This window comes from Lontra canadensis, unplaced genomic scaffold, assembly GCF_010015895.1.
Source record: "Lontra canadensis isolate GAN:19392208 unplaced genomic scaffold, GSC_riverotter_1.0 scaffold52, whole genome shotgun sequence".
Classification (NCBI taxonomy): Eukaryota; Metazoa; Chordata; class Mammalia; order Carnivora; family Mustelidae; genus Lontra; species Lontra canadensis.
In genome coordinates this window covers 10145654-10427618 of record NW_022631046.1, presented here as the reverse complement: position 1 = coordinate 10427618, position 281965 = coordinate 10145654, and the positions used below count along the sequence as shown (strand labels likewise).

Below are 281965 nucleotides of genomic sequence, written 5' to 3'. Positions count from 1 at the left end.
TATTATTATTATTTTTTAAAGATTTTATTTATTTATTTGACAGACAGATCACAAATAGGTGGAGAGGCAGGCAGAGAGAGAGAGGAGGAAGCAGGCTTCTCACTGAGCAGACAGCCCGATGTGGGGCTTGATCCTGGGAGCCCGGGAGCATGACCCGCGCCGAAGGCAGAGGCTTTAACCCACTGAGCCACCCAGGCGCCCTGAGAGGTTTGCTTTTTAAACAAGATGAGCACTCAGTTGGATTTGCTCACCCAGGTACTCAGTGGGCATGGCCTAAGTGCACTGTCTAAAATGTATAAACTCGGGGCAACTGGGTGGCTCAGATGGTTAAGAGTCGCCTTGGGCTCAGGTCATGATCCCAGCATCCTGGGATGGAGCCCCACATCAGGCTCCTGGCTCAGCAGGGAGTCTGCTTCTCCCTCTCCCTCTCCCCCTGCTCATGCTATCACTCTGTCTAAAATAAATAAATAAAATCCTTTAAAATGTATAAACTCTCTGGGGAACATTGTGCTCTCCCCCCCCCGCACCGATCCACCCGTGTCCCCACTGGACTTGTCCTGCCCTCCTGTCCGTCAGGGTCAGATGGTGGCCCCGAACCCCAGGACTTCCCATCAGTCCCTCTGATACTCTCCTGTCTAACCTGATTCATCCCCTTAATGGGCACCAAACATCCTTCACCCATGTAGCGCGTACAGCACACAGAAGGCAATAATACAATGATTATATCTATTATATACACATATAATGCATACTGGGAATAATAGGACGACTTGAACCAAATAAGACAGTAACAAAGCATCCCGTGAGTACATTGTAGCACCCCAGGGCACCTCAGCACACAGCCTGGGAACCACAGTTGTATTAGGATTCTTTGACTCTAAGTGACAAAACCCAAATGATCAGAAATCAGAAAAGGAAAAGGGAGGATTAAAGATACAGGGGAGGGGGAGGTTGTCAGAATGACAGACAGAAGAGGGCTGACACCCAGAACTGTCAAGCGAGCCATACTCTCTTGTCTCTCATTTCTGCTTCTCTCCTCCATACTGTGGAGTCTGGCTACCCTCCAGCTTTGCTGCTGTAAACAGTTCTTATCCCGCGGGAAGACTGTCTCGGTACCCGATTCCCAGAGGTGGGACTCAGCTTGAGTCCACACCGACCAAATAACCTTTAGCAAAAAGAATGGTGTCTTAGAGTATAAGCGTGGGTGGGGTGTCATTAAATACACAGGAGTGCTAATGCATATGACAGAAGTCTTAAAATAGGAGCAAACACCCCAAAAGTGGGGCAGGTCTCAAAGACCAGATTCCTGTCCGTCCCTGTAATGCTGAGCTACTCCTATGCTCACTGTCCCTAGCCCTTCTCTCCTGGACACATCCACACCGCAGTGGTTCTGTTTCTCAACGCTCTGTTCTCATTTGTCTTCCATGGCGAGAAGACCACAGGGGGAGAGTTCAGCTCACATCCCTAGTATATAATCAAGTTCTACGTGATTAGACTTCAGCCAACCCACGGACTCAGATGATGCTTTTGAAGGCTTCCCTGGCCCCAAAAGCTTTTCCCGTGCTCTGGGCTAATGTCACGTTCCTGTGATCACTGATGAATGAGCCAGGAAGTGAACCGGGGCCCGGGCCCCCGCAAGGGCAGTGAAGGAGGCTGTGAAGAAGGTAGAGGGCACTAGAGACACACGTCAGCACAGGTTCACCCCGGGCAAGCTCAGTGGAGTCCACATTTAGACAACTTCAGCTACTAAGCATATCATGAGTGTCTTTGTGCCAGGCTGGGATATACACATAATTTCTGGGTGAACAAAGAGAAGCAATTTCTATATATGGCTAGAGCGCAAATACGCTAAAGCAACCTGGGGAAGGGGCACTTAATCCAACCAAAGGGTTTAGGGAGTGCATCCTGGGGAAGAGAGGGCCTACACTGAGGCTTATGAGATAAGAAAGACCTAGCTAAGCAAAGGAAGTTGCAAGTGTGTTCCAGATGGATAAAGGGTAACAGAAGTACGGGTATAGGTATATACACAATGTCGAGGGCATGAACTTGGAATCTTCAAACTCACACCTCTGGGAGGTGGTAGCATCTGGAGGCTTCTTCCTTCACATGTCTGATGTCTGGCCTAAGATTATGTGAAAGCTGGGCTCAGCTGACACTGGCCCATGGAATGCCCAAATAGTTTGGGTTTTCTCACAGCACAGTGGATACTTCGACATCTTATTAGTCTTCTCTATGAGTGGATCCATCACCCGAGAGTAGCACCATGAAGGCAGAGAATGGTTCATTCCCTAGCACCTAGCAGAGTGCTTGGGATATAACAGGTGTTTGAGAACTAGTTGTTGGCTGAGTGAATGGAGGAGGGTAGAAAGTTGCACTTCACATCTAAGGTCCTCTGTTTTCTCAGAGAGGTAAGAGGTAAGATCCGCCTCTGAAAATTAGAGGAGATGGATGTTGAGAAGCAGGGTGAATGTTCTGGAAACTTGCTGAGGGAGAGGGGCATGTAGAAAGACAGTGCCGTGATGTACACCATCATATAACTTTCTGTAGCAGAACCTTCCACCAGGGTAAACAGATACCAGTTTGTTGTGATGACCCAGGGGTTGAGTTTTACTCAGTGCAGGCATAGGTTTAGGGTTATAAAAGGATTTCAAAGTGCTCAGGAAAGAGTGGCCCAGGTAAGCAACTAGGACACCAGCTTCCTAGGAAAGAAAGTGAGTTGGGAAATGGAGTGAAGAAAGGAGGAGCCAAGCAGACAGAGGTCAGGTCCAAGGACAAAGATGAGTGAAGGAAGGGGAGAACCAGAAGGCTAGAAGGTCACAGTCAGAAGATAGGGTATTGGAATTTAAGATCTCTTAGGTGCATTAAATTCAAGTGGTGACGAATTCCAGAGTGTGGTCAGGATGTGGGTGACTGAAATGCAAGTTTCAAGGAGGGGTAGCTCGCTCTTTGTACGCTTCTCAGGAAGCTGTCAGGGAAAGAGAGATTCTGGGTGTTGGTGTTTTCTGTGAACAACCATGTCTCTATTCCCAGCACAAGTCAGTTTTAGTGGAAACACATGTCAAGATCTTTCTGTTGCACTAATCCAATCTCTAGAAACTGGCTTATTACTAAAATGCTGCTTAGTTACAACAGGGCCCACATTTCTTTGATTCCTTTTTCATGCTTTTCAGACTTCCTTAATCTACTGGTAATGAAGTAGATTGGGTGCAGGGAGCAGTTAACTGCTGAAGATGTTTAACTGGATTAGGGATATCCATGTACCAAGATGAAAGAACATTTAGAAGGCAATATAGGTATACAGAGCATTGGAGTGCAAATAATAGTAATCACAAACACTTCTGGAACATTCCCAAGGCACCATGTGCTGCACTAAGGGCTTTACATATACAAACTCACTTAATCCTTCCTAAAGCCCTTTGAAATAGGTGCTATCATTATCTCCAGCTTATAGATGAAGAAACTGAGACCCCAAGAAATCAAATAACCTGCCCAGAGGTCACACAGCTAGTAAATGGCAGAGCCAGAACTGGGTCCCAAGGAGATACTGCAAATACAGCATTGAGGCAGTCTACCTCTTCCATTTTGAAGAAGAAACAGAGGTTAATTAATAACTTCACTTGCTCCAAGCTAAGAAATAGTGGAGCTGGAGTTCTACCCAAGGCTGTGTGAGCTGTTAACTTCTGAGCCAGAATAGCTCACTCATCCAGATGGTGACCTTTCCTTGTGAGAATGATCTCTGACTTTTGCAGTCTCCCTTTGTGGGGGAACAGCTTTAGAAAACCTTGGTGGTGACAGGGAGTAGTTGCTCAACACATGTTTGTGGAATAAACAAAAAAATGAAGATTACCACACTCCCTGGTGTCACAGTGGACCAGAAGGTGCATTTTACAGTTGAGTAATTCCAGATAAAAACAGGAACATGGCGTTTATAAGCTGCCCTCAGTGGAGAACACAGAAGCCAGGGGAGGGAGAAATTGGGGGCCCTGAGGAGAACGGCACCCAGCAGGCACTGGCACCCCCAGCATGGGAGAAGCCAGGGCTTTGTGTGAGCAGGGCTACCCTGCTCGGCCTCTCCTGCCTGGAGCTCAGCTGTGAAAACTCAAAGGGACACTGGTATGGCCCTCAATAAATATTTGTCCAATGTGTGGATGAGTAAAGGCAAGAGAGGGGGCGTGTTTTGGAAGTCCATCCCTTTCCTCCCAGCCAACCACACCTCAGTAGTCACTCCCAGATAAAACTCTCCCCACCCGGCAGCCACCACAGGCAGAGGAACTGGTGTCAGGGTCCCCTTGGGACACGGAGCCATGCCCAGGTACACGGTGCACGTGCGCGGAGAATGGCTGGCCGTGCCCTGCCGGGATGCGCAGCTCACCATTGGCTGGCTAGGCCGTGAGGCTGTCAGGAGGTACATCAAGAATAAGCCAGATAATGGTGGCTTTGCCTCGGTGGATGATGTGCACTTCCTCGTGCGCCGGTGCAAGGGCCTGGGCCTGCTGGACCACGAGGACCTGCTGGAAGTGGCCCTAGAGGACAACGAGTTTGTGGAAGTGGGTGAGTGGCCGAGTCCATGCGTGCCCGGGAAGGAGGCTCGGCGGCCACCCCCCCCCCCCCCCCCCCCGGGCATGTGCGGTGGGCTGCGGGCGGGCACACGCCTGGGAGAGGGGAGGCTTCCCATTCACCTGTTATAGCAAGGCCACAGACCCTGAAACGAGCTGACTTCCCTTGTCCCTGGTATGCCATAGAGGCTGCGTTCGAGGGGGGTGGGGTGCAGGTGAGAGTTTGAACTGCCGTTTAAACCCTGCCCACACCTGACACCTGCATCTCTACCTTTTGCTCTCCTCCTTGGAAAAGACACTAAGAGCACTTGAAAGCCCGTGAGGTTGTTCTAAAGCAGCCATTTCTATAGAAGTGAGAGGCAGTGGAACAGTGGTCTCCTGGTTTGCCAGCAACGCTGAAGGAGCCTCTCCCTTGCCATCTGTAAAGGAGCCTCTCTGGTATTCTCGTTTCAGTTATAGAAGGCGACGCCATGTCTCCCGACTTCATCCCATCACAACCAGAAGGAGTTTACCTGTATCCTTCCCTGCAGGCTGGCTGGTCTGCTCTGGGGGCTACTCCTGCCCGGGACGGGGCAGGGGCTTTCTCACACTCCCCAGTGTTTTCCTTTACCTGGCTTCAGATATAGCAAGTACCGAGAGCCTGAAAAGGTAAGCTTCAAGCCAACACTCTTTTTGTAAAGAAAATGAAGTCGTGCTCATTTCTGGAGGGTTGGGGCCTGCAGAATTTATGACCAAATGCTATCAGGCTTTATCCTGCTCTGTGAAGTTAGGAAAAGGTATTATGCTTATTTCTTGCTTTCTTTATTCAGCCTCTTCTAGACCAAGCTTTTTCACTAGCACATTAATGTTTCAGAGCAGAAATAAAATCTCTTGAGTGTCAAAATTCAGTTCTGCTTGAGGCTTCCCTACTCTCTTGGTCAAGCAGCCCAGTTGCTCAAGCTCACCGAGGTCCCCTTCTTTTGTGTAGTACATTGCCTTAGATGGGGACAGCCTGACCACAGAGGATCTGGTCAACTTGGGGAAAGGACGCTACAAAATAAAGGTACCAGGGAGGGTGGGAGGGATGTCCTCTGACCTTTTTCACTGCATATGGGAGCCTTCAACATGCTCAGCTTTGACCAATGTTTTCCTAGCTCACCCCAACTGCTGAAAAGAAGGTGCAAAAATCCAGGGAAGTCATAGATAGCATCGTGAAAGAAAAAACTGGTATCTTTTTCTCTTTGTGTACACAATTCTTTTTATTGACTTAAAAAAAAAATGACCTGCATCTAATGGTACCATGTCTTTTTGTTGTTTTTTCTTCCCCCTAGTTGTTTATGGTATAACTACAGGTTTTGGGAAATTTGCCAGAACTGTAATTCCTGTCAATAAGCTAGAGTAAGTCTGATCCCCCTTCCCCCCAACAAACGTACATTCACATGCCACCTGTCCCCATCTTTGGAATTTCTTTCAACAAGAAACGTAATTAACATTTGCCCCAATTTCCAGATGAGGAGGATAAGGCTCCTGTTCACTTGCATACGAGTTGGCATTGAAAACACAGGCTTACTGCTCTCTTCCATCGCATCACACTGCCTTATTCTGTCTCTCCAAAGATTCACCTGTTCTTCCCTTCATTTCTGCAGCTGAGGGGACACTTTCACTGCGAGGTCTCTAAGAGGGGTTTTCCCTTTCTCTTCCAGAGAGCTCCAGGTCAACTTAGTACGTTCACATTCTTCAGGTAAGTCATTTCAAACATCAAATGACTTCTAGTCTTGTTTGATTTGGTTATTAAAGCACAGCACAGTGCAAGTCATCCTTTAACAGCCGCGAGTAGCTAGTGCATCCTGAAAACTCATGCCAGTTCTGCTTCAGGGGAGGAAGGGAAGCAGAAAACGTCAGACAAGACCACCTTTCAGCTGAATCTCAGGGAAGGAATGGGCCAAGTGGAGGGATGGGGTTGGGGCAGGAGCATGTACATGGCCGTGCCAACACAGTGGTGGGTTCAGGGAAGGAGTGAAGGCTGGAACTCAGGGAATGAGTTGATCAGGATGAGGTGAGATGGAAAAGTCTGTCAAGAATCCGAGCTAGTTGCTATTCTAAGGGTGTTGGGGAAGGTGGGGCTCACTGAAACATTCTAGGAAAGAGAACCAAAAAGACAAAACTGGGGTTTCCCATTTTTCTAGAAGATGGGATTTTAAGAAGCAGGACAGTCAGGAAAGAGAGCAGTCCAACTATCTGAGTCAAGAAGAGACAGGTGGTAGGAGACTGGACTGAACTGGGAAAAGATTTGAAAGATGGAGATAGAAAGGACTTTGATTTTCTAGGAAAAAAACATCAATTCTGTTTTGCAGGTGTTGGGAAACCACTAATCCCTGAGAGATGTCGGATGCTCTTGGCTTTAAGGATCAATGTCTTAGCCAAGGGGTACAGTGGCATTTCCCTGGAGACCCTCAAGCAAGTTATTGAAGTATTTAATGGTAATGCCATGGATCCCCAGGTTGACCCTCCATTGAGGCTGGGCATGTACCACAGGCACTCTTGGTTGATGGCATAGGGAGGAATTAGCAGAGACAAGATGACATAAAATAATGGAGACGAATGGAAATGGGCTTGGTGAGGAGAAGGATAACTGGGGGGGTGAGGGTGGGGACAGAGACATTTAATCCTTTGTACCTTTAACTCATTCTTCATCACCTTTCACTTAGTATTTGTACCTTTAAGTCTGGAACAAACCCCTCATGTCTGTCCCTGAGCTTAAAGCTGGAGAGAACCTTGAACTCTATGATGCCCCGATGTGGTTAGAGAAGTTGCATCAAATCATCTGGGAAACACCATGATTCCTAGATGTTCATCCCAAAGACCATTTCAGTAGTTCCATTTAGTGTCTAGGAATCTGAAATCTTAATGCTCCCCAGATGGTGGGTTAGCCAGACTTAAATAACTGCAATTCAACTTCTTGCAAAGATAGAACGGAAGTGTAAAGAGATCAAAGGCTTTTGGACCAGGAAGCCATCTGGTGCCAGGATACAATGCAGTTCCGCTCTTTGGAGCTTCTCAGGATAGAAAAAGTCCAACATGGAGACAAGATTTGAAATGCTTGGGAGGCCACTATCCCTTCTCACAGATAAGGATGAACAGAATAGGTCAGTGCAGGCTCAGGAAACTCTTTGGGGTGAAGTTATAAAGGTATATAGGGCACCTCTGGGTGCCTAGAGTTCTGAGAATTCCCTTGGGTGAACCATGATCTGGAAGCTGGCCTATGGATGGCACTTTATCCTACTGACATTATTTAGCAGTTGGAAAACACACTGTTATTAAGAATCTGAGTTTACTTTAGAAAAAAGAGGATTTTTTTTTTCTTGGTAACTGAGAATTTCCTCCAAAGCAGTACATGTCTGTTTATAAGTGGTGGTGAGGTAGCAGGCTGGGTGCCTAGGAATCTGGGCCAAAAAAAAAAAAAAAAAAAAAAAAAAAAAAAAAAAAAGAGACTACGTTCCCTAAGCTTACCTCCTTAGAGAACCCCTGTGAATACTTTGGTTGTGTCTTACCCTTCTAGAACATTTTATATTACTTTTCTGGTATAAATATTTACATGTTTCCAAACATTCTCCAATGACTTTTCTTTTTTTCTCCCAATATCTTTTAATGGCTACACACACTCTTTGGCCATATGGTCCCTTAATTCCATATTTAGATCGTTTCTAACTTGTTCTTAGGAACAAGACTGTAATGAACAATAGCTAGTTCCTGATCTTTAAGATATATTGCTACAATTTCTAAAAATTTCTAGGTCTGAGTAGACCATACACAGTGAATACAAAGGGGTAGAGAACCAAGAAAGAGGAAAAAGTTAAAGGAATAGATGATCCTTATGGTGATGGGGGTCACCTTTCTTCCATACAGCCTGATCTGGTTTGTTTCTCTATATACAGTGTACCCCCAACCACCGTCACACAGCAAATCTGAGTATGTCCTGGCTAAAATATGTAATGCTTTCCATTGTCCTGAGGATAGAGTCTACAGTCTAAACTTTAAGAAAATATGTATTTCCTATGCTGTACCTTTCATCATCATGACTTACTCATTCCATAAATGCAAGCCTATACCCCTTACTCTCCCCTTCACCCATTTTTCCCAGTGCCCCCACCTCTGTCAACCATCAACTCATTCTCTATATTTAGGAGTCTGTTTCTGGTTCTTTTGTTTTGTTTTGTTTTGTTTTAGATTCCACATATAAATGAAATCACCCAGTATTTATCTCTGTCCTATTTAACATAAGACCTACTGGGGTCCATCCATGTTGTCACAAATGGCAAGATCTCATTGTTGGTTATAGCGGAGTAATATTTCATTGTGGGTGTGTATACATACATGTATATATGTATATACATATATACCTACACATTACCTATTCCTTATCCATTCATCTATCAATGGATGCTTGGGTTGCTTTCATATCTTGGCTCTTGTAAATAATGCTACAGTAAACATAGGGGTGGCATGTATCTTTTCAAATTAGTGTTCTAATTTTCTTTGGACCCAATATTGGAATTACTGGATCATATGGTATTTCTATTTTTAATCTTTTGAGACTCCATATTGTTTTCCAAAATGGCTGCACTACTTTGCATTCCCACCAACAGTGCCCAAGGGTTTCCGTTTCTCCACTTCCTCATCAACACTTGTTTTTTCTTGAGTTTTTTATTTTAGCCATTCTTCCAGGTGTGAGGTGATAGCTCACTGAGGTTTTGATTTGCATTCTCCTGATGATGAGTGTGCTGAGCATTTTTTTAATGTGTCTGTTGGCCATCTGGATGTCTTCTTTGAAAAGATATCTATTCAGGTCCTCTGCCCATTTTTTAATTGGACTATTTGGTTTTTCTGAAGTTCTATAAGTTCTTTTTCTATTTTGGATATTGACTCCTTACCAGACATATCATTTGCTAACATCTCCCTTTCAGTAAGTTGTCTTTTCATTTTGTTGATGATTTCTTTCATTGTGAAAACATTTTATTTTGGTATAGTCCCAATAGTTTACTTTTGCTTTGGTTTCCCTTGCCTGAGGATCCATATCTAGAAAAATGTTGCTAAGACCAATATCAGTAGTTATTGCCTGTTTTCTTCTCGGAGTTTTATGGTTTCTGGTCTCACATTTAGGTCCATTTAGACATAATTTTTGTGTATGGTGTGAGAAGGTGACCTAGTTTTCCCAGCACCGTTTATTGAGAAGACAACCTTCCCCACTGTATATTCTTCCCTCCTTTGTCCTAGATTTATTGGTCATATATGCATAGATTTACTTCTGGCTGACTATTCTGTTCCATTGATCTGTGTGTCCATTTCTATGTCACTATCATACTGATTTGATTACTACAGCTTTGTAGAGCATTTTGAATTCTGAGATTGTGATACCTCCAGCTTTGTTCTTTTTTTCTCAAGGTTGCTTGGACTACTGGGGTTTTTTGTGGTTCCATACACATTTTAGGATTCTTTGTTTTAGTTTGTGAAAAATGCCATTGGTATTTTGGTAGGGATCACATTGAACCTATAGATTGTTTTGGGTGGTATGGACATTTTAACAATATTAATTCTTCCATTCCATGAAATATACCAATTTTTTTGTGTTGGCTTCAACATCCTTCGTCAGTGTTTTATAGTTTTCAGAGTACAGGTCTTTACAGTCTAAACTTAAAGTGGCTACAAGAGATGGCTTTTTGCAACTGGGAGGGTGCTCCTTCCAGCCCATCCCCCTTATTCCCCTCTCCCCTTTTTTTTTTAATAGCAGCTCAGTCAGGTCCCTTAAGCACTAGTTGTGCTTTCCCCCGGTATTTGTGTCACAAAGCGACACTAGCTCCTTCTTGGGGAGGTTGGTCTCACTGGTAAAGTGAAGATAGCCAGAAATAACGGGTGCCTCCTTCTCTCCCAGCCTCCTGCCTGCCCTATGTTCCAGAGAAAGGAACCGTTGGCGCCAGTGGAGATCTTGCCCCACTGTCTCATCTTGCTCTTGGGCTCATTGGAGAAGGGAGGATGTGGTCTCCAAAGAGTGGCTGGGCTGATGCGAAATACGTAAGACTTTCCGAACAACTTCCATCCACGGTAGTTTCCCTAAGCCGGACGCCGGCTACGGGTGCCTGCTTCATAGCATTGAGTCCTTATGGCAGCCCCGTGAGGGAGCCACCTTTATCCCTGTTTCATAAATGAAAACTGGAGCTTACGAGTCAAACTAGGCGAGGCTCTAAGCTCCCATTCTTTACCATCGGGCTTCTGGACTTGGTGGTCACCTTGGTGAATAGGTACAGTGACCAGTGTGGATCCCAGCAATTTGTTCTGCAACGAAAACTCTTCTGGGGCCTATCCAGGAGGTCACACACTGGTGGGCATTTATTGAGTTGCTGGTCTCACAGTGCAGAGCCATGGCTCACAATCCTGACTGTATGGCCTCTGGACAGCTGGTTCCATTTCCCCCCAAGCTCCTACCCCAGTGGTGAATCAGAGGGCTCGTTTTTGGTAAAACCTTCATGTCTTCCTCATCTATCTCCAGATTCCACCAGAGCAGCCCACAGCATTATTTGACATGTTAGCTCAGGTCAACTGCTGACAGGTCCCCTCAGTGAAGGGGCAGAGGACCAAAGGGGAGGAAGAAGTTAAGGGAACAGATAATCCTTGGCGGGATATAGGTTCCAGATCACCTTTGTTCCCTACAGCCTGTCCTTTATTTCTCTGTGTACAGTGTTTGCCCAGCCCCCTTCACACAGCACATTCCAGCATGTCCTGGCTTAAGCCTGTAATGCTTCCCATTGTCCTTAGAATAAGGTCTAAACTCAGCGTGGCTTCTAAGAGTCTCGTTGGTCGAATTCCTCCCCCTCGGTTCTAGAGTGGGATGTGCTGTGTCTGGGACAGAGGGACCAACACATGCTCATTCTTCTCTTTCCCACTCCCTCCTGCTCCTCCTCCCTCCAAGGAGTCCTCTGGGTCTTTCCCCTCCCCTCCAAATGCCTTGAACCCCATCCTTTCTGCTCTCCTAGCATCTTCAGTGCTCATTTTCCAGCAAACCCCATGCACTTCCTTCCCAGATTGCTTAACATATTCTCATTCTGGAATTGCCCCTGAGCTACTCTGTCTCAATTTTCCTAGGCCAGCCCTAGGCTTACCCCTCAAAACAGTCTGGTAACAAGTACCCCCAATACACTTGTGAAGTGGACACGGTGAATGGTGCTGACTCTGCCTTCCTTCCTTCCTTGAGGGTCCTTAGCACAGTGACTGTTTCACCTCCTTTATTTGGGAGAAGATAATTCTGCCAGTGCTTAGATCAGTAGGCTGAGGGTGGAGGACTTTTTAAGTCAAGCTCTGGAGGCAGAGAATTGCGGACAGTTGGGAACAAAGCCTCAGTACAGTAGAGGTGCTCGTCTGTGCTGAGGAAGCAGCAGGAGAAAAAGTGAGTCCCTAACGTGGAAGCTGAGTACAAAGGACCTAGAAACCCAAACGCAGGGTTATATCCTCAGACACTAAAGCCCCTGCTTTAAGTATAAAAATTACGTGAACTAGAAGTCAGCTTTCAGACTAAAGAATAGAACAAGAGAGTAGACCAGAGTAGAAGAACAGAACCGATTTATGTAGGTCTAACCTTTATAAGACAGATCTTTAGGCTTAAGGATATTTTATCAATTCCTTGTGAAATTGGAAATAGAAAAAATGAAATTCGAAATTCATTTGACACCCATTTTTATCTTCTTAATCACTTTGCAGGTCCTGGAAGCTCATGGATTGAAACCAATTGTTTTGAAACCGAAAGAGGTAAAGAGATTCGAGGAAGATTTCCTCATTTTAACAAGTCTTTATTTATAGACTATGTTCAGTCTTCATATCCGTCTGACTGGTTTCTTAAAGTAAATGTGGCTTTCATGTCTGTTTAAAGTTTGTCCCTGAAGAAAGGACTCCTCCCCAAGCCTTCAAAAGATTCTTCATGCTGCGGATGCTTAGGGGTTCTCTTACCTAAGAATGTAAACTCCAAATCAGGATCCCTAAGGATCCCTAACAGATGCTTTGAGTCAAGATCCCTTGGGTGCTCTCCACCAAGAATCTTGGACCAGAAATGTCTTAAGATGTCTTGTCCACAATGAGGACCAGTGAAAAAAAAGGAGCCTCGTTAGGAGCTGAAGATTTTTTTTTTTTTTTTAAAGATTTTATTTATTTATTTGACAGACAGAGATCACAAGTAGGCAGAGAGGCAGGCAGAGAGAGAGGAAGGGAAGCAGGCTCCCTGTTGAGCAGAGAGCCCGATGCGGGACTCGATCCCAGGACCCTGAGATCATGACCTGAGCCGAAGGCAGCGGCTTAACCCACTGAGCCACCCAGGCGCCCGGAGCTGAAGATTTTATATGCAGTCTACCCTGGAGGGCCATGGCTGCCTTGAGAACGGGGACATTAACACGTATTTCACTTGCCAGGTCTATGCTAACCAGTTCACAGATGATGGCACTTAATCTTCCAGTGCCTACTAAGCATTCCTGCCCTGCACTTTCAAAAACATAAATAAATGTCATTCAGCTGACAGGTTAACTCTTCTCTTACGGAAGCAAAAGATATGAAATCAGCTTGAACGTGGGTTACAACAACTACCACAAAGGACTTCTCTCTTCCTTTCCAAAGGGCCTGGCGCTCATCAATGGGACACAGATGATCACCTCCCTGGGCTGTGAAGCCGTGGAGAGAGCCAGTGCTATTGCACGCCAGGCCGACATCGTGGCGGCCTTGACCCTGGAAGTGCTGAAAGGCACCACCAAAGCCTTCGATACGGGTCAGCATGGCTCTTCCACTGGGTTACTGTTCAGTCGGCCAGAGCTGGTTGGGTGGGCTGGACCCGGTCTTTAGACATGAGAGTGGTGGGGGTGGATGGTAGGGGAAAAGGAAAATCCCCAAGTCCCTATGGCATACACAGTATTGCTACAGCTTCCTCTAAGTGATGCCACACTTGATCTTGAAATGACCCCATTTTACAGACAGATGCTCCCTCTAGAGTTGACCCAGAATTCCGGATCACTCAGGTCTGACTCCCATCCAACTGTGCGCGTCTTAGGAATCCGTTCACAGGGTTTTAGAATTAGAGTAGGATTAGCGTTGGTCCCCATTAGAAAATTGGGAGGGAAAAACTACAGAAGTTGTAGCTTACCGGGAAAGTGGTGAATTTGAAAGACTCCCTACCATTCTAGGTAGTAGGACAGAAAAACAGTCTAAAAAGGATTGAAAACTATCAGAAATTGGCCCCTATGGAGCTCCCTTCCATTATCAGCCTAAATCTTTTTAGGGTCAGCCCAGGGTCTTGAGTTAAATTCCCAGTGGGCTCCACACATATTTGCACCCAGACATTGAAAGCAGAAAAAATGCGGTCAGTGAGGAAAATCTTGCTTTTGGAGTTAAGCTTCTGAGCGCTGGTAAGCGGCTCTGGGACTTTTGAGGGCTTGTGTCAGCACTGTGGATGGTCCTGACCCATCGATGGTAGTTCATTCTAATGCAAGAATTGCTCAGACTGTTTCTCTTTCATCAATTCTAGACATTCACGGGGTTCGCCCTCACCGTGGGCAAATCGAAGTTGCTTTCCGGTTTCGGTCACTCTTGGACTCAGATCACCACCCATCTGAGATAGCAGGTCTGGGCGTGTTCATGTGAGTGAGCTTATGTGGTGCTGTGTTTTGTGGGGAAAAAACTGACCACGTGTCCCTTGCCGTCCCCTTCCGCAGAGAGTCACAGGTTCTGTGATCGTGTTCAGGATGCGTACACCTTACGCTGCTGTCCACAGGTAAACCAACAAAACAATCTTTTCTTTTTTCCAATTCAGGGCACAAAACAGAAAAAGAGGAGTGTTAAAAAGTCATGTAATGTTCAGTTATAATCCAAATTTCTTTACTGCCTTTTTTAAACATTTTTTTTAAAGATTTTATTTATTCGACAGACAGAGATCACAAGTAGGCAGAGAAGCAGGCAGAGAGAAAGAGGAGGAAGCAGGCTCCCCGCTGAGCAGAGAGCCCGATGCGGGGCTCGATCCCAGGACCCTGAGATCATGACCTTAGCCGAAGGCAGAGCAGAGGCTTTAACCCACTGAGCCACCCAGGCACCCAGGCACCCCATTTACTGACTCTTTAAAAAGTTACTCGTATCATACTTCATTTGTCCGGTCATCGCAGAGCTTCTATTCTCTAGGATAAGCTGTTTCCTTTTGAATTGCGTTGCTCAATTCTCTTGTACAGAAGCACAAGAGACAACTTGTTGTGTTGGTTTAGTGACATAACTTTTAAAAATTCTTAGTAATAAACATCATCCTAACCCGTTAATGGAATTTTAACTGGTTCTCCCTTTTGGATACCACAAGAACCAGCCTGACAGAGATGGCCACAGGAAGGGCGAATCATAATTCAAGGGCACATCATGGTTGTAACTTATCTGCATTTGATCAGCAGATATAAACCATCATAAATAAATCTGTGAGGCTTAACTTTAGTTAAAACAACGCAGAAGACCTGAGCTGGCATGAGGTGTTCAGCATCGCAGATGTTACTGCTTGTTTGTGTGTGGCAATTAGTTGGATGAGAGATTAATATACTTCTCAAGAATGAAACAATATTTCATTTGGTGCCAGACTCTAGTCTAGAGTGTAGTAAAGAATCCTCCCCAGAGCAAACACCCACATTTCCTTTGACTCAGCAAGTTCCCATTCTAGCTAGGTGATCGGAAACATCTACCGGAAAGAATTGCTAAGTTAGCTTTATAGCCCAAGTAAATCCCAGTTTAAATCTCGCTTCCTTGCTATCCTAATAAGATCCTTGCTATTCTAAGACAAACATCAGACTCCGTGTGACAGACACCATTATCCATGTTTTCAACGTATTCACTCATCTGATCTTGTATTTTAGGTCCACGGTGTGGTGAATGACACGATAGCGTTCGTGAAGAACATCATTACCACAGAACTTAACAGCGCAACAGATAATCCTGTATCTTTTGACTGCGTACTAAGCTGTAGCTGTAGAATTCCAGCTGGTGATTTTTAGATCCACTGAAGTGATCGTCTTGTGTCGCATCTCTGTTCTGTCACTCCCTTTAATAGACTAAGTACCTGAAGTTCGGAGGGTAAGTGACAGAGGCAGGTCTGTGAACCTAATTTCACTTCAGAATCTAACATGCTTTGCTTTCCCAGTGGACCCATTCAAGGCTAAAGGATGTATTTCCAGCATTGGCTGAGAGAGTTCAGGAAGATGTTTGCCCTAAAATCCAGGGCTGAGATTGCTGATAGAGGATGAAGATGTATGTCACAAGTGGGATTGTGGGGACCCCGCCCAGGCTGGCATTTATGCAAGCCTTCCTGGTTCTAGAGACACATTAGACAGAAGGCAACTTGTTAACACTTACCAAAATATTGTCAAGGAGTTATGGCTTTCCCTACCTCAAGTTTTTATTTTGACATGGATTTTACTCCGATCAGTGTTTCTAAATTTTACGTAGTAAGAACGCTTCCATTTGTCAAAGATAGAGCCCTTCTTTCCTTCATGGTGTGGGTATCGCAGAGCCATCTTATTTCTGCTTGGGAATGTTCTTTGATGGTGTAGTTCCCTCCAGATGTTGATGTGATCTGTCAGGAGTCACACTGGCAAAGTCTTCACAGAGATACTCAATACTGCCTTTGAAGACCACCCAGGCCCTTAGCAATATATCTTTCCTATCCCACATCTGCCTCAGTTCTCAACACTGGAGAAAGTGCTGAGTTAACAACTTTGGAAGCCATTCCTAGCTGAGGTGAGCAGACGGGTTTCACAGCAGCTGGGTAAGACTGATTTATCACAGGACCTTGCCAGTGTGGTTTCTCTGATAAGCTTACTTCAGGATGTGTGTTTTATGTCCTCAGTGTCAGGTCGTTTTACAGTTAAGTCAGACCCACACTAAATAATTCTCAACTCACTCACCTCAACACCACTACGCACTGGGCTGCCCCAAATGGAGTAGACCTCTCTCTGCCTGCTTGTGATCTCTGTCAAATGAATAAATAAAATCTTAAAAAAAAAATTAAAAAATAAAGATTCTTAATTATCAATGAATTTCCAATAAGGTACTATTTGGGAATTCCCCTGCAATATTGGTGTTAGTTGAAAGAATATTCCTCTCAATTTTTCTATTGTAGAAATAGAGCACCTATTAGACAGTTGCTAGATGTTATAGGGGATAAATTCTTTTTTTTTTTTTTTTTTAAGATTTATTCATTTCACAGAGAGAGATCACAAGCAGGCAGAGAGGCAGGCAGAGAGGCAGGCAGAGAGAGAGACAGAGGAGGAAGCAGGCTCTCCGCCGAGCAGAGAGCCCGATGCGGGACTCGATCCCAAGACCCTGAGACCATGACCGGAGCCGAAGGCAGAGGCCCAACCCACCGAGCCACCCAGGCGCCCCTAGGGGCTAAATTCTGATTGCTTTACTCGGATTGCCAACAAACAAATTTGGAACAACTGGAGAACAATTGACATGCTTAAGTTCCAAGTATGTGCAAAGACTACTTGCTATAAGGATTCAGAGAATGGAGAGAAGACAAGGGCCCGTGACTGGGGGTGGCTCGGTGGAGAAGAGAGCCAGCGCTGGGCCCAAGAGGCTCACGGTTGTATGTCCTGAAAAGGGTAACTCCCAGCTTGATGAAGTTAATGTAATACGTGCATCTCCAGCTCTTTGGAAGTCAGAGCCTTCCTCGCACAGAGTGAGTTCCTAGCTGATAGATAATAAGCATTCTTTAGTCCAGTAGGTATAAATCAGCTCTTTGCAATCTACAAGAAGGGTCCGTTACTGCCTTTGTCTGGGTGCCTGTTGTTTTAAGCGAAGCACAGGACAGAATGGGATGATCCTTGAGGGCCTTACGATGCAGGGAGTCTGAATTGCTCCTACTGAGATCGGTTTGCAACAGCCTCTTGGCCACCTTTTGCTCTGGATGCTGCTGTAGGATCACTGAGTAGACGAAAGTTTGAAAATCTTTCCAGAATTGATTGTTCCAGGCCATTTGGTGGTCGTTCATCAACAAAGTCTTCCATTCAGCAAATTCGACCAAGCACAAGAAGAAGAAATAAAACTGGTGTCCTGGTCTCCGTTCTTAGTTACAGACACAAACTTTTGAGGGAAAGTACTAACCACTAGATTATGATAGTTGTGGTGTCCGAGAAACCTCTAATTTCAGAAAAAAGCACAAAAACCAAAAAACATTTCATGTTCCATGTTTCCTTGGCCCCTAGTTAGGTGTGCATGATTCATCTTTAAGGTTTTGGGTATTTGCTTTGTTGTTTCTGTGTTTGTTTTTGTGTCCCTTTATGTCAACAACCGCTTGTAGAAAGACACTCCTTCCCTCCACCCGTATTTGTACAAGGGCTACGAGTGCTAAAAATTAGCCTTAACTTGTTTTGCAAGATGGTTTTTGCCAACAGAGGAGAGACTATTTCTGGAGGAAACTTCCATGGTGAATACCCAGCCAAAGTAAGCTTTTTTAGAATTGCTCCTGACCCTGAAAGCGTATTCCAATTTAAGCCAGGTGAACTGAGACACTCTTTCTAGGCCCTAGATTATTTGGCCATTGGAGTCCATGAACTTGCTGCGATAAGTGAAAGAAGAATTGAAAGACTCTGTAACCCCTCCCTCAGCGAGCTGCCTGCCTTCCTGGTGGCTGAAGGTGGTCTCAACTCCGGGTTCATGATTGCGCACTGCACCGCGGCAGCCCTCGGTAAGAATACCGCCCGAGAATACCGCCCGTTCCCCAGAACACAAGCCTGTCCATTTCATCTGAAAGTGTCCAATTTTGTCCTTGAATGCGATCTTTACCCCCCACCTCATTTGCATTCCACCTGACTCGACAGAAATGCAGAAGGGAAGTCTCTTGAACGTTTTTTAGAAAAAAACTGAAGGAAACCTAAACAAAGCTAGACTGAAACATACTAATACCTAATGAGTTTGTAAATGATGAGGTTTCCATAATTTCTCTGTAGGACGCAACTGAATATCATATAGGAAATTCATCTTTGTAGCTTTTTCCCTAATCTCAATTTGAAGACTAGCAGAAGGAAAAGGACAAAGATATCTACAATTAATGGCGAAACTTGGGCTGACTTGAATGATTAAGCTTTGGGTACATTCTATTAGATACACCAGCCACTAAGATCATAAATATGTGATTACAATGTGCAAAAATGCTTATGAGAAGATGCCCTCCATGAAAACTGAGCTTCAGTGTGGCTGATCTCTGACTCCAAACTGTGAGTAACACATCACAGCAGGCTCCAGTACAAAGGATGCACTAAGGGCTTCGTTAATATTTGCTCACTTAATGGTCACAACAATACCACGAGGCGCGTACTATTATTAGCTCCATTGTACAGATGAACACCGGAAGATCGGAGAAGTTAGGTGACGTACCCAACACTGGACAGCTAGTAAGTGGAACTGAATTCAAACCCAGGCATTTTTGTTCTCAAATCCATGCTCTAGCTTCAATTAATGTGGATCTCATTTTAATCTGTATTTAATCCTAAACTATGGTTCCCACATTTAACAAATGGAAATGCAGTATGCGCAGTTAAATTTGAATTACTCGGGACATACTTGTACTAAAAAATTATTTGTTTTTACCTGAAATTCAAAATTAACTGAGCATTCCGTATTTTTTTCAGGCAAACCTACCCAAGAGGCAGGAGAGCCTGTGCTTAATCAAGAGCGTAGACTCTAGGACCAAATTCCAACTCAGTCATTTTTCAGGAGTGAGATATGGAGCAAGTTTCTTAATCCTCTCTCTGTTTACTCCTCCGTAAGATGGGGGTGATGAATTTACCTAATGGGACTGATTTGAGGATTAAATGAATTAATGCATATAAAGCTTTAGAACTATGCCCGACCGTGTTTTAAGCACTAAATAAATATTAGCTGTTATTAATATTGCTCCTAACCCCTTCCTCACTGAAGCCTCACATGAAAACTCACCACAACCCAAAGGAGTCCCTGAATTCATCGTGTCCTCCATCCAGTATCTTCTAATTACTCACGTACCTCCTTATGAAAATACTCCTCTAAGGGTAGCAACTTCTCATACTAATGTAGGGAGGTCGTGGTAACTGCTTTAGAAAACATTAGGGACTTTGGAAAGCTTCATTTGAATGTGTTTGGCTTTCCCTAAACTGCCTATTGAAGTTGTTCAACTTGTCAACTTGCTTTCTTTAGAATGAAACAGGTAGTTTTCTTTTTCAGAGACGTGTAACTTCTCTTTCTAAATAAGCCTCACCACAGACTGTGTATCCATTAAAGCAGGTTTTGGGTCCCAGGACCTGGGACTCACCGTGCTTGAAACCTGGAAAGTTCTGGTCTAGGACGAGCTGACCAGCTGGTCTACATCACTAGATTATCTCAGGATCCCTTATAGCAGGGAGAACAACGGAACCTCACCCAGCCACTCTCGGGAGCAAAAACGTAGGGGAGAAAACTCTCTCCAAGGCTCTGGGAGCAGGGGAGGAGCTCTGGAATGTAGGTCCTCCTCCACATTTAATGTGTTGTCCCTGGGCCAAGAATCCAGTCATCCACTGAGAGTTTGTTAGAACAGCAGAATCTCAGGCCCCACTCGAAACTCAACATTTGCATATTGACAAGATTGGAGTGACTCATGCACAATAAAGTCTGATCTAGGCCATCTCCAGAACTCCTCCCCCTCCCTAAGACGCATCCGGCAGTCACGGAGCCCTTGCTTGAATCCCCCCACTGAACAGTCTGAGCTATGAAATCTCTTTGTGCAAGATCTGTGGGCCCAGTCTCCACCCCCAAATACAACCCTGAATCCTAACGCCTCCTCTGGGGACACAATCAGTCCATTGTTCTCAAGTACTTGGCAAAGTCCATTACGACTTTTTCCCCTAGTCTCCCGGCATGCTAAACGCTTCCAGTGTTTTCAAATAGGGTTTGTAATAGGGTTCCTATCAGTTCTCATCTCAGAACTCACTATTCCCTCCTTTTCCATTTAATACCAACCCAACATGCTTCCTTTTCCCAAAATAATCTGGGACCATCTGGTGCTTCAATACCAACCAAGAGCTCCTGGAGAGGACACTCCGTGCTGTTAGGCACACTGGCAAGCCAACAAGGCAATTTTTCCCATTAGCAGCTTACTTACCTTGCCCTGGCCTCTTGCAGTGTCTGAGAACAAGGTTCTGTGCCACCCCTCGTCTGTGGACTCTCTCTCCACCAGCGCCGCCACGGAGGACCACGTTTCCATGGGAGGATGGGCAGCAAGGAAGGCCCTTCGGGTCATCGAGCACGTAGAACAAGGTAAACCCAGCCGGTCTGGGACGGCGTGCCCCACCAACAAATGACCACATCTGCGGTTCTGCTCGTGGGATCCCTACGGGCAGCAGCGGCATCACCTGGGAACTTGTTAGAAGGGTCGATTCTTAGGCCCAGCCCAAGACCTGCTAAATCAGAAACTCTAGGGAAGAGAGCAGAACCCATCTGGGTTTAACAAGTCTTCCAGGTGATTCTGAAGCTCTCCGAAGATTAGGAACCACACCTGCTGTCTAAGCAGTTTCGCTGGTCGGCTTAATTTTTTAAACAATTAAAAAAACATATTCAAAAGTGGAGAGGTTAGTGCTACAAACCCTCCTGTACACCAACTCAACAGCACATTTGCTTCATTTTTTCCTTGACTTTCTCAAGTTATTTTCACACAAATCCCAACACGTTATTTTCTTCCTGCATACTTTGTCCCTTAAATATGAATGCTTTTTTTTAATCCACCATCATGCCATTCTCATGTCCAAAAAAAATCAACAGTGAGTCTTGGTATCACATAACAAATTGAGTACATATTCAGAATTTCCCAATTTCTCAATGCCTGCATAGTGGGTTTGTTCAAATCCAGATTCAAGGTCCACATTTTAAATTTGGTGGTCAAAGTTGTAAGCCTCTTTTCATCTAGAACACTCCCCTCTCCCATTTTTTTTTTTTTCATGCCACAGACTAGTTAAAAAAACAGGTCAGTTCTTCTGTCAGCATCTAACATTCTGGATTTTTACCTGTTAGCCTCCTCCCGGTGTTACTTTTAACTTGCTATCTGCATGTTATCTCTGTCCCCCACATTTTCCAACGGCTGTGGAAGAATTAACAAGATTCAGATCCGTATCTTTCGGGAGATAGTTTTCTAGGGTGGAGCTGTGTTAGGCCCACCTCTCCCCGCCTTAATGACTGCTTATTTGTTTTTTTAAAGACCAATTGCCTTCCTTTAGGCATTGTTAGCTAAGCTACTAAGTTTTTGCAATTGTATCAGAAGCCGTTGAAAGACAAAAGAATATCACTACAGTAATTCCCCTCTCCGGGAGGGGGAGGAGACGTTCCAAGACCCTCAGGAGAAGCCTGATCCCTCGAGACACCAAGCCCTATGTATACCACGTTTTTCTCCTGTATGGACATACCTGTGATACAGTTTAATTGCTAAATCAGGCACAGTAAGAGATTGACAAGAATAACTAATCAAGTAGAACAGTTAAAACGATATATTGAAATATAAGTTCGGTGAACGTGAGCTCTCTCAAAATAGCTTACTGTGCTTTACTCACTCTTCTTGTGATGAAGGGGGGACGACAGAATGCGTACGCGGCCAGGAGAAGTGAGCAAACGCCTCGGGCGTTGTGAGGTAGCGTTAGGCTACCCTTGACTTTCCGATGGTGATTCGTCAGAAAGAGGCATCTGACGACCCATCAGAAGGCTCACCTGCTTCCAGACCGTGGTTGATTGTGAGCAACCAAAACAGCAGAAGGTGAAATGGCAGATAAGCAAGGACGAAGGTATCCTAAGATAAATGTGGGAGAGTTATGTGCTCTTATTATTGAGATATAATTTATGTACCACACAATCGCTCACTTAAATTGTACACTTCAGTTGTAATTAACGTATTCAGAAAGTTGTGCCATCACTACCACAAATCAATTTTAGAACATTTTCATCCCAAAAAGAAACCTTGTGAAACCTTGTACCCTTGACCCAGCACTCGCCCATTCTCCCTACTCCACCCTGCCCCGAGGTTTAGGCCCCCTAGATGTCCTTTCTCTCTCTATGGATTTGCCTTTTCTGGAAATTCCAAAGAAATGGCCTACAATATCTGATCTTGTGTAACTGGCTTCTTCCGGTCAGCATAATGTGTTCAAGGTCCGTCCATGTGGTGGCATGTGTCAGTGGTTCATTCCTTTTTCATGGCCCAGTAATATTCCATCATATGGCTATACCGCATTTTGTTTATCCATTCATCAGGCGAGGGATGTTTGGGTTTTGGCCACCTTTTGGCTAGTATGAATACTGCTGCTATGGACATTTGTGTACAAGTTTTTGGGCAGACATAATGTTTTCATTTCTCTAGAGTGCAGTTGCTGGGTCATATGATAACCTGTGTTCATCTGTTTCAGGACCTGCCAGATTGTTTCCCAAAGTGACTCTACCATGTTACATTCTTAGCAGCAGTTTTTGAGAGTTCTGAGTTTTCCACACCTTCCCCAACACCTGTTATCATGATCTGCCTACCACGGTGTGTTCCTAATGTCCCCACTGAACATGTTGCTCTGGCCAAAAGCTTAAGGAGTCACCCTTGTCCATTCTCAGATTCTCTATCCAATTCATCAGCAAATCAGACTTACCATCAAAAGACACCGAATCAAGGCTCTGTCATCTCCTTTTGAATGGTCTCCTTGTTTTCACTACTGTTCTTCTACAGTTACCACATGCAATAATCAGGGTGAGGTTCTTAAACTGTAATTTTGACCACACTATGTTCCTGCTGAAAATTTGCCAGTTTGTTCCTTGTGCTCAAACCAAAATCCAGCGCCATTCCTGTAGCCTACAAGGATCATGCGTGATCTGGCTTCTGGCTCTCACTGTCCCCTCTCTCCATTCCATTCCTTACCCTGGAACCACCGTGTTATTCTTGTACCCACCAAGGACACATCCCTAACTCAGCACCTGTGTCCTTGCTGGCCCATCTGCCTGCAACATTGTTCCCCTAGGCCTTCACACGGTTCACTTCTGCATTCTACCTTGGTTGCTGTGCAGATTTTATCTCAGATGTCTTCCCTGTCTACCCCAGCTCAACTTCTTGAAGTTTCCAATTCCTTATGCATAAAGTAAGGGGACTGCACTTAGAAGATGTGAAGTTTCTTCCAGGTCCAAAATGGATCCCATTGCTTCATCCCCTCCCATGGTGTCCTGTCTGTACTCACCAGAGTTTGGAATGGGCTTCATAAATTTTAAGATAAGACACCAAATCTTTTTAATACTCCATTTCAGTTGACCACGTAAATGGTTTGATCAACTTGAAGCTTTTTTGTTATTTTCTTGGCAAATAATGGAATCCAAAAGTAGAGAAATTTAGATTTCAATATTCAAAGCTGATAGCAAGGTATGGTACATTTAATAAGAGTTCTTAACTAGGGAAAAAAAAAACATGTAAAGACTGTTTTATCAAGAAACCTAAAGTTGGCAAGATACTAGTTTCTACAATTTGAGTTTTAGTGGGCTTGGGAGCCTTTGAGTTTGAAGGCTCGAAAGAACATTGTAGAATTATGCAGCGCAACAAAAGACTGCTTTGCTCCTTCCCTGGCTCATTCAGTCCTTTGACGAAAGTCTATGTGCCAGGTATTTCAGCCCCAAGAGAAGCAGCAAGACTAAAACAAATAGAAATAGGACACAGATGTCATCCATCTTGATCAGATGACATAAGAAGGAGAGCACTAAGACATTTACCTGTACAGCACTCCCCTTCTAAACGTTAAAGATCCAGCCAGTGGGGTAGAAGAGGAAATTTTTGAATGGTAACCAAATACCAAAGCAGCTCTTTCTACCAAAAGACCGAGAGACAACCATCTCTCAGTTGGCGAGAGCTGGCTGACAACTTCCACGTGAGTGATATCCCCCCGCACGAAGTTGGCTTCAAACAGCTGTCCCCTCCACTTTTCTCATAGTGCTGGCCATCGAGCTCCTCGCAGCCTGCCAGGGCATAGAGTTTCTACGCCCCCTGAGAACAACCACTCCTCTGGAGAAGGTCTACGACCTCGTGCGCTCTGTTGTAAGGTAAAGACAAACAGGTCCCCGGGTGTGACATCATTTCAGGACTGTGAACCCTGGCCACAGTTCGTGTTGGGCTGATGGTCTGATGTGCTTTCTGTGCAGGCCCTGGATAAAAGATCGCTTCATGGCTCCAGACATTGAGGCAGCGCACAGGCTGCTCGTTGAGCAGAAGGCAAGTTGGCCACTTGGCTTCCTTCTTAGTTTTGGGTCATTATGGGAAAGCAAAATGGGAGTGGGAACTGCAGAAATACTGTCTTATTCTTTTGTTTCCTGTCTCTTCCTTGGAAGTGAACAAAAAGGAACTCGAGCAACTTCCAAGGCAACTAAAAAGCTCTTTGATAAACTCTTAAGTGTCCCGTGTTGCATCTAAACATTGACTATCTAGCAATTAGAAACTGAAAGGACTTTAAATGGAGTTTGGGACAGGTACTCCTGAGGAGAAAATGAGATGAAAGGTTCATGGATCCCCTTCACCAAAAATATCCTCTTTTGTTCAAAAGCACGTTCTATTTCCATGATGTTATCACTGCCTCCTCCAACGAGCCCAATAACTAAACGGACCTCAAGACAAAACAAAGTCCCAGGATTTTTTTTTTAAAGATTTTATTTATTTATTTGATAGAGATCACAAGTAGTCAGAGAGGCAGGCAGAGAGAGGAGGAAGCAGGCTCCCTGCCGAGCAGAGAGCCCAATACGGGGCTCCATCCCAGGATCCTGAGACCATGACCTGAGCCAAAGGCAAAGGCTTTAACCCACTGAGCCACCCAGGCACCCCAAGTCCTAGGGTTTTACTTCAAAGGTGTTTGGGTCTGTCTAGCGCTGTGGTGTTGTCCCGCCCGTCATCCTGGGTGAGATTCGGGTTCTCTTTACTGCTTATTTCCTCTGGCTTCATTGACTATAGATTTATCCAATAGGGACAGATGCCTCATAGGCTGACTTTTTTTTTTTTAAGATTTTATTTATTTATTTGACAGAGAGAGACAGAGCAAGAGAAGGAACACAAACAGAAGGAGAGGGAGAAGCAGGCTTCCCGCTGAGCAGAGAGCTCAATTGGGGGCTCGATCCCAGGATCCTGGGATCATAACCTGAGCCGAAGGGAGATGCTTAACTGACTGAGCCACTCAGGCACCCCTAGGCTGATTTATTTTTTAAATATATTTTTTAAAGTTCTTTGAGCCTTTTGTTGTGATTTGTGGGCCTCCTGTTCTCTAGAATTTCTTGATTTCCCCTGGAACCATTGCTCTGCTCTTGGGGAATGACTTTTCCCTCTGATCCTCACAGCTGTCATTCCCAGGTTGTGCCCTACTCTCTTTGAGGGGCCTTGCGTGTTGCCAACTTTGGTGCTCGTAGAGAGGTGTGTGAGAGGTTAGCCTTTTTTAATTGAAATAGACCTGACATACAGCATTATATTTGTTTCAGGAGAACAACAGAATGATTTGATATCTGTGTATTTTGCAAAACGATCGCCACGATAAGTCTGGTTAACATCTGTCACCGTACTCAGTTACAGTTTCTTTCTTTTCCTGATGAGAGCTTTTACGGTCTACTCTCTGAGTAACTTTCAAAGAGACAATACAGTGTAATTAACCATAGTCACCCTGTTGCATTTTCTATCCCCAGGATTTATTTATTTTAAAACTGGAGGTTTGTTCCTCTTGACACCCTGTACCCATACTGCTCACCTTCTACCCGCCTCCTCTGGCAACCGTCAGTCTGTTCTGTGTATCTATGAGCTCCGTTTGTTGGCGTTGCACTAGATGCCACATATCATAGTATCTGTGATTCTGACTCATTTCACTTAGCATACTGATCTCACAGTCCATTCAGATTGTCACAAATGCCAAGAGTGCCTTCTTCTTTACGGCTGAATAATACACACACACACACACACACCCTGCATTGTCTTTATCCATTTGTCTGCTACTGAAACCCCAATTTGGCTGCCCATCCCTTGAAAGACCAACACTCGAGAGATGAGTTTTGATGGGAAAGGACTTTGAGCTCTGTTCATGAGGCCAGCCACCTAGGGAGAAGCCGGACTCTTGTCCCAAAGCCCACTCCCAGGTTTTGCCTGGCCCAGAGTTATTTAAAGGGGTTTAATCAGCTAAGGGAGTACAGTGGTCTGTGACATTTCTTGCCTACCTGCAGACTTGATGATGGCAGCTACAGAGTCATCTTGGTGCTTGGTGGTTGTGCAAATTCTGGTTTTTTGGTGCCTAGGGTGGAGGTCAGTTGAGCAAAGAGGTCTGGTTCCTTGGTACCCAGAGGTGGAGCAAGAGTGTCCTATTCTTTCTACAAAGGAGGGCAAGAGCTACAGATGCACAAAGGGAGGGTCAGGAAAGTCATTTATGTGTGTGACCTTAAAAAAGAAAACCATTTTGATAAAGATTGCTGGGTTAGGCAGAAAGCCAAGGCAGTTCCCAACAGATTTGCTGGCCTCTGGGGCCTGGGAAAGTTCTGGTCCTTCATTCCCCAAGGCCAGAGGTCTGCAAATCTCAAAGAAAGTCAGTTAATTCTGTTACAGATCAAGGGCCTTAGGTCAGCAAGCAAGAAGTGTGTTACCTTGACTCAAGATAACCCTGAAGACCGGCTGGAGCGCTGCCGCACACCCCTCGGTGGCCACCAATGTCTGGCAGTTTGTAAGTAACACTGCAGTGACCGTGGAGGCGCCCCCTCCTGTTTTCGAGGAACTTAGCATTTGCAAGGATACATTTTCTAAGGTAATACAAAAGGAAAGGAAATGCTCCTTGGTTGTTAGCAACAAGCTGATAAAAAGCAGCTGTAGGGGCACCTGGATGGCTCTGTCGGTTAAGTGTCTGCCTTCGGCTCAGGTCATGATCCTGTGGTCCCGGGGTCCCAGGATCCAGACCCGCATGGGGCGCCCTGCTTGGCAGGGAGTCTGCTTCTCCCTCTGCCCTTCACCCCATTCAGGCTCTCTCTCTCACTCAAATAAATAAAATCTTAAAAGAGAAAAAAAAAAAAGCAGCTGTGAATCAAAAACAGGACCTGAACTTGAGAAGAGGAGATTCCTGAAACAGAATAGGCTGGTGCGTGGAGCTGTAGAGTAAGCAAGGGTCTGAAACGCCCCTTCTCAAACTTTCCTGTGCATATGAATCTCCTGGGGGTCTGGTTCTAGGGGAGGCCGATGCCGCTGGCCCACAGGAGGCTGTGGGAGCAGCAGGAGTGGAAGGAATCGAGCGCTGGGCAGCTCAGCCAGTTACGGGTCTGCTTTTGGCTCAGCTCATGATCTCAGGGTGCTGGGATGCAGCCCTGCATTGGGCTCCCTACTCAGCGGAGAGTCTGCTTCTCCCTCTGCCTGTCCCTTAGCTTGTGCATGCTCTCTCTCTCACAAAATAAGTAAATAAAGTTAAAAAAAAATTTTTTAAGGGCGTAAGGGGTAGAGCACATGTGCCATGGAAACCCAGCAAACAAGGAAATCCGTTGCGCTATTCAAAGCTTGCTTTAGAAAACGCACATGCATACCTTTGAGCAACTTTCCTTAATTCCGTCCACACTGAATCGTCTGGGTTTTGTTTCTGTGTTGGCTTGTTTTGATTCCAAAGAGTAAGCAGCTGAAAACCCTCCCGGGAAACTTTAGAAAGGCTTTGGACTTCGTATTTTAAAAGCTGTTAATGCAACCAAAGTCTAATGCATACAGATTGGGTGTCGAATGAAAGCAAGCAAACAGCTGCTAGGTGCCTGCCTGGTCAGCTCGTGACGTTTTGATTCGATGAAGCTGATGTTGACTGACATGTGAGGACAGTGTCGTCAACATTCTGACTCTGCTTTATCCCTCTCAGGTCTGGGAGGTTGCTGCCCCATACATCGAAAAATACAGAATGGAACATATTCCAGAATCCAGACCGGTTTCTCCAACAGCCTTTTCACTGGAATCTCTACATAAGAAATCCACCAAAATCCCCGAGTCCGGAGATCTTTGACAGGCTTTGTCATGGATCAGTGGATCAGAGGGTCCTTGGTTGAACAGCAAGCAATATTATGCTGAAGAAGAGACCTGAGGACTTTCCTAAGTACATCAACCCATTATGTTGTTCGGTCCTTCTACAACCTCCTTTGCTTAGGCTGGTAACGGCATTAGCATTGCTCACTCTAGCACTGTGTTCTTGTTGACCTGGTTTGAGACACAGAAGTTGTTTTCAGATTATAGTTTTCTTTCTTCCTTAACAATATCAACAGGCCACAGACCACTTCATTCATTTGATCTCAAATTTTGAAACAGATTGGTATTTTTTTCCAAAAACATTAGATTTTACGAATCTCTTTCTCTTCTCTTCCTCCTCTTCCTCTTCTCCTTCCCTTCCCCCTCGCCCACCCTCCTCCTCCCCCTTTGTCCTCCCCTCCTCCCTCCTCCCCGTCCTCCTCCTCCTTCTTCTTCTTCTTTTACGGTTTGACCAGATCTCCACTAGATAACTTTGGCTGATTGAATTATACCATGATATGATGAATGTTCTCACTAGGCCTTCATCAACAACTTCTTTTGAAGTCATAATTTGTCCTGAAGCGTCTCTTTCTTCTAGTAATCGCCTCAGAGTATAGTCAATAGGTCGAGAGGTTTTGTGTAAAGGATTACTATTGGAGTGGCCCTTACTGATATTTGTCAAATATCACTATACATCTCTATCTGGCTATCTGGCAAAACATTGTACATCTCAAAAAAAATCTCAGATGCTTAAGCTGGAGTTAGAGGTTAGTATTATTACCTTCTTCCCGTGGGTTAGTACTTTATTCACAGTCCTCTAACAACCCTGCGTTGAGAAGCCTCCTGTCTCACAAATAAGGAATCTTACGTTCAGAAGTAACTAACCCCTTCTCTGTAATGATAACCCTTAAAAGGGGGAACTCTTGACAAAGGTCCACGGGGCCCTGGGCTGTGTTACCCAATCGGTTTTTTCCTCAAAAAAGAAGACAAAGGACCATCTGGGAAGACTTAAGTATAATCACCCAAATGAAAGATGAGTCAGATGACCTCTTCGCTTCGCAAGGCTAACTCTGTGACTTTGCACCTACGTGTGCGAATGTGTGCAAGGGGCTCCCCGTGCAGGAGACCAGAGCCACGGCTCCAATAATGACAGTAGGCCAGATACACTTGCCAACTTGCCTACCCGCTTCCAGCCTAAAATGGGTCCAACAGTGTATTTCACAATAGGGTTTCTCTCTTTAGATGGCGGTCGGTCTCTAGCAAAAGGTGGACACCGAGGGGAAAACGGCTGCCCACAGCAATTCAGTGACCAAAATGGGCTGAGGAGCCTGTTTACGGAAAGGCTGTTCTGGGTACCATCCTTTGCCAAAACGTGAAAAGGCACAAATGAGGCTTCTTTGTGCTTAGCCACGAACCCCAGTCGAGCCAGTAAACCCAGTCGTCTGATGGCTGCTCTTCACTCCAGTGTGGGAGGGTTGGGTCCCTACAGGCCACTGTGGTCTTCCCGGGCACTTTATGATCAAGCTTTCGAGGCAGCTCCGTGAGAAACGGGTTATCACATGCCACCAAGAAATGTCAAGGTAACCGTGGAAAGACTCCGTCTGTTGTCTTATGTTGTCACGATGTTCTTAGATTTTTACAACCAAGTGTAGTGCCTCCTTAGGGAAAGGCTATTCGAGCTGCAGTTAATCAAGCTTCTGAAAGGTTTAGACAATGAATGTTATTAGCACATGGCCATGTATCCTTAGAAAGTGTGGTTGGTTTGGGTATACTTTCTCCATCCCAGGGGAATGGCAGGAAGAGTTAGAAGCATCTCGATTTCCTCCCAGCAGGCTCACCCGGGCTTCTTCTCCTGCCATCTCAGGGCAGCCAGAGGGCAAGCCCCGGAGCCTTTGGGCTCTTCTGCTTTCCAGTGACACACTTGCTAATGTCCTGGTGGCCAAAGCCAGTCGGGGAGAGTGCTACTCAATGACGTTGGGATGTGATCTGCGGTCCATCACTGTTAACAATCTACCACATACATAAAAACCAAACACAGAACCTGAAACATTCAAGACGCTTTTCATTACTACTTTAAACTTGAGCCTCATCTTTGTATCTGGTCATGGGATTGTTACCATTTTATTAAACCTTCTCATTATCTCATGAAGAGCACGGTCATTTTGCATTTGGGGGGTTATTTGGTTAAAGGTGTTAACTTACTAAATGTGAACATTAAAAATATACCAAAAATCAAAGCCAAGAGATGTGTTTCAGGCCGCGGCATAGGCCGGGTTAGTCACGAGGTGTCTCATTCCCTTGGCTTAGTGACCAGTTCAGGAAATGGTTGAGGTCGCGATTTGGGCCAATGAGATGGAGACGACTTTTACTGGAAGCTTTGAGAAAATGTTTTCTCTCCTGAGAGCCATGGTAGCCAGGCTTTCTCATCCACCTATCTGAGGTGAATGAGGAGGAGGCACAGAACCCCAAGGGCTGTTGAAAGTCAGCCCAGCTCATTGAGGAATCCGGCCGTGGGGTGATGCCAAGGCTGGGTGACAAAGCAGAAGGAAGGAGGGAATCTGAGTCTTTGGCATTACTGAGCTGCTGAATAAACCAGTCCTGAAGCCTGTCTGTCTGGTGAATTTCCAAGGGTGATCTAATATGCTTCCTTATTTTTACAAGCAGTTTTTAGTCAGATTTTGAAATCCATAGCTGTTGGCATCGTCCCTACCACTGCTATTTCTGAGGTGCCGTATGGGGCTATACAGTACATCGGTACGGCATGTAGTCCTGTATTCAAAGACTTCACCCAGTTGGGAACATGAAATGGCCATTACTGTGCCAAGCGTGTGTCCATATAACCACAGCACCTTTGGATCATCAGGGAAGCTTCCTGGAGGAGGTGACTGAGCTGGGTTCTGAGTGATGGCAGTCAGAGAGAGAAGGGAGGAAAAGGAGAAATGGAAGCTAAATGTCAATGTCAGAAGACATCTGTGCCAGGAAACCAAGTCTCCATTTGTTCATTTCTATCATTAAATAAACGGTGACCAAGATAACCCTGGTCTTTGCCCTCCCGGCGTATAGGCTAGGTAGGCAGCGGGTCCAGAGGATTAAACAAACAGGGGCGATGTGCAAGCAGGAAGATGGGAAGGTTGGGAAGTAGCAGCCAGGATCATCATGGAGAGCATGAGAACTTGTGCTAATAGTCCAGCAGGGGAAACGAAAGTCTGCCAGCTCAGGACACCTCAGATCTCAAGGGTGGGTAGGCCAGGACGGACCTCCATGGCTCACGGGTAGTTCCCACACTCAGGGCGCCGGGTTCCTGAAGCCAGCAGTAGCTGCAAGTGAACCACTTGGACAAGATGTGCCTTCATATTTTGGAATAACTTTCCACCAGATCAAAATCTAAGGGGCTGGCATTGACTTTATCCTTTTATTGCTGACTGTAATAAAGACCAAGGTGCTCATGCTTGCGGGGCTATCTGGCAAAACATATTTCAATTTCAAAAGTACTGTGTTTCACCAGAGTTCCTTTTAGGAGAACCCGCTCTCAGTGCACCCTGGCTTTGACTCTACTCTTGAATGCCGGTCTTACCGCCCTCATTGGATCGTAAATTCCCTGAAGGCAGGAGACAGTCTAGCACCAGAATTTCAGAGATGGAAGGAATCCAACTTCTACAGATGAGGAGTTCGGGAAGAAATCAAAGCCCAGATGTCAAGCCCCAGATGTGTGTTTCCTCCAGCACGCCACGCTACCTTGTCTTTCTCCCGTGGCATCTGGCATGTGTCCCCCTCAATTCAGTGGGGAGTGATATTGTGCACAGGGAGGCAAAAATTGGTTCTTGGGAGGCAGAAGAACTCACATGTTATGATGGTTTGTGGTCTTCCAAAGCTCAATCCTATCTGACAAAATCTTATTCCTTAGGGAGAAATTTAAGTTCCTCCTGGTGGGGGTGAGGGGAGGCCTGACAACTGTAAAAGTTTGAGAAAAGAAACATTGATCTAGCTCACTGGGGAGCACAGAGTAGCAGTTTTCACATCTCACTCACTGATGTGAGGGCTTTCCAGCTGGACTTTTAGCACCTGATACCTCCTGCTCTCTCCACCAAAGGACTGGTTCAAGGTATCTTGTCAGAGTCCATTCATACAACAGAATTTGAGTGCCTACTGAGCACACTAAACCAGACTCATTTTTCCTACAGTACTCTTGTCCTGGTCCTAACTTGTTCAAAAATTTTCAGTGGCTTTTCCTACCTTGAAGAATGAGACTCCTACTAGCAAGGCTGACATTCAAAGCCCTGTGAAATCTGACCCAGCCCTAGCTCCCCAAGGAGCTAGTAGGGTTCATCACTGATCTTCTGAGCACCTCATAATGTTCCATCCTGGAACCTGGCTTTCTCATCGAAATCCTGCCAACCCCCAAAGCTAAGAAGGGCAGCCCACCTCTCCACCCAACCATGGAACTGTTTCTTTGGTTTTGCTTTTCTAATTTACTCCCCCCATGAGCATCATCCTTTGGTATTATATTAAAGGAACTCATATGCTCTTTTCAATCCACAAAACAAGTATTTTTCTTAACACTGTCTTTCTGGGTTGGCCTACTTGGTGTGATTTAATTAAGTAATTTTCACTGTGACTACCAGTATGTTTGTACGGCCATCCATGAATTCATTTACTGATCACCTGCTATGAACCTGTCACCACGCTAGATCCTGGGGCATGAGGTGGGGCCCTGCCCTCTACCAACTTCCATTCTAAAGGGAAAGACAGTTAAAACACCGTGCCATGAAGGCTAGCATGGACGATGGGCGCATTGTAGGGTTGGGGAGGGACTAGCTCTGCTTTCCCGCATAAAGAAGAGAAGGAAAGCAGTCCAGGCAGAAGGAACGGGCTGCAAAGCCTGGAATAGCAAAAGCAAACCGTTTTGAGGCACAGTGTGACAGCCGGTGTGGCTAGGGTCGAGACTGCAGCACTTAACAAGCGTACAAATAACCTGGCAGGGAGTTAAGAAACACATTCCGATTCAGAGGTCTGGGGTGGGGCCGAGGTTCTCATTACCAGCAAGCTCCCAAGTGGCAGGACTAACAGGACACTGGCCTGGAAGGACGAAGGCAGTTCTGGGTGGGTATCCTCTTCTGCTTTCATTTGAAAAAGACATTAACGCTCTTTGTTTCAAGCGAATGTCTCCTAGACAGAGAATAGGATTCACTTCCCCTACTTATTCCATAGGTATCAAGATAGACTTGCGGGTTTGAACAGACCTCATATTTAGTTTTGGCCTTTGTATTTATTGCCTGCATCCCAAACTCCTACCCTTGTATAGGTGGTCATAGGGGAGGCATCACCCATGGCAACCACGTGCCTCCCACACCCCCTCAAGACTCCTTGACCAAGCCTGTGAGGGACAAAGCTCCAATGACCCCATGTTACTGGACAGTGACAGCCATGCACACTGTTACCCATAACCTCCCAACAAGGAGCATCTAAAATGGAACACAGTAAATCCTCATCGATTCAGCCTCTGTTAACATGAAAGGGAGGATACCTTGGTTAATCTTCACTTCTCAAATAATTTATTCATAAAGAGGACAAAGTTTAATAACGCCATTGGGATGATAAGGATGATGAAACATTTAAAAGATTTCAAGGAAGCTCATATGGCTTTAGAAACACCTATTCATATCGTCATCCATGATTTCTTTATGTGTAATTATGTAATTGGGTTCATTTCCTTAAAAGCTGTAATAAGTAATAGCACCCATCTGCTTCTGGGACTGGAAACAACAACAGTGTCAACACATATTTATTGAGACCTATATCCATTCTGTCATACATCTATAATGTGAATAATCAAACTCTTCAGAGTGATTTTTAAAAATTACATTATCAGATTTGGCCCAAATGCATCCATTCTAGGAAGTCCCCGTCCCCATGTATAAAATGACGGGTCTTGAACTCTTGTGAAGCACTACAGTTAGAGTCCAGAAGAAATTAGAACTCGAAGGACAGCCTCCTTCAAGGGACACTCATGCATTCAAAGAGCTTCTAGAAAGACAAACCATGTGGGAAAAGGACAAACTAGCTGCTTATAATAGAAGGCTACATTTGTTTAATTTGGGGCATATCAGTTGGATTTCTCACCATCCCCTAATTTTCATGAAGTACTGTTTAAGAACTGAAACTTGAAAAGCACAAACAAAATGGGAATTTCAAGCCATGTCTACCTAACTGCCAATCAGCTTTTCCCCATGAAGGCGTTCCGATGATGCGCTACCATCTTAATCTTCAAAATATTTATAGCAAATCTCTGTGAAATGATTTCATGTTCTGAGATTGAGATCCAAATGATTTACCTGCTTAGATGTCCAGGTGCATGTGTTAAATGAAAAGAAATTAATGACTTGGTTTTTTTTCAAGTGGATTAATAAAGCACTGAAATATATTTAAGTGACATCACTCTGGCAAATTACTATGGTATTTTAACTTGGACTCCAACCGCATTGACTTATGTAGTCGAAAGGTCTTCTCTTTCCTTTCAGATCTTTCATTTTTTATAGATGACTTTTCCTTTAGCTACAACATATTCAATTAATTCATGATGGCCTCCAAACTGGTAAATCAAATGCTCCCATCTAGAAAGAAATCAAACATATTTTAATGCCTACACATCAAAATGATCACTTTGTCAATAAATGCTAATGTGGAAATACATTCTCTAAAAACTTCTTTAGGGCGCCTGGGTGGCTCAGTGGGTTAAGCCACTGCCTTCGGCTCAGGTCATGATCTCAGGGTCTTGGGATCGAGTCCCGTATCGGGCTCTCTGCTCGGCAGGGAGCCTGCTTCCCTCTCTCTCTCTCTCTCTCTCTCTCTGCCTGCCTCTCTGTCTACTTGTGATCTCTCTCTGTCAAATAAATAAATAAAATCTTAAAAAAAAAATAAAAACTTCTTTATACCTCGTCATCGAGAAAGGGCTTTAAAAAAAAAAACAGTAGATTACTATGACAACTAGTCTACAACTTCAATATTGTTTAATGGTATTATTGAAGTATTTGACCTGAAAATATTTGATCCAATCAAGTAATATGTAAAAGGTGACATCAGCATTATTTTCAATAGAGAGAGTGAAGAGTAGAATTAAAGTCGATTTCTTCAGTGGAACTTGAGGACCAAGGAATGCAACAGGCTTCCTGGGTCAAGGATTTACAACTTTCAGACTGAGAAAAATAAGACTCAAATTGTTGCATCGGAGGCCCACTTGGCAGTAGACAGTGGATGAGTAATAAGAACCCAGTGGCAGGAAAACAGAAGCAAGGCTTTTGGGATCTGGTAAGAGTGAGAAGCCAGAGAGGTAATGAATCAAATGCAGGGTGGCCAGCAGGAGCTGGGACACGCACCGCCCAGAACCAGCTGTAGGTCAGAACGCCAGCAGAAAAACAAGAACACGAGCCAGGCGGCACAAGTCCAAAGTCCGGGTAAACAGAACAAAACCCTGGAGATCTAGGGCAGATGGAAGACAGATGAAGAGACCGGACAAGCTGGTCTACCCTCTGTGGTCGAGGACCCACAGGGAGACTTGCTGGTTGGAAAGGGGTGATGGTAAAGGAGACTGGGGAGCTGCAGAGGCTTTAGGGCCAGATGCTAATATCGAGCAGAAAAGCCATTTAAACCCAGCCTACATATCACAAGGGGCACAAAATAAAACAGCTCCGTTGGGAGAACACTCGCCTGGACGCATTGATGATGATGAGATCTCCCTGTTTGCCGACTTCCAGAGATCCGTGTGTGTGAGATCTTCCCAGGGCATAGGCTGCGTTGATGGTGGCAGCGGCCAAGGCTTCCGACATGGACAGTCGCATGTTCACGCAGGCCAAGTGCATGACCACCGGCTAAGGCAGGCAAGAACCGCAGTAGAGGAAAAGAACAAAATGGTAGCTGCTACCTAGGACATTTCTCAACGCAGCACAACCAATAATGGAAATTAAATATCTGGGAGGAACCGGCTACACTGGTATGAGAATATTTTGATGTACATGTAAAGATTCTTATGCTTTGGAAAAGATTCCTTTATTAGAGAGATTACCCCCGCCGAACCCCTGGGTACTGAGTGTTTATTTACAACTTTTCAAGACCACTATCTATATAAGATGAAAGCCCACCTCCACACTTATTTACTAAAATTTCTTTGGGCCGTGCTGTCCTCCAAGACGGAGGTAAGTTATCATCAAACCACCACGCCCAAGGCTGAATCAAAAAATTATGCACATTGAACTTTCTCTCCTCTCTCTCTGCCTAGAGGCATTTGTGTGGCACGGAAATAGCCAAGGACCCTGCTGTCTACACTTTTTTTCCTGTTGCTCGAGAAAATAGTTTCTTAGATCTTTGGTACATTTTAACAATTAGGGAACTACTTTTAAATTATTGATACACACAGTGGAAGACTGATTCTCCGCTTGGAAAGGCACATTAAAAATAATTACCATTGAAAAGCAATATGCGTTTGGGTTGAAATCACTGCCCAGAGCAACGATTACCCCCTCCTCCAACATCTTCCTAGCACGGGGTTGCTTCAGTCTAAGAGGAAGGAAAAAAAAGAAAGATGGAAGTCTCTGGAAGTAGAGCTTCTATAGACTAGATGTTTGCAATGGAAACCGACTCAAGATATCCAACCCCTCTGTGTTCTGGAAGAAGAAACAGACACTCAAGGTTAAGTGATGAGTGGTGAAGTCAGGTGGAACCCCAGGATGCCTGATTTTTATCTCTGCTTTTGAAATGACTTGCCCATGACTAACCTCTTTAATTTGGGAGTGTTTATTTTGGCAACCTTTACATACTTCCAGAGATCCTTGCTAAGGAAGAAAAATCTAACTTAACATTAAAAAAAAAAAGTGTAACACTTTTTTTTTGACTCTCAAATGTAAAAAATGAGGTTAAAATAATGTTGTTTTTATTAACTTCCAGTTTGCAATTTTTTAATTCATATCTCTCCCCCTCCTGGGCAGGGGCAGAGGGGCCTCAAACATTTCTGGTAGGGCCTTTAAAACCTTGAAGGCCCAAGAATCTTTTATGTAAAATGTCTGCGCTTCTTCCTGGGTTGCGTGTCTCCTTGATTTCCTTGGCAAAATATTATTCTTTAGGACGTGACTCAAAAGTCATGACAGGGATAAACGGAGCCAGACACTAGCTCAAAGGGTGAGGACAGTATTCAGTAATACCTACTGCGAAAGGGAAAAGGATCCAGTGTGGCCTGGACTCAATTTTGGTTTGTGCAGTGGTAACTGGGCGTTTAAAGAAAGAAAGAGGAAGTTGGGAGGAAAAAGGGGCGGGTCCTTGAGGAGGCAATCCTGGGTGGTCAGAGACTTGTATCTCAGATATAAGTCTTTGCAGAGAAAGGATTTCTAATTGCAAGCTTTGTAAAGTAACTGCTCTAAGAGAAAGTCCAGGGGCCTATCTGCCAATCAGCTGGTTTTGCGGGAACAAGCAGTACATTCTCCTGGTGGGCTGGGCTTCCTCAGACAGGCGCTGTAAGGGGGCCTGGGTCATCCTAGGCAGATAACTTTGAGCTGTCAGAAACTATGCTAGTGTTTATTCAAGGCTCCCAGGGTTTGGGGGAGAGGGATAGATGGAAATCAGTTGTCTGAGAATCTACACGTTTACAGGCCAAGACTGAGGCCCTTGAAACATTCACAGTCGATGACGGACAGTTTGCAGGACTACCTAAGATAATGTTCCTCAATCAGCATCATGCATGAGAGGAGGTGGGTGAAGCAGGGATAATCATGTGGAAAGGTAGAACTTAAAATCTCTCCACAGTTCATTCCTTTTCTTTCTTTCTTTCTTTCTTTCTTTCTTTCTTTCTTTCTTTCTTTCTTTCTTAAGATTTTATTTATTTGAGACAGAACATAAGGAGGAAGAGAGGGAGAAGCAGGCTTCTCCCAGGTGCTGGGAGAAGGAGCCCATCTGGGGCTCAAGCCCAGGATCCTGAGATCATGACCTGAGCTGGAGCCAGACACTTAACCCACTGAGCCACTCAGGTGTCCCTGCACAGTTCATTCGGATGGCCTCCCCTCCCCTTCCAGAAATATTGAAGGAGAAAAAAAAAAAAGTGATTCTGTAGAAGTATCAAGGGAGTTCCAGAAAAACTGAGGTGAATGTATCCTAAATCAATTTAAAGAGTATACACAAAAATGCATACAATAATGATTAAAGGAAGCGGCACAAGGCCACTGTTATCCTGGAAGTGAGAGTCAAGAGAGAATTCAAGGCCCAGCAGAGAGCCCTGCAGGTTGGGCCTGTTGGAGAGATCAGAAAAATACCAGAACAGAGAAACCAGAGAGAGAAGGGTGGCCTCGGTGATGTTTCCTGTTGTCCAACTGGCCAGCCCATCCTGCGGAGAGCACAGATGGCAGCCACCTCTGGCGCAGGGACAAAGTTTAGACTTTTACTGCTGAGCTGCCCTTCACAGTGCAAGTCTCGGATTTTTGCTCCATCTTCAAGAGATTTAAGGGGAGGGAAAGGAAATTTTTTTTTTTTTTGGTAAAACATTATTTCTTGGTGATGGAAAATTAACCAGATTAGGTATTGATTGATGACTCTGACTGACTACTAAAACTTGCTGGGAATGCCAACATACCAAGAATGGTTATTGATTGATATTTCCTGGTTGCAATCTACATGAAGTTTACTCTTGAAATTCAGAGAACGTAACGGTAAGAGAAATGTGTAATATTACCTGTATGGGTATAACGTCACAATATATTCGAGAAAAGCACTGCCATATTCCTCTCTTCTCTCTTAAAAAAAGTTACTCGAAGGGTACCTGGGTGGCTCTCAGTTAGGCGTCCACTCTTGATTTCGGCTCAGGTCATGGTGTCATGGTGGTGAGATCGAGCCCCCTGTCAGGCTCCACACTGGGCATGAAGAATCTCTAGATTCTCTCTCCCCCTCTGCCCCTTCCCCCAGCTCACAGGCACCTGGGAGTGCCCTCACTCCCTCTCTCTCTAAAAAATAAATAAATAAATGTAAAAGTTACTCGAAGCCTGGCTTTTCTAATGCCTAAGGCAGAGCGTCTCAACCATGGCACAGTTCATAATTTGTGGCTGGGTGGTTCTTGGGCAGGATAATTCTCTGTGGTGGGAGATGGTTCTGGGCACTGTGGAGGTTTCTAGCCTCTACCTACTAGATGCCAGTAGTGCCCCCCTAGTGGGCCACAACCCTAACTGCCTCCAGACACTGTCCAACGTCTGAAACGGCATTCATAAAGATGGACTATGGACTGTGTTTATTCAGTCAATAGAGGGCAAACAGCAAAATTCCTGGGGGAGATTTCACAAAATATACTTACACATCTCCTCTTTCCTCCCACGCCTGGGGATTTTTGAGGACTGTGGTACCCAGTTGCATCCTCTTAGAAAACAGCTCCTTCACATTCTGAACACTGTCCAGTATCTCTAACATCTGATGCATGTTTTTAAAGTGGAGAGCCTATTTCATTACTTGGTAGTTATAAAAGTAATACATATTGACTTTTTAACTGGAAAATTCCAAAAATGAGGTGGGAAAAGGAAAGGGCAGCTCCACTTTACCCAATAATCCCACCACTCAACGGTGACTGGGGTCTAAACTCTCTCCTGAACCTCGCTCCAGGACTGGCATCTTCCAGAGCTCAGTTTTCCTGATCTGCATTTTTAAGGAATGTGGAAGGGCAATGAAATAAGACAGGCCTCCGGGTCTGTGTCCTCCCACCTGACACCCACTGGGGCAACTCACCTCAGCATGTAGGCCGTGGTGGGCAGAAGGACGGCCGAGCACTGGGCCGTTGCCATGGCAGTGATGCCCTCATCGCTCGCTTCTTCCAGGTGACTGATTGCCTGGGCTCCCAGCTCAGCCCCGAGCTAAGCAGAATGGGCAGAGAGAGAAGAGTTCACCAACAGCAACAACAATCAATAAAGGGCCAGAACATTGTTATTCCTGCAAAAATAAATACCAATCTATTACTAAAATGCCTTGGCAACTGCCTCTGCCAAGCACAAGCCCCCAGATGGGCAAAAGATTTGTGATGGGCATTCATTGGAAAATTAGCTAGTGTGCTACTTCAACAACTGTCCTTACGTCCAAGTGCTCACTGATATTCTTCACGCAGAGTGACACTGGTAATAAAGTCTGATTCTTACAGCATCGTCAAAAACACAGTAAGGAAATGTATCTTGCAGTGCTGTTGCACTCAGGGAAAACAGATCAGTTAAGAAAACAACCTTGGAAAAATGTGAAATTATATGTATCATTTGAGAATATGCACTTGAGCTTGATTTCTCTCCAGAGGAAAAATCTGGGCTCGACTGTGAGAAGAAAAGTAGGAGGTAATGCTATGATGGTAATGAAAACATACCATTAAAGTGGGTTTCTTAAAAAAAAAAAAAGTGGGTTTCTTCTCAGCTTGATACATTTACACACACACACACACACACACACACATGCACACACATACACAGTGCCCCAGGCTGAAAGGTGATTGTGTTAAGCATTCCAAGGGAAGGGAAAGTAGACTCATTCTTGACATCAAGCAATGGCCCAGGGAGGCAGCACAGCCATAGCAGGGCAGGAGGGAGCTGGCCCCTCGTCAGCAGCTAGCTTGGGTCTAAGGGCAATTCTGGTTTGGTGCTCTGGGGAGTGGGATGCCCCACAGACTGACTCTGTTCCCCAGGCGGAGCTTCCTTCTAACCTTGGAATCACCTTCACTCTCCCAAACTCGATTTGGTCATCCCAGGTACTGACCTCTGTTTAATTCACCAGTGCACTCTCTGCCACCAAAAGTATCTTGTTGACCACCTAGTTCACATGACAAGCATGCCCCATTTACGTCCTCACTAAAGGCCACCTGTCTGCCAGGCATTGTGCTAACCTCCAGGGACAGAGCTGCAAAGGCGCGGGGACAATTGTCAGCCCCTTTACTGTCCAGGAGGGAGCGTGGAGGCCATTTGAACACGGTGGGACAGGTGTGGGGAGGGTCTGTAACTCCCTCTTGCAGAGGTTTGGGAAGGATCCCAGAGAAGTGGTAGCTAAGAAGAAACACGGAGAGGAGGTAGAGTTAGCCAGGCGAGGGGTGTTCAGACAAGAGAAAGTACATGCAGAGGCGTGGGGGATCGAGTGTCCTAACACAGTTCATGGTGGCCAGCTCACGGAAAAGAGGGCAGGGGAAGTGAGAGGGGGAGGAGACAAAGAGGAACATGGCAGGTAAGCAAGGGCTGGATCCGGGTAAGCCTACGGCTGCGGAGTTGGGAATCTGTCCTGCTAGCATGGGTGAGCCTTTCAGGGCTTTCCGGCAACAGAGAGGAAGAGAAGATGCACTGAGGGCAGGGATTAAACTGATTAAAGAGCGGGCGGGCTTGGACACGGGGAGAGAAGCCGTTGCAGGAGATCTGCTGGGAGCCCTGATGGTGGTCTGAACTAGGTGGTCGGGGGAAGAGAAGTGGACCTGGACATAATCAGGAGGCAAACCTGGAGGCCTTGCTGGTTGACCAAAACAGGACAGGGGACAGGGAAAGGAGACAAGGTGATGTCCAAATTTTTCCGCTTAGACAATACTAGACGATGGGGTCATTCACTGAGCAGGAAACACAGGACCAAGATCCGGAAGCGATGTGAAGAGATCACACTGGATACGTCTGGAGTGTCTGTATTTATGCCCACATTATACACATCTGTATTTATGCCCCAAGGGCAGTTGTTTATTTCGCTCTGCTGTTTGGAGAGACAGCTAGACTCGCAACTGCGAGGACTGTGTCTGTCTGTCTTATTCACGGCTGAATTCTCAGAGCCTGGTACAGAGCAGACACTCATGTATTTGTTGAAAGCGTGAATAAATGAATCTGGGCAAGACACACAGGTCAGAAGAGCATCACGTGACCATGACCGGCGTGCTCTCCCAGCATTCCCCTGGTCTCCAGGAGGACCTTAGCCACAACATGAGCAATTTTTACTCCGCTCTGCCAGCGTGGCTTTCTGTTCCAACCAAAACAGGGTGTGGGTTTGCTAAACAAGATCACAGAAGTACTTCTTTTTCCACTAATACCACCAGCAGGCGATCATAAAAGTAAACGACCAGCAAAAAATTTCTAACAGGGGTCAGGGATTCCGAGGCTCGACTGGACCGATCCACACATTGTTCAAACAAATTCCCGTTTCTCTGTCTTTTCAGTAAGGCTCCTCCCACCTCTGAACCCACTAATGAAGTTTTCCATAGCGTGAGTGTTGACAAAGGAAAAGAAGAAGGTCGACCCTACCTCCGCAGCCTTCATCGGGTGCAGCTCGTCCCCATGGAAGTTAATCTGTAATCCCATCTCTTTTCCGCTTTGAAGAATCCTCCTGGTGGAGTCAAGATCAAAGACCCCCTTCTCGCAGAACACATCTATATTGTCCACGTGGATTTCCCCACTTCTGGCAAGCTCCTTCAGCTTCGGGAGGTGGCTACTGATGATTTCATCAGCAGCCTCTGATGCGGTCTTCCCTCTGGGCGAGAAAATGAGATTAGGTGAAGCAAAAAAAAATTTTTTTTTCTTTAATTAAAAAATTGTTTTAATTTAAAAAAATTAATTTAACTTAATTAAAATTGTTTAAAATTTAATTTAAAATTTTTTATTTTTTTTAATTTAAAAAAATTTAAAATGGATTTAATTGGTTTTCTGGCCCTTGAAGAATCTGACAAACCATGAGCAAATGACCTCAAGCCTCAAAAAGTAGAGAAATAATCCAAACTATACCTCAAGAGTCTTAACAATGAGGACACAGCAGAGATGTCGATAAGACTACTATAGGCACTGACCCTGTACACGGAGACTCAAAGGGCTCATCCATCTCTGGCCCAGCCATGTTGCCTTCGAGAATGCCAGCAAGGCCATGGGGGCTGAAAAACTGAATTTGCTTGCCAAAGACACATGGAGGGCATCCTGAATGCTTCCATAACTACCCAGTTGCAGGCTCCTTTGCTGGGCCCTACTGTTCACTCTGCCTTTTTCTTCTTCCACACTATTTGTAGAAGCACCGGAAAGAGGGTTGTAGGAGGCACTGAAATTCTAAGATTCTGGGGTAGTTATACATAGGAAAGGGCTGGGCTTTTGAAGTCAGAAAGACCCAGAGCTCCACCACTTGCTGGAGACCTAACTTTGGACAGGTCACGCAGCCATCATTTGGCATACTCTGAGCTGCAGACTGTGTCACTGGGGATCAGACCTCAGAGACTCATTGGCAGAAGGAGAAAATTTCTGTAAAACTTTAGCCCTGTATTTGGAACGCCAGAGTCTCTTGCTCAGCAAAAACCGTATTGGTGGGAAGATAGAGGTGAACTGTGAGGAGACAGGTGCTCATGTATGTTGTCCCTAATTCTCAAGACAATCATTTAGAATTATGTGTTATTTAGCTGTTTTACAGATGTTCAAAAAAGTTAAGTGATGCCCTCAAAATCATGTGCTGGGAAAGTTGCAAAGCTGGAGTGAAACCTAGGTCTGGTATGGCTCCAAAGCCTACGACTTCTCTACCACCTTACACTGCCTATCATTCACCTTATGTTCCATTCGGGAAAAAAAAAAAAAAAAATTTTTTTCTATAGACGGATGTCCCAAAAGTCTCAGTGCGGTTTAAGCTTTAATAATTTCGGAAGTACAAATGCTAAAAATGTACAAAAACATCATTGGAAATATTAAATATTTTTCTTTTCTACTTAATTTTCTGAATTCTTAATCATAAATTTAATGTTAAATTTTTTTATTTTCGGGGCACCTGGGTGGCTCAGTGGGTTAAGCCTCTGCCTTCGGCTCAGGTCATGATCTCAGGGTCCTGGGATCGAGCCCCGCATAGGGCTCTCTGCACAGTGGGGAGCCTGCTTCCTCCACTCTCTCTGCCTGCCTCTCTGCCTACTTGTGATCTCTCTCTCTGGGTTGAATAAATAAATAAAATCTTTAAAAAAAATTTTTTATTTTCTCTGATTGAAATGATAAACAAAAAATTAACATTAAACTTATTTTCCAAATTGCACAAAACTAAATAAATGTAAAAATATGTTATGAAACTTTCAAATAAGCCTGTAGTACTTACGTATCTAAGTTATCAAAACTCAAGACTTCACTAAGACTTTGTCCTGTTAATTTTCAAGTCTTGGATTTTATTTGTAAAGATTTTATTTATTTATTTGAGAGAAAGAGAGAACAATAGCAGGGGGAGGGAGAAGCAGATTCCCTGCTGAGCAGGGAGCCAATTAGGGGTTTGATCCCCTGGGATCCTGACCCGAACCGAAGGCATCTGCTTAACCGACTGAGCCACCCAGGCGCCCCCCAAGTCCTGGATTTCTTTTGGACCTTTTAATTCTGGAACTGTGGGCCTTTGGCTCTAGAAATTCTGGGACAGGTAAGATGCAGAAGCAGATGCAGAAAGGGACAGAATTCTCTACAAGAAAGCCATATAGGAGACACTTTTTAGGTAAAAGGAAAGCTCAAAACAATTTACAACAAGAAAACAAACATGTTTGCTGCTAAACAAAAAGATGAACGAAAATAAAAACTATTCTGAGTCATCCTGACCTAGAGATTTGCTCTATCACCTACGGAGTGTTACTTTTAATCTATAAAGTGCAATTATATGGTCACGGGCAACTATTTAAAGTAATATCTGTCACTTTAAAGGATCTAGTAGAGGACACTGCTTTCTGTTAACCAAAAGAATTTTGAATATCTCCATTTCCTCCTTCATCATTAGCAGACCAGTAAAACCGAAGGGATTGCCTTCTTAAAACCACCCTTGCAAGGGGCACCCGGGTAGCTCAGTCAGTTAAGTGTCTACCTTCGGCTCAGGTCATGATCCCAGGATCCTGGCATCAAGCCTCACATCAGGCTCCCTGTTCAGCAGGGAGTCTGCTTCTCCCTCTCCCTCTCCCTCTGCCTCTGCTTGTGTGTTCTCTCTCTCTCTGAAATGAATAAAATCTTAAAAACAAAAACAAACAAAAAACCACCCTTGTGAGACGACTATTACAATCAGAACACCTAACATCTTCTACTGAATTCTCTGCGAAAACAGAAGCATAGATACACCTCCACCCGGTCTGACTCCCTAACCCTCCTCCCCCCCCCCCCACCGCAGTGCGTCCCCACTTAGGGACCACCTGACCCCTTCTTTGTTTTCAATGCCCCATCAATGCCCCCAGTCAAACCCGCAAGCTGAGGTTACTTTGGCACCGAGTGAGCCCCGCAGTAAGTGGCGGAGATGCCTATGGGCAGCTGCCTCCGAGCGCGCTCGATCACGCGCAGCATCTTCAATTCGGTCTCCAGGTTGAGGCCGTATCCGCTCTTGCACTCCACCAGCGTGGTCCCCGCCCTCATCATGCACTGCAGCCTCTCCTGGAAGGAGCAGAACAGCTCCTCCTCCGAGGCCTGGCGCGTGCGCTCCACGGTGAAGTTGATCCCTCCTCCAGCCTGGTGAATGTCCATGTACGTGGCTCCTGCCAACTGAACACAGGGCTCGCCTTTAGGCTGGGCAAATGCGGGAGGTTGTGGGCAGGTCCACAGAATCCCCGTCCAGGGTGATGTTCAAAATGATTAACAACTGATAGGTCAGAGACACCAGCAGACCAGAAAGGATGCTGGGGTAGCGGGGCCATGGAGACCCCTCCCCTGCCAGGGCCTCTTAGGAACGGCAGGGATGGCCGAAATGGGAGAGGGGGCGGGGAGCACTGAGGGTCTCGGGAAGCAGCAGCAATTTACCAACTAGCCCAGAAGTATCTCAGTGTTCCAACAACCCAGCTGGCCCCAGTGTGGACCACTAAGTCTTTGTCCCTCCCACTCAATTTGACTATGAATCTAAAACTGCTCTAAAAAATTAAATCTATTAGAAAGAAACAATGTGAAAATGACTCCAACCATGGATTTGAGGGTTGGCCCTGGCTAATTAATGATTCAGGACATAGACTACACTTTATGTTTCTTAATAAGTCATTTTTTGGGGGGGAGAAAAATACAAGACAATTTATTTTTATGATTAGCAATATATTTTTCCAAGTTTGAACCAAAGAATGGTGAATTTCAAACTATATCATGGAGCCCTTTCAAAGGCTCCCAGGGGCAGGGGGCTGAAATGGGGGAAAGGAAAGAGAGGAGAAAGTGAGCAAAGCAGCTCAGCTCTGTTTTTTGTTTTTGTTTTGTTTTTGGTTTTTTTTTTTTTTTTGTAAGATTTTATTTATTTATTTGAGAGAGAGAGAGTGTGTGTGTGTATAAGTGCGGGGGGAGTCGCAGAGGAAGAGGGAGAGGGACAAGTAGACACCCTGCCAGGTGCTGAGGCCAACCTGGGGCCGGATCCCAGGACCCTGACATCATGACCTGAACCAGTCTGACAGTTCACCGACTGAGCCACCCAGGTGCCCAAAGGCAGCTCAGCTTTTTTTTTTTAAAGGGAGGATTCTAAAACATACATATGTACATACATACATATATAAGGATTTTATTGCTAAAAATTTTTGAAAACTGTTATACCTAAAATGATTGCTGGGCCTGTGCATAGTATTTGGACAATTGTAAGTTAGTTTCTTTTCCAGTTTATCTTCCATAGTCCAGGCCAGTAAAAATATACATGAAAAAGAAATGTAGGGGCGTCTGGGTGGTTCAGTTGGGTAAGCAACTGCCTTCGGCTCAGGTCACGATCCTGGAGTCCCAGGATCAAGTCCCGCATCGTGCTCCCTGTTCCCCGAGGAGTCCGATTCTCCCTCTGCCCCTATCTCTCATGCTCTCTCTCTCTCTCTCTCAGTCTCTCTCTCTCTCTCTCAAATACATAAATAAAATCTTTTTAAAAAAGAAATGTAGACATATGTTGCAAAGCCTGTTAGCCTATCAAATCTTTATAAAAAGATTTGTATTTGTGCCTTATTTTGATTTGTCATCATTTATGGCAGTTACCTTCATTGCAAACTCGTGAACTCTTTCACCAGCCCATACTGGATGTGTGTGTGCATCCACCAAACCTGTAATCAATAAATCAAATCATCTTTGAAGCTGAGAAATAGAAAGCCCTTAGATAGTAGGCAGACTACCCCATGCCACTCTTGGGAAAGCAAGATGATGGTCAGCCATCTTGGAGGAGGAGGGAGGAAGAAGAATTTGTCTATGGGTTCCCTCCACAGACAGGAAACAACAACACTCTCTGCATGGCTGTTCTAGAAGGCTTTAACGGAAGAGCGTGATTTGGCATGATGAGAATATCCATTAAAGAAAGACAGGTCCTTTTGCCCACTAAGTCCATGCTCACCAAACAAGCTTTTGGAAACAGGATGTCATATCTATTAGTTGAGCAAAACCAAGGACTACATCGCCAAGGAATAATCTGGGTGTGAAAAGAGAATATAATCTCTCCCAACTTTGAGAAGGAAAAATATGGAATCAGGAATATGAATCTTTCTTCAAAAAAGAAATGCAGTTTAATTGAAGAGAAACTATAAAGTAATCATGTGACTCATTTGTTTATCCAGATACAACTCAAGTAAAGTGTGTCTTTCCAGAATATTTAAAATACTTTGTGAATTAAATGTCTCATTAGTGGTTGCAATTGGACAAATATCAAGAATCTCTGTTCAGGGCCCCTGGGTAGCTCAGTGGGTTAATCATCTGCCTTCAGCTCAGGTCATGATCTCAGGGTCCTAGGATCGAGTCCCACATCGGGTTCTCTGCTTGGCAGGGAGCCTGCTTCCTCCTCTCTCTCTGCCTGCCTCTCTGCTTACTTGTGATCTCTCTCTGTCAAATAAATAAATAAATACAATCTTAAAAAAAAAAAAAAGAATCTCTGTTCAGATTGCTTTCTAGTATTTTCTACTCTTTTTCATAACGTTTCACTCTGACTTCATTTCCTGACTCCCAGAGCTGGAAGATAGAAGCTCTATCAGATACACATAGTAAACATTTTAAAAATATAAATCTTAGCCTCTCTGTTTTGTGTAGGACTCAAAATTTGTGAAACTTGTTTCAGAGGATTTCATGAAGCCATAAAACAATGTGGGAGATGATGGTTAACAAACTGATTTTGTGTCAATCACTAAGATATAAATAAACTTCAGTAAAATCTCTAGGGATTCCCTCTTCCCCAACTTTTCTGCCCAAAGATGTGTTCTTTGTTTCACACTCCATGTAAATTTAGAATCTATTCTGGTATTAGAAACAGCAGTTTGCCCTAGCTGCCTCCCATATGAGGTAGATTAGTAAAGTTCTTCCACAGCTTTTGAACCTAAACACAACACAACTGGTTTCTCTCCAGCATGTGAGTGGGAAGCAGGGGCCCTTTCCCTGTCTGGCAATCTGGGGTAAGGTATTTCATCCCTATACTGGAGTTTTCTAATGTGTAACATGTAGATAATGATACTTACTTTACAGGGCAGTTAGAAGGATTCAAGATGAAAACATGTTTGTAAAATAGCTAGACATTCAGTAGTAGAAATGCGAAGCACGGTAGCTATTATTATATTTTAATATGATTTTGACACCCTATTTAAAACAAGCTCTTCCTCTTTACATTACTAAAACTGGTTGCAGGGCTTTACTGAAAAAAGGGGTTAGTACCCGGCAAGATGCATTTCCCAGAACAGTCAATCCTTTCCTCGAATGATTCTTCGGAAAACATTTTTTGGATCTCATCAGCTGGACCAATGGCTTTTATAAACCCATCCCTGAAGAAAAATCAAGAAATAATTACTAAAGTTTGGGGAAATACTGTGGAAAAGCTGACTAATGATTTAAAATATGTTGTCCATGTCTTTTGCTATCAGTCAGCTTTATCCTATGTCCTTCTTGCATCTGTGTTATTGAAGGAAAAAAATGACTCCAGCCACATGCAAGCCCAAAAGTCAAATCATATGTATAGAATATTAGTTGTTCCCCAAGATCAATGTTCCCCTTTCCCCACAGGGCTAGATTCCTAAATCTTAGCTGAACACATCAACACCCAGAATGAAATCTACATTTCTGGGTTTCTCATCAACCGGGTGTGGCCATGTGACTAAATTCTAACCAATAGGGCTGTTTTCACTTCCTTGTTTCCACCGTCTGGAAGGTAGACTCCATACAGAGAGGTGGAGCAGCCATCTTGGATGATGGAGTGAGAAAGGGTTGTGCACAGGGGCGCGACAGTAGAGCCTCAGAACTCCATGGAGTATGGCCTCAGTTAGCCCTGGATTCTTGCCTCTGTGCAGTTCTGCTAACTTGTTTGTAACAAATTCTCAACAGTAACACTGAGAATGTTTTTATCCCTTTGTTAATTAAAAACACATGGTCCCTCAAAGCTGGGCTCTTGCACAACCCTAAGCAGCGTCAGATAAGGGCTGAGACAATCTTGCACAATCGCGGGCCGTGGGGCTCTCCAATTCACATCAGCATCCAAACCCCACTCCTAACTGCAGGTTCGCCCCCCACCTCAAACTCTGGCTGTTCTTTTATTCATGTCCAGCAGGAAGCACAGAGGGTTAAATGAAAAAACTGAAAATGTCCTCTTTTTCTGAATTTCCTCTCACCCTAAACCATCTGAACGTCTTCGTGGTTCTCAAATTTAGTATACGAAGTGGGGTGGGCTGGAGGGTGTTCTGTAAAAATTTAAAGTCCCAGCACTCCATCACAGAGATGCTGATTCCCAAGATCTGGGGAGAAGGGATGGGGGGGGGGGCGTTCTTCACCGAATGGCTCCTCGAAGGTAAGTAGCAACAGGTGCCGAAAAGGCCTGAGGTGGCTCCCTGGATGCAGGATTTTACGCGGTTCCCTCCACAGCGCCCAAGTTAGGGAAAGGGGGCCAGGCCCGGCCGCGGCTGCCCGCTGCCCCCAGCGCGCGGCCACTTACGTGCCCACCACGAGGCTGGCGCCCTCCAGCACGGCCAGGCGGCACAGCGCGTCCCGCGCCAGGAAGCGCTCGCCGCGGGCGCACACCATCACCACTTGCCGCGCGTTCTCCAGCAGGAGGCGGTGGCCGCCAGCCATGTCGCCGCGCGCCGCGGGTCTCCGGGAGGCCACCGGGCGGGTGCGCGGGCGAAGGAAAGTGCGGGTCCGCGGGCGGCGCCGCGGGGCAGGGAGGGTGGAGTCGGGGCCGGCGCTCGCCGCCGCCGCCCTGCGGGTCCGCGGAGGAGCGCGCGCCTCCCTCCGGCCGGCGCGGCTGCAGAGCCGGGGCCGACGACCCGGGGGGGGGGGGGGGGATTAGTAATAAACGTGATCCTGGAATCGCCTCTTCTTTTGGTCGCCCGATGTTCTGGGTAAATGTGATGGAGACCGTAGTCCCTACTTTCTAGGGGACCTGACGCTGGGTTACCGGGAGAGAGAAAGGTGGGCTCCGTTTAACACAAGGCCAGGAGGAAGGGGGTCCCCTAAAGGCCGGGGCGCCCAGGTGGGGCTGAGTAGAGGCAAACCTCTCCCCAGGAGCTGGGGCGGGAACCGGGCGTAGAGACCCAGGAGAGGCAGCGTGGGGGAACCTCTGCCCCGCCGGCTCGAGCGGGACGGGCGGTCGGCAGAAGGAACCCGAAGGTGGGGAGCAGGGGCGTGCGGTGGGGGAGTTGCCCCTGGGTCCGCGCGGCCGTGTTGCAGGGTGACGGGTGCCGCGCACAATTTTCGGTTAGCCAGCTCCGCTCCGGAATCCCCTACCAGAAGGTCCCCGAGATGAAGGGGGATCCTGGCGGGGGAGGATAGAGCCGAGACCAGAGAATCCATTGGCGCCTCTGCCCAGTGTCCCCTAACGTCTTCCTGAAGGATAGGTTTGGACCGGCTCCTGGATCCGAACTCTTGCAGGTAAAAGTGGTTTCAGCTCCGTGTCCGCCCCCATCCTCACCCCAGCTGGATCTGGGGCGGGGTGGGGGTGGGGGGTTGCTACTCTCAATTTCCCACCAAGATTGGAGACAGAATCAAACTTGTTTAAGGAAGATGGTCGGTAATTTTCACCCGCATTTTTTCTCACCTATCAGCTGCTTTGAAAACACTGGCAGGCACTGGGTTTTAATTCTTAATTATTTTATTCTATTTATACACTTTTAGTAGCAGCTCTGTGTTAGGCTGTGGAACATAGAGACAGGAAAGTCACTTTCCCTGCCTCACAAAGACGACAGTCTAAAGGGAGACACTTTACAAACAGGAATAACAGACCATCAAAGCAGGCTGAGGCCTGTAAAATCATAAAATACAAAAGTAAGTCAATTGTTATTTTAAAAGCCACTTAAAAACAAGATAAAGCAAAAATCCTCTAGATAAACACAATAAATAAGAATATACTTTAGCTTCATATTTTGGTCTTACAAGAGAGAAACCAATTGGTAGGAAGGAGAGAAGAAAGGAAAAAATGGAAAAGAAGTCGGTAGAGGATGTGAGTAAAAGAGACCAGATGGGTGGAAAAAAATCCATACATTACTCACAGCTCAGACATAAAATCACAAACAGATGGGTGTGCCTATACACAGTTTTAAAGAGAAAGGTATATAGAGAGAAATAATACAAGAGAAATAGAAATAGTGAAACGCAAACATATAAAGTCACTAATTCATAGAGAAATATTAAAATGTTCTCTCTAACATTTCTGCTAAAGACTTGAATCTGTTCCATTTGCTATTACAGGCATATTTGCAGATTTAGGAGGTTGTAGGTGTAAAGGAGGGAGTGACATTATAGAAATATAGAAGGCTTTGGTCTTCCATAAACTGGTCTTAATCCCACTCTGTCACTGATGAGCTGTTTGACCTTGGAAAATGTCCTTAATTTTCCCAAACCTCAGTTTTCCATCCATCTTCTCATAGGGTAATTGTTTCTTTCTATTTTATGGTCTTGTTTGAGTTTTAGAGAAGATGAAATGGAAAACACTTTGCCCAGTCACTAGCTCTAAATAATAGGTATTATCATCATCATCATTATTATTATTCTGCTGCTGCAGCTAGTTTATTTTAATCCTGTTTTTTCTCTTCTTGGTCAATTAAATTCAATATAAGATTCCAGCCATGAGGTCCCCTTCTGAGTTCACAGAATGTACCATGAACTGAAAGCTTATACGTTTTGGGGAAGTCAAAAAGGAATGGTCACTCTATTCACGGGGATGATTTGTGGGTGACATAGGCATGGCCTGAGAAGCCCCCGCAAACAAGAGGTTTGCACAAGCAAGGACAAGGGTGGGCTTCTCTCCTCCTTGGTCATTTTTAAATACATAATTATAGATAATTTCCTCAGTGCTTACCAACATCCCTATAGCACTTCTTTGTTCACACAGTACGTTTTATAACCCCCAGGGGGATTTTTTGTTTTGTTTTGTTTTGTTTTTTTGTTTTTTCAGTTTGCGAAAGGGGCAGTCAGAAATGTCAACAGGAAAGTCTACACAAAATACACCAGCAGGGCCTTAAAGGTCAAGCTGCAGGTAATTTCCTCATCACTGTGCTCTGCTTCTGACCTAATCAAAAGAGGCAGGTCATTGAACAGGCCAAGGACCTACTGGCTCCTGGCTCTCAGGTAAACAAAAAATTGCTAAGTCTGGTCTCTCCACACCATCCAAGGACACAGTTTACAGCCTTTTCTCCTAGTATTTGTCCAAGTGGGTGGAAAAGAGGTGAGCAAAAACCGCAAGGCTTTTGGTCTGAATCTGTCTAATCTTTGTTTGTATATGGGAGATCAACAAAGCTTTTTATGTCCTACTGAGAGACTGGAAATCCATTTTCCCTGAGTTGTAGAGAGAGTTGTTGAGAAAATCAAACAGAAACTGCTTCGGATAACATCGGGTAGATACTGTTATCGTTCATTGTATTCGGAGCTGGTCTTGGACTTTGGGGTTGAGCATTGTAAAACCCCACTCCTCTTTTTCTACTTCCACGAATCTTGGAATGTTAAGAATGTGCACGAAGGTGGGTCAGGTTCCCCACACTTGCACTGATATTGCTTGAGATTCCTCGCAAATGAATCAGTTTTGAGAATTTGAGTTCAGGGTTTCTTACAAAAGTTGGTTTTCAGTTATCCCTCTTTTTCAATGCTGGTAGTTATTTGCAAGACAGTGCAGACTAGAGAGAAGACAGATCTGGAATATCTACTTTAGGAAATTATAGGCAATTATTTCCCTATCAGCCTACCGTGAGTAGGCACATTGCATGCATTACCTGTGGTTGAGAACATCCGTACTGGACAGAAGAACCTAAGATGCACAGAGTTTCCTCAGATAGGCCTAAGAGAAAGAGCTGGTAAGAGCAAGAGGCAGGATTCAAACCTGCCTGCCGTCAAGGCCGTGGTCTTTCCATTGTGTCATCCACGCTCCCCCTGTGATGATACACATCAAACATCTGACTCGGCATAATGCAGATGCATATGCATCTGAATTGCATAATGTTAGAGGAATGCTAGCATTCATTAAATCAACCGGTATGGTGTTCACTTTGGGGAACAGTGTATTTTACACTCACATTCCCTTGGATGTCTAACATATCTCAAATGTAACATGTTCCCAACTGAACCTTTGATGTTCCCAGTTGCCCCTTCTCCCACAGCCGCTCTGTCTCCATCTATTGCAATGCCATCCTTTCTTTCCCAGGCTCTTTATCTCCTACCCCACGCCCAGACCATCAGCCGGTCCTTTCTAAATGTATCTGGAAATCTGACCACCTCTCACCACTTCCATGGTCTCTTGCTCCCAGTGACCGTAGCCTCCCAGCAGGGGGCCTCATTCCACACCCCCTCGCACAGTCTCTTTGCAGCTCAGCAGGCAGAGTGGCTCATTCCAGATTCTCATTTCACCGAGAAAATGGCCCACAGGGCCCTCATGATCTCTCCGATCTCATCTGTCACTCTGTGCTTTGTTCACCTCGCTGAAGTTCCACGGATCTCCTTGCTGTTCCTCGTACACACCAGGCATCCTCCTCTCTAGAATGCTTTCCCCATGGGCTTACACTGCTGTGGTGCTCACTGAGCCCCTGATGCTGTCCAAAGTGTGGGGGGACACATGTTAACTCACCTAACCATCTCCTGAGGTAGGCGCCATTCTCACCCGCCCTTTTGAAAGACGGGGAAACTGAGGCATGGGGATTAAGGAGCATAATGACAGTCCTTTCTTTTCACAACTGGCCTCTGCCACCTCTGAAAATGACGGCCTGAAGTCACACATCACCATTTTAAGGCCCTCATTTTTCTGAGCCCCTCATCTTTTTCATCTGCCAGAAGTTAGATTTGAACATACGTTTCATATTTTTAACATATATTTTTGGTGTGAATTGGCAGGCATTTGCTATGCAATTCAATGACATTTCCCCCCCTGTTTTAGTACAGAGTCTTTGTGTAGTCACGCTACTTTGATTTTGCACAACTAAGACATTCCCTGGCTTTGACTTTCTTTTCCTGGTTGGCCCATTATATTGGTTTAGTTCAGATACCTTTACAGTCCCTTCTAGAAATAGCTGCCTCTTTTCTTCTCCCTTGGGTTCTTCACCAACCCTTCATTCATCAATAGGGAGATGAAGTACATATTTATGTATAACAGCTTCTAGAGACTGCTGGTTCCATTCACATATTTTATGAATTACTGGAAAGATGGAGTCAGAGCAGATACCTGCTATTAGCAGTTGGCTTCGAGGAACGACAACCTCTGGTTTTTCTAGGAGGGAAAAAGTGCCAGAACCCAGGGATGAAGATTTTTGTTCCAGGTAGACTTAAGACAAAGTGAACGAAAGTGGAGCTGGATAGGGGAATGAATTTAAATAGATAGGAGAATTGAAAGAGGAAATGTATGTCAAATAACTCAGCAGAATCTTAGGGATTTGGATGAGTGCAGAGCACATAAATATACAAAAACCTACAAATCTTTACTATTGGCCACCCAAATTCCAAATATATCAACCCAACAGACTGTTGTCAATTTTTCACCGACCCTTCTTTTCCACTGTCAGAATGAACCCAATGCCTGCGGAAAAAAATCTTCAGTAATCTGAAAAAGTATAACATCAATGACCTAGGTTTTTTGTTAATCTTTTCTCTTTTATAAGCTTTAGCATAATTTCTTTCTGCTTTTCCATTTTCGTTTTCATAATCACTGGAAGGAAAATCACATTCTCCTTGGTAAATATTAGCACAAAATTGCTCCCACTTACTGAGTTTGCTGTGTGGGCCAGGGCCCTGCCTGCTGGTTTATACACATGACGTCCGTCATTGAAACCTCATGAAAGCTTGAAGAGGGGAAATTATATTCCCATTTGATGGATTAGGAACTGAGGCTCAGAGCTGCTGAGTAATTGAAACGTAGGCCCCACGAAGAAAGTATGTTTTTAAATTGCCCTGTTTGGGGCACCCAGAACAGTGTCTAGCACATAGGAGGTACTCAATAAATATTTTTTGAATGTTAAATGATCTTGCTCTCTATCGGTAAATACTCATCTGTAAATATCAAGCTGGCTTCTCCATTCCAAAGTGGGCATCTTTAATCATCTGCTAGAAATGCCTCCGGGAGTCTCTTCAAAATGGCTCTTTGAGAGACCTGAGGCATAATTTTTTTTAAATTTATTAAGTTTTTATTTTATTTATTTATTTTTTAAATTTTTTATAAACATCTAATATATTTTTATCCCCAGGGGTACAGGTCTGTGAATCGCCAGGTTTACACACTTCACAGCACTCACCATAGCACATACCCTCCCCAATGTCCATAACTCCACCCCTCCTCTTCGAACGCCCCACCCCCCTGAGGCATAAATTTAAATGGGCAGCTTCAAACGGGATGTTTGTCTCATTGTTCTTGTGTGGACACACCTTTTTATATAAACTCCTGAATATCCTTTTTTCCTCCCCTGTGAAAGAATCATTATTACTTTTTTCATTGTAAACATTACACAAGCTCATTGAGAAATAATATTAAAAAGTGTAAAAAGTCAAGACAAGGATTAGGGTGAAGCAAGGGAAACGTTTACCTTTGGTGCAAAACCTAAGGGGAGGGCAAACACAAACAACATTTTAGTTCACTATTTTTAAAAATAAAAATGAATGCAAAAATTCCACGATGAACAAAATATCAAAAATGTACATAAAGATGAGATCCGTGGGCCGGAACGAAGGTGTGGCAAGGGAGGCGCTCACTCTTGGGGTCATGGGGCGCACAGTCAGATCCCGTCTGTATTAAAATCCTAATATTTTGTTCACCATGGACTTTTCCCCCTGGAATTCTTAAAAAATTGCATTAACATGTTATTTATTTTGATAACTAAGTTTTGGGGGTCACTTCCTTAAATTTGGTACCTAACCCTAATCCCAAACCCGATAGAATATGAGGAGGGGTTGCTCCAAATTGAAGACCACACCCCCCCAACTGACGTTCGGAGAACTGTTTTTCAAACATCTGATTTGGCAGGTGTTCTTTTATCCGCACCACTCCCGCCCTTTGGAAATATTTTGTTTTTCACATTTTTTTTAAAGATTTTATTTATTTATTTGACAGAGATCACAAGTAGGCATAGAGGCAGGCAGAGAGAGAAGGGGAAGCAGGGCTCCCCGCAGAGCAGAGCCTGATGCGGGGCTCCATCCCAGGACCCTGGGATCATAACCTGAGCCAAAGGCAGAGGCTTAACCCACTGAGCCACCCAGGCGCCCCTTGTTTTTCACTTTTAATAGATAGTTAACAGAGGGACTAGGGACCAGAGCATTGTTTTTGAGGGACCACAGGACAATCCGTGTTATGGGTATCCCAGAGTTATTTAATCAACTCCCTGTTTATTAAATAACATGTCAACAAACATTATTGTACATACTCACTTTGCCCACTTACCCAATTATCTTCTTGGGGTTCATTCCCAGACTTGGAATTGCTGGACCAAAGAGTCTGTGCTTTTAAAAGCAATGAAGGCTATTTGGAATCACTGGTTGTTGAACTCAGCCCCTTTCCGCGAGGTTTACAGAATTTATTTCTTTTTAAGTTTTTACTTCAATTCCAGTTAGTTAGCATGAAGTATTATATTAGTTTCAGGTGTACAATTTAGTGAGTCGACACTTGCGTACATCACCTGATTCTCAGTTTTACAGAATTTATTTTTAATGCATTTCCTTTTCTTTGGACAGGGCCAGGAGACAAAATGTCATCAGCTTTTTTGCCGGTATCACGGGCTCCTGAAGGTAAAGAGGAAATCTGTCAATGAGTTCTTGCTTTGTGCCTGGTATGGTCAGTCTCCATGGTGGATTGGGAACGTAGCAAAAGGAGAACGGCACATGACAAGCATCACACATGGCCTTTCTATGTCAGGAGTTTATAAATGGCCTACTGAGAAGAGAAATTTCTCTTCCAATTTTAATTCTGCCAAGAAAAAATCTTCACATCGGAGAGGCATTAAATGGTCATATTTAGCTAGGTTGCTAGGGAATTTCATGACATAAAACAATTAACTCAATTATTTGTCATAATAAAGGACATGAATAACCACATTTTATCAAAATCTGTCCTCTCCTTTCCTTTTCCAGCCTTTCTCTCCTCCTCCTGCTTCTTTAAAAGTATACAAGGAATTCATATTTGTCGGTATAGAAGAATGGCTTCTTTGTCACTGACAGGTTTGACAAAGCTTTGAACATTGGATAACACCAAGAGTGTGTTACAGGGGACAGGCATTCCAGAGGCAGTTTCCATGGGCTCAGGGAAAGTCACGCCATAGATTCTTCCTCAGAGACTCCGGAAGGAACCAACCCCACACCTTCTTCTTAGACCTCTGGCCTTCAGGACTGGGAGAGAATCCGTGCCTGCTGTTTTAAGCCGCTCTGTTTGCAGTAATTTGTTGTGGTGGCCCCAGTTCCATGTGACTAGGAAGTCATTCAGGTGGAGAGAAGGACTGGCTAAGGGCCAGTGCTAGAGTGAGTTTATAATTCAGGAAACTTGTTAGAGTGGGTTGAAAGTGGTCCCTCCAAAATGGTAGCTCTCTGTGTCTTCACCCCTGCAATGTGACCTTATTTGGCAAAAGGGTCTTTCAAATGTAATTGAGGTAAGGATCTCAAGATGAGATCATCCTGGACTTAAGGTGGGTCCTAAATCCTAAATGACAAGTGTCTTTGTGAGAAAAAGAAGTCCCTGTGAACACGGAGGCAAAGATTGGAGTTACACGGCCAATGCATGCCTGAAGCCACCTGAAGCTGGAAGAGATGAGGAAGGATTCTCCCACAGAGCCTTTGGAGGGAGCGTAGTCCTGCTGACACTTTGATGAGGGACGCCTGAGCTCCAGGACTGTGAGAGAAATTCTCTTGTCTTAAGCTGCTAAGTTTGTGGCCATTTATTATGGCAGCTGTAGGAAACTAATATACTCGGTGTTTAGAGTTTTACGTTTTTTCTATTTCTTTATACCAAAAGGAACTTGGGTTTGGAGTTGGAGGGGAAAAAAATATCTTGTCAATCCAGGACACTGAAACCTGGTCGGACAGAATTTAAACTCAGGCATTCAAGGCTTTAAGTCACCTAGGGTGGGGTGGACAGTAAGTTTGCAAGGTTTTTCTTGGGAGGAGAGAGGGTTGGTTGAGAGAGATGTCCAGCCTACCAATGGTTCGCCCTTTGGAGGACATCAGCAGTCCCTTCCTGGGATGTCAGGCCTAGCTCGCCTGAGAGTATAGAGTCCAGGTCATGAACTCTGGCAATGCCACTCAAGCCCAAGAACCTTTGGGTCCTTGACTTCTGTTGTCTCCTGGGCCTCAGCCTGTTGGCTATGCCCTTCCATACTCCTGCTGTCTCCAAGCCCAGCTGCCTGGACTCCTCCCACCTGTCTGCTCATGTATTAAAGGCCTAATTTCATGTATTGTCTTGACTTCTTTGATGTGGCCCTATATGGCAGGTGGTGTCCTCCTCCCTGAGCTGTGAGTGTAAGTGACTAATCTCTATCTATTGCATCAGTCCAGTGTGGAGTGTCATATGTTCAATCATCTCATACTATTTGGGGCAGGGGATCCCTCCTTTACTGACAAGGTGAATCAGAAGCTCAAAGCTTCCACCTCTGCAGTTTTCTTTCTTCCTAACCCATTACCCACAGAAAAACGTGCCTGAGGTTTCTATCCCAGGCATTCCCACTTTCCCAACTGAATCCCTGGCAAACAGCTCATTCTCAGGCAGCCTTTAAGCTCCAGACCAATAACTCTTGGCCCTGTTGTCTCTTTCAGCCTCTGAGAGAGAAGGGGCACTTTCAAGATACTCTGGTATTTTGGGAGGTGAAAGTGGTGCAGGGGCTGGGGCAGGAAGGGTTTTCAGTTGTCCCTTCCCCTTCTCTGACTTAAGGTGTCAGTTCTAAGCTCCAGAATTCCTGCTTTTGGCTCTTGGATCTGAAGCTAAAATTTCCACCCCCAAGCATTAAAAAGCCAGAAAGAAAGAAAAAGAGAAAAACCTTTTATCATTTCAGATTTTTTTTTAAAGATTTTATTTATTTATTTGACAGATCACAAGTAGGCAGAGAGACAGGCAGAGAGAGAGAGGGAAGCAGGCTCCCCGCTGAGCAGAGAGCCCGATTCGGGGCTCGATCCCAGGACCCTGGGATCATGACCCAAGCTGAAGGCAGAGGCCTTAACCCACTGAACCACCCAAGTTTCCCATCAGATTTTATGAATAAAAACAAAAAGTTCATTCAGAAATTCAGTTGACTTCTCTCTCTCTTCCTTCCTCTCCCTTTTCTTCACCAGCCCCCTTATGGCCAGGCTTCTTTTTTTATTAAGTATTTAAGTCCATGCTTTGTATTCACAGATATGTGCCACCATCACCACAGTCCATTTTAGAACATTTTTATCATCTCAGAAAGAAACCCTGTGCCCCTTAGCCCCTAACTCCCGTCCAGCCCTCAGCAACCGCTAATCTACATTTTGGCTCCATGGTTGTGCCTATTCTTGACATTTCATGGTATATAATGGAATCTTATAATGTAGGGACTTCATGTGGCTCCTTTTACTTAATATAATATTTCCAAGTTTCATCAGTCTTAGAGTATGTATCCTTCTTACGGCTGACTAATAGTCCATTGTATGGATACACCACATTTTGTTTACCCGTTCATCGGTTGGTAGATATTTGGGTTGTTTCTATCTTTTGACTATTCTGTATAATACTGCTATAAATATTCATGTACAAGTTTTCATGTGGACATACGTTTTCATTTCTAGGATTGGAAGGGATGGGTCACATAGCAACTATATGTTCAACTTTTTGAGGCTGTTTTCCAAAGTGGCTGCACTATTTTCCCTTCCCATTAGCAGAATGTTAAGATTCCAATTCCTCCACACCCTTGCCCATACTTGTCATTATCTTTGATTTTTTTTTTTTTTTTTTTGGAAACTCTCTAGTCTGGACCGAGGATGTCCCTAAGGGTAGTGACTGCGTCTATTGCTGCAAAAATGGCAGTGTAAGGGTAATAGTACATATATTTGTAGTGACCAGAAGAAGCAAAATCTTAATGCCTCAAGATAAGATCCCACTATCCTGTAATAGGCCCCCTTCTCTATTTACACAACAAATATAGACTCATTCCCCTGAAGTATTAAGCACTGTGCTTGGTGCCATGGGAAACAGACAGATGAGCTGTGTCTTCTGCCCTTGAGATCCAGGCCCTGAATCTCTAGCTCAGTTGGAGAGGCAAAGGCTGCCTGTGCCCTCCGCCTCAGAGACCCACCCGTCCACCTGCTCCAGCCTGGCTGGTGGAAGCCTGGTCCTTCTGGTCAACAGAGCAGGGATGACAGATGTTTTTCCTTTCCTTTTTTTTTTTTTTTTCTGACAGATAAAGGAAAAGATGAACCAGTCAAAAAGGACAAGCCATATAGGATCTTTTTCAAAGATCTCTTTCTTTTCAAAGAAAATGAAATGGCAGCAAAGAAAAAGGTAAAGTTTTATTAAAAGCCCAATCCAAATTAATGTTAGAAATTTATCCTCTTATCCTTCACTTTTACGAACTCTGCTGGGTGAAGACAAGGGGTCAGGTGTGGGTGTGTGCATCGCCCGCAATGCTGGGGCATAAGCACGTACAACAGGAAGAGCATCCAGCCCATGGGAAGGACCCAATGATCATTGCCTACTGGGGGAAGACAGACACACTATGACCAACACATATGACAAGTATGGTATATCCCACTTCATTGATTCTAATGCCCATATTTTTTCCCACATTTTCTCATTCCTGAAATTGGGATCCAACTTATATAGGTGGGATGCCATGCACAACAGGCAGTGCATAAAATAATAGTGCATCTGCATCCAATGTTATCTTAGAGCTGATACATTACAGTAATAGAGCAAAGGACATGGACATGTAGAGAAAAGAGTGAGCATCTTTGTTGGAGAGGATGATGGTGGTGGTGTATATGTGTGTGTGTGGTTGTCTCTGTGCACACACATGCACAAAGACGTCATTGAAGAGATAGCAAGAGCTGAACTGTTAAGAATAAGTTAAAATTTGCCAGGCAGATACAGATATGAGAATGTGTATGTGTATATTAGGGAAGAGGGCAGGGAAGGAAGAAGGAACAAAAGTGGAGGAGGGAGTCATTTTAGAATTATTTGGTATGAAGCTAAATTAGAGATGAGGCTACCAAAGCTGTGTTTTGCAGTTAATCTCACTACTTACATTATTACACCATTTAATACATGATCTGGATTTCAAGAGGTTTGCTGTCCTTATTACTAGAGATAAAGATTGATTATAGGATTTAAAAAAAAATCCCATTTGGAATGAAGAGGTTCTCTAGAAATGCTCATGGTGGTGGTGTATATGTGTGTGTGTGGTTGTCTCTGTGCACACACATGCACACTTACAGATTCATCTGTAAGGTGAAGGTTTTATGCTTGTGTTGTATAGTTTTATTGAGAGTGTCCAAAATTAAATTGAGCAAAGATCCATGAACTTCAAAGTCTGATTTATTTATGTGTACTGGGGAGGTCCTTTTCCTCTCAAGTTTTCAATTCAATTCCACAGAACCAGTCCTTTCAAATCAGTGGAATTTCCAAGTTACCTGCAGTTGGGCAAGACAAGGATTAAAAAATAAAAGTGAAAATGGGGGCACCTGGGTGGCTCGGTGTGTTAAAGCCTCTGCCTTCGGCTCGGGTCATGATCCTGGGGTCCTGGGATCGAGCACCGCATTGGGCTCTCTGCTCAGCAGGGAGCTTGCTTCCTCCTCTCTCTCTGCCTGGCTCTCTGTCTACTTGTGATCTCTGTCTGTCAAATAAATAAAAAAAAATTTTTTTTTAAATGAAAATGAAAATAAAGCCAAAACCGTTCCCAGGCTCATATTTTTTGTTTTTAAAGATTTTATTTATTTATTTGACAGAGAGATCACAAGTAGACAGAGAGGCAGGCAGAGAGAGGGGGAAGCAGGCTCCCCGCTGAGCAGAGAGCCCAATGTGGGGCTTGATCCCGGGACCCTGAGATGACCGGAGCTGAAGGCAGAGGCTTTAACCCACTGAGCCACCCAGGCACCCCCCAGGCTCATATTTATGATGTACATGTTTAGTAAAGGTTGAATGTCTTTATATTTGTGCTCAATTTTCTAAGACAAGGAATTGTAAACTATACCCGGCCCTTCAGAGATCAGAACTCAAAGTTGCTTGTTTAATGTATCAGTAATGAGAAATGTACCAGTAATGAGAAAAAGACTTATTGTAAATGATAGTTTTATATCTGATCATTAGTTTTAAAGACAACATCATTTTGGTATATTAGAAATTCTTTTCAACTTTTGCACTTGGGCAGGAAAAATTTATAAACCGCAGCATGAAAGTCTACCAGAAGTCTACATTTTCATCTCGAATGAAAAGTCGTTCACACCTGGGCCAAGTAGCTTTCTACTCTGACACAGCTGGTGGCTCATTTGAAAAATTTGGGCTAGATCCCTCTCTTATTCTAAGATTAACAGAAGGTAAGTCTAGATTACTGTTTAAGAATACTGTTTTGAATATTTACTGTTAATGTCGTTTAGAGGCTTTTCTGGAGGTTAAAAAGAAAAGTATGCTGTCTCATACTATAGTTGGGGGGGTTGTAAATGGAAACTGAGAGTTGGGACAAAATCTATTTTAAATAAGAAAATGTATTTCCAAGAAATAGACTGTTACTCATTTTCATGGCTCTAAGGAAGAAAGTCTTTGCTAAAATGATACAGTATTAAAGGTTATGGCTACGGCCATTTAAACCCATTTCTAAATGTAGAAATATATAGAAACTTTCTAAAGAGAAGTGTTGGTTTTCTGCACCATACAGCTCATATATCCAGAATCAGGAAGCTAATAGAATTAAATAGGTTTTCCTGTTGTTGCAAAAACATAACCTGTTTTAATGGCACTTGAGGGCAACACGATAAAATATTACAGGATATTAATTATTGCTCTATGAAAAGGAACAATATGGTAATCAAAATGTCATTGACTTTTCTTACTTATCAGATCAAGAAGTGCTTACAAATGAGATAGAAAGCAGTTTAAAATGTAGTTAAAGTGATTAATGGTAGGAAGATGGGGTCATAAAATCTTCCCCCAAATGAGTCTTATCTAAATTTTTAAATTAAAATTAAAAAGTAGGGAAGAAAGGAAGGGAGGAAAGGAGGAAGAAAGATGCACTGAGTGCCAGGATTTGCTGTGGTAACTTAAAAATTTGGTAACTCTGCTAAACTGTGATAAAAAAAAAAAAATCTTCAGAGAGCAACAAAAAAGAAACACTTGGGAAAAAGCTTTGGAGTCAATAATTAGTGTAGAAGAGGGAAGCCATGTTAACTTTTTTAGATCTTGGAGGTGTGTATTCTGCACTATAGTTGTACGAAGAAGTGCAAATGTCAGGCAACATGGCGGTATCAGTGACTATACCATGGATAGGGTAAAGCTAGCTTCAGTCTTGTGTCTCATAGCTCACCTCTGTAGAATGGTGAACCCTAAGTCATCAAGAGCACTTAAAATTATACATGACATGTTTTCGAGTTCTACACAAAGTGGCTACCTTCAAAAATCCATGTGACACTACCACTTCTGAGAGAACACGTAAATATGACTTTGCAGATGACCCTATTCGACACCAGGCTGGTTGACAGAGGGGTTACTGGTCTCCTAACAGTAAATGAAATACACTAGACTCTTAAAAGGAAATGGTAAAATTGTTTGGTATTATCCAAGACCATCTGAGCTCTGTCGGCAATGGAAATCAAGTTGTCAGTTTCTGCTGATTACACAGATAAGCCATTTGGACAATTTTCATTGAAAATAAAGAAATCCCCCTCAGACTTTCTAATCATGATTTGATTTGATGAAGCGCCCATTTACCAACCTCACGTTTTCTGACTGAATTCTGATTAAAAACAAGCCTATGTGGTATAAAATGAGCAAGTGACCCCTACTTTGGGAGCCCAGTTATTTTATTTTTGTGTATGCGGTAGTAGCCAACTGCTAGATCACCTCAAAGAAATTACGCAGGCAACTGTCACAGACAGATGAGTTGGGCTGCGTCTTAGAAGTGCCATCTCCCCTTCCAGGGAGCCGGCATCCTGACCGTGGTTTTACTCTCAAGGGGCAACACCACTGGATCACACCCCCAGTGAGTGGTGAGATACTCTGGTGTTGAGGGACACTAGTGCTTGGTAGAGGAGACCATGTTTCAAAAAACCTTCTGGATAGCCAAAGTGGGAAACCCACTATAACCAGTCTATTTACCAGAATAAAGATCACATCAGAATCTTTCAGAATTACCAGAATAAAGATCACATAAAGAATAAAATCACATCAACTCAGCCAGATAGTACCATGTTAAAGTAGCCTAAAATGGTAAGCATGACTCTAATATTTAGTAAATGGACAGTATAGGATTTTTTTAATTGAAATGTATTCCAATTCATGTGACCCATCATAAGTGACTGAGCAAAAGCGACAGTAAGCACTTTCATGCTTCTTTTCTACTAAAAATATTCTTTAGGTAAATTGAACCTGAACCTGATCAGGTAAACATGGGCGATTGAGCACATGTTAAATAATACCATGAGGATGCAATCTGCCAGATCCGTTATACAGGAAATTCTACAGGGAAATTGGTCTGGTTTTCATTTTGGTTTTGTTTTTTCAAAGAGGGAAAGAGGGGGTGGGTGAGGGGCAGGGGGTTGGAGAGAGAGAATGTTAAGCAGACTCCATGACCCCAAGGAGCCCAACATAGGGTTCGATCTCATGACCCTGAGGTCATGACCTGAGCCAAAATCAAGTCAGGCACTTAAGTGACTGAACCACCCATGCGCCCCTCCTCTGTTTCCTTAAACCAGTAAATGGCATGGAGAAAAGGTCGTGTGTTGGGGAGGTAGGGATGGCAGTTATAGATAAAAAGACTTTAGGGGCTATACCAACTAAATTGATATTTGTTTAGATTTTAATTTTTTTAATTCTAAAAAATTATTTTTGAGACCACTGGGAAAATTTGAACCCAGACTAGGTATAAGATGATCCTAAGGAATTGTTCATTTTGTTTGGGGTGATAGCTGTATTATGGCTATGTTTTAAAGCTTTTTTATCTGATGGAGTTACATACTAAAGTATTTATGGATTAAATGATAATGATGGCTTGGATTTGCCTTAAAATATGCCAGTGAGGGAGGAATGAGGGATAGCAATAGATGAAACAAGAGAGGTAAGTTGTTGATCATGTTGAAGTAGGTGATAGGGACAGGGCAGTTCATTTTATGAATGTTGAGGATCTCTCTCTCTCTCTCTCTCTTTTTTTTTTTTTACATTATATTTATTTATTTGACAGAGAAAGAGCACAAGCAGGGGGAGCAGGAGAGGGAGAAAGAAGCTCCCCACTGAGCGGGGAGCCAGATGCAGGGCTGGATCCCAGGACCCTGGGATCATGACCTGCGCTGAAAGGAGACACTTAACAACTGAGAGAACCAGGCACCCCGAATGTTGAGGATTTCTATAATAAAAAGTTTTTATGTATTAAAAAGAAAACCATTATAACTAGGTGCTTATTATCTTCACATATGTTACTTTATCTAATCCTCAACAAAATGCTGTTAGATGTTTCTCTTCTCCTCCTCTGATGAAATGGCTCAGTGAGATTGAATCACTAATTAAAGGTCACTAGGTAGATGTGGAATTCAAACCAATGCTTGCCGACTCCAAGGCTTGTTGTCACCCATAATTACAGAATTACTATTTTTTATGATTAAAATAATCATTATATTGCTATTATTGACCTGGAAAAATTAAGTGATTACTCATTGCAATTGTATTTTTAATAATAGCTAACAATTGTTAAGAAGTTGTTATGTGTTGGGGTGCCTGGATGGCTCAGTCAGTTAAGCTTCTACTCTTGACACACTGGATGTGGAACCTGCTGAAGATTCTCTCTCTCTCTCCTCCTGCCCCTCCCAGCTCACGGGCTCTCTCTCATTCTCTCTTTGTCTAAGAAAAAGAAGTTATTATGTTTTATAAAATGTTGCTTCACTTCCTTCTTCTCATAATACCACTATGAGGTAGAGGTAATAGTAATTACCCACTTAGACTAATTTTTGCTGTGGTCATAAACCATTCCTCAATTTCAGTGGCTTGCAACAATGTAAGTTTATTTGTCATTCACCTTCCAACGCTGGTGCTTTTCGTTGGGTCCTGAAGGAACAGCCCCTGACTGGTATGTTGCTGGAGTTACAGCAGAGGGAGGAAAAGGGAACCAGTGGTGGTTCTTAAAACTTCTGCCTGGAAGCCATGCAGGTCACTGCCACTGGCGTTCCATGAGCCAAATCAAGTCAGTGGTCAAGCCCAACACGAGTGAGGGGAGGGGGAGATGATCTTCTTCCACAGAGGGGCAGGAAATAGTTTGGAATAATAATACAATCTACCACAGTTAGGATCCTCATTTTTACAGACAAAGAAACTGAGGCTTGGAGAGAGTGAGTAATTCACTCAGGTCCTCATAGCTACTAAGAGGCCGGGGCAGAATACGACCCAACGGGACTCTGGGCTTCCCAGGGCAGCACAGCCTCACTGGTTATTCAGGAAACACTGTTTTATTTCTACTTTTATCTATGTTTCAATCAGGAGACTTTGCTCTATATCACATTCTGTTTGTTTTTCATGAAGCGAACCTTGTTCAAATGCAGCCTATATGTAATTTTTCCAGAATGAAGAAACCTTGAAAGGAAACCTAGTCTTTTTTATTCTTAGATGGTAAAGCTAGTTGTCATCTTTTTCCTTCCTGCCGTAAAATCCCCACACACGTTTTGCCAAAGGACTTTGGTTTGATATCCAGACTGACCAAAACACTAAGATTTAAAACAGCTCCGTCTCCTTCAGCACAGGCTTTGGAGTCATATGCCCCTTCTGCCACGTGTTAGCTTTGTTATCTTGGGCAAGTGTCTTGACATCTCTGAGCTCACACACAGGATGGGTTCAGAAATATGTACCTCATTGGGGTTACTGTTAGGATCAAATAAAATGATTTATTTAAAATGTCTAATAAAGTTCTTGGAATATGATGGACACAAAATAAATGGTAGTTACTATTAGGAAATCAGTTTTTTAGTGATTAGAAAAAAAATTTATTTGAAGGGATAGTAGTTTTTTAAGTCAGATACATATCATATACAGTAATTTAATGACATAGCTTTTATATTATAGGTGCTCTTGAGGGCTAATGAACTAAACCTGGGTCTATTTCAATTTTCTTTGAAGGTGCGGACACAAAAAGGACTCTTCATGAATTTATTAATGACCAGAGAGACAGGTTTCTGCTGGAGGTAGTAAAAATAATTTTTTTCTCCCATTAGTCAAACAGAGGACTTCTGGCAGAGCATTGCCAAATCTTCACCTCAACAGCTTATTTTTTTATTACATGCTCCAGATTTATTGCACCTCTGATCCTTTCCTAAACAACTTCAGTTGGGCTTTTTTTCCTCATCATTCCACCAAAACTGCTTTTGTGAAGGTTCTCAGTGACCTTCCCATTGCCAAGTTCAAATTGTCACCGCACAGTCTTGCTTTTCCTTCCTTTTCCTTCCCAGCAGCAGTTAGATCATTCGGTCACTTCCTCTTTCTTGAAATGTCTTCTTCAGCTGGTTTCCAGGACCCACAGACTCTTGGTTCTTCCTTGTCACTGGCTGCTCACGTCTTCACAGATTGCTTTTCTTATTCCTCTTCTCCTGGATCTCCAAATGTTGGAATGCCCCCAGACTCACCCCTCATCCTATGCTCTATCTACCCTCCTCCAGGCCCATGGCTTTAAATCCCACTTCCCCGTTAACAACTTCCAAACTTATTTCTCTACCCTGATCTTCTTCCCTGAACTCCAGACTCACAAAGGCAACTGTAGTTCTTAACATCTCTGGTTAGACGTCCAGTAGGCACCTTGGACTTCCCATTTCTAAAAATTTGCCCCTCCTATACTCTTCCCTACCCCTGCAAATCTGCATCTCATGGAGTGCCCTATCGTAGTGAGTAGCAGTTTCATTTTTCCGGTTGTTTAGGCCCAAAACCCTGGAGCTATCAACTCTCCTACCTACAACCCACTTCCAAATATGCTTTCAAATATATTTTTTCCCAATATACCCATACTCACACTACTTTTCATGACCTCTCCTGCTGCCACTGTTACCAATATCACTTGCATGAATTATTGTCACAACTTCTGAGCACTGGTCTGCCTCCACTTTTCTCCCTACAGTCTGTTCTCCACATGCGTCCCACCTCTACTGAAGACCTCTGGTGACTTTGTCTGGCCCCTGACTCCCCAATTGTTATTTCTTTAAAACGATCTCATTTACATACTTTAAATTCATTTATATTATAATGTATGTGATTTTATTTATAATTTCTTTTTCATGCACGACATTACAAACCATAGTGAATTCCTATATTCTGTAATAAAAAAATATCAAAGGCTAGATATCAAAGTTGTATTTTGGGATTTACACAGGGTTCTTGGAGGCTGGTTAAAGACCCCTACCCTTGGGCAGCTTGGCGGAATGTGTCATAGGCATAGCAGGGTGAAAACCTCATTGTTCTGGGCTGCTTCCTAATGGAAGAGGCTTTGTGACTGCAGACCACCCAATTTCCCAATGGCCAGAAATATTGGAGGGCTATTGTGGATCATACCAGGTAGACCTCCTCTTTGGAGGGATACATAGTTGTTATTGTTGTTGTTTTAACTTTTATTTTTTAGGCTAGAGCCTGAGGGGATATGCAGCTCCTTTTGATTTTTGGGAACCATATTGAGCCTCTTCATAAAAGTGAAAGAGAAGAATGAGTCTCCCTTCTAACGATCCCAAAATAAATTCCTTCGTAAAATAAAGGCTATCGTCTCAAGACTTGGCATGCTATTATTTCTAATACAAGTGATCACTTACTATGCAAGTTACTTTCCCCTTTATTAGCAGACTGATGAAATGTACTAGCAATGAGCTGGAAATGTGGCATAATGTTGCACTTCTGTTTTCAATATTCCTAGTATGCCCTGTCAACCAAAAGAAATACAATTAAAAAGTTTGAAAAACACATGGTGGCAAAAGAACGGCAACTCACAAGAGCCGAAAAAAAGCTCCAAGAAGACGCAATGGCCTTTGAAGAGTTCCTTCGAGAAAATGACCAGCGATCTGTAGATGCTCTTAAAATGTTCGTTTTTGTTACTCGGGCCAAATTGCCTTTCCCCTCCCTCTTCCTTTTTAGTTTCTCAGAATACAACACAACACAAAACAAACTAACCCAATGCCTGTTACTTTTCAGTGCAGCACAGGAAACTATAAACAAACTCCAAATGACAGCAGAGCTCAAGAAAGCCAGTATGGAGGTGCAGGCCGTGAAAAGGTGAGCCCTGGGCACCATCTTTTCCTTCTCAAATGTCCCAGCCCCATGGAAACTTCCCTGTGCCCAGCAAGACCTTCATGGGAATATTCCTTATCAGTTGATGATTTTCTACACATAACCTTATTTTTAAACACGTAACCTGTCTCTTTTAAATAAGGACCATCTGTCTCTGCCTGGATATCAGAGCATAGTGACCTCTGGCTGAAAAGTTTCTGTAACTTGTCAGTGTAGAAGCCTAGAAACTGGTTGAAAAGAAGAAAGCCAATGTTAAGAGTGTACTACAAGTTATTCTAAGTGCCCTCTTTCATTCATCTGAAGGCATATTTCTTTCCACATTTTTAACAACTCTAAAATTGGGATTCATTTTTACAACCATCTCTCAACTATAATTGGCAGGATTTTTCATAGTTATACTTAGTTGAACCTAGAATTGATATTAAAAGCCAGAATCTATAATGACATATTTACAGGAAGGAGAGTTGGGATAAATTTATACCACCTACCACTCCCCCCACCCCAAGCCTGGATGTTTTCTTCTGTAGTCAAGTGTATCTCACTTGGTCTAATTTTAAATATCTAAAGAATCTTCCTTCTATCATCATTCTTGGACAGTAGTTTCATGACCCAGGAGACACTAGTCTTGGTATCAAGTCATACTATAACTTGTTTTCTTTTCTTTTTTCTTTTTGAGGATTTGATACTTACCCTTCCTCTAAAACCAAGTCCTAGAGTTTTTGGAGAAGAGGACAGCAGCTTGTCTAAAATATAGCAAATGAACCGGATGGTAGTTTCTTTGAAACCAGTTGATATTAACAGAATGTGTGTTTTCAAACACATCCTGGCTCCGGAGCCTCTTCTATTTTAGAAACCTAAAGTTGAAGTCATTCCAAGGTGGAGCATTCCCTTCCTGCCTTCACTCTGTCGTGTAATTAGAAGATTCTGTTCTATTTGTGGAGCCAGAGTAGCAGCCTCTGTGCCTGCACGGAGTCCTGTGTTTATGCACAATGGCTAACCCCCGAACAGCCCTGCTGAAAAGAGCTGGCTTAGTGTGTATGTGTCTCGTCATCCTAGAGGTGCAAAAGGTTATGAAAAACAAGCTGGGGACAGCACAAAGGATGCAGGCACCTGCTATTTATTTCCTTTTTCTCTCTGTGGCCTGGAGATGGCCCGGGAAGGTTGTCCACTGCAGGTAGGGCTGGACACTTGTTTACAAAAGGGAAGGAATCTTGTTCTGAAGCTTTTGCTCGAAAGCTGTGCAATGCTAGCCATTTTAACCCTGTTCTTGCAGCGCCTCTGGGAGGCTTTCCAACTAAAAACAAAGTGGCAGTAGCATGAGGGGCCCCCAAGGTCTTGGAGCGTGATGCATGAGCCAGATGCTTGCTGGCTCTTGAATCTCACTCCCATCAGGGAGGAAGGAGGCACCGCCTGCAAGAAGTAGTGGAGCGGACGCTGCTGGGGTAGAGGACACTGCTGAGGGTGTTGAAGAGGGCATGACTGAGGACGCTGGGAAGAAAACAGGTGGAGCTCCCTTTCATGAGGGCCTTCGTGGCTATTTCAAACATTCCTTCAAGGTCCACTTTGTAGCACGATTATGGGAAAGCAGTGTGAGGCTGGGGAGAGCGTTCAGTCCAAGTCCTTGGGTAGCGGAGGCGAGAGCTTGGGCCTCTGAGTCAGCCGCAGGCGCATCTGAGTGCCGGCTCTGCCTTTACTAGACAGATGACTCTGCAAGTCATTCATTTCTTCTTCCAAAAGGTGGGAATGATACCGATTGTAAAGTGCTGTACAGAGAAGGCGATGGTATCCGTCACGCTCCTGCGTATTGCCCACTCCATAGTAGGAGCTCGCTCGTGTTAGTTTTCTTTTTTCTTCTCACATAAGTCCCATCATCTGCTGCCTACTAATTTCTTCCTATGTCTAAAATTTAATACGAGATTTCCCTCAGAAATAAATGAGTAAAATTGCATCAGTCTATTCCATGTGTGTATATCCTGGGCATGTTTTATTCAGTAGCACTCCTATGGGTTCTTTTCTCATCTTCTTTTTTTTTTTTTAAGATTTTATTTATTTACCTGACAGAGATCACAAATAGGCAGAGAGGCAGGCAGAGAGAGAGAGAGAGAGAGAGAGGAGGAAGCAGGCATCCTGCCGAGCAGAGAGCCAGATGCGGGGCTCGACCCCAGGACCCTGAGATCATGCATGACCTGAGCCGAAGGCAGAGGTTTAAGCCACTGAGCCACCCAGGTGCCCCCCCATCTTATCTTCTTGACACCCATATTTTTATGACCCTACTTACAATTTTTGTTATATAAATTATTATTCAAATACATAATCAAGGGAACAAATTGGTGAAACCTTTCTTTTTTTAAATGAACATGCTTTCACATGAATATTTCTGATGATATCTTCATTTCTTTTGAGTAGTGAAATAGCAAAAACAGAATTCCTCCTTAGAGAGTACATGAAATATGGATTTTTTCTGCTGAAATTGTCTCCAAAACACTGGCAAATCCAACAAGCGCTGAAAAGGGCGCAGATGAGAAAGAGTAGAGAGAGTATGAATGTCAGTCTTCCAGTACTAACAAGTGAGTCACACGTTCTTAATTTCAATTAAGTAAATATCCCTAATTCTCAGATGTTTCAATATTTATTTGAGTAATTTATTAAAGTCAGAATTTCTGTTTTAAGCAGAACCTGAACAAGAATTCCCACTATCTCTGATAATATTTTTTTAAAGATTTTATTTATTTATTTATCTAAAGAGCAAGTGTGTGCTAGTGGGGAGAGGGGCAGAGGGAGAGAATCCCAAGTAGGCTCCTCACTGAGCATGGAGCCCAACGTGGGGCTCCATCTCAGGACCCTGACTGAGACCATGACCTGAGCCGAAATCAAGAGTCAGTTGCTCACACACTGAGCCACCTAGGTGTCCTGGTGTTACTAATCTTTTAAAGTATTATATAATATGTTATCACAGAGTCTCAGAAATTAACACCCCATGGTACTTGTATTAGGAAGTCAACTCAATGGACCAAAAATAGATCTATTATAGGTAAGAATCGAATAAGTGATCAGAATACAAATCAAAGAGGAAAACTACCACTTCCAGCAACATTGGGGTGACATGGACCAGACTTATCCTCCTGCTTAAAAAAAATGTGAAAAATATATGAAGGTTTCAGGCATCAGGCATCAAGGAGAGAAGCAGAGATATCCATGAGAGAGGAGAGACAAATGAGATAAGCCAAATGATGGTCTCAGCATAGTGCCTGGGGAGCATTTCCAGGATGTAGCAGAGGAAGGAGGAGCCCAGCAGTCCCCATGAATTGCAGAGACGGAGCTAAGGATATATATAGGGAGGCTGGAGTTCCCAGAGCAGAGTCCTGGAGAGGAGAGAGCTACACAGAGAGTTCTCTCCAGAGTCTTCAGCTGAGGGCTGATCCTGAGACTCCTGGGTAAGAGCATTTACCCCACAGAAGCAAGTAAACTACAAACCAGGGAGAGCTCTTCCAGAGAGCTGATGGTTAAACACTTCCCAGCACAGCAGCGGTGGCTGTCACAGCTCACTTTGCTGTTATTAAGTTAAATCATGTGTACAGAGTATTGAGCACAGTGATGGCACTTGGTTAAACTCAACACACTTTGACAAGAGAGAAAACCTATAGAAAGGAAAATCAGGAGGTAATTGCATTTAGCAGCTTAAACTTCAGTGCTCCTAGACTTGTCCTTTAACTAGAGGATACTTAGAAAGCAATGAGTCCCTCAGTCTAGAGGAGTGAATGGCTGATGCAGGGATTATAGAAGTTATCAGGCTGTTGACTGAGGCAGGAAACAGGGACCTCCTTGTGCCCTGCAGGTCAGTTCCCCTCCATTCTGCCTGTTCCAGAGACCAGCCCTTGCCTTCAGCATCATACATTTGCTCGTTACAATGCCCCCATCCTATACTTCTGTCCTTGTATCATGAGACAAACTTCTCAGAAGTGTTTTCCCCTTTTTTCTCCCCCCCCTTTTTTCATTTCTAGAATTAAATACAACGAAAACAGATGGCAGTACTGAGGATCCCAGGAAGATATCATTTTCAGATGACTATTATGTGGAAAGAGATCGCCAAGGTAACACCAGAGACTTCATTCACAAAAGTAAAACCAGGGAGGTGCCCATCTCAAATTGGAAATCCGGGACCTCTGAGCTAACCTGGCAAACAAACGGTGGTGACCACATCACCCAGCATCCTTGGGGGCTAGGCGTTCCATTTCTTTCTCTCTGACATGATTACAAGACTCGGGAGAGGTAGATGAATGGACACAACAGGCACCGAAGTCAGGGGCAGAGAACCAGCACAAGACGTCCCCTCCACAAAATAGAACAACTGAAGTGTTCATCATTTTTATTTTTTGCCTTGATTTTTAAAAATCTGTGATTATATATGAAATATACCTGGTTAGGTTAAAAAAAAAAAGAACCATGATTTATATTTCACAATTCATGCCCCTGATTTGGGACTATCGATAGTTATATCATGTTTTTGATAATACGTACCCCGCACTGCCCCCACCCCGCCCCACCACTACCTTTGATTTTACTTTTAGGCTTGGAATCCAATTTCATTAGAATAAATAAGCTCGGGTATCTATTAGCTCAGGCATTCTATTATTATCATTCTAATAAAAAGAATGGGCATATCCATGCAGAAAAAATGAGTATCTTGCACCAAATAACTAGGACTCATTTCTAATTCTATGTTATTTCTTTTCATCTCCACCATCACCAATGACATGGACTTTGCCTGGGCATTATGAATAGGAAAACCACACAAGAAGTCCACTCCAGAGAGTAAGAAATCATCTGTATCAAGGTACGGTACTTACTTCATTAACTCTCTTGGAAATGTTTTTCAGAAAATATCCCTTTTAGCCTTTCCTCAACATAGAGACCATCTACAAATACCCGTCCTAACAGATACGGGAGGTAGTGGCTGCCATTTCCGGGTGCTCCTGAGGTGGCTGAGCTCCCATAGGCCCCCGCACATTCTTTGATGAGTGCCTGCCACTGCTGTTTGCAGAAACCACCTGCCCTCTGCATCCTGGGTCTGGCTCTCTCAGAGAGCTAAGATAAGCTACTCTGCTGACTCTTGCATTTGCAGTTTTACCACATCATTCGAAACTGCTGCAATCGGATCACAAAACTTTTTTGTTTGTTTTGTCCCTTACACGATAGTTGACTTGTTAATACTCATTTCATAAATTGCTAGTTCTCAACCCTGGCTATTTAAGAAAATATATTGATGACCAGGATGGGTACACTGGCCCCCAGGAGAGGATCTGGGCCAGCAACACAGTATCCATGACAATCACACATGACAAAAGTCAACACAGACACTGTACTCTAAATTCCAGGGACCCTGAGGTCACTCCACTTCTGTGGCACTTAAGAGTCACTGTTTTACTTTGCTTTTAATTGATGTTTTTTTTTTTTTTATTTTGAGATAGTTGTAGATTCACATACAGTTGCAAGAAATAATACAGAGAGATCTGTGTACCCTTTATCCAGTTTCCCCCAATGGTAACATCTTGCAAAACTGCAGTACAATATCACAAGCAGGATATTGGCATTGGCACAGTCAAGATACAAATACAGAACATCATCACAAGGATTCTTCATGTTGCCCCTTTGTAGTATATCCACTTCCCTCTCTCTTCCTCTCCTTAAGTCCTGGAATCACTAATCTGTTCTCTATCACTTTGATTTTTACCATTTCAAAACTGTTACATAAATGGAATCATACAGTATGTAATCTTTTGGGAGTGGATGTTTTACAGACCATACATTCTCTGAAGGTTCATCCAAGCTGTTGGGTCTATCAGGAGTTGGCTCCTTTTTATCACTGAGTAGTATCACAGTTAAACCCTTGCACAATATGGGTTTGAACTATGCATTTTCCCTTATATGTGGATTTTTTTGATAAACATAGTATAGTACTGTATATGTATTTTCCTTATGATCTTGACATTTTATTTAGCCTACTTTGTTGTATGAATATAGTATGTAATACATATAACTTACAAAATATGTTAACTGTTTAAGTTATTGGTAAGGATTCAGGTCAGCAGTTGGCTATTAGTGGTTAAGTTTTGGGGGAGTCAAAAGTTATATGTAGATTTTTGACAGTGTAAGGGTTGTTACAGAGTCAACAATAATATGGTATGGACACACTACAAATTAACTATTCACTCACTGAATGACATCCAGATTGTTTCCAATTTGGGGCTATAAAGAGTAAAATCGCTATAAATATCTTTGTGCAACTTATTGTGTGCACATTATTTCCATTTCTTTGGAATAAATGCCTATACTGCAGTTGCTGAGTTGGATGGTATGTACATGCTTAGTTTTTAAAGAAACTGCCAATTTTTTTCCCAGAGTGGTTACATCATTTTATATCCCCACTAGTAATGAACAAGGGATCCAGTTTCTCTATGTTCTCATCAGCATTTACTGTTTTCATTATTTTTTTCATTTTAGCTATTCTGATAGATGTATATATCTTATTTTGCTTTTTTAAAAAAAAGTTTATCCTCGTTATTTTTTATTTTTTTATTTGAGTATAGCGGACATACAATGTTACATTAGTTTTGGGTATACAACATCATGATACAATGCTATGCTCATCACAAGTATAGCCATCACCATGCAACACTATTATGCTATCATTGGCTATATTCCTTATGCTGTGCCTTTTATTCTTGTGACTTATTCATTCCATAACTGGAAGCCTGTATCTCCCATTCCCCTTCACATTGTGCCCATCTCCCACCCGTCCTCAAAATGGCTGGGCCACAGGGTGAAAGTGAGAGGCTCAAGGAGTGAATAGTTATTGTATCACGAGCAGGTAAGCAGTGGTGCTTTGTCCCAAGGGTCCTGGGGAGCCACTGAGGGTTTTAAGCAAGGGTATAACACAGACTCAATCAGATGTACATTTTAGAAAATTGGAAGTGGGAGTATTTTAGAAAATGAAATGGAGGGAGACAAATCTAGAGGTAAGAGGGTCCAGTTAGGAGCCTGGTGTCACAAGTCAAGGGAGAGATAATGAACAACCTCAACCTCAATCACAGAGTGACAGTGGGGACAAAGAAGAAGGGCTGTGAGACACCTCAGGGAAATGGCATTGATAGGCTTTGAAAGGCTCGAATAAATATCAGAGGAAGTGTGAGGAAAAGAGAATGGTCAAAAATAACTCAAATATTTTGTCAAGCATAACTCCGAAATCTCTGTGTGGCAACTGGTTGTATGGTGTTGGCATTCAATAATACTTGGAACACTGTTAGGGAAGCGGGCCTGAAGGGAAGATAAGGAGTGTGATTTTGGATTGTTTTAGTTTTAGCTCCTTGTAGGACAGCCAAGCAGACACTGATGTCCAGTTGGAAGTTGGACACTGAAGTCTAGAACTCAAGAGAAAGAGATAGATATGTGGGAGCCATTAGTATATTAGCAGTGATAGAATCCATTAAAGAGGGTGAATAACCCCTAAAGAGTGGGTAAAATGAGAGGGGAAGAAGGCTGAGGAACCACAGACATTTATATTGAAAAGAAAACCAAAAAGGTAACAAGAATTTCAGAGAGGTGGGAGAAGACTGATGAGAAAATGATACCATTGGATCAAGAGAAGAGCTGAGTGGACAGTAGTTACCAAATGCTTTCTCAGAGGATGTTTCCCAAATATTCATTTACTTCTATGGCTCTTTCTCCATGTTCCCACACCTTATTTCCCATACCTTAAAGGGCAGCTCCATTTTGTTCCCTCAAACTCAACACAAACAGAGCAAATATTAATTTTCTTCTTAGCTCATCCTTTAACTGTTTTCCATCTTATTAGGATGACTTCCATTATTCCAGATTCACAGACTACAAATGTTAGAGTCATCTCTGTCCCTTCTTTTTCGGCTCCGGTAGCTCTTTCTACTCATGGTTCCCAGGATTTCATTCTTTCATGTATCTCTAGATTCTCCTCCCATCCCAGCCCATTTACTCACTCTTCCCTTCATCACTACCTTCTACTTGAACGTGTTCATTACCTAGATCACACCAACAGCCACCTTACTCTCTCTAGTCTCTGCCTCTTTAATTTTCCAATCATTTTCAATTTATCCTTCTTAAAGGATTTTTCCAAAGCCTCTATGCAAACCACATAATTATTCTTTAAGAGTGTACCTCATCTCCTGTTCCCCCCAACCGACATTCCTCAGCCTGATCAGAAGATATTTTAAAAAGTAAAATCCACTCTTCAGAAGACAAATATTGTGTTACTCTGGGAACAAGCTTTGTTTTGAGCACTAGGAGCACATGTTTAGTTTGTCAAGAAGACTGCATTAAAAGAAACAAAACAGATGCAGAAATGTAGGTTGTCATGTGTTTCTTTAAAAAGATTTCTTATAAATGCACCTCAAATAATTGGTACCATATGGTTTGGCCCTTCCTTGTGGTCTCACTTGTTTAGATATGTCACCTTTGTCTGGATGGAATCTGATTCTTTTGCATATGTATGGAATCCATTGATTCCTGCAAACAGCGGTTTCCTAAAAGGCTAAAAAGGCTATTGAAAAGGACTACATTATAGTTAGGTTCCAAAGACAATTTAGAAATGAAGCAAATCTGTTGACTGAAAGTGGCTCAGAAATCAGACGTTTTCTTTCTTTTACAGCCACGCTGAGAGCATCAGTTCAGAAGACAGCTCGGAATTATTTTTAGAGAATGATATGGACTATGATCTGGTAACAAGATTATCTTTTTTAATTTAAATATTGTGTTTGGTGACGAGAATAAGAGCTCATTTTTTTCTTTTAAAATTAAAATTTCCTAGGGGCGCCTGGGTGGCTCTGTTGTTAAGTGTCTACCTTCAGCTCAGGTCATGATCCCAGGGTCCTGGGACTGAGCCCCACATCGAGCTCCCTGCTCAGTGGGAAGTCTGCTTCTTCCTCTCCCCCTGCTTGTGTTCTCTCTCTTGCTGTGTCTCTCTATGTCAAATAAATAAATAAAATCTAAGATGGTGGAGGAGTAGCAGACTGAAATGATATCAGGTTGCACGAGTTCAGCTAGATAGTTATCCAACCATTCCGAACACCTACAAACTCAACAGGAGATCTAAGAGAAGATAAGCAGCAATTCTAGGAACAGAAAATTGGCCACTTTCTGAAAGGTGGGATGTGCGGAGAAGTGAATCCTAGACAATCGGAAGATAGACCGTGGGGGGCGGGGCTGGATCCTAGCAAGCAGCAGAGCAGTGGAGCACAAAATCCGAACTTTCAGAAGTCTGCTCCACTGAGGGACATTGCTCCAGAGGCTAAGTGGGGGAGGGGCAAGGGGAAGCGGTAAGCCCTTGCAGGACAGTGTAGTCTCAGGACCTGCGGGGTCACTGAAAGATCAGGGCTGTTGGGATTGTGGCAGAGCTCCCAGGAATTGGAGTCACAGAGACAGAGCCCAGGAGTGAGCTCTCAGCTCGGAATTACCTTAAACCGTGATCTGCGGCACAGTTGGACCACTGTTCTTTGAGCAGGACCCCACAAGTGGCAGATCTGGGGAGACTCACCTTCCTCCTCTGGAGACAGGAATCTGCTGGGTTTGGAGATTCCAAATGGGGCTGTGCATCAGAGATAGAAACGCTCGATCACAGGCCGGGTGAACCCAGAGCAGAGCCGGAGACCAGGGAGATGGGAGTGACGGACCCCTTTTCTTTGAAGACGCACTGAGGAGTGGATTGGGAGGCCGCCATTTTCATTCCCATTCTCCAGAGCTCTACGGAAAGCATTCAGGGAACAAAAGCTCCCAAGAGAGAACTGGAGCAGATTTCTTAGCCCGGCCCTTGGAAAGGGTGGTGCAATTCTGTCTCAGGCAAAGACATTTGAGAATCACTACAACAGGCCCCTCCCCCAGAAAATCAACAAGAACATCCAGCCAAGAACAAGCTCACTGATCAAGGAGAACAGCGGAACTCCAGCGCTACGGGAAAGCAATGCATGAAATTCAAGGCTTTCTCCCCATGATCCTTTAGTCTTTCAAGGTAAAATTAAATTTTTTAAATTTTATTTTTTTATTTTTCTATTTTTAAAAATTTTTCCACTTTCTCTTTTAATGTTTTTTAACTAGTTTATCTTAACAATACCTTTTAAAAAAACTTTTTAAACCTTCATTATTATAGTCATATTTTATCCTTCATTGTATTTAACCTTATTTTTTGTATACATATAGGGTTTTTCTTTTTCTAAAAAATTTTGGGATATAACTTCTTCTAATAGATCAAAATATACCCTAAATCTAGTACAGGCTTTGTTCTAGTCTCCAGCCTGAGCACATTCTCTCCCCCACTTTTTTTTCTTCTTTCTTTTTCCAACCAACTTATCTTATCAATTCTTTTTTTTAGAAAGTTTTTAAAATGTTCATCTTTACAGTCATATTCCATCCCTTCATTATGTTTACTCTTATTTTTGTATATATATAAGGTTTTCTTTCTTTAAAATTTTGGGAGGTAGTTTCTTCTAAGAGACCAAAATATTCCTAAAATACTCCTAAAAATACTCCAAAAAACTCCTAAAGTGGGTGGCTCTGTTGTATTCACCAGTCTAATATATATATATATATATATATATATATATATATATATATATATTTTTTTTTTTTTTTTCCCTTTTTACCCCCTTTCTTCTCCCCTCAGTTTGGGGTCTCTTCTGATTTGGTTAGCGTACATTTTTCTGGGATCTTTGCCACCCTTTTAGTATTTTATTCTCTCGTACATATATTCTTATCTGGATAAAATGACAAGGCAGAAATACTCACCGAAGAAAAGAACAAGAGGCAGTACTGACGGCTATGGACCTAATCAGTACAGACATTGATAATATGTCAGATCTAGAGTTCAGAATGATTCTCAAGGTGCTAGCTGGGCTCGAGAAAGGCATGGAAGATATAAGAGAAACCCTGCCTGGAGAAATAAAACCCCTTTCTGGAGAAATAAAAGAACTAAAATCTAACCAAGCTGAAATAAAAAAGGTATTAATGAGGCACGGTCAAGAATGGAGGCTCTTATTGCTAGGATAAATGAGGCAGAAAAGAGAATTAGTGATATAGAAGACCAAATGATGGGGAATAAAGAAGCTGAGCAAAAGAGAGACAAATACTGGAACTAAAGGAGAGAAATCGAGAGCTAAGTGATACCATAAGACAAAACAATATTAGAATAATTGGGGTTCCAGAAGAAGAAAAAGAGAAAAAAAAAAAAAAGAGAGAGAGAGAGAGAAAGAGGGGCAGAAGGTATACTGGAACAAATTATAATAGAGAAATTCCTTAATATGGCAAAGGGAACAAGCATCAAAATCCAAGAGGGACAGAGAACCCCCCTCAAAATCAATAAAAATGGGTCCACACCCCATTATCTTAGTGACAAAGAGAAAATCCTGAAAACAGCTCAGGACAGGAAGTCTGTAACATACAATGGTAAAAATATTAGATTGGCGGCAGACTTATCCACAGAGACCTGGCAGGCCAGAAAGAACTGGCATGATATATTCAGAGCACTAAAGGAAGAAAATATGCAGCCAAGAATACTATATCCAGCTAGGCTATTATTGAAAATAGAATGAGAGATAAAAAGCCTCCAGGACAAACAAAAACTAAAAGAATTTGCAAACACCAAACCAGCCCCACAGAAAATATTGAAAGTGGTCCTCTAAGCAAAGAGAGAGCCTAAAAGTAGCCCAGAAAGGAACAGAGACAATATACAGTAACAGTCACCTTATAGGCAATACAATGGCACTAAATTCATATCTTTCAATAGTTACCCTGAATGTAAATGGGCTAAGTGTCCCAATCAAATGACAGAGGGTATCAGAATGGATAAAAAACAAAACCCATCCATATGCTGTCTACAAGAAACTCGTTTTAGACCCAAAGACACCTCCAGATTGAAAGTGAGGGGGTGGAAAACTATTTACCATGCTAATGGACATCAAAAGAAAGCTGGGCGGGCAATCCTTACATCAGATAAATTAGATTTTAAGCCAAAGACTATAATAAGAGATGAGGAAGGACTCAAGGGTCAAGACTCAAAGGGTCTGTCCAACAAGATCTAACAATTTTAAGTATCTATGCCCCTAACATGTGAGCAGCCAACTATATAAACCAACTAATAACAAAATCAAAGAAACACATCGACAATAATATAATAATAGTAGGGGACTTTAACACCCCCCGCTCACTGAAATGGACAGATCATCCAAGCAAAAATCAACAAAGAAATAAAGGCCTTAAATGACACACTGGACCAGATGGACATCACAGATATATCCAGAACATTCCATCCCAAAGCAACAGAATACACATTCTTCTCTAGTGCACATGGAACATTCTCCAGAATAGATCACATTCTGGGTTACAAAGCAGGTCTCAACCAGTACCAAAAGATTGGGATCATTCCCTGAATATTTTCAGACCACAATGCTCTAAAGCTAGAACTCAATCACAAGAGGAAAGTTGGAAAGAACTCAAATACATGGAGGCTAAAGAGCATCCTACTAAAGAATGAATGGGTCAACCAGGAAATTAAAGAAGAATTGAAAAAATTCATGGAAATAAGTGATAATGAAAACACAACTGTTCAAAATCTGTGGGACACAGCAAAGGAGGTCCCGAGAGGAAAGTATATAGCCATACAAGCCTTTCGCAAGAAACAAGAAAGTAGGATGCAACAGTACATTAAAAGGATTATTCACCACAACCAAGTGGGATTTATTCCTGGGCTGCAAGGTTGTTTCAACATCTGCAAATCAATCAATGTGATACAATACATTAATAAAAGAACAAACAAGAACCATATGATACTCTCAATAGATGCTGAAAAAGCATTTGACAAAGTACAGCATCCTTTCTTGATCAAAACTCTTAAAAGTATAGGGATAGAGGGTACATTCCTCAATATCATTAAAGCCATCTATGAAAAACCCACAGTGAATATCATTCTTGATGGGGGAAAACTGAGAGCTTTTCTGCTAAGATCAGGAACATGGCAGGGATGTCCACTATCACCACTGCTATTCAACACAGTACTAGATGTCCTAGCCTCAGCAATCACACAACAAAAAGAAATTACAGGCATCTGAATCAGCAAAGAAGTCAAACTTTCACTCTTTGCAGATGATATGATACTTTATGTGGAAAACCCAAAAGACTCCACTCCAAACTGCTAGAACTCATACAGGAATTCAGTAAAGTGTCAGGATATAAAATCAATGCACAGAAATCAGTTGCATTTCTCTACACCAACAGCAAGACAGAAGAAAGAGATATTAAGGAGACAACCCCACTTACAATTGCACCCCAAACCATAAGATACCTAGGAATAAACCTAACCAAAGAGGCAAAGAATCTGTACTCAGAAAACTATAGAGTACTCATGAAAGAAATTGAGGAAGACACAAAGAAATGGAAAAGCTTTCCATGTTCATGGATTAGAAGAACAAATATTGTGAAAATGTCTATGCTACCTAAAGCAATCTATACATTTAATGCAATCCCTGTCAAAATACCATCAATTTTTTTTCAAAGAAATGGGACAAATAATCCTAAACCCCGAATAGCCAGAGGAATGTTGAAAAAGAAAGCCAAAGTTGGTGGTATCACAATCCAGACTTCAAAGCTCTATTACAAAGCTGTCATCATCAAGACAGTATGGTACTGGCACAAAAACAGACACATAGATCAATGGAACAGAATAGAGAGCCCAGAAATAGACCCTCAACTCTATGGTCAACTAATCTTCGACAAAGCAGTAAAGAATGTCCAGTGGAAAAAAGACAGTCTCTTCAACAAATAGTGTTGGGAAAATTGGACAGCCACATGCAGAAAAATGAAACCAGACCATTTCCTTACACCACACACAAAAATAGACTCAAAATGGATGAAAGACTTCAATGTGGGACAGGAATCCATCAAAATCCTAGAGGAGAACACAGGCAGCAACCTCCTTGACCTCAGGCACAGCAACTTCTTCCTAGAATCATCGCCAAAGGTAAGGGAAGCAAGGGCAAAAATGAACTACTGGGACCTCATCAAGATCAAAAGTTTTTGCACACCAAGGAAACAGTCACAAAACCAAAAGACAACTGACAGAATAGGAGAAGATATTCACAAACGACATATCAGATAAAGGGCTAGTATCCAAAATCTATAAATAACTTATCAAACTCAACACCCAAAGAACAAATAATCCAATCAAGAAATGGGCAGAGGACATGAACAGACATTTCTGCAAAGGAGACATCCAGATGGCCAACAGACCTATGAAAAAATGCTCAACATCACTTGGCATCAGGGAAATACAAATTAAAACCACAATGAGATACCACCTCACAGCAGTCAGAATGGCTAAAACTAACAAGTCAGGAAATGACAGATGTTGGAGAGGATGCAGAGAAAGGGGAACCCTCTTACACTGTTGGTGGGAATGTAAGCTGGTGCAGCCACTCTGGAAAACAATATGGAGGCTCCTCAAAAAGTTGAAAACAGAGCTACCCTATGACCCAGCAATCGCACTACTGGGTATTTACCCTAAAGATACAAATGTAGTGATCGAAGGAGCACAGGCACCTGAATGTTTATAGCAGCAATGTCTGCAATAGCCAAACTACGGAGAGAACCTAGATGTCCATCAACAGATGAATGGATAAAGAAGATGTGATACACACACACACACACACACACACACACACACACTGGAATGCTACACAGCCATCAAAAGAAATGAAATCTTGCCATTTGCAAGGACATGGATGAAACTAGAGGGTATTATGCTGAGCAAAATAAGTGAATCAGAGAAAGAATTATTATAGGATCTCCCTGATAGGAGGAATTTAAGAGGCAGAATGGGGGGTCTAGGGGGTAGGGAAGGAAAAAATGAAACAAGATGGGATCAGGAAAGAGACAAACCATAAGAGTCTCTTAATCTCACAAAACAAATTGAGGGCTGCTGGGGGGAGGGGGGTATGGAGAGGGTGGTTGGGTTATGGACATTGGGGAGGGTATGTGAAATGTTGAGTGCTGTGAAGTGTATAAGCCCGATGATTCACAGACCCGTACCCCTGGGGCAAATAATACATTATATGTTAATAAAAATAATTAATAAAAGAAATGAAAACTAAATAAAATATTTTTTAAGAATTAAAATTTCCTATTCCAAATATTCCACAACTTTCCAGAAGGGAAGATTTTGACGCTGTTTCCCAGTTGCATCTATAGTTCATCTTTGTCATCATCTAATGAAAAATGTTAAGAAGTAATAATTTAGGAGATATATATATTCTCTACAGTCTTCCTGCAGAGCATAAAATAGTCACTTTCTGACTGCTTATCATTTTAATGGAGATTGAGATATGCTGTGTAGCTGTACTGTAAGACAAATCTACTTTCCACAAAACAGCCCTTTATTTTACAAGACTGACTTTGAGCTAACCCCATCCTGAATATAACCACAGAAACTCACAAGAAACAAAAAACACTTCAAAAAGCCATCCCTTATTACATGTAACACATCTTATACAAGTGATCTTTTTTCAAAATTGCGGTTAAAAAAAAGTTAACAGAATTTATCGTCCTAACCATTTTTATATTTAAATGTACAGTATAGTGTTAACTATATGCACATTTTTGTGCAACAGATCTCTAGAACATTTTCATCTTGCAAAACAGAGACCTGTACCCACTGAACCTCTCTATTCTCCCTCCCTGTAGCCCAGGCAACCATGGTTCTACTTTCTAAGAGTTTGATTACTTTAGATACCTCATAAAAGTGGAATCATGCAGTTTTGTCTCTCTGTAACTTGGCTTTTTTTCACAGAACTTATTGTCCTCCAGATTCACCCATGTAGTAGCTTGTGCCAGGATTTCCTTGTTTTTTAAGGCTGAATAATATCCCATTGTATGGCAATACTATGTTTTCTTTATCCATTCATCCATTAATGGACCTTTAGGTTGCTTCCACCTCTTTGCTATAGTAAATATGATGAACATGGTGTGAAATACCCATGCCATCTTTTTAAAAATTAAATTTACTTAAAGTAATATGTATATTTATTAAGTTTTGGGAAAATACAAAATAAAATAGAGGGAGAAAATGACCTTCACTTAGCCTCCTTTTTCTTTCTTCTATTCCCTTTCCTGCCTTTCCCTTGCCCATTTTCCCTTTCTTCCTGCCTTGGCCTCCTCTTCTCCATCCTTCTTCTTTCTGTTTTCCTTATCTTCCTTTTTTCCTTCTATGTTACCTTGCATCTCCCCCAGCACCCTAAATGTCCTCTTCCTGAAGTCCAGCTGTCATGGAGATAGGCTCTTTTGCCATTCTCTGCCTACCTCCCTCATAATCAGAATGGCATTCCTTTTCCTCACTGTATTTTTCTAGATAAGTATAAGTAGCATATTTTTAAGTGAATTATATTCATTACTGACTGATTAGGAGCCAGAGCTTTACTTCAAAGAACCAGAAGAGTTACTTCAAGTCCTCACAGAGCTGGAAGAGCAGAATCTAACTTTGGTACAATATTCCCAAGATGTAGATGAAAATCTTGAAGATGTAAATAAAAGAGAAAAACTTATACAGGATAAAATGTAAGTTATTAAGAACAAGTAGATTTATTCCATTAAGCAGTTTCTAACCAGACACAGATTCCATCTAATTCCTAAGTGAACCTTCCTTAGGGTCTCTCTGGATATAGGGTGGGATTTTTATTAATAGTAATTTATATTGTAGGGTGTAAAAAGTAGAAGTTATATTTACACAGAATAGACTTTCATTTTAGTCTCTACTTCCTTTCACTTGTCAAAATATTTTCCTAACTAGCAATAATAAAAGGTAGTTTGAAAAATTATAAAGAATTAACAGGTACTGTCTTAATTTTTTTCTTATTGAAATAGAGTTGACACACATGTTACATTAGTTTCAGGCATACAGCACAGTGATCCCACAACTCATTAGGTTTTGTCTGGGGCAGTTTTCACTCTACCATCCAACAAATCAAATCAGGCTTTGGATGATAATGCTAACCCATGCATTTTCCCTGGTCTGACTCTCAACAAAGTTATGTGCCTCAAATATTATAGCATTTTATAATGTACATATGTAGATAGAGCTGGCCTCTCATAAAAGGGATTTCTGTCGGGGGAAGGAGGCTGGATTTGATGACTCACAAAACTCCTTCTGTAAAATTTCATATAATTGGAAGTAATATTGGAAGCTACTGGCCAATAGCTTCGAATTGCAGAGACTAAATGTGTTTACCCATTATAAAAATGTGTAAAGGCTTTTTAGGAAGTTTTCTGGGGCAAAAGATGGCAGTCTTTTCAAACAGTAGGTGAAACTACACTGAACTTTGGAACAAATTAACTTACTCAAAAGTTAAGACCCTACAAATCATGATTTTATAGCCACCCCATTACAACTAGTGTATCCTTTTTACCCTTGTCTCCTCTCTTCCAATCCTTACCACATATGGTGCTCTCGCCCTGACATATGTGAGTTTTGGGGACTATGTGGGTAGGTTGGGCAGGAAAAGGGGATCTATGTCAGAACAGAATCTATCTCTAGATCACATCACAACTTGGCTTCCTGACACATCATCTCTGCTGTTATTTGGAGGGTTTCAGAGGAACCACAGGAAGAAAATGCTTCCTGGTGGAAGTTAAAAGCAGCATCTATGCATTTACTATTCTCATTTTACCTGAAAAGTTGCATGTAATTTGATGAAGTCTTAAACTACGAACTTGTATTTGGCTTGCTAGACATAGGATGTTGATACATGATATGGAAAGTGTTGAAAGTCCTGACTGATGATTTATTTCTAAACCAGAAATTACAGACAAGGGTCTCTTTCTTCTTTTGCCATAGAAATAGCAACATAGAGTTTCTTCTGAAGCACAAGGAAATGCTTAAGGCTAGCTGTGAGAGAGAAGAGGAAAAAGCAGCAGAACTGGAATTAAGGTCCAGGCTATTTAGTTTTGGAGAATTTCAGTCAGACACTCAGGTAATCCTTCTTTGCCTATGGTAATTTTATTTTGGCTCATATTAATAATAATGTGCATTCCCTGTCCACTAAGCATTGGAGTGGGGAGTTAAAGCACACCACAAATCCTAGGCTGATGACAGAGGCAAAAAACCAGCTTGGGATTATCATGCTAGTATGCAATGATCAATTTACAGAGTAGAAAACATTCAAAATGGCAATGGGACTCTTTTTTTTTTTTTAAAGATTTTATTTATTTATTTGACAGACAGAGATCACAAGTAGACAGAGAGGCAGGCAGAGAGAGAGAGGGAAGCAGGCTCCCTGATGAGCAGAGAGCCCGATGCGGCACTCGATCCCAGGACCCTGAGATCATGACCTGAGCCAAAGGCAGCGGCTTAACCCACTGAGCCACCCAGGCGCCCGGCAATGGGACTCTCTTAAAATGTTGCTCTAATTATTAAAAGGTCTGATACTGACCCCCCCCCATAGATACATTTCTTTTAGTCAGAGTGTATATACATGAAGTAGTTCATTGCTTATGACCATTTTGATAGTAATTTGAAGAGCAAATAATTAATAGGGGAAGCACTGAATCAAAACTGAATGGAGTATCTGCCCAGCACTGAGCCTCTAACAGATTTTGGCTTCTCTTGCATATATATGTAGATCCATTATTGGAGCCCCTGTGACGCACATTTATGTACTATTTACCTGTACATCTCTCCCAGCTGGGTGCAAATCCCTTCAGGGCAGGGATTGTATGAGCCTTCCTAGTTAGATATGTTAAGTGTCCCTATAAAGTAGGTGCTCAATAAATGTTTGTTGAATGAATGATTAGTTTCTAGACCCACAACACACTCCCACAAGCATTGATTTCCTTGGAAAAAAATCTCAAATGAAATAAAAATTCAAATCTCATCTGTGAGGCTAATAAAACATTTATGGTTATGAACTTGATTTTCAAACAGAGGTAGATTTGGGGGAATTCACTCAGAAGACTGTCCTCCCTAACCATAGGATGGGTAAGGTTACAAAAGCCAAAGTTATTTATGACTCGTTCACACACACACATTTCCTAGGGTGGTAGAGTAAGTATCCTGAGTTAGAAGGGAAAGGGGTCATGCACTGCTAGAGCACAAAGTGTGATGACAGCCACGTTTCAGTTCTTCAGTGTTGGCTTTTTCTAAACCTTGTGTGCGGTAAAATATATGTAACAGAATTTACCATTTAACCATTCTAAGTGTACAGTTAAGGGACATTAGGTATATCTGCAGTGTTGGGTAACCATCACCACCATCTATTTACAGAATTTTTCATTATCCCAAATAGAAACTCTGTATCCATTAAACAATCTTCCTGGCCTCTGGTAATTTTTATCCTACTTTCTGTCTCTATAAATTTGCCTATTTTTAGGTACCTTACATAAATGGAATCATACAATAGTTGTCCTTTTGTGCCTTAGCATCATGTTTTCAAGGTTCATCCATGCTGTAGCATGTGTCAGAATTTAATTGCTTTTAGGGCTGAATAATATTCTACTGTATTTACATTCCACATTCTGTTTATCCATTTCTCTGCTGATGAACGTTTGGGGTGCTTCCACCCTTCAGTTGTTTTAAATAATTCTGAAGCTGACTGACGCAAAAAAAATGTCAGATAAATATCAGCGATGTTTCACCCTCCCCCAACCAAACCCCCTTCATCCAAGTTTAGGAGAGCTATATAAAACAGTAACATTTTCAATATTCTTAAATGTCAAGGCAACTGGATCCCTAAACAAAGTAGGTAGAATTGATCTGAAAATTACTTTTTAAAAGATAAATTTGGGTCACAAGTATAATTTTGGTATTCAAGTATTGCACAGTCTGGGAAAATAGGCCTAATAATTCATAGTATGTCCTAGAGATGTGAAATGCTAGTGTGGAAAAGGGGGACAGAACAGGAAAGTTGACAGGGGAAAATTATTCTTGGAATCACTCCCATTCTTTCAGATGGGCAAAACATAATCCTTTATGAGTAAACAGTTTTATCTAATTTTGATATTCATAAATCATCATAGTTACTTTGGATTTGTAATGATAAAATCAGTATTTTATTCTTTCTAAACTTCCACACTCCTAACTACTTAATCCCTGAAAACATTTTTGATTCAATATTTTACTTTTTTTTTTTTTTTAAGATTTTATTTATCTGAGAGAGAGAGAGAGAGAAGCATGAGATGGGGAGGGTCAGAGGGAGAAGCAGACTTCCTGCTGAGCCAGGATCTGGATGTAGGACTCTGATCCTGGGACTCCAGGATCTTGACCTGGAGACACTTAATGAAGACAGGCACTTTAACCAACAGAGCCACCCCAGGCATCCTTAATATTTTAAGATAAAATTTAAAATTCAAATATAATGTAATATTGAGAAGCACACAAATTATAAGGTAATTATAAATTATCTCTTAAGAAATTTCCTCACAGTGAATATACTCATGTAACACCCCTCCACCCTGGATTAGGGAATAGATCATTATAACACACCTCAGAAGCCTCCCTCACGCCTCCTTTCCTGTCTCCCTCAAAGGGGATTGTGGTCACAATCCTGACTTCTCTTACCAATTACCAGAGGCCATTAGCTTTCATGTTTTGAACTTTATTTAAATGGAATCATGTAGTACGTCTGGCTTCTCTTTCTCAAAATTCGACCGCGTTATTTGGTGCAGCAGTTATATTTTCATTGTACATGAAATGGAATGTAAGCTACTGCACAATCTGCAGGATGTATTAATCTCTTGTTTCTTTCCTTCAAATAGGGAGCTGATCTAGTTCAACTGGGAGTTATTTGCAATCAGCACACAGGCTTGAACTACAAAAACTTAAAATGACAGAGACAGCTCCTGCTCCTATCCACATTTGATATAATCACTCCTAAACATCACTCTGGTCAGATCACTTCCCTTTCACTATTGGAAGGCATCCAGTCCTTACTCATCCCAGTTTCCGGTCTCCCACAATTTTGGCCCACTCTACCTCTCCAAACAGCAAGAGCTCCTCCCATCTTTTGCAGCCTCCCGGGCAGGCCCTCCTTTGAGGGACTCTGGGCTGCGTCTGCCATCTAGTGGCAGCTCCGGAGATTGGACACTGTACTATGAGCTCCCTTTTTCCTTTGCCCTTTGGCTCTGTTGGGCCAGGCCCTCAATCTTTCTCATATGAGTATTTATTCCTTAACCTCATTCCCTAATTCTATTTCTTCCGCTGTTCTTACCTTGTTATCTTAAGAAAACATCTCTCTTTGTCTTTTCCTTTCCTTTTCACAAGGAGAACTTAAAAAAAAAAAAAAAAAAGGCATTCTGGAAAAAAGACATCCTGAAAGGCTACTGCCCATCTACTCCTAAAACTCTTAAGTGTTCAAGAGCTCTCCTTCAGAAATTTTCATTAACTACTAACCGTTCTTATTAAAGTTGCTTTTTTCTCAGAACCAGGGTTCAAAATATTTTTAAAAATAGGACTCCCACTGCAGCAAAATTGTTTTTACATACCCAATACATACTTCTTGATGGGTGGGTTGCTTTTATTTTCCATTTTATAGTTTTCTGTATTTCTAAAGTTTTCTAAAAGGAATACACTGATATAAATAGGAAATATAATAAATGTTATGTAGAAAGGGAGAGCAAAAAAGAGCTTTATGGCAAACAGGCGTTTTGCTTTTTTCTTATAATAATATTACTTTGTGGTTCTCCAAGTTTTCTAAAAGGACCATTTTTTAAAGTTTTGAATTTTAATTCCAGTAAACAAAGTTTTACCAGTTTCAGGTATAAAAAGGAGCATGTTTTAAACACATAAGTGTCAGAGAAGAAAAGGGGTGCTTGGTGGTAAACAGTACCATCAGAAAGGTGTTTAAACCAGGAGGTGGGAAAGACAAGCTGTTGGAAGTAAACTATTAATAACATGTCTTGACTTGTAATTAAGTGTTGGTGGCTCTGTAAGGAGACTGTGATTCCAGGAGGGGTTCCCCATGGCTCCTGGAGCCACATCTGTCTTGAGTGTTATTTGTCGTTGGCTTCATGATGATTCTCATCTTCTTGAGCAGAATCAGGAATTGGGGCAGGATGCTACCTGGAGAACGATTTACTTTGCCCAGCAGTTTATTGAGATCCTCTTAACTGCGAATGCCAAATTCACGGTGGAGAAAGAGGCTGAGAGTTTTTTGATCCCGAAACACGTTACCTACCAGCTCGAGCATATCTACCAACAGTTAAGACGGCGCAGTGGCCAGGTACAGGGATCAGCAAGGTTTGGCCTAAGCGTCTGCTTAGACCAGAATACTACAACGGCTTTCCAATTGCAAGAGAGAAAATTAAACTCCTTGAAAGACTTTGTAGGTCAGCCTGGCAATCTGTTTGCTTGTAACTTTTTTTTTCCTCTGAGTATGCATTCAGTCATTTATTCAGCAAACATTTATTAAGTGCATAGTTATAAGCAAGGTGCTGCTTTAGGTATAAATGTAAACATAAGAAATAACTCCTACCCTCCAGTTGCTTACAGTCTAGAAGGGGAAATAAGGCAAGTATGTAAATAGCTTTCACATAAGATGACTGTAGTTTCAGCAATGAATAGTAAGTGCAAAAGAAAACAAAACAAACCACCACCAAAGCTCACACCCTGTGTTGCAAGGAAGTGCACTAGCTTGGCAAAAAACAAAAAGGATTTAAAATGTATATATACGTTGCCTCTACCTGAATGCTCACGGAATCAGATACACTAAAACACTCAAGCAAAAAGATACTGTCATACTAATTTTGCTTTTTAATACCTAGACTGCAGTATCTTTAACAGAAAATAGTCCAAGATGTTACTACAGTATAATTCTGACTATAAATTATATTGCTGCTGCATTTTCTTACCGTTCTATGTTATACTGAAGTTTTTCTTTTATTTTAAAGATGATTTATTTATTAGATAGAGAGAGCATGAGCAGGGGAAGGGGCAGAGGGAGGAGAGAGACAAGCAGACTCCCTGTTGAGCAGGGAGCCTGCCCTGCAGGACGTGGGCTCAATCTCAGGACTCTGAGATCATGACCTGAGCCGAAGTCAGGCCCTTAACTGACTGAGCCACCCAGGCACACCCATTAAAGTTTTTCTTTTAAAAAGGAAGTATGTAGTAGCATATAAGAGCCTTTTCATTGTAAGATAGTAAAATGGAATTTTACATTTATTGAATGAACAAGAAAATGGTGATGAGATGTTATGTTTTCTGTTCCCTTTTTCTTTTCAATCTCAGGAAAAACTGATAGACTCTCTTAGTAAAAAAATTAATCAAGTATACAGAGTCTGCATTGGAGATGCTGATGTTGGCAGCCTCAACCCGGTTCAAAAGCTGGTAAAAGTAGAGTCTCGCCTCGTAGAACTGAGTGATCTCATTGAATCCATGCCCAAAGAAAACGTGGAGGCAATTGAGAGGATAAAACAGAAAGAACGGCGGCAAAAGTACAGTCAATGTCTTATGATAGAAGTGTAGTGAGCGACTTAATGAGATGAGAAACGATCTTTGCTGGGATTCCACAACACTGAGCAAGCTCCTATTACAGGGCAAGGATCACGATAAAGATGCAGTAGACCCAAACCCAGACGTGCCCTTCTCAGAGCGATTACTTAATGTGGAAGACACATTCATCAAATATTCTTATGAAATAATGTGTCATTACCAATAATGAGCATTGTGAAGAAGAGTTCACTGGGGCAACTGATCTAGTTTGAGATGGATAAAGGGTCATTTTAGCTTGAAAAAAATGGATTTTCAGAATGATATTCACTACTTATTATTTTTTGAAGAGGTATCTCTTGCACTTGTAGTGGAGGGCCCAAAGCGTAGAATTAGGAGCCCTTCACTGCAAGACTTTATATAAAAGAATTGTTTGAAAGTCAAGAGCCATGCAATGAGGGTTTTTCTTAGTGCATAACTAGCAACACTTACACACAGCATCTACACATTTACTCATTCATTCCTCGAGACAACTTCATGAGAATTATCAACCCTGGAACAGCACCCTCTCCTCACCCCGACATACCCACATCCTTGCCTACCTGCCTCTCCAGGAGAATGTACTGATTTACAAACTTCTATATCAAGTTAAATAAGGATAACTACCTTTGAGGCAATGATTATGATTATGATGATGATCCCTATATATATGATCCCTAGTATAATGTAGCATGTAGAGAATGCTTATAGGTGGACTATTGTTCCTGTCATAACAACAATAACAAAGTTAAGAGGCAGACTAGCACTATGGCTGACCTGCTTGGCTTCAATGCAGGTTCCGCCATTTAGAACTTCTGTGATCTTAGGCAGGGTAAATAACCTTTCATAAGTCTCAGTTTATCTGTAAAATGGCAGTAATAATGGCACTTATCTCATAGGGTTTGTGCTTGGCACATAGTAAGTATTCAAATATTAAGCATTAATGTTAGATATTTTGTTATTGCTTACTGGTTGGTATATGGGGGATATTGTTTTCCCCATATCAGAACAAAATCCAGAATATATTAAGATGATCCTGATGGGATTTTATTAAATATAAAGCAAAATTTTTTTTAAATTACAAAAAATTCCTCCTGTAAGATGACCTATGACCAATTACATTAACAGCACTTGCATCTTTTCTGCAGTCAGAAATATATTCTCAATGAATTATAATTACAACTTATTTTCAGTTGTGATGTATGAACCTTGTTCCAATTGTTTATCCTTCTTATCAAAAAGAGAATTTTGTTTTTCCCAGGTACATAACACCTAATTTTGCATAAAAAATGTTCAGTAAATGTCATGCTTATAACTGTGTAAATCCATAAAATAGCTATCACTTATTGAGGGTCTATTCTGTACCAGGCATTCGCCTGGACAGTTAACATGGGTCATTTCATTTAATTTTATCCTCACAACCCTGAAGAGAACAAGAAAAAAAGCATTTCTTGGTCTTAATTTCAGGATACCATTGAGAAAGATTAACTGGAAAAGTACACTTTTGTGGTAACTCATTGAACTGTATACACTGTGGTTTGTGCACTTTTCTGTACACTTTAGTAAAAAGGCTAATGGGGGGGTCTGGGTGTTAATTCAAGAGGCCTTGTACACATTAACTGTAAAGTGCTAAAATGTAAGTGGGGTGACAAAAAGGCTTTGCTGAGGTGCTTGTTCTAGACCAAGATCTAGGTAGATTTTAATTCTTCAAAATGGTGACGAGCAGTTTTCTCCCATTTTAACACAAATGGGACCTGTTGCTGAGATTTCACCGGAATAATCAAATGTCATATTATGGGTGAAGGTGAATTATTATGTGAGCTTTTAGGGAGATTTTATAATGTTTAGGAAGTCTATTACCCAAAAATAATACAGGTCTTCTTTTACTTTCTGTGATTTATAGTTACAAGAATGTTTTCCTTTTTTGACAGGTTACGTGAAGAGAAAATGAAAGAAAAACAAAAACACCAGGAGGAAAGGCTAAGAGCTGCTCTGGAAAGAGCAGTAGCACAACCGAAGAAAAAGGTTTGTGTTTTATTACCAATAGGTCCAGCTACATCAGTATGTGAGTGCTCCTGTGGTGTAAAAACAAAATACCTAATTCATGTAATTTATCCAGCTTTGATTGGTCTCTCCCTGATTCCTTGTTACTTTGAGGATAATTCAAATTTCTGGGTCTACGGTTCTCCATTAGACCCACTTTTTTTAGTAAAAGGAAACTTTCTTCCCCTCTCCTCTTATTCTTTAGCTCCTGGTTCATGTAGCCAGATAATTTTTTCTTTAATTATTTGAATAGGTAATAACAAGCATATGGCTCAAAGTTCAAAAGATACAATAATATTTAGTGGAAGTAAGTCATCCTTAGTTCCCCTCCCTGGATGCAACATCTTAAAGTTTCATCTGCATCCTTCTGGAAATATTCTATTTATTTATGTATATCTTCTCCTTCTTACATATAATAGCCATGAGCCCTGCTACTTTTTTTTTTTTAAGATTTTATTTATTGATTTGACAGAGAGAGATCACAAGTAGACAGAGAGGCAGGCAGAGAGAGAGAGAGAGAGAGAGAGAGAGAGAGAAGCAGGCTTCCTGCTGAGCAGAGAGTCCGATGCGGGACTCGATCCCAGGACCCTGAGATCAGGACCCGAGCCGAAGGCAGCGGCTTAACCCACTGAGCCACCCAGGTGCCCCAAGCCCTGCTACTTTCAATCAACAATGGTGACAGCAAATCCAGAGAACTGCATATAATTGGGAGGGTCTTCTAATCCTCACTTTGTGAAAAATAATGAGATTAATAGTTGATGTTAAAATGATTTACCCAGAGTCGCTTTAGATTTAGCAGCAGGTTCAGCACCAGAAGTCAAAGTTCTTCATATTGCAAGATTACCTAACCAATAAGAAGCATGGGATTAGGCAGTCACTGAGTACATGGGGTCCATGACTTCCCACTGGGTATGGAGGGCCTTGTGTTTCTATATGCCACTGTCCTCTGGGTTAGGGTCTGAAATATACTTGGGGAAGCTAATTTTATGGTTATCTACAAAGCTACTATGGACACTGATTCTTACCACAGTAATAGCTAAACTATGGTGAATGCTTATTGTGTGCCTCATAACCAACTTTTGAGGTAAGTACTTGAAGAAGTTTCTGAAATACAGTAACTGTTAATATACATGTCAAAAGGTGTTGATTATCTTAATTTCATTTAAATGAGCATGTCAACTTAAAAAGGGTCTGGCTTCTCTAGTTCAGCTTTTCCTATGAAGACCTGACTTGTCCTCTTTCTCCCAAAGGCAAATTAACCATTCATCACCCTTCCATGTAAACATATAGTATGTTTATACTGTGCGCTATATCCACAATCATTTTCTATTCACTAAGTTCACCAAATTGAAATGTATTTTTAATACATCCAGCTTTCCTTCTAGACCATGAGTGAGTTCTTATGACCTTTGTGTCCCCAGTGCCTGGTACACAGAGGAGATTCAATAAATGCTTACTGAATTAGCAAACTAAAAATGAGAGTGAAAACTAAAATGGAAGAAAAATGAAAAAAAAATGATGCCCATTTGATCAGCTGACAATGTACAAAGACCTCTAACAAAAGTTCTTATCAATGAGGGCACTTTATCATTGGCAACTCTCTCAGACAGTATTAATAACAAAGACTACCAAAAGATCATTGAGAGAAAAAAACAAAATCTGACATTAAGAAAGGAATTCGGGGATTCCAGTCCCAAAGAACATTTCTGTTAATAAAATGATGGGGAAGACTGCCACTGTTAGTTCTCAAAGGCCAGTAATGTCAAATTCTGCAATGCAGGGACAGTCTCACATAGTGATAGTGCCCCTTTTGAGACACAGTGAGATATTCCATCAAATCTCATTTTCAGGGACGCCTGGGTGGCTCAGTCGTTAAGCGTCTGCCTTCAGCTCCGGTCATGATCTCAGGGTTCTGGGACGGAGTCCCACACTGGGCTCTCTGCTCAGTAGGGAGCCCGCCTCTCCCTCTGCCCTCCCCGCTGCTTGTGTGCATTCTCTCTCTCTCTCTCTCTCAAATAAATAAAATCTTAAAAAAAAAAAAAATCTCATTTTCAACAGAGTAACTTTCTCATCCATTTCTTTTACACAAATTCAGATATAGACGCAAAACCAAATAAATACATAAAGGAGGGGGGGGGAAGACTAAAAAAGAAAAATAATTAGTATAATAAACTTGAGCATATGCCCCAGAGAATAAATAGGTACAAATCAAGGGCTTTCCCTAAGCCTCTCCTGGTGGGAACACATCTAAGGGCCAATAGGATTACTAGTGTTGAAGATATACATGGTTTTCTCAAGTTTTTGTCTAACAGAATTTTTAAATGCCAGTCAACTGGTGTTCAGCAGAGGAAAATGATCTATCCTAACCAATGGAGGTGAAATTTTGCTATGGCACTGAGAAATGAAATGTTGGCCTCAAACGTGGTCCTTTTCTAGGCCGACCACATCTGAAACATAGGCTCTTTGATACTAACTATATCTCCTGACTTTCCCATATAACCTAACTGCTCTGTCTCCTGCATTCTGTGGTGCTTTATTTGTTACTTAACCCTACCTAGCATGCTGGACACCCATTAGGTCATCAATCCCTATGTAACTGTGATTATTTACTATTTTGAGTCATGTTATTCCTTGGAAAAATCATGTTAATATTATTATTTTACTGATGGTTCAACAGAAAATAGTTATGCTAAAAAATATTAAGTATTTTTCTTTTGTTTCAGCTGGGAAGACGACTTGTCTATCGCTCAAAACCTCTATCTGCTAACAAACATGAACTACTTTTAGTCAAGGATACAAGAACAAAATCACTAGAAGATGAATATTTTTTCACTTGAATAGAAGCAGTAAGACATTTATTACCAGAATATTTTAGGCATATTTTGTATATTCTGGTTTCCATTAATGGCAATATTCTGCCCCATATGCTGGCCTAACCAATTTGAGGATGACCACACTTATTCTAGTGGTTATAAGATTGGGAATGGGAGTTATTTTCCTTTGTTGAAGGCTTTTATTATCATATACTAAGTAAAATTCCATACAGCTGAACATTTTTATCCTTGAGTTGTCCCAGTTGGATACACATCCAAAGTTTACCTTACAGGTGTAACTATGTGGTGAATGACTTGCTAAAGTTCAACAATGGCATTCTTGGACAACTGGGGACTTTAAATGGTCTAATTTGTTTTTAACCAGTCCACAGTTCATAGTATACATTTTATCACTGTGGAGAATACATTTTAACAATGTATGATTCTAAATGGTTTTGAGGAGTCTAAAACATAAATGAAAACCACTAGTATATACTCAGAATTTAACTGTGAGACTGGTTTTTAATTCACATTAAGGAGTTCTGTTGAGAAAACTTAATTCTTGCAAGTGAACAAACCATATGCTTTTAGCCTAAATATCAATTCACAGTTTCTACTGTGCGCTATATCCACAATCATTTTAATTTTCAGATGATGTTTCAATTTTAGCTATAACATGTACATTACTTAGATTATACTGACAGAATTAACATGTAATTTGTTGACTATGTAAAATAAAACAGTATATATTAATTCTAAGAAAATATTTAACTTTATACATGTCAAAAGTTGTTCAAAAATAACTTTAAAAGAGTTGTTTTTAAAAGGTCTCAGTTAATACATAATTACAAGAAAAGGACTGAAATTCACCTTCATAAATGTTTATGAAGCAAAAAAATTTTCCCTGTAGAAAAAAAAAGAGAGTACGGAGCTTACAAAAGAAAACCAATTTGAATGAAGCTGAGTGGCTCTTAAAGTATTAATTCTGAATAATCTTTCAATTGTTTCAACATTTGAGCTCTACATTTAAATATCTGAATATGAATAGTTCATGAGTCAAGTTGAAAAAAAAAAGTTTATTGTCTAGAAATATATATAAAAAAAGTTCCCCACAAAAGATGCTATTCTCTCATTTCCCCATCTTCTTCTTCTTCTTCAACACCCCTGATATAAAGGACATTATTACACCTGTAAACAGAAAAACAATCCATTTTGTTGTTCCAACTGGAAACCACATTAAGATCTGAATTACTATTGCTAGATATTTTTGATTACAAAAATACTGAATGCTAAATTTACAGTGTATCATTTCTTTCTTTTTTAAAAATGTTTTTACCATTGATTTGTTGAAAAGCACTTGGCACTTATTCACCCAGTGGATGTTACAAAATAGTATCTTTATGATCTTCCAAAAGGAATGACTCAAATTTGAAAATGTGACTCTAGTTCAAGAAAATGAATAAAATAAAAATCTCTAACTCCAGGCAGATCCAACTGGATCCAAGCTCTTGCAACTAAAACCACTGAAAAAGGTTACAGCTAAGAGCTACTAGAAAGTTTAATATCATCACTAGAAAAACCTTACGGATGAGTAACTCCAAAAAATTTCCATTTTCTTGGACAAATTTAAGGATTTCAAAATTCTTTAAGTCTAATTGTAGAATATGTTAAATTAATAGTGATTTAAACAAAGTAATTCTGAAATTGAGGCACTAGTCTATTTCAACAGGTATTTCTAATGCTCTCTAGTCACTCCTTATATATACTACTGCTGTTTTGTTACCTTATTAAAACTTCACCCAAATGTCCAGACAATGCTCCATCTATGTATTCTTCCGTGTTTGCAAGCTTTAAATCAAAAGAAAATATATTAGTATAACACAGGAGGAAAACAGTATAGCACTACCTAAAAAATTATTAGGTAATACTGGTAAAAGAACTTATTAACTGAGACCTTGCTATACCAATAATTACCTGTAATTGATAGATTAGCTTTTACTACTGCAGTACCTTTGGGTTTTACATAAACATTCTGTAAAGTTAACAATGATGGATGTAGAATATATAATAAAGCTTGTTTCAACATAATTTTTTAAATCTGTTATGTAACATTTCTATTAGACATTAAAACAGTATATTAAAGAAGACAGTCTCCAATTTATGGTAAGTTATGATTTTAAAGCTTTCCAAAAATTCATTTGCAAAACGTTACAAAATTCAGAGCACAAAATTTACAGCTAAAATATCAAATACTCTTATATAGTCAAGACCCAAACCAAAGAACTGAATAGTAATTTTTTTAAATTACGTGCTAATAGAACAAAATAAGTTAAGAGAAAGTTAAACAATCCAGAGTTACCTTTATAGTTATTTCAGGAAACTAATTTTACAACAAAATGTTTAGGTTTCCTTCCATATATAAGGAATAAACTTTGTTACTTTTAAAAACCACAATCACTCAAAAGGCTATGTCTACCTTTCCAACCTTTTTATCATTTTTCCCCTACGTCATTTTGCTTCAGCCTTTTTTTTTTTTTTTTAAGATTTCATTTATTTATTTGTCAGAGAGAGAGAGGGAGAGAGAGCAAGCACCGGCAGACAGAGTGGCAGGCAGAGGGAGAAGCAGGTTCCCTGACGAGCAAGGAGCCTGATGTGGGACTCAATCCCAGGACGCCGGGATCCTGACCTGAGCCGAAGGCAGCTGCCCAACCAACTGAGCCACCCAGGCATCCCGAGCCTTTTTTTTTTTTTTTTTTTAATTTTATTTATTTATTTAAGAGAGACAGAGAAAGCGACAGACAGCACAAGTGGGGAGGAGAGGGAGAAGCAGACTCCCTGCTCTGGCGCAGCGCTCAATCCCAGGGCCCTGGGATCACCACCTTAACCTGAGCCGAAGGCAGACACTTAACCAACTGAGCCACCCAGGCACCTCTGCTTTGGCCTTCTTGCCATGCCTTGAATACACCAAGCAAGTTCCTGCCCCAAGGCCTAAGTACTTACGGCTCCCTTAAATTGAAAGGCTCTTCCTTTGATACTCTCTTCAGTTGTACACTCAATCCTTTCTCTGCTTAAATTCATTCCTTCAGAAAACCTTTCCCTGGCTATCCTATCTAACAGTGCACACTCTTGTCACTACCTGTTTTTGCTTTCTTTTTCTCAATAGTGTCTATCATTACCTGATATTGCATTACATTGCCATCTGCCACTATTACAACACAAACTCCTCCAAAGTAGTGACTTAGTTTTGTTCATTGCTATATACACAGAGCCAAGCACATGAGCTCTTAATAAATGTTTGCTGAATAAACAAATTAAAAACATCATTAATGTGGCTACTCAGATACATTTCATAACTCTAGCAGCTCAACAGAACTACATTACTTCTAAAATCAAATATTCAGTGGGTATTCTTTCTTTCTTTTATTGAGATATGATTCCCATAGCATAAAATTCATTTTTACAGTATACAAGTCAGTGGTTTTTAATATATTCATAAAGTTGTATAATAACCACCACTAAGTCTGGAACTGAGCAGAATAGTACACTCTTCAGATCTTTCTATGGCCTTCATATATGAAATCTGCTTGAGGAATCTTCCAGGCCAAAACCATGCTCTGTAAGAACTTTGGGTACCTAAGCATCATCTGTTCAAGTAGTAACCTCTTAAATTAAGGAAAATCTCAGCTTTCTGCCTACAAGTGCCTCTATTAGTACTTTTCCTACAAGTACTCCACTATGAAATACTTGGGAGTCATGCTGGGACTGACTACACATTTAAGTAACCTTTAAAATCCACCTGCCATCAATCAGTCACATAAATACTATGCTTCAGGAAAATAAAACTTCAAATTCCTGCATTGAAAACCTGGCTGGAAACTACTACAATTAAGCAACAAAGAAATAAAACACCCCAGTTTCTGTTTTTTTTTTTTAAAGATTTTATTTATTTATTTGATAGAGCTCACAAGTAGGCAGAGAGGCAGGCAGAGAGAGAAGAGGGGAAGCAGGCTCCCTGCTGAACAGAGAGCCCGATGCAGGGCTCAATCCCAGGACCCCGAGATCATGACCTGAGCCGAAGGCAGAGGCTTAACCCACTGAGCCACCCACGCACCCCAAAACACCCCAGTTTTTAAATGAGCAAAGGACATAAACAGGCATTTCTCAAAAAAAAAAATATATATATATACATATGTATATATATGTATATATATATAAATAAATGGCCAATAAGCACATAAAAATCACAGTATCACTAATCATTGAATTAATGCAAATAAAAACCATGAGCTATTTTATACTCATGAGGATGCCTATTATCAAAGAAACTGAAAATAACAGGCATTGGTGAGGATGTGAAGAAACTGGAACCTGTATGCTTTGCTGGTTCAATGTAAAATGATACAGCTGCTAGAGAAAACAGTCTGGCAGGGAGCCTGGGTGGCTCAGTTGGTTAAGCTACTGCCTTAGGCTCAGGTCATGATCCTGGAGTCGTGGGACTGGACTCGATCCTACCGGATTGTGCTCCCTGCTCAGCAGGGAGCCAGCTTCTCCCGCTAACCCTTCCCCCCCTCAAGTGCTCTCTCTTTCTCTCAAATAAAAAAAAAAACAAAGAAAGAAAGAAAACAGTATGGCAGTCTCTCAAAAACTTAATTAATGTATAATCTAGCAATTCCACTTCTGGATATACATCCAAAAGAAGTGAAAGCAGAACCTCTAATAGGTATTTGTACACCCATGTTCATTGCATTATTCACAACAGCCAGAAGGTGGAAAACAATTCAAATGTCTATCAACAGATGAATGGATTAAAATGTGATATATACATAAATGGAATATTATTTCAGTCATTAAAAGGAATGAAATTCTGATACATGCTACAACATGGATGAACCTTAAAAATATTATGCTAAATGAAGTAAGTCAGACACAAAAGGACAAATACTGTAAGATTCCACTTATATGAGCTAGAACAGAAACAGAAAGAATAACATTTACCAGGGAACAGGCAAAAGAGGAGTCACTTTTTAATGGGTACAGTTTCAGTTAGGGACAATTTAAGAGTTTCAGAAATTGGTTATGGCGATAGATGCACAATAATGTGAATGCACTTAATGCCACTGAGTTCTACACTTGAAAATGGTCAAAGTGGTAAATTTTATGTTAGATATATTTTACCACAATTACAAAAACAAAACAAGGTGTGCCTGGGTGGCTCAGTCAGTTAAGCATCTGACTCTTGATTTCAGCTCAGGTCACAATCTCAGCATCATGAGATGGAGCTGCATGTTGGGTTCAAAGCTCAGTAGGGAGTCTGCTTGAGATTCTCTCTTCCCTCTACCTGGTCCCCACTGCCCCACCCCCAATAAATAAATCTTTAAAAACAAAAACAACAGGGTGCCTGGGTGGCTCAGTCGGTTAAGCGACTGCCTTCAGCTCAGGTCATGATCCCGGAGTCCTGGGATCGAGTCCCGCATCGGGCTCCCAACTCCACAGGGAGTCTGCTTCTCCCTCTCACCTTCTCCTCGCTCATGCTCTCTCTCACTGTCTCTCTCTCAAATAAATAAATAAATAAAATCTTAAAAAAAACACACACACAACAACACCCATCCTAAACATTTATAGAAGCTTGCTTAACAGACATTTAGTCAGTTCCTTTGGTTTGGCCTGTCCACTTCTTCCAGAAATCCTTTTACAGAATTACTTTGATATTATGTCTTTAGCATTCATTAAAAGACTTAAGAAATTCACTTGAAAAATTTCTTTCATTAAAAAAATAAATAAAGAAAAATTTCAGAGCTAAATGTTGGGAGTGTTTTGTCTTTTCTGCAAAAAAAAAACCCCAAAAACCTCATTTGTGTTTCCCTTATGCCACCGTGACTCCCAATATTTGAGTTCTTTTTATTTTAACCACTAGAAGTCAATTCTGTGGCTGAATTTTGGTTTTACAGGTTTCATACACAGTTTATCATAGATATCCTCCCTGAACTTGACTTTATTTCTGAATTTTGTTTTATGTCTGTCGGTTTGGTTGACTGCATTCTTATAAATAACAGTAAACCTTTGAGGAGTTAAGGCAAAGCAAAATAAATACAATTTAATGATTCTTATAGCTTTAGCTTACCTGCATGTTCATATAGCCATCTACAGATACTAGGTAGCCTTTGTACTCCATTCCCCACTTAAGTTTCACCATTACTGGCTTTCCTGTTAATCCATTCAGGAAAGGTTTGGGATTGAGAGGCAAACTCTGCACAAAGAACAATAACAAGACTCAATCAATTACTTTTCCTTAGCTCAGTTTCCGTTACCCAATCCCCTCTACCAAATCACCAATATTTTATGGTATCCAAATAAAGCAAGCTCTGGACTCACTCGCACTTTACTACATAACTTTCACTTCTATTTGTTGAAAAGCCTAAGAGAAATTTAAATACCCAGTTAGGGAATTTCATTCTGCATTCACTTAAACAATGAACACCTACTATACATTACTCATTGTTTCAGGCTATAAAGAAACAAAAGTAAAAGCAGTGGGGGAAAAAATGCAGATGATACTCCTTGTCCTCGAGCTCACGGGAGGAAGAGAGGCAAAACACATACAGACAGACATTACACTGCAATGTAGTAAGAGGAGATATACTATGTACAAAGGTACCAAATCAATCCAGAGTCAAAAGGAGAGGCTGCCCAAAATAAGGAATGCCTCCAGTTTAAAGGATGAGAGGTATTTCCAGAGGGGAAAGGGGCTGTTCTAGGTAGAAGAGGCTACCTATGTAAAAGGATGGAAGGGTAAAGCAACAAGGTGATCTCACAGACAAAGAGAACAATTCAGGGATGTCATAGTCCAAATATGAGGCTACAGAGGGAAGGAGGGGGCAGATGGCATTTGACAGCTTTCACTTGAATTTCAGGAGCTTGGTCTGGTGGGTCTTATTTGACTTAGCAAAGCTGCCTATACATATGAGCAATCATTTAATGTTTGTTTAGTCAGCAAACCAGTAGTAGTATCCCCTTGTGAATTCAGACTTTTCCTTCCCTCATCTGCTCACCCATCAGCCCAAAGAAAGAAAAGAACCAAGAAACTTGACTACTGAAGTTCTTCAGATAAGCATATTCAGAGTGATGTCAAAGAACATGGGAGCTACTGCAATGACTTCCTAATAGGTTTTACTTGTCTTTCTCCAACTTATGCACACGGCAAGTATTTTTACCATGGGCTATCTCTGCTTAAAACGCCTCGATGGCTTTCAACTGCACTTTTAAGTAAAATCCAGACCTCCTGACATGACCTAAAAGATCTGCCCGACCCTCTCTCATAACCACTGTTCTTGCAAGCTTAATGGCTTTCTCTCAATTCCTCCAACTGGTCAAGCTTTCTTTCCGGCCTTGGGGTCTATGCTCCTGTTCCCCGTCCTTTGTACCCTCTTCCTCTTGCTCTTTAAGGGGCTGGCTTTCGTATTTCCTATCACGTAGGTTTCTGGATCCCATCCCTGAGCACCCTTCCAGTGTACCATCGCGCATCTTCACAGCATCCCGTTTGCTCTCTTCTTAGCACTTCACATTATTTGCAATTACATGTTGATACTATTTAGATAGATAGAACCTGTCTTTCATACCCGACTGAGTAAATCTCAAGCGGGGTCCGCGTCAGTACTTTTCACCGTATATTCTGACGCCTACAACAGCATCTGGTAGGTAGCAGGAAGTATTTGGTCAACGAACAAATAAATGCTCCAGTGCTTGCGCCCTGTATTCCAAAGGGCTGCGGGGCTGAGAATCCCAACATGATGAAATGAAAGAAAGCCGATTCTGGGCGTGATAAGTGAAACCTGAAAACCGCTTCATCTTTAAACCGACCCTGCGGTTTCAGGCAGCAAGGATACCTCAGGCTCACATTCAAACGAAGAGGGGAAGGGGCCGGGCACTTAGGGGAAGGGCATCAGAAAGAGAGCGCGCGCCTCAAATCCCCTGAGCAGGGAGAACGGGGCTGGGGACCGGGTGCGCGGCTCCTCACGCGGATGAATGGGAAACGCGCGAGTCAACCACCAGGCCCGGCAAGCTGGTCACCGTTCTCTCTTGCTCTTCCTTTTCCTCCTTACCATCGCGACTACAAGCAAAGGTTGCAGGTAACTCGCCGCCGATCCAGGTGTAGTCCGTCCCTCGTGACTGGAGTAACTCCCGCCGGGCGCGAATCGCGGAGCTTCCAGAGAAATGGCCGCCAAACAGCAGCGTAACCTTTCACCTCCGACTACAGATCTCTCAGCTTCTGTGATTGGGCACAGAGAGACGCGTCCTGATTGGAGGAGATGGCTGAGCAGTGTCTCCTGGCAACCAGCGGTAGCACTGTCGTTAGAGCCTTCTGCGCGGCGCACAGCCCTGTGGGAAACTTCAGTAGCACGGCTTGCGGTAAGGGGTGAGGGATAGGCTACAAATGCAGGGAGCAGGTCCGGGTTTCTTGTCCTTGTCTGCTCAGCTGCCTGGAGGGTTCGGCCGTGTACCCTGTACAGAGCAGATGTGATTTCTTGCCTGCCTAGCTAATAGGGGTTTCTTCTCATTTTACACCTATGAGGACGGATTCTTGGCTCTTGCTCACTTTCCCACAGATTCTGTGATTTGGGGACTCCGATTCCACAGTCCCCTTCTCTATTTTGTAACGCTCATTTCAGCCCACTTTAAAGGAAGGGGGAGAAGCAGGACTAGACTAAGAGAGGTGAAACTCACCAGAGAAAGTCAAGTACAGAATGTGGTTCAGATAAGATCAAATTGATTCTAGAGTATAGTGTGGTGGTCTCCCTGCAGATCTGTTTCTTTTACGTTGCCACCAGGGACCCGGCGGTGTCTTTAATCCTTCGGGTTTGAAGGATTTAATCAACGGTATTAATCAGAATCTCATTTCAGCTCTGATCTGAAATGCTAAAGGCAGTTCTTGGAGAATAAGTACTTTGAGAAGTGCTGGGTTTTATTTTTGTTTCCGTTTTGTTTTTGAGGCCCTAAGAAAATGGATTTGGAATTGAGGTTTGAATGTTGCATATGGAGGCATTATGGAGTCGTGGGTAAGACTTTGGAGGCAGCTTGAGTTCAGAACCTCTGTCCATCACTTAGGGATGCTGCTGGGTAGTTTCTTAACTAAGGCCTTTGTTTTCTCCTTAAGACCTTTGTTTACTTAGCTACAAATGGCCTCAAAACCGGTACTTTCCTAGGGTTTGTGAGAAATAATGTGAAAGAAGTTGGGACTTAAGAGCTAGTGAATGTTTACTGTTATCTTAATGTCCTTGAAGATGGTGGAGAATACTGACAAAATACAGTAATTTTTAGTGTAATTTATGCCAAACAGTTGGAATTATTTACCCCAAAGTTCAATGGGTTTTCCCTTAGTTTGACCATCCCTTAATGAACATTTAGCCTTTGTACAGACTTTGCGTTCCTATTATTTGCCAGCCTCCTTCAGTTGCTATAATGGAAGTCTTACTATACAGCCTGTGATTTGGGTGTTATGCTCCCATTTTAGAGATGAGGAAAATGGCTCAGCAGGTAACTTGACAAGAGCTACGTAGCTGGCTTTTACTCTGAAAACTCTGCTTTTTCTACTTCATAAAGTTCTTTCAAAAGCTCAACATGTGCTTTAAAAGTGTGATTTAAAAAAAAAAAACAAACTGTTTTCTCAGTGAAGTGAAACAAAGTATTACCATAACCTTTGTAAACATAGCTGTGTTTAAAGTTGTTTGTTTGTTTGTGTTTTTTAAGTAGGCTCCACACCCAATTCAGGCCTTGAACTCACAACCCTGAGATCATGACCTGAGCCAAGATCAAGTCAGATGCAAAACTGCCTGAGCCACCCAAGTGACCCTAAAGTTGGTTTTTATCCTCATGTTAAATATTAATCTTACCTTTTTGAAAATAAAGTGGGCATAAGGCCATTAGTACTTTTTGAATTTTAAAAACCACATGTACATTTTTGTGAGAATTTGGAAATACAGGAAGTTCTAAAACAAACAAAAATAACTAATATCACCAAAGAAAACAACTTCACTTTTTGGTGCACTATTTATTGTAATATATGCACTTAAAAAAAAAAAGATAATCCACTCTGTGAAACTCTACATAGAGTTTTTAGCTTGTTTTCTTCACTTTATATTGAGCAAATGCTCAGGTAATTAAATATTTTTCTAAGGGCGCCTGGGTGGCTCAGTGGATTAAGCCTCTGCCTTGGGCTTAGGTCGTGATCCCAGGGTCCTGGGATTGAGTCCTACATTCTGTTCAGCGGGGAGCCTGCTTCCCTCTCTGTCTCTCTGCCTGCCTCTCTGCCTACTTGTGATCTGTCTCTGTCAAATAAATAAATAAAATCTTTTAAAAAACCCACAAAAAACCAAAAATATTCTAAAAAGTAGTGTAACATCTTATTACGCATAATTGCTATTATATATATATATATATATGTGCTAGTGTATTAATCATTTTATTGTTCCCATTTACCCATTATAAACAATTTATTTTGTTTTAAGATTTTATTTATTTGACAGAGACACAACGAGAGAGGGAACACAAGCAGGGGGAGCGGGAGAGGGAGACAGCAGGCTTCCCGCTGAGCAGGGAGCCCAGTGCACGGGCTTGATCCCAGGACCCTGGGATCATGACCTGAGCCGAAGGCAGATAATAACTGAGCCACCCAGGTGCTCCTAAACAAATGTGTTTTGAACATACTTTTGAACATGAGTCTTTGAGTATATCTCTGATTCTTTACAATAAATCCAAGGAAGTAAAATTTCTAGGCTAAAAGGCGTAATTATTTTAAAAGTATATATTGCCAGGTTAGCATACAGCTCAACAGAATAGCCATCAGAATAATTGGCTCTAATATGGTGGAATCACCGGTCTATATTTTTTGAAGATGAGATAGAATACATTTTGAGCACATTCTGAGAAAACAGTCCCTAATTACTAATTAGGGTGAACAGTTTGGTAAGGCCTGGGTTCTACTGCTCAGCATATAACCCAGAAATTCTGGTGGTAAGTAAACATTTAAAAAATAATTTTTTTAGTGACCAAGAAATATTTACTAAGATGAATAAAATGAACATGTGATCTCTGCCTCATGGAACTTGAAACCTCTTTGAGAAGAAGGGAACCAATACATATTGAGTGCCTGCTGTGTTATGCTAAGATATATCATATAATTTATTTAATACAACACTTCCAGGTAGGTATAATTAGCCACAATTTAGAGATGAGGAGACAGATTCAGGAATATTATGTATTTTGCTAAGGGCCACGTAGATGGTGAAATGTCTACAAAACCTAAGATTTTTCCTTGACACAATGCTGCCTGTCCCTAAAATGTGTTTGAGTACAAATAAATACATAGATATATACAATTTATATCAAATCCATAGAAATACATATCATATAGAAAACATAGAAATATAAACATAAATGCAAGACAAAGTGGGATCGTTGAGAAAGTTACTTATGAAATTGACGAGCTCTTCCTTTTATTTTCTTTATTCCCATAATCTTAACATTTTGTTTTCCCATGATTATGGTCATAATCAGTTATTGCTTCAAAGTAGATGTAAAGGGGTGAGGCAGAAAAGGGTAGGAGTGTGGGGAGGGAGGCAAGATCTGAGGGCCTTGGTCTGGTGGAAGCTTTACACATACTATGTCAGACTTGAAAGGTGTGTTTTGTCTAGAGAAGAAATTAATGCTCAAAATATATTCACTTCCTCGATCATATAATCACTAAACCTAGATTAGAATCCAGGCCTTTTTGGTGGTGCAAGGCCCATATTCTTTCTACCATCATAGAGAGAGAATCATATTTTAAGGGAAACCTGGTATTGTGATTAGGAGACAAGTGTGCTCCAATTCTTAAGTTGGCATTGATGAATCATTGAATTTTAAGTTTTTTTTTTTTAATTAAAGATTTTACTTATTTGAGGAAGAGAGAGAGAGCACAGCAGGGCAAGGAGCAGAGGCAGAGGCAGAAGCAGGCTCCCTGCGGAGCAGGGAGCCCAATGTGGGAATCTATCCCCAGACCCTGGGATCATGACCTGAGCCAGAGGCAGACACTTTTTTTTTTTCCCCAAGCCAAATTGTATCCAACTTTATTAAAGATACTTTTCATAAACAATCATGGTATTTCAGGCAGGGCATGGGTAGATGATCAACAGTATACAATAACTTTCAAACTCCCTTCTCCAATGGATTACCAAAATCAGAAAGCCACTATAAAACCCAATGAAGTCTTCATGTGATGCTCTGAAGAGGGAAAGTTTAGAGTGAGGGCTGACAGTTCATAGTTAGCATGTCATTTAACAACTTTTCACAAGCTGACCCTTTCAGGAAATGAAATGAAAATGGCAGAATGGCAGATGGATACATCTGAAGATCCAAGAGGTGAAAAAGGAACTCTTCTTTTTTTTCCGTTTTATTTCTTTTCAGTGTCCCAGCATTCATTGTTTATGCACCACACCAGTGCTCCATGCAATACGTGCCCTCCTGAATACCCATCACCAGGCTCACACAACCCCCGCCCCCTCACCCCTCCAAAACCCTCAGTTTGTTTCTCAGAGTCCACCATGAGAGACTTCTCATGGTTTGTCTCCCCCTCCAGTTTCCCCCAACTCACTTCTCCTCTCCATCTCCCAATGTCCTCCAAAAGGGAACTCTTTTGAGGGACACCATCTCAGTGGTGACACTGTAAAGTCCAGATTGCCTGACATATTGGGAACCATGTCTTAGGGGACAGGTTCCCACAGGTCTCTAGATTTAAGGGAGTCAAGTCTATGTTGAAGGCAGAGAGGAGGAAAAGGACATAAAAAATGAGTTTTAGTTTTCCCACACCACCCAGGGGTTTGTGCCAAGACGGCTCATGTGTGTCAATGTCAAGAAATCCCTTGGGAGCCAAGAGGAAGTTTCTCAAAACTAGAAGGGAAAGGTGTTTTTCCCCTGTGTCATTCTAGCTTTGAAGATATTCTATTTGTGACATATGCCCTTCCCCCAAAACAACAATATAAAACTTAAAAAAAAAGTAAAACAAAATTCTGCATTTTTACAAAATTTGATGAAAAATAGTATTTCCAACTGTACAGTCACCAGATGTGCACAGTCATCAAAAATGTGCACACTTCGTTTGGCCTCTCCAGCACCTTCAGCTTTCTGTGCCTGGTCTTTTTGGCGACTCCATTTTCTGCAGGGTTTTTCCCATCCTTGCCAGCACCAACTTTCCCCTTTTTCCCTTTGGGTACCTTCTTTCCCTTCTTTGCAGGGGCCTGTTTAGGCTTGGGCTCTGGCTGTGGAGGGGCAGATTTACTAGATAACCCTGCAGATCTTCTCGGTGGCTCATCCTTCACCTTGGCTTTATCTCCTTTAGCATCCCCTTCAGCCCTTCTCTTGGGCATGGTGGCAACTGTGGTGGGACGGAAGCGCTGGTCTCAGGGATGCAGCGGCACGTGGACTTTGCCCCGTCGGTTGGGGTTGGGTTGTTCTTGCCTCTTCTTCACACTGCTCCCAGAGGCAGACACTTAACTGACTAAGCCACCCAGCTGTCCCACATCATTGAGTTTTGAACTTAGGACAGAACCTAGAGATACCTAGTCTAAACCTAAAATTTTGTAGATGATGAAAACATGGTCATACCATGATTTAGAGAGAGCCCCAGAATAGCCTCTGTCTCTCATTTTGTGCTTTTGTTATTATTCTTAGCTACATTCTTTATCTTCTGGATATTCTACAAATGATTTTAAGTTTCTTATAAAAAAACACACACAAAAAGAAATAATGGAGTAAGGAAGGATGAAGAAAATATACAACCAGATATAAGATTAGAATGCAGACACCTACACCATATTGCCTTATGCACTGAGTAGAGATGGGCTGCACATTTCTCTCTAAACTTTTGGAGTCCTAGAAAAGAGAAATATGATTGGTTACATGATCCAATTTCCATAATATTTTTTAAAAAGTTATTCAGGGAAAACATAGTTGTTTCTATTTAGTCTGATAGAAATTTCTCCCATAGTATCAAGTCCGTGATCCCTGTAAATGGACCCCAAGGCAAAATTTAAGTGTGAATGTTTTATTGGCAGGCACAATCCCAGGGCAGTACGCGTGAAACCAAAAGGTAAGACAGGGAAGAATGAGAAGCAAATACTAGGTTTCACATTATTGAGCTGCTTACAGCTCCTTCACAGAAATAGTCAGTTGGTCAGCCATGCAGGATGTCTCCGGACAGGTTTATTAAAATATTATGCATTGGAACAGTCCCGAAAAGGGTTCCTAGGTATGGAGAGGGAATTTCCCTACTGGTTCTGTCCTATCTCCTGGCTGAGCATAGCTGAGGAAATCAGCTCCCAGGCTTTACAGCTTAGTGTGGTGGGAGGAGCCTAGGCAGTCAGCCTCAGGTGGAGGAACCTAGGACCTCCGGAAGTAGTCCTTGCAGAGGCAGGACCCCCGAGACAGATGAGACTGAGGAAATCTGAGTTGACACACAAAATTTATTCATATGAAAAAATTCATTCATATACATGTTATATTAAAAAGGGTAATATAATTTATAATGATGTGGATGGAACTAGAGGCTGTTTTGATAAGTGAAATAAGTCAATCAGAGAAAGACAATTATCATATGATCTCTCTGATGTGAGGAATTTGAGAAACAAGACAGAGGATCATTGGGGAAGGGAGGGGGAAAATGAAACAGGATGAAACCAGAGAGGGAGACAAATTATAAGAGACTCAATCTCAGGAAACAAACTGAGGGTTCCTGGGGGGAAGGGGGTGAGAGGGGTGGAGTGGCTGGGGGATGGACACTGGGGAGGGTATGTGCTATAGTGAGTGCTGTGAATTGTATAAGACCGATGATTCACAGACCTGTACCCCTGAAACAAATGATACATATGTTAATTTAAAAAAGTAATTTAAAAAAGGGCAATATATAAGATAGAAGTTGTCATCCAATACATTGTTGTAGTAGATTTAATAGCGCATGTTACGTAATTGATGGCTAACTGATTACACAGAGGGGAAAAATAGCTTTATATAAAGTGAAAAAGCCTGGCAGGTACCACCTTAATCCAATGATTAAATGACCACTGTTAACAATGGGACAAATCAAAATAGTGTGCCACTTGCAGCTGAAAAGACACACTTCTGTGGTGTTCTTACCAAAAACACATAATCCGAATCTAATAATCAGGAAATATCAGATGAACCAGATTGACGAACATTTCACTAATTAACTGGCCTGTGATGTTCAAGAGTGTCCATGTCTCAGATGATTGCTGAAGTAAATTACCGAGAAAAGCCTGGCACAGAATAATTTATATAACGAGCTACCCGTGTGTGAAAAAAGAGAGGAGATAACAATCTACCCATTTGTTTCTTTATGCATCAGTCTATTGGAGGATTCCTCAGATACTAAGAGCACTGGTTACCTGTGGGTGGGTGTGGTAGGAACTGGGCCGAAAGTGGACCAAAGATAAGCTTTTCACGATATACCTTTTTTAAACTTCCTTTTATTATGAAACTCACGTAATATGAAATTATTAAAGTATACGGTTCAATGGAATTTAGTATATTCATAATGTTGTTGCAACCACATCTCTGTCTGGTTCCAAAACATGTTTATTATCTCAAAAGAAAATCCTGTACCTTTTAAGAAGTCACCTCCTCTTTCCCCCTCCCCTGCAACTGCTGGCAACCACCAATCTGCTTTCTGTCTCTATGCATTTACCTAGTGACCTTTTGTCTCTGGCTTCTTTCACTTCATATAATATTTTCAAAGTTCATGCACATTGTAGCGTGTAGCAGCAGTTGATTCCTTTTAATAGCTGAATAACATCGTGTGTGTGTGTGTGTGTGTGTGTGTGTATACATATCTTATTTATCCATGCATCTGCTGTTGGATATTTGAGTTTTTTCCACTTTTTGGCTACCGTGGGTAATGCTGCTATGAACATCCATGTACAAGTATTTATTTGAGTACCTATTTTCAAGTTCTTTTAGATATATGCATACAAGTAGAATTGTTGGGTCATATAGTAATTCTATGCTTAACTTTTTGGAGTACTACTCAACTGTTTTCCAATGCCTGCACATTTTACATTCCCACTAGCAATGTACAAGTGTCCAAATTTCTCCACATTCTCACAAACATTTGTTATTTTCCATTTAAAAAATTATTGATAGCCTAATAATAATTTTTAAAAACCTTCTCATTGTAGTTTTTGATATACATTTCCCTAATGACTAATGATGTTGAGCATGTTTTCATGTCATTACTGGCCACTTGTATATCTTTGGAGAAATGTCTGAGTCCTGGATACATTTACGTACATTCTATTTTTGGAATCCTTGAATGTATTGCCTAATTAAAAATTAAACTAAATTTTTTGAAATAAAAGGAAGAGTCATTTAACAATCCTGGGTCTCATTTTCTTCATTTGTACAATGAAGGGGTTAGACTAGACCAGGGTTTTCAACCTTTGGTACTACTGACATTTTGGGCCAGACTATTCTTGTTGTGAGGCCTGTCCCTGTATTGTAGGATGTATGTATTGTAGTGGCATCCCTGGCCTCTACCAGCTAGATGCCAGTTGTTACCCTGCACTCCCCCTCTTCCCCAAGTTGTGACAACCAAAAATGTCTCCAGACATTGCCCAATGTCCTCCAGGGGGCATAATTGCCCCCTGTTGAAAATCAGTGGATTAGATCAACTGTGGTTTATAAAAACATGCTCCCCAGACTTGGATCACTTTGTAGGTAGTATTGGAGCTTGGCAAACTATTTTTATTATTAAAAAACAAAATAGCTAACAAATCAAATATAGTCGAACAATTGTACATTTATCTAATGTAGACTGCATAAAACAAATCTCGTGCTTTTTTGCTTTTATTAGAATGAAATCAACTCAAAATATAAATACTGGTTGATTATCACGGATCAGGAGCTCTGATTGGCATTTACATATGTATCTGATTTATAAAAATAGGAAAGCAAATTGTCAATAAATGATATTTTTTAGTTTTATAAATCATTGATTCAACTTGGGGTGGAGGGTAGATCATAAAAAAAACCTTTGGATAAAAAAAAGCTGGGAATCCCTCAAATGGAGGACCAACATTAAATATTGACTTTAAACATACTGCAGTTCCTTGCCCTCCTTCCATGGGGTGGCATTGGTAAGTTTTGAGTAAAATCTGTAATTGACACACAGGCATTTGCAAGTTAATCTGTACAAATGGGGACTTCACTGTTTGCACAACACAGATGAAACGAAACAAAAGCTCATGGAATTTCTCCCACAGTCGCCTGTTTCGTACAATCTCCTCCTCCCCCCCACCCCTGCCACTTTCCTCATCTGTCAAATATTTACATTGAATCAAAGTTTTAAAAAATAAACCTTGGTATCCTACCTCATCACCTGTTAACCACCTTTTACCAGAGGTGACTCTGAACTCCCCTCCTCCAAAACAAAATGAATATCTGGACATACAATTCTGTTGCTTGCCAGCCTTGGATGTTTCCCAATTACTAACAGCCTGAAACAAACCCTTTGCCCAAGTTTCTCTCCAACTTCATCTCTCGCCATTCTGTGCCACAAATCACAATGCCTGCCTTTGAATCACGGACCAGACTTCTTTCCAACACATGATATTCTCTCCGTCTAGAAATCCCTTCCCCTATTTGCTCTCAGCCTCAGGACTACTGATTTTTTTTTTTTTAACCGTGGTAAAGTGTACATAACATAAAATTTACCATGTTAACTATTTTGAAGTATACAGTTAATCGACATTAAGTACATGCGCATTGTTGTACAACCATCACCATCATCCATCCCCAGAACTTTTAAACTATTGATATTTTGGATCAGATAATTCTTCACTGGGGTGGTTTTGGGGGGGTGGGGGGCTGTCCTGACCTGTACGTTGTAGCATGTTTAGCAGCAGCCGGGGCCTCTACCCATTAGATTCCTCTTCTCCCAGCTGCGACAATCAAAAATGTCTTTCGACATTTCCAAATGTCCTCTGGGAGGCAAAGTTGCCCCTAGCTGAGAACCCCTGTGTCATTTTAACTGTAAAGAAATAACTTCGGAAAAATGCATTATGGGCATTCATTAATATCAGACACAGAACTATTTGTAACTTCACTGCGTGTCAGATCAGTTGTGCTTTCAGTAGTAAACAAATAGAGCATTTAATTGCCACAATGGTGATAACATAATCACTGTGATTGGCATTGCTTCAGAATAGTAAGGACTAATCAGAAAAAGTCTAGATTGGAAATGACAGCTTTACATGCATGACTGAATGTGTATGGGTGAAATTGTTCAAGTATAGGGTTAAAAAGTCTATTTTAGTTTTTTTTTTAAATCATAATTACTGCAAATTTCATAGAGTGACATCAACTGGCCTACAGGAACAATCCATTCTGTGTTATTCTTAGACCAAAAGAATATATCTGTCAAAAAATATTTTATTTTATCTTGTTGGCCAATATATAATGTAGTTACAGTGAACAAGACAATACAGACAAATATTTGAGGGAGATATTACTTGTATGTCAGGAAATGCATTAAATTTCCCAAAGCAAAATATTCTGCATCCAATGCTATCTATCCAACACCTAAAATGAGGGATTTTGAGTACCACTTTAACTTTCAGACATTAGAGAATGTTTCCATGTGTTATCAAAATAATGTGAGCTATTATTCAAAGAACTAGAAGTGAGGCACTTAATAGTATCCGCAATGTTCCAAATAGCTGAGATTTATCCTTAGGTGTGAAAACCAGTCAAGTTAGAAAGGTTTGTCCCATACCAAATTAGTTCCATTATTTACTTCTAACAATTATCAGGATATATTATGTATAGGCGCTGCAATACCAAAAACAAAAATGTTAAAGTACCACACTTGGCATTTGGTTATGTCCCGGGACTTAGTTTTGTCTCAAATTGAGGAACTGAAATAGTTCATTTTAAGGACATTTTTAGCTTTAATATACTGTCGTTCTCTGATAATTTAAATTAATAACTGGAAAAAATAAAGATTAAAATAAGTAATATCCCTTGAGTTCTAACTACGGTTCCAATTATAGATTAACCCTTTATCCTCTCAAAAGACAGAATCACTTTCCAATTTAAGTAATAATAAGTTTCTAGAAGGTTAAACCTTTCAGTTGACCGTGTATGTTGAGGACATTCGGCAGGAAAATATAATTATTTTAAAACCATACACTGAAAAATGACATCTTTCAATGATGCTATTAATATTTATACCCAGATTCTCAAAATATAGTATAACAATTAGAAATATGATAAATTAAGAACGGGAACTAAAACTGGTTCTGTTTCTGCCTGATCATAGACAATAAGTTAGATTGTGTTAGTGACAGTACAAGAGATAAAATTTATCAACAGAATATATATTTCTTCATCATGTAGTTAATTTATCCATACGTATTTAGGTTTAATAAAGGTTTCTTCTTCCTATCTTCTTCCTATCAGAACATACTATGTTCAGAGAAAAGTCTAGACTGTCCTTGAATCTATATGATAATAATAAAAATAATATTATATAATATTAATAATATAATAATATTATTAATATAATAATATTATTATTATTAGCAACATCGTTATGACTGCCATTTTTAAAGCACTGATGTGTCAACACTTTACATATATTATCTAATTTAATCCTTACGGCAAGTCTGTGAAGTAGACGTTATTAGCTAGAGTTGCTAAGTAACGTGTTCAAAATCCCGCAAGGAACAAGCCTCAGAGCCCACATCTTTCTCTAAACTTTGTTCCTTTGCTCTTCTAACCCAAACTGTAAGAACTTTGGGGAAGACAAACAAGCAGTTTTAATTCTTAATTGCCACATACTTAATAACAGCCTCACAAAGACAGTGAAATCCTGGTACTGCAGACTGAGTGTGAATTATTTTGACATTTGTGACTGTCAACTTAATTACCCATACACTTGACCTTCTGTATAGTATCAGATTCATCTGTCAGTCTCTGAATTAGGTTTTGGTGAGTGGTCAAAATTAAGATCACTGCTATGCTTCATTCATTCTCTGTAAGCAGAAGGCCCACAGAAAGCACCTAGAAGTTGAAATTAGGGGAAGACTTTCTTAACTTCTCACAAACCTACCCTCTCTTTTGAATGGTAGTCCTTCTGAGGCTTGCTTAAAGGATAGACATTTTCCCACGGCCCCCTGATGATTCTGAATGAACAGATTCTCAGCCCCCTGCTGACTGATGAATATATTGTTTATCCTCATCTTTACTCTTTACTGACAGCCTTCATAATAACTTGCTTAGAAGACAAATGGCACGGCAGAATCTCTGACAACTCATTAAGAAAGAATACAGTAGATTTTTGCCAAATATCCCAACCATTTTAACGTGAAATAACAGCAGGTTTTTATCAGGATGGAATAAGGAAAAATGCTGCAGAGCACCATTGCCTTCTGTCAAAAACATATCATGTCTCTTTGCATTGTTGTTTTTTAAAATATTTTATGAAGAAGTCAACATACAGACTATCAAAAGCATTTTACCTCTGCATATGCTGTTCCCTCTGTATGGAATGCCTTCTTTCTCTCCTTCCTCTGCCTTCCTTTCCTTCCTCTGCCTTTCCAGAGCCAGCCCAAGTGGAAATTTCCATTTGAGCCCTTCCCTGACTCCCCAGCCTCACTTGTTCTGAGCTCTGATCCCACTTTTTTTCTACCTCTATTATAACAATTATCATGTTGCAGTGTAGTCTCTATAATTATTTGTCTATCTGGACTCAGCTAGAAACATCTTGAACACAGGGACCATAGCATTCATCTTTGCAGATACAGATCAGTGCCTAGCACAGAACATGGTCTAAGTTCCTGATTATTAAATGATTTCACTAGCATAGTATGAATTTTTCCTTGTTGGGGTCCACACCTTCTCAGAGTACACTGGTTGCAATAGTGGAAACTATTGACAAGGACCAGTTCTGCTAATTTCTTGATGTGTAGCCTTTCAAGTTTCCCCATTCTGTAAAATGGGGATCATAATGATACTTATCTCGTAGAATTAAGTTTCTGCAAATGTTTCCAGGTTATTTTCCTAGTTATAGATCTATTCAGGTTTTCTTTTTTTTTTTTTTAAGATTTTGTTTATTTATTTGACAGACAGAGATCACAAGCAGGCAGAGAATCAGGCAGAGAGAGAGAGGAAGGGAAGCAGGCTCCCTGCTGAGCAGAGAGCCCGATGCGGGGCTCGATTCCAGGACCCTGGGATCATGACGTGAGCCGAAGGCAGAGGCGTTAACCCACTGAGCCACCCAGGCGCCCCCTATTCAGGTTTTCTGCTATTTATTCTTGAGTCAATTCATGCAATTTATATTTTCTTAAGGACCATTTATATCTTGTTTTATTTTCATAAAACACTAGTATTTTCCTATTGTTCGATTTTATCTATACTTCTGGTTTTGTCCTGTTCCTCACTTGTATATGTGCTCTCCTGTGTTTCTCTTTTCCTCTTTTTTGAAAGAAATATGTCAAAATGTTAATAGTTGTTTTTTTCCCCCAAATGTTCAGAAATCAGTGCATATATTACTTACATAGTCACAAAAAATACTTAAATAAAAAATCTCTTTCAGATCCTTTATTTCCAAACAAGGAAACTGAGGCCAGGAACATAGATAAATCATGACCTTATAGTGGAAGCAGGAAACCTGTACTGGACCGGCCACTTTTTGCTGTAAGGTAAGAGCCATGAAAGTACCATGCTTTCTCTAGTTCTCATCTGATATGAAGAAACATAGGGGTGCCTGGGTGGCTTGGTTGGTTAAGTGTCTGCCTTTAGCTCAGATCATAATCTCACGGTCCTGGGATTGAGCCTCATGTCAGGCCCTCTGCTCAGTGGGGAGTATGCTTCTCCCTCTCTCTCCCTCTCTCTCAAATAAATAAATAAAATCTGTATTAAAAAAAAGAAAATGAGCCACTAAACTATCTCACTTCCCCTCTTGTTTTCATCTTGCATAGAGGTGACAATTATTAAAGAGTTGGGTGAAGGATCGCTAAGAATTTATTTTTGCGGCCTAACTCACTTTATGTGATAAACTGAATTTTTAGGCAACTCAGCATTATAGTTGGTGATAAAAGTAATTACTATAGTAGTAAAGAGCAACTTAATGTGTGAGGATAATACATATGACAATGAGTGAAATATATGAATGTGTAATTGGAAGGTGGATCTATATTTTTGATATTTTTAAATTTCCTATGATTCTGTAATAAAATTTTTAAAGGAAAACTATTTTTAAGGAATATTTTTATTTTTATTGGAGGAAAACTAATTTTTTAAGTGACATCTATACCCAATGTGGGGCTTGAACTCACAACCCCAAGATCAAGAATCACATGTTCTAACTGAGCCAGCCAGGTGACCCAAAGGAAGACTATTTTTTTTTTTTTTTAAGACTATTTTTTAAAAAAAACTGTCTGAATAAAATGCCTGGCTGGGTCAGTCAGTAGAGCATGCAACTCCTGATCTCAGGATTCTAAGTTTGAGCCCCATGTTGGGTGTAGAGATTGCTAAAAGAAAAAAAATCCTTGAGGCACCTGGGTGGCTCGGTGGGTTAAAGCCTCTGCCTTCAGCTCAGGTCATGATCTCAGGGTCCTGGGATCGAGCCCTTCGTCGGGCTCTCTGCTTGGCGAGGAGCCTGCTTCCTTCTCACTCTCTGCCTGCCTCTCTGCCTACTTGTGACCTCTGTCTGTCAAATAAATAAACTGTTAAAAATAATCCTTAATTTTTTTAATTAAAAAAAAAAAACAAAACAGGAGAAGGCTCTTTGCGGTTTTCCAACTCAGCAAATTTGAAAGAAGAGATATGCAGTTCAATTTTATTTAACACATATTTTTGGATTACCTACTTTGAATCTTCTCCTAGATCACATGCAATAGAATTGCATGCTCTACCAACTGAGCCAGCCAGGTGCCCCAAAGGAAGACTATTTAAAAAAAAATAGGGAAGGGGTGTCATCTAATAGTAGAAGACATTTATCAATGTGCCAAACATTGTGCTATCCCTTGAATGAATTATTACAATTAATCCTCAAAACAATCCGTGAGATGCCATTAGCATCTCCATCTTGCTGAGGTTTAGAAAAAGAGTAGGTAACTTACTCAAAGTCCTATAGCTTGAAGATGGTTTGGCCAGAATATGATCCAGGTCTGTCTGATTCCAGAGCTGGATCTCTTTACTACTCTGATCACCAAACTTAACAAATACTTGGCTCAGTGAGGAAGTGAACTTTCACTTGGAGAAATTTGTATTTATCTTGATCACTTTTCTTTATTAATTTTCTTTAAAAAGGAAAATTTCTGATTTTATGAACACCTTCCCATAAGAAAGAACAAATACAAGTGTCTATGAGATTTTACTGTATCTCAAAGATGCGCCATTGTTTTATGTACCGATTATGTGCCAATTATAATTATAGGTATCATTTAAGTATCAGCTTATGTGTGAGTTTTATTTGTAGACACCCATTGATTTCTGGTAATATCCCAACTTTAGAAGCATTAAAATGTGTTCTTTAGAATAGGTGATACAAGGAATGTGTGCATATGTATGTTTTCTTTATTGAAACATTGGTTTTTTTCCTATACGTTCTGAGGCAATGCAGCATAGTTGTTAGGCATGTAGACTCTGAAGCCAATCTGCTTGGTTTCAAATCCCTGTCTGCTTCTGATCTGCATGTAGCCCTTGGAGAAATTACTTAATTTTTCTGATTTAAAAATTTCATCTATAAAATATAGTAATATTTCCTTTTGGATCCCTCACGGTACACTTCAATTAGGGATTTTTAGTTTGATTTCTAATGAAAAGATGGATCTGATTCTTTGCTTAAAATATCTATCAACTGTCAGAGTATTAACCTTATAAAATAAAGCTGCTGGTTATTTTTATCAGCAAAAAAGGGGTTTATTCAAGAATAGCAGAGAATTGCAACCTAGGGCAAGAAAGCTACGACAAAACCATAGACAATTCCAAAAAACAAAGGAGAGGTATGCCCTTTTATAAAGCAAAGGGAGTAGAGAAGTGGGAGGGGCTATTTTAAACATAAAGTCTATTGGATTAAACTGGGTGTTCAAAGTATAGTGGCTTCACATTGGCTAAATTGTGCCGCCTCTCATGAGCTGGGCTATCGGAGTGGGAGTTGGGGGAAGGCTTTCTTCCTGACGCTGGGATAGTAAAGTAGTGTCTCACAGGTAAGGTCCCTCTCTTCTTGCTGGGTTTGCAACTGATCCTGCATGCTAGGGCATGAGAATGCGCCCTGCCAAACCTCTAACTCCGTTTTAGTGATGTTTCCCTTTATTAAATTTCACAACAGGAACTGAGCCTTTATTTCTGCCTGTATTTTATTTTCAAAGATTATCTTTTTTTCTTGTAAGATTTTATTTTTTTTCTTTCAAGTTTTGTTTTGTTTTGTTTTGTTTTGTTTTTAAGATGTATTTATTTGAGAGTAGGGAGAGGCAGAGGGAGAGAGAAACTCTAAGCAGAGTCCATGCTGAGCACGGAGGCTGAGGCGAGGCTTAATCCCATGACCCTGGGATCACTACCTGAGCTGAAATCAAGAGGGGGTCACTTAACCAACTGTGCCATGCAGGTGTCCCTCAAGTTTTAATTTAAATTCCAGTTTGTTAACATACAGTGTAATATTAGTTTCAGGTGTAAAATTTAATGATTCATCACTTATATACAATACCCAATGCTCACCCCGAGTGCCCTCCTTAATTTCCAACACCTATTTAACACATCTCCCTGTGCCCCTCCCCCACCCACTTCCCCTCCAGTAACCCCTCAGTTTGTTCTCTATAGTTAAGAGTCTGTTTCCTGGTGTGCCTCTCCGCTGCCCCCGCCCCTCCCAAACATCGACGTTCATCTGTTTTGTTTATTAAATCCCATATCTGATACCGGGTTACTATCCAAAATATACAAAGGAACTTATAAAACTGAACACACAAAAAAACAAATAATCCAGTTAAAAAATGGACAGAAAACATGAATAGACTTTTTTTTTCCAAAGAAGATATACAGATAATTAACAGATACAGGAAACGATGCTCAACATCACTCGTCATCAGGGAAATACAAATCAAAATCACAATGAGATATCACCTGACACTGGTCAGAATGGCTAAAATTAACAACATGGGAAACAACAGGTGTTAACAAGGGAGTGGAGAAAGGGGAACCCTCCTACACTGTTGGTAGAAATACAAACTGGTGGAACCACTCTGGAAAACAGTGTAGAGTTTCCTCAAAAAGTTAAAAATAGAGCTACGCAATGATCCAGCAATTGCACTACTAGGTATTTACCCAAAGGATAAAAAAAACCAAAACAAAACACTGGTTTGAAGGGATACATGCACCTGATATTATGGCAGCATTAGCAACAATAGCCGGATTATGGAAAGAATACAAATGTCCATCAACTGATGAATGGATAAAGGAGATGAGGTGTGTGTGTGTGTGTGTGTGTACACACATGTGTATATAAATATGTATATTTAATGGAATATACTATATATATAATGCAATATTACTTGGCCGTAAACAAGAATGGAATCTTGACATTTGCAACGACATGGATGGAGCTAGAAAGCATTATATGAAATGAAATCAGTCAGAGAAAGACAGACACCATGTGATTTCACTCATTTGTGGAATTTAAGATTTCATTAAGTAATCTCTACACCCAACATGGGGCTTGAACTTACGACCCTGAGATCAAGAATCATATGTTCTACCAACTGAGCCAGCCAGGAGCCCCAAAGATTATCTTTTAATTCAAAGACTTTTAATTGCCTTCAGGAGTTCTCCAGTCCAATGATGCCCTAAAAACAGCCATCCTATCACACTGAGTTCAAAGTAAGAACATGATATTAATAAGACACATGTCCATGAATTCACTGCCCACTATAAGCCAGGTAACATTGCATAAAGAAAACCTCCAATCCATAACCATAGCCTATACTCATTCTAACCACCTAAACAGGTGTTTCTTCCATATCTTTTTGCAATTGGAAGGTATATATTCATAAATATTTTCTTGATCTCTTGCTCTCTCCTTCTCTGCCTTCCCAGTTAGTGTTTGCAAAAATAATCTTCTTAGGGGCGCCTGGGTGGCTCAGTGGGTTAAGCCTCTGCCTTCAGCTCAGGTCGTGATCTCAAGGTCATGGGATCATGTTCCGCATAGGGCTCTCTGCTCAGCGGGGAGCCTGCTTCCTCCTCTATCTCTCTGCCTGCCTCTCTGCCTACTTGTGATTTCTGCCTTTCAAATAAATAAATAATCTTTAAAAAACATAAATAAAAATTTTAAAAAGTTCTTTAAAAAATATAATCTTCTTAGCTCAATTCAAGGAGCAAGTGAACAGAATTTATTTTTGCCAGATGAGGTTTATGGGTCCAAAGGATTTATTTGGAATGCCCTAGGCTACTTGTTAACTAAGGTGAGCTATAATGAATTTTTGAAAGCAAAAAAAATGATATCTTACTCTAAGACTAGAAAAAGGTTTTCTGAAGTTAAGTTTAGGAACTATAAGATGTGGAATTTTTGTTTGGTTTTGTTTTAGGCAGTCTAGATGGCTAAGAAAAAATAAAGATGTTGACAAAGGTTAAATGGGCAGAGGATGTAAGAAAGATCATTTTCTTTTTATACTCTTCTACATTTAAAACATTCCCCCTGGAAGAGGGGGAGCCTAAATTTCTCCTCTTTAAAAATGTCAGAAACAGGGGCGCCTGGGTGGCTCGGTGGGTTAAAGCCTCTGTCTTCGGCTCTGGTCATAATCCCAGGGTCCTGGGATCGAGCCCCGCATTGGCTCTCTGCTCAGTGGGGAGCCTGCTTCCCCCTCTCTCTCTGCCTGCCTCTCTGCCTACTTGTAATCTCTGTCTGTCAAATAAATAAATAAAATCTTTTAAAAAAATGTCAGAACCTCTTATCTAAAACATTATTTTCATCTTAGTACACTGGTTCTCAATTCTGACTACACATTAAATCATCAGAGAACATTTTTTTAATGCCATGCTTAAAACCAAACACAGAGATTCCAATTTAATTGTTCTGAGGTGGGACCTGGGCATTACTAATGTTTAAAAGTCCCCCAGGTGACTTGAATTTGCAGCTGGGCAAGAAAGTGAATGGGTTAATGTGCTATTTTAATATCTCCCTGATCTCTGATCTCTGGGAAAGGAATTGATTCTAATACTTCATTTTACTGCTTATGAAACATTCAATTAATATTTGTTGTTTGAACATAAGAAGAAAGATAAGAAGGAAAGATTGGACCTGAGATCTGAACTTTACAGTCCAATGATGTAATTGTGATCAGTTAGAGACCCAATTGGTTTATTTTTTAGTATTATATCTTAGTACCATACATTTATTTTATTATCAGCGTGAAGTTAAATTTCAATGCCTATTTCTGCTACAAGAAATAGAAATTTTACATCCATTACCAGAAATATAGTAGACCATGTTCTAAAACCTTTGTCAATCTATTCAATGAACAGGTGATTGGCCATATGCCAAGGGAATATGCTGCCCTCTGGAGGGTACTGTGTTGTTACAGATGAAAACACCATCTCCCTATGTATATTTCAAAGCTAGTGAGAAGTCATGAAACAAAGCAAAAAGGCTTCATGGTCAAATCATTTGGAAAATGCTGCACTATCTCTGTGTAAGGAAATCACAATGCAAATTAACAAATAAACTGATAAGTTCTACAATAAATTTGTTTCCCAAACTAATTGGACCATTTTCTCCCCTCCCTAACTCCTGTTAATATTTGGAGAACTAATACTATACAAATAATAGTATTCTGTATTTTGTATATGCTTTTGTGTTAATCTACAAATAACTTTTGGGGTTTGGAGTAATTAAAAGAGAAAAACTTATTGCAAGATTTCTTCAATAAGCTATAAAAAGGAGAAGATTGATAAAGCAGATGCATAGAATAAAATGGTCCCCTATCCATGCAGTGACATTTTGACTGGAGGGATACACTCTGATGTGGCAACGTGAACTGCTATGTGATACTATTCCTGTTATCTATCTTCTTAGTTTTTTTTGTCTTAATGCAACATTTGAAATGTTTGTACTGTTGCAAAACAAATGGAATTATGACTTATGCTTTATAATATATACAGAGTTGATTTCCTGTACTGTCAAATTCGACAGCAGTCTTAGTAGACCAAAAATATATAGGGTTCCACCCATAAGTTCAGTTAGTATGGTGTAAGTCCATTCATGCAATTACAGCTGTGTTTTCCTCAGCTTAGAAAGATAGCATTTTATAGAAATAAAATGTTTTTAGTCAAAAGGCTTGGGTTCATTGTTTTATGTCACTAATTTTGTGATCTTTGCCAATTAAATGCAATTTTCCTCATGTGTAAAAGGAAGACAAAGCTGTTGTAAGTGTTCAATGAGATACTCTATGATGTGAAACACATCACACTTATAGTAGGACTGCAACAAATGTAAGTTCAATGTGAAGATGATTGGTGAGCACAGAGATAACACCTTGACTAAAGAACCAAGGAGTCAACTTAGAAGGAAGCTGAAACTGGAAGTAAGAAGGAAAGTGACCAATCCTATCCTGCTTTACCAACAACCATCCCTGTTTTAACACTTATGGTCCCGCATTAAGGAAACTCCTCAATCCTGGTCACAGTGGGGGTGGTTGATCATCCTTACTCAGAATAGAATAACCCAGAATAGAGGGCAAATCACTAAGGAGGAACTAGTAGTCAGAACACAGGCACAGAGTCTGGGTACATTAGGAAGAATGATCCTGAGATTGACCAGTATTTCTCAGGTAGATGCAAACCAGGCTTAGAATGTGAGTCGGGATAAAGCCATAGATGGAAGTCAGTAGAAAGACTTGACCTGATAGAGAGAAACTCAGGATACTCTACAAGTAACACTACCCAAGAGAAATGCTGCACAACTAATTTGTTGAGTGACTGTGGTGGTGAGACAAAAAGTGAACAACGTGGGGCCACCTGGATGGCTCAATTTGGTGTAAGTGTCCAACTCTTGATTTCAGCTCGGGTCATGATCTCAGGGTCGTGAGACCAAGCCCCGTGTCAGGCTCCGTGCTGGACATGGAACCTCTCGGGATTCTCTCTCCCTCCTCCCCTTCCCCTCCCCACTCTCTCTCTCTCTCAAAAAAAAAAAAAAAAAAAAAAAGTGAATAATGAGGAAAGAATAGTCTCTTCAGGGAGTAATGCTGGCACAATTATTATCCACAGGGAAGGGAACAATTCCCTACCCCTCACCAAAACAAAAACAAAAACAAAAACAAAAATTAACAACGCAGAAGTCTAAACATGGAAATTACAACTTTAAACATTTAAGAAGGAAATAAAGGAGAAAAGCCTAATGAAGGATTTTTAAAATAAGCTATCAAAAGGGAAAGATGGATAACATTGATTACATTAAAGGGAAAAGATCCCATGAACATCGTGAAAAGCTGAGACATAAACTGAGGAACAATATTTGCAATACATCAAACCTACAAAGTATTTACATTAAGAGTATGTTAAAGACCTTAACAATTCAATAAGGGAAGTGTCAAAAATCCAACAGACACATGAGAGGAATAAACAATTCATAGAAGAAACTTTTGTGGGGGGAAAACCCATTATTTTTTTAGGGAGCTCATTTTACTATGCATCCAAGAAGCACAATGAAATAACATTTTGCACCAAGCAAATTATCAGAATTTAAAAAGCCTAACAATACTAAGTGTTGGTGAGAAGCAACAGAAATTCTCTTATGCTGCCAGTGAGGGTGTGAATTGGTACAACTCTTTAGAAGCGCGAATTCTCAGTATCTACGGATGTTGTAGAAGTATACACCTGAGCATCAACTTCTAGGCATACAGACTAGAGAAACTTTCAAATATGCACACAAGTAATTGCATTTAAGAGTATTCACTGCAGGGGCGCCTGGGTGGCCCAATGGGTTAAGCCTCTGCCTTTGGCTTAGGTCATGATCTTGGCTTCCTGAGATGGAGCCTCACATCGGGCTCTCTGTTCAGCGGGGAGCCTGCTTCCCCCTCTCTCTCTCTGCCTGCCTCTCTGCCTATTCGTGATGTCTGTCAAATAAATAAATAAAATCTTTTAAAAAAGAGAGTATTTACTGCAAGATTGTTTATAAGAGCAAGAGACTAGAAATAACTCAAATATCCATCAATGATAAGTAAATTACAGTATAATCTAGCCAATTTATTAAAATAAATGAGTAGAACTAATGACCACTCTAAGTAAATCTGAAAAGCAGACTACAGAACTAGAAAAAGCAAGGTGCAGCAGAATTTATACAGTATGTTATTGTTTATATCAAGTGTAAAAAAATGCAATATTACAGACTTTATAGGTATGCAAATATATAATGAAAGTATGAAAACAGTCACAGAGATAATTAACCACAGAGTGGTTACCTCTCAGGAGAAAACAACAGAAATAAAATCAGGAAGGAGTTCATAGGACATCAAGTATGTCTACTATGTTTTATTTTTAAACTGTCTAAAGGAACTATAGCAAAATGTTAAGACTGGCCAAAACTGGGTGATAGAAACATGAGTATTATTTGGTTCTTTAGACTTTTCTCTACACTTTGATTATTCTATTTTTTTTAAGAAAGGAAAGACAATGTTATTAACATTCAAATTCAGGTTATTTCAATATTATTTTAAAATATAAAAAAAGAAACAAAACTATGCTTTTAAGAATTGATCAAGCCAAGTTTAACATGATTTCCGAAGAGTAAATTAAAACTACCCAGTGTTGTGACACATAGTTCACTGCCACTTAACCAACACTAGATGTCACTTTACTTCATGCATTTAGTTTAATATGAGAGCTTTCTGGTGAAATTAGATGAACTTGAATATCATTTATAATTGTTCTCCTCTAGTGGATATGGAAAATGAGGAAAACTAAGAGTGCTCACTGCTATATAACCATTCGAGAAGGCAAGGACATGTCTGTTTGGGTTCGTAGTTTTATTCTCAACATCTACCGCACATAAGAGGATTGTAGAAATAGTTCAACAGACAAAGGGTATAAGAAAATTTAACAGAAGAAATGTTTAATGTCGCCAAAATGTATGAAGTTACATTTGGAACAGTCTTCTTTTTTTTTTTTTTAAGATTTTTATTTATTTGACAGACAGATCACAAGTAGGCAGAGAGGCAGGCAGAGAGAGAGAGGAGGAAGCAGGCTTCCCACTGAGCAGAAAGCCCGACAATGGGATCATGACCTGAGCCGAAGGCAGAGGCTTTAACCCACTGAGCCACCCAGGTGCCCCTGGAACAGTCTTCTTTCAGATGGCAGGTGTATGAGAGACTTGTCAGGCAAATGTTATGTCTCTAATCTCAAAGCCCAGTTTGTGGTCAATGGGGAGGGGACATCATTTCACATCTTTTAATTTGAAGTTATATTGCAGTTCATTGGAGCACTGCATTTTCCACAAACAAGGACTCCTTAAATCAATAATTTTTACCCTTTCAGGGGGATAAATACCTTTGATAATCATTAAAAACATGGGCTTTCTTGGGACGCTTGGATGGCTCAGTCGGTGAAGCATCTGCCTTCTACCTAGGTCATGATCCCAGGGTCCTAGGTCCTAAATTGGGCTTCTTGCTCAGCGGGGAGCCTGCTTCTCCCTCTGCCTGCTGCCCCCCTGCTCGTGCTCTTTCTCACTCTCCCTGTCTCTCCGACAATAAATATATAAATAAATAAACAAATAAATAAAATCTTCAGAAAAAAAACACGGACTTTATGAACATTTCTATATAAACATGTAAAAATTGTTTCCGGCCATTTCTGCAGATTTGCAGACGTGCTTAAGGTTCATGCATGGACCCCAGATTGGAATCCCTGGGATCATCAAAATCACTTGTCCAGGTACTTCCCCCAAGTTTCTTAAACTTTGCATTCACTCTGGCAAAACTGAGAATGGAAATTACAACTGAGGATGTGGCTGAGGTCTGCACACATGATGTAGCTACACAATTTAATTGTGTAAATACATAATATGGACACTAACCCTGTAAATTCAGGTATTAACCAAACATAGGCACTATTTATTTTGGAAATATCTGGCTTATAGGTTCGAGTCAAACTAGTTACATATACATTTTTTTTCCATCAGAATATTTAAGAAAAAAAATATAATTATATATTTATTTATTAAAATATGTATTTAGAAGCTTGATTTTCCCTGGGGAGCAAACTAAATTTCCAGAATTGCTCCACGAATTAAAAATATTTCCTTGTGCCTATTTGTCCAACTGTTTTCACTATATACATCCTAACTAGAAAGAACTATTTTAAAATTTTTATTATTTATTTTCTTGCATCATAAATATTTTTAAAGCAATCTTTAGCCTGAACTAGGTGATGGTAATTGATTTTATGAATATGAGTTAATGAAATTTCACTAACATTGTAAAGACACTCAAAATCAAATAAGCTTGAAACCTTTTTATCTTCTTTGTTCTAGACCTTTCCTTATTCAAAAGGTCTCTTCTGTTAGCCACATTATCCATCTACCATTATCAGGTGTTCAGTGACAAACAGGATTCTTCTTTATCATGAGAACCCTTTTATTTGAGCTATGTAGGCCACAGTTACAATAGGTAAAATGGAGTACTTTTTAAAAAATTGTGGTTTTACTGTATAGAGATTATGTTAATGCCATAAGAATGGTATCAAATGGTACCAGAGTTTCTTTTTCTCCTACTGTGCAATTCTACTGCATGTGTTAAGCCTTGGTTAAGTCAGACAAGAGTGTTTTGGAGACCTGGTTTGGTGTGGTGATGAAACAGCCAGTTATAGCAGCCATTGTGAAATTACATGTGGAAAGTGGAAGCTGCTCTAGAACAGACTCTATCTTGGGTTCTAACCACTTGACCACCAAAAACTTCCACAACCCTCTCTAACAGATATAGGAGAACATGTGGCTTTTATCCAAGAGAGAAAGGGCTCCATGCACAGTTTAATTTAGGCAGTTAAACAAAAATTCAGAGTTCTGCTTCCTTAAAACAAAGAGCCTGAGTACTGATCCTTCTTTGTTTATAATTCATAATACCTCTAGGATGTTTTCTTAAAGAAAGTGGTCAGTATAAACATTTTAACTCCATGGAGAAAAACTTATATTTTCACAACTAAATATTTAACCATTTATCCAATAAAACCTGTAGATTTTAAGTTACTGATTTAACTCTCTCTCACTGGCCTTAAAACTTGGAAACATCTGACTTCTCTTTATGAAAACTATTGTCATAAGTGCTCTACTGAATGGTCAGCTTTTCCATGGAGGAAGTCACCCTCTATGAATCAGAGGAGGCTTAATCAATAGGCTCATATTTCCAGTTCTATAGCCAAGATCCAAGTTCCAATCCAATAATAACATGTGATCATTCTGTCAATTTCTGGTTGTATGATAAAATATTTTGTGCTTATGTGCTAATACCTGATGCTGAATTTAAATGTTTATTTTATCCTCATTCTTGGCAGTTAACAAATTATAATTTTTTTAAGTTTAGAATTTCTCAACTTGGGGAGAAGTTCATTGAGGACTGCTGGGAGAGAACCTTACGCCCAGGTGTTCCTGAAATCTGGCTCCACTTCCTTATGCTGCTCCTTGGAAAAACAGACTCTCTTTCTGGCTCAAGTTGTATCTTCCTTTTATTAAGTTATGTATCTCAAGGTCTTACAGTCTTTTCTCCTTCTTAGATAACACAATAGGAGTAATTGGCGGGGGCAGATGGGAATCCAATACCAACAATTTTGGCGAAACAGAAAATATGTTACATTCCTGATTAAATCCCCCCTGCATCCCTCACACCAAAAAAAGCGTTAAGTGTCATGAGAGCAGGAACCTACCGGGTCTGTTTTATTTCCTTCAGAATCCTCAGTGCCTGAACCAGTGCCTGGCACCTAGAGGTAACTCAGTCATAATTGACTGAATGGATGAGTGAGCAAATCCAATATTTAGGATCATGGGAATCTGGATAAGAAGCCTAAGTTCCCAAGTAGCATCAAGGTTCTTAATGATAAACATTTTCAAATTCGCAGAGAAACTTCTACCTCTGAAGTGATAGTATCCTGAGCCACTAAGTTGTTTAAAGACTTTCACAAGTGAGTACATCAAGCACATCTATTTTTACATGCAAAATCATGAAATTTGTCAAGTTAGATTCACTTTATATATTTTAGGAGAAATTTAAAAAAAAAATCATAGACATCACTGGTTTTAATATCATACAGGTACAAGGTGATTATACTTTGTGACTGTTTTAACTCACTTAGATTGAAATCCTTAGAGTTCCAAAGTGTTCTTTGGTTGAAATCTGGATTTTTATGAGGCAAATGTACATCACAAGATAATGCTGGAAAATTTTAGAAGCTATTCAACCTTGTGTCTAATCTTTTGAGCTAGCCAACAGTGGAAGGGCCATCTACCCTGGGGAAGGGTGAACGCCTGGTCAGAGCGTGAACTCTGCAGCCGGAGCCTGTGTGAGAGAATCCTGGACCAGCCACTCACCAGCTCTGTGACTGGAGGCAAATGACCTATCCTCTCCTTGCCTCTTTTCCTTATCTGTAAAGTGGGGATGGTTATCATACCTCTCTCACAAGGTTGTTATGAGACCACCTGAATTCATGTTTGAGAAGCCTTTAGAACAGTAACTGGAACATAAGTATGCTGCTAAACGAACAAACCAACAAATAAATGCATAATAGTAGACGTTAAATGGCTTTTATCCAGAGATGTTATAAAAGAGATATTTGCATGTTTGGAAAGATGACCTCTAAACTCCCTTCCCATACGAAATTGTTATTCTACTCACCTCTGTGCACCCTGTTCTTCTAAGACATGCCTACCCAGTGTATCCCAAACATTCTCTATTCACTTAAAACCTTCACTCATGCCTTTGGAGAATGCCCTCCCTGCCCCGCTTTAGTTTATCCAAATCCTATTATCCTCTCCATCCCACTGCTCTTCTTCTGGGCATCCCAGTCTCTACTGTGTTTTATTGCTTTATATTATTCTCTTATTGTTTAATGTGCAATTACTGTCTACCCAGATTGTAATGTCTCTTGAGAGTAGCCTTAATCCTCACTTAACATTTCCCAGCACAAAAGTAAATATTTTTTGAATGAATAAATGGTAGGGGGGAAAGTAAATTGGGAATTGACCTTTTAGTGATCATTAAATGCAAGTTAAGTGGACTATATATAGCATGTTCAGACTATTAATGAGCAGTTCTTATTTCTAAAGAAGTTTTGGTTCATAATCCCCCCACCACACACTTTTTTTTGGGTCTGACCTACTGTTGGTGAAATATTTGTAGATTAGCTGGTTCCCCTTCATTCCTTCTCTTCTGAAATGTGTGGTAAAGTAAAAATGCCTAGAGCAATAATTTGTGGATAAAAAACAGCTGCACATGAAAAATAATTGATGTGGTTTTAAAATTACTCTGAGGTGGAAATTAAAATGCCTTTTCAACCTATGCTCCAAAAAAGAGTGCTAAAGCTAACTCCTTATAAATCATGAAATGGAAGCAGAGGAAGACACAAATTTTGGGGTAGCCATCGATTTCAAATAAATAGAGTTTAAAAATTCTGTATATAACATTAAAAAATATCCAGTCCACTGAGAGGACTTTGCCCTACTTAAAGAAAATCTTATCTACACCTTTAGTAATGTGAGTGTATTATTTTTCCATAATTACAAATAAGAAATCTGATTACTTCGATTTCCTTATAAGTTAATTTTTTAAATGTCTTTGTAATTTTAGCTCTTTTTTCTACTATACCTCTGACATTCTCCAAGGAGTGATCCAAATGGCAAAACTTCTTTATTCATTCTTTTTCCTTAGAGGAGGTTATCTCTGTGGGGCTGCCATAATGCCACTTAGCATCTGTTGTGCAGGTATGTGAATCATGCCAGACATTGGGACAAGACTGGAAGATTCAAAGAACAGCAATAATACAAACAATTTAAACATGACACAGACGATATTTGATTGAATTTTTTATCTAGATCTACACATTCTTTCTGAACTTATAAAAATACTTTTATTCTATTCACTTGCTCCTTCATCTGAAATTCTTAGTTCTAAAAGAAATGCCTATTAAGAAAATTCTAATTCCCTGGTTTTCTTTACATAGAGCAGTATTTTAAAACGAATACTTTTCCTTTAGTAGGAAATTAAGCAGGAAATAGAAAAGGTTTTAGTCATTATTCTTTAAAATTGCTGTAACTCTTAGCTAATTCACACAGGAAGCCTGAAAATTAAGAAGCATTAAAATGTGATGAGTCACTAACATATTTTCCTGCTCGATTTGAGCCTGTTGTTCATTTCGATACTTTATAAATCGTAGAAGTATAAAGATTAAAAATATATACATGTATTTTGTTTTATCATTGAGCCCTAAGACTTAGGATGTTTAGCAGTATCTGTATAAAAATATAAAATATTCTAAGTATTTGTCATATTTACTATATTTTATCAGTTTGCTTTGTTTGGGAATTTGTTAGGAAATTATATAAATACTGTAGCTGAAACATATGCATGGATTTGGGGGAAGTCACAGGCTAAGATAATTAAAGACAACAACTTCCAACTAACTATCTGAGGATTAAAATAAGATTGAAACAATGATTGCAATATACTAAAATTAGGCAGAGAGCTAGAAAGACTTGAATTTCAACCACATATTAAATATGTTAGGCATTTAGAGTGGGGAAACTTGAATGTTTCTCTATGAACATTTTACTGATAAATTTTTAAAAATCAATTGACAAAATACAATTTTTCAAGTAGATGGATAAGTTATAAAAGACATAACTCACATGAGTGCAGAGTATGTGCAAGGAACTATCCCTAGAACTTTATATGTAATGATTCATTTAATCTTCATAACAAATCTGTGAAGTAGATACTATTACTACCGCACTTTACAGATGAGGAAACTGAGGCATAGGGAGGAGAGATAATTCGCTCAAAGTCCATCAACCCAGAAGAAGATCTGGGGTTCTAAACTACAATGAGAATGCCAGAGTCTGGGCTTTTAGCCATTTTACCATTCTGCCTTTGCAGCATGATCAATAATCTGTTAATTCACTTCTGTTAAAGCAGTATGAGTGTCTGTCTAAAATAATGTTATAGTATGCTGTATTCCATTACAACATGGAATATCCAAATGCGTTACGTAGAGATTTTAAAAACATGGGTATATGCTAGAAACCACATTCTTGGGCTACAGAAACTGAAGACACAGAGTGATACTGAAATTTTCTTTAGGCTAATTAGGAAAAAAAAATATCCGCTATACCTGATAGGAAACAGATAAATGATAGTTAACTTTATTTACGTGGGAGAGTGAGAGAGAGAGCAGTGGGAGGGGCAAAGAGCAAGAGAATCCTGAAGTGGACTCCCCACAGAGTGCACATGGGTTTCCCCCCAGGACCCGGAGGTCATGACATGGGCCAAAATCAAGAGTTAGATGCTTAACTAACCGTGCCACCCAGGAACCCCAATAATAGTTAACTTTTATTAAATGTTTACTATGTATCAAGCATTTTTCTAAGTTCTTTTATTAACTTACTTAATCCTATCAAAACCTGTAAGATACATATTATTATTTCCACGTTATGAATGAGGTTAAGTGGGAGGTAACATGCTCAGCCTGTCCTCTCCCACCTCTATTCTTTATTACTAGAGATTTCTGGGTCTTTGGTGTTTTCTTGTTTTATATTGGTGGGTAATTTAGGAACTTTTAGATGGCTTTTTCGGGTAAGGAAGGTTGGAATCTTTGGGTTGAAGGATAATTGCTGCTTAATGATAGAATAGGAAAAAAAAAAAAAAAAAAACCTCTAAGGCATTTTGCTTTCTACCTGCTATGTAACTTCTGCATAATCTAGTTTTGTAGAATGGTGATAACCAGGAGTTCCAGCCAACTTTTCCAAACCCTGGCTCTGTCTCTTAAGTGGTTTTGGGCAAGTTACTTAACCTCCAAAGACAGTGCTCTTGAATTGATTAAAGCATCTCTGTCTTGTAGGGAAGGGGAAGGGGCGGGAGGGATTTGGGGGATAGGAGGAGAAAACTGAGTGTGAATGGGAAAGAAAGAGGCAGGTGGTTATGAAAGTACCTAAAATATTTCTTCCTACCATCACTCAACATTTCCCATTACCTATGTGATGTTTTCTACTTGTTTAAGGATGAAATCTGTTCAAATTTCTGTCAGCTTCTTCTTAGTCATCTGAGAACATTCTAGAATGAATGTGCCTTTATGAGGACTGACCTACCAGGCCCACCCATGCTGTTATAGTGAGATCACTTTTTGCCGCACTTGTTCTTGGTCTCTTTGCCATCTTTTCTGATGTGTCACCAATCCTGGGCTGAGAACCACACCCACAGAAACAACTCAGAAACAGACTTGCTTTAGCCACATGACATTGGTGAACTGGAATATTTTTAACTAGGTCATATAGCTATCTAGTTGATCATTTTTCCTACGTTTTCAACAGATATTTATTGAGGACTTATTTTTATCCAGCCCCAGTGATATAAAGATGAGTTAATCACAGCTGCTGCTCTCTGGGCACCTTCTAGGAGTGACAAGCCTAGTACGCCTTATGCATTGCAGAACTTAAGTTCCTTTCCAACTCTTGACTATTCATAACATTTTTCTTACAACTTGTAATCTAGATTTTTGCCTTCTGTTTAGCTCCTATGCCAGTATCATTATTTGCAAATACATCAGAGCATACAAATGTATCCTTTTCTGTCAAGGTTGTGATTAATTTACACTTATTTTGGAGACAGGTGCTTTTTTCTGATAGTCGAAGTTAGTGCATGTGCTTACCAAAGTACCTAGCCCATGTTACTTCCTTTGTGACATAACCCCTCTGGGAGGTCTAAACCTGTGCTATCCAATACTGAATGAATGAGTGAGTTGGGAGGGAAAAAAAAAAAAAAAAGCTCTAAATGAGCAGCTACAAAGATGAATTGACTATAGTCTTTGTCTCTTTTACTCTATAACAAAAGACCTGCTTTTCTAAAGATAACTCTATGGTTTCAATCAGATAAAATTAATTTTGACCTAGCTTGGGCATGAGATAAGAGTTCAAAAGGTTACAGTTTAAAATCTGGTGTCACTGTACGTTTGGCATCCATTTCTTAGTGAGAAACTAGGAGCTGTGCTATGTAATCCTTTCTCTCTCTCTTTTTAAAATATTTTTTAATGTCAGAATCTAAGCCCCGGTGTAGCTTAAATCTGGAACTAAGCCAAATAACTAGAATTCATTATTATCACCATCTTACCATTATCTCATCACAAATATTATTACCACTAATGAGATTTATAATTGTGTTAGTTTTATGATGATTCTTTCCCCCAAGGAATTCCTCCCCACTCTTCCCATTTTTTTCCTCAACCTAATTGTATTTATACAAACAGAGTGATGATTTACTTAATTACATAATACTAAAAGAACACTGAATCATTACTGATTTGGGGTAGAAGAAGGAGATTGCCATTCTAAAGCTATATTACAGAAACATGTCTCCCAAACATAATATTTCTCTGCTTATAGCCAAACAATCTTTTTGAAACACATTTAGGATTATTTTTGGAGTCAGATATCTGTAGATTATTACTATTTGTTTGGTACAGACCCTACAGTCCTAATTACACAGAATAGTAAAATACATAGGCAAGGTTACCACATCAGTCTTTCAGGTTGTACACTGCATAATTCCAAGGCATGCCATTCACATAGACAATGATGTGAGTGGTGCCTCTGATGTTGTACAATCAAGCAATCTGCATGTTTGGAAGTACTGGAAACATAGGAAGAAATAAAGAACACTTCACTAAAAGTGTTAGGTAGACCCATAGTCATCTCATTGTCTTGGAAAGAAATTTTATTTTTAAATTGAGTTTTTCCTGAAAGCAATGAGTGTTAAGAAGTAATTTGAATAGGGGCACTTGGGTGGCTCAGTGGGTTAAGCCTCTGCCTTTGGCTCGGTCATGGTCTCAGGGTCCTGGGATCGAGCCCCTCATCGGGCTCTCTGCTTAACAAGGAGCCTGCTTCCCCCTCTCTCTCTGCCTGCCTCTCTGCCTACTTGTGATCTCTCTCTGTGTGTCAAATAAAATCTTAACAAAAAAAAAAAAAAGAAGTAATTTGAATAAACAGAGAAAGACAATTTCTCAGTAGGGAATTGATTTCACAATCAATATTCAGTTTCCAAAAAATACACCATTGGAAATGAGAAAATTTAATTTAGAACATAGACTCACAAAGTGTATAAAGAGCAATTCAACTAGTAGAAAAGATAAAAATATGGGAAATGATTAAAGATAAGCGAATCAGACAATAGTGAAGATTAGATAACTTTAATTCTTGCTGTACAAAACAACTAGCGCAGGGTGAAAAAAGAAAAACATCTTCTAAACACACTGCCTACCTCACATGAGAATAAGGAAAATCACTAGTCTTCCAATATTGTGACTATTCAAAATGAACTAAATGTTCTAGCCAGTATGATTAGCAAAGAAAAACAAATAAAAGTTAAAAGGATTGGAAAAGAAGAAATAATGTATATGCATGTGATACGGTTGTTTATACAGAAGAATCCAAAAGCCTACAAGAATCTAATAAGGTTGCTAGATATAAGATCAATATACAAAACAATTACATCCAATATACCAACAACAGAGACTTTAAAAATATCATTTTAAAAAGACATCTTTTATAAAAACAACCAAAAATACTATCTAGGAGTGAGTCTAATAAAAAATTGGCAAGATTTTTATGAAGAAAGTTATACATTGGGGAGGGTATGTGCTATGGTGAGTGCTGTGAAGTGTATAAACCTGGCGATTCACAGACCTGTACCCCTGGGGCTAATAATACATTATATGTTAATAAAAATTAAAAAAAAAAGAAAGTTATAAAACTCTATTGAAATGCCTATAAGAGGACCTAAATACATGGGGAATTATACCATGTTCATAAAAATGTGAATTCAATTTCCTAAAGATATAAACATTCCTAAAATTAGCTATAAACATAAGTTAATTCCAATTCAACTCAACCCAACAAATGTAGAACAAAATCAAGTTGCTGGTATTTGAGGTGAATCTGAAATTTTGGGGGAGCTTAGTATAATTAACAGTACCTCGGACAGGAAAAAAATCCACATAAACTTTGTTATCAAAAGGATGAAATGCTCAGATATATACTGCCTACAGAAAGCTATCTGATTTACCAAGAACTGGAATATTTATGTCAATATTAAGAAATTAAGAATGTGATTTCTTGGCAAAGGAATTGCTGTCTCAGTTGCAACATGGCATTTTTCATTTATGACTCAAAAGGGAAGTCTGGAATATATGCCTCATGCCCAAGATATAGAATTCTAGGTTTCCAGATCTAGAGAGGAGAATGTTTTTAGCAAGTGCACCCCGCCACACATGAGAGCATCCAAAGCATCCAGAGGTATCTGACTGACTATACCTCACAGAAAGGCCACTTGTTAAACTATAACAGACATGCCACCTGTTCCTTCAGAGGCCAATAAGTGATCTTTGAACAGGGTTAGAGTTAAAAAGTAAACCTAGGCTTCACGTTTTTGCATTGTTGTAACTAAAATACTTACAACAACTGACTTGATATAAATAATGCAGTCAGTGTTTGCTTCTAAGATTGACATGGTGTTTATATTTTAAAGGAAGAACACATTTGTTATGAAAAAGATTTTCCAAATAGTCTGACTGCTTTTGAAGCAGCTCTTAAAACTATAATACTATGTAATCAGCTGAACTTTCTGTACTGCAGTACCTTTCCAATTCTATAACCATGAGCTTGTGACATTTTACAGTGAAAACAGGCCCATTCAAAACACAAGATTACAGATGCTCCTTTTTTAAGTGTTATATTTTTACTCTTTTCATTAAAAACTATGAATTCTCAGAAAGACTGATAAAGATAAAATCCTTGATGGGGGGCGTGGTGTCCAACTCTTGGTTTCAGCTCAGGTCATGATCTAAGAGTCGTGGGATCAAGTCCCACATGGGACCCCCATGCTTGATGTGGAGTCTGCTTGTCTCCTTCCCTCTTCCTTTCCTTCCCCCTCTACTCCTCCCCTTCCCTCCCTGTGCATGTCTCTCTCTCTTTCAAATGAATAATAAAAAAAAAATCTTAAAAAAAAAAAAGTAAAATCCTTGGCAATAGCTTTTTTTTTCCCCCAGTAGGCACAAGAGCATCATTCAGAATATGGAAAAATCTCAGACTAGTGACGTGACTGGTGTTTCCTTTCAACATTTTCTTCTGTGTTTCTGGCTCACTCTCTCACCCAGCTTTTTCCTCTCATACATCCTTTTCATTGTTAGAAAGAGGTAATAGACAAACACTAAAAACTTCATGGAAAACATATATGGAAATGTGTTTCCTACAATATAAATTTTAAATTTTAAGTATAATTTAGCTTTTTATTTACTTTTCTGTTGTCTTGTTCACTGGTTGCTGAAAATGAGTACAATTTGAAAAGGGTGAAGAAAGTAAGAATATAGATGACTTGAACAGATCAGTTTAATTGAGTTGACATTTATAGACTAAGTACTCCGTTCAACCATAGCAGAATACACATTTTCTCAAACTCACCAAGATAGACTACATCTGGGTCATAAAATATATCTTAACAAATTTAAAAGAACAGGAATCATGCAAAGCACATTCTTGTACCACAATGGAATTAAACTAGAAATAAATAATAGAAGGATAGCTAGAAAATCCCCAAATATCTGAAAATTATACAACATTCTTCTAAACAACCCATGAGCTAAAGAAGAAATCTCAAGAGAAATCTAAAATATTTTGAATTAAAGAAAAATAAAAGCACAGTTTATCAAAATTTGTGGGACAGAGCAAAATCAGTCTGCTTAGAGGGAAATTCATAGCATTAAATGCATATGTTAGAAAAGAAGAAAGATCTAAAATCAAAACCTAAGCTTCCACCTTAGGAAACTAGTGAAAAGGGTGAAATAAAACTTATTAGCAGGCACAGAAAACATTTTCAATTTTACATACAATCCAATCAAAGAAATACAATTTTTAAGTATCACTTTTCACATGCTGAATTAGGAAATTTGTATTTTTAAAATATAATATTCAGGACTGATATGGGTGAGGTGAAACAGGCACCATATATTAGTGCAACATTTTTAAAAAAGATTTTATTTATTTATGAGAGAAAGCAGGAGAGAAGCAGAGGGAGAGGGACAAACAGACTCCAGACTGAGTGTGGAGCCCGGCTAGGGATTGATCTCAAGACCCTGAGATCATTGGGTGGCTCAGTGGGTTAAGCCACTGCCTTCGGCTCAGGTCGTGATCTCAGGGTCCTGGGATCAAGTCCTGCATCGGGCTCTCTGCTCAGCAGGGAGCCTGCTTCCCTTCCTCTCTCTCTGCCTGCCTCTCTGCCTACTTGTGATCTCTCTCTGTCAAATAAATAAATAAAATCTTTAAAAAAAAAAAAGACCCTGAGATCATGACATGAGCTGAAACTAAAAGCTGGACACTTAACAGACTGAGCCACCCAGGCACCCCTAGTGCAATGCTTTTGAAAAAGAAATTTGGCAATCTGGCTTTAAACATACTTTTTCTTTGCCCTGGTATTTCCTTTTTAATGATTATAAAGAAATAATCCCAGATTAAGAAAATATGTAATTCACAAATATATTTATAAGAGTACTATTTAAAATAGCAAAAGTATCCAAATAAATACAGTATTAAGTAGAACAAGGTATATATACTCATCGGAACAGGATGTGGTCATAAATATTGATATTTTGGGAGAATTTCTAGTAACTTAATAACAACAATAAGTGAAAAAGAGTATGGAACAAAAATTGTATGGCTAGAAATAAAATCAGAAAGAAATGTGCCAAAATGAAAACTAGTTTCTTGGGATGATGGGTTTGCCCTTCTTGCTGCTTCTCTATATTTCCCAAAGACCCCTGATGGACATGGTGTATATGTTCATGAGCTTCGGAGATCTGTGGTTTGGGTTATGGGTCACCTGTTTGCCGGGAGTCTCAGTTCTCATTTGTAACGTGAGGATGATGATTAAAGGCCTCTTCCTAGGTGACTGTGAGGATTGAAGAGAATGTATGCAGAAGGTTTAGCACAAGGCATGTCATACATTAAGTCCCCCGTAAATGCTAGTTATTGTTACTGGTTAGAAAAGGGTGGGAGGAGTCCTATCAAGATTTCAACTTCATCCAAATTTGCGTGGGGGGGGGGGCTTACTTCTATATACAACTCCATTTACTTATTCCTTTGGATAGTATACACATTCAAGACATGTATTTACTGATTGCAGGATATTTTGAGTTCATATAGAGGCAACTGAATATCCTTTTGTGCACCAAAAAAAAAAAGAAAAAGAAAGAAAAAGAAAAAGGAAAACAAAAGAAAGTAAATATACACTAGGAAATCTTGAGTGTATTTGACTCTGTATATTAAAAAATGGTACACCCAGGACCACAACAGTGAGATTGAGAAAAGAATTTGAAGCTACTGGCTTTAACTACTTATTACCTCAAGTCTGCAGGTTTTGTTTTGTTTTGTTTTTTCAGAGTAAGAGATAGTAATCTGTACTTCCTTCTTTTCCCAGGCTGGCTGGATGGGAGGCCAGAGAATAGGATAGCTCCACAGAACAAATTTCCTATAGGATCATTAGTAGACTGAGAAATCCCTTGATATTTCAGGATTCTTTTTAATATAAATTTCATGTTGTTTTAAACAATGTTAATACAGTGTTCTTGTTGTTGTTGTTGTTGTTGTTTTTAACATTATTTATTTAGGAGAGAGAGAGTGGGGAGGGGCACAGAGAGAGGGAGAGAGAGAATCCTCAAGCAGACTCCTCCTGGTCCCCTAATGAGTGTGGAGGCCAAAACGGAGCCCAGTCCTAGGATCCTGAGATCATGACCTGAGTCGAAATCAAAGGTCAGCCACTCAACCCACTGAGCCACTCAGGTGCCCCTTCCCTATGGTTTTACTACCAAAAACATAATTCTGTCCACAAAAGGAATATCCTGTATCCTAATAATAATTAATAATTTTAAAAGAAGATTCCCTCTTCTCTGCTTACAATAAAACTTGCATTCACTCAAATATTCCTAAAGGAGGGAAGCAAGTGGAAAAATGAAGTACTGGCCCCTCATGATGAAGAAATCTTCTATAGTTTTGTTCAGAGATTAACTGCAGGCATGAAAAAGTGCTTGAACTTCACCGAAGTAATGAGTATTTTTGTATTATCTTTGTATTAACTTTGGCTTTAAGGTTCTAATTCCTCAAATTTAATAGGGAATATTTCTGTGAGTAATAGCATTTATAAGGGGAAAGATTAAGGTAGAACATTGGAGGTGTTATTTTGGATTTTGCAGGAACATAAATGAACTTTTTATTATAACCTTGGGTGTCTGTGGACTTGAAATGTCTTTTACCACTTATTTGCAGGTTTTTAAAAGACATTAGTACTGGGGTGCCTGGGTGGCTCAGTTGGTTAAGCATCAGCCTTCAACTCATGTCCTGATCTCAGGGTCCTGGGACTGAGCCCCAAGTCAGGCACCCTGCTCAGCTGGCAGTTTGCTTCTCCCTCTCCCTTTGCCCCTCTCCCTTTTTGTGCTCTCTCTCTCTCTCCCTTACTCTGTGCTCTCTCTCAAATAGATAAATAAAATCTTAAAAAAAAAAAAGACAGGGGTACCTGGGTGACTCAGTCATTAGGCGTCTGCCTTCGGCTCAGGTCATAATCTCAGGGTCCTGGGATCAAGGCCCGCTTCAGGCTCCCTGCTCAGCAAGGAGCCTGCTCTCTTTGCCTTTCTCCTGGCTTATGCTCTCTCTCCTAAATAAATAAGTAAGTAAGTAAATAAATAAATAAATAACTTGGGGGGAAAAAGACCTTAATACCCACAAGGTATTACCTTGATCTCTGAAGATGCTGTTATAATTAGACATTGCATAATGAAGTTCTTCTGATTTTCCTAGCAACTGAATCTCTCTTCTAAGGTAAGGCCCATTATACTGAATCTAGGGTTAAAGCAGATGGTGTCATAGACTGGCCCTCTAAATTGCATTGCAATCTTGTAAGATTTGAAATAAAAAATTTCAGAAACTTGCTTATGTTTGAAATTGCAGCATCACTCAGGGAAATTAAGGGAAATAAATATCCTGGGAAATTAAGACCTACAGTTAAAATCAAATCAGAAGCATAGCTAGGTTAAATAGCAGTTTGAATACATTGTCCTATATTATTTCTTTTGAAATCCCACCTAAAGACAAAGTTTTGTTTTGTTTTGTTTTGTTTTTAATCAAACTGCTCTTTTAGGAAATTGTGGGCTTTTTTTTTTTAAGATTTTATTTATTTATTTATTTATTTATTTATTTATTATTTTTATTATAAACATATAATATATTTTTATCCCCAGGGGTACAGGTCTGTGAATCGCCAGGCTTACACACTTCACAGCACTCACCATAGCACATACCCTACCCAATGTCCATAACCCCACCCCCCTTCTCCCAACCCCCCTCCCCCCAGCAACCCTCAGTTTGTTTTGTGAGATTAAGTGTCACTTATGGTTTGTCTCCCTCCCAATCCCTTGTTTCATTTACTCTTCTCCTACCCCCTTAACCCCCCATGTTGCGTCTCCACTTCCTCATATCAGGGAGATCATATGATAGTTGTCTTTCTCTGATTGACTTATTTCGCTAAGCATGATAACCTCTAGTTCCATCCACGTCGTTGCAAATGGCAAGATTTCATTTCTTTTGATGGCTGCATAGTATTCCATTGTGTATATATACCACACCTTCTTTATCCATTCATCTGTTGATGGACATCTAGGTTCTTTCCATAATTTGGCTATTGTAGACATTGCTGCTATAAACATTTGGGTGCACGTGCCCCTTCGGACCACTATGTTTGTATCTTTAGGGTAAATACCCAATAGTGCAATTGCTGGGTCATAGGGTAGTTCTATTTTCAACAGTTTCAACCTCCATGCTGTTTTCCAGAGTGGTTGCACCACCTTGCATTCCCACCAACAGTGTAGGAGGGTTCCCCTTTCTCTGCATCCTCACCAGCATCTGTCATTTCCTGACTTGTTAATTTTAGCCATTCTGACTGGTGTGAGGTGATATCTCATTGTGGTTTTGATTTGTATTTCCCTGATGCCGAGTGATATGGAGCACTTTTTCATGTGTCTGTTGGCCATCTGGATGTCTTCTTTGCAGAAATGTCTGTTCATGTCTTCTGCCCATTTCTTGATTGGATTATTTGTTCTTTGGGTGTTGAGTTTGCTAAGTTCTTTATAGATTTTGGATACTAGCCCTTTGTCTGATATGTCATTTGCAAATATCTTCTCCCATTCTGTCGGTTGTCTTTTGGTTTTGTTAACTGTTTCCTTTGCTGTGCAAAAGCTTTTGATCTTGATAAAATCTCAATAGTTCATTTTTGCCCTTGCTTCCCTTGCCTTTGATGATGTTCCTAGGAAGATGTTGCTGCGGCTGAGGTCGAAGAGGTTGCTGCCTGTGTTCTCCTCAAGGATTTTGATGGATTCTTTTCTCACATTGAGGTCCTTCATCCATTTTGAGTCTATTTTTGTGTGTGGTGTAAGGAAATGGTCTGGTTTCATTTTTCTGCATGTGGCTGTCCAATTTTCCCAACACCATTTATTGAAGAGGCTGTCTTTTTTCCATTGGACATTCTTTCCTGCTTTGTCGAAGATTAGTTGACCATAGAGTTGAGGGTCTATTTCTGGGCTCTCTATTCTGTTCCATTGATCTATGTGTCTGTTTTTGTGCCAGTACCATGCTGTCTTGATGATGGAGGGCACATACCTCAATATTATCAAAGCCATCTATGAAAAACCCACCGCAAATATCATTCTCAATGGAGAAAAACTGAAAGCTTTTCCGCTAAGGTCAGGAACATGGCAGGGATGTCCATTATCACCACCGCTATTCAACATAGTACTAGAAGTCCTAGCCTCAGCAATCAGACAACAAAAGGAAATTAAAGGCATCCAAATCAGCAAAGAAGAAGTCAAACTATCACTCTTCGCAGATGGTATGATACTATATGTGGAAAACCCAAAAGACTCCACTCCAAAACTGCTAGAACTTGTACAGGAATTCAGTAAAGTGTCAGGATATAAAATCAATGCACAGAAATCAGTTGCATTTCTCTACACCAACAAGACAGAAGAAAGAGAAATTAAGGAGTCAATCCCATTTACAATTGCACCCAAAACTATAAGATACCTAGGAATAAACCTAACCAAAGAGGCTAAGAATCTGTACTCAGAAAACTATAAAGTACTCATGAAAGAAATTTATTTATTTATTTGACAGAGTGAAAGAGCACAAGCAGGGGGAGCAGTAGAGGGAGAGGGAGAAGCAGGCTCCCTGCTGGGCTCGATCCCAGGACCCTGGGATCATGACCTGAGCCAAAGGCAGATGCTTAACTCTCTGAGCTACCCAGGTGCTCCATGTGGGCTTTTAAAAAAATTTTAGATTCAATTAGCCAAGGTATAGTACATCATTGGTTTTTGATATAATATTCAATGATTCATCCTTTCAGTATAACACCCAGTGCTCATCCCATCACATGCCCTCCTTAATGCCCATCACCCAGTTACCCCATCCCCTCACCAACCTCCCTTTCTGCAACACTCAGTTTGTTTTCCTGGAGTTAGGAGTCTCATGTGGAGGAAACTGTGGGTTTTTTAAAAATGGTTTTCTGTTTTTTGGACAATGATTTCTTTGATTTTAAGCGAAAAAGCCAGAAAATTTTAGCAGAACCTTTGTGATCTTGATTGCTGATGTAAGAGTCACTGGGCAAAGAGAAACCTCAATGACAATCCAGTCACTAATCCTAATGAGCTGTATAACTTTGAATACCCTGGGGTCTACGATAATTAGGCTTTAGGTTTTAAATGTATATTTTCAATGATTCTCCGTTTTTTCTTGTTGAAAAAGGAGATTGGCCCAAATAACGTCCAAGGTCTTTCCTAAACTAATGTTTTATCATGATAATTACAAATTATCTTAAGTTATAATACTGATGGTAAATGTTCTTAAAATAGTCTGCTTCTCTTGGGGATTTCTTTTCTGCTTATTATTTCCTAAATCTGTATCTGGAGACTTGACTTTCTCTGCTAAGCTCCAAAGCCAGGTTAACTGTCTTTTGGGCGTGACTGGCCTGCCATTCTTTCTAAATCAACCTTTTCACAACGCAGCTGGCCATTTCTTATCGTCCCACCTCCTAGACTAGCTACATTTCCTGATTCTCCTATTTATGAAAAAGAAACTATCATTTTTTAAAAAAGATTTTATTTTATTTATTTGACAGAGAAAGAGATCACAAGTAGGCAGAGAGGCAGGCAGAGAGGGGGGAAGCAGGCTCCCTGCTGAGCAGAGAGCCCGATGAGGGGCTTGATCCCAGGACCCCGGGATCATGACCCGAGCTGAAGGCAGAGGCTTTAACCCACTGAGCCACCCAGGCGCCCCTATTCTTAACTTCTTTTGCCAATTCCACCATCAAGTGGTTGCAAAGCCCTGTCAATTCTTTGTGTTTCGTTTTTTCTTCAATCTCTCTTTTTCCACTTTCCCTATCACCACCTTTGTTTCAACCCAGCTCTTGTCATAGAGTAGCCCTTAATTCCTCTTCTAGGTCCTCTCTTTTCTAATCTATTATATGTCATTTCCAGATAAAGACATTATAAAATAATTTGCCAACACAAACGAGCCTAACTCACGAAAGCCTTTAACTGTTTGGTTTTAATCTACCCTTTCCTCCCCATCTTCCACTGATTCCCATGAATCCTTTCCCTCTCTCTCTCTCTTTTTTTTAATTTTATTCACTTATTTTTTACAGACAGAGATCACAAGGAGGCAGAGAGGCAGGCGGAGAGAGAGGAAGGGAAGCAGGCTCCCTGCCAAGCAGGGAGCCCGATGCGGGGCTCGATCCCAGGACCCTGAGATCATGACCTGATCCGAAGGCAGAGGCCCTAACCCACTGAGCCACCCAGGTGCCCGAGTCCCTTCTCTTAATGGACAGTACTCACTGTCTAGGGGGCACTTTATGTGGCCTGAGCATTTATGTGACCATCACCAATGAGGCTTGCCCACACCTGCCACCACATCCATCCAAACCTATTCAACCTAGCTTAGTCCACATCCTCCATGTGGCTCTTCTCACCTCCGGAGCCCACAGTGCTCCACCTGCTGCTAACTGCCTACTTTAGATGACACTCGTTATGTCCTGCTTTATCATGTTCTGCCTTCAGTTGTTCTATTTTTGGAATAAAAATGTGATCATAACAATTATATGGCTTGCTAAAAGTTTAGAAACCAGAGAACCAATCATCTCTAACATTTTGATCTATTCCATGCTTTTTTCATGTGTCTGTTTCCTACAGTTATAATTAGAGCATAAACACAACTGTGCATTCAGGGTTGTTGTTGTTTTTTTTTTTTTTTTTCCACTCAGTATACAAGGGGAAAAAAACACCTATACTTTAGGATAATATAGTAATGCAGAGGAGGATAGGGGAACAGCTAACCCAGTTGGAAGGGGAGAGAGTCTAAAAGGAGCTGTGGCAGCAGTTTAACTGAATTTCTGAGGACCTGCCAGAGTTAGCCAGAAGGAAGAGAGAAAAAGAGGCAAAGGCAGAGAGTGTACAGAAGTAAGAGGCACGGAGCACTGATGTTCATCTCAGAGATGGCAGATAGTTCACTGTGGGATGCGCTAGAGAGCCTGTGGCCAGGAGCTGATAACATCACGGAAGGTTTGGGTGCCAAGCAAGCAACATGAATACCATCTGCCAATGATGGGGAGCCCCTTACTGTCAGTAAGTGCTTGGGCCAAATATATGGGTGAAATTGCTAACTTTTGATGACATATACAGCTAATTGTCTACTCAATATTCCACCTCCTTTTCTTTCTAATAGCAGCCTGATTTTGTAAAGGGTGGCAATAAGCCAAATTAAAATACTCATCTCCCCAGACTTCCGTATGGTCTGAAGAAGCCACATAAACCAGTTCTGCACAGTTAGATATAAGCAGGCAAGCAATGCTTCTGGGAAAGCTTTTAAGACTTAGCCGGCATATGTCTTTTTTCCTTCTCTTTTGTTCCAACTCTCTTGCCTGGAATGCAGACACAAGTCCTAGAAGTAGAGCAGCCATCTTTCAACCATGAGGAAGAAAACAGTGCAAGTCCTGATGACTTTCTTGAGCAGCTGCACTTGTACTGGGCTGTATACCTCCTTGTATACCTTTTACCATGAGAAGAAAATCAGTCTTAGTTTGGTTAAGCTACTGAGTTAGATTCATGCAACTGAATGCGATCCTATCTAATAGAATGCCATATCCATTCTTGGAGATTGTTTTAAAGATTTTATTTATTTATTTGAAAGAGAGAGAGAAAGAGCATGAGCTGGAGAGGGGGTGCAGAGGGAGCGGGGGCAGAGGGAGAGGGAAAAGTAGGCTCCCTGCTAAGCATGGAGCCCTAATATAGGACTCGATCCCAGGACCCCAGGTTCACGACCTGAGCTACAGGCAGACGCCTAAACAACTGAGCCACCCAGGCACCCCCATTTCTTGGAGACTTGAACTGAACTTAGCATCTAAGAGATTCTGAGAATTCCTCTTTAACTTTAACATACTGTTAAGATTATTTGACCGGAGAAATCTTTTTCCTCACAATACTTGTGAAAAAGACACAGTGAGACACACTTGTCTCACTGTACACGAGTGTTCTGCAGAAGTCTGAAAAATGTTACTTTTCTTGGGTTGATCCAGAAGATGAATAGTTGTGACATTCTACAGGACAGGGAATATAGGAGGAATGACATAAGTTAGGGGAGAAAGATGATGAATTCAGTTTTGAACGTGTTGAACTTGAGGTGTCTAAGTAGAGCTGTCCATTGGCGGTTGGATATACAGCCCTGAATCTCATAACTGAGATTTGGAAATAAGCAGGTAGATGGTGCTTAATAAACTGCGATTGTCAAAGTAGAAAGCATTCTAGGAGTGTTTTTAACGGATGAAGAAATTAGCAGTCTAGTTTTGATCCCTTCCTTTAACTGCCTGGCTATGCCACCCACCTCTCTCAGAGAAGACTCCACTGAAAATCAGACACATCAGACGTCAAATCCTCACTGGTCTGCTTACTGTGACCCGGCTCAGGCATCTGACTTCTCTGACTGTCAGTATCCAAGGGTTGACAACCTAACCTTAGAGGGTCGTTGTGAGAATTGTAACACACTCAACACTGTGCCTGGAAGCTGCACCTACTCCATCAATGCTCATGTCCCTCTCCCTCTAGCTGGAGAAGATCTGTTACCTCATACTTTGGTTTCCTGTGTGCTGCTTTCACAGACGTGAGGCAACATTTAAAATTAAGCCAGGGCAACAATGTATCTTCTGCCTATTAAAGATCTCTATGTAACTTGAAGATGAAATTCCAGGGCGCATCAGAAGAGATTGTATGTACATGATGGATTTGCATTTTACTATTGTACGGATTTAACAAAACTTAAAGTGCTTCCTGGGTCTTGCTGTTGTCTACTGCTTCATAAATATTAACTCATTTAACATTAATAGTAATCTTATTAATTAGATGCTATTATTATTCCCATAGGGCAGAGGAGGAAATAGTTGCACAGCAGGTTATTTATTTATCATTGTGCATAGTCACTCAGCTAGTAGGTGGTAGAGCCAAGTTCCCGCCTGGGGACTCAGGCCAGTCCTTGCTCCTAAAACACTACAGCTACTACATAAAAGACACGGATAAATAAAGGGAGTCACCCATATTGATTACTGTTCTTTCATCCTCGTGAGGCCTTTAGTCATTCTTGCATTTTCTTACATTTAAAAGAATAGTAATTTGCCTCTGAGCATCTTTTCATCACTGTCAGGAGTAGCAATATGTACGGAAAGTTTTAGTTAAGGGCCATTTAGAGGAAAAGTTTTAAAATTTGTGTCAGTACAGTGCTGTCCAGAGTCGCTATCTCTGTAACAACAACACTGTTCTTGTTTGTTTGAACTTTCTAGGCTCTATATAATTAATATAAACATGAGAGAGCATGCGTGCATTTTTTTTTTTTTTTTTTTTAAAGAAAACTACTGCTTACCTTCCTGGAAAAGCACATGTAGTTTCAAAGGCTCTCACTCCCTTCCTAGGAATGAGCAGCTGTAGCTAGGAAGCACATGAAGTAAGAAACAGTGCCAGTGGCAGGAGGCTTAAATTAAAGCTTAAGGAAATTCCCAAGATGATGTTTTAATGGGCATAGACCTAGGTAGGAAAAAAAACACAGGATTATTTCAATGGAAATAATTCTCCATCTAATTTTTTCCCAACAGTCTTCTAGGTCCAAGAGAGATAAGATCATTATTTATGGAAAATTGATGGATAAACAATGATTTCTTTAAAAAAAAAAATTGAAAACCCATGTCTGATCTCCAGTATATACTTATTGGATGATCTAAATTTGGCACTTGCATCTTTCACATCACTTTCTCGCTCTATAAATGCATGCAACTATTCCTGTTCCCTCCCACACACTGATGCTTCAAGGATAAATGAGATCATGTTTATAGTTCAAAGAGGAAAGATACTAGGTGTACGAAAAATATCACTAGTACAAAGTTCTTCCTTCCCTTGGAAAAGTATACCATGTGTATACATACAGTCTTATTGAAGAATCAAATTTTTCCATAGAAGTGATTATTTTTTTCAGAAAATATTTATTCCATTTAGGACTAACAGTTTCTTTTTAAATTTTTAACCATTTTTCCAATTTTCTAATTTGAACTTGTTGATTTTTTCTTTAAATTAATATTTATTGGGGCACCTCGTTGGCTCAGTGGGTTAAGCCTCTGTCTTCGGCTCAGGTCATGATCCCAGGGTCCTGGGATCAAGCCCTGCATCAGACTCTCTGCTCAGCAAGAGGCCTGCTTCCTCCCTCTCTCTCTGCCTACTTGTGATCTCTGTCAAATAAATAAATAAATTCTTTAAAAAAATTAATATTTATTGAATGCTTACTACCTGCAATGTACTTTAATAGAACTCTTTCCTTCTGATGAAACAAAATGTATCTTATCTTCTTCATCCTTCTTCATCCATAAATGAAAAGAGAATTTGAATTTGCTTCAAGGATAACATCAACCAACACCACAAAGATGCTAATGCATTTTTAACCTATTGGAATATAAGCCCTAGACCTAAGTTAAGGGAACTACTAGTTCTGTCTTATTCTACACCAATCCAGATAAACCTGGGCTGGAGTCCTAGATGCACAGTATAGGAACAACATGGATAAACTGTAGTATATCTGAAAGGGAGTGACTAAGCTGGTGAAAGCTGTGGAAATCATCCCACATGGACAAGTAAACGAACACTTGGAGAAGAGAATAGTTAAACGGAGCAATAAAACTTAACTTCAAATCTCTGAATACCTATCAGAAAGGAAATTGGACCTATTCCACATAGTTGCAGAAAAGTAAACTATAAACATAGGTAGAATATTTTTTTTAGCTTTCTTGCTATTTTAATTTATTTTTTTTAAATTAACACATAATGTATTGGGAATCTGGGTGGCTCAGTTGGTTAAGCAACTGCCTTTGGCTCAGGTCATGATCCTGGAGTCCCAGGATCGAGTCCTATATCGGGCTCTTTGCTTGGTGGGGAGTCTCCTTCTCCCTCTGACCCTCCCCCCTTCATGGTCTCTCTCTCTCTCATTTTCTCTCAGATAAATAATAAATAAAATCTTAAAAAAATAATATATTCTTTGTTCCAGGGGTATATGTCTGTGAATCATCAGTCTTACACAACTCACAGCACTCACCATAGCACATACCCTCCCCGATGTCCATCATAGGTCCAACATAGGTAGAATTTTAAGAAGAGAGATGTCCCAGTTAAATAAAACACTACCAAAAATGAAAAGGACTTCTTTGGGACTTTTGTTTACTGAGATTTCTAGAACAGAAACTGCATGACTATTGGACAGAGATTTTGTGGAGAGATTTCCTACGGAGTGAGAAGTTGGGCTTAAGGACCCCTAAGGTCCCTTCTTGATGCTGAGTATCCTGTATTATTCAGAACCTCACTCATTGTGGTAAGTTATAACAGAGTGACACCTTTTTAGCCTTTTAGTGCTTTGTCTCTGCACTAAAAGGCCTCACTCAGGGGCACCTGAATGGCTCAGCCTGTTGGGCATCTGGCTTCAGCTCAGGTCATGATCCCAGCGTCCTGGGATTGAGCCCCATGATGGGAGGCCTGCTCAGTGGGACCCTTCTTCTTCCTCTGTTCCCTACCCATGCTCTCTTCTCACCATCTCTGTCTTTCCTCAAATAAAGAAATAATTTTTTTTTTTAAAGGCCTCACTCAGACTGCTATGTGTTTTTTTGTCTCTATGGCTATTTTTTATAGTTCTGTCATCCTTCTTATTACAAGGTGGCCTCAACTCATTCCTTCTTTTAATGTCATCCCATTTCATTTTAATTTGTTACTTCTAATATGTTGTGGTCAAGGAAAACAGAATAACCAAACTTATTAACATTGCATGAATAATTTAAATGAACATCTGAAGAGGTCTCCCATGAATAAGGTCTTTGGTGCATGGACTTTTTGTCAGCTGTTTTAGTTCTTAAAGGCCTTTTTAGCTTTCTTCCAAGTTCTTGGGGGCATTCTAGATTTAATTCTGGAAACTTGTTATTGAAATTCCATAAGTTTGCTAAGGTTCCTACTAATTCATAAAATCTAAGAAGAAAATTCTAAATCCATTACTGATTTTTTCCAAAATAATCATAAGCAGTGATAAACTCATCACTGAGCAAGATTTTCCTTATGTAGATAAACTTCCCCTGAACAGCTTATTCAGAATGGAAATAGAATTTATAACTAGACTATGTAACCAAATGAAATTGATTAGAATGCTAATTACTTTTCTCTGCTAAGCTGTTTCGCATGGAAAGTATTGGTGTAAAAGTACAGATTCCTTTAGAATATACGTAATCATTCTGATTTTGTTGGTTTTCTTCTTAACCCGGTACTTATATATGGGAATAGTTTAAACATAATTCAACAATATTTAATGAGGGGTGCCTGGGTGGCTCAGTCGTTAGTTAAGCTTCTGCCTTCGTGACTCAGGTCTTGATCCCAGGGTCCTGGAATGAGCCCCGCATCAGGTTCCCTGCTCAATGGGGAGCCTGCTTCTCCCTCTCCCACTCCCCCTGCTTGTGTTCCCTCTCTCTCTGTCTCTGTCAAATAAACAAATAAAATCTTCAAAAAGTATTTAATGAAAACTTATTCTATACCTAGCAGGTGCTCACAATTAAGAATAATGAAGAATATAAGAAAAACATAATAGGGACACCTGGATGGCTCAGTCAGTTAAGGTGGCTGCCTTTGGCTCAGGTCATGATCCCAGGGCTCTGGGATGGACCCCTGCTATGTCGGGCTCCCCCACTCAGCAAAATGTCTGCTTCCCCCTCTCTGCCTGCTGCTCTGCCTACTTGTTCTCTTCTCTTTGTCAAGTAAATAAATAAAATCTTTAAAAAAAATAAAAGAAAGGGACACCTGAGTGGCTCAGTTGGTTAAGCGGCTGCCTTCGGCTCAGGTCATGATCCCAGCGTCCTGGGATGGAGTCCCACATTGGGCTCCTTGCTCAGCAGGAAGCCTGCTTCTCCCTCTGCCTCTGCCTGCCACTCTGTCTGCCTGTGCTCACTCTCGCTAAAAAAAAAAAAAAAAAGAAAAAAACCCACAATAATGTTTTATATAAACTAAGTATGAAAGACTACTTTTCCATCGAGATACTTAATATCTTGTTAAAGAAGCAAGAACCAGTTATAAAGCAATCAAGGAAGTATCTTATCCAGGCAGGACTGGTGCAGATAGTAAATGTTTCTGAAATCTGTAATGAGAAATGGAGTAGTTCTGTAGTTCTGCTCAATACCACAGACTCAGGGGTTAATAATAAATGTGCTCTTTCTTTACTTTGCTTTGGCCATTAGGTTAATATTGGGGCTATGAGACTTTAGATATTATAATTTCCTATCATTTATTTGGTATAAAGAATAATTTGAAGAGGTGTTCCAGTGACTCAAATGAGAGAGTGTCCATAAGATACAAAGAAAACCCCAACACTGCCAATATTTGAAAACTCAAAGGGTTTATTTCCTAAAGTGTTATATAAATTGCTGTCCCATACCTTTTGCCACTCCCCAGTATTGACCAGAGGAATAATTTTAATGTCTCCCAAATAGATGAAGCTGACTTCATCCCAATTCTTCTTGGGAGATACAAATTTCTTATATATCCCCAGGTAAGCCATGAAAAATATGAACTTGAGACCCAAAACTCTGAATTGTCATCATCAGTAACACACAACTGAATTAGGTACTTGTAATGTAGTTAATTTTCTGGGAAATATTCAAAGGCACAAAATGAACATGACAATAAAACACAGCTGTCTACTTAACTTTTGCCTCCTCCTGGATGTGTGCATGGAATCATATTTTCATAGAAGTTGCAAAAGTCCCAGACTCAAGTGCTAATTAATCTCCTTCCATAAGCAGCAGCCCTGAGCAATCCTATCCACAATTAGCTGCTTCTGGTTGCTACTAAGTTGCCCCCATAACTTACTTCACAACATTATTGTTTCACAGCACTACGCATTTTATATGGAGTGATAGTGCTTGGAAAGACTAATTTCTCTTTGTCATACCCCTGCCTCTAGACAAGGATGTTTTACGCTACCCATTAGCCAGTCCTGTGACCCTTTTCTTTTAGCACCTTGGGTCTGAATTAGGGAACGCTTTTTACATCCAAATGGATTCACCTCTGGTAAAGTAAGCATTGATTGTTAGCCCAAATGCCCCCCCCCCCCCATCCGCCAAGGTAGCAGAGAAGCAGCGAAGGCCACTTAGCAGTGCGCTTTCCAAAGCCCACGACCCAGAGCCGCGTTGGGGGGTTCCTTTCTTGGACTGCGAGGCTCCGGGAGAAGGGGTGGCGGAGATGGGGAGTGGAGGGGAGGGTTTGTTTTGCTGGGGGATGTGGGAAGGAGGCGCTAGCCTGTTTCGCGGTTTTTTAAGCCCCTTGGCATGTCCTGACCTGATCAAGAGGGAGTCAACTGCTCTCTGGAATGTTCCGGGAGAAGGTGGGAGACTGCTTCCCAGAAGAGGCCTGTGGGTGCTGGAGGGCACCAGGGGGGTCACGCAGGGAGATGCAGGGCAAGCGCCGGGAGGAGCACGAGGGAAGCTGGGGGCAGAGGTGACCCGTACCCGCAGGGGCTAAGGCGGGCGGAACGAGCTGGTAGCGAGGCTTCGAGGGCGGCCCGAGGGGACGGGAGACCCCTCCTGGGGCGCGGCGGCGGCGGCGGCGGCGGCGACCCGGCAGCGCAGGCTGCACCGCCCCGGCTGTCAAGCGAGCGCTGGGGGCGGGCAGGAGGAAGGGGTGGAGGTGCAAGGGGAGGAGGGCTGGCACCGGAGCGCCGCGGTGTCGGTGCAATAAAAATGCATCCCATGGAACTGCCCATGGAGAAGGACGGGACCGAGACTCGGCAGCGAGAGGAGGTGGTAAAAGCGGAGGAGGACGCCCGGGAGGCAGCAGCGGCGGCGGCGGCCGGGAAGTGAAAGGTCTTGCAAAGTTCAGCGGCTGCTGCGGGCGCCGAGCCCCGGGCTAGCGGCGGAGAAGCCCGCGGGACCGCTCCGCAGGGGCTGCGCGGCCAGGCCGGCTATGGTCCGGGAGCTCCCGTCGCCCCTGAGGTGCCCGGGCCCCTCCAGGCCGGTGCGCGAGGGTCACCCCACCGCCCGGCGCGGCCCCGGCCCGCGGCTCCCAGCAGCCGGCGCCCACTGACCGAGCTTGGCGCCCCAGGAGGGGGAAGAAATAAAGAGCCCCAGTTCTTCCCGAGGACTGTTGGCGCTTCATCCCACAACCGAAAGGGCTCAGCTCCCTCCCGCATCCGCCCGGCCCGGGTCCTCCCGGCTCCTCCCGGCCATGGGGAGCTGCGCGCGGCTGCTGCTGCTCTGGGGCTGCTCCGCGGTGGCCGCAGGTGGGTGGTGACGCTGCTGGGCCCCCACCCCCTTTCCCTCGCTCTTTCTGTTCCCTACCTTGGGACTCGGGGGTGCAGGGGAGTGCGGGCTGGGAGCGCTAAGCTCAGCTCGGGAGGATGAAATGAGTGGCCATGTTCCGCCTCTTTCCCCCGGGTCTCCGCAGTTTAAAATACTATTGATTTTTTTGCAACTGCGATACACATGCCCTTAGATAACCCGATATCCTGGGTGCGCCCTGCCGGAGATACCACGGCCTTGGTTTCTTTCTCGTTTTGAGCTTGCGAAAAACTGCTATTCCACTTTGTGAGGAACAAAGGACCAAGCTCGCCATCCCCCGGCACTTCATGGCCTGAGGAATGATGGGGAGGGATGGCCCAGCGACCCTGGGCGCGCGTGGGCCGCGGCTGCTCTCTCGTGGAGAGCGATCGCCGCAGTCCCCCACCTCATGCTGGGCACTAGGGAACCAGGTAGGAACACCTGGGTGGGGTGTGTGCCCTTTCTCCACGGCAGTGGCTGGAACGCAGTGAGACCCCGGGCTGGGACGATAGGTGGTCATCACCCTGGGTTGCACGAGCTGGCTGGCCGCCCCTAGGGAATTGGTACCCTGGCTGAGGCTCCGTGGGAGGTCGGGGGCGGGTCTGCTCTCTGTCTCGGTAACTGGACGACTGGCAAAGGTGTCGGCAGAGGCTCTCTCCCTCCTGCTCCCACCCCGGCTTTCCTAGGCTGTCCTCGGCCACCCGTTCCCAGCGCGCCGTTTCTAAATTCGGGAGCCCCCCTTCTGTTCCTCTCCATCCCCCTTGAGGGTCACCTGGTTTCTAGTCTGGGGTAAGGTCAGCTCACTGTGTGAGGGGGAAAGAAAGTGAGGGACTGACTCTTCACGCATCCAATCTCTCAAACGTTTCTCCTTTGCTCTAGAAAGGGGAGTGTGGGCTGGAGGGACGGACTGGTGGACAGAGAACATTGGCGCCCTGTACCTTCCCTTCTTCCACTCTGCCCCCCAGAGACGCTGGCAAACAGTAAAGCAAAGTTTTAGAATCTTCACCCCAATCCGCCAGATTCAGGAGCATCCTTGCTATGCTTGGATAGTCACTTCTTTGCGGAGCTCCAAGTATTTTGCCTACCAATTATTTATCTGGCTCCGGTCCTTTCTGTACTTACTACTTTGAAGGCATTTAAAACGATCCAGTACTTTCCCCCAAGGAGCCATTAGAGGTCTAAGATTTTACTTTAATTCTTCTTAGGGATGCACCCCTGCCTGCATTTATGCATGCTCCCCCAACCACAAAGTGAATTTTATTAAATCTTTCCCTTTTCAAACCATGTTATGGCAAAAACATGCAAGCAATCAAGAGGTTGTAAATAAATATCACAAGGCAAGTGTTTCAAGTCAAAAATACTTGTACGGGCAGTATATGATTTTCCCTGAAATGCTTTGCAGGTGAGTCATAGCTCACTGTGTGTTTGGGTGATCTGGCCACAAGCAACTGTTGCTGCCGCTAATCAGAACAGTGGCAAACAGAGACTGGGCATAATGCACTTTGAATTTGACATTTAAAAAACCGTGCCTAAAGAAGCCCTTTCTTTTGGTTGCAGAGGCTATGTGGGGCTGGTGATTGTCAGTCAGTGTGTGAAGTGTCTGTCTCTGTTTTAGTCTAAGCTGTCATTTGGCTTCTCCAACAGCCCAGTGATAACAGTTCAGAGGTGCTCTCTCTTAAGAAGCAGAAACGTTCAATTAGCCAGAATTTGGGGTTTGACTTCCTTTTCCTTCTTTCCTTCTCTGTTTTAACTTCTAAAATAGATGATTTTGCTTAAGGTATTCATAATTAACATGACAAACCCAAATTAAAGGATTAAAATACATAGTCAAGATGTTAATAAGAGGATAATGTTTATCATTTTAAGTCATTTTGAAACATTAAAGTCTGTTGGACCTTTGTTTGGATGGAAGCACATGTTTCTTTAAGAAGGTGTTTTAGTTCACAGATAATGTTTAAAGGTGCTGCTAGTGGCTGCCAGACTGTAAACATTCTCCTGTTAAGCAAACAGGCAACTACTATATAATCTGTCATAGGTAGAAGCCCTCAAGAGGCAGAGAGCATGTCAAATAAGCTTTTCTGCCATTTGGCAGTTTAGAGATTCTTTTATTAGTTATATTTACTCAATATCAAAAATAGATATTATGTATCTGAGCACCAGTGGTCTCTCATTTTGCCTCCCTAAGTGAGATCCCACTGTATATTGATAAATATCTCGTGTTGCTTTTCCTAGGGAATTTGTCCTGTCACATTTTTGGATTAAAAATATAATAGAATAAAACATTTCCTCCTTAATGCGTCCTAATAAGCATGTTAGATAATGCTAAGGACTCAAATTATATCTGAAAGACTAGATTTGGTGATCTTAAAAACATTATTGTTTTTAGGGATTATTTAAGTCATACTTCAAAACAAACACGTATTTCAAATATAGGGAATAGAATGTACTTTTTAAGCAAAGTACTTAAAAAGTTCAGGCCAATATCTTTTCCCCAGTGTTTCCCTTTTCCTTTCTCTCACCCTTTATCTGTGTGATTTCCCCCCCTTTTTGTGAATCGTGTATCTGACCATGAAATGCACGCACACACACATGCAGGCTTGCACACATATAGACAAACGCACTGGAAACGCAGGACAGTATTCTGTGCTCCAATTTGATAGAATTTCCTCTTTAGTGAAAGTCTTAAGCTCTTTGGGGATGACTTGACCGTTGAAGACAGAAGAGCTTTCCAGATGGGTTCGTCTTGAATAACATATGCTTTCCCTTTACTAGGACTGAGTGGAGTAGCCGGAGTGAGTTCCCGCTGTGAAAAAGCCTGCAACCCTCGGATGGGAAACTTGGCTTTAGGGAGAAAACTCTGGGCCGACACCACCTGTGGCCAGAATGCCACTGAGCTGTACTGCTCCTACAGTGAGAACGCTGATCTGACTTGTCGGCAGCCCAAATGTGACAAATGCAATGCTGCCCAGCCTCACCTGGCTCACCTGCCAGCCGCCATGGCAGACTCATCGTTCAGGTTTCCCCGCACATGGTGGCAGTCTGCTGAGGATGTGCACAGGGAAAAGATCCAGCTAGACCTGGAAGCTGAATTCTACTTCACTCATCTAATTATGGTGTTCAAGTCCCCCAGGCCAGCAGCCATGGTGCTGGACCGGTCCCAGGACTTTGGGAAGACATGGAAGCCTTACAAGTACTTTGCCACGAACTGCTCAGCTACATTTGGGCTGGAAGATGATGTCGTCAAGAAGGGAGCTCTTTGCACTTCGAGATACTCCAATCCTTTTCCGTGCACTGGAGGAGAGGTAAGAGCACGCGTTTAACTCCACGCTCTAAGTAAGGTAAAAAAATGTTACCAGCCCACATTTTTTTAAAGCATGAAGGTGTACTTGTAGCAACATGAATGAAATTAGAATTTTTCATGAGCTTTATTTGTCATAAATTATTTCTCACCCTTAGATATGGATGTGTAGTCATTTTCAAGCAGGTTGTCCACTGGCTGGGTTTGGCTGGGAATTCAAAGGTTTTAATTTTCTTAATTTTAGGAAGAGTAGATACATGGCATCATCACTCTATCTTTGAGGTTTAAAGGGCTAATGATTTCTTCAGTTAGTGAGACTACTTACTGTAATTCCGAAGGAACAGGAGTTACTGAGACAGCCGGTTCCTGGAGTCCATGCATGCTGGTATCTTCCTGAAACTGTTAACATAAATAGGAAGTAAATAAAACTAAAGCCAAGGGAGAAAAAAATCTGTTTGTCAGAAGGATACTTTTGTATAACAGTGGAGTTTTATTGTTAAGATTACAAGAATGCATAGCAAACAAATGAGGGTAGTGTCTTTTAAGATACAAAAGTTCTTTTTGGACTCACAGTTGCAGTTTAGGGACTTCTATCTACCCTGGGCCCCAAACCATCTCAACCTCATTTTGCAAAACAGCCTCCTTAGCTACTAGTCCAATTTCTGTATGGAATGTTTTCTCCTTGTTTCATATTTCCCCTCCCCTAATGGGAAAACAGGTCTTTTTAACTTATGTGGATATACCTAGAAAATCCCCCTCACCCCTGTATAGCATTATGAAAACATTTAGAGAAAACTAAGTTAAGTGAAATCAGATTAAGAATGTAAAATACCATCACGTAGATCAAGAAATATGGATTCACACAGGTGCCTGGCTGGCTTAGTGGGCAGAACTCATTCAGAGTCATGTGTACAAGCCCCATGTTGGATGTAAAGCTTACTTAAAAAATAAAATAAATAAAATAAAATCATGTTTAAAAAATGTTGATTCTGAAAAAAAGGGAAGAGAGAATATAATCTTTCTAATTCTGGCACGTGTCATGAACCCACAGACGAAATAAGTGGTTCTCAAGTAGGGGTGATTTTGCCACCCCTGGACCCTCCCAGGGGACATTTAGCAATGGCTGAAGACATTTTTGCTGGGAGAGGGATGCTGCGGGCATCTCGTGGGTGGAGGCCAGGGACTGCTAAAGCTCCTACAAGACAGTCGTACCACTCCCACTGCCACTCCCAACAAAGAATTTTTAGTCTCCTGTGTTAATAGTAGCAAAGCTGAGAGAGCCTGGACTACGTGTGAGGCATATGTCCAATGTCTATAGTACAATAGCTACAAAGACAAGATAAGCTCTCTTCTAGTAATCCTAGCCGTCCTTTGTATTACTGTTCTCCGGCTTCCCAGATGATTGTATTTAGTAAACACTTAGGAGCCCCTGCTATGTATTAGGCACTGTAGTCAGTGCCACTAATTCTGCCTTTGGTTTGGGGAGAGGGGTGCTTGCGAGCGGCCTAATGAAGAAGCTGGTTGGGAACTTCTTCCCCCTGCTACCAAAGTCACATATGGACTTTAGCCATGTTACCCAGCTCCTTCTTCTGTGTGCTGTCTGTGGACCAGGCACAGTGCCGCTGGCATGGGAACCAAGTGGGAGTGGCACAAACAGCCAACAGATGACTTTTCCTACTTCTTCTTCTTGGTCTCTAAAGTTGGCACCTGGGTGGCTCAGTCAGTTAAACATCCGACTTGGTTTTGGCTCAGGTCGTGAGCTGAGGGTCATGAGACGGAGCCCTGCGTGGGGTGCCTGAGATTCTCTTCTCTCCCCACTGCCCCTCTTGCTCATGCTCTCTCTCTCTTTTTTTCTCTCTCTCTCAAATAAATAAATAAATCTTAAACAAATAATAAAGGTGGCTTCATATTGTAAACCCATGTGCACCCTGTCACGATGGACATTTTTAAAGATACCAGAACAGGAAGAGACGGATAAGTTAGACTCATTGTTTTCTTATGTGGAGAACACTTTGTGTTGCAAACAAGGGAATGGCTTGAACTCTCAAATTGCTTTGGAATTGATCCACACGCTCATATCGGTTCCCTACATCTCAGTGCTACTGGGCCATGTGTATCTATGAAGTAGCAAAAATACAGTCTTTCAGTAACCAGATGGCAGGCATGCTTGCTTAGCAAATATCACATTGAATGTATTACAATGGCCCAGCAATTACTTGGAGATAACTAAAGTAACATTTATTTAACTCAGAGTGGAAGCAAAATCTTATCTTCTTTAAAGCCCGACTACTTATTGTCATCAGTGCTTATTATATCAAATTTCAAGCACAGAGAGACTAAAATTTGTGTTAGATATTTTGCTTTTTATATCCAGTTTTAGTTACCTTTTATATCCAGTTTGTTTCAGTAGACTTAAAATTCAATGGCAAGAAAAAAAATCAAGAGCCATCTGGTTCCCTCTTGAGTATTTTTGCAAGCATACAGTAAACCATCATAGAATTTCTTCCCTTCAGAGCACAGGTTTGGGAGTGAATCTTTCCCTCCTGAGTTGGAAAGTAGAAGAGAGTCTTCCTCAAACATAAGGTTCAGAGGACACCTCCCTGGAGGTGTTTACTACCTATGTCTCCTGTGTTGCTGTGAAATATAAGTTAATGCTGAACCACAGATTAATTTTGCAGTACAACTCTCTAACCCCAGTTTCCATCTTTGGAAACTGACTGATCAGAAAAATAAGCCAATTACCCTAGGGCCAAATAAGTCATCTCAAATTTCATTTGTTGCTTACTTATACTATTATAGACCTCTATCTTTCTCCATTCAATATAAGACTGCTTAGGACTTCTCTAGGTATTATCCTACTACTCAGGCTAACATAAATATATCCCAGACTTAATTTGTTTCCATTATTCATTCCAAAATACTTCTTTGGATTTTTAGGGCCTTAGAGAGACCTGCAGCTTCATGTCTAAGAAATCAGATACCTCCATCTTCAGAGTTGAAGGCACCAGACATCTGAAAGAGGACTTTCAAAAATATGGGCTCCTGTGGGGTGCCTGGGTGGCTCAATCAGTTAAGTGTCTGCCTTCAACTCAGGTCATGACCCTAGGGTCCTGCATCGGGCTCCCTGCTCGTTGGGAGCCTGCTTCTCCCTCTCCTCCCCACTTGCACATGCTCTCTCTCTCAAATAAATATATAAAATCTTTTTTAAAAACAATACAGTCCTCAAAAGCCTCCCAGAAGAATACTTTTTTAATCGAGTTAAATTAAGGTTAAATCTGCTATATAACAACTTCCTAAACTGGTCAGCATTTACAATGAATGGTTCTCCTGCAATGTGTCTTCTTTGCAGGACAGGAAACCAAGGCTCAGAGGTGAAGCGATTTTCCCAACAGCATTGCATTAGTTAGTTATATGGCAGAAGTAGGACTAAATCATGGGTCTTGTAACTGTAAGTCTAGCGTTTGTTCCACAAGACTATGTTCTGTTGTCATTCTTGACCCCCAAAGAACTGCTTGCAGAGAGATGTCTGCATATCTCTCTTCTTGCTCACTCTGTCACAACCATTTGTTACTCATTTGGATGTGACATGAAGGTGAAAATGTGGTGCCAAACAGCTTTCTCCTGAGCAGGAGTGTCCTCTGAGTATTACTGGTGCTCTGGGAATAAAAGGTTCCATGACCAAACTAGGTTGAGAAACACTGAGTGGGTTTAGCAAAATTAACACCTGTAAATACATACATGTTCTCATTATGGGACCTGTGCTCCCAAGTAGGTGATATAGGATGTGATATTCCCAAACTTATTTACCCAGTGCAACCTTCTTTTTGCAGAACTCCAATTACTAGCTTTCAGAACCCCAGAGAGCCCCAGATTACAAGTTGGAAAATGCTGGGATAGAGGTATTAATGCTCCCCAAATCCCGGTAAAAGGACAGATGTGAGAGATGTTGTTCAAGGGGGACAAAGTTTCAGTTATGCAAGACGAATAAATTCTGGAGATGATGAGTAAATTCTAGTGAATTTATAATGAATAAATTCTAGTGTACAGCAATGTGACTATACTTACCAACACTTCCTTGTGTGTTTGTAATTTACTAAGAGGGCATATCAAGATTCTCACCAGACATACACAGAAAAGTGGTCACTGAGGTGATGGGTACGTTAATTAACTTGAACATGGTGATTATTTCACAATGCTTGTGTACATCAAATCATCAAATCATACTCCTTAAATATACATACTTCTCATTTTCACATATACCTCAATAATTTTTAAAAAGGCACAGAGAGGCCTGGTGCTTGTCATGGTTTGACATCAAAGCTCTTTGCCTGTTGGGGGCTTCATCTTCTACTGAGCTGGAGCCGTGGGTAATAACAACTTTGAAGCTAAAGATGAGAGGTTAGGTCAGCTTTTGGGGGGATTCAGAGAAGCACTGTCAGACTCCCTCTGGGTACAGAAAACAGAGGGAAGTGAGGAGTTACAGCAAATCATTTTAGTCTCTGCACAGTGAGGCTTCATTCAAAGGGAGTTTCAGTCGTCACTGTTCAGGAGACAGCAATGTTCCAGCGACCCCACGGCAACTCTAGGGTGATGGAGTCATCATCTCAGAAGAGAGCATTGCTGCCCCTTGCTCTATAACTTACTGCTAGAAAAGCTCTATTTGAAATTGGGTAGCAACCAACCAAACCACACAGACTTTTTTTTCCCTCCAGGGCACTATGAATATAAAACATTCAAAGGGAGGCAGCAGCACAGAGAAGCCAAGAACAGAAGAAGGCTGGTCTCAAATGAAGCACCAGGGAAGGATTGTGCCGGCCTTATTTGCCTCTGTATTCCCAGCATGTAAGCACATTGCTGGGATCACAGTAGGCATCCAGTAAATCTGTAGCTGAATAAATGAGCATGAACAGATGAGAGAGATGACAAGGAAGAGCATATCCTTAGATGACACAGAGGGGGAAAATGAATATAAGCCTCGGGGAGGGGGATAAGATTCAGAAACCCTGGTTAACATGGAGAAATTGAACTGGTAAAAATATGAGATAAGCTGTGGTTGGGGAAAGGCAGTTAATGAAGGACCTTAAATTATGTTTATTCATTCATTTGTTCATCAAATAATTTTTGGGCTGTTAGGTGTCTGATGCCATTCCAGGTGCTGGGGATATGGTGGCGAATCAAAACAATAAAAGTCCCCGTTCCCGTGAGGCTTAGGTGCTGGGGGAGGGGGTTGGAGGGAGAACAGAAAACCAATACTTGAGTAAAATATACAGTATGTCAGAGTGTGATAAGGACCAAATTAAATTAAATTAAAAGAAATAAATAAGAATAAGAAAGAAAGGAAAAGAAAACAAGGTGGAGGATGGGGAGTGCTAGCAAGGAGGGCTTGCTGTTTCTAAACAGATTGAAAGATTCGTGTTTGATGGAATAGTCAAGAATTCTGAGTTCCTGGCAAGTTATTCTGAGTGAACAAAATCTGTAATTAAGGGTCCCGTGTCTTCAACCTGTAGATATGGAAAAATGAAGTTGTGTATTATAATGACAAGCATTGTGAAAAATTCCTCTTGCAAGTGTTTCTTAGAATGAGAGCATTTGAAAAGGAACCTACATGTCATCGATGGAAAAACACATGACTGATGAGTAATCTGAAGCCTAAAGGGAGTTAAATGACTTGTCTGTAATTACTCAGCTGAAATCTGTGTTTCCTAATTTGTAGCCCAGTGCTATTTCCACTATAATAGTTTGAAATTCCTTTGTCTCAAGTCAGGTGGTGTGAAAGATACAAAAAAGATATACATTCCTTTCTTTTACTGTCCTTACAATCTACTGGGTAAGAACTTAAACATGATCCTTGGGGTGGCTGATTTATTAAATAATATGAGATAATGTATGATTAATTCCCAGATATATTGTGCAAATGATATGCCTTTCAAAATCTGAGTAATCATTTGTCTCTTTGAAGGATGTCTCTTTGGCACAGAAAAGATTACATTTCAATACCTTGTGGTAAAGTCACTGGCACAAGTGTGCAGAAAATGATTAATTACTTAATCAGGTTTTTGCAGGTATTTACATTTACAATATGCTAAGCAATATTTAGACTTTTAGCTGAAAAGATAATGTAATACATGAGTTGGAATACTGTCTAAACACTCCTCTTTGGTTAGCTCCTTGTGTTTTCTTAATCACTGAAATCTGCTTGTGCCGATTTTTGCAGTAGCAACGCCGTGAGTCAAGGGGGCAGCGAATACCCATGTGGCAGGCATTCTGTAGAGAGCACCATACCCCTTATTAGCGCGAGAACCCTGGTAATTAGGTCCAGTAGTAACCCCATTCTACAGAAAAAGAAACTGAGACTTAGTGAGTCAGAGTAACTTGGTCAGACTCAAATAAGAAATGAGCCAACCCACGCCAGAGCAGGGATTATTAGCTTGCCTTTAAATTATTTACATGATTAGGTTTTATTATAGCTAAAAATTTTTTTTAAAAAGTAAACTAGCTAGTAGCTGCTTTAAGTCATTTTTCTTACCAAGTTATTCATCCAGTGTATTAATGTTTTGCTTTGAAGCATATTCCTAGGTATAATTTTGTTGAACTTCCTTGAAAATAAAATGTTGTATATATTTGTTTAGAGTGTTTCGATTAGCCACACCCTGGAATACTCCTTTCCTGTAGGGGTGGGGCCAGAAATTTATAACAGTGTTCTTCAGGGAAAAAAAAAAAAATGCCTTTAAGTTTAAAAAAAAAAACACAAGGCAGTTGTTAATTAAAATTAGAACCACCCCAGAGATTAAATCAATAAACTTTGATTTATTGATTTCAAAGAATAGACTCTTCCTCCAAAAATACCTCATTTCTAGCTATTAAAAAAAGAAAAGTCTGTTAGCATCTGTTTCGTATGCCTTTGTTCAATTAGATGGTTTAACTTTGCCAATATTTTGTTAAAATATTCTGGAAACTTTGAGAAATCAGATTATAAAATGCCGAGTTAGCAACGAATGATTCACATTGAAAAATTAAGGCCAGACATTGAAGAGCAGACGAGGAGCAGGCACCTGGGGGTCAGGTACATCTGGGCATAGAAGAGCCGCTTCCTACCACGGCATGGAGAACCCTAGAAACCAGAATGGCAGTGATAGGGATTGAGGGCTCAGGAAGATGAGGAAAATGAATCATGACAGAGAATACAGAAGTTACTGCTTCTGATCAGTAATCAGAAGTGTCTGAAAACTCAGTAAATACAACCCTCTCCCTCCTCTGCACCCCCATGTACTCTGTCACTCACACATAACCATATCATGTCCCCTACCTCTTCTATAGTGTTCACTTCTTGAGGAACTCTGTTGCATCTACCCTTGTGTGTGCCCTGTGGCTCCCAGCACCCCAGCCTGGCACAGATCTGTACCTGGCACAGATCTCTGCAAGGCATAACTGTCCAAAATACATTTATTGAATTGAATCATACTGAATCATATGAATGTTTATTAATTATGCTGGATATTACACATCTACTAAGTGCTAAGCTTTTCAAAGTAGTCATGATTCATTTATTCTTTCTATAATTATTTATAAAGCGTCTCCTATATGCCAACCACTATTTTAGGAGTTGGAGATACAGAGCAAAAAATTAAAAAATTCCTACCCCTTATAGAGATTACTTAAAAATAAAATCTTTAAAAAAATAATAATAAATGCTCAGAAAACTAAGGAGAAGAAACTAAAAATCATTCAATATTCCATAGGCAGCAATTATCACTGCTAACATTTTGATAGACTTCCTTTTTAAAATATTTATGTATGTACATACCCTCCCCAGTGGGAGGGTATGTGCTATGGTGAGTGCTGTGAAGTGTGTAAACCGGGCGATTCACAGACCTGTACCCCTGGGGATAAAAATATATTATATGTTTATAAAAAATTTAAAAAAATAAATAAAATCTTAAAAAAATATTAAAAAAAAATTCCTACCCCTGAGCTTACATTCTAAATGTAAGATGCTAAACAAGATAAAATATACTCAATGTTAGACAGTGGTAAGTGTAAGGGAAAAAATAAATCAGGGGAAGGGGCTAGAAAGTAGGAAGGAGATTTTTAGTGTTTAGAAAGAACTCCCAGGGAAAGAATTCACTGGAACTTTTGAATAAGGACTTGAAGGAAAGCAGAAGTGAGCAGTGGACATATAAGGAAAGAGCAAAGACCCCAAGGAAGTGTGCCTGATGTCACCAGGACAATGAGGAGGCTGGTAATGAAACAGAGAGATGGAGGTACAGCATAGTACGTGAGGTCAGAGGTCAGAGAGATATTTAGAGGGTGGTGCCTCAGAGTAGGTGTCAGGATAGCCCAAATTTACACTCGGATCAGTTAAAGCCTGTTAATTATTTCTAGAATCCCCTTTCATTCTCCAAGTAGTCCCAATTTGGACTATAAAGTATTATAAGATGTTATTATAAGATCATTTTACCCTGGATGAGATTGGAAATCATTGGAGGTTTTAAGCAGAGGGAAGAAATGATGAATTTATTTTTCATAGGATCACTTTGGCTTATATATTAAGAAAAAAACAAAGAGGGAAGCTGGGAGACTAGTTAGAATGCTACTGTGATAATTCTGGCTAGATCTCACAGCGCACGGACAAAGGAGAGCAATGGAAACGGTGAAAGGTAGTTGAGTTCGAGATCAATTCTGTGGAAAGATCCAACAACATCTGCTGACAGGTGGGATGGAGTGTGTGAGAGAAAGAGAGAAGTAAGGATGCTTTTAGTCTGATCACCTGGAAGAATGGACTGGCCATTTACTCAGGTGGAGAAGACTCTAGGGAAGCAGATTTGGAGAGGAATGCCAGGAGCTCATTACTGGACACACTAAGTATGAGTTGCCTGTGAGACATACGAGTGGAGATACCAAGTAGGCAGCTAGATCTGTGAGTGTAGAGTTCAGAGGAGAGGTCAGTATTACATAGATAAATTTGGGAGTCATCTGTGTAGAGGTGATACTGAAAACCCTGAAACTGGATGAGATTATCAGGGAGTGGATGTGGATGGAAAAGAGGAAAGTCCAAGAACTGAGTCCAGGGAGGATCAAACTCCATCCAGTAATGCTGCCATTACTAAAAAACAAAACAAACAAAAAACACTCTTGCAAATCCCAAGGCTTATATGAAAACCAGTCTTGCCAGTCTGGGGGTCCAATGGTTGCTTAATTAAGAAACAGCATGCATCGAATAACATTGCCTTTCCACAGTCAGGATGGCCAGTGCAAATTCTAAAATGACAAGTGTGAAGGAAGGCATAGGGGCTGCAACTTCAGGTCACCAAAAGACCAGAATGCATAGGGAAAAGAGAAAGTGCTGACTGCATTCGGAAAGAGGATGGAAAAAGGAAAGGGAAGAGTACCGAAGGGAAAAGTTGATTTTAGTGACCTTCAGATTTTAAGGGCCTTGTATTCCATTTCCTCTTGACCTATCCCACTCTTTACCCTCTTCTGACTCAAAATTGCAGCTGCAGGAGCAATTTTTTAGAATGATTATAAAAAATTATTTTTGAGTGCCCCTGGGCCATCACAGTATCAGAAACTAAAATGTAGCATTGTACACATTTTTTCCTGCTTAGTGTGTTGTGAAATTTGACTAGCAGAATGCGATGACAGGCAGCGACCTAAGGCACAGGAACTATATGGTTAATCCCATTTAAATGCAGTCACAATTTTTAAAATGTGTTATTAATATTTTAATTAATGCTCACTGTATTGATGTTTAATTATTTTGCCAAGGAGGGGAACAGAAAGCCAACATTTGGAGATCATGGTAGAATGTGCCAAGCATTTTGCATAGAGAGCTTTCTGTATCTCTAAGGAGCAAATAAACTCTTTTCCTGGATCGTTTGTCTTGTTAAGGAACAAACAAAACAAAACACCAACCTTCTTTCTACATCATGTTTCTCTTCTCTTCCTAACCTTCCTGCAAATGATAGAGGAACAGAAGCCTTTTTAGGCATCAGCTGTGTTTGCTGATATTACTTTACGCTTATAATTACAGTTCCTAAAACAATAAAATAATTGTGCAAAATATTCCCATGCTTTCTACATGACATCATGTTCATTTGTGCTAACACTGTATCTTTTGGCTGCCACTGAAAAGGGCTTCTACATTTAAAATTAGATTGGAGAAAATGTAGTCACTCTCTTATACTGTTTAATCTCCATTAAGGACTATGGTTTCCCTTTATTGTAGCCAATCTGAGCCTTCAGAGGTCTTTGAGGTTTTCCATCAATTTCTCTTGTAATCGATGCTATGTTTCCCTCATGTGACTTCTGTCCCTATCTCCATATGAAAGCAAAGGTCAATGAAGGACATTTCAAACCAATGATCTATTAGAAGAACCAGGCACTCCCCAAGAACCCTTATCTTTGTTGCTTCCTACCTTGACACACCCAAAGGGGGGCAACACTCACCCCTGTGTAACAGCTTCCTCCATGATGATTATCAAGGTGCAGGAGAATGTAAGCCCACTGGGGTTCCTTTGGGTGGAGTGTAGCGAGGAGGTATAGTTTGGAAAAACAAAAACCCCAAAATCACAAGGTAACTGTCGGCTCCCTCTCCCCAACTCCTTTCCTCCCCATGTGTGCTATCAATTCCAATGTGTTATTTAGGGCCATTTTACTTTGAAATTTTCATTTCTTTCCTCAAAGCATTGAGTTCTTCCACATCAGACCACTTCTTTTATCTCTTCTCTGGCTCAAAATATGAACCTGTCTGTGAAAATGAACATGACAACCGAGCCCACCCCCATGATTTTCTGTCTGGAATCTTCAGTCGCTTCTCTCAACTCCATTTTCCCCTTGTGTTCCCATCACATTCTTATTCTACTGTTCACCTTCTTGCTCCTTCAGCTAGACAGCTGAACTCTGCTGGGAAAAATTTAACACACAATTGCGCTGAGCGATACTGCTATGAATTTATGTTTTCCAGTCTAATCTGGCCCTCAAGTTTCCCCGGAAATCCTTTTCTCTTCAGCCCTCTTTCATTCCTGTAGTGAGTCTTCAAGAGCTTCTCTCGTCTCCCTCACACCCCTCCTCACCACCACCCCACTTCCTCTTGTTTTCAGCTAAAGAACTTGCCTCCTACCTCACTGAGAAAATAAAAACTCGTGGGAATGGCATCACAGGCTAACCCAGAACAGCCCATCAAGGCAAAAGCTGAGATTCATTCTCAATTCCTTTCTCTCCCTCAGCCAGTGGCAGTCTTTTACCAGGTCCTATCCAGTTCTGCCCCTGGGGTCTGTTTTGAGTATGCGTGCTTCTCTCCATCATGCACAACCGTCCTGGCGCAAGCCACCGTGATTTGTCACCTATACTCATTATTGCAGTATTCTTCTGGATGTTCTCATTGTTCGGTCATGCTTGCTCTCTGATCGGTTCTCTATGCCACACTCAAGGGGCTTCTTTAAAATCCGAAATGTCACTTCTCTGCTTACTGCCCAGTTCCCCCACCACATAGTCGACATTGCTTACTGGGGCATGCCGGGATCTTTCCGAATGCCCTGGCCTCATCTCTTATCACTGCCTCATCTGCCCTGTTCCAGCTGAACCTACTGACACACGTGCTTCCTTGTCCTGATGCTCCTCTCTTCTCTTCTGTTCCCTTCCCCAAGTCCTACCTCTCATTCACTTAGCTGAGTTGTCAGTCAAATATTTTGGGGGTGGGTGGGTTGATGGCTAGATTATTCATCCCCAAGGGCTGCTTATACTTCTCCTCTCCCGAAGAATCTGGGGTATGGGCACCATACACGTGAGTCACACGGGTGCACCCATAGCGCATGCTCACCTCTGTCGTAGCGTTTATCACCTTGTTCTCTGAGCCCCTTCAAGCAGTTTAGGCCCCGCTTTGAGACATGCTATCTTAGCGTCTAACATGCTGCCTGACATAGTAAATAGATATTTTTTAAGTAAATGAACTCCGAGGTGTTATCATTGTTAATATTATCGGTGATAACCACTTACTGCTTTTTGTGGCTTGAGGCGCTTGTATGCAGGGTCTGTGGTGTGCAGATACACTGAACAGTCTGGGGGAAGACTTGCTGCATGTCCCCTAAGTTACCATTTAGGATGACAGATCCAAGGCAGTTGATCAGTACAGTTTCTCAGCAAGGACAACGTCATCGGTTCTGTGTCTTTGCAAACCCAAACCATAGGCTCTATTCCTAACCTCTGAAGGCCTGGCACAGATGGAAAGGTACAAATCTATCACCACCCCTCAAAAGCCAGTGAAGGATGCATGGAAAGTTAATTAGGGGATTTTGTTTAATTTTTCCTCAGTATCATTGAGAATGATCGCACAGAGGGCCTCCTGATTACGCTTCTGCAGTTTTTCCAGCTGGGTTTCTTCTCAGAATGCTAAGCTGGGTGCAGGGGTGTTTGTTTCGTGATTCTAGGGAACAGTCACCTCATGGCACTGCCTCTGGACAAACTGGGGTAGGTACTTGGTTCACTTAGAAAAACTGAAACGCTTGTTACTTCCTCTCCCAAAGAATTGCTGTTTCCGTTAACCTGCTTTCCATAGCTTTGAAGAAAGAAGTTTAAATATTATTTCCTTTGACAAAACAGACAAAAATTCTCAAAAAAAAAATTCATAGTAGTATATTCCTGCTTCAAGGAGTTTATTGTCCAATGGAGACTTCTTTTTTAAATATTTTATTTATTTGGTGCACCTGGGTGGCTCAGTTGGTTGGGCGTCTGCCGCTGGCTCAGGTCATGATCCTGGGGTCCTGGGATCTACCCACATTGCATTGGCTTCTTGCTCGGCAGGGAGCCTGATTCTCCCTCTTCCAAACACCCCTGCCACCCACTTGTACTCTCTCTTGCTGTCTCTCAAATAAGTAAATAATCTTTTCAGAAAAAGATTTTATTTACTTATTTGAGAGAGAGCATGCAAGCAGCAGGGAGGGGTAGAGGGTGAGGGAGAAGCAGGCTCCCCGTTGAGCAGGGAGCCCAGTGTGGGACCCATCCCAGGACCCTGAGATCATGACCTGAGCCAAAGGCAGAGACTTAACAGACTGAGCCACCCAGGCGCCCCACTTGAGACTTCTGAACTGCTGTCTTTTAAAGGATGAATAATAATTGAAAGGTGGGGCAGGGAATTCCACGGAAAAGTGCACCTGTATAAGGAAAGTCAACTTGCAGAATGGTTGGAGCCTACAGTGTGGTGGGAGTGAGGAAGAGTGAGGGATGTGGGAAACACGAGGCTGGCCCTGGGGGATCAGGACAGACTACAAATGGTCTAGTGTGTCCATATTTTGGACTCAGTCTGGTAGGTGGTGGAGACCAATCGATAGCTCTTCTGGGTAGGGATAGCCTAATTGGAACTGTTCACAAAAAACAACTCAGGGAGCGGTGTGAAAAATTCTTGGGCAAAATTTATGAGATTAAACTTAATAGTGATAAATGTCAATTCCTCTTTTCCAAAAATCAACTGTACTACCACCAGAGAGGTGTGACTTATCAGCCATTCGTGTGAAAAAGGCCTCAGGGTTTCAGTTGACTGTAATCTCACTGTGAGTCAACAATATATCATGATTGCCATAAAAGCTAATGCTACCTTAGGCTACATTAATAGAATAATGTTTCAAACAAAGGAGAGACTAGTCCTTCTGCTGTGTTCTCCTATCAAAGCATAGCTAGAATATTATGTTCAGGTCAAGATATTCCTATTTAGAGAAAGCCAAGCAGAACTGGTGAGAGCAATTAGAAATCTCATTATATAATGAACAATTAACTCAGGATATTTTGCTTATGAGAGAGGATTTATGGATGTTCAGGAATTGCTAGCATTCTTCAGATGTTTGAAGAGGGATTAAATGGACTCTGATGCTTTCAGAAGGCAAGAATATGACCAAAGAAAGGCTTTCTTAAAAACTGGATGTATCCAAAAGACAGAGGGCTCCCCTGCGTTTCTCATCTCATGAAATGTGTCAGGAAAGGCTGAGTGATCATGTATAGATTCAAAGGTCTGTTTCAGGACTCTAGTGTCCCACCTACCTCTGAACACACAGATCATTCCATTGAGTAGTAAATGACTACGAAAATCCTTTATCTCCAAACTACACCAATAGCACAGGTCCTGGAGTGAGCACTGCTTACCTAGTCACAGCGTTGTTCTGGCTAGCTAGGCAGCAGTCCTTAGTTTTGGTGTAAACTTTTTGGGGGAGATCTCATTTTTTTGCAAAGTGAGTGGTCTTTCTTCTTAACCATTGAGCAAGAGGAAGTCACTTAACTGTTAAAGAAAAGGGAGGCAGGGGAAAAAGAAATGAGTCCCTATTCCCTAAGTCTCTATTTTGTAATTAGAGATGACATTTTATGTGTAGTTCATAATATCAACAGATGAAATGAGGCAGCACACGTACAGGAGTTGGAGTCCCACGTTTGGTCCCTTACCAGGCTCTGGTGGTTCCGTCTGTAAGTTAGCTCTCACCGGCACTGTCACCACTTTAGTTCAAACTCCCTTATCTTACACTCGAACCTCTCAGTAGCCTCTCTCTCTCAGTTAGGGGCTCCAGATTCTTCATTTGTCAATTGAATCAAAGTGAGAAAGAGTAAGACAGGCCATATATAAATGTGTTTTATAAATGGCTAAGTACTATATTAATACTAATTATTCATAGTCATGTAATTCAATTACATTATTAGCGAAGTAAACTTTGGGGCCACTTTATCTAGTCATTCAGCCAAATATATGGGTTCCTACTCTGTGTCTAGCACTATACCACGCTCTGGGGATAGAGTAGTAAGCAAAAATAGACAAAATGCATTCGAAAGCCTAGGCTATGACTTACAAAAAAAAAATTTAGAGCATAAACCATTTGTGAGTCCCTAACTCACGCTTCGTATATTAACACTGGTCAGCTGTCAATGTTTCCAAGAGCACCGAAGGTCTGTATTTTGGCTTAATGCTTTTGGATGGACAAACCGAGAACATCAGCCTTAGTCATTTAATAGTAGATAAAATGAATATAAAGAATTATATACTTGTATACCACCTCACACCAGTCAGAATGGCTAAAATTAACAAGTCAGGAAATGACAGATGCTGGCGAGGGTGTGGAGAGAGGGGAACCCTCCTGCACTGTTGGTGGGAATGCAAGCTGGTGCACCACTCTGGAAAACAGCATGGAGGTCCCTCAAAAAGCTGAAAATAGAGCTACCCTATGACCCAGCAATTGCACTACTGGGTATTTACCCTAAAGACACAAACGTAGTGATCCTAAGGGGCACGTGCATCTGGATGTTTATAGCAGTAATGTCTGCAATAGCCAAACTATGGAAAGAGCCTAGATGTCCATCAACAGATGAATGTGTAAAGAAGATGTGGTATATATATACACACACACACATATACATACAATGGAATACTATGCAGCCATCAAAAAAGAAATCTTGCCATTTGCAATGATGTGGATAGAACTAGAGGGTATTATGCTGAGCAAAATAAGTCAACCAGAGAAAGACAATTATCATATTATCTCCCTGCTTTGAGGAATTTGAGAGGCAGGGCGGGGGGAGGGGGTTGTGGGGTTAGGGAAAGAAAACATGAAACAAGATGGGATCGGGAGGGAGACAAACCATAAGAGATTCACAAAACAAACTGAGGGTTGCTGGGGGGGTGGGAGTAGGGTTAGGGTGGCTGGGTTATGGACATTGAGGAGGGTATGTGCTATGGTGAGTGCTGTGAAGTGTGTAAGCCTGACGATTCACACACCTGTACCCTTGGGGGGTACATTATAACATATACATTATATGTTAATTAAAAAATAATAAAAAGGAATTATATACTTGTTATTAAAGCAGTAACCGAGTCATCTTCATAGGCAAAAAAGAGACTGGAAGGAGTTAGATTTAGAGAAAAATGAACAAATCAGATGTACAAAGGACACTTCATGTCTCTCCATTCCATATTTAGTCCTACATATCTACTGTGACTCTACAGATTCTTTTTAAACTGTATTATGTCAAGTACAAGATAAGGAACGAAGTTTTTAAAGATATTTTTAGATGGCAATGTTACAGTAAGACACAAGTATGAGTGTAAAGTAAAATTTCTTATCAAAACTGAAAAAAATGTATCCACCTACACCTTGTTGGTATTTCAGACTCACGGAGGAATTTCCAAGTAATCCTGGTAAGAGGTTGCTCGGTAGCAAACTCAGAGTGAACAAGCAGTTAGGTTCCTGGCTCTTGTCTGGATTCCCTATTTGGAATTGCCTTCATTCTTTTGTGAAGAACATATACTCTGTGATTTTGCGTGGCAGATTTGTTGTTAATGATCTTAAAATAATATGCTTGCAAAAAATCTTTCTTGAGGTCCTGCTCAAGTTAAGGAGCTATGTTTAAAAGATTATCAGTTTGCAGTGCTGTAAGCAGAACTCACACACACCTGTTTTCCTAGAACTTTATAAAATATGCCCCAGGTGCACATGGAAATTCTCGGTCAAGAGTTCAGTGATAAATTATTTCTGCTTCTTTTTAATTCTCCTTTTTAAAAAGTCCACTTGATAAGGCAGTTAGCTACTTCAAGATGGTCTAGAGGGTAACGTGAGTGTAATTGGGAGAATATATTACCTATGGAGCTGGCCCCTGGTACTATTGTCCTCAAAGACCATTTTAATCCCCTGGTCAGTTTCCAGCCAGTCACCTGCATCATTTTAATTGCTTCTCCCTCTCTTCCTCTCTCTGATGATAAGGAGAATGGATTCTCCTTCATTAGGAGCTACTGAATTTTTAGACTGCTGCAGCCTCCCCTCGGCCCCTTTGTAACCTCAACTTTACCTGTCACTTTAGTTGGTGTGTAACCAGAAATATTATATTTTCATGAATTAAATAATGTAAGAACAGATGCTACAGAAATATGCAGATATCATGACATTCTACTGAGATTTTAAAGTGATTCTTTCTTCCCCTTCCCCACCTCCCAAAACAATAATATCGGACCTAAATCTTGCCTCCCTGTTTTACCATGATTGGAGATGGGTGCCCAAGAACTTACATGAATGATATTCTCGTAGAGAATTCATTTATTTCCTCTCACACCACTGTCTCCACTTGTCAATCCCATTTCTTCCCAAACTGCTGTATGTAAGTTTTATAAATTTTTAAAAATCTGAATGTGCTTAGGTTACAGAAAAAAACTTTGAAATGCATTTGGATTAAGTAAAATAAAATTAGAAAAAGGAATGCTCAGAAATTAATTAAGGGTTTGTTTGACATCTTACGGAAGGAAAATGTCTGGAAAATGTCATCAGTAGCTTACATATATAAATAAAACTGAGGTCATTTGCTACTCAGCTATAGTTTAGAAACTATGTGATATGAGACACTGCAAATATTTTACCTGGAGAATAAAAGTTAAGTTGATGGCTGGCCTTAAATATTTGAAGGACTTCCCTATTGAAGATAAAATATACTTATTTTTGTATAGGTCCAAGACCAGTACTAGAAGTTTCAGAGGACAGATCCTAGCTTAACACAGAGGAACTTTTAAATAACTGGAACCATTAAAAAAATGAAACATGCTGCCCCATGAGGGGTCTAGCAGAGAATGGATGGTTTATCAGCTCTTCTAGAGGAAATGTCCTACATTGAGAAATTTGGGTTAAATGGCCTTATGTTCTCTTCTGATTTCTAAAAATATCTTGAGGTATCTTCTAGCATGACTTCTGACAGAGCTCAGTTTTTGAGAATTAGGGAACAACTGACATCCTATACATTCTTGGTTTTCTTACTCAATTCTGTATCCAGAGTACCTAGCACAATGCCTGACACGGTGTTTCCTCGGTTAAGTAATGGTTGAATTAATAAATAAGTGATTTTAATGGAACAGAGGCCTGGAATTTTAGAAACAAAAATGCCACTGATGATGAGACACAATTAGAATTTATATTAGCAAGCTTGCAATCTATCAGCTTGGAAATGCCTTTTTCTTCTCTAACGAATAAGAAAGAAATTCTCAAAAACTGAAATGAGATTGAATTTGTTGGCCTGTTTTTCCTTAGAAAACAGTCAGAATTTCTACAGTGAGCTCTTTGCTCTGTAAACCAATGGTTTCAGCATTCTGAAAAATTCTGTATTTCTAGCTCTTCTCTAAATAACCTCTATCTGGAGCCAAAGGAAACATAGACTAATTTTAAAAAATTTGTTGTTTTCTATTTTATGAATTATATAAATGAAGCCACCAGCTCTTTGGTTGAACTGATTGTAATTCACTATATATCAGTCAAGGTAGAGAAAGTAGTATATTTTTTTTATTTGTTTTCGGTTTTTGGTTTTTTTGGTGGTTTGTTTGTTTGTTTGGCTTTTTAAGCCCGTTACTGGTCTTTATTGCTGCAAGTCTGTCTTCTCATCCGGCTTTCAGGTCTCTTCCGTAATTTAACTCTTGCAGCTTATCTTTACGCATAGAACTAGAACTTAAGGGGAAAAGGTATATGAGATTCATCTCTACTGGAAACCCTTTTCATGGTAGTGATTAATCCTATCTTCAAGGTCTCCGACAAGTGAAGGACAAAGTGGCCCTAGGCTATCCAAGTACTATAGTAATAGCAAACATTTGTCTGTGGTTTATAAAAAGTTGGGAGGTCCCTTTGAAGTCTATTTGTTTGGTAGCCAGGATCTCCCCACCAGGGTAACAGTGTTTAAAGTTTGATATTTTTTTCAACCTTAATCAGGACATTTTGGTTGTCTTGAATAAAAAGTTGAAAGCACATTCTAGTGTAGTTCTGCATTATGGAAATCCCCCAATAGGCACACACATGTTCAACAAGTTAGCTAGTTTTAAAGTCAAATTATTTGCCAGCTGTGGTTTTCTATGGCACCCAGCTAGGAAAAGTTTTTATTTTTAACATTATTATAATATTTTTAACAAGGTATTTATTTTTAATGCATGCATGCATTTTAATAAGGAAGATTAATGGAGGGAATAGACAGAAGGGGATAAAAACATTTTAAGGCCTTTAATGTGAAAAAAAAATGGCTGAAATCTTTTGCCCCAAAGGGTAATTTCATTCACATTTGGTCTTGTTAAGGTTTAAGAGTTGTCTTACTCTTAAAGAAGGGGTAAAAGGAAGGAACGATGTGTTTACAGAAATGTAGATGTAGTTAGGCAGACCCAGAGAATTTCTGGATATTAACAATAATTGGATATTAACAATTTATCTTTTTTGTAATGTGACTGGATTTTATAAGTAAACTGGAGAACCAAGGATGATTCTTAGTGCACTTCATTTAAAGGAATATCTCTGTTGTCCTGCTGTAGGAAAATTCACTTTTACTAAATGTATAACTTCACATTATGCATTAAATTATCCTGATATCACAATTAAGTGACTGAAGCATAGAAGAGTGTAAATAACTTTGTTCTGATCATGTTGAATGATAGCATGGAAAAAGTGAAATCCTTGGAACTTTTAATTCTGTAAGCGAAACAGCTACCCAGAGCTGTTGTAATTTCATCTACTTTGGACAAAAAAAGGATATATGCAACACTATAGGTTTTGTTCCTTAAATACTAAGTATACCTACAAATGCAACAAATTATATCAAAAGCAATTGCATTTGCAAATTTCATTTGCTCAAGTGAAAAATCTCAAGTAGGATCCTCTCCCTTTAGGAAGGAAGGGAATATGGATAGAGAAGGAATAAAAAAGAAAGAGTAATTATATCTAAGTATTCAGACTGATCTCCTTAATCAGAAAAGTTTTTCCTTTTCTCTCATTTCTGACGCTTCAGAAGTTGCAACATCTTAGAAGTTTTCAGTTTGAAATGAAATTTCTGCTTCTGCTCAGAAAGGAGTAACTGCTATTGTCAGTTACCTTGCCACATTAAAAACGCTAGACCAGAAAAAAAAAAAATTGATACAATTGTTTCAGACATTGGACATCAGGCAGCATAAGACTGATTTCTGAGAGAGGGAGAAAAAACATGGCAAGGCCTGTGATTGTCCAGCTTACTAATGGGGCATCTCCAAGCCACGGCCCAGGAAGGGGAACCACAGTCCAGTGGTCTCATGAAGTTGAGGAGGTTAAGAGATCAGTACTGAAAAAGGCCAAAGCAGCTAGGATTTGTGGGGCAGAATACTGGAGTAGAGGGTGCATCATAAAGAGAAATCCAGAAAGCTGTACAAAGACCTTCTCAAATCATTGGCAGAATACTGAGGTGCATATGTGTGAGCTAAAACTCTATGAGAGTGGGGAAAGAACCCCCAGAAAATAATAGCTACCTAAACAATTCCTAGTATTCCAACAAGGCAGGAAATAGCTCGTGTTCTATCATCCAAAGGGGGATGTCCTCATAATTCACAGGTGCTGGGCAGAGTCCTCAGATGGCCTTAGTAGTAGGATTAAATTAGCCCTAGAATAAAAGCTAGACTAGATTCATCCTAACAAAAATTTAAAACAATATTAAACTGACCCCAAGTAAATTTAACTGTGTCAGAACAAAGTCTAATCCTTCTTAGAGAAATGCATCAAAATTCACCAACCAGCAACATAAAACCCACAATGTCTAATGTTCAATCAAAAACTAAAAAAAGGCACGAAAATATCACTCCTGACGAGAAGAAAAATCAGTTAATAGAATCATATCCAGAAATAACATAACTGGTAGAAAAAGCAAATAAGGGCATTAAAGCATTATTATAAATATTCTTCACACATTCAACAAACATGTTGAAGACAGAAATAAATGATATAAAAAAAGACCCAAATAGAACTCCCAGAAATGGAAAAAAATGCAGTATCTGAAATGGAAATACACTACAAGGTATGAATAGCAGATGAGATACTACAGAAGAAAAGATTTGTGAATCTGAGGGCAGACTAACAGAAACTATAAATTAATGAAGCACACAAGAGAAAAGAGAACTGAATAAAAAGAGCACTGGTAAACTATGGGACAATATTGAGTGGCCTAACTAAAGTCTAAAAGGAGAAACAAAGGACAAAAAATGTTAGATAGTAGGCAAAATTTTTCCAAACTTGATAGAAAAGATAAATTTACAGATCTAAGAAGCTCCATAAGTCTCAAACAAAAGAATGATAAAGTAAATCATTTCAGGGACACCTGAGTGGCTCAGTGGGTTAAGCTGCTGCCTCCGACTCAGGTCATGATCCCAGGGTCCTGGGATCAAGTCCCACATCAGGCTCCTTGCTCAGTGGAGAGCCTGCTTCTCTCTCTGCCTCTGCCTGCCATTCTGCCTGCTTGTGCATGCTCTCTCTCTCTGACAAATAAATACATTAAATCTTAAAAAAAAAAAAAAAAAAGGAAGAAAACCATTTCAAACAGAGTTGTCAAGGTGATTCAATGAAGAAAAGATAGACTTTTCAACAAATAGTACTGGAATAATTGGACATCTATTTGTAAAAAAGAAGTAAGAAAAAAAAAGACTTCAATACTCAGCTCACATGATACAGAAAAATTAACTTGAAGTAGACCATAAACCTCAATGTAAGAGTTGAAACTATAAAATTTCTAGAAGAAAACTTAGAAGAACGTATTTTTTGACCTTGAGTGAAGCAAACATTTCTTAGATGGCACACAAAAAGCACATACCATAAGAGGAAACTATTGATAAACTGAATTTCATAAAAACTTAAAACTTTTCTTTTAAGACACTATTAAAAACATGAAAAGACAAGCCACAAACCAGGAGAAAATATTCACAAATCATGTCTCTAAATATATATTTACATATCAGAATTTATAAAGAACTCTTATAATTCAACAAGAAGAATGACAGCAAGAAAAAAATATGGTCAAAAGATTTGAACAGATACTTCACCAAAGAAGATGTATGTCAAATAAGCAGATAAAAGATGCTCAACACCATTAGTCAACAGGGAAATGCACTTTAAGACCACAATGAGATACTGCTTACATTCACTATCAAGCCTAAAATTAAGACTGACAATACCAAGTGTTGATGAAGATGTCAAAAACTTACACTTTCATCATATATTGCTAGTAGAGATGCAAAATAGTGCAATTACTTTAGAAAACAGTTTTGCAGTTCCTTATAAAGTTAAATATGCTCTTAACATACCACCTGGCAATTTCTCTCCTAAGTACCCATGAGAAATAACTTATATTCTCACAAAGACTTCTGTGTGAATGCCCACTGCACTTTTATTCATAATAGCCCAAATCTGCAAATAACCCAAATGACGAGCAACTGATGAATGAATAAACAAACTGCCAAAATTCTTCAATCACTTCTTTCTTACTTCCACTTCCTTGTCCCCTCTTCTTTCTTGAAAGCTCTACAAACTGTCCTTTATTCCATTTAGGATCTTTAAAGTCTTCTGTGAACCAGCCAAACCCCCAAATTTTTCGTCATCTTTCTTGTCTCCTCAATGGCATTTGCCATTATTAATTACATTTTCTTTCTTTGTATTCTCACTTCTTTTGGCTCCTATAACAATGAATTTCCATTATTTTCCTACATTTTGCACTGATCCTTTTTTTGGAATTATTTCTGGCTTGTCTCTTCCCTTCTGACCTCTAACTATGAGTGGCCCCTAAAGCTTAGCCTTTAGTTCTTAGTGTTTGTCCTGATACTCATTTCTTTGCCTCTCATGTGAGGCTGTTCTGCCCTCCCTGCCTTCCCTGCTTCCACCATGGTTCAGGCTCAGCTCTTTGTGAGATTTACTCTCCTGAAGGGAAACTCTGATCATTTCACTCCCCTGTTCACCTGGTTAAGACCTTCAATCATTGTTTAACCAAACCAAGTTAGCTGTGATAATGGTAATAATCCTGAATTTGGATTCCAACAACCTGTGTTCAAATACTAGCTCTATCACTTACTAACTAGGTGACCATGGACAAGTCAATGAACATCTCAGAGTTTCTGTATCTGAACGTGGGAATGAATAACACTATGCCATAGTTTCACTGTAAGGTTGAAATGAGATAAATAAAAATATAGATGGTTCATTAAATGTAAATCATTATTAAGCATGAGTAGGGTCTTTTGATGAACATGTTAACACTTATATGTGCCCAGCATTGGTTATACAACAGTGGGCAACCAGACAAGGCCCTCTGTACCTGGAGCTGACAGTCTAGAAGGGAATACAGCAATTAAAATAGACATGGTAAGTTCTAAGTCTAAGAGAAATAACAGGTGCTTGAAGTAGCCCATAGGAAGAATATCTCCTCTAGGCTTGCAGTGGAGAGGAATAGTGAAGAAAGCTTCCTGAATAAAGAGACATTTAAGATGGTACCTAAAAGATAGGAAGAGTGGGCCAAGTAAGGGAGTGGAGCAGTGCGTGTCCATGACAAAGAGGTGTGAAAAGTATTCCTGATGGGGTAATAGCATAGGCAAAGACCAGGAAGGGAGACCAAGGAGATTTCTAGAAACAGAAAAGAGTTCGGTATGAGTGGAGTATAAAGCTGAGTACAAAGAGAAGGAGCAAGAGTTGGAAGTGATGGGCAGTGAAAGCAGAGAGATTATGCATGCGATTTCCAGAATAGGTCAGGCAAACAGAAGGTATTGGTGATCAGAATGAAGCAGAGGGTGTTCTGAACTGCCGGCCAAGCAAGCATGGTGATAAGAAATGGAGATGATCACCCAGGTAGAAAGACAACCAGCAACTGAGAGGCCCATTAATGAATCCTGGATACTTGGCCACATTCACTAATAGGGCTCAAAGAAGTGAGACTGGCAAAAACAAGGCAGGTCCCCAGTAAAAGTCTAGTAATCCTTTGTATTTATAGGAGTGGTGATTTTTCAAGGCATTTCTACATCTGATATGTTTTTAAAAATCTTCGCTGTATTCCTATAAACCAACTGGAAGCAGGTATCATTACTTTTATCAAGGACACAGTTAGTCACATCCATTACTAGAATAAAGGGGGCACTGTTAGTCCTATCCATTATTAGGATGACAAGTGGAGGTGTGATAAATCACATGTCATATTTACCTTAATCCTACATTTTTAATTTAACTTTAATCCAGGAATGGCTAGCTGCCAAGCAAGTATAGAGTGGGCTATAGTAGAAAAATCATTAGACTGGAAGTCAGGAAACTGGGTTCTTGTCATAGCTCTGTCACAAACCTGTCAGTTGACCTTTGGCAAGTCACTATAAGTGCTCTGCACCTCAGTTTCCTCAGTTGGACCAGATCATTGATTGGCAAGGACTTTTTTGACTCCCAAATCTTAGGACTCCAAGTACTGAGGGAAAAGAAAAAGCTAGGATTTCAAATGTGTTGAAGAATTTTTATATATTATTTTTAGCCCGAATCTTTATTTTTATTTTGGTCTTCTGTCTAGTTTCTTGTCCCTCCTTCCAGTTCTGTCACTTTCCTTGTCCCTGAAGATATTTAAGAAGCTGCCTTTCATCACTTTAGAACTGTAAATATGCCCTTGAAACATGCAAAGAGGCTTTTGTGTACTCCCAAATTGAGGTTATTATCGTACAAGTAAGTCACTTGAGTGCACTGCATTCCTCAGCTTGTTCCATTGAAAGCTTTATTAGGTTATATTGTCCTATCTCAGAAGGACTAGTTGAGTAGATAAGACTCTCCCACTTTAAATGGTGGGCTATCTGATGAAACAGGGTGCCTAATGCTCCAAAGTGTAAGCAAAAAAGGATTTTGGTTCTGCCCAATAGACAGACACACTTCTCAAGACAAGTAGGTGCTCCACTTACAGTGGCACAGTCAAGGACGAATGTTCTAAAATTAAGCCAGCCAGCTGCTCAGCTGCAGACGCCCACCAGTCAATTATGCTATCTTCTTGTCCAGCCTTCTCTCTCCATGAAACCCAAACTCCCACGCACGGCAACCTTTTAAAAGCTAAAATGTCACATACTTTCCCAAAGGTGCCTATCCAAAAAAGCAGGAACCCTGTTTCAAGAACACATTAGGGCACATGTACTCATTCAAAGAATCTATGCTCTTTCATCCACATACCTACAACTTCAACTTAAATGGAGCCAGTAACTGGACTGGCTTCAGAAGTCAACTAATATGAAACCTTCCTTGTTGGTGGGGTGACATGGGAATGCTTGAATCCTACTAAACTTCAGAAACTTGATATTTAATATCAAGCTTGATATTAAATAAACAGTAGATAACAGAGCTTGATAAACAGTAGGTATGGAGACAAATATATCGGTTTCCATGCTAGGTCTTAGGTATACCATCTACCTAACAATAAACAGAATAGTTGTCCATGTGTCACAAGATTCAACTCAATTAACCAGATGCAATTTGTAAACAACTAGTAAATAACCACATAAGACAAATGAATACAATTGGAAATGTTTCTCAATATACATGTTATTCTAACTGGGCTTAAATAGAGTAAGGAAAAACTGTAATTATTTTTCTTTTATAGAAATCATTTTTTACTGTTGAGGTGATTTGTCTTTTTATTAGATTATATTAGGCCAGAGTTGCATGATTCCTGTCTAAATGTGTCACTGTCATTCTTGCGGTTGGTTTAGGTTTATTCCTGAACAATACATTATTCAAATTTGGCACTCAAAAAATATTTTAATACTTACTAATATTAAATTCATTTTTTTCTATAAAGTTAAATTTTACTAGTCATGTTGGACATGGTATAAGAATACCATACAGTAAGCTATTTCATAAGATAATAGGTTTATTGTGAAGTACCATGTGCCTAATATATTTTCTTATGAATAAAATGCAATTATATGAATAAATTTTATTATATTTATATTATTAATTTATATCACAAAATTAAAATGAACCTGTCTTAACATAATTCTATAATGACTCATTCCTTCAATGCATAATTTTTTGAAAGATTTATTTATTTATTTGAGATAGAGAGAAAGAGCACAACAGGAGGGGCAAAGGGAAAGGGAGAGAGAATCTCAAGCTGACTCCATGCTGAGCACAGAGTCCAACACATGGCTCAATCTCACACCCCTGAGATCACAACCTAAGTAGAAACCAGAAGTTGGATGCTTAACCAACTGTGCCATCCAGGCCCTCCAGTACATATTATTGAGAATCTATAAGACATGGTATTAGATGGGCATACAAAGATGAATCAAAACATAGCACAAATGTAAAAAATGTAAGATAGACAAATATATATAGGTATCATAAATTATAAACAAAGTTATAGTGAGGGTTTACCCATTTATTAAAAAGTCCAAATTACTAAAATAGAATTATTGAATAAACATACAAAATTTAGATGCTTATATTTTAGCTTATTTTTCACATTTCTTAGTTTGAGATGCCAATAAGAAAACAAATTTGTTTTTCTAGGACTTTTAATCTATTAAATCTAACTGTACTTCTAGTTGACCCGTAAGAATCTATGGTTATGGCAAACTGATTATAGTGTCTCTAGGAATGAAATGTATGAGCATCCTACAAAAATGTTACTAGATTTGTAGAACAGGAAAAAGTCCAGATCTGGGGTCCAAAATCTTGACTGGTATTATCATCAGGGAGAGTCAAGGCTTCTTAGAGAGTTTTCATACTTTTATTATCAAACTTCTGGGGGCACCTGGGTAACTCAGTGGGTTAAGTGTCTGCCTTTGGCTTAGGTCATGATCCCAGAGTCCTGGGATCATCCCTGGGGTGGGCTTCCTGCACTCTCCCTCTGTCTACCCCTCACCCCACTCATGCTGTCTCTCTCTCTTTCTCTTTCTCTCAAATAAATAAAATCTTAAAACAAACTTCTGATGTCATTTCTATGAAATTTTTATATAAAAATAAGGGCTTGGGGCATCTGGGCAGTGCAGTACCTTAAGTAACCAACTTGGTTTTGGCTCAGGTCATGATCTCAGGGTCCTGGGATCAAGCCCCATATCATACTCCATGCACAGCACAGAGTCTGCTTCAGATTCTCTCTCCCTTTCCTTCTGCCCCTCCCACTTGTGCTCTCTCTCTCTCTTTCTCTCAAATAAATAAATAAATAAATAAATCTTTAAAAAGGGCCAATCCAGTTACAGATTTATAAATTGTACTTCAGAAAAGTTAGGCTGCCTTGGTGTTTTAGACTTTAGCTCTTAGCCAATATGCAGTAATAAGAACCAGACTAACCCCACTGCCTGAAACAACTAAAAAAAAAAAAAAAAAAAAAAAAAAAGACAAAATATATGAAAGAACTGTTTTCAGGTTTTGGACATCAGGCAGCAGAGAACAGTAATCCCTGAGAGAACGGAAGCAAATGAGGTGAGTCCTATGATTGTCCCAGCTTATTATCTAGAGAAAGCTTCCAGGCTAGGTCCAGAAAGCAGGAACCTAGGAGGAGCCTAATGGATTTTTTTTTTTTTTTTAAATTAAAGAGCTGAGAGTCTGGGAAGGAAAGATGGCTAGAGTTTGCAGGCCAATGTACCAGAGAGAAGAGCTGTGAAATAAAGACTTTTTAAGACATAGAAAAGCTAAAAAAAAAAAAAAAAAAAAGTTCATTAGCAGCACACTTGCATTGCAGGAAATATTGGAAGAAATCCTTCAGACAGAAGAAAAATAATGCTGGATGGATATCTGGATCTTCACAAAGGAGTGAAGATCATCAAAAAGGGAAAATAGGTGGATACATATAAGATACTTTTTTCCTTATTTTTATAATCTCTTTAAAAGATAATTGAGGGGGCGCCTGGGTGGCTCAGTGGGTTAAGCCGCTGCTTTCGGCTCAGGTCATGATCTCAGGGTCCTGGGATCGAGTCCCGCATCGGGCTCTCTGCTCGGCGGGGAGCCTGCTTCCCCCTCTCTCTCTCTGCCTGCCTCTCTGCCTGCTTGTGATCTCTCTCTGTCAAATAAATAAATAAAATCTTTAAAAATAAATAAATAAATAAAAGATAATTGAGGGGCACCTGGCTGGCTCAGTCAATAGAGCATGTGACTCTTGAACTTGGGGTCATGAGTTTGAGCCCCAATGATGGGGATGGAGTTTACTTAAAAAATAAAATAAAAATAAATAAAAGATAATTGACGTTTTAGAGCCAAAATTTTAACAGTATGTTATGAAGCTTAAATTATATACAGAAGTCGAATGCATGACAACAATGAAGCAGTGGTTGAGAGGAGGAAAAGGGAGTATACTGTTCTAAGTTTTTTATGCTATATGTGAAGTAAGAAATATTACCTAAGGAAAGACTGTGTTAAGTTAAAGATATATACTATATACTCTCTATAGAGAGTATATATACTTTATATACTATAAACTCTAAAGCAGCCACTGTTTTTTTAAAAAAGGTTACAAATAATAAACAAAAAAGAAAATAAAAAAGACCCTAAAATAGTCAATCCTACAGAAGATAGAAAAAAAGAGGAGTAGAATATAAAACAAAAACCAAAATGGAAGATTTAAACACAACCATCTCAACAATCACATTAAATGTAAAATGTCTAAATACTCCAATTAAAGGCATAGGTTATCAGATTGGATAACATTTTTAAAAGGTGCAACTGTAAGAAATTCACTTTATTTTTTCAAGTAGGCTCCATGCTCAGCATGGAGAGCAGCATACGGTTTGAATTCAGGACCCTGAGATCAAGACCTGAGCTGAAATCAAGAGTTGGATGCTTAATCATCTGACTGTCCTCCTCTCCCACTGCAATAAATAAATAAATAAATAAATAAATAGATAAAATCTTTAAATAAAAAGACATAAATAAGTTAAAAGTGAAAGAATGTAAAAAGATATACTATGCTAACACTAACCAAAGGAAAGTTTTTGGCAGTGGCTTTATTTTTAGACAAGTAGATTTCAGATCAAAGAAGATTACCAGAGATAAAGAGGGACATTTCATATTGATAAAGGTGCTAATTCATCAAGAGGATGTAACAATCCTAAATGTTTATGCACCTAAGAGCAAGGCTTCAAAATACATGAAGCAAAAAACTGCAAAAAGAAACAGATGAGTTGATAAATATAGCTGAGTTTTTTCAGATCTTTTTTCTGGAAAAATTGATAAAACAAGTAGAGAAAATCAGTAAGGATACAGAAGATTTGATTAACACTGTCAAACAACTTGACCTAATTAATATTTATATAATACTTTGCCAAAAACAGTAGTATACACAATCTTGTCAAGGGCAAAAGGACCATTTATCAAGATAGACCATAAAACAAATACAGATAAATGTAAAAGAATCAAATCATACAAAGTATGTTCTCTGACCACAAAGGAATTAGATTAGAAATCAATAACAGGAGGGGCACCTGGGTGGCTCAGTCTTTAAGGGTCTGCCTTCAGCTCAGGTCACGGTCCCAGGGTTCTGGGATCGAGCCCCACATCGTACTCCCTGCCCTGCAGGAAGCCTGCTTCTCCCTCTCCCACTCCCCCTGCTTGTGTTCCCTCTCTCACTGTGTCTCTCTCTGTCAAATAAATAAATAAAATCTTAAAAAAAAAAAAAAGAAATCAATAACAGGAGGTCCAAGGGAAATGCACAAATATTTGAAAATTAAATAGCATACTTTTGAGTAACTTATGGGTCAAAAAAGAAATAAAAAAGGGAAATTAGAAAGGATTTTGAACTGAAAACACAACGTAACAAAATTTATGGATGCAACTAAAGAAGCATTTGATGGGGAGGGGAACACCTCAAATCAAGGATCTACAGTTCTACTTTAAGAAACCAGCAAGAGAAGAGAAAATTAAACCCAAAGTAGAATAAAGTAATAAAGACAAAAGCAAAAATAAAATAGAAAAAAAATCATTGAAAATAAAGCTGCTTTTTTGAGAACATGAAAATTCAAGAATTTAAAAAAACACATTAAAGAACCATTGCAGTTGTGATCCTAAGGCTTCCATTTTTAGTAAATAAGCTAGACCAGAAACTGTGGAAAGACCTAATATTTCTATGTGTTTGGGTGCTTGATAATACCTGCCTGATCCCTTTTCTTAAGAATATGAAAGATCTTGTGTGCTGATGAAGAGAAAGAATCCATAAAACCATTTGAAATGTATTACATATTTTTACATAGGTATTTATACATATATATGTGTGTTCCTACACTCTTCATCAAAAGTGCAGAACTTGTGGTAAGAGCATTTTGCCTTTTTAATCTTCTAAATCTTATTCCCTATTTCGCTTCTCCTTTTTAAAAATACTATTTGGAAAAAGAGTTCATTCATTTATTCATTCAGTGTAATTATGAAATGCTACAGTATGCCAGAGACCGTGGGACATGCTGGGGACACAGCTGTTAACCAGACAAACAAGATCCTTGCCCACTGAGCAGAGTCTATTGTGTGATACAGATAAGTAAATAGGCAAAAACATGGACTAGTGTGAAAGTGCTAGCACAGAAAGACAGGTGCCAACAGAATCTACAAGATGGGTAATCAACTTGGACCTGAAATATTCCTCAAGCTAGGGGCTAAAAATAATTTTTTAAATGTGATAACTAAGTTTCTTGAGTTATTGTGATCTAATAACATAGGCGATAAAATTTGAGTTATGGAGTAAAATGTAAGGTATGAGTTTGATATTAAAAGGACCCCACACTACTATGTACCTAATATTTACTCTACTTCTTATTCTGTTCATATTGTGTTAATACTCTGTTGAAAGTTTCATATCAGAGTAAAAGTGAGACTAGGGAACACTATTTTAACTAATTTTCAGTATTATTGAGAGTTAGAAAAGGAAGAGCATATAGATAATTCTAACCTGCTCAGAACTTTTTAAGGATCTCTTTGTTACACTTGGGCATAAGAAATGGCAGAACCTAAGCCAAAAATCCAGATCCTTAGGCAAAGTTTGAGGGATTCCAGGCTTAGAAAGTGAGGCAAGACCAGAGAAATGTGAAGATTGCAAGGATTAGGTAGGAAAGGGGCTGTGATTCATTCAAAAGCTCAAAGATGTTTTTAAATTATGCATTTAATCTAAAACATTGATTCACATTTGGAAATGTATCTTCAAGACATTATTATAAACTTCTGCATTTTAGCTATATGATTGTTCACTATAGTTGATTATACTGAAAAGCCGGAAACAACCTAGATGCCTAACAACAGCAGCCTGGTTAAATAAATTGTGTCATATCCACACAATGGATCTCTAACCAGATTTTTAAGTAATGTAGCAGTGTTTCTCAAACTTCATTGTGCATCAGAATCATGCATCTGTGCATCAGAGGCGTGCTGAAACCCAGATTGCTGGGCCCCATCTCCAGAGTTTCTGATCGGTCAGCCTGGTACAGGGATCAAGAATCTGCATTTCTGGGAAGTCTGGGTGGTCCAGTTGGTTGAGGTTCTGACTCTTGGTTTTGCTCAGGACATGATCTCATCATCCTGGGTTCGAGCCCCACATCAGGCTCAGCACAAAGTCTGCTTCAGATTCTCTCTCCCTCCTGCTCTCTCTCACTGTCTCTCTTAGATACATAGATACATAGATAGATAGACAGAATTTGCATTTCTAACTAGTTGCCAGGTTTTATACCAAGGTTGTTGGTCTGGGGGCCACACTTTGAGAACCACTGATGGGGAGTTACTTTCATTGAGTCGGAAAACATTTACAAGGTATTGTTAAGTTGAAACAAAGTTGTTTACATTATATTCTATATTATATTCTATATTTATTATTATATAATTATAATTATTGTAAATAAATAAATAACATATAATTGTGATTATATTACAATATATTCTATATTATACATATTCTATATAGACAGAGGTATGGATGGGAAAATATTGTAGAGTTGCTAGTATTCCTGGTTGTCTTTGGGATCTCATTGTAGATTCTTAATGTCTCCTACATTCTGAGTGACAGATTTCTCTATAATGAGAGTATTAGCCACTGAAACACAATCAACTTTCTTAATTTGAAAAATATGATCAGGAGGGCCACTTGGGAGGCTCAGTGGGTTAAAGCCTCTGCCTTTGGCTCGGGTCATGATCCCAGGGTCCTGGGATCGAGCCCTACATGGGGCTCTCTGCTCAGCAGGGAGCCTGCTTCCTCCTCTCTCACTCTCTGTCTGCCTCTCTGCCTACTTGTGATCTCTGTCTGTCAAATAAATAAATAAAATCTTTTTAAAAAAGTGATCAGGAGGTCCTGGCCAATAGCAGTAACAAGTTGCTATCAAAACAGACTTGGTCTTAGTTCCCTTCTGGCTTCTATGTCTTGTCAGGAGTGTCTCTTCAGAAGCAATCATAGACAAAAGAACAGTGATGGGCTCATAGATACGTCCTGTTCCTGATGGGGACGAAACCAGAAGAGGCTGGTGTTACGGGAGGGTTTCTGTGCTTTTTCTTCATTTTAGCAGTGCCATGCAGACTTCTTCTGGAGATGTTTGAAGAAAAACTGGGTGGGACCCAAAGGGCGACCTGCCAGAAGCTTGAAGCATCTGGATTGGCGCACTCTTTGTTTCCTGACGCAGGGTAGATCCTTTTCCCAGAGTATCAGATTAAGGCGTCTCCTTTCTGGAAAAAAGATTTCATGGTTTAAATTCCCGTTGACTTTTGTGTCTGTGGCACTTGGCTGTCTCCGTTCCAGCATACAGCCTCAGGGGTCATCATGTCCCTTCCCCGCTGATATCCGTGTGCCAACTGTGGTGTCATGCACACTGAGCACAGAGACGCCATTCAGCTTCCACAGTCTGGGTTCAGGAAGCCAAAGAGCTTCTAAGTTCCTACAAACCTTGACAGACCTTCCTCTAGCCTTGCATGTGCAAAGCAATTCTCAGGAGGGAAAGGGGTTATAAGGAGGGAGGGAGAGGAAACAAGGGTAAATGTCAAGGGTAAATATGTGATAGGAACCCAGAGAGCAAACAGTTGCCACCAATGTGGAGGAAAAGGAAGGGTGGGCCACAATTTAGAGAAGTATGCTGTAGACTTTCCAGTAGACTACTTACTTGGTTAGCACTGTGACCTTTTCCATGTCCTTGCATTACTGTGGTCAATAAACGAAGCCACATTATTGGTTTTATTTAGAGTTCCTCACACATGTCTAACAGAGTGCCAGTATTTGGGATATTTTATGAAAAATAAGCTCCACATAACTCACAATGGATTCAGTGTTGTTGTTTTTTTTTAATGATTCAAATGTAAAATTATGCTGTGATATGGGCTATCATTGAAAGAGATTACTTCTAGAGCACTGGGTGTTATATGCAACTGATGAATCACTGAACTCTACCTCTGAAACTAATAATACACTATTAATTATTCAAAGTTAATTAATTGAACTTAAATTAGTTAATTTATTAATTGATTGATGTTAATTTTAATTAATTGTTATTTAATTGAACTTAAGTAAAATAATATTTTAAAAAATTAAAAAGAGACATTAGTTATCTATTGACTTCCAAGTAGGTGACATATTTGCCGGAAAATTTTATTCCCTATGTTGTTTCCAACACTTTACATGTGAATAAATGGTGTGGAATATTGTTAAGGTTTAGGCTACAACTTTTTTCAAGTTCAAAAATACCTAGAAATGCAGAAACTGGTTAATGATTCAATTATTTATAAGTTTTATAATACAAGTTCCTACCTCTTCCTTTCTAGTGCTATAACATGAATTCAGTATGTGAATCTATTTAAGACCTTGTAAGAGGAAGCTAAGTTATTTAAAATTCTCACCTATTACTTGAATGACAAGAACAATGTTAAAATCAACCAATTAGTTTACGAAAAATTTACTGAATATTGACTCTGCACCAGGCACTGTCCTGGGATCAGTGATTACCCTCAAGGAGTTTACTTTCTAGACTGGGACAACGGTAAATCATTACACAACTACTACTACAATGTGTCAGTTGGTAATAAGCACTAAGGACAAAAGTGAGGCAAGGCTGCTACAAGGACTTTATATTTTATTCTGAGACAAATGGGAGGTCTTTGGGTGGAGGTAAATTTAAGCAGAGTGACATGATCCAACTTCTGTTTATAGAGGATCACTCTGGCTACTGGACGGAGAGGATCCATTGACTTATTACCCCCTCCCCCAAAGTTATATTTCATTTAGGACAGTGATGTACCAGTGGGCCTGAAGATGTGATCCTGTACAGTTGATTCTTGCCTTTCATACTTTCAGTGCAAAATCAATTTCCAAAATGAAACTTTTACATCCAAAGTATTCCTTAAGGAAGTTTTTTCCTGGAAAACTACTTTTAGATACATTCTCTCTAAATGGAAGTTTATCCAAAGCCTACTTTTTAATAATTACTTTACTTTCAAACTTCTTGGTTATCCAAATATTTCTGAAAGAATTCTAGTATATCTTTTTTAAAGATTTTTTAATGTATGTATTTGAGAGAGAGCGAGAGCACAAGCAGGGGAAGCGGCAGGGGGAGAAGCAGGCTCCCCACTGAACAGGGAGCCCGATGTGGGGCTCGATCTCAGAAGCCTGGGACCATGACCTGGGCTGAAGGCAGATGCTTAACCATCTGAGCCACCCAGCCCCTTAACATATCTTTAAAAAATCAAGAGATACCTAAGAATTTTTCAAGAGAGCTTTGTCTCTTATTATATAAATTAACAAGATTGTTTGAGGTTTCATTCTTTTTTTTTTAATCTCCATAATAAGGTGTAATTTAGTGTTGGCCTCCTTATAATACTGGTTTATGTCATGAGATTGTTTGGAATTCCTTTTTTATATTCATTGGTTTCCACTAGCAATGATTTCCTCTTCCACCAGCCTCTATTCCCCCAAAGTTAACAGACCCTTAGAGAAGTTTGTACCACTCCACCCCAGGGCCCCTTTTATTACTCCCATATAATGTATAGATACACACACATGCCCAAAGCCTGTCCCTTCTGAATCTTCCTCCCTCTGGTTTCCTCCTCAGAACTCAAGTTTTAAATTGCCTTTCGAGTCTATCTCTAACATACACAATAAAAACTGTTTTATTACTTCCACTTTGCATTTAACCAAAGTAATCTTAACTAACTTGATCAGCCATTTTACTCTCTATATGTGGATTTAAGGGACGTCTAACTGATTTCAGAAATCAAATCCACTCTGAAAGGACTGTATATTTACTGCTAGTAAGAATATTCCAAGAACATGCCACAAGCGTGAAAGGCAGATCCAGAAGAGGGGAACCCCAAAGTATTTGTAGCAACCATGACCCCAATTAATAACTGATTAGTCTTCGAAAGGGTCACACTTTATCTGGAAATAGAAGTGTCTGGATCTTGATTTTGCAATCACTTCCTAACTGGTCCTCCTGCTTCTATTCGTCACGCTTTATAATCCATTCTCCTCACAGGAGCGAGAATTGTCTTTTTAAAAAATGCAAATCAGATCACATCACTTCTCTGTGTATAACCTTCCAGTGGCTTCCCACTACAGCTAGAATAACTACCATGGCCTTTAAGGGCTCTCTGTTCATGATCTGTCTTGTCCTGGCTCCATCCTCTGCTCTGAAAACTGTCCCCTTGTTTCCTGGACCTCAGTCACACTGGCCTTGTTGTTCTTCCTTTAATAAGCCAGGCTTGAGGGCACCTGGGTGGCTCAGTCGGTTAAGCGTCTGCCTTCAGCTCTGGTCATGATCCCGGGGTCCTGGGATCGAGTCCCGAATTGGGCTCCCTGCTTAGCGGGAAATCTGCTTCTCCCTCTCCCTCCACTGCTCCCCCTGCTTATGCACTTGCTCTCTCTGTCATATAAATAAAAATAAAATCTTAAAAAAAAAAAAAAGCCAGGCTTGATTCAGCTTCCAGGCCTTTAAACTTGTGTTCCTTCTGCCCAAAATGCTCTTCCCAGTCTCTGCATGGCTGCCTTCATCTCAAGAGTCAGGTCCCTGCTGGATACTTATTTCATACTTATCCTGCATCCAAACAGGCAGCACAGCTGTGTGATCAAGGTCAAAAGGCTGCCTGTCTTATCACTTGCAGATGACAAAAGGTATAAGTCGCATCAAAATTGTATGAGGCAAATGATTTGGGGTTTGCACACAGCCCTATATACTCATGGTAATATTCTTCTTCTTTACAGGTTATTTTCCGAGCTTTGTCACCGCCATACGATGCAGAGAACCCTTACAGTGCCAAAGTGCAGGAGCAGCTGAAGATCACCAACCTCCGCGTGCAGCTGCTGAAACGGCAGTCTTGCCCCTGTCAGAGGAATGACCTGACCGCAAAGCCTCAACATTTTACACATTACGCAATCTATGATTTCATTGTCAAGGGCAGCTGCTTCTGCAACGGCCATGCTGATCAGTGCGTACCTGTTGACGGCTTCAGACCGGTCAAGGCCCCAGGAGCATTCCACGTGGTATGTGAAACAATTCCTCCCCTATGAAAAACAAACCACGGGTTACCCTCAGCTTTGGGCAGTGGTAATCGAAGTTTCCTCAGAGTTGGTCTTGGCTCACACAGTGCTTCTGTTTCTCCCTCTGCTGATTCACTCTTCCGACTCCATACCCATCCTATAAAATGCCAATTAACTCATTTTTTAACTCTTCAATTTTAGAATTATAAATAGTCAAGCATGATAACCAGATTCCTTGGAATACATCCATGCCAATTTTTAGTACCATGACCTTCAGATATGAAGTGTAAGGTGAGCTTGGCATAATCATATTTGTGGCATTATCACACAGGAGTAGCTTTGACAGTAAATGGGGACCATTGTTGAGTTGACTCTAAAGTGGAAAAAACAAGAACCTCAGTTTAATGCCTGGTATCTTTTGCTGTCTGGCCAACAGAATGAATAATAATTCTCCTCTGTGAAGAGTGGCCTGACCCCCTGTCACCTTAAGCCAGAGTTAAACCCCCTTTCCTCTACAGTCACACATCCCCTTGTGTTTTCCTCTGAACTTTCACTTGACTGCATCTCCTGGGAGATCGCAAACTCCCGAAGACCAGGACTGCGTGACCTATGTCTCCTCAGGACAGTGTGTTACCTGAGCCAGAGTTAGGTGTTTGGTAGGTGTCTGATTGAATGATAGCAACACAGGAATAGAAAAATGATGAAAAATTTGTCATTGTCCTCACATCACTTTCTTCCAAAACACACACACATACACTCACACACACAGAGTGGCTCAGACAGCAAGTGCCTTGTTGGGATGCACCCAGAGCCATGGCTGGGTATTGGGCAAAGAGAAGGCAAGGAAAAGAGCACTCCAATTTTTAAATTTTATATTTTTCTCTGATACTTCTGAGCAAGACAAAAAATAAATAAAAATTTAAGACCTCAAAGTATCCTTACTTCATTTCCTAGAGAGGAGACTTCCACATTTGTCTTATTTCGCCCAACCCTAATAGAGGACAGGGCCATAAGGGACCATGAACCAGTTAACCAACAGAGAAGTTTGTATTTGCTGGGCTAAGTCCCTGGGGTGTAGGACAGCACTGCAGTAATGAAAATGAGTAGGGTAGTGACCAGAGTTTCAAAAACAAAACACTGCTATTTACTCTAGAAATGAAGCTGGGGCTTCCAAGTTGGAGAAAAAGCAGTACTCACCCGGAAAACACTTACTAGTTTGCAGACACTGATGGATTTTTGAGTTAACATTGCTTCAAATAAAGGATGGAATAATTTGTAATACCTAAGTTAGGGGGGTTCTAGTATGATTCACAAAGAAAATAACTCAGATATTCTAGAGATGTGCCAATCTACTAGACTGTAAACTAGAAAGATGGTGTGAGGTAGAATGCCAGTACATTTCTGCCATTATATTTCAGTGAGTGAGTGAAAGGAGAGCATGCGGGCTGTAGTGGGCTAAGTGTTTGTGTCCCTCTAAAATTCGTATGTTGAAAACCTCATCACAATGTGATGGGATGTGGAGGTGGGGCCTTTGGGAAGTAGTTAGGTCATGAGAGTAGAGACCTCATGAATGGGATTTGTGGCCTTAAGAGACCAGAGAGCTAGCTAGCTCTCTTTCAGCTATGTGAGGATACAATGAGCAGGCAGTAGTCTGTCACCCAGAAGAGGGTCTTTACAAGACACTGACTCTGCCGGCACCCTGATCTCGGACTTCCGTTCTCCAGAACTGTGAGAAATAAATTTCTTTTGTTTATAAGCCGCAAGCCGGTCAGGGTATAAAATGTGGAAAACTGTAAGCTGAAGACCATCCACTTGGGCCACATGGACTGTGACTGGCTAGATGGGTTCCTCTGTGCTTCTGGAGGCATGGCTGGCCAGGCCATAACGTGGGACCTCCACAAAAGCAAGTACCTTCATATGCTAGATGGCAGGGACATCGTCAATGCCCTGTGATTCAGCCCCTACCACTACTGGCTCTGGGCTGCCATAGGCCACAGCATCAAGATCTGGGACTTGAAGGGCAAGATCATTGTAGATGAACTGAAACAAGAAATTATCAGCACCAGCAGGAAGTCAGGGCCTCCCCAGTGCACCTGCCCTGCTCTACTGATGGCCAGACAGTTTGCTAGCTACGTAGACAACTTGGTACAGGTATGGTGAGTGACCATCAGCACCCCCTAGAAATATATGCTAGAGTTTTAGAAATTTTTTTAAAAAATGGCTTTCTTATTTAAAAAAAAAAAAAAAAGAATTCTACTAATTCTGCTAAATTCTAAAAGGGACACGTACACAGAGTTAACAGAAACTTCTGCAAAAGTCTTAAAATATAACTACTCCACACAGTCTTCTGCCAACAAGAAAGCTCAGCCTTATGAGCCTAAGCCTCCATGTCTGCGCCACTGGCCCTCCACTCCATTCTGCCACTACCCACCGAACCTCTTGCTTCCACCATGACCTTGTGCATTCCAGCAGTGTTCTATCCAAAATCACTGCTACCTTCCACACCAACCTCACTAGCTGCCCTCTGCAAGAGTCAGCTCCTGGTGAGCCCATACGGAGGTGGGGCCCCCAGATCCAATCCTGGGAATCACAAAAGCCTATAAGAGAGATACTGGCAGTAAAAAGAAGAATCTGGTAGGTGGTACCTACCAGTATCATGAAAAGCCTACGTCCTCCTGGTGTCTGGAAGGCAGAGGCCTAGTTTGCTGCAAAATATCTGAACAAAGAAAATCTGCCCCTTGCAGGACTGGCTGAATTTTGCAAGGCACCTATAAAACTAACCCTGGGTGAGAACAGCAAAGTGTTGAAAATCGGCCAGTATGTCACTGTGCAGACCATTTCTGGAACTGAGGCCTTAGGGATCAGAGCTAGTCTTCTGCAAAGATGTTTTAAGTTCAGCCAAGATGTCCTTCTGCCCAAACCATCAGACACACTAGCATGCAGCTGCAAGGTTATCAATACTATGACCCCAAGACTTGTAGCTTTAACTTCACAGGCACTAGAGAGGATATTTCAAAAACACCAGAGCAAAGTGTTCTTCTGCACACTCCTGCCCACAATCCCATGGGAGTGGACCCTCATCCTGAGCAATAGAAGGCAACAGTGAAAGAAGAATCTCTCTAGTTCTTTGACATGGCCTACCAAGGTTTTGCCAGTAGTGATGATAACAAGGGTGCCTGGGTTGTGCACCACTTCACTAAAGAGGGCATTAATGTTTGTCTCTGCCAATCCCATACCAAGAACATGGGCTTCTATGGTAAGCATGTGGGAGACTTCACTGTGCTCTGCAAAGATGTTGAAGTCAGAGGGGTGGTGTCACAACTGAAGACCTTGATGTTTCCCTGTGTATTCCAGCCTTCCTCTCAATAGAGCTCAGGTTGCCTTGACCATTCTGACCAGCCCAGATTTTTCCAAAACAATACTTGCAGGAAGTGCAAGTCATGGCCAACTGCATTATTACTATGCAGATTCAGCTGGTCTCCAACCTCAAGAGGGAGGGCTTCTCCCAACCCTGGACAGCACATCCCCGACCAGATTGGCCGGTTTTGTTTCAGAAGGCTAAAGCCTGAACAGGTGGAGCAGCTGACCAAGGAGTTCTCCATCTAAATGACAGAGGTCAGCTGCATCCCTGTGGCAAGGGTCATCTTGGACAACCGGGCTACCTTGTTCATGACATTCACCAGGTCACCAAGTGATTTCCCTAATGAGAGGGAACAGAGACAAAATTGTCCTGCCTTCAGCCTTTGCACATGTGAGATTCACAGGATAAGGAAGGCTGGAGGTAAAGAGTGGATCATTTCTTTCAACCACAGTAACTGAATGTGTTTCTCAGAAAAGAACATGTAGTTAAACAGGGCAGAGGCATCTGTAGCTGGTGTCTGGAACTGCTTGAAACCAGACTCTCCCCCATCTTTTATCCACAACTTTTCTGAAATAGTTAACATGTACAAGAAAGCCATATCCTTTTTTAAAAAAGCCATTAATCATATCACTGCAATATCACAGAAGCTTTAACTGGAGCACTTTATGGTGTTGAATGTACCTCTGTGGATTCAGCATGAGACACAGCACTTGTTAGAGGCTTTGTGAGAAGACCTAGTCCTAACATTAGTGGTCAGCCTGGCCTTCCCATAACTGAGCAATCTTATCAACAGAACATATGAACGGAGATCATGTTTTGTGAAAACCAAGGTCTGCTGTCACTGCAACAAGGAAAATAAAAGATACTATTTCCTGTCTTGTTAAAGAAAAAAAAAATTTCTCCTTTTTAATGCTTCCAGGCATTTTAATGCTCCTCTCTTCTCTCTTATTCCTGCTGCCCTTTTCCTGAGACACGAAGATCTATAACTAGCTCAGATTTTCATCCTGTTCTACTGGTTGACTGGCCATCAACCCCATCTTCTCAGGATTTATTCATTTGAAGAATAAGGGACATAATTTGCTATTCATCCCATAAGCTCATCTTTATCAACAGAGAATAGCAAGGGTGGGCAACTGCACCTTATTTCAGCATCCTTTTTGGTGATTTTAAAATGTTCTCCTGTTGGGCTGTTGCCTCTGCCTGGTGGGACGTCTTCCTTCCATTCAGTGTGGCTGTGTAGTCTCTCATCTCACATCATGAGCTGGGCAATGCAGGGTAATAGCAGGAAACAGGATATTCTGGATCTTGGCTTTAACCTTAGTGTGCTGCCAGCTGGGCTCAGGCTTTACCCTTTGGAAAGATAACAACCATCTGCTCTAATCATGTAGACTTATTACAGCCTGGGTTCTCTGTTAGAATAAAGTTATTGTAGGGCCCCACTCCCTGCCCCCCAAAAGAAAACTGTTAGCCTATAGAAAGGATCCTGATAACCAAGTAAAGGGGATTATTTAGAGTTGGGTGTTTTTTTGTTTGTTTGTTTTGTTTTAAAGGATGTGGGAATGAGAAGTCTCTATCCTAGAAGACCCGATGGGATAGGAATCATAATTCTTTACTAATTTCAGGTCACTCTGAAACTGGAAGCAGCTGCCTTTTAAAATAATACTAGTTTTGTTACATCCTGTTCCCCAATTTTCATATTGATTCCAGCAGCAGTGGTCATATCATCCTAGTATTATAACTACATGTGCCAAAACCAGGCAAGACTAAGTCAAACTCAGAGCCAGGGCAGGGTAAGGGATAAGAAACAGGCTAAGTGGCCAAAGGTATGTTGGCTTCCAGGAATCCAGTTCTATGAATATTCTTGTCTCTACTCTCTTAAAATGTTTGTTTTTTAAGCCATAAGCACCATAAGGCCAGCAGAGGTTTATTGTCAGAAATGGAAATAGTTCTGGTTTCAGATGTTTCCATCCCTAAGTGCATTTTATTTTTATGTAGTTTTTTCCTGGCTTATGAAGGGCTGGTATTACATTCAGGTATGCTTGCCTCTTCTAAATGTGATATTCTTATTTCTACAAATGCTTAGGTGAGCAAATTGCACATTAAAAGCATAGTCTTTTGCCTAATTAATAACATGGCCATAAGGTCAATTGTCCTACATTTGTATGAACGCTACTCATTTTACAGATGCTGTTGTAAATAACTGAATTCAAAACTTGTGCTTGCACAATGGAAGGTAACCTCTTGAGAAATGCTATTCTTTTACTAGTCAGCTTGTCATAGGTATGTACGTATAAATCTGTGGTTAGCACAGCTTTTCTTTGTACTAGTCATTCTCAGCGTGGTCCTGAACCAGCAGCACCAGCATTCCCTGGGAACTTGTAAGAATTACCAACTCTCAGGTCCTACCCCAGACCTTCTGAATCAGAAACTCTGGAGATAGGGCCTAGGTGATTTTAACATTTGCTAAAGTTTGAGCTCTGCTGCTTTATAGACCATGCCAATTCATCTGCAGCTAATATTGTTGTCAGGATGAGTAATCAATTGTAATTAATAAAGTCTGACTTTATGGGCTAGAATTTTTAATGGCTGATGATAGACAATTAAGTTAATAGAAATGATACTTAGTCTGTTTCTCATGCTAAGATTATAGGGTCACTTTCTTTCTGCAGGAGAGGGGAGCAGAAAAAGGCACAAGGTGGGGTACAAGTTGGCAGCCTCATTTATCTTGAAACATTACTCCTGTGTCTTCTTCCTGCTTCCCCTTCTTCCCAGTACATTCCATTTATTCTTTACCAGTTCAGTTTTTCCTCATCAGTTCATTTTACTGGAAGGCAGACCAGTGCAGTGATTAAGCTCCTACCTAGTTTGGAGTCAGGTCTGGATTTGACTCACCATGGCATTTGCTAAGTTACTCAGTCTCACCGAACCTCAGTTTCCCAAGAGAATAAGATCTACCTTCTTAGTTATTGTGAGGATTAGAATTATGATAGGTAGTGCCTCATATTTAGAATCCACTACTGATGTTGCTGTCACTCTATTACATTACCTCAGCTACTTGTGTTACTTCTCCCACATACACTTCTTCCCCCAATAACAACAAAAATAAATTGTAGCTTATGTGCTGTTTGACATGTTCCCAAAGCTAGAGCTTTTGTAACAAGGAACACTGTACTTTGACTCCAGCCTGCTGGAATCCCAGACATTATGCGAAAAGAAGATCTTAAAGCTTTTTCTCTTTGCAGCTAGAGAGGACTGATGTAGTTCTCTGTTTCCTGACAGCTGGTGATTTCGTAGCTGTTGGATTGATGGATGGTAATAAGAGGGAACATGGAACGTTTCATTGTTTTACTAACATATCACCCATTGGACAACCTGGAAGCCTTAGAAGAGGGTGAAAAATTGTTTACATGCCTTGTACTATACTTGTTAAGGTGGATTTTTCTTTTCTAATCAGAAACTCATTATAAAATTATAAAAAAGTATCAATATTTTAACTGGCATATTGTAAATCTAAGAGTAAATATTGAAACCATATGTAGAACCAGAAAGTAAGGTTTTCAGGAAAATCTTACTTAACTACTTAGCTGTGCAAGGCAAACTTTAGAACTATTCATATAGTTTCATTACAAAAGTTATTCTCATCTGAACCTGAATACATTTAATCATATATTTATGTTTGCACATCTCATATATCAAGTTTTATACTTGATTTAAGAATCAGAACAGATTTAAGACCACAGTTTTCATCTTCTCTAAAAAATTTTTTTTACTGTGCTGTGAAATAAGCCAAAAGTAATAATTAGACAGCCCTTGACTCTTTGGGATATTAAGGAAAAGAACAAGGGCTTAAAAACAATAAAGGCAACAGCAATCCCAATTATTTCATTTGTCACATCAGGATCTGGAGGAAAAGGTAATCATCTCACCAAAATGGTACACAGTGTTTTATTCCAAATATTAACAAACTATTAAGTCTGCCAATTTGATACAGGTAGTGTGAGATTATCCTCAATCCATTTCAAGGTCTTGACTTTCTTATTTCAATGTTCCTGTGTGTTACTATGTTATAGCTTTGCCATTAGTCCCTTGGCAATGAGTAACTACAGATGCCATAGAAGGTGTACAGAATGTTGATACTTCATTTACTACCTTATGTTTTCTAGTAGAAGGGCAAGCCCGTAAAATATGTCCATGGCTGAAATTGTCAGTGTTTTGACTGTAAAACTGCCTGATGGATCTAGCCTTATTTTCTCTTGAGACAGTAAGATATACTTTCTCTTGATGGCAAAAGTTGCCTGAGATTATTCTTTTCATTTGATGATCAGGAAGCCAGAAGCCTTCAAAGCCAGAGGTATTACAAAACAATTTTAGCACTCATAGAAGAATCACGTATGAGGTTCCTTTCAAAGTTTCCCCCAGAATGTTTACATTTTTATTTGTAGGCCTTTGACTATTTCACAGAAAGATTAAATGAAACAACTAAAGCCAAATTGTTGGTGTCAGAGCAGACATTTCTGGAAGTGAAACATAAGCCAGTAGAAAGGTAAAGTTGGTTCTCCAAAATACCATATTTGTTCACTCAACTTTTCATGAACATGCTTTTTCAGAAAGGGAAGCCTCTATATTTAGGTCAAAATTAGAGCATTGAAAAGATACAAAAATGAGTTTCTTTAACAAGTTTTAGTTGCTTGTATAAATTTGGGAAGAAACAATGTAAATTTGACATTTTTCTTGCTATAAAGTACCCTTCAAATATTCAAGGCATATCCCACTTTGAAAATTTTTCTTATGAATATTTCCTTTTCAGTGTAGCATTTTCAGATCCATCCCACAGATAGCTGGGAGATCCCTGGGTCTGCAAGGCCCACTCTTGCAGTTTCATAGCTAATATAATGGCGGGGAGGTGGGGGCTGGTTAAGCTACATGGAAAGAGAAAAGCTGAGGTTACAGATAGATATCTCACTTCTGGTTCACAACCCCAGGACTCATATCTCTGTGGTATTTCATTTGTATCTTGCCAAATTTGTAATAGCTGGAAATGTACTTCAGTTTGTCCTAAAACAATTACATTCAGTAGAAGATTAACTGTAACTTAAGTCCTTATTCCTTCTTATAAGAATTTTTAGTCACCAGACACATAAGGTTAAAATACACACATACACACACACAATGTCATAATCATTCCGCAAGAGAGAGAAAATTCACAGCTATTTCAAATAGTGAGGAAAACAAGTTCTGTTAATTTTGGCATTCAAAACCTTAAAGCTATAATTGAAACTACAGTTGTATTATATCTTAGCAATGCAAATATCTTAGTGGAATAAAATAGTACATGTGTGGGGAGATGGGAGGAATATAGTATTTATTAACTCATAAGACTTTTTTAGAAATATGGAATTCTGATATCTTTTTAGCTCTTCAGATAGAAATAAAAAAGCAGAGAAAATATTTTCAAAAACTAAAATATATTTTTAGCTTTAAGAGAGCTCACAGATTAGAAATGGAGAAATGATTACATTTGTTCCACTATTAAATGTTTTATATAAAATATGAATAATTATGAAGTTTGTAAAAGTAAACTGATCAGGTATCCTTTGCCTCTTAGTTTTGCATCTCTATAAAGGGCACCCCTACCCTTTGCAATTTAGCTGGCTCAGTCACTCTCAGAATTCCTGAAGGGCAGAGGTTTCTTTGTTTCCCAGATAAGGCCCAGGTAAGCATTAAAATTAAAGAGAAGGTGGAACCATAGTATTTCCATAGCATAGTATGTTGAAAGGGGGCTAAAGATTGTAGTTGTAACATATTTATCTTGTAATTCTTATTTGCAATTTAATCCAATTCTTGTATGTAAAGAAAAGGGAATTAACTCTGGGATTACCCTGGAGTAGGAGCAGTGAAGAGACTTGTGCTCCAAATCGTACCACCCAGGGTGCCTGGCTACCTCAGTCCATTAAAGCGCCTGCCTTTGGCTTAGGTCATGATTGAGGGATCCTGGGATCGAGCCCCATGTTGGGCTCTCTGCTCAGTGGGAAGCCTGCTTTTCCCTGTCCCTCTGCCTGCTCTGCCCTCTCTCTCTCCTTTAAAAAAATAAAAATAATAAACAAAAAAATAAGATGTTCAACTCTGCCACCCAATCTCCCTAACATAAAAGGTAAGGGATTATAGCCTATTTTATCAAACAGGTAGGTCATTAGTGGCCTTGAAAACGGAACTCCAATCATTCTTCAAGCTTCCCATGGTGCCCAGTATGACTCTCTGATTAAAACACTTATTGTACCATATTATAATTATTTTCTTACATATTCAACTTTCCCTATTTGCTAAACTACTTGCTTCTTTAATAGCCAATACTGGGACATTCACAATGTCTAACATAGTAAGTTCAAAAAATCCCAAAAATAAAATTAAGAAAACAATTCCATTTACAATAGCATCAAAAAAGAATACAATACTTCAGAATAAACTTAACCAAGTAGGTGTAAGATTTGCACACAGAAAACTCTGAAACATTCTTGAAAGAAATTAAAGATACAAACAAAAGGAAAAACATCCTGTTTTCATGGATTGGGATGTTTAGTATTGCTAAGATGAAAACAGTCTCCAAATTGATATATAGATTCAGTGAAATCCCTATCAAAATTCCAGTTGCCTTCTTTGCAGAAATGGACAATCTGAATTCATATGGAAAGGCAAGGGGTCTTGAACATCCAAAACAATGTTGAAGAACAATGAAGTTGGAGGACTCACACTTCCCAATTTCAAAACTTACTACAAAGTTACAATAATTAAAAAAACAGTATGCTGCTGGCATAAGGATGAACATATAGCCTTATAAGATAAAGAGTTCAGAAATAAATACAGACATCTATGGTCAACTGATTTTCAATAAAGATGTCCAGATTATTCAATGGAAAAAGAAGACTCTTTTCAAAAAATGGTTCTGGGACAACCAGATAAGCACTTGCAAAATAATGAATTTGGACCCTTTTCTTATACCATATACAAAAATTTACTCAAAATGGATCAAAGACTTAACTGTAGACTGAAAATTATAAAACTCTTAAAAGGAAACAGACATAAGTCCGTGTGACCTTGGATTAAGAAATGGTTTCTTAGATTTGTCATCAAAAGCACAAAGCAACAAAAGAAAAAATGAATAAATTGGACTTCATCGAAAGTAATAACTTTTGTGTATCAGAAGATATTACTGGGGTGCCTGGCTGGCTCAGTCAGTGGAATGTACGTCTCTTGATCTCAGGGTTATAAATTTGAGTCCCACATTGGATGTGAAGGTTACTTAAAATTAAGAAAAAAACAAACAAAAAACTGTCACAGATGTGAAAATATAGAGAGGGGAAGATGGTGGCCAAGTAGGAGGAACCTAGACTTGCCTCATCCCATGAATACAACTAGATAACTATCAAATCATCCTAAGTACTCCAGAAATCAACCTGAAGACTGGCAGAAAAAACTCCACAATTAAAGGTTGACAAAAGCCCACATTGAAGAAGTTAGAAAGTGTGGAGACTTGGTTTAGGAGAGAAACAGATCATGGCCACTGCAGTGGGGAGGGAGTCCTGGTTGTGGAGAAGGGCAGGAGACATACTAACACACAAGAAGTGCCCAAAGAAGAGGAAGTCCCATAGCAATTGGCTTGGAAAGTGAGAGAGGAAGAATTTCTTGAGTTCTTGTAAGCAGTGGGGCTTAAAACCTGAAGTTTTAAAGATCAGCTGGCTTGGCTCAAGGAGAGCCCCTAAGGCACTCAGGCTGCTCTTGGAGAGAAGGTAGGGCAAATAGCCCTCAGAAACACAGTGAAGAAACAGCAATATAAAGAGCTCCTGGGTACACAGTAGGGAGGTTATTTATTCATCTCTGAGCCTGTCCCAGAGAGGCAGTGTTCACAAAGAGACCCCTCTGGGAACAAAGGAACTGCTAGGTGCCATTTCCCAACACTCCCTAACCCTTCAGTATAAGCACAGGGCCATCTGTGGGAATCAGTGCAGCACTAACACTCACAACTTGACTTGCTTATACCCAGCCATCTCCCCCCCACCCCCCATTCTCTGGTGAAACTATTCGTCCCAGTCATTCTTGCATTAGAACCATCATGGCAGGCCCTCTCCCTGAAGAGACCAGCCCAAACTTCTGTTCGCACTGTGTCTCAAGATGTGGGAATTTTGCAGGGCCTTGTTTCCCACAGAGGGAGAGGGAGAACCAAACTCCCACTGAATAGGGAGCCTACATGGGGCTCAATCCCAGGACCCCAGGATCATGACCTGAGCTGAAGGCAGACACTAAACTGACTGAGCCACAGAGGCACCCCCAGATTTAAAGTAATCATCATAAAGACACTTGCTGGACTTGAGAAAAGAGAGGACAGCACCAGTGAGACTCTTAGCGTAGAGATAAGGAATAAAATAGCAGAGATAAAGGGCTCAATAAACAAAATCAGAAATACATTTGATGGAATGAACAACAGGGTAGAAGAAAATGAGGAATGAATTAATGAGCTAGAAGATAGAGTAATGGAAAGTAATTAAGCTGAACAAAAGAGAACAAAGAGAATTTTGCAAAATGAGATCAGACTTAAAGACCTCAGTGACACCATAGAATGTAATAACATTCTTATTAGAGGAGTCCCAGAAGAAGAAGAGAGAGAGAAGGGGAGAGTAAATTTATTTGAAGAAATAATAGCTGAGAACTTCCCTAATCTGGGGAAAGACACAGATTTCTAGATCCAAGAGGCACAGAGAACCCCCAGCAAAATCAACAAAGGCAGATCCACACGAAGGCATATTGTAATAAAAATGGTAAATTATAGTGACAAAGAAAAAAATATCTTAAAAACAGCAAGACAAAATACAGTTACATACAAGGGAAATTTCATAAGGCTATGAGTGGATTTTTTGGCAGAAACTTTCCAAGCCAGAAGGGACTGCCATGATATATTCAAAGTGCTGAATGGGAAAAATCTGAAGCCAAGAATATGCTAATCCAACAAGGCTATTATTCAGAAAAGAAGGATAAATAAAGAATTCTCCAGACAAACAAAAACTAAAGGAGTTCATTACCACTAAGCCAACCCTGCAAGAAATATTAAAGGGGACTCTGGAAAGGGAAGACCATAAGTGTCAGTATGAAGGTAACATAAAAACACAAAAGCAATATATATGAATATTTCTATAAAAAGTCAAGGAACTCAAGAATAAAAGAATGTAAAATATAATAAAATATACCTAAAAAGTGGGGAGGGGAGGAGTAAAAAAATGGATTCAAAATTAAATGAACATCAACTTAATACAGACTGCTATATGCAGAAAATGTTATATACAAACCTAATGATAACCACAAATCAAAAACGACTAAAAATATGTGAAGGATAAAGAGAAAGAAATCCAAATGTATCACTAAAGAAAACCAACAAACCACAAAAGAAAGACAAGAAGAGATCAGAAAAATCTTCATAAATGACTGTAAAACAGGTAATAAAATATCAATACATATATAAATAAATATATATATAAATAATTACTTTGACTATAAATAGACTAAATAATCCAATCAAAAGACAGGCTGGCAGAATGGATAAAAAATTAAGACTCATCTATATGCTGCCTACAAGACACTCATTTTAGATCTAAAGGCAGCTGCAGATTGAAAGTGAGAGGATGGAGAAACATTTATCATGCAAATGGATGTCAAAAGAAAGTGGGAGTAGCAATACTTATATCAGACAAAGTAGACTTTAAAACAAAGACAGTAATAAAGAAAAACATTATATAATCATAAAGGGGAAAATACAATAAGAAGATATAACAATTCTAAGTATTTATCCACCCAACATTTGAACACCCAAGTACACAAAACAGTTAATAACAAACATAAAAAAACTAATTGATAATAATACAATAATAGTAGGGGACTTTAACACCCCATTTACGTCAATGGACAAACCATCCCAACAGAATATTAGCAAGGAAATAATGGCTTCGAATGACACACTGGACCAGATGGATTTAACAGGTATATTCAGAACATTCCATCCTAAAACAGCAGAATACACATTATTTTCAAGTGCACATGGAAAATTCTCAAGAACAGATAACATACTAGGTCACAAAAAAAGCCTCAACAAATTCAAGAAAAATCTAAGTTATAACATGCACTTTTCTGACCAGAATGCCATAGGCTTAGAAGTTAACCACAAGAGAAAAGCTGAAAAGCCCACAAATACATGGAGGTTAAATAATATACTACTAAACAATTAATGGGTCAATCAGGAAACAAAAGAAGAAATAAAAAATTACATATAACCAAATGTAAATGAAGACAATGGTTTAAAACTTTGAGGATGCATTAAAAGTGGTTCTAAGGGGGAAATTTATACCCATATAGACCTACCTCAAGAAATAAGAAAAATCTCATATTAGCAACCTAACTTTACACCTAAAGAATTTAGAAAAAGAACAACAAGCAAAACCTAAAACCAGAAGAAGGAAGGAAATAATTCCCATTAGAACAGAAATAAATGATATAGAAACTAGAAAAATAATAGAACAGATAGACGAGCTGGTTCTTTGGGAAAAAAATGAATAAAATTGATAAACCTGTATCCAGACCTATCAAAAAAAAAAAAAAAAGAGAGAGAGAGAGAGAGAGAAAGGACCCAAATAAATAAAATTACAAATGACAGAGGAGAAATAACAACCAACCCCACAGAAATACTAACGATTATAAGAGAATATTATGAAAAACTATAGGCCCCAAAACTGACCAATATAGAAGAAATGGATAAATTCCTAGAAACATATAACCTACCAAAGCTGAAACAATAAGAAATAGAAAAGTTGAACAAACTGATTACCAGCCAAGAAATCAAATCCGTAATCAAAAAGCTCGAAATAAATAAAAATCCAGGACCAAATGGCTTCACAGGCAAGTTCTACCAAACATTTAAAGAAGGTTAGTACTTATTCTTCTCAAACTAGTCCAAAAAATAGAAAAAGAAGGAAAACTTTCAATTCATTCTGAGGCCAGCATTATCTTGATAACAAAACCAGATAAAGACACCACAAAAAAGAGAACCACAGGACAATATCTCTGATAAACATAAATGCAAAACTCTTCAACAAAATACTAGTAAACTGAATCCAACAATACATTAAAATAATAATTCTCCACAATCAAATGGAATTTATTCCTGGGTAGCAAGTGTTCAAGATTTGCAAATTGATCAATGAGATACATCACATCAATAAGAGAAAGGATAAGAAAGAACCATATGATCATTTCAATAGATGCAGAAAAAGCATTTGACAAAGTACAACATCCATTCATGATAAAAACTCTCAACAAAGTAGGTGTAGAGGGACATACCTAAACATAATAAAGACCATGTATGAAAAACCCACAGCTAACATCATCCTTAATGGGGAAAAACTACAAGATTTTCCCTTAAGGTCAGGAACAAGACAAGGATGTCCACCCTTACAGCATTTATTTACCAAAGTACTGGAATTCCTAGCCATAGCAATCAGACAACAAAAAGAAATAAAATGCATCCAAATCAGTAAAGGAAAAGTAAAACTTTCACTATTTGCAGATGACATGATACTCTATACAAAAAAATCCAAAGGACTCCAACAAAAAACTGCTAGAACTAATAAATGAATTCAGTAAAGTTGCAGGATACAAAATCAATGTATAGAGATCCATTGCATTTCTACATGAAAAATGAAACTGCAGAAAGAGAAATTAAGAAAACAAGCGCATTTACAACTGTACCAAAAACAGTAAGATGCCTAGAAATAAAACTAACTAAAGAGGTAAAGGATCTGTACTCTAAAAACTACAAAACACTTATGAGGGAAATTCAGGAAGACACAAAGTAATAGAAAAACATCTCATGCTCACAGATTGGAAGAACAAATATTGTTAAGATGTCTATGCTACCTAGAGCAATCTACACATTCAAAGCAATCCGTATCAAAATAGCATTGACACTTTTCACAGAGCCGGAACAAATAATCCTAAAATTTGTATGGGACCAGAAGAGAGCCTGAATAGACAGAGGAATGCTGAAAAAGAAAACCAAAGCTGGTGGCATTTCAATTCCAGACTTCAAGCTCTATTACAAAGCTGTAATCATTAAGACAACAAAACAGACACACAGAGCTGTGGAACAGAATAGAGAACCCAGAAATGGAACCTCAAGTCTATGGTCAACTGATCTTTAACAAAGTAAGAAAGAATATCCAATGGGAAAAAGTCCCTTCAAAATATAGTGTTGGGAAAATTGGACAGCCACATGTAGAAGAATGAAACTGGGCCATTTTCTTACACAAAAACAAACTCAAAATGAATGAAAGACCTAAATCTGAGACAGGAATCCATCAAAATCCTAGAGGAGAACAGAGGCAGCAAGCTCTTCAACCTCAGCTGCAGCAACTCCTTGCTAGACATGTCTCCAAAGACAAGGGAAACAAAGAGAAAAATGAACTATTGGCATTCATCAAGATAAAAAGCTTCTGCACAGCAAAGGAAAGTTGATAAAACCAAAAGAAAATTGATAGAATGGGAAAAGATATTTGCAAACGACATATCAGATAAAGGGCTAGTATCCAAGATCTATAAAGAACTTATCAAACTCAACACCTGAAATACAAATAATCCAATCAAGAAATGGGCAGAATACATGAACAGACATTTCTCCAAAAAAGACATACAAATGGCCAACAGACACATGAGAACATTCTCAGATCGTTTGGCATCAGGGAAATATAAATCAAAAGCACAATGAGATGCCACTTCACACCAGTAAGAATGACTAAAATTAACAAGTCAGAAAACAACAAATGTTGGCAAGGATGCAGAGAAAGGGGAACACTCTTACACTGCTGGTGGAAATTCAAGCTGGCACAACCACTCTGGAAAACAGAATGGAGTTTCCTCAAGAAATTAAAACTAGAGCTACCCTATAACCCAGTACTGCAGTACTAGGTATTTACCCCAAAGATACAAATGTAGTGATCTGAAGGGGCACCTGCACCCCAGTGTTTATAGTAGCAATGTCCACAACAGCCAAAATATGGAAAGAGCCCAGATGTCCTTTGACAGATGAATGGATTAAAAAAGATGCGGTATATACATATGTACAATAGAATATTACTCTACCATCAGAAAGGATGAAATCTGACCATTTACATTGATGTGGATGGAACTGGAGTTTATTATTCTGAGCAAATTAAGTCAATCAGAGAAAGACAATTATCATATGGTATCACTCATATGTGGAATATAAGAATTAGCACAGAGAATCCTGGGAGAAAGGATGGAAAATTGAATGGGAAGAAGTCAGAGAGGGAGACAAACCATCAGAGACTCTTAACTATAGGAAACAAACTGAGGGCTGTTGGAGGGCAGGTCCGTGGGTGGATGTGGTAACTAGGTGATGGGCATTAAGGAGGGCACGTGATGTGATGAGCATTGGGTGTTACATGCAATTGATGAATTACTGAACTCTACATCTGAAACTAATGATATACTATATGTTGGCTAATTGAATTTAGATTTAAAAAAAAGATGTCCAGCATTCTTAGTCACTAGGGAAACACGAATCAAAACCACAATGAAATACCACTTCAAACCCAGTAGGATGACTATAACCAAAAAGGTAAATAATAATAAATGTTGGCTAGAATATAGAGAAACTAGAACCCTAATACATGACCCATATGACCCAGCCATTCTACTCCTCAGTATATAACCAGGTGAATTGAAAACCTTTATCTACATAAAACCTCGGACATGAATATGCATAGCAGCATCATTCACAAAAGCTAAACAGTGGAAGCAACTCCAGTGCCCTTTAGCTGATGAATGGATACAGAAAATGTGGTATATCTGTACAGTGGAATATTATCCTATCAACAATAGCTAAGTTATGGATAGAGCCCAAATGTCCACTGACTGATGAATGGATAAAGAAGATGTGGTGTATATATACAATTGAATATTACTCAATCATGAAAAAGAATGAAATCAACATTTGCAGCAATGTGGATGGAGCTAGAGCACATTATACTAAGCAAAATAAATCAGTCAGAGAAGGACAAATACCATACTATTTCGCTCATATGTGGAATTTAAGAAACAAACATGAGTAACATGGGGTGGGGGGGGAAGAGAGAGAGGCAAACCATAAAAGAGACTCTTAATGATAGAGAACAAACTGAGGGCTGCTGATGGGCTAAACAGGTGATGGGCATTATGGAGAGTTCTTGATGTGGTGAGCACTGGGTGTTGTATGTAAGTGATGAATCACTAAATTCTACTCCTGAAACTAATGTTACAATTATATGCTAACTAACTAAAATTTAAATAAAAACTTGAAACATAAAAAGATAAGTGAAAAACAAAGGACACAAAGAAAGCTATTTTTTTTAAAAAGGAATATTATCCAGGCATAAAAAAGAATGAAGAACTGATGCATGCTACAACATGAATGAACCTTGAAAACTTTATGCTAAGTGAAAGAAAGCAGACACAGAAGACCACATATTGTATCATGCCTTTTATATGTAATGTCCAGAATAGGCAAATCCATAAAGACAGTAGTGGTTGCCAGGAGTTGGGGAGAAATGGGGAGTGACTGTTTAATGAGCACAAGGTTTCTTTTGGGGGTGATGAAAATGTTCTGGAATTAGATGGTAGTAATTATTGCACAACATTTTGATATACTAAAGACCACTGAATTGTACACTTTAACAGGGTTAAAATGGTAAGTTTTATGTTACATGAATATAATTACAATACAAAAAATCAGTAGCTAAACATACAAAAACTTAAGGCTGGTTAAGGAGGAATTTTATAGAATGAATATATTTCTTTTAAAGTCCTGGTCATTAAGCTGACTGTTTTTAAAAGCAATAGCTTTGAATGGATGGGTATTGAGGAAAACTAATTCTTCCAAAAGCTGTGACTGTTGTTTCTGGCCATATAGAGATGATCGCAAATTTCTTAATGACTCTGCATTCTGATAGAGTTGCCAAACAAGCATAAGTTTTTGTTTTTTTTTTTTTTTTAATATGAGCATACTCAATCATGAAGACTACATTTTATAAGATTTACCTAGAAATAAGTAATTTTTCTGATATAAAAAGAAGCATCTGAATGAATTAATTAATTCAACAACAAAAGACTATGGAAGAAAACATGCCCTAGCAACTGGCTTCTTGTACCACAATCAGGGGCTCATTTATCTTAAACAAGTCAACTTTTGTAATACCCTCTGTACTGTATAGAATGCTGAGTGACAGTCAAACAGAGCTGTCAAGAAGGAAGGAAAACAGTGGGAAATGTGAACTAGAATGAATGAAATTAAAAAAAAAAAAAAAAAAAACTTTGTGTGAGAATGCAAAATAGTCTCTGACAAGGAATTTTCCTTTAAAATAACCAGAGGCTATGTGAACACATTGAGAAAGTGAATGTCAGTAGGATGAAAAGTACTTATTAATCCCCCACAGCACTTCTAATAGAATTTACCTGGCCCCCAACTCATTATAAAAACCATCTAAATCCAAAAAGACATTGAATAAAACCCCACAAATCCTTCCTCCATTCTCATGTCAAATGCTGCTTGACAGATAAGTCGTTTACAAAATGAGTTCTTCTAGTTTTTGCCTTCACTCAGTTTCCCAGGTTCTTGTCTCATAGTTATCGTGTTAATAGTTTTAACAGCACATTAGAAGTTATATATCATTAAGTCCAATTTTGCTTTTTTTCCAAAATTATTAATATTAAATAGGTACTAAGAAATTGAAAGTGATATGATCTCTTCCCTTCAAAGAGATCTTATCGTGAGAAGTTATTTTAGGTGTTGATGGGAAGGGGGAAAATCCTCCTGATTCCATCACTGTTCTAAGATGGGGCCTCTAATATTTTAGAACTCTCTTGGGAGTTCTGTTCCCTGTTCTGTCACTGATTTGCATTATGACCTCGGAAAAGTTTCAGTGTATAAAGACAAGTGCAAAGTGAAGTTATGAAAACAAGACTTAACAGAGATCAAGTGAAGAAAGAGATGGGAGCAGGTGGAACAGCTATGTAACAACTGTCTTAGTAACTGGACACAGGGACCAGATAGCAATTTGGCTTGAAAGAAATTCCAAATTACTTAGCTATATACTAACATAGTTTCTTATACAGTTTTATAGTAAACTCAAATTTTGCCTCAGGACAAAACTACAGCAAGAATCTAATGATATTTGCCAATCTTCTCTTGTTCTGTATCTTATAGCTGAAGAAATTGTGGCTATCACAGGGAAGAGAAGCTAATTGGATATTATAAGGCAAGAAAGCCTTAGATGCACTAAAATACACATCTTAAAATCATAGTGCCTTACTATATTGTCATCGTACACATGAAAATCTGAAACGAAATTATGCACATAATCTAGCTCTATTCACTTGTAACATTTATCCAAATAAATACGTCTGTTGGACAGACATCATTTTTAAAAACCCAGTAAGAAATAATTCTTAAAACCCGTTGGAAAGGAAGAACAAATAGAAAACAGTTCTATGCAATCAAGTAATGATGGGGGGGAAAATCACATAAATTGGTAATAGAATGATCTTATCTAAATGTAATCTTCATAAGCCTCCAGAGCATCACAATATTTAGTTCCATGCTATTTGTATTTTTTTAATTTTTTTTTCAGTGTTTCAAAATTCATTGTTTATGCACCACACCCAGTGCTCCATGCAATACGTTGTATTTTTATGGCAGAAATATTTATTACAGTCCCCAAAGGAAAGATAAAGTAACTGATGATACTGAAAAGAGGAAGCCAGTAGAACTAATCTTGAAAAAATATTAAACATCAAAACCCATTTAGTTATATAAAGCAAGTTGGAAGTCTCCTTTTAGAAGTACCTGCTCAAGCAGTCTTTTTTTTTTTTTTAAGATTTTATTTATTTATTTGACAGATAGAGATCACAAGTAGGCAGAGAGGCAGGCAGAGAGGAGGAAGCAGGCTCCCCGCCGAGCGGAGAGCCCAATGTGGGCTCGATCCCACGACCCTGGGATCATGATCTGAGCCGAAGGCAGAGGCTTTAACCCACTGAGCCACCCAGGCGCCCCTTAAGCAGTCTTGATAGATGGAAGAACATGTGCCGGATAAGAAATGGCAGTGTTAAAGGATACATTTTTTTTTTTTTAAGATTTTATTTATTTATTTATTTATTTGAGAGCGCGCGCGTGCGCGCGCGAGAGAGAGAGAGAGAGCACGAGGCGGGGGAGGAGCAAAGGGAGAGGGAGAGGAGCAAGCAGACTCCCCACTGAGCAGAGAGCCCAACATGGGGCTCAATCCCAGGACCCTGAGATCATGACCTGAGCTGAAGGCAGATGCTTCACCTACTGAGCCACCCAGGGGCCCCAAGGATAATTTTAAGAGTGAAGTCATGACTCTCATTCAGATATAAAATAAACACAGGTCAAAATTTTATTTAACTCATTAATTAATGAAGGACCAGGAAGACATTACAACTTATTCAAGGGAAAATTAAAAGAACCACACATATATAGATAAAGAATGCTGAATATACTTAGAGATAGGATCCAAAGCATCTTTCTCGAAAGACAGTACACTTAAACCTCTTAAGCCCCTAGTAATAAATAAAAGTAGTCCCTATCCCTGGACTCAAAAAAAGAAGAGATTTTCTTTGTTCTAGAAAGTCATTACTCTGAAGGGTGAGAGAATCCTACCTAAAAATTCCTCAAGGACCCCAATTTTAAAGTGCTCACTTAACAAAAAAATACACAGTTGAACCAATAAGAGTTCATTTTAAAACAATGGGGATATTTTAAAACCTACTTTCACGTGGCTTTTTAAATGAAGTTACTTTATTAATAATATTTTTAAACCCAAAATTGTTTTGCAATTTATCTGAAGGCACAAATTTGTTTTTCTCCACCCTGAAGCAGTTTCTCCCCTCCTTTATGCAGACAGGTAGGTTTGGGGAGTTTGTTTTTAATTTCTTTGGTTTTGGTTTGACCAATCATCTAATTTTTCCAAAAGGGGCCGTGATGTATGTTGAAAGATAACTCACAAAACTTGATTTTAGTTCTTAGTTCTAGCTGTAATACTATTTAAAAAAAGAGCTGCTGAACCACATCTTTAAACAATCTTGGAATAAATGCCCACAATTTGGAGTACATAAATTTGGTGGCATTTGAAAATTTTGCTTGTTTGTGTATGCATGCTTCTGAATACTCCTTCAACTCCTGATTTTTTTTTTTTTTTTTTTTTTGGTGGTAAAGAGCATGCACAATGGCACAAATAAACTGCCATTTAGATATACAAATCACAGTTTGAGGGTATACAAAATTTTGTACATGAAAAAAATGGAAATAACATAGCAACCTGAATCTAAAAATGTATCTGAATCATTAGGATATGTACAGTGTTTTCACTTAACCATTCTCCATAACCTAAATTACTACTGACATTATTGCTATTAATAACCTAAATAACACTGACTGTAAAAACCACCACACTATATGATTACTTTCCAACTCTATGGCATCTAAAAGGGACAGTAAATAACATAAAGAGGTGCTATCCACAAGGAGCAAATCTTTAATTGGAGTTCATTTACATTCCTGTTATCCTCTTCCTTTGTAAATTTATTCACCAAGATTCTGAGAAGTAAAACTTGCAGTGGCCCAGAAATTAATTAATTTTTGGACTCGGGTTTTACACTGAACCCCAGGACTCAGGTTTTACACTGAACCAATGAGATCCCTTATATGCCCTCAACTTATTCATGCCAGGGGGAGATGGGGGCCAATCTGCTAGTATTCTCCTATCTCCAAAACCACTAGGCTTCTCCCAGAGGAGCAGGACTAATAATCCACTTAAGACCAGAACCCTCCTGAAATGGCTCACTTTGAGCCCAAACCAGCTTCTGTCCTGAAGAGTTCTCCAAGGACAAATTGTTTTGGAACACATCTGTTTTACTGAGGTAACACCCTCAAGGGACTTGGCGGAAGTGGACCCTCAAAATCCTACTTCCTAGGGTTTTATCATAGCATAGGTAGGAGTTAAGATGATTGGAGTCAGACTCCTAGAATTCAAATACTGTCGCTCCAGCATTTACTGGCTTTTGTGACCTTGGGCAAATTATCTAGACTCTTTGAACTTCAGTTTCCTCCCTTGTGAAATGGCAGTGATCATTGTCCCTACCTTACAGGGTTCTTGTGTAAATCCAATCAGTTAATAGTTATGCAATGAACCAGAACAGTGCCCAGTACAGAGTGCTACTCAATATTATCTATTACTACTATTGTTATTATTTATCATCATCACTATTATTATTATTATTCTCATTTCCCTCTGTGACTGAGGGAGGGAACATTCCCTCCATGTTCCTTAAGCTTACAGATCTTCCACAGCAACTAGAGATGTCTACTACAGATAAGAAACGTATTTGCCAACCTGCCTTGCCTGGATGTAAACTAGTATACACCTTATAGGAAGCACTCTGGACAAACCTGAATGTCTTTCAGTCCTATTCTACCCCAAATCCTGCTTTGTGACAAACAATTGAAAGTATCCTATTCCCAAATGCATAATTGGTACTCTGCCTTCTTGGCAAGTTTATAAAATGTAACTAAATCCAATAACTAAGATTATCAATGCTCTATTGAAAATATTTGCAGAGTGAAAAAGAATTAACACATATTTGTTGAAAACCTATTATATGTCAGTTACTGGAGATTCGAAGAAATTTAACCCACAGTTTCTTCCCTCAAAGGGCTTACAGTCTAGCGGAGGAGGCAGATAAGCGCATGATTACTATACAGTGTATTACATGCAGTTTTCTAATGAAATTCACATTCGTTCCATTCATGCTTTTTTCCAGCTCTTTCAGCCAAAGCAAGGTTCTTGGCAAGAAGGCGAACGTAGGCATAGTTTGTCTTTGGCTCCCTCCCTTTCCCCCTAAGACATTCCCTTCCCCTCAGTCATGAAGACTCTTCCTCCTCTAGGCAACTTGGAGTCTAGTTCTACGATTGAGAACAGATGGTTATAACCCCAGCTGATATGTTTGTTGCTAATAATTAAGGATTTGCCCCCTTTTTGAGCATAAGTGCATTTTTGTAGGGAGCTCCTGGACCTCCAACCCCATTTAAAGCTAAAGGAATGAATTTCTACAGGAAGAATTTCAGGCAACTGGCTAACTGAGAAGAGAGAAGTCTCAAAGTACTGGCCAGTTTTCATTCTTTAATCATCATTGTTTCTGCTCTATATCTAACTTTATTTTATTGCCCATACTTTCTTACAAGGGCTGCTTTCTCTAGTGTCCAAGTTCAGACCAATGAATGGATCATAAAACTTTTCAATTGGTTGCATTCTTGCTATATATATTATTGGGCAAGGGTTTGGAATACTCAGCCTTCAACCTTTTTGCCCCATTCTGAAACAGTATGTTTCAAGCCACCTTTTCCACCAAACTCAATTATTATGCTTCATATTCACCATAGAACTCCCACATCTTCTGTTAAATTAAAACATTCAAACCTTTAATGGAGAAAAGGGATATTTTATTTGTTAATGAAAAGACATGTTTTCCTCACAATGCTTCCTATTCAAAGGTTTGTGCTGCAGCATTGTTGTCTGCCGTTTTTCGTCCTGCCTGAGAGGGGAAGGCTTTAACAGGCGAGCCCTTATTTGAGTTTATCTCTTTGCATGCGTAAGAAGTTCATTCTTTTAGAAGTTAATCCTTTTCTTCTAAAAGGGACATATTATCTCTTTAGAAATTAATCAGTTTTTGCCTTCCCATTTTGTCTTAAATTGCTGTGTAGCATTGTTCCACTTCTAAATCATTTGTCATCGTTAAATAGAGTTCTGTGAATTGCTGCAGCTGCCTGTAAGTGGGCATTTTCCTTTGGTTCATAGAATAGGCACTGTTTGCATTCTCTTTTCACAAACATTTTTTAATGTTCCAATGACAGTATGAAAGAAGACTTATTTGCCACTGGAATTCAAAGTTGAATGGAAAAATGAAAATAAAATCATGTATATGTAAACAATAATGGCACCATGGCACAAGAAAATCACTTATTTGATGAAATTCAAGAATTTCTGAATACATAGCTGTGAAGGCTTTTTTCCCCCACTAATTTTCATTATAATTTTTAGTAGGACATGAGCAACAGCTGTTCCTTTCTTTCTTAGAAAGCAGTTGGGAAGCAATTTTTTTTCAGGCATTCCTAAAAGAATTCAATTAATATGAGTCCTCCAAAGCATTAACCGGATTGATGTTTTGCTTCGGTAATTTCCATTATGGTGAATGTCTGTAGCAAGCATTACTAGATGATGAAGTATACCTTTATTTGGAAGGCAGGAGCTAGAATGATATTTAGCCCATGATTTCTTAAAAATGCAGCAGAGGTGGAAAACAGTAGAAGAAAAATAAAAAGAATAGAATTTATGCTCGTTTAGGTATAGTCAATATCAACAAATGAAAGTCTGTCTTCAGAGACTATCTATTAACATTTATTTACTTCTTCATCTGTGTGTCACAAGAAGTGCCTGCAGGAAGGAAGAGATACTCTTCTAGCTCTTCCAAAATCTCTTTGATTTTCAGATGATCTGGAAATGTTCTGCATTGGTGAGTTGGCAGTAGGACCCAGCCAAATAAGTCTTCTTGGGAGTTCAGAAAAGATTATGGGTAGTTGCCTACAACCAACGGTATTCCCAACACAGAGAAGAAGGCCTTAAAATCATAGAATCCTGGGACACCTGGGTGGCTCAGTCAGTAGAGCGTCCGCCTTCGGCTCAGGTCATGATCCCAATCCTAGCGTGGTAGGATCGAGTCCCACATAGGGCTCCTTGCTCAGTGGGGAGCCTGCTTCTCTCCTTGCCTACCTCTCCCCCTGCTTGTCCTCGCACTCGCTCACTCTTGCTCTCTCTCTCTCATTAATAAATAAATAAATTTTTAAAAAAAATCATAGAGTCCTAAGACTGGTAGGACCCTGAATGTTGTCTAAGCCAATCTCCCATCTAATGTTTAAGTATTCTACAACATCTTGATAAGTGACTGTCCAACCAATATATACCTGACACTGCCAATGATCCAATTCTCACATTCTCTTGCCATGGCTAATTTCCTCAATTCCATGGGTACAGACTGCTGGAAGTTCTTCTGCCCCAAAAGGAACAACAAAGAAGAAGCAGCTTTTTTTTTTTTTTTTAAAGATTTTATTTATTTATTTGACAGAGATCACAAGTAGATGGAGAGGCAGGCAGAGAGAGAGAGAGAGAGGGAAGCAGGCTCCCTGCTGAGCAGAGAGCCCGATGCGGGACTCGATCCCAGGATCCTGAGATCATGACCTGAGCCGAAGGCAGCGGCTTAACCCACTGAGCCACCCAGGCGCCCCAAGAAGCAGCTTTTTGAGGCAAGACCTATCTATCTTCCAGTGATGGATCTGAAAGATAATAATTTCCTCATTTTGCCCCCAACCTAGATTCCTATGTTTGTAGCTTCAAATATGAAGAAATTGCATTTTCTCTCCTTATCTATTTGGCGCATATATATATATATATATATATATATCACTAAAGTGCATAGTTACTAATGAGCGTGCTTGTTCCAATAATTGCTTAAATTAGTGGTTCAAAGTTTGCATGAGTCCTTCCCTATAAGTATGCTGAAAATTACTTGCATATAGGTTAATATTAACAACAAATAATATTAGATACAAGTAGGAAAATTTTTGACATCAACAGAATAAAGTACTTAGTATAAGAAAGGGGGTTACAAAATGCACAGAATAACCAAAATACCAAGGTATACCTCTTAGATAATTAGGAGTTATAAACTTGCGGTTAAAGTCAATTTCTCCTTTTCCAATCAGACAACCAGCCACCCCTCTTCTTCAACTACACCTTAAGTATATAATCCCATTTTCCTGCCCTTTATTAATTCATGTTTGTGTATCAAACAAGAGCTATGTTTAACTTGTTACTAAAGTTTCCTTTTTCTGTTGTTTTTTTCCCCCCAATAAAGACCTAGTTTTACTTGCACATTTTTCACGAGCATCAAATAGTGGGTGATCTTTCAAGCTTGAACGGTAATGGTTGTATCGCTGAGGAAGGATTTCTTGTTTCAGATGGTCTAGATAATGATTTACAGCTATTTTTGGTAATTCTCAAAATGACAGCTCCTCGAATTTTTCTGTGTGCAGAAAAATTTGCTGGGCCGGCATTTTTCAGGCCCTGGGAGGCTCATCCCAATTCTCAGCATGTGGGAGCAAGGGAATGCTCTGAAATCTGTACTCCAGAGGGAAAGGACCTGTCCCCATTATCTTGTGATACATGTGAATGTTTGATGAGGTTTCCCTAGATGTCTGTGCCCTCCTGAGGCCTGCAGTTTGTGGGCTAGGGCTGGGTTTTACTTATAGGCTCGGGCATTCCAAGACCAAAACTGATAAACTGACCTATAATGATAGTTTAGTTCCTCTAAAGAAAATGAACAATATTTCACAGCATCTATCTTTATACAGTACTCAGTAAATGGTTGTTTAAAAGGAGAAAAGATGCTTAAAGGCAATAAGAATTAACAATATTTTAGATTTTTGAGCATTATCAGAAAATATATGTGAGTGCCACTGGCTGTTGGAAACCATAAGCTGGGGTAAAAACAAACAAACAAACAAAAACAAAACCATAAGCTGGTATATTTATTTACCATATATATGTATGTATGGCATAGAAACAGTAAAAAGGGATGTGGAAGAAAGAACACAAGAGATAAGATAGGAATGAGGTAGAAAGGTTTTTTTTAGAAAGAAGAAAAGAACATGTATTTAATATACCTTTTAATTATTTCCTTATTCAAAGATCTTCAATGGATCTTCAGTACCTACAGGGTAAATTCCAGCATCCTAAGCTGATATTTAGTATGTTCCATGATCTATATAGACTCTACCTCCCCAACAAGTGCCCTCTTTATTTATGGATTTTCCCCAGAATATTACTTTGGGGTTTTTATCTAAGGAAAATCCTACATGTTCTTTAGACACAGCCTCAAGGACTAAGAAGTTTTATATAAATAGCATTTATTGACTTTGGTCTTTGCCATATTTACTTTTAACATTTTCTAAAATGCCCCCTTCAGATAATACTCCATATAACAGTAGCGGTGAATTAGGGGTGGTTTATTCCAGGAATTCTGACTCTAACTTCATCAAATATTTGTATCCTCGGTGTTCTGTATGTGGGATTATTTTTACAGGTTATAGAATTAAGACAATTGTAAAACTACTCTTCCCACTAATTTTCATTATCCTACCAACTTCTGCCAGCTATATAATAAATGTGTCTTCGCTTTACTAAACGCTTCCACTTTGGGAGAATTTTCTTACTCAATTTTTCCAAAGACTCCATTTTGTATGAAGTCAGCATCTAGCTTTTACTGAGAGTCTTTGGAGAACCTTCCCATGCCAAAGTTATTTAATAAAGGGTTTCTACTTTTTCATCATGTTAAGGAATGCTGAATTTAAAAGATTTAATAAAAGCAGTAGGACTGGAGCATTTCTACCAGAAAATATGAAAAATCAGATTTCCAAGAGCTGGGATAAAAAGACCACACTCTTTATTTTTTTTAAAGATTTTATTTATTTGTTTGAAGGAGAGAGAGAGAGAGACAGAGATATCAAAGGAGAGCACAAGCAGGGAGGAGAGGAAAAAGCAGGCTCCCTTCTGGGCAGGGAGCCCAACACGGGACTTGATCCCGAGACACAGGGATCACAATGTGAGCTGAAGGTAGATGCTCAACTGACTGAGCTACCCAGGTACTCTAGAAGACCACACTCTCATAGAGCAGTAAAAATTAAATTCCTGCAGATCTCCAAATCTAAGTGCAAAATTGTCTTTCGGACTCACTTGTATGTGTGAATGGAGATGTATCTTACAACTCCATGGGACTTTACATCTAACCAGCTCCTAGGAGAGACTATCACAAAAAGAAGCCCAAGAAAACAGGTAACTGTAACTCATCTCACACTTGGGTATTCCAAGACCAAAATCAGTAAGTTGGATCTATAACACTAGTTCAGTTTCTATAAGGAAAATTAACAAAAATTCTTGCAACATCATTGTACTCTAAGGAGCCAATCCTACCCTCCTAAGAAGAAGTAATACTTTAATTAATCCCTAAGAGCTAAAAGGACAGTTATAATTAACTTTCATTAAGTATAGAAACCTTACATTACAATACACAGAAGTGAAATTTAGCAAGGTAGCCACCAAAATCATTTATGAAATTTTCCAGATTACACCACTTAGACCTCATGGGGCTCACCCACAAGTAGCCTGCAGTCCTCCAAGCCCTATATAATTCCTGCACTTGAACATTTTACGAGCATAAGGTCCATAGAAGTCATATCACAGACTTGGATAATACATAATCCAGAGTGCCTCTACCAGTGGAACCAAAGACATATATGCTAAGAGAATTAAAAGAGAAAGGGGCTCCTGGGTAAGAAAACACGACTTACTCTGGTGTTAAATTGGGTCAAGCAGTAGTACATCAATGTACTGGGGTAGCTATTTCCAGATTTGTTGAACTCTAGGGTTTGATTCCTTTTGATTCTGGCCACTTCGAGTACATGTCATTTCTAGTACTTCCTTTATCACTGCAGTCAAAATATTTTGGTTGTATTGAAATGAACTTTGTTCACAGATTCTCCCTAGCCTCCTAGCACCATACCTTGGTTCATCTTGTTTCCTCTTCCTGGGAAGTCTCTTCTCTTCTACCTGACAGAAATGTCAGAAATACTGCCCATCTTTAAGGACTAGCTTAAAACCCAACCCCCTTCCTAAAGCCCTCCACAACTATCAATCTGTGGTGATTCCTTCATCTTTTAAATTCCAACATCCTTTTATTTTCTTCAGTATTTATTGTCTTGTTTATCTGTAATTTTTTTCTATGTAAATATTTTTTATCCAGCTACATTATACTATTCTTAAACACAGAAATGTTTTATAATGCTTTGTGTACCAAACATTGCCTAACATACTATATATCCTTGTGGAAATACATTAAATATTTGTTGGATTAGTTGTTATCATCTATTACTTTCATGCTAATTTACCTGTTATGCTGTTTCTCAAGAAAAAACAAAGCAAGACTCATAGATCCAGATTTAGAGATCCCATTCTGAGCTACTTTACAAAGCTTTCATTTGTACAGTCATGACATCATGTGTCAATAAGTGCATGTTGGTACTGGAGTTCATGGCAGTCCTTAGGTATTAGGGAGTATGATGATCCAAGAGCTTAATTTTTAGAAACTGTTGGTGAGAGTCTACAAAAAAAAAATTAAAATTCTCGTAAAACTCTCAGATCCTAGAGAATTCTACTGAAGTATGCCTCCCTGTGAGAAACACTATTTTAATAAACTCAACCACTCTGAATTATGGGATTAAAACAAAATCATTATGGTCATTATGACATAATACATTCAAAGCCTTAAAATATATATATATATATATATTTGATTTTGATTTTGATATATATTTTAAAATATATTTTTTATTTTGATTTTCAGTTTTACTTCTGGAAAACACATTCTAAATAAATAAAGATGTACACAAATAGCTACAAGGATATTTGTTATAGAACTAAAATATAATATGTAAAAATATTTAAAACCTAAATAACCAAAAATAGGCGATTGGTCAAATAAGTTGTATACCATACAAGGGAGCCATTAAAATGTGTGCTATAGTGGCTCCTGGGTGGCTCAGTGGGTTAAAGCCTCTGCCTTCAGCCCAGGTCATGATCGCAGGTCCTGGGATCAAGCCCTGTATTGGGCTTTCTGCTCAGCAGGGAGCCTGCTTCCCCCACTCTTTCTCTGCCTGCCTCCCTGCCTACTTGTGATCTCCATCTGTCAAATAAATAAATAAAATCTTTAAAAAAAATGTGTGCTATACAAGAATATTTAATGAAATGGAAATATTATATCAATATATTGTTATATGAAAAAGGAAGTTTTAAATATAATTGTATTTTGGGGCACCTGGGTAGCTCAGTTGGTTAAGCATCTGCCTTTGGCTCAGGTCATGATCTCAGGATCCTGGGATCAAGCCCCCTATCGGGCTTCCTGCTCAGCAGGGGTCTGCTTCTCCATGTCCCTCTGCCACTCTTGCTGCTTGTGCTCTCTCATGCACTTGCGCTCTGTCAAATAAATAAATAAAATCTTCATACATATACATATGTATATGTATATATATATGTAGAGAGAGAGAGAGAGAGAGAGAGGCACCTGGGTGGCTCAGTTGGTTAAGTGACTGCCTTTGGTTCAGTGCATGATCCTGGGGTCCCAGGATCAAGTCCCGCATTGGGCTCCCTGCTCAGGTGGGAGTCTGCTTCTCACTCTGACCCTCTCCTCTCTCACGGTCTGTTTCACTCTCTCTCTCTAATAAATAAAATCTTTAATATATGTGTGTATAATTGTATTTTTAAAGTACTGGAAATATAAACTTCAAATGTTGATTGTGATATGAAATCATCATATTTACAGATTTCCAAATTTTTTATGGTGAAGATGTCATACTTTTGTGTAAGGAATTTGGAAAATTTTAAGGTATTAAAAATTTAAGTAAATATCTAGCTAGTACTCCAGAATTACTCATATAGGGTCATGTAACCTACAGCCAAGAAAAATGGATTATGTAAGCATTTTTTTTTTTTTTTTAAGTTGGCTCCACACCCAGAGTGCAGCCCAACTCAGGTCTTGAACTCACAATCCTGAGATCAAGACCCAAGCTGAGATCAAGAGTCAGATACTTCACTGACTGAAATATCCAGGTGCTCCTTCTATGTAATCTTCTGAATTAATCAGAGGACAAACTAAAGAAAGGACCTCACACCTTGATGACTTCTTTAGGAAAGTGAATGCATGTCAAATGCCTAAAGCCAACCAATGAGATAAGATTGTGGGAAGAATATTCCTTCCTAACATTGTTTGTGCCTCACAACTCTTACTTATTTTTGTTTGTAGGTCCATGGAAAGTGTATGTGTAAGCACAACACAGCAGGTACCCACTGCCAACACTGTGCACCATTATACAACGACCGCCCTTGGGAGGCAGCTGATGGCAAAACGGGATCTCCTCATGAGTGCAGAAGTGAGTACCAAGCCGACAAGACTAAAAGCCTTCTTTGTAAAGTAAACTTATCTGTGGACGGCTTGTTGTCTCTAGAAACACAATATAAAGCGGTGGGTGAAAGGCACTGTAACCTACACAAACATAGCTCATATCACTGCTCACTATGACCTCAACCATTGGAAGCAATCACTGCTTGCAAAGTTGCCAATATGACTATTCTGCCAACAATGTGTTGCCCATTTTCTTGGACATTTTGCAGGACCTATGCACCCTTCTTGAGAAGTTGACAAAATAAAAACATGGCTAGACACAAAAGCACCTGAGGATTATGGCGTACAATTGCCCTCGTAGCTGAGATACCAAATTATAATCATGAAAATGGCTATCTCAAATTCAGTTCTCAAAACAGCCCTATAAAGCAACCAGGTGGTGTTAATCCCACTTGAGAGATCAGGAAATTGAGGCTCAGTAAGATTAAGTAACTTGTCAAAGATAGTAAATGACAGTCAGGACTTGATCCCAGCTCTTCAGTCTCTAAATTAAATGTTTCTTCCATAATACCATGATGCCTTCACTTATGATACTTAAAATGACAAGTCAGATTTGAAATTAAGCCAGTTCGTCAAGAATGAGACTGCCTTACTAGGGCTAACTTCGGGTTTGAGGTTGGAGATTAGATAAGAGGGTAAAAAATATGGGAATACAAACCATTTTTTTCTTTGCAATTCAAAATGTTCAGAGAAATACGCATGCCCATAACAATGTTTATACTTAAAAACTTCAGTTTTGCAAGAATTTAAAGGCAAGTACTGTCAGTAACGTTGTGGGAAGTCTCTTCCCATACATAATTTGGAATCCTAGTTGATTTATTTTAGTTTCTCGGAAATGTAAAGGATTTCCTCTAAGCATAAATTTTAAATTATCTTACATTATGCTTTCTAAAGATTGTGAATCTCATCAAAATATCATAACATGTCAAGGAAACAATGAAAAAACAATAGCACAAACACAGTTGACCTCCAGGAAAAAGTCTGGATTCTTATTCTAAATCACTCATCAAGAGAATCTAAAGAATTTCTCCTAAATTCCTAGAGTGCCATTCTGGTCTTTCCACAGACACCAACTGTGTATCTAAATACATCTAGAACACAGAGACTTGTCATTTGGTGTTATTGATAATCTTATAAGTGCCTTTGAGAAATTGTTACAAAAGAAATAATGCAGACCCCTTCTAAAAACAAAACCAAACCACCAAAAACCCAGGCTTCTACAGGAGACTATCTTGTATTCCACCAGTACATCAATACTGAGGAATAGTGCCTCATGAAAGACAAATAAGTCTACCTGCCAAGTTACTAACCCCTGTCCACTACAAGGTTCTTTCCAGGTTCATTAGTGAGCATGAATTTAGATCTGTGACTGCAATATGAATTTTCATTTTCAAATGACGTCTGACAGTGTAAGGTTTTCTAAGCATGGTCAGGGGACTCACAGTGATGACACTGGTGCTTGAGAAGAAGCAGGAATGGAAATGGTGAAGCGTTACTGTTAAAGAGGTAAAAAATGGACAGCCACTCAAATAGTCTTTCCAAAACAAATAACCCCAGCTGTTAAGGAAATAGTAATATCTCTGTCTAAGAAGATATATCCATGCTTTGCTGACTTTCAAGCATATCCTAAAACTTAATTTTTTTAATTTAAAATTTTAAAACTAAATAAAAGTCTCTGCCTTTTTATATGCTTTTTTGAATCTTGTACTGTGAAAATGTGCACTACTTAAAAAATGAAAAATAAAATTCAATACCAACACTGTATGTTAGTTATGCTTCAATAAAAAAAAATTAGCAATCGTTTACCTCATCTTCAACAGCCTGAATATTAGAGAATGTTATTTTAAATTATTTGTTTTTCCTCCATGACTTTTTCCCCCCTCAGCCTGCAAGTGCAATGGGCATGCTGATGCCTGTCACTTTGACATTAGCATGTGGGAGGCATCAGGTAATCGCAGTGGTGGCGTCTGCATTGATTGTCAACACAATACAGAAGGTCAGCATTGCCAGCGATGTAAGCCAGGCTTCTACCGGGACCTCCGGAGACCCTTCTCTGCTCCAGATGCTTGCAAAAGTAAGTGAACTAGGGGTCCCTGGGGAAAAGCTTGACTTGTACAAAAGAGATGAATCTTTCCATCCTTCATATGCTGGTCCATGGGAGAGAGGTCCTGAAATTCTTAGTACGCTCCAACACACTAGTTCATTTCTTCATTGATAAGCGGCACAAATTTTTAACTTGTTAGGTGAAAAGAGTATAATATTCATAAAAGTAATCTCTTTCATCACTCTGCATGAAGTAAAATTGTTTCCTGTAGCACCACATTTTGGAAAACAAAGTGAGAAATAAAAGAGGGGTAAAAAGGATGATGAAGAGGGAGATATGTTTAAAATTATCTTAAGGGACAGCTGGCTGGCTTGGTAGAGCAGGTGACTCTTGATCTTAGGGTTGTGAGTTCAAACCCCACATCTGGTATAGAGCTTACTTTAGAAGAGGTATGTAAAATTATTTTAAAGATTTTATTTATTTGACAGAGAGAGAGAGATCACAAGTAAGCAGAGCAGCAGGCAGAGAGAAAGGGGGAAGCAGGCTCTCTGCTCAGCAGAGAGCCTGATGCAGGGCTCGATCCCAGGACCCTAAGATCATGATCTGAGCCGAAGGCAGAGGCTTAACCCACTGAGCCACCCAGGTGCCCCTGTAAAATTATCTTAAGACTAAATATATGAGTAGGATGTAGGCAATAAGCAGACTCAAACTGATAAAGAGTACTTGGGTCATTCTAGCTTTCATCTCTACGGTGAATTTGAACACCGGAAAAACCATGGGTTTGGATGTCATTATGAATACATTTTGGCTGACACTGCCCTAATGTACCCCTGTATCATAAACTAACTTAGAACATAGCAATAATCCCCTACTCTTTCCCCAAATACTAAATTTTTATTGAATAGATTTTGCTTTTTTGTAGCATAATTCTAAGATGAGATTTATATGAAAAAAGAGTAAATTTTTTTAAAAGTAGGGGCTCAATTAACGAGACATTATCTGAAACATGACCGTGAAGGGTGCAGTCGGAGCTTCCACAGATGTTCAATGTGTATTAAGAGTTCATCTAAATACATGAGTAGTTGCCGAAATGACATAACTCTTAACTTGACGACAAAAAATACTCAAGACTATTAATGGAGATTGATGATCATGTACTTCCTTTTCCCACCAAGGACTCCGTGTTCTAGCTCAGAAACAGTGACCAGAAGGTTAGCAATATAATGGGAAATATTCATTTAAAATTTTGAGTTTTTTTTTTTATTTAAAGGAAGAAAATTCTATTGCTCTTAATAAATGCATATTTTTAAACATCGGACAGGTGGTATCTACATGAAATTTGAGTGGGCTTATTTGTTTTTCTCTCAGATTGTAGAAGACAGAAGGTGGCCCAGCTCACTTTTGACATTGAGCTCAAAATTTCTATCTACATCTTACTATTTCTCTGAGAATACGGTTTCACTCTTGCTCTTTGTACTCAGACTTTCATTTTAATAGGTTTTGAACAGATCTAGAATAGAAGTTTCCCTGCTCCTTATGGCTATGTGACCCTGTGCCAGCTATTAAAGCTGTTTGGACTTTGATATTTTTTCTCCCCATAGGGCTGTAATGATAGCTATATAAAATAAAGTATGTGAGGGGTGCCTGGGTGGCTCAGTTGGTTAAGCATCTGCCTTCAGCTCAGGTTATGATCCCAGGTCCTAGGATCAAGCCCCACCCACATGGTCAGGCTTCCTGCTCAGTGGAGAGTATGCTTCTCCCTCTCCCTGTCCCCTCTTCCTGTGTATTCTCTTGCTAGCTCTCTCTCTCTCTCAAATAAATAAATGAAATCTTCGGGGAAAAAAAGATGTGAAAAAAAAAGTATGTGAACTGTTTAGTGCACTGCCTATTATAGTAAGCCTTCAAGAAATGAAAACTAGTATTATAATAACTATTAGTGTCCTATATGATAGAAGATGGGAAATAATATTACAGAGTTCCAACTCTTTATTGATCAAAAATACCTATGTCAAAGAGAGTTGCTTCTTTAAAATCCACAGGACCTTAGGGAATAAAATAAAGGCTCCTTAACCCCAAGCACTGAATGAAGGGTCTGCTTATGAAATTGCTTAGATGCATAATATATTCAGTCTTAATACCATTTTCTACAGGATATATTTAAATAGATAGGGGGGTGACTGGTTGGCTCAGCCAGTAAAGTGCGTGACTCTTAATCTCAGGGTCATGTGTTCAAGCCCCATACTGCGTGTGGAGCCTACTAAAATAATAATAATAAAATAAAATAAGATTAAAAAAATAAAAAGTTGGCACCTGGCTGGCAGCATATGACTCCTGATCTCAGGGTTGTGAGTTCAAGTTTCATTTGGGTGTAGAGAATTACTTAAAAATGAGATCTTAAAAAAAAAGGAAAGACATAGATGATAGATAGATAGAGAGATAGATAGATAATGTGCACTGCATATCTTCAGACCAATAGCAGAAATGTTTAAAAAATGAGAATGTACTAACTACCAAGCAGATGAAATAGGAAAGGAAGTTAATTTATCATTAAGTGACTTAGATAAAGTAACTATCTTGTAGGACAACAAGCAACATTTTCAGAATACATTTTTCAAAGATACTATTAAATAACATTGACTTGAAACAGTAAGTTGTACAATGTACCTAACTTACATATTTGTTCTTTAAGTCATTCAATGAATATATACTGAATGCCTGTTATATGCCAAGTGTTTGGGATACATCAGGGAACAAAACAAAGTTCTCTAACCATTAAAAACAGAAATAGAAAAGGGTTAGGGGTGCCTGGGTGGCCCAGTTGTTAAGCATCTGCCTTGGGCTCAGGTCATGATCCCAGAGTCCTAGGATAGAGCCCTGCATCAGGCTCCAGGCTCAGCGGGAAGCCTGCTTCTCCCTCTCCCAATCTCCCTGCTTGTATTCCCTCTCTCGCTGTCTCTCTCTGTCAAATAAATAAATAAAATCCTTAAAAAAAAAAAAAAAAGAAAGAAAAGGTTTATGGGCAAACTCGGAACCAAGATAAATACGTTTTTAAATTTTTGCTTTGTTTTCTTTTTGTTATTGTGCTATGGCTCATATTCTTACAAAATATAAAAAGGTTGCCAGCTCTAGCTTTTGAAACCCTAGAGAGCTCACCACTTCAGAATTTTATAAAAAGAATGTGAAAAAGGATATTAGTTAAAAGTTGACTCTTTATTAATGGTCACTACTTATATAACTATTCTAGAGACTTGTACAAAAAAAGATTTTAAAGTTTTGCTCCCCAAACTACCAGTTCTATAAAAACATAAGCAAAATGTGAAACTGTAGCTAAAACTAACACATTAGATACAGTGTTTTCACAATGTTTATGTATGTGTGTGTGTAAATGTATATATGTATGTATGTAGGCAAATGGTATATACGTGTGTACATGAATGTTAGATCACACAAGTATGATCAGTATTGTGTTAGAGAGTGTGGAGGAGAGCCCATAGGAGGAGCAATTAACAAGAGTTGAATGTTTTGAGTTTTGATGTTAAGACCTGAGACCTGAAGTTTAATAGGAATCAACATAACATGGCTAATCCTTCTGGAGAAAATAACCAGTGCCAAAAAGAAACAGAAGGAAGAAAGAATATGAAATATTCTGAGAACTGAAAAAAAAAAAATACAGAATGACCAGAGAGGCAAGAAAAATGGAGGGAAGGCAAGAAAAGGTAAGGGAATGAGAGTAGAAGAAAAGATGGGTGGTTGGCTGGAGCTGTCCTCATCTTGGACACAGTCAGTGAGACGGACCTGATTGAACTACTTACAAGTAGTTGATAATCAGCCAATAAATATCATTTAGCATAATTTTCCTGGGCCCTGCCAAGTTGATATTTATAGGCATTATCTAAGTATTAGAAGACCAAAAGCACCAAAGTCATTTCAGTGAAAACTCCCATCAAGACTACATTACTATATTTTTTAAAAATGGAAACATTGTAAGGTAATTATAACAAATTTTTTCTGAATTTGTTCCTCAATACTTTAAGTTGTTGTGAGATTCTGAAAGACTTGAAGACAGAAACTACTACTACTGGGGTGCCTGGGTGCCTCAGTTGGTTAAGCAACTGCGTTTGGCTCAGGTCATGATTCTGGAGTTCCGGATCTAGTCCCACATCAGGCTCCCAGCTCCGTGGGGAGTCTGCTTCTCCCTCTGACCTCTCCCTTCTCATGCTTGTGCTCTCTCTTTCTCTCATTCTCTCTCTCAAATGAATAATTCTTTAAAAAGAAAAAAAGAAACGACTACTACTGAGTCAAATTGCTAATCACTCCTAAACAAATACTTTCATGGTATTTAATGTACCAAGTAAGGAAGTTATGAAAATAACTGATACTAATTTAGCCCTTTTAGCATAATTTGTAGGAAGTAGGTGGATTAGCGGGGGAAGATCTGTATTTCCTTCTTTCGTACTCTGGATAGTGCCCTGGTCCACTGATTAGATGGCTGAGGAAGGCACATCTCCATTCATTTTATGGTTATTCCAGCATATGTTTGGGACAAGTTGTCTGTGTCAACTTCCTTAGCATGGATTTCCTTACTGGTGCTTCTTTCAGAATATTACCCTTTTTGTTCTTCTCTTTCCTTTTCTGACTCAGGGGTAACTACCAACACTTATTAGCACATCCAATCCTTTCCCCTACCTTCACATTCTCCACAGTATACTATTTGATTGACAATATATTTGGCAGAGTTTTCATTTTTATTTAGTAACATTTTCATATCATTAACCTCCTCCTTAACAGATGTGTCTATGTATCACCTTCAGAGTTAGTAACTCTGGTAATAAAGTGTATGATAAATAAGTTAATGTACACATTTTATTTTTTTAAAAAGATTTATTTATTTATGAGAGAGAGAGAAAGAAAGAACATGCACAAGTAGGGGATCCCTGCTGAGTGTGAAGCCCAATGTGGGGCTTGATCCCAGGACTCTGTGAGACCATGACCTAAGCCAAAATCAAGAGTCGGATGCTTAATTGACTGAGTAGTCAGGGGCCCCTGTACATAACATTAATGTTAGAGTGTACCAGATTTCATGCTAGAGGCTGATAGAAATATTGCTGTAACTAGAACTTTTCTCCCAGTTAGTTCCCACCTTTCTTTTCTGAGGAAGGTAGTATAAGGAAAACAAGTAAATATTATGATATGATATTAAAAAATCTTAACTATCTCAGTATGTGTCTCTATCAACATGTACAATGTTATTCAAAATAACAATTTTATTTATTCTACTGTGCTTACCAAGGTAGAAAAGTAACCTGCTACTCAGTGTGTGGTCCATAGACCAGCCCCATTGGCATCATCCTGTTGCTGATTAGAAAATACAGAACTTCTTATTCCATCCCAGATCTACTGAATCAAACATGCACTTTAAAAAATTTCCAGGTGACTATATCATACTAAAGTTTAAGATTGCTTCAGAATGTTTTTCTTTTTTTTTTTTTTAAGATTTTATTTTTAAGTAATCTCTATTCCCAACGTGGGGCTAAAACTCAAAACCCTGGGAGCAAGAGTCACATGCTCTACCAAATGAGCCAGCCAAGCATCCCCAGACTGCTTTTTAACAAAGGTTAAACACATCTTAGCACTCTATGGTTAAGTTGGCTAGAACATCCTACTATTCCCTGAGCATCCAAATTAACCAAGATGTGCATTTCTATTTGTGTGCGTATGGACTTAGAATTTATAAAAATGAATTACATAGAGATTTACTGAGAAAAAATGGATATCCGGATAAATATGTTTCCATAGTATGGTTTTTTCCTAAAGTTTGATTCATGGAACACTAACTCCATGAGATGTCAATTGGAATTAGATAAGGAAAATTTCTTCTATGACCTTCAAATTTAAAAAAATGGTGAATTAATCAAAGATTTTTTTCTTCGGGATTTTTCAGAGCATTTAATATGCTAATGTTCATTCTACACCTCCTAAAAAGCTTTGAGGTGTCTCTCAAATTTAACCAGAGAACACTTTTCTTACAGAGTAAGAAAAGTTGGACCTGTGTTCTACAGAATACACTGGAAAATGCAGCTATTGTATGGTGACATATCTATATGATGACTTCACTTGGGAAGACATATCCCAGAAGATTCCTTCTGTATATTTGTATATTTGTTCCTCATTTCTAAGTGTTAGAGCCTATAACTATATATCAAGGAAATAATAAACTTTACATTCCTATCAGCAAAATAATCACAAACATAATATTAACTCAGGCTGGGCAGTCTAGTCTGCTGGACTGCCAGGGATGACTTATGAAAACATCTCTCCTTTATTTCCTACTTGATATCTTCTCAGGAATTTGGAGCCATTGAAACTCTGAGGCAGCAGTCCAGACAAAATTTACTAGAAGTATAAATTACACCTCAGTTTAGCTAAGGAAACACTTACCGAGTACCTCCTCTATGCAAGGCACTGTGGTAAAGCACTAGGTCTGTAAAGATGAAAAGGTCTTCCCTAAAAGATCTTTAATTCTAAATGGGGAGAAATATAAGAAACAGATTATTTCAATATACTGTGGTGATGGTGATGATATAATAGATAACAGCTGACATTTGTTGAATGCCTACTAGTCTCTGTTCACTCTTCAAAAAGCTGTATGTATATTAACTCATTTAATTTTCACAAAAGCTCTTTGATATTGGTACCATTATCATTCCCACTGTATGATCAAAACAATGAAAGAGATACATTGAGTGTCTTAGAGAAAGTGTAGGGTAGGGTGAAAGCAATTAAGGGGAGACTTCCCTGAAGAGATGCCTTTGATACTTCTTTGGGGATTATTTTTATTTTTTTTCTTCTAAAAGTACATAGTGTTTGTCTTACTTTCTAATCAATGATTGCCTTTGTTGACTTTTATGAGTTGATCTAGAAAGTGAAATGAACTGATGTTATTCTTCCTCATAGAACACATTTCATAGAATACTTACCTGGACACATTATTCCAGCCAAGAAATATCGGTGACATTCATCTTGGGACTATGTTCACAGTTAGCTCTTTGCCAAATAAGTCAAGGATTTATTGGCACTATTGATGTTCCAGGCTAATTTTTTCCCTTCCACTCTCCTGACAAGCACTTTGCTAACTGTTATTGTCCTTATTATACATTTTTAGTTGATGGTCATAAATTCATCAAACCTGAATAAAAAGAGCTCTAAACCTAATCTACTAGCCGAAAGATTTATTCCTGTGAATAATGAAATCAACTCTATTCTCACTTCCTCTTTATTCCAGCCTTAAGCAGAACCAACTGTGGGACCCAAACAATCAACTACACTTTTCCATAGCCAAGAAAGTATTTCTGAGGATTCCAGAGCTGTTTGTTTTTTTAAGGCTAGTAGAGATCATTGAAACTAAATTTATTTCTACAACTCAGGAAAAAAAAAATGTAAAGGACAGTGCACTTAAGGTCTGTAAACACAAGGGAAAATGTGAATCTTTCCAGCTGAATCTAGGGCTGAGGGCAGAATGGAGGCTCAACTTGGTTGGCTGCTAAGGTACAGAAGTAAAAAGGAAGATGTAATTATTACTGTGTACTAAGATACTTTGAGGAATACTATCTTTCTGTTTTAAAAGAGCAGTCTCTTTTAGAGTAACTCACTTGAAATCTTGAATGTCCCTTAGGTACCTTAGGTAGCCTATCACCTAAGTAGATTTTCTTTTGGCAGACATTAAAAATATGAGAATAACCCACTGAACAGTAGTGTGCTAGCTTTCTCGCGAGGGGAAATGCCCTGATTTGTAGCACTGGCCAATTTCTGTGGTTTAAGTATTCCCCCCAATTTCAAGCTATCAGATCATTTTTCAAATCAAGAACTCAGACACACTCAGACTCTACACCACAGGTGAAATGGTTTCTCTCCCTTGAATGAAGTCTTGCCTCAGCCTCTTTCTCTGATCTCAAGCACTGCCTCAATCTAATCATTAGTTCCCAAACCTGTCAATGGATCAGAGTCAATTGGAGCACTTACTGAAAATATGAACTCTCAGAGCCCTTCCCTAGATCTTCTGAATCAGAATCTCCAACAGACACTGAGGGCAGAAATCTGTATCTTTTTCTAAAAAGCGTCATTGGTGATTCTGATTCAGCCTTTTGGTCCCCTGGCCAGCACTTGAGAACCACTGCATATACCATTATTTCCAGTGTGATCTCTATTCACTTCCATCCTTGGATGAAAGATTTTGAGCTAATAATCATCTATAACTTAATCTACTCACTGAATTAGCCATATAATTGACAGAAAATCCTAAAGGATTACTAAAACTCTGTCTAGACATTTTTTCCTGACTCAAAGATAGATATCAATGCTCATAAACATTTATGTCACTTATCTTTTCCTCTGAAGAATGTCTAACTTAGAACCTCTGCTTTTCTTAAAAAGAAAAAATTCTGGCAGATTTCTAAGATGTCTGTCTTTCCTGTAACAGTTTCAAAATAAATACCTAGTGATTCCATTCAGAAAACTCCCTCTTATTCATAATATATAAATTGATTTACCATGAATACCTCATATTCTAAAGTGCATTACTGTGTAATGAGACTGGATTTATGATAAAATTAGCTTACCATTACACTGACAATTTATTTTTATTTCTGCATTCACATACTTCAGAACATAGCACTTTTCCCACTTTTTACTGATGTACCTATGTTTCAGCCCATATCAGAAAAGGACTTTTTCCCAAGGGTCATTAAAATGTCTTCCTTATAGCAGCTTAGTGGGTTTTTTCTTTCAAAAAATATAATTTTCACAAAGCACGAATCCATTTTATGTCTTATAAACAACACAGACATCCTTGTTTTATGCTAAAAGCAATGATTTCAGCATAGAATCAGTATAAAGTAACAGTTTTTGAAAAGCAAACTGTAAATTGAGCCAGTTACTTGGAAATCACATACTATAGGTATGTGATTGTGTTGGATTAAATAATCATTGACTATAGTTCTTCATGAAGCTCCATTCTGGTCCCCACCACATTTTGACACCAAAGAATAACTTAAATGTTAGATTCATTGAAAATTGGGTGTGGAATATTGACAGCTATTCTATGACATTTCTCTACAGAAAATTTCTCATGCTTCAATAGAACACATGGTCTGAAATAGATGTTGGAAGAAATGCTTTATAGAATAGAATTTACTCTCTTTTTTAGGAAACAGCCAGTTAGTTCTTTACCATAAATTTATTCACTTTTGTGTTGTGACATCTTTTTAACTATTGCATAGTCTCTCTCCATATTTAAAGAAAAATCAGCAAATGGCAAAGAAAGCAGGATTTATTCCCTGTCAAAGTAAACAACTTCTTGAAAAACTGACATGCCCTTCCTTCCTCCCTGGTGGGCCAAAATAAATGTAGTCGATTGCCTTTCAGCAGAGAGTGAATAAAAATAAACTTAGGGACGCCTGGGTGGCTCAGTGGGTTAAGCCTCTGCCTTCGGCTCAGGTCATGATCTCGGGGTCCTGGGATCGAGTCCCGCATCGGGCTCTCTGCTCAGCAGGGAGCCTGCTTCCCTTCCTCTCTCTGCCTGCCTCTCTGCCTACTTGTGATCTCTGTCTGTCAAATAAATAAATAAAATCTTAAAAAAAAAATAAAATAAAATAAACTTAGTCCTTCTGCCCTAAAAACCAAACCACGTATTTACCAAGATACTGTTTTGTTACTTGGTTACCATTACCCTGCCTAGTGAGCTATCTTTGTAAAGAACTTTATCATCCATCCAAATCTATCTCCTTTTTTTTCCTTCTTGCTTTTTTTCTTCTTTTCTTCTTTCTATCTTAGGTGAAAACTGCTCAGCTGATGGAAACACAGTGCCTACAATGGGTGACTGTCTTGCTGCAGACTGTCTTTCCATCCTTCACAGTCTATGCAAATATCACCTTCTCATCATGGTCCCAAGAAGAATCTCTGTGTTTCTCCACTTGTTTGTACCTATAGTTAATAATTACTTCATTCTACCTTTAGGATGGTTATTCCTTCCCTTTAAATTCCCCCAGAAGTAAAATTTTGAAATTAATTAAATCCATAATTCCTTACCACAACAACACATTTAGGTAAAGCCCTGATGTTTCCCACTTTTTACTGATGTACCTATGTTTCAGCCCATATCAGAAAAGGACTTTTTCCCAAGGGTCATTAAAATGTCTTCCTTATAGCAGCTTAGTGGGTTTTTTCTTTCAAAAAATATAATTTTCACAAAGCACGAATCCATTTTATGTCTTATAAACAACACAGACATCCTTGTTTTATGCTAAAAGCAATGATTTCAGCATAGAATCAGTATAAAGTAACAGTTTTTGAAAAGCAAACTGTAAATTGAGCCAGTTACTTGGAAATAATAGCTGAGAAACTTTAATCTCAGCTTTTAAAAAATCTAGGGTGTAAAACCAGAGGATTAAGAACTGAGAGAGACAGAAAAAATTCGTATATCATAATGTAGTAATCATACTAGGACTATCCTTTAAAATGTTCAAATGATATACATTAAAACCACCACCCCCCAAAAGGAGAAATTTTATGGACTGATAAATAATAAAAGTCAGTCACATTTGGGAAGAGAAATGGGAGAGGTCACAAAATTCTCTAACATCTCTCTAAAACAGAACGTGTAATTCATTGAATAAATAAATAATATGCCATTCTGTATTTGATGAGGACAAGCAATAAATAATCAATAAATAATTATATCAAAACTCTCAGAAATTCTGGACAAAATAGGCTATAAAGAAGAGAAGTAGCATTTATTGAATGGCTACTATGGGCCAGACACTGTGGCTGGGCAATTTACATAAGCCATGTCATTTAGCAATCTTTAGGAGTTAGGCAGTATTTTTTATATTTTACAAATGAGGACACTGAGGCTTAAATTAACTATTTAATTTGTCCAGGTTCACACAGCTGGTCTGAAACAGGGCTGGGATTTGAACCCAGGTTTGTCCGACCCTGAAGACTTTGATCCAAAGACATAGAAAGATCTAAAAAACTTGATTCTACGCTGTGTCCTGGTTGATGAAAACAAAATGAATCTTAAAATGCAGAAATAATCGGTTATGTGTATTAGAACAAAAAAATTTTTTTTAAGATTTTATTTATTTGACAGATCACAAGTAGACAGAGAGGCAGGCAGAGAGAGAGAAAGTAGGAAGCAGGCTCCCCACTGAGCAGAGAGCCCGATGCGGGGCTGGATTCCAGGACCCTGGGATCATGACCTGAGCCGAAAACAGAGGCTTTAACCTACTGAGCCACCCAGGTGCCCCAGAACCAAAAATAATTTTAGAAGGAACCTAGACTTGGGTTTTGAATAAGACCCTGCTTCCTGATGAATAGCCATGTAAAGTTTGAACCTAAAAAGCTGTATTTATGGGGCACCTGTTTGGCTCAGTGGGTTAAAGCCTCTGCCTTCAGCTCAGGTCATGATCCCAGGGTCCTGGGATTGAGCCCCGAATTGGGCTCTCTGCTCGGCAGGGAGCTGGCTTCCTCCTCTCTCTCTGCCTGCTTCTCGGCCTACTTGTGATCTCCGTCTGTCAAATAAATAGATACAAATGTTAAAAAAAAAAAAAAAAGCTGCATTTATCTTAAAGAATCTTAGTATAAGAAAGATGTAGACAACAGAGGAGGGTTCCACATAGGCCAACAAAACAAGAAGAGAGATACTAATGAATAAATATGAAAGAGGCTGAATATTCTCAACTTAACTAGGAAACTGCTCAGGAAGAACACAACAACTTTCTTCACACAGTCAAAAGCTGTTAGGGGACATAGGGAGTGGCAAAACATAATTTACTTCCCTAGAACAAAGAGCCATAATTAGATGTAATTGGGTGAAAGTGAGGAAAAAAGATTGATTAATGTGAAAAAAAAAATTGCACTGCCAGTGAAAGGCATTTGTGGGTGGGGAATGTCTCCTACAGAGTTAGAATAAAGAACTTTTATCACAAATAATAAATAATAAAACTCAACTGAGTGAAGCATTAAATGTAGGGAACAGTCTTGCATGGGGAAAACTCAGGATAACATATTCTATTTCACCATTTCAGTTTTCTGTTGTTGTTTCTGTTGTGCGTGTGTTTGTTTGCTCTGTTTCTAATGTCTCGTGATCGCAATTCTGTGGTGCTAAAATACTAAAAAGCTATAAAAGAAAGAATACAAGCCTTTCAGAAGGTTCATCAACACATATTTCATGCTTATCACTCATTCAGAGGAACATTCATTCAACAAAGATTGAGAGAGTCCCTAAATCGGGTCAGCATGGTCCTAGGTAGATGTGGTTTCTACATTCTAGGCCTTCACAGTGTAGTATGGAGACAGCAGGGAGGTGAAAATCATAAAGAGATTACACCAGGGGCCAGAAGACCATCAATCATTAAGAAATATTTATTAAGTGATAATAATTCATCCTTTTTTTTTTCATTTTTTAAAACTCACCACAGATTTACGCAGTATTTACCTTGTGGCAGGCCTATTGTATTCACTGTATATACAACAAAACAGAGTCCCTAATTCCATGGAAACAGACTGTAAATAAACTTTTCCATGTAAATACGTAATTAAAAACTGCAGGGGCAGCTGACTCAGTCAGTGGAGCATGTGACTCTTGAGTTTGGGGTTGTGAGTTTGAGTCCCACATTGGGTGTAGTGATTACTTGAAAACAAAATCTTTAAAAAAAAAAACAAAACAAAACTGAAATACTTGCAATGAAGAAAAGGGTACCATGATAGATTATAGCAGGGATGAACAACATCAATTCAAAGAAGAAGACAAATGAGGTCAATAGGGATTCTTTATCCAAAGGAAGAAGGAGTTGGGGATGGACCGAGGTTTCTGACTAGGTGCCTGCGTAAATGATGCCTTGCGCGGAACAGGAATACAGGAGCCTTTCTTCAACAAAAAGATAAAGGTGTTTGATGTAACCAAATTCCTCAGAGCTAAATACAGTATCTAAAATTATACCTGGAAGTTTTCCTGTAACAGAATTTGCACACTCAAAAGTACAGACAAATTCTTCTTCAGTTTTAAATGGAGTAGCAACCCAGGAATATGAAATTGGCTATTTAGCTATCTAAAATTTTTTAGATATACCCAGGAATAAATAGGAATTGGCTCAGTAACAATTTATAAACAGGAAGAATACAGAAATCAAACGGAGGGTCTGAGCGGTGGTCATAGTAAAGCTTCAAAAATAAAGGGTATGACTTTTGTATTCATTTGCATTACTCATTTAAAGTTCATAGAAAACATAGGAAATATACTTAAATACATTTATTTTTGAAACGGGGCATAAATGACTAGACTTATGCATACACTGATCTCCTTCAGCATGGGATGTACAGTAACTCAAGAGACATTGTATTTCAGTAAGTGAAAGGCAAGTCTTCATTTAGATTATTTTCTTATTAGATTTATTCTTGCATAATTTTATTTGAAATTAACATTCATTTTGAATATTGTGGCCCTATCTTTGAACATGATGTGATTATATTTAAAGGATGAATAAAAATGTTCCCTAGGAGAGTAAAGGGGTAAACCATATTGCCTTTGACAACTGCCTTTGTTTACAATTTTTTCTTTATTTTTCCATAGTTGTACATCCACTAGCAGAGATAATTGATAGTAGAAGGAAAGGAGAAAATAGTACTAAAAAAGACAGAAGACTATTTTATCTAACATTTAACTTCACACTTGATACAGTAATAATAGATCATACTGTCTCTTTTTTGTTTAGAGCTGCATCTCAGTCATTGCCTTTAACTCCAATTCTAAGAACCTCAGGGGGAAGGTCTTGAAATGGCTTTGATATTTAAAATCCCCCATCAGAAATCATGCAGGGCCTTGGCCTTTTCAGGGGAAGACAGTGGTGGGAGGCTGGGAAGCTCTGCTGAAGGAGGGGCCACTGGGCAGCGGTGAAAGCCCTTGAGGAGCTGCTGCTTTCCCAGCTAAAGGCCTTGAACTTTGAATTCTGTTTTTAGAAAAGCTAAATCAGGAGCAAATACTTTCAGGGTGTTTTGCTCCCAGTGTTGCCTTCACTAACAAAACAGCAAAAGCTACAGCCATCAGGTAATACTAAGGAGTCCTGGTGATTTTTAAAAGGAATAAGATGCTGAACTCAACTGGGTGTTTCAACAGTAGGCTCCGCATCACAGATCACTCTGAATGAAAGGTGTGCAAACAACTCGGAGTTTGGGTGAAGGTGCGAATAAAGAGAAAAGGCAGCAATGGTTTCCTTTGACTCCACCACCAAAAGCTTTTAACAACCCCCTCAGAATAAAGGAAGCCATAACTCTCCCATTATGTCTCTGACCATTCTGTATTCCTGTTTACATACTTACTATGTTCACGTAGGTTGACAGCTGTGATTCTTGTCCTAGATTACGTGGTGGGATATCTCCCTATAAACAACAGGATCATAGATCATACCCTACTTGTCTTCAGTTTACTCTCATCCCCAAAAGGAGAGTAAGAGCAGATGGAATGTATTTGATCTAAAGAAAAGAACATGTAGTTAGGAGATTAACCTAATTCTCTAAGACAAAGTAGTCAAGAAAGCTGTTCGCCACCAAATTCCTCCCAGGGGCAAAGTGAAGAATTTCAGCCTATTTTGGAAACCAAATTGTTAAAATTGTTTAAAAAAAAATAAATGAAAAGATAGAAATAAAAAAAATAAAGAATAAAAATAAATAAATAAGTAACAACTTATATCTGCAATAAGACAGTTATTCCTCTTTCCTCTGTGCCCCCATGCACCCCGGGCTATCTCAGTTGTAACATTTATTGTCTGTAATTATGTATTTCATATCTCTCTTCATTCACTGAAGAGTTAGTTATGACTCCACATTCTTCTTTATATCTTAAGCCTCTGGCGTAGTTCATGTTAACACTAAAGTTCAGAAACTCCTTGGCAAAGGTGTGACTGACTGACTGAATGAATGAATGAATGGTGGACTTTTAAAAACTAATACGTTGGAGTGTCTGGCTGGCTCGGTCGGTAGAGTATGCAACTCTTGATCTCAGGATCATGAGTTTGAGCCCCCATGTTGGGCATAGAGATTACTTAATAAAAAAAGAATTGTTTTAACTAATATGGTTCAGCCAGATAATAGTAACAGTTACTCTCTGAGCATTTGGTGCTACTAATTCCTGATACATCGCTAACTATATACAATGTCTTATTCAGTCCTCCCATAGGAACCCTATGGCATAGGTATTAGTACACTTAATCCATCAATAAGAAAACTGAAATGAGGAATTTAATTTCACAAACTCTTACAAAGACCAAGCTTCATAACCAGAATTTTAACTCACCTAGGCTGACTTTGAGGTTGGTGCCCTACCTATTTTCTGTCTTTCTATTTTATTGCCTGTCTTACAGGCAATTTCCAAACAAGCTGTATTGTGATTGAAACAATTATTAATTTCAGAGCCACGTAGATAAACAAGGTTAAAGATGTGTTCAACCATTATTTTATGAACGGTATGTTTCCTGGTAGAAGACACTCCAGAATAGCCCCACATCTTAACTCTTTTCTGTAAATGCTCATAGAGGGACAGTGTTTCACACAATAGATAGCTGAAAACATGTATCTGTAAATAAAATTTGAAAATATTTAGCAATTATATATTTATTACTTGAAGAGAATGTGTTGTGAAATCTTTTGTAAAAATACCCATTTCCTTTCCTTCATCTCACCTGTTTCGAATATTTTGTATTATTTCAGGGTTTCTTATAACAGGACACATCAGTACTCAATGTACTATTTAAAATTAGCTGTTTGTGTTGTTAAAGAGATCTTGTGATAATATTTAGGAGTTTAAAGTGACATTTTCAAATAATTTTATTCTGCTAATTTGGTTGAGAGAACTACAATGGGCAAATGGTTTCGGGCAGGGGCTTGGGAGGGGTGATAATTATTCCAGTAATGAATCATTTAATACCTAGGGAGCCCACATAGCTTTGAAATATATCTGGCTGCCACTCAAAGCACCATTTTGGCTTTTAAAGACAATGCACCATAGCTTTACCAAAAAATTATAATAAAAAAATAATTAAGTTCAGAATGATAGTATATGATAATAGTTCGATCTTTACTATTATTGTGCAACAAAAAGACAAAGTTACGTCAATGATTTATGTCATTCCACTGGGTTGCAACTTTGGCATTCATTGTAATGAGTATGTAAAAAGCCAGGTGCTTAGGTTGCACTTCAGAATCAACAATCAGCAAGAAGTATATGTTGGAGAATCAGAACCTGAACCAGAATCTAGGCAGACCTTTTTTCCCCCCCAAGCAAGAAGAATATAAGAAATGCAGATTATGTGTGTCAGATATTGACTGTTCCACAAACTTAAGGAGAGAGGTATGCAAGGCAAGCCTTGGTGTGCAGTTTTAAAAGTATGTCATGAGAAGTGTCAGTGCTGTCTGCCTGGAGCTAGTTCTGCATAGTTTCCAAGTGGTATTTTTATCTTGTAATTATGTAAAAAGTCACACTGACAGAAATCCACCAGCACATGTGATAGAATCACATTCTTCTCTGGCCATTCCTGAGATGTGTGTGGGTTTTAAAGTATATGGTAGTACAGAGAGGTCAAATCCTAGAAAGGCTTGAATTTTCTGTTAGGGTAAAAGATAATGGTGGCAATGGGAAACTATATATTACAATAGCGGGAAATCCAAGACATCTTTCATCTGGCTCCCCTATCTGCTGTCAAGAACTAAGCTGACTTAGAACTGAATGTTGCAGTAACTATTAATTTAGTCTTCTCAAAATGATGAAATGTTCGTGTTGGATTATGCGATTTCATTTAATGTCTCCACATAGCACTTTGATACATTTTGTGTGACATATAACTCTCCAAAGTATTTCCTAGTTAATTAATTAATTAAAAACAAATAACAAAGCAACAATGCCTTGCTAACTTAAGAGAAATATTAGTCATTGACTTTCATAAACTGGAAATGTGAAAATCTTCCTCAATTTCTGTTTGTCTCTTAACAGCACCTTCTTCCTCCTCATCCCGATGACCTCTAAATCCTATCATTTCAACCTTTCCTCCTGTTCCAGCATCTACCCTCTTAGTCCAGTTCCTTGTTTTCTCTGATCTTTTGTTTCCCTGCCATCAGTTTCTCCCTACTCTAGTCTGTTTCATGCAATGCCACAAAAGCATCTTCAAAATTAAGTTGTAACCATGTCCTAATCTGCTTTTTTTTTTTTTTTTTTTTTGAAGTGTTATTTCCTATGGCTTTTTATACCCACAGGACAAAATTCAGCTTCTTGGGTTTGGCCCTTCTACAGTTTGGCTCCAACCCTAACTCTATGCTTTTTTTTTTTCCTGCCTCATCAACTTCAACAGTCTTCCACTCAATGTACGTTCTAAAATTCTCACACTCCCCAAAGAAGCCATGCCCTTTCACACATGATCCCCACAGCCTGGAATGTCCTTCAGGTCAGTTTCACAAATGATGACATGAGCATCTACTATACACCAGATACTGTTCTGGGGACTGGAAAACAAAAATAGTAAGATAAAAATCCTGTCAGTTAGTCCAGAGTCTCATAGTAAGGGCAACAGGCATACAAACAAATAATAATAATGGACTATAATGCACACAAAATAGAAATATACATTAAAAGCAGAGGCAGCATAGAGGGGAGTAGTGCTAAACTGTCCGGAGGGAGTGGGACAAAGAAGGATGTCAGGGTTCAGATGGACAAGAAGGGAAAGGAAACACAGGAATGACAAGGGGCATTGGGGCAGGAAAGAGCTTCACATTTTCAGGGAGCAGGAAGATCTTCCACATACAATGCAGACACACAAAATGCAGTGATGATGAACTATTCAATTAAAAGTGGTGAAGAAGCTACATTTTGTGGTATGTGTCTTTTACCACAATTAAATTTTATTTTAATTATTTAAAATAAGTGCAATGGGGAGCATATCTAAAGACTGGAATACACAACTGCCTATCTTCCCCCTCCTTTTCAGTTTGCCAACTCCTACTCATCTTTTAGGATCAGCTCAGGTATCTAAATAACCCCTTCTTTAGAATCCCCATGTGAAAAATAAACTCAAAGTGGATGAAAGACCTAAATGTGAGACAGGAATCCATCAAAATCCTAGAAGAGAACACAGGCAGCAACATCTTCAATCTCAGCCACAGCAACTTCTTGCTAGACACATCTCCAAAGGCAAGGGAAACAAAGACAAAAATGAACTATTGGGACTTCATCAAGATAAAAACCTTTTGCACAGCAGAAGAAATAGTTGACAAAACCAAAAGGCAACCGACAAAATGGGAGAAGATATTTGCAAAGTTTTATCAGAGAAAGGGCTAGTATCCAAGATCTGTAAAGAACTTATCAAATGCAACACCCCTCGGGACAAATAATCCAGCCAAGAAATGGGCAGAAGATATGAATGGACATTTCTTCAAAGAAGACATACAAATGGCCAATAGACACATGAAAAATGCTCAACATCACACAGCATCAGGGAAATACAAACCAAAACCACCATGAGATACCACCTCACACTAGTTAGAATGGCTAAAATTAACAAGTCAGGAAATGACAGAAGCTGGCAAGGATGCAGAGAAAGGGGAACCCTCCTACACTGCTGGTGAGAATGTAAGCTGGTGCAGCCACTCTGAGAAACAGCATGGAGGTTCCTCAAAAAGTTGAAAATAGAGCTACCCTATGACCCAGCAATTGCACTGCTGGGTATTTGTCCAAAACATACAAATGTAGTGATCTGAAGGAGCAGCAATGTCCACCATGGCCAAACTATGGAAAGAGCCCAAATGTCCATCAGCAGATGAATGGGTAAAGAAGATGCAATATGTACACACACACACACACACACACACGCACATACACACTGGAATATTATTCATCCTTCAAAAATGAAATCTTGGCAATGAAATCTTGGCATTTGCAACAATGTGGATGGCACATAATACCCTAGGGTATTATGCTAAGCAAAATAAGTCAGTCAGAGAAAGACAATTGTCATATGATCTCACTGATAGGTGGAATTTAAGAAACAAAACAGAGGATCATAGGGGAAGAGAGGGAAAAATAAAACAAGATGAAATCAGAGAGGGAGCAAAACCATGAGAGACTCTTAACTATAGGAAACAAACAGGGTTGCTGGAAGGGAGGGAGGTGGTGAGATGGGGAAACTGGGTGATGGGCATTAAGGAGGGCACATGATGTAATGAGCACTGGGTGTTATATAAGACTGATGACCTCTACCTCAAACTAATAATATACTATATGTTAATTAATTGAATTTAAATAAAATAAAATAAAAAGAATCCCCATGTGATTCCCTCAGCCTGTGCTCCTTTTTCTGTGCTCCCTTAGAATGCACAGGCCTCCTTTAGAGTACCTAGTCTGGAAAGTTTTTATTTACTCCTCTGTTTCCCCCAACAAAACCATGAATTCCTTAAGGGCTGGCACCATTACTTATACAAGCATAAATATCTCTATAAGAATTATTTATTGAATTAAGTTGTTAGTTCACTATTAATTAACCATGTGTCAGACACCACACTAATGTAGCCATACATTACATGCATGATCTCCTTTTACCTGTATAGCAACCGCATAAGGATAGATATGGTTCTCATTTCCATTTTAAAGACAAGGAAACTGGGATAACGAGAAGCGAGGCCAAAAGTCTGGCCAAAAGTCACACAGTCAGTAGAGATTTGAAGCCAGATTGAAGCCACACTGTTATTTTAATGACAAAGGAATACATCAATAGAAAGTGTTTCCAAGGGGATAAACAAGGAAGTGGGGATCTCGAGTATTATCAGTTGAGAAGATTTAGCAGGAAGAATTGGCTTAGTAGGTATCAGATTGCACTACATATCTTGCTGAAGTAATTTCATTTAAAACCATGTCAGCCTCATGAAATCTCCATGAGATCTAGACACCCTTCAGGACAGTTGGGTCTTGTTGAGAGCTCTCTTCTGGGTTGTAGACTGCCAGCTTCTCATTGTAGCCTCACGTCCTTCACAGAGAAGAGAGCACTGCGCTTTTCTTCTCCATAGAAGGGCACTAATCTTATCACCCCTGAGACCACATCCAAAGCTCCCAAAGATCCCACTTCCAGATACCATCACAGTGGAGTGTAGGTTCAACATATGAATCTGGAGGGCACAGAGTCAGCCCATAACACTGTGCCAATTAAATCCAGCTTTCTCCCATCTCAAACCTGAACCCTCTCGGCTACACCACTCTAAATTCATGACTACTGATCTCAAGTGTAGCCTTCATGTGCCTGGAAATTATACTTCATTTTCTGTGTCTCTCGTTCACTCTCCCACTGCCGCTCTTCATCTCTCTCGCCTGACGACTTTGCTTACTATTTCATCCAGAAAATACAAGGAACCAGAAGAAAAATTCCCCAGCTTCCACTACTGCATTTATCCACTGTCCTGCATCTGAGTCCACATGCTCTGCTCTGCATCCTGTTACTATGAACTGATCATGTTCCTACCCAAGGCCAGCGCTTTCTCTTCTGCACCAGATCCTGTCTGTCTGCCTTACTCCAGTATGCTTAAATATCCCTCCAACAATGCTCCCAGCTTTCTTCAGGTGATCCATTTTTCCCTCTCTCTTGGATCATTCCCATCAACATCAAACCCGTTGCAATTTCTCTCATCTTAAAATAAACAAAACAAAAACTCAAACCATCACTTACATTCATATCCCCCTTCAGTTTTCTGTGCCATTATAGAAAAGCTTCTCAAAAGAACTGTCTGTTCTCATGCTCAAATTCCTCTACTCCCATCTTCTGAGTTCTTTTCAGGTAGGTTCACCACTCATCAGTAGAGTGAAACTTTTCCTATTAAGGATACCAATGCTCTTCATTTTGTCAAATGCAAAAATATATTCCCAAGCCCCATCTTTTTGGGACTATCAGCATTTAACACAGTTGATGTGGCCTACCTGATGTTGAAACTTTGTTTAGCTTCCAGAACACCATACTCTCTTGATTTATTTTCCTTTCTGGCTAACTCCTTCTTTGTCTTCTTTGCTGATTCATTCTCAACACCCCGAGCAAAATCCATTCATATTTAATGCCCTCTAATTTAGAATAAACAATGTAGTTCATTTTTTTTTAAGATTTTATTTATTTATTTGTCAGGCAGAGATCACAAGTAGTCAGAGAGGCAGGCAGAGAGAGAGAGGGGTAAGCAGGCTCCCCACCAAGCAGAGAGCCTGATGCGGGGCTCGATTCCAGGACCCCAGGACCATGACTTGAGCTGAAGGCAGAGGCTTAACCCACTGAGCTACCCAGGCGCCCCAACAATGTAGTTCATTTTGCAGCAAATGTGCTTTCCTGATTTTATCTTCTTATCTGTAATTTAATTAATTTTCATTCTCTGAGCATATACCAACTGTCTAACAGGGGAGCCTCAGAGGTATGCTGGGTGGTGAAGGGAAACCAGGTCACAGATAACCAGTTACTCACTGATCCTTGTGTGTCCTCTCTGTTGTAGTGTGTTCCTGTCATCCAGTTGGATCAGCAGTCCTTCCTTTCAGCTCAGTAACCTTCTGTGACCCCAGCAATGGTGACTGCCCTTGCAAGCCTGGGGTGGCAGGACCACACTGTGACAGGTGTATGGTGGGGTACTGGGGCTTCGGAGACTACGGCTGTAGGCCCTGTGACTGCGCAGGGAGCTGTGACCCACTCACAGGAGACTGCATCAGCAGGTGAATGCTCATGGCTCTTGCTCTGTCCGTGTGTCATTCAGATTCTTCTGACAATCTGATAGTGATCTGGAAAATCTTACATGCTGTCAGTGGAGCAAAAATGTATTTGCACGGTATTTTTTAAGAATCTTTGTCAAATTGCAGAGTAATTTGTTCTTGCAAGATTCTAGAAATGGTCTGGTTCATTTTGCAGAATAAATTATTCTTAATAATAGGCCCTTAAAACACTGTTTCTGAAAACTAAAAGGATGGGAAGGTACCCGATTAGGTTTAAGTCTCCATATATATGTTCATTTCCTTCAAGTTCTAAGAAAGTCCTTAACTTCATCATTTTCTGTTTTATTAGCAGCACAGACATAGACTGGTATCATGAAATTCCTCACTTCCATCCCATGCACAATAAAAGCGAACCAACCTGGGAGTGGGAGGATGAGCAAGGATTTTCTGCACTCCGACACTCAGGTGAGACAATGGCTATTACCAGTTATCATATTTCCAGGTCTAGTCTCTAGTAACAGTGATTCATGACAAATTAGAAAATAACCCTTGGATCCTAGCAAGGGAACTCCTTAGTTCTGAGGTTAATAAAATAGTGACACCCCTGCCGACAAGCATAAAACCATGAGAGAGAACCAAAGAGTATTTTAACAAGATTTTGTTTATTTTCTGATTATTAGAGTAACATTTCTAATTAGTATAGAAAATCTGGAAAACGCAAAACACCACAGTAAGAAAATATCAAATCTCATTACCCAAACCATTAGATTTTTGGTTTGTTTCCCTCTCTAAAACCTACTGTTTTACATGGGTGAGAACTAATTGAATATATCAGGTTTGGAAATGGAGAAATTCGTTTAAAGGAGAAATATTATTATAGACCTAGCCTAACTTAATATACACAAAGCTAAGGGTAAACTCCTTATGTTTTATCTTTTTTTGCAACTAGAAAACAAAAATAATTTTACAAACTAATTATAAGCCAAATAACAAAACTAATAAAATTTAAATTAACACCATTAATTGAATATGAAAAGTGATTTTTACTGAAGCCAAAACACTCTTTTCTACACAAATATGGTTCTTTAAATCTACCACGTCTATATACTATTTCCTCTGACTCCGTTTTCTTATGATGTTTATCTGTTTCTTTGTTTGATGAGCATGCTGTGATATTGATGTGAATACATGGTTTCTGTGTTCATCCTGCCTCTATTCTTTTCTTGTAGAAAGGCAAGTTGTTCTTTTCAGCACCACCTTATTCCATAACACAAACAAAAATGTGGGCATGAAATCTTGTGTAAGCATTTGGTTATAAAGTACTTCCCAAATGATCCAAAGGACACTTAATAATAAATTTTTTTAAAACTTTTTTAGTGGGGTATAATTGACATATAATTTATTAGTTTAGGTATATAACATAAAGATTCCTTATTTGTATGTATTGTGAAATGTTCACCAAAATTTTTTTTATTAAACATCACAAATGCCAAAAATCTATTGTGAACACCCATACACACACCTGTTAATATTACCAAACTTTAAGTTTTGCCATAATTGTTTCATATTTTTATTTAAATTTTAAAGTGTTATAGATACATTTGACGACCTGTACCAGTCTCCAACTTTACTAGCCTTCCTTACTCCACAGAAAAGCCACTAACCAGAATTTTGGTATTTATCATTAACTTTCATGTTTTTACTATTTTGCTACTTCTATAAATAGAAAGTGTTTTTAAAATTGCATGTATATGGTAACCTACCTATCCCTTTAAAACTTTTCTTTGCTCTGAATATATATTTTTTTAGATTTAAGCATTCTATTATTTGAATATGACACTTTTTATCCTCTCATTGTTTGTCATTTAGGATATTATTAATTTCTAATTTCCCGCTGTTATATGTAATGCTACAATGAATTTTCTCTTTTTTAAATAATTTTTTTAAGGATTTTATTTCTTTATTTGAGATAAAGTGAGCCCTGGAGGGTGGGGGAGGAGCAGAGGGAGAGAGACAAGCAGACTCCCAACCCAGCAGGGAGCACAATCAACTGAGCCATCCTGGTGCCCCAATAAATGCTCTCTTAAATGTGATTTGGTGAATTTAAGGAGTTTCACTAGAGCAGGGGCTGGCAAACTAGCCCTCAGACCAAATCTGGCTTGCTGACTGTCTACACTACACAAGATACCTGCTCTAATGTTTATAGTTATAATTTAAGTAGTTATATTAATACCTGCATAGTATCTTTAACTTTGTCTCTTAGCCTGTAAATCCTAACATATTTATTATCTATCCCTTTATAGAAAATGTTTTTTGATCCTTCTCCTAGGGTATACCCCAGCCACTATTGGGTGACAAGTATGCTTTTTTATCAAATTTACCAATATTGCCAAATAGATCTCCAAAGTGGTCATACAGATTTGCATTCTACCAGCAAAGTATGACATCCTGTTGCTTCATATCCTCACTGATACTTTGTATTTGTTTAACAAATTTTTTTTAAAAGATTTTATTTATTTATTTGACAGAGATCGCAAGTAGGCAGAGAGGCAGACAGAGAGAGAGGAGGAAGCAGGCTCCCCGCCAAGCAGGGAGCCCGATGTAGGGCTCAATCCCAGGACCCTGGGATCGTGACCTGAGCCAAAGGCAGAGGCTTTAACCCACTGAGCCACCCAGGTGCCCCTGTTTAACAAATTTTTATATAACACACACAAGGGACCAAGCACTATTCTACCTCACTAATGCTGATGCAATTCAACTCATTTAATATTTTTGGGCTTCTACAGTTAACATTATCAAATCTCTCAACTTTTGCCAATCTGATGATTATGGACTGGGACCTCGCCATTTTAAATTGTATTTTTCTGATTACTAACAGTTTTAGTCATTTTTCATGCTTTCTTCGCCATTCAGGTCTCTTTTTCTGTGTATTTCCAATTTTGTCATTTTCTCACTAATTAGTAATTCCTTATAAATTCATTCATCTACCCAACAAATATTTATCGAATAACCATAATATAGGCCAGTACTGTAAATACATTAAGAGAACAGAACAACAACAAAAAAAACCCAGGCTCCAAGGAGCCTACATTCTTGTGGAAGAGGACAACTAATAAGTAAGTAAAATATTTAGTGTCATGTTGTCTAATACAATAGAGAAATAAAGCAGGGAGGAGGTGATAAGTGGCCAGGAGAGGGATACTTTTAATAAACCTGATTGGGTGCCTGAGTGGCTCAATGCGTTAAGCCTCTGCCTTCAGCTCAGGTCATGATCTCAGGGTCCTGGGATTGAGCCCCGCATCAGGCTCTCTGCTCGGCGGGGGGTCTGCTTCCCCCACTCTCTCTGTGCCTGCTGCTCTGTCTGCTTGTGATCTCTCTCTCTGTGTCAAATAAATAATAAAAATCTTTAAAAAAAAAAAAGTGATCAAGGGAAATCCTGTGGAAGGTGTCATCTGAGGTTAAAAAAAAAAAAACCACTAAACTAAACTAAAAAAGAGAGAGAGAGAGAGGTATGTAGATAAAAGAGGGAGGAGAGTTTAGGCAGAAGAAACAGCAAGTGCAAAAGCCCTGAGGTCAGCAAGGAGACCAGGGTCACTGGGGCAGAGTAAGAAACAACAATTTTAATACACTTTCATAGAAAACATATGGACTCTTGAAGAATCAAGAACCCAAATTTGAGAAACACTGGTACTTACAATTCTGTGTCATGGTTTTTTTCACCTAACATAATCTTATGATCATTTTCCTAATGGTTTCATTTTAGGTTTAGAATGTGGGAAAGATGAAGGAATACAAAGTAGTCATATTTATCTTTTATAGCATTTGAAAAAGAAAAATCTTTCCCATTAATTTTTGGCCTCAATGCTAAATAGTCCGAATTCTGTAATTTTAACTTTAACCACTTTTGAAACTTTTCTTCTGTTTTTCTAACACAATGGTTTTCATAATTATTCAACTTTTGCCTGCCAAGCCAAATCTGTAAAAATCAAGTGTTTAGGACCATAGGGCATTTATTAAGCCAATCATGTTACTAGGGAGCTGGCAACACACCAACTCAGCACATAACGTGCTGGCATCAGAATCACTCTAGACTCACATCCACAACAGCTGTTAGGTCTGTAATACCCCTAGAGAGTCTCTGAAATTCATCTGGAAGAGCTCCAGTTTGAGGAAGCCATTGTTCGGTTTCCTGTTAAATATCAGTATTCCTATTGGGTATAGAATAGTGCTGTGCTTGTGGCACCTTTTTTAAACAAAAGAAAAAGAATGGTAATCAATTTTTGATTGATTATCATTCTCAAATATATGTGCCTACCTATTTACCTACCATAAGTTTCCAAAACTAGAAATATAATGCATTATACCAACAAGATACCCTTAACTTCTACTACTTCTTAGGAGATAGAGAACATTAGATGTAAAATTTTACCTCCTGTACAACAAATCTAGCTTTAATTAGTACCATAGAACTTGTACAACAAAACTGGCTTTAAATAGTCCTACAGAATTTATACAAGAAATCTGGTTTTAACCAGTACCACAGAACTGTAAATAGTATTCTAATAGCCCAATATTAATACTAACTAGGTTTTTCTTCCCTTCCAGGTTTCCTTTAAGGAAACACATCTGGGCTAAAGCCTAATCAGCAAAGATTCATTCAAAAACAAATTTTAGGGGCATCTGAGTGGCTCAGTTGGTTAAGCATCAGATCTTTGGTTTCAGCTCAGGTCATGATCTTAGGATTATGAAATTGGGCCCCGTGAAGGGCTCTCTCCCTCTGCCACCCTCTCTGCCCCTCCCCGCCACTCTCTCTCAAATACATAAATAAAATCTTTTTAAAAAATGATTACAATGGTAATCTTTATGAAAAAAAATTAATGTCTGATTTCTTAACATATGAAAAGGGAGTATTGGAAAATGACCACAAAAAGATCTTCAAATAACAGAACTTTGTATGTTCTAATTGGCTGAAGGACTACAAAGAAAAACATCAGTTGAGTAATAATATATACCATTTGGAGTTGCATCAGGTTTTTTAGCACGGTGGTTACCATACTCTCCAGCTTTGGTGGAATTATCAAAGGCAGCAGGCTATCTACTTAGGTTACTCCAATTTCTGAATGAGTAACCCTCTCTGCCATGTTTAGATTATATGCAATATTATTTAACAAGTCACGACAGCTAATTTTAAGCACCTCAGATTTCTCATTCCCACTATTTAATTCCACTGTGATTTTCCACTTGCATATCTCATTCTCTAGTTTCTAGAGAAGCTTTAGTTAGAGCCAATATGTCACTATTTGCCACATCACCATGTCTACCCAACCTCATCTCACCAGAATCATACTCTCATTTCCACGTGGATGTTTTGTCAGCAACTCTAATTCATTATGTTCTCCTCATACTAGACGTCTGTTGTTTTTGCCTAACCAGATCCATTTCCTCTTTATTCCTGCTATTTCTGTGGTAGCTCAACCCAATTTTGCTCTGGGGAGCCACACTTCCCCGCCCTCCATTTAATACAGTTTTGGCCCGGCCAATCAGATATGCTCTCCCCGGAATTTAAATCTTGAGCTGAAAGGGACAAGGTCTGAAAGTGATCCCAGTTCATGATTCCAATGGCAAATCCATAAAAGGGGCTGCACAACAGCTCCTGCTACCTACATCTCTGCAGCTCTCCTGATTCATGCCTTTTCTGAGTTCTGGTTCTTCAGCTTTTTCTCCTCTCTGTGAGCTACTCCATATCCCTTCAACAATTAAGTTAAACCACTGATTGCTACAAAAAAGCCTTAAGTTGTACACCCCTGAAGTGCTCTTCTCCTAACTTCCTTATTTCCATTAGTAATACTTCAATCTTCCATCACCTTGGCTCCAAGGTAACAGGAAAACTCCAAGTTCAATCTTAGGCTTCCTCTTCCAATCCATTGACAGGATTTTTAGACCCTAAGTCTGCAGCCTCCCTTAAAATTTCTTCCTCTCTAGACCTACAGCCACCTCTTTAGTTCAACTGAGCCACATTTCATCTGACTTAAGACAGTACAGTGGAAAGATCAGGGGCTTCAGATTCTCCCAAATCCAGGCTAAAAATCTGGCTCTTCTACTTGTTAGTTATGTTGCCTTGGACAAACTAATTAACATCTCTGAGCCTTTATTTTTTCATTTGTTAATAATGTCTATCTCATTAGGTTATTATAAATATCAAACAAGATCATAACGTTCCTTATATAATTTATGGCTTGTGGTTGACGCTCAATTCAGTTACTGTTGCTGTCATCAGTTTCATCAGCTTCTAATGAGTCCCTACTTCCATTTTCTCTCCATTTCAGTACTATTGATACAGTATGTGTCTTATTTCATGTAATTTCTTCAATCTGATAAACTTTGAAAATTCCCCTTTATCAATGGGCAAAATGGGTGAAGGGGAGTGGGAAATACAGGCTTCCATTTATGAAATTAGTAAGTCATGGGAATAAAGACATAGCATAGGGAATATAATCAATGGTATTGTAACAGCATTGCATGGTGACAGATGATAGCTACACTTGTGGAGACACAGTATAACATATAACTTGTTGAATCACCTGAAACTAATGTAACATTGTGTGTGAACTATACTCAAATTTAAAAAAAAAATCCTCTTTCTCTAACAAATTAAGTTCAGTTAATTAATAGGCAGTTAAGGCGGTATGGTACCTACTACTATCCACAATTCAATCTGTATCCAGGGAAAACAGAACCACTGATTTTTCCATGAACACACTCAGCTCTTCTCTCTTTCATTTATTTCCTCACTCTTTTATCTCTACATTCTTGTCAAATCTCTACCTGTTAGAATCTTAGATGAGTAAATAAATATAAAACACTTAAAATAGTGCCTGGCACACAGTAACTGCTCCTTAGTGAGTGTTACCAACTTCCATGCCACTCGATGCCTACAAAATGGAATGCATGAGGGCAGAAGGGGAGGGATGATAAAATTATATCGAATTGTTAAGTAAGTAAGAAGGGAAATTCTACCCCTTCTGGGTTCTAGGAATATAAAGATAAATAAGACATAACTGTCATCATCAAGGATCACAGTTTAGAGAGGAAGCAGATAAATCAATGAGAATGCCATGTATAGACTCTATCAAAGGTATTTTGAAAGTCTTCCACAGGGCCTGGCAAATGTCTGACACAAAATAACTGTCATGCATTATTTAAACTGTTGGGAGAAAGCACCCTACCTATTCTTCAGAGTCCATTTCAAAACCTTCTTCGGCCATGTAGCCTTTTCCCATCTTCCCAAGATGTGGCCCTCCCACCCAAGCATATCGAACCCGTCTTAGAACAATTATCACTGTGTGTACACTTGCTTTATTCACCTTGCTGAATTATAAGCCTTCAGACAAGAATTGTTTATTGCTCATCTTTATATATTCTGAAGTATATAGCATCATGTCCTGCACATAATAGGTGCTCAATAAATACTTTTAAATTGGATGGCATTACCTTCAAAAGACTTGCTCAATTATTTCACTATATTTGACTTTCGCTGTGGTGAACATTAATTGTAAAAAGTCAGTTGTCTTTCTTCTAGTTTATCTATTCAGTTGTTCTATTCCATTAGAAAGGAATCTTAATACTGGACTATATCTGTCATAACATCAATTATAAGCATTAAAATATATCATTGTTCCTACTTCTATTTTTCTTAAGTAAATACCTTATTGAATGGTAACTAATTCAACTTAGAAAGTGACTCTACTTTGTTTGAATGACTTTTTATGGTTTCTTAGTATTTATGGATTATGTTGGATGAATCACTCAAGCCTTAAAGAGTTCTACAACCTGATACCAAAAACCAAGATAACACTGTATGTTAATTATACTTCAGTTTAAAAAATGAGTTATGATACCTGGGTTTACTTGCTGGGTTTTTTTTTCTTTTCTTCATTTCTAAATAACTAACACTATTTTTCATTTACTTTCTGTAGGTAAATGTGAATGTAAAGAACAGGTGTTAGGAAACTCCAAGGCATTCTGTGGGATGAAATATTCATATGGTAAGTCTGAAGTCCTTGAATGCTTCTAAGAATCTATTCAAACCAAGTACAAAGAGTTTTTTAGGAATTGGGAAGCTTAGTCTATGGCATTCTCAATATATTAAATTATATTAAATATATATGATAATACTTAATAAAGATGGTGTTGATTGTTTTGGTGAGGGCAGGAAGCTGGTCGAGCAAAGGCAAGGCCATCTTACTATAAGGAAAAGAGGCAAATAACAAAAAGTGAAAAACCATGATCCATAATCTTTTCTTATGGATACTTTTTTTTTCTTTTACTTTTTCCTTTTTTTTGTTTTTTATTTATTTATTTATTATTAGAATTTTTTTTATAAACATATAATATATTTTTATCCCCAGGGGTACAGGTCTGTAAATTGCCAGGTTTACACACTTCACAGCACTCACCTTAGCACATACCCTCCCTAATGTCCATAACCCCACCCGCCTCTCCCAACCCCCCTCCCCCCAGCAACCCTCAGTTTGTTTTGTGAGATTAAGAGTCACTTATGGTTTGTCTCCCTCCCGATCCCATCTTGTTTCATTTATTCTTCTCCTACCCCCTTAACCCCCCATGTTGCATCTCCACTTCCTCATATCAGGGAGATCATATGATAGTTGTCTTTCTCCGATTGACTTATTTAGCTAAGCATGATACCCTCTAGTTCCATCCACGTCATCGCAAATGGCAAGATTTCATTTCTTTTGATGGCTGCATAGTATTCCATTGTGTATATATACCACATCTTCTTTATCCATTCATCTGTTGATGGACATCTAGGTTCTTTCCATAGTTTGGCTATTGTAGACATTGCTGCTATAAACTTATGGATGCTTTTTGTGTTATAATCTAAAAGGGAAGTCTCTGGCCACTAAAATGATTCCTGTGCCAGTTTCATGTAGTAATACCAGTTTTGAGTAGTAATCTGTGCCAGTTATCATGTAGGAATACTAAGAAAAATCAGTTCAAACACTAGTTCACAGTGATTAAGAGCTCAAATTTTGGATTCAGACCTGTATGGGTTTGATTTCTGGTCTATTGCATGGGTAACTTAACCTCTCCAGACTTCTTCATCTGTAAAATAGGGATGATGCCACCTGTCCCATAAAATGGGATTTTTGAAAAGCAGACAGGATAATATCTACCACACACTATATCCTCAATCCGGTAGGGGGAAGAAAGAAGATATATATTTGGGAAGCACTGAGCTTAGCTGCCTATCCAAGCCTCTTCCCGGCCCTCTCTGTATATTCTAGACTCCTGTACCTTTCAAATACCAGGAAAATATAGATAAAGGAAAATGTCATTGCCCTAAGTAAAGACTGTTACTATCTTCAAATTCTAAATGGCTTTATGTTTACTATCAAAGCAAATTAGATGCCTTATCTTGCCAACATATTCCTGACTAGTATCTAAGGCATTTTATTGTTCCATAATTCATACTGCCTGAAAGACACATTACAATGAAGAGAAAATTTTAAGTCATGATTTCTGAAACCAAGAGTTTAGGTTCTTGATAACATTGTATTTATTTAATTTTGTAAAAGATAAAGAAGTAAATGTTAAAAACCTCATAAGTCTTATCTAAAATTACATACATATTTCCCTCCTTTCACCTGACAACTTGGCTAAATAATAGAAGAAAATTTTTGAAATGTATAGTGTTCAATAAAGAAAAGTTGGTTTAGAGAAAATGGTATTTGCTATCAAAAGCAAAAAAAAAATGATAATTTATTTCAAATGTAGTCAGGTTAGTAGAAATATCAACTGGTTTTGAATATTACATATATTTAGTAGCTCTCTAAATTTACAAACAACTGCACTGGCATCTTTTAATACAACTGTATTCTTTTCTGCTTAAGAAAACACTCAGGACACCTGTGTGGCTCAGTGGGTTGAGCCTCTGCCTTCGGCTCAGGTCATGATCTCAGGGTCCTGAAATCAAGCCCTACATTGGGCAGGCAGAGAGAGAGGAGGAAGCAGGTTCCCTGCTGAGCAGAGAGCCCAATCTTTATTTAAAAAAAAAAAAAGAAAACTTGGACACTCTTAATAACGTAATTAAATACCTTGTTCTTATTAGATGCAATATACCTACAGACTTGGAAAAAAATGGTTTCTCCCTCCCCATTCTACTAACGGGGGGTAAAAAACCTGATTCATTTGTTTATTCCTTTGGCAAATACTTATTAAGCTATAATAGTGAGTAGATGAGGTCCCTGTTCTCTTTGAGTATATAGTCTAGTAGAAAAACAATAGTGAACATTCATTGAGCATTAGCCATGAGCGGGGCACTATGCTACATACCCTTCATGTATATCTTATTGGGATTCCAGCCCAAATTCTACCTCTAACTGACTGGTCATGCAAATTTGGGAAGTTCACTTAATTTCTTAAAACTTGCTCCCTCAAACATAAAACAAGACTATATGAACTTTTAAGACCCATTAAAAGTCTAAAATTTGGTGATTCTATAAAAAAAAACTATTATCTGACAACCCTATTCTCAGGAATTGGGACCAACCAGTATAGGGTTCCCTCAATACACAGAATTTTCCATCAAGATATAGTTGAGAATGTAAGAACTCTTCTGACAATATAGAACACTACAACCAGTGTTCCTTAAGTGTACTTTCTTCCCCACCCCAAATTATTCCACTCCTTAATCCCCAGCCACATCCAATTCACAGATGGAAGAGCAGAGTATAATAGAATTGTGAGTTATAGAGAATACTGAAGCTCCGCCATCATGTGGAAAGACAGCCACCCTAACCCCAGTCAGCTTGCATTTTACATCCAGGGAAGGAGATTAAATAATCAATATTTAATTATTTAATCTCTTTAGAATATATAAAATATATTCTGGCAGTAACATTTTGTTTGTTCTTTGATGTAACTTAAATACACAATGAACCACAGAGTAAAATATAGTCAGAATCTAAATATAAAACATTCTACTTCCTATACACCTTCTTTCTATTTGGATTTGATAGCTAAATGTGTCTAAGACTATGTTTGAAGTAGGTAAATGTCTGATAATCTCTTAGCATAATGATATGGGAAACAGCGATTGAAAATGTCTAAGAAGGAAGAGTATAGTTAATATAGATAAATAAGGTGAAACCAATGGAAAAGTTAGTGAGCCTAATGATTTTTTTTCCTAATGATTTTTTATTTGAGATTTTTTAAAATTCCAGTATAGTTAACGTACAGTTTTATATTAGTTTTTGTTGTATAATACAGTGATTCAACAATCCTACATATTACTCAGTGCTCGTCAAGTTGAGCTTAATGATTTTTAAAGCAAATTTACATCATCATTAATTAACTTTTCCATTATATTCTGAGATGCGTACTTAAGTCATTCCAAGTTCAAAAAGCAATATGAAATTCTGTGCATTTTGACGTTATGAATTGTGTTGTTACAGTTTTAAAAATAAAGATTTTATCAGCTCACGACAAAGGATCTCATGCTGAGGTCAACGTGAAGATAAAAAAAGTCTTAAAATCTACGAAATTGAAAATTTTACGAGGAAAACGAACATTATATCCAGAATCATGGACTAACAGAGGTTGCACTTGTCCAATCCTCAATCCTGGTAAGCATTAGACTCTTCTTGCTTAATAAATACTTTGTCTCTGCTGATTTGCTCCTTGTCTTAACATTCACTAAACCACAACTGAAATAAACTTACCAAAAGTATCTCTCCTTTTCACCATCTGAATTCTGGGCAAAATCCAAATGGAATTCTTTGAACTGACATCAAAAAATTATTCTCTTCGGGCACCTGGGTGGCTCAGTGGGTTAAGCCGCTGCCTTCGGCTCAGGTCATGATCTCAGGGTCCTGGGATCGAGTCCCACATCGGGCTCTCTGCTCAGCAGGGAGCCTGTTTCCCTCTCTCTCTCTCTGCCTGCCTCTCCATCTACTTGTGATCTCTCTCTGTCAAATAAATAAATAAAATCTTAAAAAAAAAAAAAAAAAAATTATTCTCTTCCACATGTTCTATGAAAATAAAATATTTTAAAATCCAGCAGTATAGTATTTTCTGTCCTAAAAGAGAAGTCTCAGCTTGGGTCCAGGTGCCAGTAGCATAGAAAACACTTTCATAAATTTAGATACCACTAACACTTCACCTGAAAGCAAGGTCCTATTACAGTGCCCTGGGTAGAACTTGCTCCCAGGGGAAATTCAAATGCAAAATTCCATCTGTGCAAATAATATTGAATTCATTTTTTACAATTGCATGAGAAGCATCTGTGTCTCCTGGATAGAAAACAACTCTCAAATTCTCATCATCTTGTTTTTCATTAAACGATCATTCTGGCTTCAAATTAGAAACAGCAGAAATTAAAACAACAACAACAAACCATTGTAGAATCTTAAGAGAATCTTGAAATTAAGGGAATTTGCATCTTCAAATGTAATTATAGTGGAAAAGCCAGTGAGTTAGTGTGCAATTCTTACCTTTATACTCTAGAAGTACACTTTCATACTGTGTCATAAGCTGCTTATTTCTCTGTCTCCTTCATTAAATTTGAGGATTGGATTCAGATATTTGATCATAGCATCTCTAGGACTTACCACTAGTACCTAAATAATATCATAGTACCCAGATATTAAGTTCTATTAAAACAAACATATTTGGGGGGACACCTGAGTGGCTCAGTCCATTAAGCGTCTGCCTATGATCCTGGAGTCCAGAGACTGACCCCCCTGTGGAGCTCCCTGCTCAGTGGAGAGCCTGCTTCTCCCTCCGCCTCCCTCTTCCCCTGCTTGTGCTTGCATTTTCTTTCTCTCTGTCTCCCTCTCTCTCTGATAAATAAAGTCTTTAAAAAAACCATATTTTTAAAAATCCTCCGCATTTCCCACTTCATGTAGTTGCCATTTGTGTCTTAATTGCATTGCTAATACAGGTGCATAATTTATGTTTTGTATCTAATTCCTTTCAAATAAAAGTCCAGGGAACCCCAGTTATGTTCGTAAGAAGTCACTGTGGTCTTTGATTAATATCTGAAAGAGATAACTGAGTGACAAAGAAAAAAGCGAAATTATCAATGAAATATTCCCCCCAACCTAAATAATCTAAAATATAAAACTCTTGGATTTTTGACTGTTGACTAATCTCTTACATCCTTTTATATCATTTTAATATTTTTTAAATTCATTTAAATTTTCATAAGGAAAAGGAAACGATGTTTTAAATAATAAATGTTTCTGAAGAACAAATAAAGTAATCAGAATCTTAGATTTTGAACATAAGTAATGAAGATTCCTTAATTTAAGTTCTACTTCCCAATAATCTGTGTGTAGAGGCTCTTCCTATAAGCACTTTCTACTATCTTGAAAAAAGAAAAAATAATCTGCCCAGTTTTTAGTAAGACAGTGAAAAAAAAAGGAAAAGCTTTGAGCATCTGAGCCACCCTCCAGGATGTGAACTATATTTCTGCTAGAGTCAAAGAATCAACTGAGTTCATCACAATTGAAAACATAAGTGCAATTATTCAAAGAATCCTTAAAAACATGTTTACTCGCTTTGAAGAAAAGACGGGAACCTGCCAAAGCAAAACCAGACACTCTTTCATTTCACTTTGTTTTCCCATTTTTACAAGTTCAATAGCTAAGGCCAAAGAAAGCTGATAAGAAAATTCGGAAACCTTACACGCCAACTAGCTTCCTCTGCTACTTTTTGAACAGGAACAATCTAACTGGCAACCTGGAAATTCATTCATTCCTACATTCATACATACATTTATTCATTCATCAATCAATTTAGAATATCAAGACTAGCACTAAACTATTACATTTCCCTTTTCTATGGAAACAAACTTTATGCCCTTAAACATGTAGTAAAGTAGATGTCGAAAGCAAAAAAATAGGAAAGTAAAAAGAAAATGCTAGTAAGTGATACAACAGATAACATTGTTTTCCATGCTGATTTTTGGCATCATGCTGCTCCCTAATTAGTGGATTCACACAGTATCATTTCTATTAGCTCAATATATATTCACACTTTAAATTAGTGGCAAACTCCTATAGGATGTGTTCTTTTTATAGTTTCAAAGTAAATTCATTTAAAATACTAAACAATGAAGTTTCCTAAAAATTATTTGTTGTATTTTTATATGAGGATTTTATTACTTTAGTTATGCTATAAACAATATCAAGATCATTATATTTTAATTAGTCTATTAATTAAATATTGGGATTCTTTTTCATGTAGATGCTAAGGTTACTCTTCAAATAATTTAAATACCTTATGATCCATCTTACATTTGTGTTCTCCTTTGTTAATTAAAATCTCTACCATTATTTTCCCTTTTTTTCTTTTTTTTTTGAAAACACAATTATAGCTATTTCTTTTAATAATACTTTTAAAAACCCTCTCACTATAGAAGCTATACACATGTACATTATAAAAATTTAGAGGAAAATTTTAAACTTCACATTTCTTACCTACCGGGCTTCTCTCTGTTAATAGCTTATTGCAAATCCTTCAAGGCCTTTCTCTGTGCATGTATATATTGTACTTTCTAACCAAAATAAAATGATAGTATGTTCCATTCTGCAACCGACTTTATTTAGTTAGTGATCATTGCCTTCAATTATAGTTTATTTTCATATATCCTAATACTCAGACCATATTCCAATTTCCTAACTGGTCCCAAATGTCCTTTAGAACTGGTTTGTCCTTGTCAGTGTTCAATCCAGGATCACACATTAGATCTGGTTTTTAAGTCTCTCAAGTCTCTTTTATTCAAGCACAGTTCCTTTCTTAATTGTTGCCAAAGAAATGTTAGTGTTGAAGAATCCAGGCTAAGTGTTCTGTGGATTATTTTACCTCCTATATTTGTCTGGTCGGTTCCTCGTGGTGTCATTTAGCTTGTCCTTCTACGTCCTATGTTTCTTGTAATCTCTAAGGAAAATCTTGACAGATTCAAGATAAACATTTTGACTAGAATCCATTAGAGATACTGCTGGGTAGGTACTTCATGTTAAATCCTATCAGAAGACGGGTAGGACCTAGATAATCCACCATCAGCGTTTCTAAACTTGACCCTGGGGTTAGAGTGATGACAGTCTGATCCCTCCATTGGGCAGTTTTGTTTTTTCCTTTTGAGACTAAAAAATAACGAGTGTGGTGTTACTTGGTCATGATACAAACATCCGGTTTCCCACTGGCCATTGATTTAATGATGTTACCACCAACAGGTAATCCTTCCTAAATCAGTAATTTCATTAGAGCTTGAGAAACAATGTTTTCCTGATTCTCCTCATTTACTAGCTGACATTCTTCTGTAAGGGGACTTTCTTTTTCAAGCTGGGCTATAGGTTACCATTCAATATGTTTTCTATTGTAAAGGCAAGATAAAAGCTAAATTCTTTCCTTATAATTCCCAAAATGCTTACCTTTCAAAGTAAGGGATGATTTTAACAGTTGTTTCAAAAGATGACAGACTATTTTTTCTCTGAATTATTCTTTTTCAAGTATCATTTTGAAATTATGGACTTTTGTTGATTTGGTATGTTTCAATAGATACAATCATTATGTTCCTGGGTGCTCAAATTATCACAGCTTTAACAAGTTGTAACCCTTTCTTGCTAGCTCCCTTGCCCTTTTACAATGATCCCCATTAATCTTTGAGAGCTTCCTCGATTTTTAGCACGATAAGATGCCCCATGTATCTTCCTGTCCTGGACCTGCAATAGCATTTCTGCAAGAAGCCTTATTCTGTTTTGTTTTGTTTTTAGTGAGCTTTGTTTAATTAGAGACCACAATATGTCTATTATAGGTATTTCTTGGTATTGGGATGCCTTTTTCCAGGTCATTTCAGTGGATGAACAACAACAACAACAAAATATATATATATATATGTTTTATTTTTATTTTATTAATATATATTAATTTATATATATGCATATACAGCCATGAGTTTAAATTGATACTTTCAGTTTAATTTTAACATCTACTATTTTCTCTTAAGTTTTAAAGTATATGTCTCTTTATCTTGGAAAGTTTTCCTTTATAAACATAATTGCTTATTTGCTTATCCTATAATATTGAAGAAAATTGTTTCAAAATACCAATATTGATATTATAACAAACACCAACAGAAGGAGATTAATAGGTAATGAGACTGTCCTTTGATTATTCCGTACATTAGCCAAAAATTTTTATTTGGACCCTTAAAATGAATTTTGAGTTACAGAGATTTGGTGAAGTCTCATTTTTTTTTAATATGACAAACAAACATCCTGTATTCCAAAAACTCATTAACTTTCTATAGGATATATGTGTTACTTTGTATTATTCATAACTTTCTTCCAATATGTTTTCCCAAATGGCTGTTTCACTTTTATAAAATCGTCCTTAATATGCACTTCTACACATGGTGAGTTTCCAAGAAATACCACTTTATAGCAGTATGCTAAGTACCATAGAATCCTTACTTCTTTACCATAGAGAGTGGTACAGTAGAGAGTAAAAATTCTACAGCTCGACAGCCCTGAGCTTATGTCAGAGTGCTGCTATTCACTCGTAGACACTGAATAAGTTTTGAATCTTGCTGAGCCTTAGTTTACTTATTTGTGAAACAAGAAAACAGTAATACCTACTTCATAGGGTTATTTTCAAGATTAAATGAAATAATACAGGGGCACCTGTGTGGCTCAGTGGGTTAAAGCCTCTGCCTTCGGCTCAAGTCATGATCCCAGGGTCCTGGGATCAAGCCCCGCATGGGGCTCTCAGCTTGGCAGGGAGCCTGCTTCCCTCTCTCTCTCTCTCTGCCTGCCTCTCTGCCTACTTGTGATCTCTGTCAAATAAATAAATAAATAAATAAATCTTTTTTTTTTAAAGTAAATAAATGAAATAATACATGTAAGCCACTTAACACACTGTAAAAGTTTATCAAGAGCCAGCTGTCACTGCCTGTGACCCTATTTCAGTGCATATAAAGCCACTGAAGTCACATCTCTTCCCTTCCATAAATTATGATACTATATGGCCTCTAACTTTGTTCTCTTTTAGGTTTGGAGTACCTTGTGGCAGGACATGAAGATGTAAGAACAGGCAAACTAGTCGTGAATATGAAAAGTTTTGTCCAGCACTGGAAGCCGTCCCTTGGAAGAAAAGTTATGGATATTTTAAAAAGAGAGTGCAAGTAGCAACAAAGGTATAGAGCTGGTATAGCGCACATAATGGCACTTCTCTATGTATGCAACACAAACTTAATGGAAAGGAGACCTCAAAAACAAAACTGGAATTTTTAAAGTGCCAAAATATATAGAAATATTCCAGTGCATGGGCCTAGTCTAACCTGTCTCTTGGGGGGCCAGGTTTAAATACAGTTTGTTTCATAAAGACAAACGAAAAATCCTACACTGATACCTGCCTCTTATGGGACTGATTCTGTAATTCATAACTATTAAGGGTATTTTTAATAGCAGTATGATATTTAGCAGTAATCCATTAAAAGCAGTACATCTAACAAGGACTCCTTCCAGCTTCAGATATGTTACTTACATTTGTGCTACTTAAAGTAATCAAGGATATTTTGAGGACTCCCCAACCCTACTATCAAAAAAAAGGTTTTTCTTAAAAAAGAGCCTTTTGTGTGATGTGTATGAACTTTGGTCTGTGGAGTGTTAAATGGAACCTCCCCACATGTACATAGTATTTCCTTGTATAAAGCACTTTACTACCTACCACTTGTGTTGGGAAAGTTTGAAGATCATGGTGGACAGAAAGAAAAATAAAGGGCGAGTAAGAAAACCTACTGAAACAGAAACACTGCCACTATGTGTGGACAAAAGGAAGTTGTACGTTTTAGCTCTGAACACTTGGAAAAAACCTAAAAGGAGAACATGTTTGCATATGAAGTCTCAGCTTCAGGCTATAGGTTAGACTCCACAGATACCAGCCGTGATGAAAAATTTTTTAAAAAACAAGGTGAGACTTTAAAATAAGAGGAAGAAGAAATCTTAAGTGTAGCAATATGCTTGGATGAAGAGGAAATGGACTTTAAATTTTTAAAAGCTCATTTATTTGCAATGCACATGTATACACGGCAAAAATTATTGTAGACACAGAATTTGTGTTTATTTTTGTGTTTAGTATTTAAACCTGAATGTTGAAATAGCTTCCTCCTTATCTTTATTAACAGTATATGGCCATTGTATTTACTCATTTTTTTGACACAATGTATGTGATAGTTCACCAAATAACAGTTTTCCTTTTAGCCATCTTCTGTACCTGTGCACAACCACAATACATACAGTTTCTTCTGTACTTGAATATACAAAACAAAGCCACAGTGCCATAAGATTAACTTCACATACAGAACATATTTTTTTCCTGAGGTCCTGTGGACTTGCAAAATATATATATATATATATTGCTCTGTTAATTTTTTTATATTTCATATATGTAATAAAGGAATATGATTTCCTGATTTTTGTCTCATTTCCTGATCAACTCTGCTAAAGATTACTTTGTCTTAATGAGGGAACTCACACCTAAATCCTTAAATTAATAAAATCAAAGAAGGGCCTGGTATTTCTGCTCTTTTACTCTGGAGTGTGGCAATAGAGTGAAAGCTAATTCAGAGGGGATTAGTTTCTGTAGATTTTGGACATTAACTTTTATCAGATGCAGTGCATTTTAATACTACATTTACTTTTTAAAAAACAATGGGAAGTTCATCATTGAAAATACAGAAAACCAGGCACCTGGGTGCACAGTTGTTTAGACATCTGGCTCTTGGTTTTGGCCAGGTCATGATCTCAGGGTGGTGAGATCAAGCCCTACGTAGTGGGGACTCTGCTTGAGATTCTCTCCCTCTCCCTCTGCCCCACCCAATCTTAAAAAAAAAGAAAGAAAGAACAAAAGAAAGAAAAGGAAATGCAGAAAATTGTATCAGGAAAAAAAAATCCTGTGATGACAGCTGTTAGCATTGTAGCTCCTAGGCTGCTAGACTGCTTTCTGTGCATGTACAAACCTTCTACAGAACTGGAATTATACGATACATAGTCTTGTGAAATCTGCTTTTATAACCTGTAGCATATCTTATCTTTTCCTATCTCATACTGGTAGGTAGAATGCCATCTAGTAGGGTATCAATTACAAGCAACTTATCAAACATGTTGATAAGTATATTACATCAAGAAAAGTATTTTAGGGGCACCTGGGTGGCTCAGTGGGTTAAAGCCTCTGCCTTCCGCTCAGGTCATGATCCCAGAGTCCTGGAATCGAGCCCCACATCGGGCTCTCTGCTCAGAGGGAGACTGCTTCCTCCTCTCTCTCTGCCTGCTTCTCTGCCTACTTGTGATCTCTGTCAAATAAATAAATAAAATCTTTAAAAAAAAAAAAGAAAAGTATTTTAAATACATCAAATATAGGATTTTCTTAAGTTGCAGAATTGCCAAGGAGCCTTGTTTCCCATTTCAATTTATTTAAAATAACGACTGCCCATTAAAAAGAATACACTGTCGGGGCGCCTGGGTGGCTCAGTGGGTTAGAGCCTCTGCCTTCGGCTCAGGTCATGATCCCAGAGTCCTGGGATCGAGCCCCACATCGGGCTCTCTGCTCAGCAGGGAGCCTGCTTCCTCCTCTCTCTCTCTCTCTGCCTGCCTCTCTGCCTACTTGTGATCTCTGTCAAATAAATAAATAAATAAATAAATAATCTTTAATTTAAAAAAAGAATACACTGTCTATTTTTTAAGAATAGAAAAATATACAGAATATATTAAGGTTTAAAAATTGCAGAATAATATAAACAGTGATCTGTAAGCCCTGAAAGACAGACAAATCATAGTAGTATTTACCCCTAGAAGGGAAACAGGGAGGGAGATTTTCATTTTTTATTTTTCATTGTTCATATACTACACATGTAATTTGTTTTTTAACAATTAAAATTTAATTAGTTTGTAAAGTCTGTTCGAGCAAAGTTATAACTAAAAGTTTAATTTTAACAAGTTTTCCAAATTATTGGGTCCTTATATGTCTTCCCATTCCTTTTTAACTGGAATCTTTTTCCTTCTCTTTCAACACCTTCTCTGGCATCATTAAAAAAAAAAAAATCATTATTATAACTGTTTCTTAATATCTTATTCTTAAATCACCTGCAACCCTTCAAATGCAGTTTTAATTCCTTATGAGCATCATTTGGCTTCCAAAGTAGAAAAAGAAAAGAAGCCCTGAGTTCCTCACGCATCAAAGTATGAGCAAGCCACCTCAAGGTCTGATTCCCATTCCATTATTTCATTGTTCTGCCACACTTTCTCTTCCTTGGCGTCTTTCAAAATAACCATCACAGTACCAAGGCAACAGAGTCAAAGAAAATTTCCATCTATGGCTTCACCTCCTTCAAGAGCTACTAGGAAAGTCTCTGCCCCCAGAGCATTTTTCCCAGTACCAGTGGGCTTTATTAGTCACAGATCAGTTGCATAATGTCCACATACCTATCCGTATAATTTGCTTAAGGTCAACTAAGTCTACGCCCTCTTATTACATCACTTTCCCCATAGAGGAATTCTACTAATATTTAGTATGTGATGTAATGGAAATTCTCAATAATAGGATAATCTTTTAATAGTGTCCACCAAATGAGGTCAAATCTGTAGGGATGTGACCACAAGTCCAAAAAGCAGTGTCCTTCTGGCTATACTAAACAGAGAGCAAGGCTCATTATGGGTAAACATAGTTCTTTGGGATACTCTGGGTTCTTGCAGAACAAATCCTTTTCTAAAGGATCAGAGACTTATTATCAACACTGAAGGGTGGGAAAGGGGTCCTTGAAAATTCCTTGTGCGGGCTGTCCTGTGACCACTCCCCTGGGATGCCTGAGAACAAGGAGCGTGAGCACTGCCTGGGTATTGAGTTTTGTCAGAGGCCCCAGGACTGAATTGCTTTTGTGTTCATTGTTTCAATGATAAGCAGTTCCCTAACCTAATATCAAAGAGCCAAAGTTACTCATGACTTACTTCCCACAGTTTGGAAGGAAAATATTTATGAACAACCTCCTCAATTTTGCAAGGGAGATTGATATGATAAAAATGGGATGGAAGTAAAGGGGTGTGCCTTGCATGACTGATGTTATTTTAAGTCTCTCAGAGAATGATTTGTCTGAGAATACTTCTTGAAAAATGATGCCCTTTACTTTGCTTTCCTACACTTTTGTCACAGAGATTTAAACATTTGTCTATTTTTTTGAGCGTTACTGGCTGTGTTTGAGACCTACAATATTTTAAATGATAAATTCCCGGATTTATTATTAGTGAATTCACATATGCTAAATAACAAAAAAAAGTAGAATGTCATGAGAAAGAAAGATGCACTGGACCAAATAGATATTTCCAGAATTGAGATGCATGTTCTGTTAAGGGAGGGTTTTCATACATGCTGAATACATCTCCGGTTTTTTTTTAATATATAATCACATTGCTAGATTAGCAATGAATTAACTCATAAATCAAAAAATATCCCAAGATTTACTAGAAATGATCAAATCATAGTGCACTTAACTGAATAAAGGGGTAAACAGTAGCCAGACAGGGAACCTTGCTTCCAAGAAAGAAAAACAACCACCATGCAAATTCTCACAGTATGAGCAAACTGGTCTGCCCAGAAATTCCACAGACACCTTTTTCCCTATCAGGATACCACCAAGAATTTCAAGCTTAGCAAATAAAAAATATCACAGATTACAACACCAACAGCAATTGATAATTGAGAGTTTACTTCAAGGTAGGTATTTTTCTAAGTGCTTTCTGTGTGTTATTCTCATTTGATCCTCCTAAGCACCTCCTAAGCACCTGTTATTTCTTTTTCCCAAATAAGGAAACTGAGGCATGGGGAGACTAACTAAATTGTCCATGGACACTCAGCTTATAGTTGTGGAGCCTGGATCTGAACCAAAGAATTCTACTGCCCAGAGTTCATATTTCCACCACTAAAAAGGGATTCTGGCCTTTAGAAAGGAATTCATGGGAGGTGATACCAACTGCACCATTTTCCTCATTAACTGTTTCTTTGAGATTGTAGTAGAAGGAAGAACACTGAAAGTCAGCATCTCTCCCAGTTCTCCTTCTCCATACTCTAGCTTGTAATGTATCCCATTAATCTACTCTGCAATAACATAATTTTCTTCTTTCTTATTTTTACATTGCCATTAGGACATACTGCTTCCTATAGTTTATACCAAGATGAACTAGTAAGAGTCCATGTTTTTACCTTTGCTGTTCTCCTCTTGGTCTGGCATTCTGAGATCTATTTAGGCATAGGGTCTGCTTGTGCACTTATCAATACCAATGCTGAGTAAGCTGCTGTGAAATTCAATAGCATTCCAAGTCAATTCTCTCAGCTCTGACTTTTGCTGTGTGGAGAAATTCTCCTTAAAAGATGAATGAGAAGAATCTACACCAAAGAGAGATGAGGAAACAGAAAAAAATAGAGAATGTAGGCACTCTTGTCAACTAAGGAGAGAGCAAAGGGTGGGACACGAGGAATAAAGATATGAGAGAATAGGGGCATGTGACTGGCTTAGTTGGTGGAGCGTAGGACACTTGATCTTGGGGTTGTGGGTTCAAGTCCTAAACTGGGTGTAGAGATTACTTAAAAATAAGATCATCTTAAAAATATATTTTAAAATATGTAAGAATAAAGGGAAGCAACACCTGGGACAGGAACCAGGGAGTCTTTTCTAGTAACAATATCCAAAATATTTCAAAGTAGAACATACTACGTTAACCAATTCTTCCATTGCTAGCTACCATGATTTATGCGAGATAGTTCTGAATATTTATTACAAAATTTTTCCATCCAAGTCTCTTGCGGTTAGTTATGCTTGAGGAGACAGAAAAGCAAAAGATGATAAAGCAACAGAGAAACCTTAGGTAATTACAATTAGGAAATTAGGAAACCAACTACTTTTATCACATATTGAAACAGAATTTTAAGTTTATCTTTTACAAAGTAGTCCACAAAATATTTAATGGCAGTAAGCATTGCCTAGGGGTCTTTTTCAATACACATACTCATAATAATGGCTACCACTTTCGCCCTTATTAGGTGTCAGGTGTTGTGCTAAACTTCACTTATCTCCTCAGACCTCACTCAATAACCTTGCAGAGCCACTATTATCATTATGGGGACACTGAGAACTAGAGGATTAAACAGCTTGTCCAAGGTCATGAAATAAGCAGCAAAGCTAGCATGTGAACTTTAATTGTCCACCTCTATGATCTACTAATGCCTCTCAACTGATAATTCCCAAATAATGTTCATAAAAAGCAGCAGACATGTTTGTTAGAAAGTAGAGTCCCAGGCCCCTACCTCAGAACATCTTTTTGAGAAGGTCTTGTTGGGGACGAGGGATGGACAATTTAATAAGTACCAGAAACACTGCTCTCAACACTTTTACAGAATAGTCTCAACAAAGTCATAGAATTAATCATTAGTTCTAGTTCTACAATCGTAACTCCCTCTGGTCATAAATCTACTTGGCCTTCATCACAATGTTATTTTATGAATAAGGGAATCATTAGTCTTATTATGGTTACCCAAGAACTAAGATGGTAGAAAGGGGGAATTGAAAGGAGATCCCTCTAGCTATTATGTGCCCTACTTCCTAACCTGGTCTTAAACAGAATTGTGAAACATGGAAACGTGTCTTTGCTACCTTAGCTCCTCAATCTACTTTGGGGAATTTCCTCCCCAGGGCCCACTGGCTTCATACTGCTCAGAGTATACAAGAAGATCCTACACAAGATTTTAATTCCCAATTTCCCTCCAGCCTTAAACAGTGTACTGATTTGTCAAGATGCTACCCTTAACCAAGAGACTGAAAGATTCAGAAGATAGAATCATTCTAATGAGATACTTTCTCATTTTCCCACTTCCCTCTTTCTCTCTAACACAATGCTTTATTGACCCAAATAAACCATGCGTGTCTGCAGAATATTTTTAATGGGAGATTCTTATCATGGGAATTTCAGGCACTGATGGCAGGCGGGTGGAAGAGTTATTTTTGGTCAGATGTGCCTTTCAATGCCTCATAAATCAGGCTGCTTAGGCAGCTTCCTAATTTCCATTTAGGCAGTGCCAGTCCTGCTGACACACTCGATTGTACCCCAGGCAGAGGTTTAAGAATTAAGGAGAAAGGTAAATAAGGAGTGACATTGGGAAAGGAAAACATGGGGGACCGCCTAACTTACCCTCTCTCAGAAATGAGGAGTCAAGCCACAAATAAAATAATAAACCACAAAGACTTCACATTTTTCATTCCCATTCCTGTAAACAGGAAATAAAAGCCAAGATTATCCTTTCCTTAATAGGTATGGAGAGAAAAAATCAAGGAAATGTACACAACTTGCATCATAGCACACAGAATTCCTTAACCTCAAAAACACTCACGTTACGTAGCACTCCGACCTCTTATGCATGGAGACTTGCCCAGCAGTGACCTTCAGCAACCTAGAGAGCTTTTTATAACATTTGAGAATGCACAACTGGATATTTTTATCAGCATGTGCTCTGCCTTTGATAAATGTTATACCAAGCAGTTTGAAGCAAAAAGACAATGAATACATTTTTTAATGTAGTATCTACAAGAACACTTAATAAGCAACCTCCAAAATTGCACAGGTTTCACCAATGTCTCAAGAGAACTAAGTTTAGAAAACACCGCCCCAAGTTTTCACTTGCCCCCAAATGTCATCTAGTAGGATTAGGTAAAAGCTATTTGAGAAGTGATGGTTAAAGCCTCCTATTATCCATAGCTGATTTTTCAGGGTTCCAATTAAGTATCTTTCTGAAATGTGTTTTCCTTTTTTAAACAGAAAATAAAATAGTTCATGTGTAAAAAAAGAAAGAAAGAAAGAAAAAGTAAATACCCTACAACATGAAGAGTTCCTTATATTCTGTTTTTATGACAATAAGTAGAAACATGCCTGTGTTATTCACCCACTGAATAGGCAGTTTGTTATGTAAATTCCTTACTAGAGCAACATGATTTATGGAAGGATAGGGATAGAACCAACATTTTCAGAGTGCCCTACACCATCACAATCTTCATCTCAATTAATCCTCAGAACAACCTTTTGAAGTCGGTGTTATTATCTCATTTTACAGATGCGGAATATGACGTTAAGAAGAGTAAAGTAACTTGCCCAGGGCCAGTAACTAGCCAGTAACTAGCATAGTCAAGTATTCAAAACAAGTATAGACTTCAAAACTAGCATAGACAAGTATTCAAAATTTGTCTTATTCCAAATCCTGTGCCCCTTCAACAGCATAACAGTTTTTAAAATTCTCAGTTTCTTTCCCAGCATCATTTGTTGGACTCTAGTTCTTCATTTATTGATTTAATAATTAAATTTATGTATTTCTTGGGGGCACCTGGGTGGCTCAGTTTGTTAAGCAACTGCCTCCAGCTCAGTTCATGAACTCAGGGTTCCAGGATCAAATCCTGCATTGGGCTCCCTGCTCAGCAAGGAGTCTGCTTCTCCCTCTGATCCACCCCCCCATCATGCTCTCTCTCTCATTTTCTCTCTCTCAAATAAATAAACGAAAATCTTTAAAAACAAACAAACAAATACGTAAATAATTCTGGTATTTCTCATGACCTTTCTATGCAGTACACACCGTTCTGGGCCCTGGGGATATAGCAGTGAACAAAACAAAATCCTTCCTCTCATAGAGCTCACATTCTAGTGGGGGACGACCCCCAGAAGCGAGGTATAATAATCCCTCCTCTCTATACACATTCTCAGGCTTATTTATCAAGCACTCACTGCCCTGATTTACGAGAAATACTCTTTCTCCATCACTGAGGGAAAATTCAATGCCATAGACCCCCCCATCCTGATTGTATTGAATGTTGCTTTCCCCCAGATGAACTGAAAGCAAAAAACGACTAAATTCTTCCGAGTGAAAAGCTGTTATAATTGGATAATGACCACAAAGCAGGCTTTTTTTTTTTTCTGAGTTACACTAAGCGGCTGGAGGAAAGTAGAAGAATTCTTCTGCCCACCGCCCATTATGGAGCTGACAAGGTCCTGCTCTGGGCCATGCTCCTTAATTTTCCCACTGGCTTTAAACATTTACAACAGCTCTAACACCTATGCGTGAGAAACACAGGGATCCCCAAGTGCCCAAGCCCTGGTGCACTGGCCAGCTTTGCTCCCCAAAAGCCTGCTGGAGACTCATCTACTTGAACCAGGGCAGCCCGGGAAGATTCACTTGCTTCTGTGAGAAATAACAGTCACCGTAATAGAAAAAGAAATTCTAGGCATTCTTTCAAGCTGTTGGGAAGTTCCAGTACATTCCAGTTGTAAAAGAATTCAAGTCCCTCCACTCATGTCAAAACTCCAGGGCCATCCTTACGTGCTTTGTACATTTACTAGACCAAGGCCTACAGATTCTCTCCCTGCCTTTTTTTTTTTTAAATAATGAACCACAAGCTGATTCTATAGGAGGTCAATCTGGGATTTGGTAAAATTAACCTCAGGCTTTGATAATCCTCAGGCAGTGACAGATTTCAGAAGTTTGAAGATTCTCAGCATAAAGCATTGCTATTCCAGAGTACTGAGCCCATCGTTTGTGACCTGGAAATTCTGCAAAACCTTTTATTCCTTAAGGTTTGGAAATCCAACATCCATGATGATATACAACTGTTACTGGAGAAGTCTTCACTCCTTCCAAGGTCCAAAAACCCAAATGCTCTTGTGTTTTTTTCCAGGCCCCAACTGATTCCCCCTGTTTGAATCTCCCCTGCAAATTTCATTCTCACCTATGATTCTATTTTTTTTAATTTTTTTTAATTTTAATTTTTAAAAAATATTTTATTTATTCATTTGAGAGAGAGGGAGTACATGAGCAGAGGAGAGAGGCAGAGGCAGAGGGGAAAGCAGACTCCCTACTGGGCAGGGAACCCGATGTGGGGTTCCATCCCAGGACCCTGGGATCATGACCTGAGCTGAAGGCAGATACTTTAACCATCTGAGCCATCCAGATGTCCCTACGATTCTGCTTAGAAGATCTCTTACTCCTTGCTTACTGCCTAACTCTTCTTTGCCTTTTTCTTCCTCTAGAAAGTAAGGAAGAAAAATCAGCAGAAAAACAAAAGAAGTGGCTCCAATTATTCTTAAGGCAAAGGAAAAAAATTTTCTCCCATCATTAAGTGTCTCTGAGGAACTTCAACTGGTATAATCTGGCTACTGTTACCGGGAATCAAAAACACTGACCTTGATAACACTGCAGAAATAATTATTATACTCTGCAAAAGAAATCATTTCTTCACGGGGCTACAGATTCAGTATGTATTTCCTTCAATAGAGAATGCACATCCCTCCTTCCAATATTTGCGGGATGGAAGAGGGGAAAGTCTAGTACAATTCAAACACCAGCAAAGAGAGGTCAATTGGGGAAATAATATTATATTATATACGCACTTGGCATATAGTAAATACTAGATGTTTGTTATTATGATGATGATTATGTTCCCAGCTTCAACACACTGGGGATACAACAGTGAAGAAGCCAGGTCTCTGGGAGCTTGTAACTTACATTCTAATAGTAGAAACAACCTACCAATGATTTGGGAAAATAATTACAAATCATTTTATTTTTTCTTAAGATTTTATTTATTTATTTGACAGAGAGAGACACAGCCAGAGAGCGAACACGAGTAGGGGGAATGGAGAGGAAGAAGCAGGCTTCCTGCTGAGCAGAGAGCCCAATGTGGGACTCAGTCCCAAGACGCAGGGACCACGACCTGAGTCAAAGGCAGGTGCCTAACAACTGAGCCACGCTGGCACCCCTACAAATCATTTTAAATCCAGTGAAGAAAGGAGTGTCCTTAAAATCAGCACCTGTGGGAAAGAGGAGAAGGAACTAGAAGTGGGCAGAGAGAGAAGTTGGTGGCAATGCAGGCTCAACCACAGCCTCAACCCATCCTTTAGGGAACACTGAAGTGGAATGACCCTTCACAGTTGTCCTGACCATTATACCCCCACAGGGTGTGGGCCACCCTGAGAAGGGGCGTTGGCCTTATTCTCTGCCACTGAAGCAATCCCTAAAAGGGCTGACAGCTGAAGACTGTCTGCCAGCAGCACTCACAGCAGCTGGGGCAGCAAAGCCTCTACTGCGGAGGTTAGGGCAACAGAGCACGGTATGTATTCCACCCAGCAGACAGGGTGGTAAGGGTGAGGGGGCCCCCTAAAGCCACGTGGTCAGGGAAAGCCTCTCTGAGGAGGTAATGTTTAAGCTGATCGAACTATACAGTGAGGAGGCAGCAGCCATATAAAGATGGGTGAGAGCATTCTTTTTTTTTTTAGATTTTTTTTAGATTTTATTTATTTATTTGAGATCAGAGAGGGAGAAGCAGGCTCCCCACTGAGCAGGGAGCCTCATATGGGGCTCGATCCCAGGACCCTGGGATCATGATCTGAGCCAAAGGCAGACACTTAACTGGCTGAGCCGCCCAGGCCCCCCGAGAGCATTCTTATTAAAGGAAACAGCCAACACCATGTCCCCTATGTCATAATATGTGGACAGTTTGAAGTGCAAAAAAGAAAAGCTGTGAGGCCAGAGAGTGGTATAAAGTGAGATCTGAAGGAGGCAGGGGCCAAAACATGAGAAACTTCAGGAGTTTGGATTTTATTCTAAGTATTGATGAACAGAAATTAGAGGGAAGTGGAAGGGTCTGATTTACTCTTTTAAAATATCACTCCAGATGATAATGTGAGGAATGGGTAGAAGAAAGGAGAAAAGTGAAGGCAGAAAGACCAACCAAAAGTTTACTAAACTTCTCTAGACAAGAGATGGTATATTGATGAAGATGAGAAAACTGGCTGTATTTACATGCAGAACTCTGTAGGGAATCATGCAGGGCTTGACAATGGATTCGATGTGGAAAGCGAAAGAACGGAGAATCAAAAATTACTCCTAGTCATAGAAGGGTGATGGTATAGACTGAGATAGGAAAAGGCAAGTTTAGGGATGACTATAGAGTCCCATCTTGGATTTCTTTTGGTTTGAGATACCTATTAAACATCAAGTAGAGATGCCAAGTAGTCAGTTGGTTACACAAGTCTGGAGCACAGAAGAGAGGGGAAAG

General features: G+C 39.7%; 5 protein-coding genes and 1 pseudogene across 10 annotated transcripts; 4 read left to right on the top strand and 2 right to left on the bottom strand.

Annotated features, from left to right (window-relative positions):
- Positions 1-4254: 4254 nt before the first annotated feature.
- HAL (histidine ammonia-lyase) lies at positions 4255-28905 on the top strand. Its single transcript, XM_032874274.1, has 20 exons — positions 4255-4551; positions 5010-5070; positions 5177-5204; positions 5524-5598; positions 5690-5762; positions 5867-5933; positions 6239-6276; positions 6890-7015; positions 10465-10604; positions 12285-12332; positions 13188-13335; positions 14089-14184; positions 14276-14334; positions 15446-15526; positions 17967-18032; positions 18111-18276; positions 20724-20858; positions 24533-24641; positions 24741-24810; positions 28439-28905. Exons 1-20 carry the CDS (start codon positions 4305-4307, stop codon positions 28577-28579), a joined length of 1974 nt encoding a protein of 657 aa, XP_032730165.1. The 5' UTR covers positions 4255-4304; the 3' UTR covers positions 28580-28905.
- A 5437-nt stretch (positions 28906-34342) lies between these two features.
- AMDHD1 (amidohydrolase domain containing 1) lies at positions 34343-50617 on the bottom strand. Its single transcript, XM_032874273.1, has 9 exons — positions 50404-50617; positions 49137-49243; positions 47487-47551; positions 45769-46046; positions 42837-43062; positions 40324-40448; positions 37035-37128; positions 36283-36443; positions 34343-35189 (listed from the first exon to the last, which is right to left on the bottom strand). Exons 1-9 carry the CDS (start codon positions 50538-50540, stop codon positions 35102-35104), a joined length of 1281 nt encoding a protein of 426 aa, XP_032730164.1. The 5' UTR covers positions 50541-50617; the 3' UTR covers positions 34343-35101.
- Positions 50618-51110: 493 nt separating this feature from the next.
- On the top strand, positions 51111-98973 carry CCDC38 (coiled-coil domain containing 38). 5 transcript variants are annotated; one of them, XM_032874265.1, is made up of 17 exons: positions 51111-51338; positions 57603-57656; positions 61268-61368; positions 63233-63398; positions 68173-68237; positions 69944-70107; positions 70219-70299; positions 72721-72881; positions 74316-74405; positions 75097-75148; positions 78992-79061; positions 86783-86934; positions 88211-88346; positions 92403-92588; positions 93593-93798; positions 95764-95857; positions 98599-98973. In XM_032874265.1, exons 2-17 carry the CDS (start codon positions 57617-57619, stop codon positions 98710-98712), a joined length of 1878 nt encoding a protein of 625 aa, XP_032730156.1. In that variant the 5' UTR covers positions 51111-51338; positions 57603-57616; the 3' UTR covers positions 98713-98973. The 5 variants fall into 5 exon arrangements, with proteins under 5 accessions (XP_032730156.1, XP_032730157.1, XP_032730158.1 ...); XM_032874266.1 differs by lacking the exon at positions 61268-61368; XM_032874267.1 differs by lacking the exon at positions 92403-92588.
- Positions 98974-99744: 771 nt separating this feature from the next.
- On the bottom strand, positions 99745-106931 carry SNRPF (small nuclear ribonucleoprotein polypeptide F). The gene is made up of 4 exons (XM_032874270.1): positions 106788-106931; positions 104810-104935; positions 100472-100536; positions 99745-99876 (listed from the first exon to the last, which is right to left on the bottom strand). Exons 1-4 carry the CDS (start codon positions 106788-106790, stop codon positions 99810-99812), a joined length of 261 nt encoding a protein of 86 aa, XP_032730161.1. The 5' UTR covers positions 106791-106931; the 3' UTR covers positions 99745-99809.
- A 50345-nt stretch (positions 106932-157276) lies between these two features.
- Positions 157277-271300, top strand: NTN4 (netrin 4). Of its 2 annotated transcripts, none has more exons than XM_032874262.1 (10): positions 157277-157879; positions 160689-161218; positions 197134-197412; positions 228839-228965; positions 230883-231071; positions 252594-252807; positions 253154-253269; positions 260781-260849; positions 264279-264449; positions 269878-271300. In XM_032874262.1, exons 1-10 carry the CDS (start codon positions 157825-157827, stop codon positions 270012-270014), a joined length of 1887 nt encoding a protein of 628 aa, XP_032730153.1. In that variant the 5' UTR covers positions 157277-157824; the 3' UTR covers positions 270015-271300. The 2 variants fall into 2 exon arrangements, with proteins under 2 accessions (XP_032730153.1, XP_032730155.1); XM_032874264.1 differs by having other exon boundaries at positions 157419-157879; positions 253157-253269.
- Positions 199721-201104, top strand: LOC116877496 (annotated as a pseudogene).
- Positions 271301-281965: the final 10665 nt, after the last annotated feature.

Coding starts and splice junctions, on each gene's coding strand:
- NTN4 (XM_032874262.1), top strand. CDS start 157,825: ATGGGGAGCTGCGCGCGGCTGCTGCTGCTCTGGGGCTGCTCCGCGGTG. Junction 157,880..160,688: donor CTGCTCCGCGGTGGCCGCAG/GTGGGTGGTGAC, acceptor TCCCTTTACTAG/GACTGAGTGGAGTAGCCGGA. Junction 228,966..230,882: donor ATCTCCTCATGAGTGCAGAA/GTGAGTACCAAG, acceptor TTCCCCCCTCAG/CCTGCAAGTGCAATGGGCAT.
- SNRPF (XM_032874270.1), bottom strand. Junction 100,537..104,809: donor ATGGCTATATGAACATGCAG/GTAAGCTAAAGC, acceptor TTTGATTTAAAG/CTTGCAAACACGGAAGAATA. Junction 99,877..100,471: donor TTGGGTGAAGTTTTAATAAG/GTAACAAAACAG, acceptor TTCTGTTTACAG/GTGTAATAATGTCCTTTATA.
- CCDC38 (XM_032874265.1), top strand. CDS start 57,617: ATGTCATCAGCTTTTTTGCCGGTATCACGGGCTCCTGAAG. Junction 70,300..72,720: donor GAGGTGCAGGCCGTGAAAAG/GTGAGCCCTGGG, acceptor TCTTTTGAGTAG/TGAAATAGCAAAAACAGAAT. Junction 72,882..74,315: donor CAGTCTTCCAGTACTAACAA/GTGAGTCACACG, acceptor TTTCATTTCTAG/AATTAAATACAACGAAAACA.
- HAL (XM_032874274.1), top strand. CDS start 4,305: ATGCCCAGGTACACGGTGCACGTGCGCGGAGAATGGCTGGCCGTGCCC. Junction 18,277..20,723: donor CTGCACCGCGGCAGCCCTCG/GTAAGAATACCG, acceptor GGCCTCTTGCAG/TGTCTGAGAACAAGGTTCTG. Junction 24,811..28,438: donor GGCTGCTCGTTGAGCAGAAG/GCAAGTTGGCCA, acceptor TATCCCTCTCAG/GTCTGGGAGGTTGCTGCCCC.
- AMDHD1 (XM_032874273.1), bottom strand. CDS start 50,540: ATGGCTGGCGGCCACCGCCTCCTGCTGGAGAACGCGCGGCAAGTGGTG. Junction 49,244..50,403: donor GCCAGCCTCGTGGTGGGCAC/GTAAGTGGCCGC, acceptor ATTTTTCTTCAG/GGATGGGTTTATAAAAGCCA. Junction 40,449..42,836: donor ACCCGATGAAGGCTGCGGAG/GTAGGGTCGACC, acceptor CATTCTGCTTAG/CTCGGGGCTGAGCTGGGAGC.